This window comes from Hyla sarda, chromosome 1 (genome assembly GCF_029499605.1).
Source record: "Hyla sarda isolate aHylSar1 chromosome 1, aHylSar1.hap1, whole genome shotgun sequence".
NCBI classification, from domain to species: Eukaryota; Metazoa; Chordata; class Amphibia; order Anura; family Hylidae; genus Hyla; species Hyla sarda.
Window position 1 is genome coordinate 607,539,403 of NC_079189.1, and position 288,358 is coordinate 607,827,760.

At 44.1% G+C, this 288,358-nt stretch overlaps 4 protein-coding genes across 9 annotated transcripts in view; all 4 read right to left on the reverse strand.

Moving 5' to 3' along the window:
* Positions 1–26,279: 26,279 nt before the first annotated feature.
* LOC130297416 (gastrula zinc finger protein XlCGF57.1-like) lies at positions 26,280–104,929 on the reverse strand. Of its 5 annotated transcripts, XM_056549879.1 has the most exons (6): positions 104,865–104,929; positions 45,301–45,414; positions 45,064–45,168; positions 44,682–44,861; positions 33,657–33,864; positions 26,280–27,584 (listed from the first exon to the last, which is right to left on the reverse strand). In XM_056549879.1, exons 3-6 carry the CDS (start codon positions 45,139–45,141, stop codon positions 26,401–26,403), a joined length of 1,650 nt encoding a protein of 549 aa, XP_056405854.1. In that variant the 5' UTR covers positions 45,142–45,168; positions 45,301–45,414; positions 104,865–104,929; the 3' UTR covers positions 26,280–26,400. The 5 variants fall into 5 exon arrangements, with proteins under 5 accessions (XP_056405854.1, XP_056405863.1, XP_056405845.1 ...); XM_056549888.1 differs by lacking the exon at positions 45,301–45,414 and having other exon boundaries at positions 104,865–104,911; XM_056549870.1 differs by lacking the exons at positions 45,301–45,414; positions 104,865–104,929 and adding an exon at positions 77,976–78,106.
* A 4,748-nt stretch (positions 104,930–109,677) lies between these two features.
* Positions 109,678–183,336, reverse strand: LOC130299212 (oocyte zinc finger protein XlCOF7.1-like). Its single transcript, XM_056551410.1, has 9 exons — positions 183,317–183,336; positions 181,856–182,003; positions 181,178–181,357; positions 175,067–175,193; positions 174,414–174,983; positions 162,413–163,717; positions 161,984–162,015; positions 126,566–127,352; positions 109,678–116,195 (listed from the first exon to the last, which is right to left on the reverse strand). The coding sequence occupies exons 2-9, from the start codon at positions 181,931–181,933 to the stop codon at positions 114,460–114,462; spliced, it is 4,815 nt and encodes a 1,604-aa protein (XP_056407385.1). The 5' UTR covers positions 181,934–182,003; positions 183,317–183,336; the 3' UTR covers positions 109,678–114,459.
* A 13,599-nt stretch (positions 183,337–196,935) lies between these two features.
* Positions 196,936–236,611, reverse strand: LOC130297405 (zinc finger protein 3-like). Of its 2 annotated transcripts, XM_056549851.1 has the most exons (11): positions 235,796–236,611; positions 233,428–234,093; positions 220,049–220,319; positions 206,631–206,751; positions 206,323–206,502; positions 204,936–205,020; positions 204,728–204,819; positions 204,566–204,644; positions 204,301–204,392; positions 204,058–204,166; positions 196,936–198,108 (listed from the first exon to the last, which is right to left on the reverse strand). In XM_056549851.1, exons 3-11 carry the CDS (start codon positions 220,072–220,074, stop codon positions 196,943–196,945), a joined length of 1,950 nt encoding a protein of 649 aa, XP_056405826.1. In that variant the 5' UTR covers positions 220,075–220,319; positions 233,428–234,093; positions 235,796–236,611; the 3' UTR covers positions 196,936–196,942. The 2 variants fall into 2 exon arrangements, with proteins under 2 accessions (XP_056405826.1, XP_056405833.1); XM_056549858.1 differs by lacking the exons at positions 233,428–234,093; positions 235,796–236,611 and having other exon boundaries at positions 204,728–204,855; positions 220,012–220,058.
* Positions 236,612–245,112: 8,501 nt separating this feature from the next.
* Positions 245,113–288,358, reverse strand: part of LOC130299357 (zinc finger protein 615-like) — a 68,651-nt gene continuing 25,405 nt past the window's right edge. Inside the window, exons 3-16 of the mRNA XM_056551446.1 lie at positions 286,766–286,887; positions 286,242–286,421; positions 284,336–284,462; positions 284,152–284,243; positions 283,995–284,073; positions 283,807–283,898; positions 283,564–283,672; positions 274,153–275,470; positions 264,736–264,943; positions 251,444–251,611; positions 249,679–249,805; positions 249,495–249,586; positions 249,252–249,360; positions 245,113–247,781 (exon numbers count right to left, since the gene is read on the reverse strand). Coding sequence (XP_056407421.1) covers positions 247,087–247,781; positions 249,252–249,360; positions 249,495–249,586; positions 249,679–249,805; positions 251,444–251,611; positions 264,736–264,943; positions 274,153–275,470; positions 283,564–283,672; positions 283,807–283,898; positions 283,995–284,073; positions 284,152–284,243; positions 284,336–284,462; positions 286,242–286,421; positions 286,766–286,887 — 3,518 coding nt within the window. The 3' untranslated portion in view covers positions 245,113–247,086. The remainder of the gene's footprint in view (positions 247,782–249,251; positions 249,361–249,494; positions 249,587–249,678; positions 249,806–251,443; positions 251,612–264,735; positions 264,944–274,152; positions 275,471–283,563; positions 283,673–283,806; positions 283,899–283,994; positions 284,074–284,151; positions 284,244–284,335; positions 284,463–286,241; positions 286,422–286,765; positions 286,888–288,358) is intronic.

Consider the following 288,358-nt stretch of genomic DNA (forward strand, 5'->3'; position numbering starts at 1 on the left):
GACGCGTTTTGGAGGTACAGTCCTCCTTCCTCAGATTGGCATAAACAACATGTCACAAAGAGCTCCTTAAATACACAAAAAATGGGCGCCAGATACAGTAGGCGGAGCCTCAACAAACTTATTGAAAGCTCCTTGTAAATTTTTTATGCAATTTTTTATGAATTTATATTATCTGAATTTTTTTACCATGTATTTATTCCTCCCATTCTAGATTATCACTTGTGCTATTTACTGGGTTCACATAAGATGTACTAGGGGTGGGGGGGGGGGGGGGGGGAAAGTGCTATAAACAGGCCAAAACCTAATATTCAATAAGAAAGTGCATAAGTGCAACAATAGCAGCAAAAAATGCCCGCCATATTGGCCAAACAGTATAATATTGCACACCCCCTTAATACCACCATCCACCCTCCAAATTTGAATATTAGGTTTTGGCCTGTTTATAGCACTTCCCCCCCCCCCCCCCCCCACCCCTAGTACATCTTATCTGAACCCAGTAAATGCCCCTTCATTATCATTAGTCCTGGGAGAAAAATATTTTCTCTTTCTCCAGTCAGTATATTCCACCATATACCTGTGGCCATTATTTCCTGTTGATGTTCTGTGTATTTATATGTTTTTAAATGTATTGTCTATTGTTATAATAAAGATTATGGGATTACTATGATGGTTGTTGAGTCTACCAATTTTTTGTAGGATATATGTTGATTTAAGGTAGCAGGTACCGTATTTGCGGATTGTTTTGTAGAAGTGTATAGCGCATATTGCTAGTGGATTTTTATCATGGAATCCCCATATAGAGTATATATCCATCATTTATTATTTTTCTATTAATATGTTTGCATATATATTAATTATATATTCATCCTCACTATTCACCACCACCAGTTATCTTATAATTTTCCTGTTGCTGCTATTTCTTTGCGGGTATGTGAGGCTGCTCTAGAATGCTGCTATAGGACGGTTTTTCTTATATACTATTACTTCTGCTAACCATGTATTGCTGCTATTTACTGCTATAAATATTCGCTATATGAGGCTGCTATGTAGTGCTGCCTGTGGGACCTCTTTTCCTGCTATATTGCTGACAAATATATATTATGTATTCCAGCCAAATGGCACTTTTCATATTGCTGCTAAACTAGATACCGCTGCTTAATTAAATTTATTTTGTATAGCGTGTGCTGCTATTTATATATTTATATGTATTTAACTATCCCTTTTCCTTGCGATTTTCTACTTGCGATCCGATATTTTCGTAACTCCGCTCCTGATATGACCGGTTATGAACTTTAATTCTGTATAAGAGTCACCATCTAATACTAGGTGTCTCCTTGTATCTGTTTGTATCCACTCACTACTGATGAGAGAATTCCCCATATCCTTTGTATCAATACTTACGTATTTCATTTATATTTTTCACTATAGGAGCGCCGCCAGTGGCTGAATCGGTCATGTGACTCTGCCCCTGGCAACCCGTGGCTGATTACCACTCGGCTGTAGAAGTTCACTACTGAGACCACTCCCTGCTACCTTTTATTGGCTGGATGTAGTCGCGTGACCTTCGGCCCTGGCGACGCATCGTAAACAACCAACTCTCAAGCTCTGCTTCTCTACACAGGATTGGAGGATCACTACAGAATTGTGGATACTGTTTGTTTATCTACTTTACGCACTCACTGAACCTCGTTCCTATGCAGTACTACCGGTGCTGTGACCACTATTTGTGCACAGTATGCTTTTTTTCTGCTAATTTCTTCATGTTCCACATGGGAGAAGGTTCCTTTCCTTCTTTCCCATTACACCTTTGGGCTTGGCAGTTCAATTCCACAAGACTATTGGTACCCCAGTGGGGTGATATGCACATTACTTCTGTGACCAGATGAGCAGCCATCTTGAAGAGCCGTCCTTTCCATGTTCTTGTTGGGACACTGGCGCTGTCCTCCTCTTTTTACTTTTTCCCTACTAGTTACTACCTTCCTGGCTACATAACTACCTAGCCACCTACATACCTGGCTACCTAGCTATATACCTACATACTTGACTACCTAACTACCTACCTACAAACCTGGCTGCCTTGTTACCTACATACATACCTGGCTATAGAACTACCTACTTATATACCTGGCTACTTAGCTATCTAGATACCTACATACCTTGCTACCTAACTACCTACCTTGCTACCTACCTAGCTGGATAGTTATCTACCTACATATCTGGCTACCTACCCTTTTTTGTGCAGGACACCAAGGAGGGCATTATAACAGTTCGGGGCCTATAGATGAGATTGTGCAGAGGAGGGGACAGCACTGGAAAAATGCAAAGTCTAACATGTTTGTCCTGAGTTTTGAGATGAGTTTTGGCTAGAACTGGTCAGGGAATCCGGACAGGGAAGAAAAGGAAAGAGGATGCCACTGATCAGAAAAGACGTCTGTGAGTCCCCAGATGTAACTGTAATCACTTATATGATGTATATATCCTGTGTACAGATGGTATCTACCTCTATATGGTCCTGTATATAATCAGTTATATGGAATACAGATCCTGTGTACAGCTGGTCTCTACCTCTATATGGTCCAGTATACAATCACTTATATGGTATAGAGATCCTGTGTACAGCTGGTATCTACCTCTAAATGGTCCTGTATATAATCACTTATATGGTATACAGATCATCTGTACAGCTGGTATCTACCTCTAAATGGTCCTGAGTATAATCACTTATATGGTTTACAGATCCTGTGTACAGCTGGTATATACCTTTTATATTTTCACTGTATGGGAGAATACTGGCCTGTCTATAGTAGTTTAATTCAGTACAGTATGGCGGTATTATCGAGTTATTGTGTTGTGTCATATATTCCCTTCTTGTATACTGGTATTATTGGTCATGGAAACTTATCTTACCTACGTTGCTCACTCACACTACAGAACCTCCTGGTGGAGACTCGTGGTTCTGCAGGAGCTACCGAAATCCCTTCCTGCGAGGACTGCACTGATATGCGCCGTTACTATCAAAGGCAAAAGAGTCCACACAGAATTCTGACAAATGAAAGAACAAGTTAAGGAATTTGATATTCCGCCATAAACATTCTGCATTGTGAAAGCACCCATAGTGTCCTAACCTTTACACATTTACACACCATTCCTATTAATGGGTGAGATGGGGCACCCCAAATGAATAATTTTGGACGTGTGACAAAAAATGGCTAAAAAGAAGCAATCCACAAAGCCTGTAGATCTGTTAGCTACAGTATGTAACATAGTTCATAAGGTTGAAAAAAGACCAGAGTCCATCAAGTTCAATCTATTTCCCTAATGAGTCCCTGCTGAGTTGATCCAGAGGAAGGCAAAACACCTAATAATAGAGGTAAAAATTCCTTCCCGACTCCAAATATGGCATCAGAATAAATCCCTGGATCAATGTTCTGTCCCTATAAATCTAGTATATATATAAACAGTGATGTTATTATTCTCAAAAAAATGCATCCAGATCCCTTTTGATCTCTTTTACCGAGTTCACCATGACCACCTCCTCAGGCAGAGAATTCCACAGTCTCACTGCTCTTACAGTAAAGAACCCTCGTCTGTGCTGGTGTAGAAACCTTCTTTCCTCTAAACGTAGAGGATGCCGCCTTGTTATAGATACAGTCCTGGGTATAAATAGATCATCGGAGAGATCTCTGTACGGTCCCCTGATATATTTATACATAGTTGTTAGGTTGCAACTAAGCCTTCTTTATTCGAAACTAAATAACCCCAATTCTGATAATCTTTCTAGGTACTGTAGTCCTCCCATTCCCCGTATTACTCTGGTTGCCCATCTTTGAACCCTCTACAGCTCCACTATATCTTTCTTGTACACTGGTGCCCAGTACTGTACACAGTATTCTATGTGTGGTCTGACTAGTGATTTGTACAGCGGTAGAATTATTTCCTTATCGTGGGCATCTATGCCCCTATTGATGCACCCCATGATTTTATTTGCCTTGGCAGAAGCTGCCCGACACTGATCGCTACAGCTAAATTTACTGTTAACTAAGACCCTTAAGTCCTTTTCCATAACAGTCATCCCAAGTGTTCTCCCATTTAATACATAATCCCAACCCGGATTTTTACTCCCCATGTGCATTACCTTACATTTATCAGTGTTGAACCTCATCTGCCACGTCTCAGCCCAAACCTCCAACCTATCCAGATCAATTTGTAATAGTGCACTGTCCTCTATTGTGTTATCTACTATACACAGTACACTGTCCTCCATTGTGTTGACCACTTTACAGAGTTTAGTATCATCTGCAAAGATTGCTACTTTACTATTCAACCCCTCTACAAGGTCATTAATAAATATATTAAAAAGAACAGAACCCAAGACTGACCCCTGTGGTCGCCGCTAGTAACAGTCACCCAATCAGAATAAGTACGAATAATAACCACCTTCTGTTTCCTATCACTGAGCCAGTTACTTAACCACTTACACACATCCCCCCCCCCCCCCAGCCCAATCCTTCTCATTGTATACACCAACCTTTTATGTGGCACCGTATCAAATGCTTTGGAAGAATCCAGATATACGACATCCAGCGATTGCCCCTGGTCCAGTCTAGAGCTCACCTCCTCATAAAAGCTGATCAGGTTAGTTTGACAGGACTGATCCCTCATAAACCCATGTGATATGGAGTCATACATTTATTTTTATCAAGATACTCCAAAATAGCATCTCTTAGAAAACCCTCAAACAATTTACATACAACGGATGTTAAACTAACAGGTCTATAATTCCCGGGGTCACCTTTTGATCCCTTTTTAACTATTGGCACCACATTTGCCATGCGCCATTACTGGGGAACAGTCTCTGTCACTATAGAGTCCTTAAATATAAAAAATATGGGTCTGTATTACATTACTTAATTCCTTTAGAACACGGGGGTGAATACATCTGGACCTGGTGATTTGTCTATTTAGATTTTTTGTAGGCAGCACTGTACTTCTTCCTGGGTTAGACAGGTGACCTGTACTGGGGAGTTTACCTTATCTCTCTGTATTTCACCTGCCATTTCATTTTCCTCTGTGAATGCAGTGGAGAAAAATTTGTTTCATATATTTGCTTTTTCCTGATCCCCGTCTATAATTTTTTCCTCCTCATTTTTTAAAGGGCCAACACTTTAATTTTTGACCTTTTTGCTATTTATATAGTTAACCCCTTAAGGACGCAGGGTTTTTCAGTTTTTGCATTTTCGTTTTTTCCTCCTTACCTTTTAAAAATCATAACCCTTAAAATTTTCCAACTAAAAATCCATATTATGGTTTATTTTTTGCTTCCCCAATTCTACTTTGCAGTGACATTAATCATTTTATCCAAAAATCCACGTCAAAACGGAAAAAAAAATCATTGTGCGACAAAATCGAAGAAAAAAACGCCATTTTGCTAATTTTGGGGGCTTCCGTTTCTACGCAGTGCATATTTCGGTAAAAATTACACCTTATCATTATTCTGTAGGGCCATACGGTTAAAATGATATCCTACTTATATAGGTTTGATTTTGTCGTACTTCTGGAAAAAATCATAACTACATGCAGCAGTGGCGTACTAAGGGGGGGGGGGGCGGCGGCCCGCCGCGGGTGCCGCTCACAAGGGGGGGGTACCAGGGGCGGACTGACCCACCTTCGTCGCCGCCAACACTACTGAGGATCCGGGACACTCGTCCCAGATCCCCAGCAGACAGCGGTGCCTTTTCCTGTATGCGCGATACACGCACATACAGGAGAAGGCATATCAGGTGAGCATCCTTTTTTTATTTTTTTGATCAACTCTGTATACACCTATGGGGAAGGGGGGGGGAGGGGTTACTCTACATATACCTATGGGGAAGGGGAGGGGGGGTTACTCTACATATACCTATGGGGAAGGGAAGGGGAGGGGGGGGTTACTCTACATATACCTATGGGGAAGAGGGTGGGGTGTAGCTGCATATATATATGGAAAGAGGGGGTGTAACTGCATATACCTATGGGAAAGGGGGGGTGCAACTGCATATACCTATGGGAAAAGGGGGATGTAACTGCATATACCTATGGGAAAGAGAGGGGGTGTAACTGCATATACCTATGGGAATGAGGGGGGGGGGTGTAACTGCATATACCTATGGGAAAGGGGGGATGTAACTGCATATACCTGTGGGAAAGAGAGGGAGGTGTAACTGCATATACCTATGGGAAAGAGGGGGATGTAACTCTGCTTATACCTATGGGAAAGAGGGGGGGTGTAACTCTGCTTATACCTATTGGAAAGAGGGGGGGGGGGTGTAACTCTGCTTATACCCATGGGAAAGAGGGGGGTGTACCTGCTTATACCTATGGAAAGAGGGGGGGAGGGAGGTAACTCTGCCTATACCTATGGGGAAAGGGGAGGAAAGGGTAACTGCCTATACCAATGGGGAAGATGGGGGTAACTCTGCCTATACCAATGGGGAAGAGGGGGGGGGGTAATCTGCCTATACCTATGGGAAAAAAGGGGTTTAACTCTGCCTATACCTATGGGAAACGGGGGGAGGGGGGTTTTAACTCTGCCTATACCTAAGGAGAAAGGGGGGTTAACTCTGTTCCTATACCTATTGGGTAGGGGGTTTAACTCTGCTGCCTATACCTACAGGGAAGGGGGGCTACCTAACTTTATACCTGGATGCCTAACTACTTACCTACATACCCCGCTACCTAACTATGTACATACCTGGCCTTCATACATGGCTGCCTAACTACCTAGCTAGCTCCCTACCTACCTAACATGTCACCTACCTACATATCTGGCTTACTGATCTACCTACCTATTTACCTGGCTACCTACCTACCTGCCCGTTTACTGTGCAGGACACCAAGGAGGGAATTATTACAGTTTGTGGGCCTATGGATGGGAAGATTTTGTAGAGGAGAGGAGGGCACTGAATATATGCAGAGTCTGACATGTTTTTCCTGCAGATGTTAAGAGATCCACATGGCGGTCTTATCCGGACGGAGAAGAAAAGGAAAGGGTCCGCCCCGGGTGCCAAATGCTCTAGGTATGCCACTGACATGCAGGAAAATGTATATGTTTAAAAATTTCCTATTCTGACCCCTATAACTTTTTTATTTTTCCACGTACAGGGCGGTATAAGGACTAATTTTTTGCGCCGTGATGTGAAGTTTTTATCGGTACCTTTTTTGTTTTGATTGGTCTTTTTGATCACTTTTTATTCATTTTTTAATGGTATAAAAAGTGACCAAAAATACGCTTTTTTGGACTTTGGAATTTTTTACGTGTACGCCATTGACCGTGCAGTTTAATTAACTATATATTTTTATAGTTTGGACATTTACGCACGCGGCGATACCACATATGTTTATTTTTATTTACACTGTTTTATTTTTTGATTCAGACTTTTATTAGGGAAGGGGTTAAATTACCTTTATTAACACTTTTTTTTTGCAGTGTTATAGCTCCCATAGGGACCTATAACACTGCACACACTGATCTCTCATGCTGATCACTGGCGTGTATTAACACGCCTGTGATCAGTGTTATCGGCGCTTGACTGCTCATGCCTGGATCTCAGGCACGGAGCAGTCATTCGCCGATCGGACACTGAGGAGGCAGGTAAGGGCCCTCCCGGTGTCCTGTAAGCTGTTAGGGACGCCGCGATTTCACAGCGGTGGTCCCGAACAGCCCGACTGAGCAGCCGGGATACTTTCACTTTTGCGTCAGACGCGGGGGTCAGCTTTGATTGCCGTGTCTGAAGGGTTAATACAGGGCATCAACCCGATCGGTGATGTCCTGTATTAGCCGCGGGTCCTGGCCGTTGATCGCCGTCGGGACCGACCCGATGTGACGCGGGGTTACCGCCTGACCCCGGGGCATATCGCGGGAGCCGGCGGAGGACGTAAATATACGTCCTTCGTCGTTAAGGGGTTAAAGAACATTTTGGGGTTGGTTTTACTCTTTTTGACAATGAGTCTTTCTGTCTGTTTTATTGCTTTTATCTGTTTTTTTTACATATTTTACATTTTTCTCTATAGCTTTTTAATGCTTCTTCACTGCTGTCCTGTTTTAGTAGTTTAAATGCTTTATTTTTGTCATTTATTGCCCTCTTAAAATTTTTATTATATAGATTACAGTGCCACTATATGCAGGACTCACAGGTGACATCTTCTCTGAACAGAGTCACTTTCCTTTTTATTCTCCATCTGGCCCAGACCGTCATGTTCATTTCTTCCAGCCACAACTCTTCACCGCTGAATCTGCAAAAAAATAAAAATAAGAACCATATTAGGCTCCGCAGTTTTCCAGCATCATCCTTCCCATTTTTACCACAAATACCCCCAGCCTCACATACAATGCCTCGTGCAGCCTCAGACACAATGCCTCCAGCAGCCTCAGACACACACACAATGCCTCCAGCAGCCTCAGACACACACACACACACAATGCCTCCAGCAGCCTCACACACACACACACAATGCCTCCAGCAGCCTCACACACACACACACAATGCCTCCAGCAGCATCACGCACACACAATGCCTCCAGCAGCCTCACACACACACAATGCCTCCAGCAGCCTCACACACACACACAATGCCTCCAGCAGCCTCGCGCACACACAATGCCTCCAGCAGCCTCGCACACACACAATGCCTCCAGCAGCCTCACACACACACAATGCCTCCAGCAGCCTCACACACACAATGCCTCCAGCAGCCTCAGACACACACACAATGCCTCCAGCAGCCTCACACACACACAATGCCTCCAGCAGCCTCACACACAATGCCTCCAGCAGCCTCAGACACACACACAATGCCTCCAGCAGCCTCACAGACACACAATGCCTCCAGCAGCCTCAGACACACACACAATGCCTCAAGCAGCCTCATGCACACACACAATGCGTCCAGCAGCCTCACACACACACACAAAATGCCTCCAGCAGCCTCACGCACACACACAGGCCCTCATTTACTTAGAAAATCGGGTTGTAAGTCTATCTTGCTTTCTTACCCGACTGCTTTTTTCCCCTGGTATTTATTATTATGTCGCATCCTGTTTGTCGCACATGGGTTTTGTTGGTTTTGGTTTCCAACTCCTCTGTGTTTCGGGAAAAAATCCACAACAATTCAACAAATTCGGGTTAGAAACCTTTATAAATACTTGGGAAAGCTTAGAAATGTCGGGTTACGCCCCTTTTTCGGGTTTGGGAGAATCCACATCGGGTCTGTCGGGAAAAAATGTTGCATCGTGTCGCAGACTGGCGCACGATGTCTGCGACATGTCACAGACAAAGATGCGGCAAAAAAAAAACGACAAAAGAAGTCGGGTTTAGAATAGTAAATTAGGGCCACAATGCCTCCAGCAGCCTCAGACACACACACAATGCCTCCAGCAGCCTCACACACAATGCCTCCAGCAGCCTCAGACACACACACACAATGCCTTTAAAAGCACAATGAAATTTAAAGGGCCAGTGCACTATTAATTGGTGCCTGGCCCAATCAGTACCTGCACCTGTGCCATGTATATAAAAACCCACTTCCCCTTCCTGTCCTTGCCGGATCTTGTTGCCTTGTGCCCTGTGAAAGCGTTTAGTGTGTTCCCAAGCCTGTGTTCCCAGACCTTCTGCTGTTGCCCCTGACTACGACTCTTGCTGCCTGCCCTGACCTTCTGCTACGTCCGACCTTGCTCTTGCCTTGTCCCTGTGTACCACGCCTGTCTCAGCTGTCAGCTGGGGTTGAGTCGCTATCGTGTGGAACGACCTGGGGGTTACCTGCCGCTGCAAGTCCATCTCGCTTTGCGGTGGGCTCTGGTGAAAACCAGTAACCCCTTAGACTCCGTTCCCCTGGTATGGCCCACACCATCACCCCACTGACAACGAGGATCCACCACCAGTGTCCTCGCTGCATACCAGTCCGGATCCTGACAGTAGATCCGGCCATGGATCCCGCTGAGGTCCCGCTGCCTAGTGTCGCTGACCTAACCACGGTGGTCGCCCAGAAATCCCAACAGATCGCGCAACAAGGACAGCAGCTGACTCAACTGACCGTCACGCTGCAACAGCTTCTGCCGCAACTTCAGCAATCATCTCCTCCGCCAGCTCCTGCATCTCCTCCACAGCGAGTGGCTGCTCCCAGCTTCCGCCTGTCTCTACCAGACAAGTTTGATGGGGACTCTAAACAATGCCGTGGATTCCTGTCCCAGTGTTCCCTGCACTTGGAGATAATGTCGGACCAATTCCCCACTGAATGGTCTAAGGTGGCTTTCGTGGTTAGTCTCCTGTCTGGAAAGGCCTTGTCATGGGCCACACCGCTCTGGGACCGCAACGATCATGCCACTGCTACAGTCCAGTCCTTCTTCTCTGAAGTACATAGTGTCTTTGAGGAGCCAGCCCGGGCCTCCTCAGCCGAGACTGCTTTGCTGAACCTCGTCCAAGGGAGTTCTTCCGTAGGCGAATACGCCATCCAGTTTCGTACCCTCGCCTCTGAGCTATCCTGGAACAATGCGCGACCTTCAAGAAAGGCTTATCCAGTAACATCAAAGATGTCCTGGCCGCACGAGAAATTCCTGCAAATTTGTCTGAACTTATCCATTTGGCCACCCGCATCGACATGCGTTTCTCTGAAAGACGCCAGGAACTTCGACAGGAAAAGGATCTTGTTCGCACCACTCTCCCCGGCTCCTCTCTTCCAAAGTCCTTTGCAATCCGTTCCTGTGCCTTCCGCCGAGGAGGCTATGCAAGTGGATCGGTCCCGCCTGACCTTACAAGAGAGGACTCGCCACCGTAACGAGAATCTGTGCCTGTACTGTGCTAGTACCGAACACTTCCTAAAAGACTGTCCTATCCGCCCTCCGCGTCAGGAAATACGCACTCCATTACCTCACAAAGGTGAGACGACTCTTGGTGTGAATTCTGCTTCACCACGTCTGACTGTGCCTGTGTGGATTTCTCCTTCCGCCAATTCCTCCTTCTCAGCTGTGGCCTTCTTGGACTCTGGTTCTGCAGGAAATTTTATTTTGCCCTCTTTTGTTAATAGGTTCAGCATCCCAGTGACCAGTCTCGTCAAACCGCTCTATATTTCTTCTGTCAATGGAGAAAAGTTGGACTGCACTGTGCGCTACCGCACAGAACTCCTGCCTATGAACATTGGACTGCATCATGAAAAAATTGAATTTTTTGTTCTGCCCAACTGCACCTCTGAAGATCTTCTCGGCCTGCCGTGGCTCCAACGTCATGCTCCTACCCTTGACTGGACCACCAGGGAGATCAAAAGTTGGGGTCCTTCTTGTCTCAAACGATGCCTCACATCTGCTTCCACTGGTCAAACCCCTGTGGCTCCACCTATACCAGGCCTTCCCAAGGTCTACCAGGACTTTTCTGATGTTTTCTGCAAAAAGCAAGCAGAGATCTTACCTCCTTATAGGCCTTATGATTGTCCCATTGACCTCCTTCCTGGTACCACTCCGCCCCGGGGCAGGATCTACCCTCTGTCTGCTCCAGAGACTCAAGCCATGTCCGAATATATCCAGGAGAACCTAAAGAGAGGTTTTATTCGGAAGTCCTCATCCCCTGCTGGAGCGGGTTTCTTCTTTGTCTCTAAAAAGGATGGATCCTTATGACCATGCATTGACTACCGCGGTATAAATAAAATTACCATCAAAAACCGCTATCCCCTGCCTTTGATCTCTGAACTCTTTGATCGTCTTCGTGGAGCTAATATATTCACTAAATTGGACTTAAGGGGCGCATATAATCTTATTCGCATCAGGAAAGGTGATGAGTGGAAGACCGCGTTCAATACTAGAGATGGACATTTCGAATATCTAGTTATGCCGTGTTGTGGTTTACCTGGACGACATCTTGATTTTTTCCTCGAACTTGGAGGAACACCGTCGTCATGTCAGTCTAGTGCTCCAGAGACTTTGTGAAAACCACCTGTATGCTAAAATGGAAAAATGTCTCTTTGAATTTAACAGTCTTCCTTTCCTAGGTCACCTAGTCTCTGGCCAAGGGTTTCAAATGGATCCAGATAAACTGTCAGCGGTTTTGGATTGGCCACGCCCTTCTGGACTCCGCGCTATCCAACGCTTCCTGGGATTTGCCAACTATTACCGACAGTTTATTGTCACGATTCGGCTGGCTGGAGGTGGATCCTCTGTGCCAGAGAGGGATTGGCGTGGACCGTGCTGATGGACCGGTTCTAAGTTGCTACTGGTATTCACCAGAGCCCGCCGCAAAGCGGGATGGTCTTGCAGCGGCGGTAGCAACCAGGTTGTTACGCCGAGCGCTCCGGGTCCCCGCTCCTCCCCGGAGCGCTCGCAACATCCTCGCAATTGCAGCGCCCCGGTCAGACCTGCTGACCGGGTGCGCTGCGATACCTCTCCCAGCCGGGATGCGATTCGCGATGCGGCAGGCGCCCGCTCGCGATGCTCTTCCCGACTCCCGTACCTGACTCGCTCTCCGTCGGTCTTGTCCCGGCGCGCGCGGGCCGGGTCTCTGCAATTTAAAGGGCCACTGCGCCACTGATTGGCGCAGCTAGTTTAATTAGTGTGTTCACCTGTGCACTCCCTATTTATACCTCACTTCCCCTGCACTCCCTCGCCGGATCTTGTTGCCATTGTGCCAGTGAAAGCGTTTCCTTGTGTTTTCCTAGCCTGTGTTCCAGACCTCCTGCCGTTGCCCCTGACTACGATCCTTGCTGCCTGCCCCGACCTTCTGCTACGTCCGACCTTGCTCTTGTCTACTCCCTTGTACCGCGCCTATCTTCAGCAGTCAGAGAGGTTGAGCCGTTGCTGGTGGATACGACCTGGTTGCTACCGCCGCTGCAAGACAATCCCGCTTTGCGGCGGGCTCTGGTGAATACCAGTAGCAACTTAGAACCGGTCCACCAGCACTGTCCACGCCAATCCCTCTCTGGCACAGAGGATCCACCACCTGCCAGCCGAATCGGGACAGTAGATCCGGCCATGGAGCCCGCTGAAGTCCCACTGCCAGTTGTCGCCGACCTCACCACGGTGGTCGCCCAGCAGTCGCAACAGATTGCGCAACAAGGCCACCAGCTGTCTCAACTGACCGTGATGTTACAGCAGCTACTACCACAGCTTCAGCAATCATCTCCTCCGCCAGCTCCTGCACCTCCTCCGCAGCAAGTGGCCGCTTCCGGCCTACGATTATCCTTGCCGGATAAATTTGATGGGGACTCTAAGTTTTGCCGTGGCTTTCTTTCGCAATGTTCCCTGCATTTGGAGATGATGTCGGACCAGTTTCCTACTGAAAGGTCAAAGGTGGCTTTCGTAGTCAACCTTCTATCTGGGAAAGCTCTGTCATGGGCCACACCGCTCTGGGACCGCAATGACCCCGTCACTGCCTCTGTACACTCCTTCTTCACGGAGATTCGAAGTGTCTTTGAGGAACCTGCCCGAGCCTCTTCTGCTGAGACTGCCCTGCTGAACCTGGTCCAGGGTAATTCTTCTGTTGGCGAGTACGCCATCCAATTCCGTACTCTTGCCTCCGAATTATCCTGGAATAATGAGGCCCTCTGCGCGACCTTTAAAAAAGGCCTATCCAGCAACATTAAAGATGTTCTGGCCGCACGAGAAATTCCTGCTAACCTGCATGAACTTATTCACCTGGCCACCCGCATTGACATGCGTTTTTCCGAAAGGCGTCAGGAGCTCCGCCAGGATATGGACTTTGTTCGCTCAAGGCGTTTTTTCTCCCTGGCTCCTCTCTCCTCTGGTCCTCTGCAATCCGTTCCTGTGTCTCCCGCCGTGGAGGCTATGCAAGTTGACTGGTCTCGCTTGACACCTCAAGAGAGGACACGACGCCGCATGGAGAATCTGTGCCTGTACTGTGCCGGTACCGAACACTTCCTGAAGGATTGTCCTATCCGTCCTCCCCGCCTGGAAAGACGTACGCTGACTCCGCACAAAGGTGAGGCAGTTCTTGATGTCAACTCTGCTTCTCCACGCCTTACTGTGCCTGTGCGAATATCTTCCTCTACCTTCTCCTTCTCTGCTATGGCCTTCTTGGATTCCGGATCTGCAGGAAATTTTATTTTGGCCTCTCTCATCAACAGGTTCAACATCCCAGTGACCAGTCTCGCCAGACCCCTTTACATCAATTGTGTTAACAATGAAAGATTGGACTGTACCGTGCGTTACCGCACGGAACCTCTCCTAATGTGCATCGGACCTCATCACGAAAAAATTGAGTTTTTGGTCCTCTCCAACTGCACTTCCGAAATTCTTCTTGGATTACCGTGGCTTCAACGCCATTCCCCAACCCTTGATTGGTCCACAGGATAGATCAAGAGCTGGGGTACCTCTTGTTTCAAAGACTGTCTTAAACCGGTTCCCTGTACTCCCTGCCGTGACCCTGTGGTTCCCCCTGTAACCGGTCTTCCTAAGGCTTATATGGACTATGCTGACGTGTTTTGCAAAAAGCAAGCTGAGACTTTACCTCCTCACAGGCCTTATGACTGTCCTATTGACCTCCTCCCGGGTACTACTCCACCCCGGGGCAGAATTTATCCTCTGTCTGCTCCAGAGACTCTTGCTATGTCTGAATACATCCAGAAAAAATTTAAAAAAGGGGTTTATCCGCAAATCCTCCTCTCCTGCCGGAGCTGGATTTTTCTTTGTGTCCAAAAAAGATGGCTCCCTACGTCCTTGCATTGATTACCGCGGACTTAATAAAATCACGGTAAAGAACCGCTACCCCCTACCTCTTATCTCAGAACTCTTTGATCGCCTTCAAGGTGCCCACATCTTTACCAAACTGGACTTAAGAGGTGCTTATAATCTCATCCGCATCAGGGAGGGGGACGAATGGAAGACTGCATTTAACACCAGAGATGGACACTTTGAGTATCTGGTCATGCCCTTTGTCCTGTGCAACGCCCCTGCTGTCTTCCAAGACTTTGTTAATGAAATTTTAGTGATCTCTTATATTCCTGTGTTGTGGTTTATCTGGACGATATTCTGATTTTTTCTGCCAACCTAGAAGAACACCGCCAACATGTCCGCATGGTTCTTCAGAGACTTCGAGACAATCAACTTTATGCCAAAATGGAGAAATGTCTGTTTGAATGCCAATCTCTTCCTTTCCTAGGATACTTGGTCTCTGGCCAGGGATTACAAATGGACCCAGACAAACTCTCTGCCGTCTTAGATTGGCCACGCCCCTCCGGACTCCGTGCTATCCAAAGTTTTTTGGGGTTCGCCAATTATTACAGACAATTTATTCCACACTTTTCCACTATTGTGGCTCCTATCGTGGCTTTAACCAAGAAAAATGCCAATCCCAAGTCCTGGTCTCCCCAAGCGGAAGACGCATTTAAACGTCTCAAGTCTGCCTTTTCTTCTGCTCCCGTGCTCTCCAGACCTGACCCATCTAAACCCTTCCTATTGGAGGTAGATGCCTCCTCAGTGGGAGCTGGAGCTGTCCTTCTACAAAAAAATTCTTCCGGGCATGCTGTTACTTGTTTTTTTTTTTCTAGGACCTTCTCTCCGGCGGAGAGGAACTACTCCATCGGGGATCGAGAGTTACTGGCCATTAAATTGGCGCTTGAGGAATGGAGGCATCTGCTGGAGGGATCAAAATTTCCTGTTATCATATACACCACTCACAAGAATCTCTCCTATCTCCAGTCTGCCCAACGGCTGAACCCTCGCCAGGCCAGGTGGTCGTTGTTCTTTGCCCGTTTTAACTTTGAAATTCACTTTCGTCCTGCCGACAAGAACATTAGGGCCGATGCCCTCTCTCGTTCCTCGGATGCCTCGGAAGTAGAGGTCTCTCCGCAACACATCATTCCTCCTGACTGTCTGATCTCCACTTCTCCAGCCTCCATCAGGCAAACTCCTCCAGGGAAGACCTTCGTTTCTCCACGCCAACGTCTCAGGATTCTCAAATGGGGACACTCCTCCCACCTCGCAGGCCATGCGGGCATCAAAAAATCCTTGCAACTCATCTCTCGTTTCTATTGGTGGCCGACTCTGGAGACGGATGTTGTTGATTTTGTGCGGGCCTGTACTGTCTGTGCCCGGGATAAGACTCCTCGCCAGAAACCTGCTGGTCTCCTTCATCCTCTGCCTGTCCCCGAACAGCCTTGGTCACTGATTGGTATGGACTTTATTACAGACTTACCCCCATCCCGTGGCAACACCGTTGTTTGGGTGGTCGTTGATCGATTTTCCAAGATGGCACATTTTTTGTACACATTTTTCGTCTTCACGGTTTGCCCACACAGATCGTCTCGGATAGAGGCGTCCAATTCGTGTCTAAATTCTGGAGGGCCCTCTGTAAACAGCTCAAGATTAAACTAAACTTCTCTTCTTCTTATCATCCCCAATCCAATGGGCAAGTAGAAAGAATTAACCAGGTCCTGGGTGACTATTTACGGCATTTTGTTTCCTCCCGCCAGGATGACTGGGCAGATCTTCTACCATGGGCCGAATTCTCATACAACTTCAGAGTCTCAGAATCTTCTGCTAAGTCCCCATTTTTCGTGGTGTACGGCCGTCACCCTCTTCCCCCCCCTCCCTACTCCCTTGCCCTCTGGTTTGCCCGCTGTGGATGAAGTGACTCGTGATCTTTCCACCATATGGAAAGAGACCCAAAATTCTCTTTTACAGGCTTCATCCCGCATGAAAAGGTTTGCCGATAAGAAAAGAAGAACTCCCCCCATTTTTGCACCCGGAGACAAGGTATGGCTCTCCGCTAAATATGTCCGCTTTCGTGTCCCCAGTTACAAACTGGGACCACGCTATCTTGGTCCTTTCAAAGTCTTGTGCCAGATTAATCCTGTCTCTTATAAACTCCTTCTTCCTCCTTCTCTCCGTATTCCCAATGCCTTCCATGTCTCTCTCCTTAAGCCACTCATCAGTAACCGCTTCTCTCCCAAACTTGTTTCTCCCACTCCTGTTTCCGGCTCTTCTGACATCTTCTCCGTGAAGGAGATTCTGGCCTCCAAGACGGTCAGAGGAAAAAAATTCTTCTTGGTGGATTGGGAAGGCTGTGGTCCAGAAGAGAGATCCTGGGAACCTGAGGACAACATCCTAGACAAAAGTCTGGTCCTCAGGTTCTCAGGCTCCAAGAAGAGGGGGAGACCCAAGTACTGTTACGCCGAGCGCTCCGGGTCCCCGCTCCTCCCCGGAGCGCTCGCAACATCCTCGCAATTGCAGCGCCCCGGTCAGACCTGCTGACCGAGTGCGCTGCGATACCTCTCCCAGCCGGGATGCGATTCGCGATGCGGCAGGCGCCCGCTCGCGATGCGCTTCCCGGCTCCCGTACCTGACTCGCTCTCCGTCGGTCTTGTCCCGGCGCGCGCGGCCCCGCTCCCTAGGGCGCGCGCGCCGGGTCTCTGCAATTTAAAGGGCCACTGCGCCACTGATTGGCGCAGCTAGTTTAATTAGTGTGTTCACCTGTGCACTCCCTATTTATACCTCACTTCCCCTGCACTCCCTCGCCGGATCTTGTTGCCATTGTGCCAGTGAAAGCGTTTCCTTGTGTGTTCCTAGCCTGTGTTCCAGACCTCCTGCCGTTGCCCCTGACTACGATCCTTGCTGCCTGCCCCGACCTTCTGCTACTTCCGACCTTGCTCTTGTCTACTCCCTTGTACCGCGCCTATCTTCAGCAGTCAGAGAGGTTGAGCCGTTGCTGGTGGATACGACCTGGTTGCTACCGCCGCTGCAAGACCATCCCGCTTTGCGGCGGGCTCTGGTGAATACCAGTAGCAACTTAGAACCGGTCCACCAGCACGGTCCACGCCAATCCCTCTCTGGCACAGAGGATCCACCACCTGCCAGCCGAATCGGGACACAGGTCGTATCCACCAGCAACGGCTCAACCTCTCTGACTGCTGAAGATAGGCGCGGTACAAGGGAGTAGACAAGAGCAAGGTCGGACGTAGCAGAAGGTCAGGGCAGGCAGCAAGGATCGTAGTCAGGGGCAACGGCAGGAGGTCTGGAACACAGGCTAGGAACACACAAGGAAACGCTTTCACTGGCACAATGGCAACAAGATCCGGCGAGGGAGTGCAGGGGAAGTGAGGTATAAATAGGGAGTGCACAGGTGAACACACTAATTAAGCCTGCTGCGCCAATCAGTGGCGCAGTGGCCCTTTAAATAGCAGAGACCCGGCGCGCGCGCGCCCTAAGGAGCGGGGCCGCGCGCGCCGGGACAAGACTGACGGAGAGCGAGTCAGGTACGGGAGCCGGGATGCGCATCGCGAGCGGGCGCCTCCCGCATCGCGAATCGCATCCCGGCTGAGAGAGGTATTGCAGCGCACCCGGTCAGCAGGTCTGACCGGGGCGCTGCAAATGCGAGGATGTTGCGAGCGCTCCGGGGAGGAGCGGGGACCCGGAGCGCTCGGCGTAACAGTACCCCCCCCCCTTGGGTCTCCCCCTCTTCTTGGAGCCTGAGAACCTGAGGACAAGACTTTTGTCTAGAATGTTGTCCTCAGGTTCCCAGGATCTCTCTTCTGGGCCACAGCCTTCCCAATCCACCCAAAAAAATTTTTTTCCCCTGACCGTCTTGGAGGCCAGAATCTCCTTCACGGAGAAGACGTCAGAAGAACCGGAAACAGGAGTGGTAGAAACAAGTTTGGGAGAGAAGCGGTTAATGATGAGTGGTTTAAGGAGAGAGACATGGAAGGCATTGGGAATACGAAGAGAAGGAGGAAGAAGGAGTTTGTAAGAGACAGGGTTAATCTGGCACAAGACTTTGAAAGGACCAAGATAGCGTGGTCCCAGTTTGTAACTGGGGACACGAAAGTGGACATATTTAGCGGAGAGCCATACCTTGTCTCCGGGAGCAAAAATGGGGGGAGTTCTTCTTTTCTTATCGGCAAATCTTTTCATCTGAGATGAAGCCTGTAAAAGAGAATTTTGGGTCTCTTTCCATATGGTGGAAAGATCACGAGTCACTTCATCCACAGCGGGCAAACCAGAGGGCAAGGGGGTAGGGAGGGGGGGAAGAGGGTGACGGCCGTACACCACGAAAAATGGGGACTTAGCAGAAGACTCGGAGATTCTGAAGTTGTATGAGAATTCGGCCCACGGTAGAAGATCTGCCCAGTCATCCTGGCGGGAGGAAACAAAATGCCGTAAATAGTCACCCAGGACCTGATTAATTCTTTCTACTTGCCCATTGGATTGGGGATGATAAGAAGAAGAGAAGTTTAATTTAATCTTGAGCTGTTTACAGAGGGCCCTCCAGAATTTAGACACGAATTGGACGCCTCTATCCGAGACGATCTGCGTGGGCAAACCGTGAAGACGAAAAATGTGTACAAAAAATTGTTTTGCCAACTGAGGCGCTGAAGGAAGACCAGGAAGAGGAATAAAATGTGCCATCTTGGAAAATCGATCAACGACCACCCAAACAACTGTGTTGCCACGGGATGGGGGTAAGTCTGTAATAAAGTCCATACCAATCAGTGACCAAGGCTGTTCGGGGACAGGCAGAGGATGAAGGAGACCAGCAGGCTTCTGGCGAGGAGTCTTATCCCGGGCACAGACAGTACAGGCCCGCACAAAATCAACAACATCCGTCTCCAGAGTCGGCCACCAATAAAAACGATTGATGAGTTGCAAGGATTTTTTGATGCCCGCATGGCCTGCGAGGTGGGAGGAGTGTCCCCATTTGAGAATCCCGAGACGCTGGCATGGAGAAACGAAGGTCTTCCCTGGAGGAGTTTGCCTGATGGAGGCTGGAGAAGTGGAGATCAGACAGTCAGGAGGAATGATGTGTTGTGGAGAGAGCTCTACTTCCGAGGCATCCGAGGAACGAGAGAGGGCATCGGCCCTAATGTTCTTGTCGGCAGGGCGAAAATGAATTTCAAAGTTAAAACGGGCAAAGAACAACGACCACCTGGCCTGGCGAGGGTTCAGCCGTTGGGCAGACTGGAGATAGGAGAGATTCTTGTGATCAGTGTATATGATAACTGGAAATTTTGATCCCTCCAGCAGATGCCTCCATTCCTCAAGCGCCAATTTAATGGCCAGTAGTTCTCGATCCCCGATGGAGTAGTTTCTCTCCGCCGGAGAGAAGGTCCTAGAAAAAAACCCACAAGTAACAGCATGCCCGGAAGAATTTTTTTGTAGAAGGACAGCTCCAGCTCCCACTGAGGAGGCATCTACGTCCAATAGGAAGGGTTTAGATGGGTCAGGTCTGGAGAGCACGGGAGCAGAAGAAAAGGCAGACTTGAGATGTTTAAATGCGTCTTCCGCTTGGGGAGACCAGGACTTGGGATTGGCATTTTTCTTGGTTAAAGCCACGATAGGAGCCACAATAGTGGAAAAGTGTGGAATAAATTGTCTGTAATAATTGGCGAACCCCAAAAAACTTTGGATAGCACGGAGTCCGGAGGGGCGTGGCCAATCTAATACAGCAGCTAGCTTATCTGGGTCCATTTGTAGTCCCTGGCCAGAAACCAAGTATCCTAGGAAAGGAAGAGATTGACATTCAAAGAGACATTTCTCCATTTTGGCATAAAGTTGATTGTCTCGAAGTCTCTGAAGAACCATGCGGACATGCTGGCGGTGTTCTTCTAAGTTGGCAGAAAAAATCAGAATATCGTCCAGATAAACCACAACACAGGAATATAAGAGATCACGAAAAATTTCATTAACAAAGTCTTGGAAGACGGCAGGGGCGTTGCACAGGCCAAAGGGCATGACCAGATACTCAAAGTGTCCATCTCTGGTGTTAAATGCAGTCTTCCATTCGTCCCCCTCCCTGATGCGGATGAGATTATAAGCACCTCTTAAGTCCAGTTTGGTAAAGATGTGGGCACCTTGTAGGCGATCAAAGAGTTCCGAGATAAGAGGTAGGGGGTAGCGGTTCTTTACCGTGATTTTATTAAGTCCGCGGTAATCAATGCAAGGACGTAGGGAGCCATCTTTTTTGGACACAAAAAAAAATCCAGCTCCGGCAGGAGAGGAGGATTTGCGGATAAACCCCTTTTTTACATTTTCCTGGATGTACTCTGACATGGCAAGAGTCTCTGGAGCACACAGAGGATAGATTCTGCCCCGGGGTGGAGTAGTACCCGGGAGGAGGTCAATAGGACAGTCATAAGGCCTGTCAGGAGGTAAAGTCTCAGCTTGCTTTTTGCAAAACACGTCAGCATAGTCCATATAAGCCTTAGGAAGACCGGTTACAGGGGGAACCACAGGGTCACGGCAGGGAGTACTGGGAACCGGTTTAAGACAGTCCTTGAGACAAGAAGTACCCCAGTTCTTGATTTCTCCTGTGGACCAATCAAGGGTTGGGGAATGGCGTTGAAGCCACGGTAATCCAAGAAGAATTTCGGAAGTGCAGTTGGAGAGGACCAAAAATTCAATTTTTTCGTGATGAGGTCCGATGCACATTAGGAGAGGTTCCGTGCGGTAACGCACGGTACAGTCCAATCTTTCATTGTTAACAGAATTGATGTAGAGGGGTCTGGCGAGACTGGTCACCGGGATGTTGAACCTGTTGATGAGAGAGGCCAAAATAAAATTTCCTGCAGATCCGGAATCCAAGAAGGCCATAGTAGAGAAGGAGAAGGTAGAGGAAGATATCCGCACAGGCACAGTAAGGCGTGGAGAAGCATAGTTGACATCAAGAACTGTCTCACCTTTGTGCGGAGTCAGCGTACGTCTTTCCAGGCGGGGAGGACGGATAGGACAATCCTTCAAGAAGTGTTCGGTACCGGCACAGTACAGGCACAGATTCTCCATGCGGCGTCGTGTCCTCTCTTGAGGTGTCAAGCGAGACCGGTCAACTTGCATAGCCTCCACGGCGGGAAGCACAGGAACGGATTGCAGAGGACCAGAGGAGAGAGGAGCCGGGGAGAAAAAACGCCTCGTGCGAACAAAGTCCATATCCTGGCGGAGCTCCTGACGCCTTTCGGAAAAACGCATGTCAATGCGGGTGGCCAGATGAATAAGTTCATGCAGGTTAGCAGGAATTTCTCGTGAGGCCAGCACATCTTTAATGTTGCTGGATAGGCCTTTTTTAAAGGTCGCGCAGAGGGCCTCATTATTCCAGGATAATTCGGAGGCAAGAGTACGGAATTGGATGGCGTACTCGCCAACAGAAGAATTTCCCTGGACCAGGTTCAGCAGGGCAGTCTCAGCAGAAGAGGCTCGGGCAGGTTCCTCAAAGACACTTCGAATCTCCGTGAAGAAGGAGTGTACAGAGGCAGTGACGGGGTCATTGCGGTCCCAGAGCGGTGTGGCCCATGACAGAGCTTTCCCAGACAGAAGGCTGACTACGAAAGCCACCTTAGACCTTTCAGTAGGAAACTGGTCCGACATCATCTCCAAGTGCAGGGAACATTGCGAAAGAAAGCCACGGCAAAACTTAGAGTCCCCATCAAATTTATCCGGCAAGGATAATCGTAGGCCGGAAGCGGCCACTCGCTGCGGAGGAGGTGCAGGAGCTGGCGGAGGAGATTGTTGCTGGAGTTGTGGTAGTAGCTGCTGTAGCATCACGGTCAGTTGAGACAGCTGGTGGCCTTGTTGCGCTATCTGTTGCGACTGCTGGGCGACCACCGTGGTGAGGTCGGTGACAACTGGCAGTGGGACTTCAGCGGGATCCATGGTCGGATGTACTGTCACGATTCGGCTGGCTGGAGGTGGATCCTCTGTGCCAGAGAGGGATTGGCGTGGACCGTGCTGATGGACCGGTTCTAAGTTGCTACTGGTATTCACCAGAGCCCGCCGCAAAGCGGGATGGTCTTGCAGCGGCGGTAGCAACCAGGTCGTATCCACCAGCAACGGCTCAACCTCTCTGACTGCTGAAGATAGGCGCGGTACAAGGGAGTAGACAAGAGCAAGGTCGGACGTAGCAGAAGGTCAGGGCAGGCAGCAAGGATCGTAGTTAGGGGCAACGGCAGGAGGTCTGGAACACAGGCTAGGAACACACAAGGAAACGCTTTCACTGGCACAATGGCAACAAGATCCGGCGAGGGAGTGCAGGGGAAGTGAGGTATAAATAGGGAGTGCACAGGTGAACACACTAATTAAGCCTGCTGCGCCAATCAGTGGCGCAGTGGCCCTTTAAATAGCAGAGACCCGGCGCGCGCGCGCCCTAAGGAGCGGGGCCGCGCGCGCCGGGACAAGACTGACGGAGAGCGAGTCAGGTACGGGAGCCGGGATGCGCATCGCGAGTGGGCGCCTCCTGCATCGCGAATCGCATCCCAGCTGAGAGAGGTATTGCAGCGCACCCGGTCAGGAGGTCTGACCGGGGCGCTGCAAATGCGAGGATGTTGCGAGCGCTCTGGGGAGGAGCGGGGACCCGGAGCGCTCGGCGTAACATTTATTCCCCACTTCTCCACCATTGTAGCCCCTATTATGGCCTTGACCAGGAAGAATGCTAATCCTAAGTCATGGCCTCCTCAAGCTGATGAGGCCTTCAATCGTCTCAAAACTGCCTTCGCTTCTGCACCAGTGCTGTCCAGACCTGATCCATTGAAACCTTTCTTCCTGGAAGTTGACACTTCCTCAGTTGGAGCCGGAGCCATACTACTTAAAAAAAACTCTACCGGACGTAACATTACTTGTGGTTTTTTCTCTAAAACTTTCTCTCCGGCAGAAAAGAATTACTCCATTGGAGATCGTGAACTTCTGGCCATCAAGTTAGCACTCGAGGAGTGGAGGCATCTATTGGAGGGTTCCAAACACCCCATTGTCATTTACACTGACCACAAGAATCTCTCGTACCTCCAGTCTGCTCAGCGTCTGAATCCTCGCCAGGCTAGATGGTCGTTGTTTTTTGCCCGATTTAACTTCGAGATACACTTCCGTCCCGCAGACAAAAATGTCAGAGCTGACGCCCTTTCTCGTTCCTCTGATGCCACCGAATCTGAAACCCCTCTACAGCATATCATACCACCTGAGTGCCTGGTCTACTCTGCTCCAGCCTCACTGGGTCAAATCCCCCCTGGAAAGACTTTTTTTCCTCCACGCCTTCGCCTCAAGATCCTCAAATGGGGGCATTCCTCTCACCTAGCTGGCCATGCTGGCATTAAAAAGTCCATCCAGCTCATTTCCCGTTTGTATTGGTGGCCTACACTAGAGGGTAACGTTACTGATTTTGTTCGGGCCTGTACTATTTGTGCCCGGGATAAAACCCCTCGCCAGAAGCCTGCTGGACTCCTCCTTCCTTTGCCCGTCCCTGAGCAACCATGGTCCCAAATTGCCATGGATTTTATTACTGATCTGCCCGTATCCCATGGCAACACCGTCATCTGGGTGGTCGTTGATCGTTTTTCCAAAATGGCACACTTCATTCCGCTTCCAGGTCTTCTTTCTGCGCCACAGTTGGCGAAGCAATTTTTTCTGCATATTTTTCGCCTTCACGGCTTCCCATGCATATCATCTCGGATAGAGGCGTTCAATTTGTGTCGAAATTTTGGAGAGCTCTCTGTAACAAATTAAAAATCAAATTAAATTTCTCATCCTCCTATCCCCCCCAATCCAATGGCCAAGTAGAGAGAGTAAACCAGATTCTTGGTGACTACCTGCAACATTTTGTCTTCTCCTCCGCCAAGACGATTGGGTCAACCTTCTGCCCTGGGCTGAATTCTCGTACAATTTCAAAAATTCGGAATCCTCTGCCAAATTCCTATTCTTTGTGGTGTACGGCCGTCACCCTCTGCCCCCCCTCCCCATTCCCACTTCTTCTGGACTTCCTGCTGTAGATGAAGTAACCCGGGATTTCTCTGTTATCTGGAAGGAGACTCAAAAGTCGCTCCTACTGGCCTCGTCTTTTATGAAGAGACATGCAGATAAGAGAAGAACTCCTGTCTTCACTCCTGGGGACAAAGTGTGGCTCTCTGCCAAATATATCCGGTTTTGTGTTCCTAGCTACAAGCTGGGTCCACGTTACCTTGGACCATTTAAAGTCAAGACTCAAATCAATTCTGTCTCCTACAAGCTTCATCTTCCTCCTTCTCTTCGTATTCCTAACTCCTTTCATGTTTACCTTCTCAAACCTCTCGTTCTTAACCACTTTTCCCCCAAGGTCACCGCTCCTGCTCCTGTCTCTGGCTCCTCTGATGTCTTCACGGTAAAGGAAATCCTTGCCTCCAAGGTAGTCAGAGGTAAAAAAAAAATTCTCGTTGACTGGGAGAATTGTGGCCCCAAAGAGAGGTCTTGGGAGCCTGAGGACAATATCCTCAACAAGGAACTCATCCATAGGTTCCTGGGCTCCAAAAAGAGGGAGAGACCAAAGGGGGGTACTGTTACGCCGAGGGCTCCGGGTCCCTGCTCCTCCCCGGAGCGCTCACGGCGTTCGTCTCTGTACAGCGCCCCGGTCAGACCCGCTGACCGGGAGCGCTGCACTGGTGTCACCGGTGGGGATGCGATCCGCGTATATTTATTTATTTTATTACCTTTATGAAGGGGCGGACAGACCAGGGGCTGGTGGGAGTAGACATGCGCTGCGCAGGCACGCATGTACGTCTGCTCTAATCACCTGACCTGCCTGAGACTCTGTCCCTCTGCGATCACCAGCAGAAGCAGATCCCCTGTGCAGCAGCAGTGACAGGAGTAGCTGCCTCCACTGCTTCACACCACAGCACTAATCTCCAGGAGGGTGAGGGCAGGTGTAGATGTATGTAGCATGTGTGTGGGGTGGGAGGAGACCAAGGATGGGGTGCAGGTGGGGTGCTGAGGAGATCAAGGATGGGATGCAGAGGGGGGGGGGGGTGCTGAGGAGACCAAGGATGGGGTGTGGGGGGCGCTGAGGAGACCAAGGATGGGGTACAGAGGGGGGGCACTGAGGAGACCAAGGATGGGGTGCAGAGGGGGAGGGCGCTATGGAGACCAAGGATGGAGTTGCGGGGGGGAGCAGAGGAGACCAAGGAAGGTGGTGACGAGGAGACAAACAATAAGGGGGGGGTGGATATTATGTATGTAGTGTGTGTGTGGGGTGGGAGTGTTGAGAAGACCATGGATAGGGTGTGGGGGCAGAGGAGCATGGAGAGGACTTAGAAGTCTGGGGAGGTGAAACAGAGGAGTCTGGAGGAGGAAGAGGACACCGGGGTCTGGGGGAAGGAGAGTGCAAGGGTCCCTGTGGTTTCTAGCTACACCCCTGATCACTGGAATAAGTCCCTTCTCTCTTAGGTGTTTGGGTCTCCAGTAGCAGCTCCCCATGGATTATGCCTGTTGGGTCTTCTCCATGAGGAGCAGTGAATATCACAACCATATATCACACTCTTTTCCTACCATGTAAACTATAGTGATGACATCGCTGGATCGGTGACTACGTTCTAAAAGAAAACTTTTATTAACAATTGGGAACAAGTTTGGAGATGCAGTATATGATATATGTATTAATGTCAGATATCCTATGTACATGGTTAATATATAGAGGTGTTATCCGCATCATTTATTACTCTGAATTGGCTTCTCTCCTGTGTGAATTCTTTTATGTCTGATAAGTGTTGACCTCTGAGTAAAACATTTTCTACATTCTGAACATGAAAATGGCTTCTCTCCTGAGTGAATTATTTGATGTTTAACAAGAGATGTTTTTACAGTAAAACATTTCCCACATTCTGAGCATGAAAATGGCTTCTCCCCTGTGTGAGTTTTTTGATGTTCAAAAAGGTTTGATTTCTGAGTAAAACATTTTCTACATTCGGTGCATGAAAATGGCTTCTCCCCTGTGTGAGTTCTATGATGATTAACAAGTTGTGATTCATAAGTAAAACATTTTCCACATTCTGTGCACGAAAATGGCTGCTCTCCTGTGTGAGTTTTTTGATGTTCAAAAAGGTTTGCTTTCTGAGTAAAACATTTTCTACATTCGGTGCATGAAAATGGCTTCTCCCCTGTGTGAGTTCTTTGATGTCTAACAAGTTGTGATTCATAAATAAACCATTTTTCACATTCTGAGCATGAAAATGGCTTCTCCCCTGTGCAAGTTATTTGATGTTTCACAAGTTGTGATTCATAAGTAAACCATTTTCCACATTCTGAACATGAAAACGGCTTCTCTCCTGTGTGAGTTTTTTCATGTTTAACAAGATTTGATTTCAGAGAAAAACATTTCCCACATTCTAAACATGGAAATGGCTTCTCCCCTGTGTGACTTCTTTGATGTTTAACAAGTTGTGATTCATAATTAAAATATTTTCCACATTCTGAGCATGAAAATGGCTGCTCCCCTGTGTGAGTTTTTTGATGTTCGATAAGGTTAACTTTCTGAATAAAACATTTTCTACATTCGGTGCATGAAAATGGCTTCTCCCCTGTGTGAGTTCTTTGATGATTAACAAATTGTGATTCATAAGAAAAACTTTTCCCACATTCTGAACATGAAAATGGCTTCTTCTTATTTCGCTTTACAAACTGTAATGGATCAAAAGATAAGCCCTGTATAACAGTCTGTGATGAATCTTTAGGTTGGACTTGTATAACAGGATGAGATGAGAGATCTTGGCTGTGAAGGGCTGAGGGTGTATCTGGGATAATGGAATGTTCTTCATATGTATCTTGTGTGATATCATCATCTGCTTTATAATATGAAGATATAAGATTCTCCTCTGATCTCCTGGTGGAAGAATCTGCCAAGAAGAAAACATTTCATTTTTAAGCAATTACCCCTTAACGATCCAGGAAATGTAAGTTTTGCATTCTCCCTTCTAAAAGCCACATTTTCTTACTTTTCCATCTACAGAGCCATACGGTGGCTTGTTTTTTGTAGGAACAATTGTACTTTGTAATGACACCCTTTATTTTACCATAACATATACAGCAGAACAGAAAGAAAATTTGTGAGAAGAAATTCCATTAAAGATGTAATTTTGAAAACTTTGGGAAGGTGCAGGTAGATTTCTACATTGCCGGAAATGTACGAATTATAAAAATATATAAATTAAACCGCACGGTCAATGGCGTACGTACAAAAAAATTCCAAAGTCCAAAATAGTGTAGTTTTGGTCACTTTTTATATCATGAAAAAATTTATAAAAAGCGATCAAAAAGTCTGATCATACCGGACTGTATGATGGAAAAATAAAAAAGTTATGGGGGTAAGAAGATGAGAATTTTTAACGTATACATTTTCCTGCATGTAGTTATGATTTTTTCCAGAAGTCCGACAAAATCCAACCTATATAAGTAGGGGATCATTTTAACCGTATGGACCAACAGAATAAAGATAAGGTGTCATTTTTACCGAAAAATGCACTGCGTAGAAACGGAACCCCCCAAAATTTACAAAATGGCGTTTTTTCTTCAATTTTGTCGCACAATGAATTTTGTTTTCCGTTTTGCCGTAGAATTTTTTGGTAAAATTACTAATCTCACTGCAAAGTAGAATTGGTGGTGCAAAAAATAAGCCATCATATGGAATTTTATGTGCAAAATTGAAAGTGTTATGATTTTTAGAAGGTGATGAGGAAAAAATTTAAATGGAAAAACGCTGAGTCCTTAACCCCTTAAGGATCAGGCCAATTTCCATTGTAGGACCAGAGCATTTTTTGCACATCTGACCACTTTCACTTTAAGCATTAATAACTCTGGGATGCTTTTACCTTTCATTCTAATTCCGAGATCGTTTTTTTGTGACATATTCTACTTTATGTGGTTAATTTTGTCGATACTTGCATCATTTCTTGGTGAAAAATTCCAAAATTTGATGAAAAAAATTTAAAATGTTTTCCTTTTTCTAACTTTGAAGCTCTCTGCTTGGAATGAAAACAGACATTCCAAATAAATTATATTTTGATTCACAAATACAATATGTCTACTTTATGTTTGCATCATAAAGTTGAGATGTTTTAACTTTTGGAAGACATCAAAGGGCTTCAAAGTTCAGCAGCAATTTTCCAATTTTTCACAAGATTTTCAAAATCGGAATTTTTCATGGACCAGTTCAGGTTTGAAGTGGATTTGAAGGGCCTTCCTATTAGAAATTCCCCACAAATGACCCCATTATAAAAACTGCACCCCCCAAAGTATTCAAAATGACATTCAGTAAGTGTGTTAACCCTTTAGGTGTTTCACAGGAATAACAGCAAAATAAAGGAGAAAATTCAAAATCTTAATTTTATACCTCTCAAAATTTGTAAGGCAATTTCTCTCGAGTAAGGAAATACCTCATATGTGGATGTCAAGTGTTCGGCGGGCGCTGTAGAGGGCTCAGAAGGGAAGGAGCGACAATGGGATTTTGGAGAGTGAGTTTTTCTGAAATGGCTTTTGGGGGGCATGTCACATTTAGGAAGCCCCTATGGTGCCAGAACAGCAGAAAACCCCCCCACATGGCATACCATTTTGGAAACTACACCCCTTAAGGCACGTAACAAGGGATCCAGTGAGCGTTAACATCCTACAGGTGTTTGATGATTTTTCGTTAAAGTCGGATGTGTAAATGAAAAAAAAAAAAATATTTTCACTAAAGTGCTGTTTTTTCCCCATATTTACCATTTTTCTAAAGGATAATGGGAGAAAATGCCCCCCAAAATTTGTAACCCCATCTCTTCTGAGTATGGAAACACCCCATGTTAGGACATAAAATGCTCTGGGAGAACTACAATGCTCAGAAGAGAAGGAGTCACATTTGGCTTTTTGAAAGCAAATTTAGCTGAAATGGTTTTTGGGGGGCATGTCCCATTTAGGAAGACCCTATGCTGCCAGAACAGCAAAAATACCCACATGGCATACTATTTTGGAAACTACACCCCTTAAGGAACGTAACAAGGGGTACAGTGAGCTTTAACACTTCACAGGTATTTCACGACTTTTTGTTAAAGTTGGATGTGTAAATGGAAAAAAAAAATCACAAAAATGCAGTTTTTTCCCAAAATTTCAATTTTTTTTTTTACAAGCGGTAATAGGAGAAAATGACCCCTAAAGTTTGTAACCCCATTTCTTCTGAATATGGAAATACCAGATGTGTGGAGGTCAAGTGCTCTGCTGGCGCACAACAATGCTCGGAAGAGGAGGAGCGCCATTGAGCTTTTGGAAAGGGAATTTGTTTGGAATGGAAGTCAGGGGCCAAGTGCGTTTACAAAGCCTCCTGTGGTGCCAGAACAGTGGACCCCCCCACATGTGACCCCATTTTGGAACTACACCCCTCACAGAATTTAATAAGGGGTGCAGTGAGTATTTACACTCCACTGGCATTTGACAGATCTTTGGAAAAGTGGGCTGAGCAAATGCAAAATTAAATTTTTCATTTTCACAGACCACTGTTCCAAAAATCTGTCAGACACCTGTGGGGGGTAAATGCGTTTATGTCAGAACCGCTGTAAAATCAGCCACCCCGTGCAAATCCCCAATTTAGGCCTCAAATGTACATGGTGCGCTCTCACTCCTGAGCCTTATTATGCGCCCGCAGATCATTTTACGCCCACATATGGGGTATTTCCGTACTCAGGAAAAATTGTGTTACAAATTTTGGGGGTCTTATTTTCCTTTTACCGCTTGTGAAAATTATAAGTAAAGGGCAACACCAGCATGTTAGTGTAAAAACTTTTTTTTTTTACACTAACAGGCTGGTGTAGACCCCAACTTTTCCTTTTCATAAGGGGTAAAAGGAGAAAAAGCCCCCCAAAATTTGTAGTGTAATTTCTCCCGAGTACGGAAATACCCCATATGTGGCACTAAACTGTTTCCTTGAAATACGACAGGGCTCCAAAGTGAAAGAGCGCCATGCTCATTTGAGGACTAAATTTGGGATTGCATAGGGGTATTCTATGCCAGTGATTCCCAAACAGGGTGTCTCCAGCTGTTGCTAAACTCCCAGCATGCCTGGACAGTCAGTGGCTGTCCGGAAATGCTGGGAGTTGTTGTTTTGCAACAGCTGGAGGCTCCGTTTTGGAAACACTGCCATACAATACATTTTTATTGGGTGGGACAGTGTAAGGGGGTGTATATGTAGTGTTTTACCCTTTATTATGTGTTAATGTAGTGTAGTGGTTTTAGGGTACATTCGCACTGGCGAAGGTTTACAATGAGCTTACCGCTAGGAGTTTGCGCTGCAGCGAAAAATTTGCTGCAGCTCATACTTGAAGCAGGAAACTTACTGTAAACCTGCCCGTGTGAATGTACCCTGTACATTCACATGGGGGGGGGAGGGCAAATCTCCAGCTGTTTCAAAACTACAACTACCTGCATGCACTGACAGACCGTGCATGCTGGGAGTTGTACTTTTGAAACAGCTGGAGGCACACTGGTTGGAAAACCTTCAGTTAGGTTCTGTTACCTAACTCAGTATTTTCCCACCAGTGTGCCTCCAGCTGTTGCAAAACTACAACTCCCAGCATGTACTGATCGCCAAAGTGCATGCTGGGAGATGTAGTTATGCAACAGCTGTAGGTAAGCAACTACAACTCCCAGCATGCTGAGACAGCTGTTTGTGTTTGGGCATGCTGGGATTTGCAGTTTTGCAACATCTGGAGGTCTACAGTTTGGAAATCACTGCACAGTGATTTCCAAACTGTGAACCTCCAGATGTTGCAAAACTACAATTCCCAGCATGCCCAGACAGCAAACTTCTATGTGGGCATGCTGGGAGTTGTAGTTTTGCAAGATCTAGATGGCCAAAGTTCTCTGCACAGTGATCTCCACAGTGATCTTGCAAACTACAAATCCCAGCATGACAGCAGTCTGGGCATGCTGGGAGTTGTAGTTTTGCAACATCTGGAGGGCAACAGTGTAGAGACCACTGTATAGTGGTCTGAAACTGTAGTCCTCTAGATGTTGCTGAGCAACTTACCGGCTTCCGTCGGATCCAGGGAGCCAGCCGCACGATATAGCCGCCCGCGCCGATCTCCAACACCGATCATCGCCTGCAGCCCCGCCCGCAGGGTAAGTGGACTTCGGCGTCGGTCCCCTTCGTTTCCCCGTTCTGCCCCGCCTAACGGGAAAACGAAAGTTAACCCCCCCCCCCGCCCCCGATCTGCTATTGCTTGTCGCTTCTAGAAGCCCAATAGCAGGGATAGGAGGGGTGGCACCCCTGCCACCTATCTCCTATCCCTTCAGGTGGATCATAGGTGTCTTGGACAACCGCGATGCCCCTTATTTTCCGGGTCACCATAGACCCGTAAACGCGCAAACCGCAAGTGTGAATTCACTTGCGATTTGCGCCGATCGCAGACACGGGGGGATCTGATGACCCCCCTGGGCATTTGCGCGGGGTGCATGCTGATCGATATCAGCAGTCACCCCGGTCCGATCCCTGCCCGCTGCGCGGCGGGGACCGAAATTCCCACGGACATACATGTACGTCCTTGGTCCTTAAGACCCAGGGTATCAGGACGTACCTGTATGCCCGTGGTCCTGAACAGGTTAAGGGGTTAAAATAAATTTTAAACTTTTTTTTTTTTTTTTATGTTGGTGTAAATTGCTTTATTTTGACAAGGGCTATTGTCAAAATAAACGTTTCTATTGAAATTTTTTTTGTTTGTTTAGGCCGATCAATAAGATATTTTATTAGTTCCCACAATTCCATACGCAGTGATACTAAATATATTTATTACATTTTTTTGAGGGGGAGAACAGGGTTAACTTATGTACTGCATTGATCCATCAGATTTGCACAGTATTCGTACTGCCTGCCATAAGCTGGCACTGAACCACCAATGTCACTTATAATGACAGAGCCATCTGCAGAGATAGGCTAGTAGCGGTGTCCCCCGGGTATGGAGCGGGCTCGAGTCCTGTCCATGTACCCTTAACGGCTCCTTTGCATAAATATACGTAATAAGTCATTAAAGGGACAAAAACATCCAAATAAAACTTATCGCCACCCAGGTGATGATCAGCATAATCCAAGGAATCATAAGACTTGATGTCAATCTTAAAAAAACACTTTTTTATCTATTTATTTTTGCTTATATAGTGCAGCATAGGCTATTCTTAGTGAATAATGTACAGGTTCTTGTGTATGACTGTTTTAGCTGATGTGGCAGGCATAGATTTTATAGCCATCTTGATTCTATTTCAGAACAGAAATTATTTTCTCATCCTGCCTACATTTCCCATGAATCCTCTCGCTTTACACAGAGGGAGGGAGTGGAGCCTCATTGCTGCAGTTCACCTGCTGCAATTCGACTGTTTTCCTTGCTGACAAATCTTGTTGCCTCTTGGAAAGGCCTGAGCATGTGACAGGTGTCTCTAACTAGCTGTCAATACCTAAGCTGAAAGTCACACTGGCTACAAAAGCTGTCTGTCTACTGCGTTAGGTAGCGTGCCTGTCTACTGCATTAGGTGGCGAAGCGAACCTGGCAAAGTTTTTGTTTCACACCACTTTTATACCGCAGGCAGTGTTTTAGAGCAGCTATTGACGTCAGGCCACACAATCGAATCATTGAGCAGACAACACCAGATGACATCTAACGAAGGACACAGCCACTCTGGTGGGAATGATGGGGAGAGATTTTTGTCCCACTGTCACAATTCGTGGGCATATAAACAGTGTGGTGTTAACAGAAGGATCAGAATAGTTTACAGGGCACACAAGGGGCATAGTAATAGAATGGGGGGCATAGAAGAGGGACTAACTATAGTAAGAGGACACAGAAGGGCCTGTGGTCCAAAATTTGCCTTGGAGCACAAAGGACTCTAGTTACACCACTACTTCCATAATAATATTACAGCCGGTGAATTAAATCTAAGTGGCTACTACTCACCTGGGCAATTAACTGAAGGAATGTCCTCCTTATACTGCTCAGCAATGCTCACATCTGTCTCTTCTTCTTCTTCCTTTATGTCTATAGCATTAATACAGATCAGATCTTTTCCTGTAGGAATGTCTTTCTTATACTGCTCATTACTGCTCACATCTGTCTCTTCTTCTTCCTTTATGTTTGGAGCATTAATATCGTTTGGACCTTCTCCCTGAATCATAGGATGTGGAAGAAAATCATGCAAAAGTCATAATGTTATAGTCATAATGCTACAGATGTTACAGATGAGCAGGAGCTGAGGAGTCATTGAGGGTGAGGGGACTGACCACAAGAGCTTCACAGCCCTTCTACGGGGACGGGGATACCTCTCTGGTGCTGTTCTCTTACTGGATCTTGTAAATGACAAGTAGAGATTCTCAGTGTTTACCAACACAAATGGAAAATACCTCCCAAATAGGGAAAAATTATATAGAAAGGGGAGTGACTAAAACTTAACTTTTAATATTTATGCAGCTAAGACACATATACTATTCGTGCAGAAATATTGGTAATTGGCGAAGGATGCTGATCCTACTGCCAATATGATGTAATATATATGCAGTTAAGAAATCATTAAATCAATAATGTCTAGCATTCACCATCTCATGACCCTGCTTATGTTGTGGCTCAGGTCAAATCATATAGTATTGACTGTACAATGCCCTTCCCTACGCGTTTCAGTCAAATATTCATGACCTCATCAGGGGCTATATACATTTCTTTGCACTTGTACACGTAACCACCAGTTCCAATAATCGGTGTCATGAAACACAAGGCAACATATGGTGTGAGACCGCCGATACAGTTGCGGTCCCACAGTTATTAAAGATACTGCTAGATTCAATAAAGACACTGTTCATAGTACATCCGGTGGTTCATATCCGGCGTCCTAACCTTGTCACGGTGTGCGCACCTGCAGTGGCAGAGAGCCGTGCAGTTCCGTCGGCTACCAGCATTCCCAGCAGTGTCACCTCTTTAGTCATCACCAGACCCCTCCATTACTGTATAATGTCCCAGCATTCCCAGCAGTGTCACCTCTCCAGTCATCACCAGTCCCCTCCATTACTGTATAATGTCCCAGCAGTGTCACCTCTCCAGTCATCACCAGACCCCTCCATTACTGTATAATGTCCCAGCATTCCCAGCAGTGTCACCTCTCCAGTCATCACCAGACCCCTCCATTACTGTATAATGTCCCAGCATTCCCAGCAGTGTCACCTCTCCAGTTATCAGCAGACCCCTCCATTACTATATAATGTCCCAGCATTCCCAGCAGTGTCACCTCTCTAGTCATCACCAGACCCCTCCATTACTGTATAATGTCCCAGCAGTGTCACCTCTCCAGTCATCACCAGACCCCTCCAATACTTTATAATGTCCCAGCATTCCCAGCAGTGTCACCTCTCCAGTCATCACCAGACCCCTCCATTACTGTATAATGTCCCAGCAGTGTCACCTCTCCAGTCATCACCAGACCCCTCCATTACTGTATAATGTCCCAGCAGTGTCACCTCTCCAGTCATCACCAGACCCCTCCATTACTGTATAATGTCCCAGCAGTGTCACCTGTCCAGTCATCACCAGACCCCTCCATTACTGTATAATGTCCCAGCAGTGTCACCTCTCCAGTCATCACCAGACCCCTCCATTACTGTATAATGTCCCAGCAGTGTCACCTCTCCAGTCATCACCAGACCCCTCCATTACTGTATAATGTCCCAGCATTCCCAGCAGTGTCACCTCTCCAGTCATCACCAGACCCCTCCATTACTGTATAATGTCCCAGCATTCCCAGCAGTGTCACCTCTCCAGTCATCACCAGACCCCTCCATTACTGTATAATGTCCCAGCAGTGTCACCTCTCCAGTCATCACCAGACCCCTCCATTACTGTATAATGTCCCAGCAGTGTCACCTCTCCAGTCATCACCAGACTCCTCCATAACTGTATAATGTCCCAAAGGGTTAAAAAACTGTGTAGCTCACTTAGCATTAATAAATATACCCGAGGTGAACTGGCGTTACCTTCACCCAAAGGTCTAACAAATATTAAATAATGAAGTTGAAAATCAACTAGGAACCAGTCCTCAGGGTATATTAGATAGACAGAAAAGAGATGGAAAAAAGAGTGATCCTGATATACAAAATATTTATTTTATGTTACTAAAACACTGATACTCTCTGTCCCTGCTGGGCCCTAGCATGGGACACAGAAGTCAGTGAAAATAGAAATCAAAAATTAAAAATTACATTAATAAAATGATAAAACTTGCAACAAAATAGGTGATGTATGAAATATTCAATAATGCGCTAAAAATAGCAAAGTGCTGTACTGTTCAATAACTGGAAAGTTCAACAGTCTTTGTGCTTCCAATAGTTAGATAGTAACACAGTTCAACAAAGTTCCGATGTATCAATCTCAGTAATAGTCATTGGTGATACAATGTAGCAAGTTGTCACTTCAGAACACTTAGTATACTGAGTGGACACGAGGTCTGGTGCACAGCACCACTCACCACTCCTGACGCCGTCTATGGTAGCTGGCTGGACGGGCTGATGTGGAGTTGTCAACCTCCGGCGATGCCCGATGTCTGTGCGGATCTCCTTCTCCTTTGGTCCTCGGCTGGCACGGATGGCACCGGCCTTTTAGGTGTGCCGTGGATCGTGAGTTGGTCCGGGGAGACAGCGGTGGTGGCAGAAACCGCTACTGCTCCACTTCTATTTTCTGCCACCACCGCTGTCTCCCCGGACCAACTCACGATCCACGGCACACCTAAAAGGCCGGTGCCATCCGTGCCAGCCGAGGACCAAAGGAGAAGGAGATCCGCACAGACATCGGGCATCGCCGGAGGTTGACAACTCCACATCAGCCCGTCCAGCCAGCTACCATAGACGGCGTCAGGAGTGGTGAGTGGTGCTGTGCACCAGACCTCATGTCCACTCAGTATACTAAGTGTTCTGAAGTGACAACTTGCTACATTGTATCACCAATGACTATTACTGAGATTGATACATCGGAACTGTTACGCCGAGCGCTCCGGGTTCCCGCTCCTCCCCGGAGCGCTCGCTTCACCTCCTCCGCTGCAGCGCTCCGGTCACGTCCTCTGACCCGGGGCGCTGCGATCCTGCTGCTAGCCGGGATGCGATTCGCGATGCGGGTAGCGCCCGCTCGCGATGCGCACCCCGGCTCCCCTACCTGACTCGCTCCCCGTCTGTTCTGTCCCGGCGCGCGCGGCCCCGCTCCCTAGGGCGCGCGCGCGCCGGGTCTCTGCGATTTAAAGGGCCACTGCGCCGCTGATTGGCGCAGTGGTTCCAATTAGGGTTATCACCTGTGCACTCCCTATATTACCTCACTTCCCTTGCACTCCCTTGCCGGATCTTGTTGCCTTAGTGCCAGTGAAAGCGTTCCTTGTGTGTCCCTTGCCAGTGTTTCCAGACCTTCTGCCGTTGCCCCTGACTACGATCCTTGCTGCCTGCCCCGACCTTCTGCTACGTCCGACCTTGCTTCTGCCTACTCCCTTGTACCGCGCCTATCTTCAGCAGCCAGAGAGGTGAGCCGTTGCTAGTGGATACGACCTGGTCACTACCGCCGCAGCAAGACCATCCCGCTTTGCGGCGGGCTCTGGTGAAAACCAGTAGTGGCTTAGAACCGGTCCACTAGCACGGTCCACGCCAATCCCTCTCTGGCACAGAGGGTCCACTACCTGCCAGCCGGCATCGTGACAGTAGATCCGGCCATGGATCCCGCTGAAGTTCCTCTGCCAGTTGTCGCTGACCTCACCACGGTGGTCGCCCAGCAGTCACAACAGATTGCGCAACAAGGCCAACAGCTGTCTCAACTGACCGTTATGCTACAACAGTTGCTACCACAGCTTCAGCAGTCATCTCCTCCGCCAGCTCCTGCACCTCCTCCGCAGCGAGTGGCCGCTCCTGGGATACGCTTATCCTTGCCGGATAAATTTGATGGGGACTCTAAGTTTTGCCGTGGCTTCCTTTCCCAATGTTCCCTGCATCTGGAGATGATGTCGGACCTGTTTCCCACTGAAAGGTCTAAGGTGGCTTTCGTAGTCAGTCTTCTGTCCGGAAAAGCCCTGTCATGGGCCACACCGCTCTGGGACCGCAATGACCCCGTCACTGCCTCTGTACACTCCTTCTTCTCGGAAATCCGAAGTGTCTTTGAGGAACCTGCCCGAGCCTCTTCTGCTGAGACTGCCCTGTTGAACCTGGTCCAGGGTAATTCTTCCGTTGGCGAGTATGCCGTACAATTCCGTACACTTGCTTCAGAATTGTCCTGGAATAATGAGGCCCTCTGCGCGACCTTCAAAAAAGGCCTATCCAGCAACATTAAAGATGTTCTGGCCGCACGAGAAATTCCTGCTAATCTACATGAACTTATTCACCTAGCCACTCGCATTGACATGCGTTTTTCTGAAAGGCGTCAGGAACTCCGCCAAGATATGGACTCTGTTCGCACGAGGCGTTTCGTCTCCTCGGCTCCTCTCTCCTCTGGTCCCCTGCAATCTGTTCCTGTGCCTCCCGCCGTGGAGGCTATGCAGGTCGACCGGTCTCGCCTGACACCTCAAGAGAGGACACGACGCCGTATGGAGAACCTCTGCCTGTACTGTGCTAGTACCGAACACTTCCTGAGGGATTGTCCTATCCGTCCTCCCCGCCTGGAAAGACGTACGCTGACTCCGCACAAAGGTGAGACAGTCCTTGATGTCTACTCTGCTTCTCCACGTCTTACTGTGCCTGTGCGGATGTCTGCTTCTGCCTTCTCCTTCTCTACAGTGGCCTTCTTGGACTCTGGTTCTGCAGGAAATTTTATTTTGGCCTCTCTCGTCAACAGGTTCAGCATCCCAGTGACCAGTCTCGCCAGACCCCTCTACATCAATTGTGTAAATAATGAAAGATTGGACTGTACCATACGTTTCCGCACGGAGCCCCTTCTTATGAGCATCGGATCTCATCATGAGAGGATTGAACTTTTGGTCCTCCCCAATTGCACCTCGGAGATTCTCCTTGGACTTCCCTGGCTTCAACTTCATTCCCCAACCCTGGATTGGTCCACTGGGGAGATCAAGAGTTGGGGGTCCTCTTGTTCCAAGAACTGTCTAAAACCGGTTCCCAGTAACCCTTGCCGTAACTCTGTGGTTCCTCCAGTAACCGGTCTCCCTAAGGCCTATATGGACTTCGCGGATGTTTTCTGCAAAAAACAAGCTGAGACTCTACCTCCTCACAGGCCTTATGATTGCCCTATCGACCTCCTCCCGGGTACTACTCCACCCCGGGGCAGAATTTATCCTCTCTCTGCCCCAGAGACTCTTGCCATGTCCGAATACGTCCAGGAGAATCTAAAAAAGGGCTTTATCCGTAAATCCTCCTCTCCTGCCGGAGCCGGATTTTTCTTTGTCTCCAAAAAAGATGGCTCCCTACGTCCTTGCATTGACTACCGCGGTCTTAATAAAATCACGGTTAAGAACCGCTACCCCTTACCCCTCATCTCTGAACTCTTTGATCGCCTCCAAGGTGCCCACATCTTCACTAAATTGGACTTAAGAGGCGCCTATAACCTCATCCGCATCAGAGAGGGGGACGAGTGGAAAACGGCATTTAACACCAGAGATGGACACTTTGAGTATCTGGTCATGCCCTTTGGACTGTGCAATGCCCCTGCCGTCTTCCAAGACTTTGTCAATGAAATTTTTCGTGATCTATTATACTCCTGTGTTGTGGTATATCTGGACGATATCCTAATTTTTTCTGCCAATCTAGAAGAACACCGCCAGCATGTCCGTATGGTTCTTCAGAGACTTCGTGACAACCAACTCTATGCCAAAATTGAGAAATGTCTGTTTGAATGCCAATCTCTTCCTTTTCTAGGATATTTGGTCTCTGGCCAGGGACTACAGATGGATCCAGACAAACTCTCTGCCGTCTTAAATTGGCCACGCCCCTCCGGACTCCGTGCTATCCAACGCTTTTTGGGGTTCGCCAATTATTACAGGCAATTTATTCCACATTTTTCTACCATTGTGGCTCCTATCGTGGCCTTAACCAAAAAAAATGCTGATCCCAAGTCCTGGCCTCCTCAAGCAGAAGACTCCTTTAAACAACTCAAGTCTGCCTTTTCTTCGGCTCCCGTGCTCTCCAGACCTGACCCTTCCAAACCCTTCCTATTGGAGGTTGATGCCTCCTCAGTAGGAGCTGGAGCTGTTCTTCTACAAAAAAATCCTTCCGGGCATGCTGTCACTTGTGGTTTTTTCTCTAGGACCTTCTCTCCAGCGGAGAGGAACTACTCCATCGGGGATCGAGAGCTTCTAGCCATTAAATTAGCACTTGAGGAATGGAGGCATCTGCTGGAGGGATCAAGATTTCCTGTTATTATCTACACCGACCACAAGAACCTCTCCTACCTCCAGTCGGCCCAACGGCTGAATCCTCGCCAGGCCCGGTGGTCTCTGTTCTTTGCCCGATTTAACTTTGAGATTCACTTTCGTCCTGCCGATAAGAACATTAGAGCCGATGCTCTCTCTCGTTCCTCGGATGCCTCAGAAGTTGATCTCCCTCCGCAACACATCATTCCACCTGACTGCCTGATCTCCACTTCTCCTGCCTCCATCAGGCAGACTCCTCCAGGAAAGACCTTTGTTTCTCCACGCCAACGCCTCGGAATCCTCAAATGGGGTCACTCCTCCCATCTCGCAGGTCATGCGGGCATCAAGAAATCTGTGCAACTCATCTCCCGCTTCTATTGGTGGCCGACTCTGGAGACGGATGTTGGGGACTTTGTGCGAGCCTGCACTATCTGTGCCCGGGATAAGACTCCTCGCCAGAAGCCCGCTGGTTTTCTTCATCCTCTGCCTGTCCCCGAACAGCCTTGGTCGCTGATTGGTATGGATTTTATTACTGATTTACCCCCTTCCCGTGGCAACACTGTTATTTGGGTGGTCGTTGATCGATTCTCCAAAATGGCACATTTCATTCCTCTTCCTGGTCTTCCTTCTGCGCCTCAGTTGGCTAAACAATTTTTTGTACACATTTTTCGTCTTCACGGGTTGCCTACGCAGATTGTCTCGGATAGAGGGGTCCAATTCGTGTCTAAATTCTGGAGAGCTCTCTGTAAACAACTCAAGATTAAATTAAATTTTTCCTCTGCATATCATCCCCAGTCCAATGGACAAGTAGAAAGAATTAACCAGATCCTGGGTGATTATTTGCGACATTTTGTTTCCTCCCGCCAGGATGACTGGGCAGATCTCCTTCCATGGGCCGAATTCTCGTATAACTTCAGGGTCTCTGAATCTTCCTCCAAATCCCCATTTTTCGTGGTGTACGGCCGTCACCCTCTTCCCCCCCTCCCTACCCCCTTGCCCTCTGGTCTGCCCGCTGTGGATGAAATTTCTCGTGACCTTTCCATTATATGGAGAGAGACCCAAAATTCTCTCTTACAGGCTTCTTCACGCACGAAGAGGTTCGCGGATAAGAAAAGAAGAGCTCCCCCCGTTTTTTCCCCTGGAGACAAGGTATGGCTCTCCGCTAAATATGTCCGCTTCCGTGTCCCTAGCTACAAGTTGGGACCACGCTATCTTGGTCCTTTCAAAATTTTGTGTCAAATTAATCCTGTCTCTTATAAACTTCTTCTTCCTCCTTCTCTTCGTATCCCTAATGCCTTTCACGTCTCTCTTCTCAAACCACTCATCCTCAACCGTTTTTCTCCCAAATCTGTTCCTCCCACTCCTGTTTCCGGCTCCTCGGACGTCTTCTCGGTCAAGGAGATTTTGGCTGCCAAAAAGGTCAGAGGGAAAAATTTTTTTTTAGTAGACTGGGAGGGTTGTGGTCCTGAAGAGAGATCCTGGGAACCTGAGGACAACATCCTTGACAAAAGTCTGCTCCTCAGGTTCTCAGGCTCCAAGAAGAGGGGGAGACCCAAGGGGGGGGGTACTGTTACGCCGAGCGCTCCGGGTTCCCGCTCCTCCCCGGAGCGCTCGCTTCACCTCCTCCGCTGCAGCGCTCCGGTCACGTCCTCTGACCCGGGGCGCTGCGATCCTGCTGCTAGCCGGGATGCGATTCGCGATGCGGGTAGCGCCCGCTCGCGATGCGCACCCCGGCTCCCCTACCTGACTCGCTCCCCGTCTGTTCTGTCCCGGCGCGCGCGGCCCCGCTCCCTAGGGCGCGCGCGCGCCGGGTCTCTGCGATTTAAAGGGCCACTGCGCCGCTGATTGGCGCAGTGGTTCCAATTAGGGTTATCACCTGTGCACTCCCTATATTACCTCACTTCCCTTGCACTCCCTTGCCGGATCTTGTTGCCTTAGTGCCAGTGAAAGCGTTCCTTGTGTGTCCCTTGCCAGTGTTTCCAGACCTTCTGCCGTTGCCCCTGACTACGATCCTTGCTGCCTGCCCCGACCTTCTGCTACGTCCGACCTTGCTTCTGCCTACTCCCTTGTACCGCGCCTATCTTCAGCAGCCAGAGAGGTGAGCCGTTGCTAGTGGATACGACCTGGTCACTACCGCCGCAGCAAGACCATCCCGCTTTGCGGCGGGCTCTGGTGAAAACCAGTAGTGGCTTAGAACCGGTCCACTAGCACGGTCCACGCCAATCCCTCTCTGGCACAGAGGGTCCACTACCTGCCAGCCGGCATCGTGACAGGAACTTTGTTGAACTGTGTTACTATCTAACTATTGGAAGCACAAAGACTGTTGAACTTTCCAGTTATTGAACAGTACAGCACTTTGCTATTTTTAGCACATTATTGAATATTTCATACATCACCTATTTTGTTGCAAGTTTTATCATTTTATTAATGTAATTTTTAGTTTTTGATTTCTATTTTCACTGACTTCTGTGTAACATGCTAGGGCCCAGCAGGGACAGAGAGTATCAGTGTTTTAGTAACATAAAATAAATATTTTGTATATCAGGATCACTCTTTTTCCATCTCTTTTCTGTCTATCTAATATACCCTGAGGACTGGTTCCTAGTTGATTTTCAACTTCATTATTTAATTTTGTATAATGTCCCAACAGTGTCACCTCTCCAGTCATCACCAGACCCCTCCATTACTGTATAATGTCCCAGCAGTGTCACCTCTCCAGTCATCACCAGACCCCTCCATTACTGTATAATGTCCCAGCAGTGTCACCTCTCCAGTCATCACCAGACCCCTCCATTACTGTATAATGTCCCAGCAGTGTCACCTCTCCAGTCATCACCAGACCCCTCCATTACTGTATAATGTCCCAGCAGTGTCACCTCTCCAGTCATCACCAGACCCCTCCATTACTGTATAATGTCCCAGCATTCCCTGCAGTGTCACCTCTCCAGTCATCACCAGACCCCTCCATTACTGTATAATGTCCCAGCAGTGTCACCTCTCCAGTCATCACCAGACCCCTCCATTACTGTATAATGTCCCAGCATTCCCAGCAGTGTCACCTCTCCAGTCATCACCAGACCTCTCCATTACTGTATAATGTCCCAGCAGTGTCACCTCTCCAGTCATCACCAGATCCCTCCATTACTGTATAATGTCCCAGCATTCCCAGCAGTGTCACCTCTCCAGTCATCACCAGACCCCTCCATTACTGTATAATGTCCCAGCATTCCCAGCAGTGTCACCTCTCCAGTCATCACCAGACCCCTCCATTACTGTATAATGTCCCAGCATTCCCAGCAGTGTCACCTCTCCAGTCATCACCAGACCCTCCATTACTGTATAATGTCCCAGCAGTGTCACCTCTCCAGTCATCACCAGACCCCTCCATTACTGTATAATGTCCCAGCATTCCCAGCAGTGTCACCTCTCCAGTCATCACCAGACCTCTCCATTACTGTATAATGTCCCAGCAGTGTCACCTCTCCAGTCATCACCAGATCCCTCCATTACTGTATAATGTCCCAGCATTCCCAGCAGTGTCACCTCTCCAGTCATCACCAGACCCCTCCATTACTGTATAATGTCCCAGCATTCCCAGCAGTGTCACCTCTCCAGTCATCACCAGACCCCTCCATTACTGTATAATGTCCCAGCATTCCCAGCAGTGTCACCTCTCCAGTCATCACCAGACCCTCCATTACTGTATAATGTCCCAGCAGTGTCACCTCTCCAGTCATCACCAGACCCCTCCATTACTGTATAATGTCCCAGCATTCCCAGCAGTGTCACCTCTCCAGTCATCACCAGACCCCTCCATTACTGTATAATGTCCCAGCAGTGTCACCTCTCCAGTCATCACCAGACCCCTCCATTACTGTATAATGTCCCAGCAGTGTCACCTCTCCAGTCATCACCAGACCCCTCCAATAATGTATAATGTCCCAGCAGTGTCACCTCTCCAGTCATCACCAGACCCCTCCATTACTGTATAATGTCCCGGCATTCCCAGCAGTGTCACCTCTCCAGTCATCACCAGACCCCTCCATTACTGTATAATGTCCCAGCAGTGTCACCTCTCCAGTCATCACCAGACCCCTCCATTACTGTATAATGTCCCAGCATTCCCAGCAGTGTCACCTCTCCAGACATCACCAGACCACTCCATTACTGTATAATGTCCCAGCAGTGTCACCTCTCCAGTCATCACCAGACCCCTCCATTACTCTATAATGTCCCAGCATTCCCAGCAGTGTCACCTCTCCAGTCATCACCAGACCCCTCCATTACTGTATAATGTCCCAGCAGTGTCACCTCTCCAGTCATCACCAGACCCCTCCATTACTGTATAATGTCCCAGCAGTGTCACCTCTCCAGTCATCACCAGACCCCTCCATTACTGTATAATGTCCCGGCATTCCCAGCAGTGTCACATCTCCAGTCATCACCAGACCCCTCCATTACTGTATAATGTCCCAGCATTCCCAGCAGTGTCACCTCTCCAGACATCACCAGACCACTCCATTACTGTATAATGTCCCAGCAGTGTCACCTCTCCAGTCATCACCAGACCCCTCCATTACTGTATAATGTCCCAGCATTCCCAGCAGGGTCACCTCTCCAGTCAGCAGCTCCATCATCTTGTTGATGAGTTCTAGAATTTTCTGTTCATCCATTTCCTCATGTATCAGGGAGTGAGGTGGGGCCCCCGGGATTGGGCTCAGGGTTCTTCCCCATCCTTCACACACAGGGGCCCGACAGCGCCCACTAGAGGACTTCTTCACTACTGTGTAATCCTGTGTATGGAGAGACACATTAATATCACTACATACATTCCCAGAATCCCTCACCTCTCCAGCCATATCCATCTGTTATTACATAGATAAGAATGAGGTCATGTGACATCACTCCCAGAATCCCTCACCTCTCCAGTCATATACATCTGTTATTACATAGATAAGAATGAGGCCATGTGAAATCACTTCCAGAATCCCTCACCTCTCCAGTAAGCCGGAAGAGTATCTGTAGGGTAAGGGTTATGATCCTGTCGGCCATCTTGTTCCTGTCTCTCTCCATGGTTAATCGGTCATCCAGGAGAATTCTCTGAGGGGAAAACACATTATAAATATCCAGACTCAGGATTGTAATTTCTTAAGGACTTTATAACATAAGATCGTCCATTTTCTGTGGTTCTAGATATTCAGAATTAGTTAAATGTAATTTTAGGACACTAACATCTTATTCTGTTTCCTTCTTCACACCAGAGATCCTGAGAAGTGGCTGCAGAGGCTAACGCTATGTTGTGTATAGAATCATCGATCGTTGGCTGCTCTCCGGCCTATCAGGGACCTACATTTGCAGAGATATAGTTATTGATCATGTGATCACATCTGGTTTTTCAGGGGATTCTGCAGATCACTGAATCTTTTGGGAAACACAAAGGATCCATAGTGAAAGGGAGGGGCCAGCCGGGTATCAGAGGTATAAAGGCAATGGTATACGGGTATAAAATACAATGCATAACTACCTAATGTATGGATCAGATGTGAGTTAAAGGGGTACTCCACCCCTAGACGTTTTATCCCCTATCTAGTGGACAGGAGATAAGATGTCTGATCGCGGGCTCCCACCGCTAGGACCTCCCTCAATCTCCAGGCCGGCACCCCGGCATTATAAACATTTATGTTCAGAACTCCAGCTTATGGGCTTCCATGTTTGTGATGTCACCACAGCTGTCACACCACCTCGATTCATGTCTGTCAGGATCTGGATACTGTAAGGATACTGGTGGTGGATCCTCTGTGTCAGTGGGGTGATGACGTGGGCCATACCAGGGGAACGGAGTCTAAGGGGTTACTGGTTTTCACCAGAGCCCGCCGCAAAGCGGGATGGACTTGCAGGTAACCCCCAGGTCGTTCCACCCGATAGCGACTCAACCCCAACTGACGGCTGAGACAGGCGCGGTACAAGGGATTAGGCAAGAGCAAGCTCGGACGTAGCAGAAGGTCTGGGCAGGCAGCAAGGATCGTAGTCAGGGGCAACGGCAGAGGGTCTGAAACACTGGCTTGGGACATACAAGGAAACGCTTTCACTGGCACAAGGCAACAAGATCCGGCAATACTGGGAAGGGGAAGTGAGGTTATATAGAGAGGGCACAGGTGTGAGCACTAATTGGGCCAGGCGCCAATCAGTGGCGCACTGGCCCTTTAAATCGCAGAGAGCCCGCGCGCGCGCTGGGACTGAGCCGTCGGGGAACAGGACGGGTGAGGAGACCGGGATGCGAGCCGCGAGCGGGCCGCATCCCCGCCGGTAACATTGATGCAGCGCTCCCGGTCAGCGGGTCTGACCGGGGCGCTGCAAGAAGGTGAATGCCGCAAGCGCTCCGGGAAGGAACAGGGACCCGGAGCACTCGGCGTAACAGTACCCCCCCCCTTGTGTCTCCCCCTCTTTTTGGAACCCAAAAACTTGCGAATGAGCTCCTTGTCGAGGATATTATCCTCCGGTTCCCAAGACCTTTCTTCGGGGCCACAATTCTCCCAATCTACCAGAATATTTTTTTTACCTCTGACCATTTTGGACGCGAGGATTTCCTTAACAGCGAAGACATCGGAGGAGCCAGAGACAGGAGCTGGAGCGACAACCTTGGGAGAGAAGTGGTTAAGAACAAGAGGTTTGAGAAGAGAAACATGAAAAGAGTTAGGAATACGGAGAGAAGGGGGAAGAAGAAGTTTGTAGGAGACAGGATTGATTTGACTCTTGATTTTAAAAGGTCCAAGATAACGTGGTCCCAGCTTATAGCTGGGCACACGGAAGCGGATATACTTGGCAGAGAGCCACACTTTGTCCCCAGGAGCGAAGACAGGAGGAGTTCTTCTCTTTTTATCAGCATGTCTCTTCATACGAGACGAGGCCAGTAGGAGCGAGTAACTTCATCAACGGCAGGCAATCCAGAAGAAGTGGGAATGGGGAGGGGGGGCAGAGGGTGACGGCCGTACACCACAAAGAACGGGGATTTGGCGGAGGATTCAGAGTTTTTAAAATTGTACGAGAATTCAGCCCAGGGTAGAAGGTCGACCCAATCATCTTGGCGGGAGGAAACAAAATGTCGCAAATAGTCACCAAGGATCTGGTTAACTCTCTCTACTTGCCCATTGGATTGGGGATGATAGGAGGATGAGAAATTTAATTAGATTTTTAATTGATTACAGAGAGCTCTCCAAAATTTCGATACAAATTGAACGCCTCTATCCGAGACGATATGCGTGGGTAGCCCGTGAAGGCGAAAAATATGCATAAAAATTTTTTCGCCAACTGTGGTGCTGAAGGAAGACCTGGAAGTGGAATAAAATGTGCCATCTTGGAGAAACGATCAACGACCCCCCAGATGACGGTGTTGCCATGGGATACAGGCAGATCCGTAATAAAATCCATGGCAATTTGAGACCATGGCTGCTCAGGAACAGGTAAAGGAAGGAGGAGTCCAGCAGGCTTCTGGCGAGGGGTCTTGTCCCGGGCACAAACTGTACAGGCCCGAATGAAATGAGCGACATCACCCTCCAGCGTAGACCACCAATATAAACGAGAAATAAGTTGGATGGACTTCTTGACGCCAGCGTGGCCAGCGAGGTGCAAGGAATGTCCCGACTTGAGGATCTTGAGGCGCTGGCGTGGAGGGACAAAGGTCTTTCCAGGAGGAGTTTGTCTAATAGAAGCTGGAGCAGAGGAGACCAGGCACTCAGGAGGTACTATATGTTGTAGAGGGGCTTCAGATTCGGTAGCATCAGAGGAACGTGAAAGGGCGTCAGCCCTGATGTTTTTGTCAGCAGGACGAAAGTGAATCTCGAAGTTAAAGCGGGCAAAAAACAACGACCACCTAGCCTGGCGAGGGTTCAGACGTTGGGCAGACTGGAGATACGAGAGATTCTTGTGATCTGTGTAGATGACAATGGGGTGTTTGGAACCTTCCAGTAGATGCCTCCATTCTTCGAGAGCTAGCTTGATGGCCAGAAGTTCACGATCACCAATGGAGTAATTTTTTTCCGCCAGAGAGAAGGTTTTAGAAAAGAAACCACAAGTAATATTATGTCCGGTAGAGTTTTTTTTGAAGGAGTACGGCTCCGGCTCCGACTGAGGAGGCATCCACTTCCAGCAAGAAGGGTTTCGATGGATCAGGTCTGGACAGTACTGGAGCAGAAGCAAAGGCAGTTTTGAGGCGATTGAAGGCCTCATCCGCTTGAGGAGGCCAGGACTTAGGGTTGGCATTCTTCCTGGTTAGGGCCACAATCGGAGCTACAATGGTGGAAAAATGAGGAATAAACTGTCGGTAGTAGTTGGCAAATCCTAAGAAGCGTTGGATAGCACGGAGTCCAGAAGGGCGTGGCCAATCTAAAACCGCTGACAGTTTGTCTGGGTCCATTTGAAGTCCCTGACCAGGGACTAGGTAACCTAGGAAGGGAAGAGATTGGCATTCAAAGAGACATTTCTCCATTTTGGCATACAGTTGATTTTCGCGCGGAGTCTCTGGAGCACTAGGCGGACATGACGACGGTGTTCCTCTAGAGTAGAGGAGAAAATCAAGATGTCGTCCGGGTAAACCACAACACAGGTGTCACGATGCCGGCTGGCAGGAGGTGGATCCTCTGTGCCAGAGAGGGATTGGCGTGGACCGTGCTAGTGGACCGGTTCTAAGTCACTACTGGTATTCACCAGAGCCCGCCGCAAAGCGGGATGGTCTTGCTGCGGCGGTAGTGACCAGGTCGTATCCACTAGCAACGGCTCAACCTCTCTGACTGCTGAAGATAGGCGCGGTACAAGGGAGTAGACAGAAGCAAGGTCGGACGTAGCAGAAGGTCGGGGGCAGGCGGCAAGGTTCGTAGTCAGGGTGGATAGCAGAAGTTCTGGTACACAGGCTTTGGACACACAAAACGCTTTCACTAGGCACAAGGGCAACAAGATCCGGCAAGGGAGTGCAAGGGAGGAGATCAGATATAGCCAGGGAGCAGGTGGAAGCCAATTAAGCTAATTGGGCCAGGCACCAATCATTGGTGCACTGGCCCTTTAAGTCTCAGGGAGCTGGCGCGCGCGCGCCCTAGAGAGCGGAGCCGCGCGCGCCAGCACATGACAGCAGGGGACGGGAACGGGTAAGTGACCTGGGATGCGATTCGCGAGCGGGCGCGTCCCGCTGTGCGAATCGCATCCCCGACGGCCATGACAGTGCAGCGCTCCCGGTCAGCGGGACCGACCGGGGCGCTGCGGAGAGAGAGACGCCGTACGCGCTCCGGGGAGAAGCGGGGACCCGGAGCGCTAGGCGTAACAACAGGTATATAACAAGTCCCGAAATATTTCATTAACGAAGTCCTGGAAGACTGCAGGGGCGTTGCAGAGCCCAAAGGGCATAACAAGATATTCAAAGTGTCCGTCTCTGGTATTAAATGCGGTTTTCCACTCATCCCCTTTCCTGATGCGAATGAGATTATATGCGCCTCTTAAGTCCAATTTAGTGAAGATGTTGGCGCCACGAAGGCGGTCAAAGAGTTCCGAGATTCGAGGCAGGGGATAGTGGTTTTTAATGGTGATTTTATTTAAACCGCGGTAGTCAATACATGGCCGTAGGGTACCGTCTTTTTTCGAAACAAAGAAGAACCCCGCTCCGGAAGGGATGAGGACTTGCGAATTAATCCCCTCTTTAAATTTTCCTGGATGTAGTCAGACATGGCTTGAGTCTCAGGGGCGGATAGAGGATAGATTCTGCCCCGGGATGGAGTAGTACCAGGAAGGAGGTCAATAGGGCAGTCATAAGGCCTATGAGGTGGCAAAGTCTCTGCTTGTTTTTTACAGAAAACATCGGCATAGTCCTGGTAGGCCTTGGGAAGACCTGGTATAGGTGGAGCCACAGGGGTTTGACTGACGGGAGCAGACGTGAGGCATTGTTTGAGACAAGAAGAACCCCAGCTCTTGATCTCCCCGGTGGTCCAGTCAAGGGTAGGAGAGTGACGTTGGAGCCATGGCAAGCCGAGGAGAATTTCAGAGGTGCAGTTGGGTAGGACAAGAAATAAAAAATTTTCGTGATGCAGTCCAATGCACATTAACAGGGGTTCTGTGCGGTAACGCACAGTGCAGTCCAATTTTTCTCCATTAACTGAAGAGATGTAGAGTGGTCTGACGAGACTGGTCACTGGGATGTTGAACCTATTAACGAAAGAGGCCAAAATAAAATTTCCTGCAGAACCGGAATCCAAGAAGGCCACAGCTGAGAAGGAGGAGTTAGCAGAAGGAGAAATCCGCACAGGCACAGTAAGACATGGAGAAGCAGAATTCACACCTAGAGCTGTCTCACTTTTGTGCGGAATCGGAGTGCGTTTTTCCGGACGCGGAGTGCGGATAGGACAGTCTTTTAGGAAGTGTTCGCTACTAGCACAGTACAGGCATAGATTCTCGTTACGGTGGCGAGTCCTCTCTTGTAGGGTCAGGCGGGACCGGTCCACTTGCATAGCCTCCACGGCAGAAGGCACAGGAACAGATTGCACTGGACTTGAGAAGAGAGGAGCCAGGAAGAGAAATCGCCTGGTGCGAACAAAGTCCTTCTCTTGTCGGAGCTCCTGGCGTCTTTCAGAAAAACGCATGTCAATGCGGATGGCCAAATGGATAACTTCATGCAGGTTAGCAGGAATTTCTCATGCGGCCAGTACATCCTTGATGTTGCTGGATAGGCCTTTCTTGAAGGTCGCACAGAGGGCCTCATTGTTCCAGGATAATTCAGAAGCGAGAGTACGAAATTGGATGTCGTATTCGCCCACAGAAGAACTTCCTTGGACAAGGTTCAACAAAGCAGTCTCGGCAGAAGAGGCCCGGGCTGGTTCCTCGAAGACACTACGAACCTCAGCGAAGAAGGACTGGACAGTGGCAGTGACAGGATCATTGCGGTCCCAGAGTGGTGTGGCCCATGACAAGGCCTTTCCAGACAGGAGACTAACCACGAAAGCCACCTTAGACCGTTCTGTGGGAAATTGGTCCGACATCACCTCCAAGTGTAGGGAACATTGAGACAGGAAACCACGGCATAGTTTAGAGTCCCCATCAAATTTGTCCGGCAGGGACAAGCGGAGGCTGGGAGCGGCCACTCGCTGCGGAGGAGGTGCAGGAGCTGGCGGAGGAGATGATTGCTGAAGCTGTGGCAGGAGTTGTTGCAGCATGACAGTCAGTTGGGTCAGCTGTTGTCCTTGTTGCGCTATCTGTTGAGATTGCTGGGCAATCACCGCGGTAAGGTAAGCGACAACTGGCAGCGGGACCTCAGCGGGATCCATGGCCAGATCTACTGTCAGGATCCGGATACTGTGAGGATAATGTCAGTGGGGTGATGACGTGGGCCGTACCAGGGGAACGGAGTCTAAGGGGTTACTGGTTTTCACCAGAGCCCGCCGCAAAGCTGGATGGACTTGCAGCAGCAGGTAACCCCCAGGTCGTTCCACCCGATAGCGACTCAACCCCAACTGACGGCTGAGACAGGCGCGGTACAAGGGATTAGGCAAGAGCAAGCTCGGACGTAGCAGAAGGTCTGGGCAGGCAGCAAGGATCGTAGTCAGGGGCAACGGCAGAGGGTCTGGAACACTGGCTTGGTTCATACAAGGAAACGCTTTCACTGGCACAAGGCAACAAGATCCGGCAATACTGGAAGGGGAAGTGAGGTTATATAGAGAGGGCACAGGTGTGAGCACTAATTGGGCCAGGCACAAATCAGTGGCGCACTGGCCCTTTAAATCGCAGAAAGCCCGTGCGCTCGCCCTAGGGAGCGGGACCGCGCACGCCGGGACTGAGCCGTCGGGGAACAGGACGGGTGAGGAGACCGGGATGCGAGCCGCGAGCGGGCGCACCCCGCTACGCGGGTCGCATCCCCGCCAGTAACATTAATGCAGCGCTCCCGGTCAGCGGGTCTGACAGGGGCGCTGCAAGAAGGTGAACGCCGCGAGAGCTCCGGGGAGGAGCAGGGACCCGGAGCGCTCGGCGTAACAATGTCTATGGCAGAAAGCATGACGGATGTGGAGGAGAAGTAGACAGCCATCATGGCTCCTCCCTTAGATATGAATAGAGGGGGTGTGGTCGGCCCTCATCCGGAACGGAGCGGAGTTCGTTCTGTGCACCAGATGACTGGGGGGCTGTGGCCAGTTGACTGGGGGGCTGTGGCCAGTTGTGGCAGCGGGACCCCTGCGATCAGACATCTTATCCTATCTTTTGTATAAGGGATAAGATGTCTAGGGGTGGAGTACCCCTTTAACCCCTTAAGGACTCAGCCCATTTTGGCCTTAAGGACTCAGACAATTTAATTTTTACGTTTTCGTTTTTCCTCCTCGCCTTCTAAAAATCATAACTCTTTTATATTTTCATCCACAGACTAGTATGAGGGCTTGTTTTTTGCGCGACCAGTTGTCCTTTGTAATGACATCACTCATTATATCATAAAATGTATGGCGCAACCAAAAAACACTATTTTTGTGGGGAAATTAAAACGAAAACCGCAATTTTGCTAATTTTGGAAGGTTTCGTTTTCACGCCGTACAATTTATGGTAAAAATGACGTGTGTTCTTTATTCTGAGGGTCAATAGGATTAAAATGATACCCATTATTACATACTTTTATATTATTGTTGCGCTTAAAAAAAATCACAAACTTTTTAACCAAATTAGTACGTCTATAATCCCTTTATTTTGATGACCTCTAACTTTTTTATTTTTCTGTATAAGCGGCGGTATAGGGGCTCATTTTTTGCGCCATGATCTGTACTTTTTTTTGATACCACATTTGCATATTAAAAAACTTTTAATTAATTTTTTATAATTTTTTTTTTGTTCACGACGTTCACCGTACGGGATCATTAACATTTTATTTTAATAGTTCGGACATTTACGCACGCGGCGATACCAAATATGTCTATAAAAAAAAATTTTTACGCTTCTTGGTGGTAAAATAGGAAAAAAACGGACGTTTTACTTTTTTATTGGGGGAGGGGATTTTTCACTTTTTTTTTACTTTTACATTTTTTTACATTTTTTTTTACACTTGAATAGTCCCCATAGGGGACTATTCATAGCAATACCATGATTGCTAATACTGATCTGTTCTATGTATAGGACATAGAACAGATCAGTGTTTTCGGTGATCTTCTGCTCTGGTCTGCTCGATCTCAGACCAGAGCAGGAGACGCCGGGAGCCGGAGGCAGGAAGGTGAGGGGACCTCCGTGCGGCATTATGAATGATCGGATCCCCGCAGCAGAGCTGCGGGCGATCCGATCATTCATTGAAATCGCGCACTGCCGCAGATGCCGGGATCTGTATTGATCCCGGCACCTGAGGGGTTAATGGCGGACGCCCGCGATCAGCAGCCGGGATCAGTCGCGCATGACACGGGCATCGCGTTAAGTAACACCTCACCAGGACGTACATTTACTTCCTGCGTCCTTAAGGGGTTAATCAGTAATGTCTGATTGAAGTAATTGGGTGTCACATGGAGGAAATAACCTTGTGTTTTCTTGTATTATTTGATTTCCTTTTTATTGTTCATGTTATTCTGCTGATTCATTTGGGTTGATATATTGTGGTTATTGATGTATAACTCAGGGTTAATTGCTACCTCAATGTTATTTGACTAGATTGGTATTGTGTGTACAGTTGTGGCATTATATAGTTTTGGGTATTTAGTCAGTAGATTGTATTATTTTTGTATCATTATCATCCTTCAATAATCTGTATATTTGTATCTGTACAATTCCCTGTTCTGTGTTTCGCTTATTACAACAACATAAATTTCACTATAAGAGCCGGGGTTTATTTATATGTGTATGTATGAATGTGTATGAATGTATATGTATATGAATGTATGTATGTAAGTATATGTATAAATGTATATGTGTATGAATGTATGTATATGTATGTGTGTATGTATGTATGTGTGTATGTATGCATGTGTGTGTATGTATGTATGCATGTGTGTATGTATTAGGGATCAACCGATTATCGATTTGGCTGATATTATCGGCCGATATTCACAATTTTGGACACTATCGGTATTGGCAATTACCTTGCCGATATGCCGATAATGCCCCGCCCCCTGGCCAGAGACTGCCACTGCTGCACCATTGCCTCCCCCATCCCCGGTTTTATAATTACCTGTTCCCGGGGTCCGCGGTACTTCTGGCTCCTGCGACGTCCTGCGCTATTTCTGTGCGCTGCGCACCGGGGATGGGGGAGGCAATGGGGCAGCGGTGGTAGTTGGACTAGGGAGGACCCCAGGACAGGCAAAGAGAGAGAAGCGGGCAACAGAGGTCTCTGGCCCTGCAAGAGCCGCTGCTTCTGCGGGACCCGGGGGGGGGGGGGGGGACGACAAATAGCCGATAACTTATACCGGAGTATCGGTATAAGTTATCGGCTATCGGCCTGAAAGCTCACACATTATCGATATCGGCCCTAAAAAATCAATATCGGTCGATCCCTAGTATGTGTGTGTATATGTATGTATATATGTCTGTATATGTGTATGTGTGTACATGTGTATGTATATGTGTGTATTTATGTATATGTGTATGTATGTACATGTGTATGTATATGTATATGTGTATGCATGTCCCTCAACATACAATATTAACTGATTCCAGGAGAACCATTGTATGTTGAGTAAATATGTCTATGGAAAACTGGTAATTGGTTCTTGGACGAGCATTGTATGTTGAGTGTGTGTAGGTCCATACGATTAAAATGATCCCAACTTATATAGATTTAATTTTTTTTTTTACTTCTGCTTAAAAACTATACTGTAACTATTTGCACGAAAATTAGTGTGTTTTAGTGTTTCTGAAACCTATAACTTTTTTATTTTTCCATATATACGGGGTTATATGAGCGCTAATTTTTTGCTCTATGGTCTGTAGTTTTATCGGTGCCATGTTTGTTTTAGTGGGACTTTTTGATCTCTTTCTATAAAAATGTTTTAGGGTATACAAAGTGACCAAAAATACGCAATTTTGTACTTTGGTATTTTTTTACATATACGACATTGAGAGTGTTGGATAAATTAACATTTTATTTTTACAGTTCGGACATTTGCGCATGCGGCGCTACCACACGTTTATTTTTATTATGTTTACATATTTTTATATGGAATTTGGGAAAAGGGGGGTGATTTCAACATTTATTATGGAGGGGGTTAGTGTGTGTTTTTTTTACACTTTTCTTAAACTTTTTTTTTTTTTTACACTTTACTAGTCCCCTTAGGGGACTTTTAGGAGGAATCATTCCGTTCCTCATACATATCCATGTAGTTCCATAGAACTCTATTGATCTGTGTGCTCTGCGCTGGATTGATAGAGCCGGGTCCAGCCAGGCTTTATCAATTTCAGAGCTGAAGCCAGCACTGGAGGAGAGGTAAGCCCTCCGGCTACCTCTACAGTGGATCGAACCCACTCGCACAATACCGCCACCCCCCCATTTTTGCGATGGCTCTGAAACAACGCAGTATTGTATGTTGATGCAGCCTTCAACATCTGTTGGGCTCTGAGAGGCCATCATATGTTAAAACTATTGCATGGGTGGGGGCGGTGTTGGGTTCTCCGGCAGTGGGAAGAAAGGGTGGGGTTCTCATTCTAATACATAGACGTCTAGCTCAATCAATCCACTCCCATTGGGAAGATCTAGAGGGCATCCTGCAAAATTTGGTTTTAGATGATGGCGGAACATTGTATAGCATATATAACGTGTACGGACCACACATTGGCAAACAAGTGTATTATGGTTCTCTCGGGGACCGCATCAGGGGAGATAGGAATCCTTACATTACTGCAGAGGATAGGAAGCGCACTACCCTGAGCGCCTCCACACAAGACGAACAAATTCTGTCCAATCTTTTGCATACTACTGGCCTGCTTGACGCATGGAGACATCATAACCCTACTGACCGTACGTTCACTCACTACTCACATCCACATCATTCATGGTCTAGACTGGACTACCTATTGATTTCCCGACCGTTACTGTCTAGAGACCTGAACACTCAAATACACGACACTGTTATCTCCGACCATGCCCCAGTGTCTTTAGACTTGGTCTCTACTAACCCAGCTGGCTCAGATAGGGTATGGAGGTTTCCTTCCTATCTATTGAAGGACGAGGACTTTACTCAGAGGTTATATCACTGGTGGGAAGAATATTCCTATAACAATAGTCAACATTCAGATAATCCCTTTTTGTTTTGGGAGGCGGGTAAGGTGGTCTTGCGGGGGGAAGATAATTTCCTATGTTACACACCGTAAGAAATCTGCTATGGAAAAATATACAGGCATTTCGGAGGTTCTGAGACAGGCCTACACGACCTTTGTGGCCTCGCCAACAGAAGTCCACAAACAGAGCTGGATAAGGGCCCAACGTAGCTTTGAGGCCGCCCAGGCAGCAGTAGAAACCTATCACTCTGACCAGTTTGCGGCCGAATTTTACAAGTTTGGCAACAAGTCGGACAGGCTTTTGGCTAGTATGGCGAGGGGACAGAGGCGGGTGGATCCTATCAGACCAATGTTGGACGAGGGGGATGGGTATTACGAAAACACCCCAGAGAAGTTGCTGACATTTTAAGTCAATTCTATCACGAGTTGTACTCAAAATGGCAAATAGGCACAGAGGGTGCCACCTCCTTTTTAAATGGTTTGTCTTTGCCCACTCTGTCACTCTGTCAGATGACATGGGTTCTCTTAATGCCCCGGTAACGGTAGAGGAAGTAGCGACGATAATTAGAATCCTGAAAATCATAAGGCTCCGGGACCGGATGGATATTCGGGAGAATTTTTAAAAATACTTAACGAAAAAATAAGCCTGACTCTCCAGAATGTCTATACCCATAAATTAGTGAACGGCACCCTGCCACAATCGGGTAATATGGCCCATATAAAAGTTATCCACAAGGAGGGTAAAGATCCTGCTGTACCTAGTTCATACCACCCCATTTCACTAATTAATGTGGATGTAAAAATACTGTCTAAATTGTTGGCGGATAGGCTGGCCGCGCTTTTGCCTAAATTGGTAGGCCCCCACATAGTGGGTTTCATAAAAAACAGAGCAGCAGTGTTTAATATCAGAACTGTGCTTGCGGTCCAGGGGGCGGTGACTTCTCGAGCATATTCCGGCCAGGTCCCGGCTCTACTAGCACTAGATGCAGAAAAAGCATTTGATTACGTGGACTGGACCTGGCTGGATATGGTCTTGAATAAAGTGGGTATTGGAGGCCAATTTAGAATTTTCTTGAAGGCATTATATGCTGCTCTGATGTCTAAAATTCATCTTTCCTCCCCTATCACCCTTCACCAGGGCACGCGACAAGGCTGCCCCCTCTCGCCACTCCTTTTCAACTTAGCGTTGGAGCCCTTGGCGCAAGATTTTTTACAGTACTCAATATACCAGGGAATTAGAGTGGGATCTAAAGAAGTCAAAATTAGCTGCTTTGCGGATGACACGCTGTTATATTTGGGTCAGCCGGAAACTCAGCTGCAAACAGTGTTTGAAGTCTTGGAGAAATTTGGGACATACTCGGGCTATAGGGTTAATGTGGAGAAATGCCAATTGTTATTTTTGGGAGGTAGTCCATCGGCGCCTCTCCAGATTCCGTCAGTACAAATAGCGACTCAATATATAACCAATTTGGGCATTAAGATAGGCCGTACTCCACTGTCTATTTATAATCTAAACTACCCCCCCTCATTGCTAAAATAGAAAAGGAATTAATACGTTGGAAATCACTCCCCTTGTCTCTTATGGGAAGGGCACATTTAATAAAAATGATGAGCTTTTCTAAACTACTATATCACTTACAAACAATCCCTATGCTACTGCGACACATAGATGTTAAACGCCTACAGTCTAGCTTCACTAAGTTCCTCTGGTCGGGTAAATGACCTAGAGTGGCTTATACCACCATGAGCTTGGGGAGGGGAGCAGGAGTTCTTCAATTACCTGACGTGAGACTGTACAATCTGGCAGCGATTTTTCATCATGTAAGTGACTGGTTATATGACACATCTTTTTTCTCTAACACTGCTTTAGAAAAGGAACTCTGTCCTCTGGACTCACTTCAAATATTATTTCACCTCCCATTTAGAGACATACTGTCTTCTATTCGGAGAAACATATTGTTTAGTGACACCCTGGCAGCTTGGAAAACAATGCGCAAACTATGTGGCCTGCCTTGGTGTCTCTCAAATTTTTTTCCCTTGTGGCATGCCCCTGCTCTGTTACACTGTTTAAGCAATCCGGTACGTATACGGTGGGTAGAAAAGGCTATACTCTCTTTCGGAGATTTTTTCGATAAGAGGGATGGAAATTTTTTGCAGTGGGATGCGTTCAGATGTACATATGACCTTCCTGACTCACACCAATGGCTATACAACCAACTGTGTCTTTATTTTGGTAGTCTGGTTAGGACTTATAGACAGATTGAAAGCCGAGAGGAATTCACCACACTGGTGGGAAGGTTAGCAGGTCATAAATCCTTATCACTCATCTACGCAAACATCAGGGATGTAGTGTTAACAGGGACCGCTGAGAAGGCCCTGGTTAAATGGTCCACCCACATAGAGGACGCTGACCTACACTCCCGCATGAAGGTTGCCTTGTTAGCAGTTATTAATTCCACCCCAAGTTCCCTGTTAAAAGAAATACACTGGAGGATACTTTATAAAGCGACTTATGCATTTAAATGGAAGGGTTACCCGTATCCCTCCCCCCCCCCCGTATTTAGACCACTGCCCTGTATGCCAACTGTATAGAGCTGATCTATGGCACTGCCTGTGGGAATGTCCCCGAGTGCGACCTCTATGGGATGAAATAAGAGATAAGATATATGTTATCTGGGGCTCACAAATTCCCTCTTCTCCGGAACCTTTTCTTTTTCACCAATCAACACGCTGACGTCCAGGATGGGGAACGATTGAACAAGAGTACACATATACTAATATTAGTCACGAAAGTTATGCTTACTCAGACACTGGCTGATTCCCACATTGCCAACGGTCACGGAAATTCTCAAAGAATTCCATTCTATAGTAAATAGGGAGCTATTGTTGGCTATCCGCAACTCAGAACTACATGCCAAATCGTTCTTTTATAAATTGAAGAAGTATTTACAATACTTACCAGATGTAGAAGAACGCCATAGGATAGTTGACTACTTTCAATCGACTATTTGGTTTAATTTGGAGCTACTTAAAGGGACACTTGGAAACCTGGTGCGGCCCCCGAAGGGAATATAGAGCAGGACTGAGATCCTTACTCGAGAATAGTGGTGCTGGAGGCTCATACTTTCATATGTTATTTTCAGACTTCTTGGATAGGATATTACACAGATTTGTCTGCTCAGGGAGATGTTTGTGTTTCGTTAGTTTTCTTAGTTTTGAATTGCTTTTTTACTAAGTTAAAATACCAGAGATCTTGCAGATGTTTCATTGAGCTTTACACATGTATGTCTCTTTTACTGTGATTGATGAATTCCTGTCTTATAATATGTCATGTGTATATTTTGCTACTGTGAAACTGTACTGTATTTGTGAGACTCTGTGAATAAAGTTTATTTAAAAAAAAAAAAAACTATCGCATGTCGGTGCCATCGTATGTCGGGGGACCACTGTATAGATGTGTGTGTATGTTTATAAAGACTTGTTGTCACGATTCTGCTGGCTGGAGGTGGATCCTCTGTGCCAGAGAGGGATTGGGGTGGACCGTGTCGGTGGACCGGTTCTAAGTTGCTACTGGTTTTCACCAGAGCCCGCCGCGGGATGGTCTTGCAGCGGCGGCAGCAACCAGGTCGTATCCACCGGCAACGGTTCAACCTCTCTGACTGCTGAGATAAGCGCGGTACAAGGGAGTAGACAAGAGCAAAGTCGGACGTAGCAGAAGGTCAGGGCAGGCAGCAAGGATCGTAGTCAGGGGCAACGGCAGGAGGTCTGGAACACAGGCTAGGAACACACAAGGAAACGCATTCACTGGCACAATGGCAACAAGATCCGGCAAGGAAGTGCAGGGGAAGTGAGGTATAAATAGGGAGCGGGGCCGCGCGCGCCGGGACAGCACAGACGGGGAACGAGTCTGGTAAGCGGGTCGGGATGCGCATCGCGAGCGGGCGCGTCCCGCATCGCGAATCGCAACCCGGCTGGGAACAATATCGCAGCGCACCCGGTCAGCAGGTCTGACCGGGGCGCTGCGAACAGGAGAACGCTGTGAGCGCTCCGGGGAGGAGCGGGGACCCGGAGCACTCGGCGTAACAGTACCCCCCCTTGGGTCTCCCCCTCTTTTTAGAACCTGAGAATTTGAGGATAAGGTTCTTGTCAAGGATGTTGTCCTCGGGTTCCCATGACCTCTCCTCTGGGCCGCAATTCTACCAATCAACAAGAATTTTTTTTTTACCTCTGACCGTCTTGGATGCCAGAATTTCTTTCACCGAAAAGATGTCAGAGGACCCGGAAACAGGAGTAGGAGCAACAACCTTGGAAGAGAAGCGGTTAAGTATGAGTGGTTTAAGGAGAGAGACATGAAAAGCATTGGGAATACGGAGAGAAGGAGGAAGAAGGAGTTTGTAGGAGACAGGGTTGATTTGGCATTTGATTTTAAAAGGACCAAGATAACGTGGTCCCAGTTTATAACTGGGGACACGAAAGCGGACATACTTGGCGGAGAGCCATACTTTGTCTCCGGGAGAAAAAACGGGGGAAATTCTTCTTTTTTTATCGACATGTCTCTTCATCCGGGATGAGGCCTGTAGGAGAGAATTTTGAGTCTCTTTCCAGATGGTGGAGAAGTCCCGAGTCACCTCATCAACAGCGGGCAAACCAGAAGACATGGGAGTGAGAAGGGGGGAAGAGGGTGACGGCCGTACACCACAAAAAATGGGGATTTAGCGGAAGACTCAGAGACTCTAAAATTGTACGAGAATTTGGCTCAAGGTAGAAGATCGGCCCAGTCATCCTGGCGGGAGGAAACAAAATGTCGCAAATAGTCACCCAGAACCTGATTAATTCTTTCCACTTGCCCATTGGATTGGGGATGATAAGAAGACGAGAAGTTTAACTTGATTTTAAGTTGATTACAGAGGGCTCTCCAGAATTTCGACACAAATTGAACGCCTCTATCCGAGACGATATGCGTAGAAAGCCCGTGAAGGCGAAAAATGTGCATAAAAAATTGTTTCGCCAACTGAGGCGCAGAAGGAAGACCTGGAAGAGGGATAAAATGTGCCATCTTGGAGAATCGATCAACGACCACCCAAATAATTGTGTTGCCAAGGGATAAAGGTAAGTCAGTAATAAAGTCCATACCAATCTGAGACCATGGTCGCTCAGGAACAGGTAGAGGATGGAGGAGACCAGCAGGCTTCTGGCGAGGGGTCTTGTCCCGGGCACAGACTGTACAAGCCCGCACAAAATCAGCAACATCAGCTTCCAGGGTAGGCCACCAATAAAAACGAGAGATGAGCTGGATGGATTTTTTGATGCCAGCATGGCCTGCGAGGTGTGAGGAGTGTCCCCACCTGAGAATCCTGAGGCGCTGGCGTGGAGAGACGAAGGTCTTCCCTGGAGGAGTTTGTCTGATGGAGGCTGGAGAAGTGGAGATCAGACAGTCCAGAGGAATAATGTGTTGCGGGGAAGGTTCCATTTCAGAGGCATCCGATGAACGAGAGAGGGCGTCAGCCCTAATGTGCTTGTCAGCGGGGCAAAAATGAATTTCAAAGTTAAAACGGGCAAAGAACAACGACCACCTAGCCTGGCGAGGGTTCAGCCATTGGGCAAACTGAAGATAAGAGAGATTCTTGTGATCAGTTTATATAATAACTGGGTATTTGGATCCCTCCAGCAGGTGCCTCCATTCTTCAAGCGCCAATTTTATGGCCAGTAGCTCTCGATCACCAATGGAGTAGTTTTTCTCCACCGGAGAGAAGGTCCTAGAAAAGAAACCACAAGTAACAGCATGTCCGGAAGAATTTTTCTGTAGGAGTACCGCTCCAGCTCCCACCGAGGAGGCGTCTACCTCCAGCGAGAAGGGCCTAGATGGATCAGGTCTGGAGAGTACGGGAGCAGAAGAAAAGGCAGTTTTGAGATGATTGAATGCATCTTCCGCTTGAGGAGGCCAGGACTTAGGGTTGGCGTTTTTCTTGGTTAGGGCCACGATAGGGGCCACAATAGTGGAAAAATGCGGAATAAATTGTCTGTAATAATTGGCAAACCCCAAGAAACGTTGGATAGCACGGAGTCCGGAGGGGCGTGGCCAATCCAATACGGCTGATAGTTTGTCCGGGTCCATTTGGAGTCCCTGGCCAGAGACTAAGTATCCTAGGAAGGGAAGAGATTGACATTCAAAGAGACATTTTTCCATTTTGGCATATAATTGATTGTCCCGAAGTCTCTGAAGAACCATGCGGATATGCCGGCAGTGTTCTTCTAGGTTAGCAGAAAAAATCTAAATATCGTCCAGGTAGACCACAACACAGGTATATAGAAGATCACGAAAAATTTCATTTACAAAGTCTTGGAAGACGGCAGGGGCGTTGCAAAGCCCAAAGGGCATAACCAGATATTCAAAGTGTTCATCTCTGGTGTTAAACGCGGTCTTCCACTCGTCCCCTTCCCTGATGCGGATGAAATTATATGCACCTCTTAAGTCCAGCTTGGTAAAGATGTTGGCGCCTCGTAGGCGGTCAAAGAGTTCCGAGATAAGAGGTAGGGAATAGCGGTTTTTTACAGTGATTTTATTAAGTCCGCGGTAATCAATGCAAGGACGTAAGGAGCCATCTTTTTTGGAAACGAAGAAAAATCCAGCTCCGGCAGGGGAGGAAGACTTGTGGATAAACCCCTTTTTTAAATTCTCTTGGATGTACTCCGACATGGCTTGTGTTTCCGGAGCGGACAGAGGATAGATTCTGCCCCGGGGTGGAGTAGTACCAGGGAGGAGGTCAATAGGACAGTCATAAGGCCTGTGAGGAGGCAAAGTTTCTGCTTATTTTTTGCAAAAAACATGAGCATAGTCCAGATAGGCCTTGGGGAGACCAGGTATCGGAGGAGCCAAAGGGTTTTGACTGACAGTACTGGGAGCAGGCTTAAGACAGTTCTTATGGCAAGTAGTACCCCAGTTCTTGATCTCCCCGGTGGTCCAATCGAGGGTTGGAGAATGGTGTTGAAGCCACGGTAGTTCAAGAAGAATTTCCGAAGTGCAATTAGAGAGGACCAGAAATTCAATCTTTTCGTGATGGGGTCCAATGCACATTAAGAGGGGTTCCGTGCAGTAACGCACAGTACAGTCCAATCTTTCATTATTAACAGAGGCGATGTAGAGGGGTCTGGCGAGACTGGTCACCGGGATGTTGAACCTGTTGATGAAAGAGGCCAAAATAAAATTTACTGCAGATCCGGAATCCAAGAAGGCCCCAGCTGAGAAGGTAGAAGAAGAAATCCGCACAGGCACAGTAAGACGTGGTGAAGCAGAGTTCACATCTAGCGCTGTCTCACCTTTGTGCGGAGTCGGAGTGCGTCTTTCCTGACGTGGAGGTCGGATAGGACAATCCTTCAAGAAGTGTTCGGTACTGGCACAGTACAGGCAAAGGTTCTCCATGCGGCGTCGTGTCCTCTCTTGAGGTGTCAGGCGAGACCGGTCAACTTGCATAGCCTCCACGGCGGAAGGCACAGGAACGGATTGCAGTGGACCAAAGGAGAGAGGAGCCGGGGAGAGAAACCGCCTTGTGCGAACAAAGTCCATATCCTGGCGGAGCTCCTGACGCCTTTCGGAAAAACGCATGTCAATGCGGGTGGCAAGATGAATAAGTTCATGCAGGTTAGCAGGGATTTCTCGTGCGGCCAGCACATCTTTGATGTTAGTGGATAGGCCTTTTTTAAAGGTCGCGCAGAGGGCCTCGTTATTCCAGGAGAATTCGGAGGCGAGAGTACGGAATTGGATGGCGTACTCGCCGACAGAAGAATTACCCTGGACCAGGTTCAGCAGGGCAGTCTCGGCAGAAGAGGCTCGGGCTGGTTCCTCGAAGACACTTCGAATCTCCGTGAAGAAAGAGTGTACAGAGGCAGTGACAGGATCATTGCGGTCCCAGAGCGGTGTGGCCCATGACAGGGCTTTCCCAGACAGAAGGCTGACTATGAAAGCCACCTTTGACCTTTCAGTTGGAAATTGGTCCGACATCATCTCCAAATGCAGGGAACATTGTGAAAGAAAACCACGGCAAAATTTAGAGTCCCCATCAAATTTGTCCGGCAATGATAAACGGAGGCTGGATGCGGCCACTCGCTGCGGAGGAGGTGCAGGAGCTGGCGGAGGAGATGGTTGCTGAAGCTGTGGTAATAGCTGCTGTAGCATCACGGTCAGTTGAGACAGCTGGTGGCCTTGTTGCGCTATCTGTTGCGACTGCTGGGCAACCACCGTGGTGAGGTCAGCGACAACTGGCAGCGGGACCTCAGCGGGATCCATGGCCGGATCTACTGTCACGATTCGGCTGGCTGGAGGTGGATCCTCTGTGCCAGAGAGGGATTGGCGTGGACCGTGTCAGTGGACCGGTTCTAAGTTGCTACTGGTTTTCACCAGAGCCCGCCGCAAAGCGGGATGGTCTTGCAGCGGCGGTAGCAACCAGGTCGTATCCACCGGCAACGGCTCAACCTCTCTGACTGCTGAGATAAGCGCGGTACAAGGGAGTAGACAAGAGCAAGGTCGGACGTAGCAGAAGGTCAGGGCAGGCAGCAAGGATCGTAGTCAGGCGCAACGGCAGGAGGTCTGGAACACAGGCTAGGAACACACAAGGAAACGCTTTCACTGGCACAATGGCAACAAGATCCGGCAAGGAAGTGCAGGGGAAGTGAGGTATAAATAGGGAAGTGCACAGGTGAAGGTACTGATTAAAACCCATGCGCCAATCAGTGGCACACCGGCCCTTTAAATCGCAAAGACCCGGCGCGCGCGCGCCCTAGGGAGTGGGGCCGCGCGCGTCGGGACAGCACAGACGGGGAACGAGTCTGGTAAGCGGGTCGGGATGTGCATCGCGAATCGCAACCCGGCTGGGAACATTATCGTAGCGCACCCGGTCAGCAGGTCTGACCGGGGCGCTGCGAACAGGAGAACGCTGTGAGCGCTCCGGGGAGGAGCGGGGACCCGGAGCGCTCGGCGTAACATTTATATATATGTATGCTCCAGGATATCTTCCACATAATTGAAGATATTTTTATCACTTTTTTAATGATTTTAACTTGGTCACATGCTACTTATGTGTCAACTAGACATACAGTAGAGGTAATCATAAGGTTGGGATATGACGACGTTATATGAGATCGGGATATGAGGACTGGGATATACAAACAGGATATAAGGTCGGGATATGAGGACAGGATATAAGGTTGGGATATGATGACGTTATATGAGATCGGGATATGAGAACAGTAGAAAAGTTTTGCGTTGTGCGCTCCGGTCGCACATGATAGCTGTGAGCGCATGGTCCCGTTACTTGCTGATGCCGGCAGGGCTGGGATTCGTATCACAGGACGCACCTGCATGCGAATCCCAGTCCGTCACTCACCAGGTGCTTCTCAAGCCCCCCGCCTCTGCCTCTCTGCTCCGGCGCGCATGTACCTTAGGGTGTGCGCGCACGCCGGAGCTTTAAGATTTAAAGGGCCAATGCGCCCATTAGTGTAGAACACCTATGGCTCATTGATAAATTCCTCCTCCTCCCACACTTCCTTGACGCATCTTTGTTGCCTTGTGCCTAACAGAAAGCATTCCTGAGAGTCAAAACAAAATAAAACAAAAATGTAGCCTGCACCTAAACCCAATACACGGGTGCACGCTGCTGTGGCAAGTACAAGACATGTAAAAAAAAGAAAATGGCAGCAGCACACTTGGTCAACACAAAGGAGGCTCTTAGCGCACTTTTTGATCAAAACGTGTTCCCCCATCCACCACGTGGAGGTGCCCTCATATAGCATGGGACCCTAACATTCACTCACCTCAGGCTGGGCGACATGCTGGATCCACTAACAACCTAAAACCACCTCCTGTGAAATAGGGGTAGGGATGCACAGCTACAGAGGGAGCCACTCCCCCATTGCCTTTTGGCAAAGCTCCAGCCATTTTTCAAGAGTTTGTCAATGATATCTTCGGTGATCTTCTCTACACCTGTGTTATCGTATACCTAGATGACATCCTGATCTTCTCTTCCAACTTAGAGGAACATCGTACTCATGTTCGTCTGGTTCTTCAGCAACTACGGAAGAATCATCTCTGCGCCAAACTGGAGAAATGTCTGTTCAGGAAATCTAGTCTTCCATTTCTTGGCTACATTGTCTCTCATCATGGCCTGCAGATGGATCCAGATAAGTTATTTGCAGTATTGGATTGGCCTCGTCCTTTGAGCCTACGTGCTATTCAACGCTTTCTGGGATTCGCTAACTATTATCGTCAATTTATCCCACATTTTTCGTCCTTGGTTGCTCCAATTGTGGCTCTCACTAAGGCTTCTAATCCTAAGTCTTGGCCTCAAGAGGATGAAGAGGCCTTCTCCCATTTGAAGTCTGTGTTTGCCTCTGCTCCAGTGCTTACAAGACCTGATCCAGAGAGGCCCATTGCTTTGGAGGTTGATGCTTCATCTATTGGAGCAGGTGCCGTTCTTATTTAGAAAAACAAAAGGGCTAGACTGGAACTTGTGGGTTCTTCTCCAAGACATTTTCTCCTGCTGAGAGGAATTACTCCATTGGAGATCGTGAACTCCTTGCTATCAAGCTAGCTTTGGAGGAATGGCGACTTGTATTGCATCTACTCCGACCATAAGAATCTTCTCTATCTTCAGTCTGCTCAGCGTTTGAACACCCACCAGACAAGGTGGTCACTGTTCTTTTCTAGGTTCAACTTCTTCATCCACTTCCATCCAGCAGACAAGAACTTCAGAGCAGATGCTCTCCCCAGGTCCTCTGACGTCATTGGTTTGGACTCCATGCCTAGGCATATTATTCGGGAAAATCCTTTGTGCCCACCAGATTAAGATGCAAGGTACTGAAATGGGGTCATTCTTCCTTGAAAGAAGGATATCCTGGAAGGCTCTACTTCTAATTTCCCGGCACTACTGGTGGCCCCATCTTGAATGTGATGTTTCTGATTTTGTTCGTTCCTGTGAAACTTGTGCCCGTGACAAAACCCCTCGACAGAGACCTGCAGGACTATTACAGCCTTTACCCATTCCGGAGACTCCCTGGTCCCATATTGCCATGGATTTCATCACTGATTTGCCACCATCTCATAATAACACTGTCATTTGGGTCGTTGTAGAACGGTTTTCCAAGATGGCTCATTTCATTCCTCTACCAAGTCTTCCTTCTGCCCGCAGCTGGCAAAGTACTTCTTGCTGCATGTCTTTCGCTTACATGGTCTTCCTCAGCATATGTCTACACATGAAGCTGGACTTCTCCTCGGCCTACCACCCTCAGTCCAATGGTCAGGTGAAGAGGGTTAATCAAATTCTTGAGACTTATCTTCAACATTTTGTTTCAGCTCGTCAAGACGAATGGGTTGACCTTCTCCCCTGGGCTGAATTCTCATATAGTCATAAGGATTCCGAGTCCACGAGGTAGTCTCCCTTTTTTGTTATCTACGCACCCAATCTCCGATCTCCTCTTCCTCTCGCAGTTTCAAGATACCTTGTTACAAGCTTGGTCCTCGCTACCTTGGTCCCTTCCAGATTCTACAAAAAATGAATCCTGTCTCCTACAAACTCCATCTACCTGCTACGTTACAAATTCCCAATTCCTTCCATGTCTCTCTCCTCAAGCCTCTTGTCATAAATCTTTTTTCCTACAGAATCTTGTCCCCACACCTGTCTACAGCTCTTCTGACATCTACAAAGTTAAACAGATTCTTGCCACTAAAACCGTGAGAGGTAAACAACTTTTTCTGGTAGACTGGAGGGGTTACGGTCCTGAGGAGAGGTCTTGGGAGCCTGAGGAGAATATCCTCAACCGTGACCACCTCAGGAGTTTTCTGAGTCGTAAAAGGAGGGGGAGACCAATGGTACTGTTACGTTATGCGCTCCGGCCGCACACACTGGCTGTGAGCGGACTGGGACGCGACTGGGACGCGCCCGCATGCGAATCCCAGTCCGTCACTCACCAGGTGCCTCTCCTGCCCCGACCTCTCTGCTCTGGCGCATGTGTCCCCGTCCCCTAGAAGCTTTAAGATTTAAAGGGCCAGTGCGCCCATTAGTGTAGTACACCTGTGGCTCATTGATAAATTCCTCCTCCTCCCACACTTCCCTGCCGGATCTTTGTTGCTTTGTGCCTGAGAGAAAGCATTCCTGAGAGTTGCCTTGCCGTGCATTTGATCCTTTGCTCTGTGACCTGACCTTGCTCCTCTGCTGCCTGCCTACTGACCTCCTGCTAGTTCCTAACTAGGCTATTGTGCTGCCTGCCTTGACTTTCTGCTATCCTGACTACGAGCTGCCTTATCCCTCCTGTGTCTCCCATCTCCTCAGGCGCCTGTGTGGTTGAACCGTGCCAAGGGTAGCGACCTGGGTGCCGCCTGCCACAGCAAGTCCATCCCACTTTGCAGCGGGCTCTGGTGAAAACCAGCGGCACCTTAGACTCCGCTCCCTGGTACGGTCCGAGTCATCTGCCACACAGGTCCAGCAGATCCACATCCACCGGTGTTCCTGTCTTCTGAAACGTGAGTATTACAATAAGGCTGGGATATGAAGATGTTATATGAGATCGGGATATGAGGACCAGAGATCAGGCTGAAATGTGATGACAGGATATAAGGTTGGGATATGACATTGGGATATGAGGACAGGATATAAGGTTGGGATATGACATTGGGATATGAGGACAGGATATAAGGTTGGAATATGACAACGTTATATGAGATTGGGATAGGAGGAAAGGATATAACCAATGACTGGTAACAGGAGTCGTCCCGGAAGATTGGAAATTAGCAAATGTCATGCCCATTCACAAGAAAGGTAGTAGGGAGGAATCAAGCAACTATAGGCCAGTAAGTCTGACATCAATAGTGGGGAAATAAATGGAAACCCTACTAAAGGATAGGATTGTGGAACATGTAAAATCCCACCGTTTGCAAGATGAAAAACAACATGGGTTTACTTCAGGGAGATCATGTCAAACAAATCTTATAGATTTTTTTGATTGGGTGACTAAAATAATAGAGGGGCAGTAGACATCGCATATCTAGATTTTAGTAAGGCTTTTGACACTGTCCCACATAGAAGACTTATCAATAAACTGCAGTCACTGAGCTTGGACTCCCATATTGTTGAGTGGATTGGGCAATGGCTGAGGGACAGACAACAGAGGGTTATAGTTAATGGAGAATATTCAGAGCAAGGTCCTGTTACCAGCGCGGACCTCAGGGATCTGTACTGGAACCAATTTTGTTTAATATCTTCATTAGTGATATTGAAAAAGGTCTCGATGGTCTTTTTGCTGATGACACAAAGATATGTAACAGGGTTGATGTTCCTGGTCCGAACTCTGGACACTGAAATTTAATGTGGATAAGTGCAAGATAATGCAACTGGGGCGTAAACACCCTAGGGCATAATATAGAATATTTGACACAGTCCTGACCTCAGTATCTGAGGAAAGGGATTTAGGAGTAATTATTTCAGAAGATTTAAAGGTAGGAAGACAATGAGATAGAGCAGCAGGAAACGCTAGCAGAATGCTTGGATGTATAGGGAGAGGTATAAGCAGTAGAAAGAGAGAAGTGCTCATGTCACTGTACAGAACACTGGTGAGACCTCACTTGGAGTATTGTGGACAGTACTGGAGGCCGTATCTCCAATAGGATATAGATACTCTAGAGAGAGTTCAGAGAAGAGCTACTAAACTAGTACATGGATTGCAGGATGAAACTTACAAGGAAAGGTTAAAGGACCTTAACATGTATAGAAGAAAGAAGAGACAGAGGGGATATGATAGAGACTTTATATACATAAAGGGAATCAATACAGTAAAGGAGGAGAGCATATTTATATAGGAGAAAAACTACCACAAGAGGATATTGTTTTAATTTAGAGGGGCAAAGGTTTAAAGGGGTACTCCAGTGCTTAGACATCATATCCCCTATCCAAAGGATAGGGGATAAGATGCCTGATCGCGGTGGTCCCGCCGCTGGGTTAAAATCTTGCACGCCGTGATCTTGCACGCCGCCCCCCGTTAAAATCAGTCCCCGGAGCGTGTTCGCTTCGGGTCTGATTACTGTCGGTCATGGGGCCAGAGCATTGTGACGTCACGGCTCTGCCCCGTGTGACGTCACGCCCCGCCCCTCAATGCAAGTCTATGGGAGGGGGCGTGACAGCTCTCATGCCCCCTCCCATAGACTTGCATTGTGGGGCGGGGCGTGACGTCATGATCTCACGTCACCGTGGTCGGAAGCCGAAGCCTCCAGCTTTTCCGGAAGCCGCAACAGGCGGGTCCTGCAGCCGAGATCCCGGGGGTCCCTAGCGGCGGGACCCCCGCATTCTGACATCTTATCCCTTATCCTTTGGATAGGGGATAAGATGTCTAGGGGCGGAGTACCCCTTTAAAAGTAATATGTATAACTTTACTGAGAGAGTAGTGGATGCATGGAATAGCCTTCCTGCATGTCTAGGGGCGGAGTACCCCTGTAAAAGTAATATGTATAACTTTACTGAGAGAGTAGTGGATGCATGGAATAGCCTTCCTGCAGAAGTGGTCGCTGCAAATACATTGAAGGAGTTTAAACATGCACGGGATAAGCATAAGGCTATCCTTCATATAAGATAGGGATAGGTATAAGGCTATCCTTTATATAAGATAGGGATAGGCATAAGACTACCGTTCATATAAGCTAGGGATAGGCATAAGGCTATCCTTCATATAAGCTAGGCATAGGCATAAGGCTATCCTTCATATAAGATAGGGATAGGTATAAGGCTATGCTTCATATAAGATAGGACCAGGGACTATTGATAGGCTTCAGAATATTGGGCAGACTAGATGGGCCAAATGGTTCTTATCTGCCGACACATTCTATGTTTCTTTTACTCACTGTTTACACACAGTGTTTGCAGACTCTTGCTGTGTGTACTAAGATTCCTTGTCTGTCCAATTCACTGTTGGGTCACTCACAACTCCTGGCTGTGCGCTCCTCACCAGGACCCCTGCCTCCCCCTACAGCCACCTTGCTGTCTTCTGGGGAGAGCCCACACTATTTCCTTTCCTTATATCCAGACTTCCCACAGTTCTGCTGGCCTCATTAATTAGGCACCTGATGAGCATCTCTGCTAGCTCACCTAGGATAAAGGACTGGGAAAAACACCCTTTCATTGCCCTCAAACCTGCCTCAATGCCACTATATATATATATATATATAAAGATGAATATAAGCAGCCCACCAAAATTAGTGCAAAACTAAAGTGTTTTTATTCCAAGGAATGAGACAACGTTTCGGCCATCTCACACCGCCATTTTCAAGTGATTAACAAGTGATACAAATGGGGTTTAAATACACTCCCAGTTCAGTGACATCACAATCATTAACATATAACATGACATTTTGACATTTTGTAAATAAAGTGCAAAACACATTATAAAACATGTAATCATACAATCAAAGTAGTGCATATATATGATCACACAACGTGAACATATATTGTACGTCCGATCTCGTGTATCTATCTAAATATAGTGATAACCACATTCCATAAATGCTCCAGTAATCAATACCTATGTTGACCAAATCTAACTTTATATTCACATTTTGTTTCTCCAATGTAAATAAGTTTGCAAGGGCACTGTCACGATGCCGGCTGGCAGGAGGTGGATCCTCTGTGCCAGAGAGGGATTGGCGAGGACCGCGCTAGTGGACCGGTTCTAAGCCACTACAGGTTTTCACCAGAGCCCGCCGCAAAGCGGGATGGTCTTGCTGCGGCGGTAGTGACCAGGTCGTATCCACTAGCAACGGCACACCTCTCTGGCTGCTGAAGATACTGAAGAAAGGCGAGGTACAAGGGAGTAGGCAGTAGCAAGGTCGGACGTAGCAGAAGGTCGGGGGCAGGCGGCAAGGTTCGTAGTCAGGGGAGATAGCAAAGGTACTGGTACACAGGCTATAAACACACAATACGCTTTCACAAGGCACAAGGGCAACAAGATCCGGCCAGGGAGTGCAAGGGAGGAGACTAGATATAGCCAGGGAACAGGTGGGAACCAATTAAGCTAATTGGGCCAGGCACCAATCATTGGTGCACTGGCCCTTTAAGTCTCAGGGAGCTGGCGCGCGCGCGCCCTAGAGAGCGGAGCCGCGCGCGCCAGCACATGACAGCAGGGGACGGGAACGGGTAAGTGACCTGGGATGCGATTCGCGAGCGGGCGCGTCCCGCTGTGCGAATCGCATCCCCAACGGCCATGACAGAGCAGCGCTCCCGGTCAGCGGGACCGACCGGGGAGCTGCAGGGAAAGAGACGCCGTGAGCGCTCCGGGGAGGAGCGGGGACCCGGAGCGCTAGGCGTAACAGTACCCCCCCCCTTAGGTCTCCCCTTCTCTTTATCGGGTAACTGCCTCCCCTGGGATGAGGACACCGGGAAAGGATGGAGGGATTCCTCAACGGCAGGCAGAACCGCAGGAGTAGGAATGGGGAGAGAGGGCAGAGGGCGGGACCTGGCACGGGGCAGTGTGACACCAGGACGAGGGCCATGAGGGGACACAGAAGCTTGCCTGATGGAACTGGGAGGGGGGAGGGGCATTTCCTGTGGCAGGCAGAGTCCTTAATGACCTTAGGGGGACCAGATACAGGAGGAACCACAGAGTTACGGCAAGGGTTACTGGGAACCGGTTTTAGACAGTTCTTGGAACAAGAGGACCCCCAACTCTTGATCTCCCCAGTGGACCAATCCAGGGTTGGGGAATGAAGTTGAAGCCAGGGAAGTCCAAGGAGAATTTCCGAGGTGCAATTGGGGAGGACCAAAAGTTCAATCCTCTCGTGGTGAGATCCGATGCTCATAAGAAGGGGCTCCGTGCGGAAACGTATGGTACAGTCCAACCTGGCTCCGTTGACCGCGGAAATGTGGAGTGGCTTGACAAGACGGGTCACCGGAATACGGAATTTATTCACAAAGGAGTCCCGAATAAAATTCCCAGAAGCTCCAGAGTCCAGGCAGGCCACGGCTGAGAGGGGAGAGCTGGCTGAAGTGGAAATCCGAACAGGTACCGTGAGACGTGGAGAAGCCGACTTGGCATCAAGAGACGCCACACCCACGAGAGCTGAGTGCGAGCGTGCGTTTCCCAGACGTGGAGGACGGATTGGGCAATCCACCAGAAAATGTTCAGTACTGGCACAGTACAGACAAAGATTCTCTTCCTTACGGCGATTCCTCTCTTCCAGGGTCAGGCGAGACCGATCCACTTGCATGGCCTCCTCGGCGGGAGGCCTAGGCGCAGATAGCAGTGGAGACTGTGGGAGAGGTGGCCAGAGATCTAAGTCTTTTTCCTGGCGGAGCTCTTGATGCCTCTCAGAAAAACGCATGTCAATGCGAGTGGCTAGATGAATGAGTTCATGCAGGCTAGCAGGAGTCTCTCGTGCGGCCAGAACATCTTTAATGTTGCTGGATAGGCCTTTTTTAAAGGTCGCGCAGAGAGCCTCATTATTCCAGGATAGTTCAGAAGCAAGAGTACGGAATTGTATGGCGTACTCGCCAACGGAGGAATTACCCTGGACCAGGTTCAGCAGGGCAGTCTCAGCAGAAGAGGCTCGGGCAGGTTCCTCAAAGACACTTCGAATTTCCGAGAAGAAGGAGTGAACAGAGGCAGTGACGGGGTCATCGCGGTCCCAGAGCGGTGTGGCCCATGACAGGGCTTTTCCAGACAGAAGGCTGACTACGAAAGCCACCTTAGACCTTTCAGTAGGAAACAGGTCCGACATCATCTCCAAGTGCAGAGAACATTGCGAAAGGAAGCCACGGCAAAACTTAGAGTCCCCATTAAATTTGTCCGGCAAAGACAGGCGGAGGCTAGGAGTGGCCACTCGCTGCGGAAGGGGTGCAGGAGCTGGCGGAGGAGATGATTGCTGATGAAGTTGCGACTGAAGTTGGTGCACAATGGTGGACATTTCTGACATCTGGTGGGTTAGATGGGCGATCTGTCGGGCTTGCTGGGCGACCACCGTGGTGATATCAGAGGCAACTGGCAGGGGAACCTCAGCGGGATCCATGTCCGGATCTACTGTCACGATGCCGGCTGGCAGGAGGTGGATCCTCTGTGCCAGAGAGGGATTGGCGAGGACCGCGCTAGTGGACCGGTTCTAAGCCACTACAGGTTTTCACCAGAGCCCGCCGCAAAGCGGGATGGTCTTGCTGCGGCGGTAGTGACCAGGTCGTATCCACTAGCAACGGCACACCTCTCTGGCTGCTGAAGATACTGAAGAAAGGCGAGGTACAAGGGAGTAGGCAGTAGCAAGGTCGGACGTAGCAGAAGGTCGGGGGCAGGCGGCAAGGTTCGTAGTCAGGGGAGATAGCAAAGGTACTGGTACACAGGCTATAAACACACAATACGCTTTCACAAGGCACAAGGGCAACAAGATCCGGCCAGGGAGTGCAAGGGAGGAGACTAGATATAGCCAGGGAACAGGTGGGAACCAATTAAGCTAATTGGGCCAGGCACCAATCATTGGTGCACTGGCCCTTTAAGTCTCAGGGAGCTGGCGCGCGCGCGCCCTAGAGAGCGGAGCCGCGCGCGCCAGCACATGACAGCAGGGGACGGGAACGGGTAAGTGACCTGGGATGCGATTCGCGAGCGGGCGCGTCCCGCTGTGCGAATCGCATCCCCAACGGCCATGACAGAGCAGCGCTCCCGGTCAGCGGGACCGACCGGGGAGCTGCAGGGAAAGAGACGCCGTGAGCGCTCCGGGGAGGAGCGGGGACCCGGAGCGCTAGGCGTAACAGGCACCATAGAATCTAGACCACATAGTCACTTTCACAATTCAAATAAAATTTAATTGGGTATACTTTACCCGTTTGGGGGTGCGTGAATGTGCTCCCATTCTGCAAATACCTACAATTCACGCACCTCCTACAGCAAAAGCAACCTTTGACACTCACAGATGCATATTTTTGTGTCGGTATCTGTCTCGACACATCAGCCTTCACCAGTTCATCTTTTAGATTCCTGGATCTACGGTAAGACATTAGGGGTACCTCCTTAAATTCTGGAATATTAGGGAAGCTCTGACTTATCAAGTGCCAGTGTTTTTTCACCTTCTGGGCTATTTTTCCTGAAACTTCATTGTATGTTGTATACGTGTTGACTGATCTCTTTTTAACCTAGGTCTTCTTTGTCCACTCCGCTTCTCATACAATCTCTGTTTTTGTCTCTATAAGTGTGCAGGGATAACCCCTAGCAATAAATTGTGTTGTCATCTTATCCACTGCACAATCTAGTTTTACATCATTGTCAACAATTCTACTAGCACGCAGGAATTGACTGTAGGGTAATGTTTCAATCATAGGTCTGGGATGACAGGAATTAAATTTCAATAAAGTATTGCAGTCAGTCGGCTTACAATATAAGTCAGTTGACAATCTGTGTTCTTTAATGGATACCTCAGTGTCCAAAATTTGTACCTTATCCTGTGAATAGGTAAGGGTGAACTGCAGATCCCTGTCTACACTGTTGAGATACATTTGAAAATCCACTAGCTCCTCCCCTGTGCCATTCCAAATCAAAAAATATCGTCTATGTAGCGCCACCACCCCAGGATTTTCCTGGAGTGGTGGGCTACATAGACATGGGTTTCCTCAAAATCCCTCATCACTATGTTCGCATACGTGGGCGCCATGTTGCTGCCCATGGCAGTCCCACGCAGCTGAACATAGTATTTTTCGTCAAAGAAAAAGTAATTATTCTGCAGAACGAATAGCAAGAGTTCTACAATGAATTCAATCTGTTTGGAATCAAAATGTGCCTCTATTAGGACCCTCTTAATAGCTCTTATTCCCCTTTCATGTTGAATAGATGTATACAAGCTGACTATGTCGAAGCTAGCAATTATGGCATTAGTGGGTACCACAATCTGTGAGATTTTAGATAAAAAATCTCTAGTATCTCGCAAGTACGATTGTGCATCCATTGCGAATTGTCGCAAAATCTTATCCAAAAAGATAGATACATTGTTGGATAGAGACCCCCTGCTGGAGACTATGGGCCTACCAGGAGGATCCTGTAGGCCCTTGTGAATCTTTGGCAGGAGGTATAGTAAAGGAGTAATAGGGTGATCAACAATCAAAAATTCACTTAGTTTCTTGTCAATTAACCCATGTTCTAATGCTTTAATCCCAATTTTCTGTAATTTATCCAACATCTCTTTTTTGGGGTCTTTAGATAATATTTTATATACTTCTGGATCTCCTAATTGTCGATAGGCCTCTTTTAGATATGTACTCCGGTCCATGATCACAACCCTTGCCACCCTTGTCCGCCGGCTTGATGACGAGGTTGTGATCATGGACCATGATAGCGAGTAATTCGCTGTGTGTGTTAGATTAGGATGTTTAAGCTTCATCTGTTGCTGTTTAATAGCAGCAAACTCCCTCTTGAGGCATTCTGAGAATGTGGCCACTGCAGGGGATTCTACAACAGGTTGAAAATTGCTAGGGATATGTACATCAAGTTTTTTAAACACAAATTCAGCATTGTCATCAGTAACTATAGGAACAACCATATCAGACTTATGTTGAGCAAACCAGATTTTTAGTTTTAGCCTCCGTACAAACTGCATAAGGTCTAGTTCCAACTGGAACCAGTCATTCAGTCTGCTTGGACAAAAATTACCGTATTTATCGGCGTATAACACGCACTTTTTAGGCTAAAATTTTTAGCCTAAAGTCTATGTGCGTGCTATACGCCGATAAGCCGCTGCAGTTCAATGATTTAAAGCGGGCGCTTCAAATCAATGAACTGCAGCGGCTTTGCAGGTGCAGAGACAGCCAGCGCTGCCGGCTTCTCTGCCCCTGCCTGCCCTGGGGTCTAGAGCCCTGCTGCCGGCCCGTCTCTCCCCCTGGCTATTGGCGCCGCTGCCCGTTCTCTCCCCCTGACTATCGGTGCCGGCGCCCCATTGCCGGCGCCGATAGCCAGGGGGAGAGAAGTGGCGCCGACAGCCAGGGGGAGAGAAGGGGCAGCAGCACCCATTGCCGGCACCGCTGCCCCCCCCATCCCTGGTTGCATAATTACCTGTTGCCGGGGTCGGGTCCGCGCTGCTTCAGGCCTCCGGTGTGCATCCCCTGCGTCGTTGCTATGCGCTGCACGGCGCGGCGCATGACGTCAGTGCGCCGCGCCGTGTAGTGCATAGCAACGACGCAGGGGACGCACACCGGAGGCCTGAAGCAGCGCGGACCTGACCCCGGCAACAGGTAATTATGCAACTGGGGATGGGGGGAGGCAACGGGGCAGCGGCGCCGGCAATGGGTGCCGCTGCCCCTTCTCTTCCCCTGGCTGTCGGCGCCACTGCCCCATTGCCGGCGCCGCTTCTCTCCCCCTGGCTATCGGCGCCGGCACCGATAGTCAGGGGGAGAGAACGGGCAGCGGCGCAGATAGCCAGCGGGAGAGAAGCGGCGGCAGCAGGGCTCTAGACCCCAGGAAAGGCAGGGAGAGAGAAGCGGGCAGCGACGGCCTCTCTCCCCCTGCCTTTCCTGGGGGTGTATACACGCGCACACACGCACCCTCATTTTACCATGGATATTTGGGTAAAAAACTTTTTTTACCCAAATATCCTTGGTAAAATGAGGGTGCATGTTATAGGCCGGTGCGTGGTATACCCCAATAAATACGGTAAGTCCTTTAGAAAGTAACAATAATTGTTCATTAGATAAATTATAAGAAGAGATATTTACCACAGTTTTATTGTCCATGGTTTCTACTTCTTCTTCTGTATAACCGTCTGTCCCTGGTTCCGAGTGTTTCTCTGTGTCTTTTTTACGGGTCCGGAAGTGCTTGATGCCTCCCCTCCTCCGTCTGCTGGAGAGGCTACGACCTCCAAAAAAGGCTGTTTATCTGCTGGTTGATCCTTAGTGTCAGGTTTTCTTGTGCGTTCACCATTTCCCTCCATATTCACAATATTGGTTCCTTTTTTCTGGTACCTTCTCACATAGGTGGCAATGTTATCCCAGGCATTCCTCCGTTTAGTTTCCTCAATAATCTTTCGTTGTTTAGATAGAAAATCCCCTTGTTTCTCCAAGAATTTATTATAGTCGTCCGATCCAAGTGAACATTTCAGGCTATTTTCCAGTTCCATAATCTTGGTTTGAATTGATAACGAGCCCCTCTGTAGAAATTCCACATTCAGTAAAATCAAGTCCAATGAATACTTATTTGAAATGGCTTCATAACGAGATCTATACTCTAAATCATTAACAAAAGAGTTTATGCGTGGTTGTATGCACATACCTCTAGGTATCTTGCGGGTCCGGTAGTATTCAGACATAGTCGTGATGTGCAGTTCAAGTCCCAAAGATTTTTTAGTTTCCGTTTCATACATTCTTCTAAGGTCCAGATTGGATGGGTTATGGAAAATGATGCATCCTTTGTTGCGTAGCCATACCGGTATGGTTGCTATTGGTGATGTCCATTAGTGAGTCCTTTGAATGCAGGGAGTGCTCGCATGTCCACCTCAATAATAGAATCCAATATAAAGCAGCCCCTTCAAATACGTCTGTAGGTGGGTGCAGGCCCTTGTACCTCGGTGCTCCGGTCCGTTTTAGATAAAGATGAATATAGGCAGCACACTAAAATTAGTGCAAAACTAAAGTGTTTTTAGTCCAAGGAATGAGACAACGTTTCGGCGATCTCACACCGCCATTTTCAAGTGATTAACAAGTGATACAAATGGGGTTTAAATACACTCCCCGTTCAGCGACATCACAATCATTAACATATCACATGACATTTTGACATTTTGTAAATAAAGTGCAAAACACATTATAAAACATGTAATCATACAATCAAAGTAGTGCATATATATGATCACACAACGTGAACATATATTGTACGTCCGATCTCGTGTATCTATCTAAATATAGTGATAACCACATTCCATAAATGCTCCAGTAATCAAGTGTAAACAGTGACGTGGTGTATAAAGTTAAAAACATTACCGGGTGAAGCAGTCCCGTCCAAACGCTGACCTCCTAACAAACGCGCCATATACCGCAAGCCTGTGTCTAACATGGGACGCCGGGGCTTACTTCCGGTCTCTCCGGAACTCTACCAATCTTCAGTCCGGCAGTGACCTGTGTATCGCGGGCAAGCTCCATGGCACCCAGCGCATGCTCAATAGTGGCGGGGTTGTGATCATGGACCGCAGTACATATCTAAAAGAGGCCTATCCACAATTAGCAGATCCAGAAGTATATAAAATATTATCTAAAGACCCTAAAAAAGAGATGTTGGATAAATTACAGCAAATTGTGATTAAATCATTAGAACATGGGTTAATTGACAAGAAACTAAGTGAATTTTTGATTGTTGATCACCTTATTACTCCTTTACTATACCTCCTGCCGAAGATTCACAAGGGCCTACAGGATCTTCCTGGTAGGCCCATAGTCTCCGGCAGGGGGTCTCTATCCAACAATGTATCTATCTTTTTGGATAAGATTTTGCGACAATTAGCAATAGATGCACAATCGTACTTGCGAGATACTAGAGATTTTTTATCTAAAATCTCACAGATTGTGGTACCCACTAATGCCATAATTGCTAGCTTCGACATAGTCAGCTTGTATACATCTATTCAACATGGAAGGGGAATAAGAGCTATTAAGAGGGTCCTAATAGAGGCACATTTTGATTCAGAACAGATTGAATTCATTGTAGAACTCTTGCTATTTGTTCTGCAGAATAATTACTTTTTCTTTGACGAAAAATACTATGTTCAGCTGCGTGGTACTGCCATGGGCAGCAACATGGCGCCCACGTATGCGAACATAGTGATGAGGGATTTTGAGGAAACCCCACGTCTATGTAGCCCACCACTGCAGGAAAATCCTGGGGTGGTGGCGCTACATAGACGATATTTTTTTTATTTGGAATGGCACAGGGGAGGAGCTAGTGGATTTTCAAATGTATCTCAACAGTGTAGACCGGGATCTGCAGTTCACCCTTACCTATTCACAGGATAAGGTACAATTTTTAGACACTGAGGTATCCATTAAAAAAACCACAGATTGTCAACTGACTTATATTGTAAGCCGACTGACTGCAATACTTTATTGAAATTTAATTTCTGTCATCCCAGACCTATGATTGAAACATTACCCTACAGTCAATTCCTGCGTGCTAGTAGAATTGTTGACAATGATGTAAAACTAGATCGTGCAGTGGATAAGAAGACAACACAATTTATTGCTAGGGGTTATCCCTGCACACTTATAGAGAGACAAAAACAGAGATTGTATGAGGAGCGGAGTGGACAAAGAAGACCTAGGTTAAAAAGAGATCAGTCAACACGTATACCGTTTATCACAACAAACAATGAAGTTTCAGGAAAAATAGCCCAGAAGGTGAAAAAACACTGGCACTTGATAAGTCAGAGCTTCCCTAATATTCCAGAATTTAAGGAGGTACCCCTAATGTCTTACCGTAGATCCAGGAATCTAAAAGATGAACTGGTGAAGGCTGATGTGTCGAGACAGATACCGACACAAAAATATGCATCTGTGAGTGTCAAAGGTTGCTTTCGCTGTAGGAGGTGCGTGAATTGTAGGTATTTGCAGAAGGGGAGCACATTCACGCACCCCCAAACGGGTAAAGTATACCCAATTAAATTTTATTTGAATTGTGAAAGTGACTATGTGGTCTATATTCTATGGTGCCCTTGCAAACTTATTTACATTGGAGAAACAAAATGTGAATTTAAAGTCAGATTGGGTCAACATAGGTATTCTATACGGAAAAACAGAACCGATTTACCAGTGTCCAAACACTTTTTGGAAGCTGGTCATAAGGAACATGACTTGAAATGTATGGGGGTAGATCATATTCCCCCCACTAAGGAGAGGAGGGGATAGGGTCTCCACACTACAAAAAAGAGAATTGAAATGGATCTATGACCTCAACTCCTTAAAACCAAATGGCCTTAAAGTGGAATTGGTTGTCACACCCAAAATGATGCTGTAGAGCTTGTTGTAGTCCCAGTATAAGGTAGTGAACAGTGTGGATATGACATACAAGTGATATTATTTATTAAAATTTTATTTTTTTCTTTCATTTCAGATTCTCTAATACTCTACATTATGGTCAAGCAGCCCCATGAAAACTGAAGTGATGACCTCAGCCTGGAACCGCAAATTTTTATTTTTATCTGATTTCAGAATTCTTTTACTTTTTCTTTACCGGTACAGTGATGGCATCCCTTAAAGGGGTATTATGTATTCATAAATTGATTTACACTCCCATGATTATACCCTGGTATGACTGACTAGTGTATGGAGGGTAGCTGTTTGACACCTCTGTTCCATGAAAGCAGTCTGGTGGAGGACCCCGTCTATCAGAAGGTGAGAATTCATTAATCTGAAAGGGAGAAGCGTACTTGGGGGTCCTATGGATTCTTTAAGACGCGCCCAGAACTGGCTTATAAGTAACAGAGTGCAGTGTCTAGGCCCCATGAATGTACTTTGGCTTGCAGGGTAACATAATGGAGAAGTGTATGAAAACCTTCCTAATAATTAGAGGTTGTTTATACCTTATTTGAGTAGTGTTATACTTTTGCCAGTACTTTGCCATTAAATACACTTACTTATCTGAGATACCCTTAATAAAGATGGCGCTAAAGATCACTATTGTACCTATTGAGCATGCAATGGGTGCCACGGAGCTTGGCCGCGATACACACGTCACTGCCGGACTGAAGGTCTAGGCGGTTTCCATGACTACGGGGACGCCGTCACTGTGATTGGTAGAGTTCCGGAGAGACCGGAAGTAAGTCCCGGTGTCCCATGTGAGAAACGGGCTTGCGGTATATGGCGCGTTTGTTAGGAGGTCAGCGTATGGACGGGACTGCTTGACCCGGTAATGTTTTTAACTTTATACACCACGTCACTGTTTACACTTGATTACTGGAGCATTTATGGAATGTGGTTATCACTATATTTAGATAGATACACGAGATCGGACATACAGTTGGCCCTCATTTACTAAGAAAATCGGGTTGTAAGTCTATTGTTGCTTTCTTACCCGATTGCTCTTCTCCCTGGTATTTATTATTATGTCGCATCCTGTTTGTCGCACTCGGTTTTGTTGGTTTTGGTTTCCACCTCCTGAGCTGTTGGGAAAAAATCCACAACAATACAACAAATTCGGGTTGGAAACCTTTATAAATACGTGGGAAAGCTCAGAAATGTCGGGTTACGCCCCTTTTTCGGGTTTGGGAGAATCCACATCGGGTCCGTCGGGAAAAAATGTTGCATCGTGTCGCAGACTGGCGCACGATGTCTGCGACATGGCGCAGACAAAGATGCGCCAAAAAAAACAGACAAAAGAGGTCGGGTTTAGAATAGTAAATGAGGGCCTATATGTTCACGTTGTGTGATCATATATATGCACTACTTTGATTGTATGATTACATGTTTTATAATGTGTTTTGCACTTTATTTACAAAATGTCATGTGATATGTTAATGATTGTGATTTCACTGAATGGGGAGTGTATTTAAACCCCATTTGTATCACTTGTTAATCACTTGAAAATGGCGGTGTGAGATCGCCGAAACGTTGTCTCATTCCTTGGAATAAAAACACTTTAGTTTTGCACTAATTTTGGTGTGCTGCCTATATTCATCTTTATCTAAAACGGACCGGAGCACCGAGGTTCAAGGGCCTGCACCCACCTACAGACGTATTTGGAGGTGCTGCTTTATATTGGATTATATATATATATATATATATATATATATATATATATTTATATATGTCAAACAAAGTGGTTGTAAATCCTGGTTTTGTAAAATGTCTTCACGGCTTTCTGGACATACTCACCCCGCTCTAGAACATATGGAGGGGGCGTCCTACCCTATTGTTTGACCAATTGTGGACAAATTTATTATACTTGTGTATCCGCCCCTAAAATGTTGTAACATTAAATATGAGATAAATCTATCAATTTTCAAGTGATCACAGAACAAACAGACAAAATCTATCAGAAAGGACTCCTCAATATCACTGTTCTACAAATTTTCAATTTTTTGGGGTTTCGGAAATGAAACGTGCCATTTCTTAAACGGTTATTCCGCTGCTCAGAATTTGGAACAAACTATTCCGAATGCTGGAGCTCGTGACGTCATAACCCCGCCCCCCTCATGAAGTCACAGCCCGCTCCCTCAATGCAAGTCTATGGCAGGGGGCGTGACAGCTGTCACGCCCCCTCCCGTAGACTTGCACTGAGGGGGTGTGGCGTCATGAGGAGGCGGGGTTATGATGTCATCAGCTACAGCGTTCAGAAGCATTTAATTAAATTCACATGCTTTATTCAAATATAATAATTACATTTGTTAGTTGGCTCTAGTTTTCATGCAACGGACATTTTAAATTTTCCAACTACAGGTAATAGGCAAATAACACTGTTCTACAGGAAAAAAGTTGCAAGCATGAAAACAGCTGTTCTTACATAATTTTGAGGTGCTAAAACGAAAATAACAAATTTAGGGTGGGATCATACTAAGTTTACTAACTACGGGACCCTATCCCCTTCTCATTCATTTGAATGAGCCGAACAGAGTCATATAGTGACTCCGGTCGGCTCATTTTTGCCCTTTATCTGGTTTTCGGACCGGAATGAAAACCATGGTATTCAGTCCAGTCCGAAAACGGGGTACGGGGCAAAAATTCACCGACCGGAGTCACTATGTGACTCTGGTCGGCTCATTCACATGAATGAGAAGGGGGTCGGGTCCCGTAGAACAGCTACTATACAAAAACTATATAACAATAATAATTATAACCTGCAGAATATCTAATAATAACTATATAACAATAATAATCATAACAATAACCTGCACAATATCTAATAATAACTATATAACAATAATAATCATAACAATAACCTGCACAATATCCAATAATAACTATATAACAATAATAATCATAACAATAACCTGTACAATATCTAATAATAACTATATAATAATAATAATCATAACAATAACCTGCACAATATCTAATAATAACTATATAATAATAATAATCATAACAATAACCTTCACAATATCTAATAATAACTATATAACAATAATCATAACAATAACCTGTACAATACCTAATAATAACTATATAATAATAATCATAACAATAACCTGCACAATATCTAATAATAACTATATAACAATAATAATCATAACAATAACCTGTACAATATCTAATAATAACTATATAATAATAATAATCATAACAATAACCTGCACAATATCTAATAATAACTATATAATAATAATCATAACAATAACCTGTACAATACCTAATAATAACTATATAATATTAATCATAACAATAACCTGCAGAATATCTAATAATAACTATATAAAAATAATAATCATAACAATAACCTGCACAATATCTAATAATAACTAAGAACAATAATAATCATAACAATAACCTGCACAATATCTAATAACTATATAACAATAATAATCATAACAATAACCTGTACAATATCTAATAATAACTATATAACAATAACCTGTACAATATCTAATAATAACTATATAATAATAATCATAACAATAACCTGTCCAATATCTAATAACTATATAACACTAATAATCATAACAATAAACTGCACAATATCTAATAATAACTATATAACAATAATAATCATAAAAATAACCTGTACAATATCTAATAACAACTATATAATAATAATCATAACAATAACCTGCACAATATCTAATAATAACTATATAACAATAATAATCATAACAATAACCTGCACAATATATAATAATAACTATATAACAATAATCATAACAATAACCTGCACAATATCTAATAATAACTATATAACAATAATAATCATAAAAATAACCTGTACAATATCTAATAACTATATAATAATAATCATAACAATAACCTGCACAATATCTAATAATAACTATATAACAATAATAATCATAACAATAACCTGCACAATATCTAATAATAACTATATAATAATAATCATAACAATAACCTGTACAATATCTAATAACTATATAATAATAATAATCATAACACTAACCTGCACAAAATTTAATAATAACTATATAACAATAATAATCATAACAATAACCTGCACAATATCTAATAATAACTATATAACAATAATAATCATAACAATAACCTGTACAATATCTAATAATAACTATATAATAATAACAATAACCTGCACAATATCTAATAATAACTATATAACAATAATAATCATAACAATAACCTGTACAATATCTAATAATAACTATATAATAATAATCATAACAATAACCTGCACAATATCTAATAACTATATAACAATAATACCGTATATACTCGAGTATAAGCCGACCCGAGTATAAGCCGAGACCCCTAATTTCAACCCAAAATCCCAGGAAAAGTTATTGACTCGAGTATAAGCCTAGGGTGGGAAATACCTCATCCCCCCCTGTCATCATCCAGACCCGTCATTAACATCCTCATCATCATCCCCTTGTCATCATCCCACACATCCCCCCTTCATCATCCTCTTATCATCCCACACATCCCCCCTTCATCATCCCCTTATCATCCCACACATCCCCCCTTCATCATCCCCTTATCATCCCGCACATCCCCCCATCATCATCCCCTTATCATCCCACACATCCCCCCTTCATCATCCCCTTGTCATCATCCCACACATCCCCCCTTCATCATCCCCTTATCATCCCACACCCCCCCCTTCATCATCCCCACACCCCCCCCTTCATCATCCCCACACCCCCCCTTCATCATCCTCTTCTCATCATTCGCCCTCAGTGGTCTTCAACCTGCGGACCTCCAGAGGTTTCAAAACTACAACTCCCAGCAAGCCCGGGCAGCCATCGGCTGTCCGGGCTTGCTGGGAGTTGTAGTTTTGAAACCTCCGGAGGTCCGCAGGTTGAAGACCACTGCGGCCTTCAACATCATCCAGCCCCCCTCTCACCCCCTTTAGTTCTGAGTACTCACCTCCGCTCGGCGCTGGTCCGGTCCTGCAGGGCTGTCCGGTGAGGAGGTGGTCCGGTGAGGAGGTGGTCCGGGCTGCTATCTTCACCGGGGGCGCCTCTTCTCCGCGCTTCCGGCCCGGAATAGAGGCGTTGCCTTGACAATGACGCAGAATTACGTTGGCAATGAACGCACCTCTGCGTCGTTGTCACGGCAACGTGACTATTCTGAGGCCGGGCCCGAAGCGCTTAGAAGAGGCCTCCCCGGTGAAGATAGCAGCCCGGAACACTATCCCACCGGACCACCTCCTCACCGGACAGTCCTGCAGGACCGGACCAGAGCCGAGCGGAGGTGAGTACTCAGAACTAAAGGGGGTGAGAGGGGGCTGGATGATGTTGAAGGCCGCAGTGGTCTTCAACCTGCGGACCTCCGGAGGTTTCAAAACTACAACTCCCAGCAAGCCCGGACAGCCGATGGCTGCCCGGGCTTGCTGGGAGTTGTAGTTTTGAAACCTCTGGAGGTCCGCAGGTTGAAGACCACTGCGGGTGGGGGAGTTCACTCGAGTATAAGCCGAGGGGGGTGTTTTCAGCACGAAAAATCGTGCTGAAAAACTCGGCCTATACTCGAGTATATACGGTAATCATAACAATAACCTGTACAATATCTAATAATAACTATATAACAATAATAATCATAACAATAACCTGTACAATATCTAATAATAACTATATAACAATAATAATCATAACAATAACCTGTACAATATCTAATAATAACTATATAATAATAATCATAACAATAACCTGCACAATATCTAATAACTATATAACAATAATAATCATAACAATAACCTGTACAATATCTAAAAATAACTATATAATAATAATAATAATCATAACAATAACCTGCACAATATCTAATAATAACTATATAACAATAATAATCATAACAATAACCTGCACAATATCTAATAATAACTATATAACAATAATAATCATAACAATAACCTGTACAATATCTAATAATAACTATATAACAATAATCATAACAATAACCTGTACAATATCTAATAATAACTATATAACAATAATAATCATAACAATAACCTGTACAATATCTAATAATAACTATATAACAATAATAATCATAACAATAACCTGCACAATATCTAATAATAACTATATAACAATAATAATCATAACAATAACCTGTACAATATCTAATAATAACTATATAACAATAATAATCATAACAATAACCTGTACAATATCTAATAATAACTATATAACAATAATAATCATAACAATAACCTGTACAATATCTAATAATAACTATATAACAATAACAATCATAACAATAACCTGTACAATATCTAATAATAATTATATAATAATAATCATAACAATAACCTGCACAATATCTAATAACTATATAACAATAATAATCATAACAATAACCTGTACAATATCTAAAAATAACTATATAATAATAATAATCATAACAATAACCTGCACAATATCTAATAATAACTATATAACAATAATAATCATAACAATAACCTGCACAATATCTAATAATAACTATATAACAATAATAATCATAACAATAACCTGTACAATATCTAATAATAACTATATAACAATAATCATAACAATAACCTGTACAATATCTAATAATAACTATATAACAATAATCATAACAATAACCTGTACAATATCTAATAATAACTATATAACAATAATAATCATAACAATAACCTGTACAATATCTAATAATAACTATATAACAATAATAATCATAACAATAACCTGCACAATATCTAATAATAACTATATAATAATAATAATCATAACAATAACCTGCACAATATCTAATTATAACTATATAACAATAATAATCATAACAATAACCTGTACAATATCTAATAATAACTATATAACAATAATCATAACAATAACCTGTACAATATCTAATAATAACTATATAACAATAATAATCATAACAATAACCTGTACAATATCTAATAATAACTATATAACAATAATAATCATAACAATAACCTGCACAATATCTAATAATAACTATATAATAATAATAATCATAACAATAACCTGCACAATATCTAATTATAACTATATAACAATAATAATCATAACAATAACCTGCACAATATCTAATAATAACTATATAATAATAATCATAACAATAACCTGCACAATATCTAATAATAACTATATAACAATAATAATCATAACAATAACCTGTACAATATCTAATAATAACTATATAATAATAATAATCATAACAATAACCTGTACAATACCTAATAATAACTATATAATAATAATAATCATAACAATAACCTGTACAATATCTAATAATAACTATATAACAATAATAATCATAACAATAACATGCACAATATCTAATAATAACTATATAATAATAATAATCATAACAATAACATGTACAATATCTAATAATAACTATATAACAATAATAATCATAACAATAACCTGTACAATATCTAATAATAACTATATAACAATAATAATCATAACAATAACATGCACAATATCTAATAATAACTATATAATAATAATAACCTGTACAATATCTAATAATAACTATATAACAATAATCATAACAATAACCTGTACAATATCTAATAATAACTATATAACAATAATAATCATAACAATAACCTGCACAATATCTAATAATAACTATATAACAATAATAATCATAACAATAACCTGTACAATATCTAATAATAACTATATAACATTAATAATCATAACAATAACCTGTACAATATCTAATAATAACTATATAACATTAATAATCATAACAATAACCTGTACAATATCTAATAATAACTATATAACAATAATAATCATAACAATAACCTGTACAATATCTAATAATAACTATATAACAATAATAATCATAACAATAACCTGTACAATATCTAATAATAACTATATAACAATAATAATCATAACAATAACCTGTACAATATCTAATAATAACTATATAACAATAATAATCATAACAATAACCTGCACAATATCTAATAATAACTATATAGAACAATTAATAGCGCAAAGGGAACCGTTTAAATTATTTTATTGTATTAACAAAACACTTGTGGTGATGGTTAAAATCCGTATTAGCCACCATACACTACTTATATTGCCGCATCCATTTTGTATCTATAGAGATGTATCACACGTTGTAGTCCATATACATTTCTCTAGGCCACAGTGTTCATCAGTGCGTTTAAAGTGCATATGCGAATGTGCGTTTTCTTGTGCATACTTGTCATCAGAGGTTATGCTTGTGTACTTGTGACATCTATCTTCTATATGTGCCTCCCAAACACCTTGATTGTCCAAGTGTGGTTATTATGTGCATATATTTGCTAACAGAAGTATTTGATGTGCATTTGTTTTTTCAATAGAGGTGTTTCAATTGTATACCTACTTAGCAGCTTAAATGTCCATCTATTAGTGGCAACATGTAATAGATTCTTATTCCGATATATCACAGTCTTTAAGTTATTGCACATTATACATATTGCACATTTGGAATGTTTCCATTCATTGGATTATTGCACACAATTATTGCACATATTCCATATTGCACATTGCACTTATTGCACTTATCTCTTATTCCGGCTTTTCAGGTAGTTGGTGCTTATCGTTCCTTTCGGATGGGAGCCTCTTTTTCTTTCTTTTTAGGTAAATGCCGGTCCGACGCGTTTCCTCTTGCGATTCTTCCGGGACTTATTTTCGGCTTCTTTCACTCCTCCTGTATCCTTTTTAGATGCGGCACTGATGACGGCCGTACTTCGAATGACTTCCCGCCGTGTTTTTGTATCTATAACTCCTCCTACTCCATGATCACATGTTTTCCTCAGGTCCAATCATGATCTTTTACGTCAGGGCTTTTCCTTCAGTACCTTTTACAACCTGATTAGATCACCTGGGTGTTTTTTGGGTGGGGAGTGTGCATTGTGCGCTCAGGTATGCTTTCCAGCCCTCGTTCTGAGCTCCGGTCTCCATCGAACAGGTAGGTGGCTTGCGTTTCATTCATTTTAACCCTTTATCGTCTGGGATTTTCGTCTGTTCATATTCTTTTATATACATTGGAAATTTCTGTTTTATCACATAGTTCTTGGTAGTACCATCGTTTGTTTCATTTCTTCTTATGTTATTGTTTTTTATTTTTGTTTTTTGTTGGCCTGTCTTAGGGTAATTTGTTTTTGGTTATACTTGTTAGTGTTCATCTTTTTGCAGTGAATCACCGGCTTATAATTCTATTTTTATATTTTATTTTATTTTCTTATTCGATAAAGCAGGCATATGATACAAAATCATTTAGTCCTCCCGGTTTGACAGTCTCCAGTGTATATGTCCAGAAAGCATCTTTCTGCAATAAGCTCCTGTCCCAATCTCCTCCTCTTGGTGAGGGAGGTATTACCTCTATCACTTGCACTTTTTAACTTTTAACATCACTTTCATGTTTGAGTGCAAAGTGATTTGCAACTGGAGTGTCCCTCATATGGATTATATCTCCCACATGCTCCTGTAGCCGTTTCTTGAGGGCTCTAAACGTTTTTTCTACATAGTTTGCTGGACACAAGCATGTTAGGAGATATACAGCGCCTTTCGTTTCACAATTCGCGAATTGTTGCATTTTGTACTGTTTGCCTGTTACACTGCTTGTGAACTCACTACTTTTATGTACATATTGGCACATTGTGCATTTGCTGCAGGGAAAGGTCCCTTTTGGTTTTTCTGTAAACCATCCTTTTTTCAGTTCAGATTCGAAGTTGCTCCTTATCAATTTATCCTTTAAGTTTTGTCCACGTTTGTATGTTATTTGTGGGGTTCGAGGGATTATACTTTCCAGGGTCTTATCCATCCTTAATATTTCCCAGTATTTATTTAGGATCTCCCGTACTTCTATCGCTTTTTCATCGAAAACTCCAATTAATCTTGTTGCATCGTTGGAGTCCTGCTTCACTTTTGGGGTCAGTAGGTGGGATCTATTAGATGTAAATGCTCTATGGTACGCTTTTTTAAGAACTTTATTCGGGTACCCCCTACTCCTTAGTCTTACCCGTAGCTCCCTTGCTTTAATCTCAAAGTCTTCCAGTGAAGAACAGTTCCTTCGTATCCGAAGGTATTGTCCCGTTGGTATTCCCTGCTTCAGTGGGCGTGGATGACATTGAGATTTGTCCTCACTAGGAATTATTTTCAATTTGAGGGGGAGTCCTTCCATCAAAGCCGAGGTACAGCGATGGGGAGCCCCTGCACCCCCAGTTTCGCAAACCTGTACCTCGGCTGGTGGGAGGACCAACAGGTATTCAGCGAGGAGATGTCGTCATGGACCAGCCATGTAAGTTTATGGCTAAGGTTCATAGACGATATTCTCATAATCTGGTCGTCCACTAAGGAGAAGTTTTTAAGGTTCATGGAAATACTAAATAGAAATAACTTGGGGCTAAAATTTACTAGTTGCATAAGTAAGGATCATATTGCATTTTTAGACCTAAAAATATGGATCACACCCGACAACCACATACAAACTACAGTGTATAGAAAAGAGACAGCCACTAATTCCCTGCTTCGGTGGGACAGTTGCCATCCACGCCCACTGAAGCAGGGAATACCAACGGGACAATACCTTCGGATACGAAGGAACTGTTCTTCACTGGAAGACTTTGAGATTAAAGCAAGGGAGCTACAGGTAAGACTAAGGAGTAGGGGGTACCCGAATAAAGTTCTTAAAAAAGCGTACCATAGAGCATTTACATCTAATAGATCCCACCTACTGACCCCAAAAGTGAAGCAGGACTCCAACAATGCAACAAGAATAATTGGAGTTTTCGATGAAAAAGCGATAGAAGTACGGGAGATCCTAAACAAATACTGGGGAATATTAAGGATGGATAAGTATAATCCCTCGAACCCCACAAATAACATACAAACGTGGACAAAACTTAAAGGATAAATTGATAAGGAGCAACTTCGAACCTGAACTGAAAAAAGGATGGTTTTCAGAAAAACCAAAAGGGACCTTTCCCTGCAGCAAATGCACAATGTGCCAATATGTACACAAAAGTAGTGAGTTCACAAGCAGTGTAACAGGCAAACAGTACAAAATGCAACAATTCGCGAATTGTGAAACGAAAGGCGCTGTATATCTCCTAATGTGCTCGTGTCCAGCAAACTATGTAGGAAAAACGTTTAGAGCCCTTAAGAAACGGCTACAGGAGCATGTGGGAGATATAAACCATATGAGGGACACTCCAATTGCAAATCACTTTGCACTCAAACATGAAAGTGAAGTTAAAAGTTTAAAAGTGCAAGTGATAGAGGTAATACCTCCCTCACCAAGAGGAGGAGACTGGGACAGGAGCTTATTGCAGAGAGAGGCTTTCTGGACATATACACTGGAGACTGTCAAACCGGGAGGATTAAATGATTTCGTATCATATGCCTGCTTTATCGAATAAGAAAATAAAATAAAATATAAAAATAGAATTATAAGCCGGTGATTCACTGCAAAAAGATGAACAACAAGTATAACCAAAAACAAATTACCCTAAGACAGGCCAACAAAAAACAAAAATAAAAAACAATAACATAAGAAGAAATGAAACAAACGATGGTACTACCAAGAACTATGTGATAAAACAGAAATTTCCAATGTATATAAAAGAATATGAACAGACGAAAATCCCAGACGATAAAGGGTTAAAATGAATGAAACGCAAGCCACCTACCTGTTCGATGGAGACCGGAGCTCAGAACGAGGGCTGGAAAGCATACCTGAGCGCACAATGCACACTCCCCACCCAAAAACACCCAGGTGATCTAATCAGGTCGTAAAAGGTACTGAAGGAAAAGCCCTGACGTAAAAGATCATGATTGGACCTGAGGAAAACATGTGATCATGGAGTAGGAGGAGTTATAGATATAAAAACACGGCGGGAAGTCATTCGAAGTACGGCCGTCATCAGTGCCGCATCTAAAAAGGATACAGGAGGAGTGAAAGAAGCCGAAAATAAGTCCCGGAAGAATCGCAAGAGGAAACGCGTCGGACCGGCATTTACCTAAACAGAAAGAAAAAGAGGCTCCCATCCCAAAGGAACGATAAGCACCAACTACCTGAAAAGCCGGAATAAGAGATAAGTGCAATGAGTGCAATGTGCAATATGGAATATGTGCAATAATTGTGTGCAATAATCCAATGAATGGAAACATTCCAAATGTGCAATATGTATAATGTGCAATAACTTAAAGACTGTGATATATCGGAATAAGAATCTATTACATGTTGCCACTAATAGATGGACATTTAAGCTGCTAAGTAGGTATACAATTGAAACACCTCTATTGGAAAAACAAATGCACATCAAATACTTCTGTTAGCAAATATATGCACATAATAACCACACTTGGACAATCAAGGTGTTTGGGAGGCACATATAGAAGATAGATGTCACAAGTACACAAGCATAACCTCTGATGACAAGTATGCACAAGAAAACGCACATTCGCATATGCACTTTAAACGCACTGATGAACACTGTGGCCTAGAGAAATGTATATGGACTACAACGTGTGATACATCTCTATAGATACAAAATGGATGCGGCAATATAAGTAGTGTATGGTGGCTAATACGGATTTTAACCATCACCACGAGTATTTTGTTAATACAATAAAATAATTTAAAAGGTTCCCTTTGCGCTATTAATTGTTCTATACATTACTGGGAGACCTAATAATACACGGTACGGTTAAGTACTATAGTGGAGAACGATAATAACTACAGTATTTATCGGCGTATAACACGCACTTTTTAGGCTAAAATTTTTAGCCTAAAGTCTATGTCTGTTTTATACGCCGATACACCCCCAGGAAAGGCAGGGGGAGAGAGGCCGTCGCTGCCTGCTTCTCTCCCCCTGCCTTCCCTGGGGTCTAGAGCCCTGCTGCCGGCCCTTCTCTCCCCCTGGCTATCGGCGCAGCTGCCAGTTCTGTCCCCCTGACTATCGGTGCCGGTGCCCCATTGCCGGCGCCGCTGCCCCGTTGCCTCCCCCATCCCCGGTGGCATAATTACCTGGGTCGAGTCCGCACTGCTGCAGGCCTCCGGCGTGCGTCCCCGGCGTCATTGCTATGCGCTGCAAGGCGCGGCGCATGACGTCAGGTAATTATGCCACCGGGGATGGGGGGAGGCAACGGGGCAGCGGCGCCGGCAATGGGTGCCGCTGCCCCTTCTCTCCCCCTGGCTGTCGGCGCCGCTTCTCTCCCCCCGATAGTCAGGGGGACAGAACAGGCAGCAGCGCCGATAGTCAGAGGGAGAGAAGGGGCAGTAGCTGGGCTCTAGACCCCAGGGATGGCAGGGGGAGAGAAGCGGGCAGCGACGGGCTCTCTCCCCCTGCCTTTCCTGGGGGTGTATCAGGGTATACACGCGCACCCTCATTTTACCATGGATATTTGGGTAAAAAACTTTTTTTACCCAAATATCCTTGGTAAAATGAGGGTGCGTGTTATAGGCCGCTGCGTGGTATACCCCGATAAATACGGTATATAACAATAATCATAACAATAACCTGTACAATATCTAATAATAACTATATAACAATAATAATCATAACAATAACCTGCAGAATATCTAATAATAACTATATAACAATAATAATCATAACAATAACCTGTACAATATCTAATAATAACTATATAACAATAATAATCATAACAATAACCTGCAGAATATCTAATAATAACTATATAACAATAATAATCATAACAATAACCTGTACAATATCTAATAATAACTATATAACAATAATAATCATAACAATAACCTGCACAATATCTAATAATAACTATATAACAATAATAATCATAACAATAACCTGTACAATATCTAATAATAACTATATAACAATAATAATAACAATAACCTGCAGAATATCTAATAATAACTATATAACAATAATAATCATAACAATAACCTGTACAATATCTAATAATAACTATATAACAATAATAATCATAACAATAACCTGCACAATATCTAATAATAACTATATAACAATAATAATCATAACAATAACTTGTACAATATCTAATAATAACTATATAACAATAATAATCATAACAATAACCTGCACAATATCTAATAATAACTATTACAATAATAATCATAACAATAACCTTCAAAATATCTACTAATAACTATATAATAATAATCATAAAAATAACCTGTACAATATCTAATAATAACTATATAACAATAATAATCATAACAATAACCAGCACAATATCTAATAATAACTATATAATAATAATAATAATAATCATAACAATAACCTGCACAATATCTAATAATAACTATATAATAATAATAATAATCATAACAATACCCTGCACAATATCTAATAATAACTATATAACAATAATAATCATAACAATAACCTGCACAATATCTAATAATAACTATATAACAATAAAAATCATAACAATAACCTGTACAATATCTAATAATAACTATATAATAATAATAATCATAACAATAACCTGTACAATATCTAATAATAACTATATAATAATAATCATAACAATACCCTGCACAATATCTAATAATAACTATATAACAATAATAATCATAACAATAACCTGCACAATATCTAATAATAAATATATAACAATAATCATAACAATAACCTGCACAATATCTAATAATAACTATATAATAATAATAATCATAACAATAACCTGCACAATATCTAATAACTATATAATAATAATCATAACAATAACCTGCACAATATCTAATAATAACTATATAATAATAATCATAACAATAACCTGCACAATATCTAATAATAACTATAAAATAATAATCATAACAATAACCTGCACAATATCTAATAATAACTATATAATAATAATCATAACAATAACCTGTACAATATCTAATAATAACTATATAATAATAATCATAACAATAACCTGCACAATATCTAATAATAACTATAAAATAATAATCATAACAATAACCTGCACAATATCTAATAATAACTATATAACAATAATAATCATAACAATAACCTGCACAATATCTAATAATAACTATATAATAATAATCATAACAATAACCTGTACAATTTCTAATAATAACTATATAACAATAATAATCATAACAATAACCTGTACAATATCTAATAATAACTATATAATAATAATCATAACAATAACCTGCAGAATATCTAATAATAACTATATAATAATAATCATAACAATAACCTTTACAATATCTAATAATAACTATATAACAATAATAATCATAACAATAACCTGTACAATATCTAATAATAACTATATAACAATAATAATCATAACAATAACCTGCACAATATCTAATAATAACTATATAACAATAATAATCATAACAATAACCTGTACAATATCTAATAATAACATATAATAATAATCATAACAATAACCTGTACAATATCTAATAATAACTATATAACAATAATAATCATAACAATAACCTGTACAATATCTAATAATAACTATATAATAATAATCATAACAATAACCTGCACAATATCTAATAATAACTATAAAATAATAATCATAACAATAACCTGCACAATATCTAATAATAACTATATAATAATAATCATAACAATAACCTGTACAATATCTAATAATAACTATATAACAATAATAATCATAACAATAACCTGTACAATATCTAATAATAACTATATAACAATACTAATCATAACAATAACCTGCACAATATCTAATAATAACTATATAACAATAATAATCATAACAATAACCTGTACAATATCTAATAATAACTATATAATAATAATCATAACAATAACCTGCAAAATATCTAATAATAACTATATAACAATAATAATGATAACAATAACCTGTACAATATCTAATAATAACTATATAACAATAATCATAACAATAACCTGCACAATATCTAATAATAACGATATAATAATAATCATAACAATAACCTGTACAATATCTAATAATAACTATATAACAATAATAATCATAACAATAACCTGTACAATATCCAATAATAACTATATAATAATAATAGTCATAACAATAACCTGCACAATATCTAATAACTATATAACAATAATAATCATAACAATAACCTGTACAATATTCAATAATAACTATATAATAATAATAGTCATAACAATAACCTGCACAATATCTAATAACTATATAACAATAATAATCATAACAATAACCTGCACAATATCTGATAACTATATAATAATAATAATCATAACAATAACCTGTACAATATCTAATAATAACTATATAACAATAACCTGTACAATATCTAATAATAACTATATAACAATAATAATCATAACAATAACCTGCACAATATCTAATAACAACTAAATAACAATAATAATCATAACAATAACCTGCAGAATATCTAATAATAACTATATAACAATAACCTGTACAATATCTAATAATAACTATATAACAATAATAATCATAACAATAACCTGCACAATATCTAATAATAACTATATAATAATAATCATAACAATAACCTGTACAATATCTAATAATAACTATATAATAATAATCATAACAATAACCTGCACAATATCTAATAATAACTATATAACAATAATAATCATAACAATAACCTGCACAATATCTAATAATAACTATATAATAATAATCATAACAATAACCTGTACAATATCTAATAATATCTATATAACAATAATAATCATAACAATAACCTGTACAATATCTAATAATAACTATATAATAATAATCATAACAATAACCTTTACAATATCTAATAATAACTATATAATAATAATCATAACAATAACCTTTACAATATCTAATAATAACTATATAACAATAATAATCATAACAATAACCTGTACAATATCTAATAATAACTATATAATAATAATCATAACAATAACCTGTACAATATCTAATAATAACTATATAACAATAATAATCATAACAATAACCTGCACAATATCTAATAATAACTATAGAAAGAGGAGTCCAGCATCCAGAAACTCGGAGGATAATATTTATTCACCAGATGGTCATAACAGGAACACGGGGTACAGTGACGCGTTTCGGCTTTACAACAAAGCCTTAGTGTGTATGACTAAGGCTTTGTTGTAAAGCCGAAACGCGTCACTGTACCCCGTGTTCCTGTTATGACCATCTGGTGAATAAATATTATCCTCCAAGTTTCTGGACGCTGGACTCCTCTTTCTTCTGCTGTTCAATTGGGCGAGGTCCGCGCTCTGTCCGTGCGCACCTGGGGTGAGCTGAAGCATTGCTGTTTCTCTATCCTAATAATAACTATATAACAATAATAATCATAACAATAACCTGTACAATATCTAATAATAACTATATAATAATAATAATCATAACACTAACCTGCACAAAATCTAATAACAACTATATAACAATAATCATAACAATAACCTGCACAAAATCTAATAACAACTATATAACAATAATCATAACAATAACCTGCACAATATCTAATAACAACTATATAACAATAATCATAACAATAACCTGTACGATATCTAATAATAACTATATAACAATAATAATCATAACAATAACCTGCACAATATCTAATAATAACGATATAATAATAATCATAACAATAACCTGTACAATATCTAATAATAACTATATAACAATAATAATCATAACAATAACCTGTACAATATCTAATAATAACTATATAATAATAATCATAACAATAACCTGCACATTATCTAATAATAACTATATAATAATAATAATCATAACAATAACCTGCACAATATCTAATAATAACTATATAATAATAATCATAACAATAACCTGCACAATATCTAATAATAACTGTATAATAATAATAATAATAATAACAATAACCTATACAATATCTAATAATAACTATATAATAATAATCATAACAATAACCTGTACAATATTCAATAATAACTATATAATAATAATAGTCATAACAATAACCTGTTCAATATCTAATAATAACTATATAACAATAATAATCATAACAATAACCTGCACAATATCTAATAATAACAATATAATAATAATCATAACAATAACCTGTACAATATCTAATAATAACTATATAACAATAATAATCATAACAATAACCTGAACAATATCTAATAATAACTATATAATAATAATCATAACAATAACCTGCACAATATCTAATAATAACTATATAATAATAATAACAATAACCTCCACAATATCTAATAATAACTATATAATAATAATCATAACAATAACCTGCACAATATCTAATAATAACTATATAATAATAATCATAACAATAACCTGCACAATATCTAATAATAACTATATAATAATAATCATAACAATAACCTGTACAATATCTAATAATAACTATATAATAATAATCATAACAATAACCTGCACAATATCTAATAATAACTATATAATAATAATAATCATAACAATAACCTGCACAATATCTAATAATAACTATATAATAATAATAATCATAACAATAACCTGCACAATATCTAATAATAACTATATAATAATAATCATAACAATAACCTGCACAATATCTAATAATAACTATATAACAATAATCATAACAATAACCTGCACAATATCTAATAATAACTATATAATAATAATCATAACAATAACCTGTACAATATCTAATAATAACTATATAATAATAATCATCATAACAATAACCTGTACAATATCTAATAATAACTATATAATAATCATAACAATAACCTGCACAATATCTAATAATAACTATATAATAATAATCATCATAACAATAACCTGTACAATATCTAATAATAACTATATAATAATAATCATAACAATAACCTGCACAATATCTAATAATAACTATATAATAATAATAATCATAACAATAACCTGCACAATATCTAATAATAACTATATAATAATAATCATAACAATAACCTGTACAATATCTAATAATAACTATATAATAATAATCATAACAATAACCTGCACAATATCTAATAATAACTATATAATAATAATAATCATAACAATAACCTGCACAATATCTAATAATAACTATATAATAATAATAATCATAACAATAACCTGCACAATATCTAATAATAACTATATAATAATAATCATAACAATAACCTGCACAATATCTAATAACTATATAACAATAATCATAACAATAACCTGCACAATAGCTAATAATAACTATATAATAATAATCATAACAATAACCTGTACAATACCTAATAATAACTATATAATAATAATCATCATAACAATAACCTGCACAATATCTAATAATAACTATATAACAATAATAATCATAACAATAACCTGTACAATATCTAATAATAACTATATAACAATAATAATCATAACAATAACCTGCACAATATCTAATAATAAATATATAACAATAATCATAACAATAACCTGCACAATATCTAATAATAACTATATAATAATAATCATCATAACAATAACCTGTACAATATCTAATAATAACTATATAACAATAATCATAACAATAACCTGCACAATATCTAATAATAACTATATAATAATAATCATAACAATAACCTGTACAATATCTAATAATAACTATATAATAATAATCATAACAATAACCTGTACAATATCTAATAATAACTATATAATAATAATAATCATAACAATAACCTGCACAATATCTAATAATAACTATATAACAATAATCATAACAATAACCTGCACAATATCTAATAATAACTATATAACAATAATAATCATAACAATATCCTGCACAATATCTAATAATAACTATATAATAATAATCATAACAATAACCTGTACAATATCTAATAATAACTATATAATAATAATCATAACAATAACCTGTACAATATCTAATAATAACTATATAACAATAATAATCATAACAATAACCTGCACAATATCTAATAATAACTATATAACAATAATAATCATAACAATAACCTGCACAATATCTAATAATAACTATATAATAATAATCATAACAATAACCTGTACAATATCTAATAATATCTATATAACAATAATAATCATAACAATAACCTGTACAATATCTAATAATAACTATATAATAATAATCATAACAATAACCTTTACAATATCTAATAATAACTATATAATAATAATCATAACAATAACCTTTACAATATCTAATAATAACTATATAACAATAATAATCATAACAATAACCTGTACAATATCTAATAATAACTATATAATAATAATCATAACAATAACCTGTACAATATCTAATAATAACTATATAACAATAATAATCATAACAATAACCTGCACAATATCTAATAATAACTATAGAAAGAGGAGTCCAGCATCCAGAAACTCGGAGGATAATATTTATTCACCAGATGGTCATAACAGGAACACGGGGTACAGTGACGCGTTTCGGCTTTACAACAAAGCCTTAGTGTGTATGACTAAGGCTTTGTTGTAAAGCCGAAACGCGTCACTGTACCCCGTGTTCCTGTTATGACCATCTGGTGAATAAATATTATCCTCCAAGTTTCTGGACGCTGGACTCCTCTTTCTTCTGCTGTTCAATTGGGCGAGGTCCGCGCTCTGTCCGTGCGCACCTGGGGTGAGCTGAAGCATTGCTGTTTCTCTATCCTAATAATAACTATATAACAATAATAATCATAACAATAACCTGTACAATATCTAATAATAACTATATAATAATAATAATCATAACACTAACCTGCACAAAATCTAATAACAACTATATAACAATAATCATAACAATAACCTGCACAATATCTAATAACAACTATATAACAATAATCATAACAATAACCTGTACGATATCTAATAATAACTATATAACAATAATAATCATAACAATAACCTGCACAATATCTAATAATAACGATATAATAATAATCATAACAATAACCTGTACAATATCTAATAATAACTATATAACAATAATAATCATAACAATAACCTGTACAATATCTAATAATAACTATATAATAATAATCATAACAATAACCTGCACATTATCTAATAATAACTATATAATAATAATAATCATAACAATAACCTGCACAATATCTAATAATAACTATATAATAATAATCATAACAATAACCTGCACAATATCTAATAATAACTGTATAATAATAATAATAATAATAACAATAACCTATACAATATCTAATAATAACTATATAATAATAATCATAACAATAACCTGTACAATATTCAATAATAACTATATAATAATAATAGTCATAACAATAACCTGTTCAATATCTAATAATAACTATATAACAATAATAATCATAACAATAACCTGCACAATATCTAATAATAACAATATAATAATAATCATAACAATAACCTGTACAATATCTAATAATAACTATATAACAATAATAATCATAACAATAACCTGAACAATATCTAATAATAACTATATAATAATAATCATAACAATAACCTGCACAATATCTAATAATAACTATATAATAATAATAACAATAACCTCCACAATATCTAATAATAACTATATAATAATAATCATAACAATAACCTGCACAATATCTAATAATAACTATATAATAATAATCATAACAATAACCTGCACAATATCTAATAATAACTATATAATAATAATCATAACAATAACCTGTACAATATCTAATAATAACTATATAATAATAATCATAACAATAACCTGCACAATATCTAATAATAACTATATAATAATAATAATCATAACAATAACCTGCACAATATCTAATAATAACTATATAATAATAATAATCATAACAATAACCTGCACAATATCTAATAATAACTATATAATAATAATCATAACAATAACCTGCACAATATCTAATAATAACTATATAACAATAATCATAACAATAACCTGCACAATATCTAATAATAACTATATAATAATAATCATAACAATAACCTGTACAATATCTAATAATAACTATATAATAATAATCATCATAACAATAACCTGTACAATATCTAATAATAACTATATAATAATCATAACAATAACCTGCACAATATCTAATAATAACTATATAATAATAATCATCATAACAATAACCTGTACAATATCTAATAATAACTATATAATAATAATCATAACAATAACCTGCACAATATCTAATAATAACTATATAATAATAATAATCATAACAATAACCTGCACAATATCTAATAATAACTATATAATAATAATCATAACAATAACCTGTACAATATCTAATAATAACTATATAATAATAATCATAACAATAACCTGCACAATATCTAATAATAACTATATAATAATAATAATCATAACAATAACCTGCACAATATCTAATAATAACTATATAATAATAATAATCATAACAATAACCTGCACAATATCTAATAATAACTATATAATAATAATCATAACAATAACCTGCACAATATCTAATAACTATATAACAATAATCATAACAATAACCTGCACAATAGCTAATAATAACTATATAATAATAATCATAACAATAACCTGTACAATACCTAATAATAACTATATAATAATAATCATCATAACAATAACCTGCACAATATCTAATAATAACTATATAACAATAATAATCATAACAATAACCTGTACAATATCTAATAATAACTATATAACAATAATAATCATAACAATAACCTGCACAATATCTAATAATAAATATATAACAATAATCATAACAATAACCTGCACAATATCTAATAATAACTATATAATAATAATCATCATAACAATAACCTGTACAATATCTAATAATAACTATATAACAATAATCATAACAATAACCTGCACAATATCTAATAATAACTATATAATAATAATCATAACAATAACCTGTACAATATCTAATAATAACTATATAATAATAATCATAACAATAACCTGTACAATATCTAATAATAACTATATAATAATAATAATCATAACAATAACCTGCACAATATCTAATAATAACTATATAACAATAATCATAACAATAACCTGCACAATATCTAATAATAACTATATAACAATAATAATCATAACAATATCCTGCACAATATCTAATAATAACTATATAATAATAATCATAACAATAACCTGTACAATATCTAATAATAACTATATAATAATAATCATAACAATAACCTGTACAATATCTAATAATAACTATATAACAATAATAATCATAACAATAACCTGCACAATATCTAATAATAACTATATAACAATAATAATCATAACAATAACCTGCACAATATCTAATAATAACTATATAACAACAATAATCATAACAATAACCTGCACAATATCTAATAATAACTATATAATAATAATAATCATAACAATAACCTGCACAATATCTAATAATAACTATATAATAATAATAATGACTTATATAACTACCAAAATTCTTCATCTACAGAGCAGTACAGGAGACGTGTGCTCACCCTGTCCTTACAGGACCTGCGGTGATGTCACAGTCATGTGATCAGTCACATGGAGGAGGAGGAGTCACATGATCAGGGGCTGCTGCTCTAGGCTCATCTGCTCAGTGTATGCAGGACTCTGCTGTGCTGGTTGTGATCGCTGCTGGATGAGCTGAAGTTATGTGTATGCAGCAGAGCTGTGTGTGTGTGTGATGTGCGTGGTGCAGAGCTGTGTATGTGTGTGTTATATATGTCTGCAGCAGAGCTGTGTGTAATGTACATGTAGCTGAGCTGTATGTGTACACAGTAGAGCTGTATATGTGTAATGTGCATGTAGCTGAGCTGTATGTGTACACAGTAGAGCTGTATATGTGTAATGTACATGTAGCTGAGCTGTATATGTACACAGTAGAGCTGTATATGTGTAGTGTACATGTAGCTGAGCTGTATGTGTACACAGTAGAGCTGTATATGTGTAATGTACATGTAGCTGAGCTGTATGTGTACACAGTAGAGCTGTATATGTGTAATGTACATGTAGCAGAGCTGTATGTGTACACAGTAGAGCTGTATATGTGTAATGTACATGTAGCTGAGCAGTATGTGTACACAGTAGAGCTGTATATGTGTAATGTGCATGTAGCTGAGCTGTATGTGTACACAGTAGAGCTGTATATGTGTAATGTACATGTAGCTGAGCTGTATGTGTACACAGTAGAGCTGTATATGTGTAATGTACATGTAGCTGAGCTGTATGTGTACACAGTAGAGCTGTATATGTGTAATGTACATGTAGCTGAGCTGTATGTGTACACAGTAGAGCTGTATATGTGTAATGTGCATGTAGCTGAGCTGTATGTGTACACAGTAGAGCTGTATATGTGTAATGTGCATGTAGCTGAGCTGTATGTGTACACAGTAGAGCTGTATATGTGTAATGTGCATGTAGCTGAGCTGTATGTGTACACAGTAGAGCTGTATATGTGTAATGTACATGTAGCTGAGCTGTATGTGTACACAGTAGAGCTGTATATGTGTAATGTACATGTAGCTGAGCTGTATGTGTACACAGTAGAGCTGTATATGTGTAATGTACATGTAGCTGAGCTGTATGTGTACACAGTAGAGCTGTATATGTGTAATGTGCATGTAGCTGAGCTGTATGTGTACACAGTAGAGCTGTATATGTGTAATGTACATGTAGCTGAGCTGTATGTGTACACAGTAGAGCTGTATATTTGTAATGTGCATGTAGCTGAGCTGTATGTGTACACAGTAGAGCTGTATATGTGTAATGTGCATGTAGCTGAGCTGTATGTGTACACAGTAGTGCTGTATATGTGTAATGTACATGTAGCTGAGCTGTATGTGTACACAGTAGAGCTGTATATGTGTAATGTACATGTAGCTGAGCTGTATGTGTACACAGTAGAGCTGTATATGTGTAATGTACATGTAGCTGAGCTGTATGTGTACACAGTAGAGCTGTATATTTGTAATGTGCATGTAGCTGAGCTGTATGTGTACACAGTAGAGCTGTATATGTGTAATGTGCATGTAGCTGAGCTGTATGTGTACACAGTAGTGCTGTATATGTGTAATGTACATGTAGCTGAGCTGTATGTGTACACAGTAGAGCTGTATATGTGTAATGTACATGTAGCTGAGCTGTATGTGTACACAGTAGAGCTGTATATGTGTAATGTACATGTAGCTGAGCTGTATGTGTACACAGTAGAGCTGTATATGTGTAATGTACATGTAGCTGAGCTGTATGTGTACACAGTAGAGCTGTATATGTGTAATGTACATGTAGCTGAGCTGTATGTGTACACAGTAGAGCTGTGTGTAATGTACATGTAGCTGAGCTGTATGTGTACACAGTAGAGCTGTATATGTGTAATGTGCATGTAGCTGAGCTGTATGTGTACACAGTAGAGCTGTATATGTGTAATGTGCATGTAGCTGAGCTGTATGTGTACACAGTAGAGCTGTATATGTGTAATGTGTATGTAGCTGAGCTGTATGTGTACACAGTAGTGCTGTATATGTGTAATGTACATGTAGCTGAGCTGTATGTGTACACAGTAGAGCTGTATATGTGTAATGTACACGTAGCTGAGCTGTATGTGTACACAGTAGAGCTGTATATGTGTAATGTACACGTAGCTGAGCTGTATGTGTACACAGTAGAGCTGTATATGTGTAATGTGCATGTAGGTGAGCTGTATGTGTACACAGTAAAGCTGTATATGTGTAATGTACATGTAGCTGAGCTGTATGTGTACACAGTAGTGCTGTATATGTGTAATGTACATGTAGCTGAGCTGTATGTGTACACAGTAGAGCTGTATATGTGTAATGTACATGTAGCTGAGCTGTATGTGTACACAGTAGAGCTGTATATGTGTAATGTGCATGTAGCTGAGCTGTATGTGTACACAGTAGAGCTGTATATGTGTAATGTACATGTAGCTGAGCTGTATGTGTACACAGTAGAGCTGTATATGTGTAATGTGCATGTAGCTGAGCTGTATGTGTACACAGTAGAGCTGTGTGTAATGTACATGTAGCTGAGCTGTATGTGTACACAGTAGAGCTGTATATGTGTAATGTACATGTAGCTGAGCAGTATGTGTACACAGTAGAGCTGTATATGTGTAATGTACATGTAGCTGAGCTGTATGTGTACACAGTAGAGCTGTATATGTGTAATGTACATGTAGCTGAGCTGTATGTGTACACAGTAGAGATGTATATGTGTAATGTACATGTAGCTGAGCTGTATGTGTACACAGTAGAGGTGTATATGTGTAATGTGCATGTAGCTGAGCTGTATGTGTACACAGTAGAGCTGTATATGTGTAATGTACATGTAGCTGAGCTGTATGTGTACACAGTAGAGCTGTGTGTAATGTACATGTAGCTGAGCTGTATGTGTACACAGTAGAGCTGTATATGTGTAATGTACATGTAGCTGAGCTGTATGTGTACACAGTAGAGCTGTATATGTGTAATGTGCATGTAGCTGAGCTGTATGTGTACACAGTAGAGCTGTATATGTGTAATGTGCATGTAGCTGAGCTGTATGTGTACACAGTAGAGCTGTATATGTGTAATGTGCATGTAGCTGAGCTGTATGTGTACACAGTAGAGCAGTATATGTGTAATGTACATGTAGCTGAGCTGTATGAGTACACAGTAGAGCTGTATATGTGTAATGTGCATGTAGCTGAGCTGTATGTGTACACAGTAGAGCTGTATATGTGTAATGTGCATGTAGCTGAGCTGTATGTGTACACAGTAGAGCAGTATATGTGTAATGTACATGTAGCTGAGCTGTATGAGTACACAGTAGAGCTGTATATGTGTAATGTGCATGTAGCTTAGCTGTATGTGTACACAGTAGAGCTGTATATGTGTAATGTGCATGTAGCTGAGCTGTATGTGTACACAGTAGAGCTGTATATGTGTAATGTGCATGTAGCTGAGCTGTATGTGTACACAGTAGAGCTGTATATGTGTAATGTACATGTAGCTGAGCTGTATGTGTACACAGTAGTGCTGTATATGTGTAATGTGCATGTAGCTGAGCTGTATGTGTACACAGTAGAGCTGTATATGTGTAATGTGCATGTACCTGAGCTGTATGTGTACACAGTAGAGCTGTATATGTGTAATGTACATGTAGCTGAGCTGTATGTGTACACAGTAGAGCTGTATATGTGTAATGTACATGTAGCTGAGCTGTATGTGTACACAGTAGAGGTGTATATGTGTAATGTACATGTAGCTGAGCTGTATGTGTACACAGTAGTGCTGTATATGTGTAATGTGCATGTAGCTGAGCTGTATGTGTACACAGTAGAGCTGTATATGTGTAATGTGCATGTAGCTGAGCTGTATGTGTACACAGTAGAGCTGTATATGTGTAATGTACATGTAGCTGAGCTGTATATGTATAATGTACATGTAGCTGAGCTGTATGTGTACACAGTAGAGCTGTATATGTGTAATGTACATGTAGCTGAGCTGTATATGTATAATGTACATGTAGCTGAGCTGTATGTGTACACAGTAGAGCTGTATATGTGTAATGTACATGTAGCTGAGCTGTATGTGTACACAGTAGAGCTGTATATGTGTAATGTACATGTAGCTGAGCTGTATATGTATAATGTACATGTAGCTGAGCTGTATGTGTACACAGTAGAGCTGTATATGTGTAATGTACATGTAGCTGAGCTGTATGTGTACACAGTAGAGCTGTATATGTGTAATGTACATGTAGCTGAGCTGTATATGTATAATGTACATGTAGCTGAGCTGTATGTGTACACAGTAGAGCTGTATATGTGTAATGTGCATGTAGCTGAGCTGTATGTGTACACAGTAGAGCTGTATATGTGTAATGTACATGTAGCTGAGCTGTATCTGTACACTGTAATTCTGCATAAGCATTGATGTTATTTTGTTCCAGGAATGTATCTAACCCTGATTTAAAGCTATTAATTGTTCCTGCTGTGACCAGTTCCTGAGGTAGACTGTTCCATAAATTCACAGTTCTTATGGTAAAGAAGGCGTGTCACCCCTTTAGACTAAACCTTTTCTTCTCCAGACGGAGGGAGTGCCCCCTCGTCCTTTGGGAGGGGGGGGGGGGGGCGGGGTTTTTTAACCTGGAACAGTTTTTCTCCATATTTTTTGTATGGGCCATTTATATACTTATATACGTTTATCATATCCCCCCTTAAACGTCTCTTCTCAAGACTAAACAATTGTAACTCCTTTACACAACAGATTAGCATTACAATACTTGTAAAACATGCCTTTAGATATAGTGGACACTTGCGCCCCGTATCTATTAACGCCTCCTACTGGATACCCTCTACAACGACTTTTACATAGGGGCAGGGGGCAACGTATAATGAGAGTCCTGACTTACATTGTACTGGGTTGGGACCCGATATCTGCTTTCCTGAGGGCCGGTCCGCGACCTCAGGGGAAATCCGTTTAAACCCCAACATTGTACTTTCCAATGTCCAGGTTTGTTGCAATAGGTGCAAAAGGCCCTTTGAGTCCCTGGGGGCCTATGGGCGGATTACTGCGGGAGTTAGCTTGACGAGGGGCAGGAGCAGATACAGGTCTCTTAGGTAGGGGCGGCTCACTGTTGGCCTGAGCGGCCTGACTGGCAAGTACCTTCACATCCTGAGTCAATTGTTCAATGTCCTGTTTGACACTCTTAAATTCTGAGGCTGTGGAGGCTGGTAGGGTATTGGATGCTGAGGCGGTGGCATGAGGCCAGCTGCCGTACCAAGGGGTCCTGGCATAGGGGCATAACTCTCTTCCGACTCAGTCCCGGACTCTATAACCTGAATAGCCAGTCTCTTAAAAGCAGAGAAGGACAAATTGGGGTTTTGTACCGCTAACATCCTCAACTGAACTTTGTCCCATTTATTATGAACCCCATCAATAATCCTGTCCATCAATACTTTGGTACCCTGATCGGGGGTACTACCGTCTAGCTTTTGAACAGTCTCTAGGGCATTTTGTAAGGCTACTGCGTAAGCTCTCAAAGTCTCACCTGGTTTCTGTCGCCTCTCGTACAACCGGAGGCGTACCTCCGTCGGCGAGTGTGACTCAAATACCTGATATAACCCCTTGAAGATCTGTTCTACCGTCGCCTTCTCGGAGGCAGGCTAGGTGCGGACTTCCTCAAGTGCTGGTCCTTGTAGTTGTCCTGTGAGCAACGGGATCTGTTGATTAGGGGGGAGAGAGTAAAAGACAAACAAGCTCTGAATATTCTCCTTGAAATCCCTCAGGGTGAAGGGGTCTCCGTTGTAGGTAGGGAGGACAGGGTTCCCCAGAAATACTGGTGCTGTTGCTGGGGTACCCACCTGATTGACATGGACTGCAAGTGGGACCGGAAGGACCCCTACCGCTGGTGTAGTAGATGTTCCCGCTGCTGGTGATGGAGGGGCACTTTCACCGAGCCACTCTAAAGCTAGGTGCTAACATGTTGTCGATCTCATTGAGTGTACTGTCCACTTTAAGAAGATTTGAGTACGCTGTCGCTTTAAGAAGAGAGTGCGCTATTGCTTTAAGAGGATTTGAGTGCACCGTCACTTGAGTGCGCTGTCTCTTTAAGATGCTTGGCAATAGACTGCAGCGGGTTAACTTTTGATTAGCAAGAACCCTCCAGGTAGTGTGCCCCCTACTATGCAGCAAGTGCCCGTGGACTTACTTGGGCACTGAGGGGTTAACATTGACCGCTACCGGAGACTTGTTGCGGAGGATTCCACTGAGCCGGACGCAGCCGCCGGAACCTTCAATATGGCTGAGCCCAGGGAACTTCCTGTTTGGTCCGGTTGGCAAAGTCTTCCCCCCCCCCCCTTGCAACACGGGGTGGATCTTTAGTTCCGGCTTGCACACTGAAGAGGCGTCACCACTGGGGACTGACTGGGCGGAGCTGTGACCGTTCCCATGAGTGGGAAACATCGGAGTGTTTAACCTCTTCCGGTACTGACTCCACACACTGGGCAATAACAATTAACAGTCTCTCCTTCACCTCTCCCACTACTTTATCCACGCCACAGAAAAAACACACTTTAGTAACACAGTCCCGTACAATCTCGTGGCGTACACTTTTTCTCAACTGCATGTGATTTTTCACTTGGGCACAGTTCAGACTGGCGGGACGGGGGGGGACTTGCAGTACTTTGCTTATGGCACACACCCTTAACTTGATAACGGTGACTTGACTTGGTGGTTAAGGCACACACCGTATCCTGTTTTTGACGCCAAGAATGTGGTGACCCACGGTGATGGTGGGACCACGGGGTGTAGGTGGATGGGGCAAGATGTTATTAACCCCAGGGGCAAGGTGTTATTAAACCCTACTGTTTGTGATGTCAGAGTGGTTTTTGGGTACCGGAACCACATGAACGGTATGGCTAGGCAGTGAAAGGAGAGTCCACAACCGAGTTATGGCTTAACGGAGGCTTTACTGAGGTCAGATAGGTGTTATTATCTTCACATCTAGGCCAGAATCCCAGAGAGGTGACCAGGAACACAGAAGGACCTCGCAGCTTGCTGGGACCAATTATACTTGTAATAGACTTTAGGCTTGACAGGACTGTAGATAGTGACAGCAGACATAGACTGGACTTACTGGAATGACTGTACATTTGAGGCCTTCCAGGTACTGGACACTAGCACTGAGATCTCTGGTGTTTTCTGGTCTCAGTAAAGTGATGGAAGAGAGAGAATTGTAATGACCGCCCCTTATATAGAGGGGGGCTGAGCCAAAGCCCACTGGTCAAGCTGCGGGTCATGTGTTAAACTGGTGCCCCCTGGGTAACATCATGTGATAACATATGACCTCTCACAGGTCCTTTAGACTAGCTATACATGAATACACTGACTACAATCCCATGACAATAAATGACACTATAGTAACAGCAGAGGAGACACTGCAGGAGAGCCCCCAGGTCACTGAGGGACTCAACCTGACAGGGCCTAAGTGTAGTGCGGGACCATGTCCTGTACTGGGATATCACATATTTATCAATATTATATTTATTATTTATTTGTATTTACCAGTATTATTGTTATAATTTAATTGTATTTACCAGTATTATGGTTATTATATTTACCAGTATTATGTTTATTATTTATTTGTATTTACCAGTATTATGTTTATTATTTACTTGTATTTACCAGTATTATGGTTATTATATTTACCAGTATTATGTTTATTATTTATTTGTATTTACCAGTATTATGTTTATTATTTACTTGTACTTACCAGTATTGTTATTATTTATTTGTATTTACCAGTATTATGTTATTATTAATTTGTAAATTGAGTAGCAAGGTATTGAGGATGGTTTATTGTTTTTGTGTGACCAGTTGAACTTTTTAATGAAATCACAAATTTTAAACATAAAATGTACGGCCAAACAAAAAAAAAATGTTTTTATTTGTGTGGGGAAATTGAAAAGAAAATCATAATATTGCAAATTTTGGAATGTTTCATTTTCATGACACGTTCTTTTTATTCTGTGGGTCAATACGATTAAAATGATTCTCATTTCTTTTATTATACTGCTTAAAAAAAAAAAAACTCTAAACTTTTTTTTTGTATGTTTATAATCGCCCCATTCCGACCCCTATATCTTTATCATTTTTCCATATACGGGGCTGTATGAGGCTCATTTTTTGCTCCGCAATCTGTATTTTATTTTTTGTACCACTTTTGCATATATTTGACTCCTTTTTATAAAATTTTTGGGAATGTGATGTAACAGAAAAGCAGCAATTTTTGACTTTTTAAAAAATGTTTACACCGTTCAGCATACAATATCATCGGAAATTTATGCACGCAGCGATACCAAATATGGGAATTCATTTTTATTAACTTTTTTGGGTAAAATGGGAAAAAGGGGCAATTGGAAGTTTTTCTTTTTTTACTTCTTTTTTAACATGTATATAGATCTTTAGATTGCTAATACTGTTCAGTATTATACATAGGCATAGCACTGATCAGCATTATTGGTGATCTACTTCTCTGGTCTGCTGGAAGGCAGACCAGAGAAGACCCCGGGAGAGCGGTGGAGGCAGGTGAGGAGACTTTTGTCCACCATTCTGGATGATTTTCTCCCAACAGTCATGCAGCCAGGACCTGCCGTGTATGAAGGGAGCATAGCTCCTGTGCAATGGACATAAATATACATCCTCGTGTATTAAGCCCTAGCGCATCAGAAGGTACATTTATGTCCGATGTCCTTTAAGGGTTAACATGTTGCCTCTGGGGGAGAAGGTGGGGGTGGGGGGCTTTTTAAACAAACAACACTCACCTACCCTGTTCCAGTCATAGTTTCCAGTCTGGTGACCTCCAATCCCCCACTGCTTGTCTCTTCTTCCCAATTCCAAGACAACGCATCGGAGCAGGGCCTGCCCACACAGCCGGTCCACAGTGGTGTCCTGTCTTGGCCAGCATTTTGCTGAGCAGGCAGGTCCGTGGCAGAGCAGGACATGGTCAAAGCTTTCACTGAGCCAGACACTTCTCACCTGCCTTTAACACCTCAGATGTCATGGTCAATACTGATCACGGCACCTGAGGCAATGTGGCTTTCTAATGGCAAACCCTGGGGATAAGATCAGCCAAGATGGCAAACGGAGGTCCCTTCACCTACCTCTGAAGGTGTCACTGCAGAATGTCCTAGAAGCCAGAAGATAGAAGTGATTTTGTGTCTCTAATCTGGTCATGTCCTGGAATTCTTCATCACTGGAATAAGTCCCTTCTCTCTGAGGTGTTTGGGTCTCCAGTAGCAGCTCCCCATGGATTATGCCTGTTGGGTCTTCTCCATGAGGAGCAGTGAATATCACAACCATATATCACACTCTTTTCCTACCATGTAAACTATAGTGATGACATCGCTGGATCGGTGACTACGTTCTAAAAGAAAACTTTTATTAACAATTGGGAACAAGTTTGGAGATGCAGTATATGATATATGTATAAATGTCAGATATCCTATGTACATGGTTAATATATAGATTTGTTATCTGCATCATTTATTGCTCGTAATTGTCTTCTCTCCTGTGTGAATTCTTAGATGTTTGATAAGATTTGATTTCTCAGTAAAACATTTCCCACATTCTGAACATGTAAATGGCTTCATGCCTGTGTGAGTTATTTGATGTTTAACAAGATGTGGTTTCTGAGTAAAATTCATTCCACATTCTGAACATGAAAATGGCCTTTCTCCTGTGTGAATTCTTAGATGTCTCATAAGTATTGATTTATCAGTAAAACATTTCCCACATTCTGCACATGGAAATGGTCTCTCTCCTGTGTGAACTCTCATATGTCTCATAAGTATTGATTTCTCAGTGAAACATTTCCCACATTCTGCACATGAAAATGGCTTCTCTCCTGTGTGATGTATTTGATGTTTATCAAGACCTGATTTGTGAGTAAAAATTCTTCCACATTCTAAACATGGAAATGGCTGCTTCTCTCTTGTGTGAATTACTTGATGTGCTACAAGATGTGATTCATATATAAAACATTTCTTACATTGTGAACAGGAAAATGGCTTTTCTCTTGTGTGATTTTTTTTATGTTTAACAAGATGCGATTTCTGGGCAAAACATTTCCCACATTCTGAACATGAAAATGGCTCTTCTGTGTGAGTTCTTTCATGTTCAACAAGAATTACATTTAGAGTAAAACATTTTCCACATTTTTCACATGAAAATGGCTTTTCCTTTGTGTGACTAATTTGATGTTTGATAAGAGATGATTGCTGAGTATAACATTTTCCACATTTTTCACATGAAAATTGCTTCTCTCTTGTGTGGTTTTTTTGATGTATAACAAGGTGTGATTTCTGAGAAAAACATTTCCCACATTCTGAACATGAAAATGGCTTCTCTCCTGTGTGAATTCTTTGATGTTTAACAAGAGATGATTTCAGAGTAAAATAGCTCCCACATTCTGCACAGGAAAATGGCTTCTCTCCTGTGTGAGTTCTTAGATGTGTAACAAGGGATGATTTCAAAGTAAAACATCTCCCACATTCAGGACATGAAAATGGCTTCTCCCCTGTGTGAATTTTTTGATGTTCAACAACAGATGATTTCTTAACAAAACATTTTCCACATTCTGAACATGAAAATGGCTTCTCTCCTGTGTGAGTTTTTTGATGTGTAACAAGAGATGATTTCTCAGAAAAACATTTTCCACATTCTGGACATGAAAATGGCTTCTCCCCTGTGTGAATTTTTTGATGTGTAACAAGAGATGATTTCTTAGTAAAACATTTTCCACATTCTGAACATGAAAATGGCTTCTCTCCTGTGTGAGTTCTTTGATGTGTAACAAGATATTGTTTCTGAGTAAAATGTTTTCCACATTCTGAACAAGAAAACTGCTTCGCCCCTGTGTGAAATCTTTGATGTTTGACAAGATCTGATTTGTGAGTAAAACATCTCCCACATTCTAAACACGAAAATGGCCTCTCCCCTGTGTGAGTTCTTTGATGATTCACAAGAGATGATTTCTCAGTAAAACATCTCCCACATTCTGAACATGAAAATGGCTTCTCTTCTGTGTGAGTACTTTGATGATTCACAAGAGATGATTTCTCAGTAAAACATTTTCCACATTCTGAACATGAAAATAGCTTCTCCTTATTTTGCCATGGGATAATGGAATGTTCTTCATATGTATCTTGTGTGATATCATCATCTGCTTTATAATCTGAAGATATAAGATTCTCCTCTGATTTCCTGGTGCAGTCATCTGCAGATAATAAAAAAGATTTTATTTTTAAGTAATACCCTTAACCACTTACCGACCCAGGTAACTTACATTTTTGCATTTTAATTTCTTTTTTCTCTCCTTTTAAGAAACATAATTCTTATGTTTCATCTACAGGGCCATATGAGAGTTTGCTTTTTGTGGGAACAATTGTACTTTGTAATGACAAAATTATAGATAGAGGTGCCAAATATAAAACTCATTTAAAAGATATACAATAAAATTCACAATAAATAAACAGGAAAAGGTGTATTCGCAATTAGTAGCATAAAAACCTATTTAACCTATCAAACCTGGCCTTTAGTATAGGTCTAATACATCAATCCATATATGCGAGAGGACGTCCCAGGGGAACCATAAGGATAAATGTGTATATAGCTGAACAACGTGATATATTGCACAAAAGTATACCCGCTATTTCATAGCCTACACTGATAAATAACCCTATAGGGGTATGTTCCAAATCTCGGAACCTAGGGAAGAAATGTATGTGTGTGTGTGTGTGTATGTGTATATATATATATATATATAATGTAAATGTATATATAAATAAATAGTATATATATATATATATATATATATATATATATATATATATAGAGGGCGGAGACACAAATGGAGTCATCCGCACCAGGGGACAGCGAACCATGACCAACAACAAGAACGTGACGTCCAAACAGAACCCACCAAGAAAAATAACGAAGAACTAGTGGTAAATATTTCATCCACTAAACTTACTGATGATCAATTGAATTTACCTGCTAAAGGACTTAATTTTTGCCCTGCACAAATGCCAGAATGGTTCCAGCTTGAGCTAGACCTACAACAATTGGTCAGAAAGCTCAAGCTGAAACTATGGTTCTCTACTAAATCTGAGAGTGATGTGTGTCATACAGTCGAGTCCCAAGATACCAATGCATTTCAGTTTTCAGGTTTGGGGATTAGATCTCCGAGTGATTTTACACCAAATGTAACCTCCTTTAATTGATACCTTTTATACCATGGTTAAAAAAGACATGGAGAAATTGAAGCGTGAGGTGACATCATTATCACACCCTAATATGACACACAACCAATTAGAGGCACTTAATGGATTGATCCATGACCACAACCTCATTGTCAAACCTGCGGACAAAGGAGGTGCGGTTGTGGTCATGGATCGATCTAAATACATTCAGGAAGCAAATAGACAACTGAATGATATCAATACTTATTCACCTCTCAGCTCAGACCCCAAATGGCGACTGGGTCGTGAGATTGAGCAGACAGTACGTACAGCATTTGAGAGAAAATTGATTGATAAATCTTTATTTGACTACCTGATTGTTAAACATCCCATCACTCCACAACTCTATTTATTGCCTAAAATTCATAAGACCTTATGCGACCCCAATTGTGTCTGGCCGGGAGTCTTTGACTAGTCATATTTCAATTTTTTTGGACAAGATACTGAGACCGTACGTTTATACAGCTAGATCTTATATCCGTGACACTGGGGACCTACTGACTAAAATAGACACACTGACTATTCCAGAAGGCACGATAGTAGCATCTTTTGACATTGTAAGCCTGTACACCTCTATCCCACATGGTGGGGGTGTACAGGCTGTTAAGTCCTTTATAGAAAATTACTTGAGTCCTGACAAATGCTCCTTGATCAATGAATTACTCGAAACTGTGCTGACTAAAAATTACTTTGCATTTAATGACGCATTTTACATCCAAACCAATGGCACAGCAATGGGCACGAACGTGGCGCCCACTTACGCCAATTTGTTCGTGGCCCATATGGAAGAAACAATGATCTATGTATCTCCCCACTTCAGCCATGTGCTGAAGTGGTGGAGATACATAGACGACATTCTACTTATCTGGACTGGTTCAGTTGACCAACTTCACGCATTTCATGACTTTCTGAATTCCTTGATGACCAGTATTCAATTTACACTGACCTTCTCCAATACTAGTGTACAATTCTTAGACACCACTATTAGTATAGGTGACCGGATACTCACAACTGATATTTACACCAAACCGACAGACGTTAATTCAATACTTCGGTATGATAGTCAACATTCACGCAGTATGCTACGGTCACTTCCGATGAGCCAGATGATGCGGGCAAAAAGAATCGTGAGTAATGAGGATAATGTTAGTCCTGCTCTAGATCGCATGTGCACCAACTTCACCAACAGAGGGTATCCCCGAACATTGGTAACCACATGTAAGGATAAGGTGTGAACTCTAGATAGATACAGTTTACTCCAGACTAACACAGTAAAAAAAACAAGGCAATAGGATTGCTTTTGTAACCACTTACTCTGAGGCATCCCCGAAAATTGCACACAGTGTTAGAAAACATTGGCACATCTTAAGCACTTGGCCTTCACACATCCCCGAATTAAGTAACCCCCCACTTATGTCTTACCGTAGGGCAGTGAACCTAAAGGATAGATTAGTGAAATCTGATGTGTCCTTTGAGAAATCTAAACAAAGATATCTGACAGTAGCCAACAAGGGCTCCTTTCCATGTTGCACCTGCGTGAATTGCCCCTTCATGATGAAGGGAAAAGAATTTATTCATCCAAACACTGGCAAAAGGTATACAAATCGATACTATCTTACTTGTAATTCGAACCACGTTATATATATCTTGCAATGCTCCTGCAATTTATTATACGTGGGTGAGACCACACTAGATGCAAAGACCAGACTAAATCAGCATCGTTATTCCATTCGCAAACAACGAACTGATTTACCTGTCCCTAGTCATTTTATGGAATATGGCCATTGTGAGAAGGATTTAAAATTTATGCTAATCGATCATGTACCAATACCCAAATGGGGTGGCAATGCTGAAATGTAAAGAATTACGATGGATCTATGAACTAAATACTTTGAGACCCTCTGGCCTTAATGTAGATTTTCATGTAACACATGAAATTTATAATGCATAACCATTTTGACTGTAGTCCTGCTTGCTAACCCTCTGTATATCTTGACAATATACTTATAGAATTTTCTCTATTTTTATATTTTTAGATTACTGGACACTGAAGATGGGATTCACTCACTCAAGAATTCTACACTTTATTCTGTATTTTTTATTTGGAACAGTACACGCCTTCACAATAGAATTTGTATCCCAAAGATGCATTACATCATGAAGCCATCAATATGTATGAAAGCCACCCGAATTACATCCAAGGAAAGAGGATGCACTTCTTCACATTGTGCCAACAGCACCCCCGAAACCCGGTGACATCAGGGCAACTGGTGCCCAGGACAGTAGGAGGTATAGGTTTGCCAGACTGAGACGGCAATCCGCCTATTGCCTGGCTACACCTTGCGCTCGATTGCACACTGAAGATTGCTGTGCTCTCTTTAACGATGTGGATGGGTGTGCCCACAACAAAGATGGCAGACGATGTGTATGTTTATGTAGGTCGCATGCACTACATCGCTCTACCCGCAAGGTCATGTGATTCCCTGACAGAGCCGCAGCTTCCGGCTCCAGCATAACGGCGTGTGCTGTCTCCCCTGGCAATGGCGTCCTCGTGGCGCTTCTTGTGTACATTCCTGGTGAGTGGACTCATCTCTCCGCCCAGTTAATTATGAATTTAATCTTCACCTGGGCACTACTATTATGTAATTAATATTTTACACTGTATACTGCTAACGCTGATACGTTTGGGAACAAGATTAGCTCTTGTGATTGTATATCCCTTGTATATATACGTCTTTAACACTTCACTATTGTTATATTTATTGTTATTTATGTACTTTTATACACTTTTGTACACTAATTAATGTATTGGATCTTAATGATTGTATACCCTATATATACCTTACACTGAGAGTCATTTGTTGCTTGAAAATGGCTGGGTGAGCCAGCTGAAACGTTGCCTAACACGTTTTTTTTTTTAAATAAATCAGCTTTCTTTTTTTTCACTTGGTGTGCCACTGTTTATTTTTGCTTTATATATATATATATATATATATATATATATATATATATATATACACACAGATACACATTCCAGCATAAATAGAATTCTTACAACAGATGTGTTCCAAGACTTTAAAGGGGTAGTCCAGTGGTGAAAAACTTATCCCCTATCCTAAGAATAGGGGATAAGTTTGAGATCGCGGGGGGTCCAACCGCTGGGGCCCCCGCGATCTCTCTGTACGGGGCCCCGGCTCTCCGCCGAGATAGCGGGTGTCGACCCCCGCGGCCGACACGCCCCCTCAATACATCTCTATGGCAGAGCCGGAGATTGCCGAAGGCAGCGCTTCGGCTCTGCCATAGAGTTGTATTGAGGGGGCGTGTCGGCCGCCGCTTCGTGCCGAGGTCGACACGCCCCCTTCCCGCGGGCTGTCGGGGCTCCGTACAGGAGATCGCGGGGGGCCCCAGGGGTCGGACCCCCCGCGATCTGCAACTTATCCCCTATCCTTAAGATAGGGGATAAGTTGTAAACCACTGAGTCACCACTGTACTACTCCTTTAACACTTTTACTTCCAATACTTCTTAATACAAAGATTATTTTCATACAGGAATAGTGTACTTGAACACAGTGCAAAATCACCCAGTGCATACTCGCCGATACGCGGTCACAGCATTACAACAGACCTCTTCGGCTCCAGCCGGAGCTCCATGTGGAAATGTCTATTAGTGCTGTGAACCTTGCTTTCTTCTGAGACCAGCGTAAGAGGCTTACCAGCCGGTGAGCCTGATTGGCGACGTTTCAGGATCACTCCCTTTCTCAAGCCTGACGTGAATAACCCACCACCACATTAAATAGACCTCAGTCTCGTGAGAATTCATATCTAAAAGTTAAAATCATTATAAAATAAATATAGTGGTAGATGGTACATCCACAAAAATCACCTGTGGATCCTGAAACGTCACCAATCGGGCTCACCGGCTGGTAAGCCTCTTACGCTGGTCTCAGAAGAAAGCAAGGTTCACAGCGCTAATGGACAATTCCACATGGAGCTCCGGCTGGAGCCGAAGAGGTCTGTTGTAATGCTGTGACCGCGTATCGGCGAGTATGCACTGGGTGATTTTGCACTGTGTTCAAGTACACTATTCCTGTAGGAAAATAATCTTTGTATTAAGAAGTATTGGAAGTAAAAGTGTTAAAGTCTTGGAACACATCTGTTGTACGAGTGCTATTTATGCTGGACTGGATATATACTGAGTAGCGTGGAGACTCAGTTGCATTTCGTTACACCCAGTTGCTACAATACACCCGCACCCTTGTTTACATATAGACACACATAGCAGTCTCCATCAAATACAAGAGAGATCATATCCTTATCAGGTCAAATGGATGAAACCTGATGAATGACTATAATAGGGGAGTCATAACTATGAAGGACGCGACCCCCTACAAACAACAAATGCTAATATCAGGATAATTTCCTAGTGACAAAAGTACTACCGCAGGTTATGGCAGGTTTACTTACAGATGAAGTTTAAAGGGGTTCTCCACCATAAGGTGACTTAAGTATGTACTAGCCAGACATAAATGGACATGCTTAGGAAGGATCTGTGCTTGTATTGGGGATAAATTGTTGTGCTGAGTCCACCATAACGCTGCTGCTATAGTTTTTTTTTAAATGGCTATTTCCTGTTGGAGTTCCTTCACTCCATCTACAATTCCCAGGATTCCTTGTTTGTAAGTGTGAGGTCACTTTTCTCCCTCCCACACAGTCACCCCACCCATTGCAGCACAGCTGAGCTTTCTACCATGATGTGTTGTGCTTGAAACTACACTTCCCTGCAGCCCTGTGGAGAATATCCCTCCCATCCAGCCACCACTCTACCCATAGAAGCACAGACACGCTCCCTTTGATCACCTGACTAGTGATGTAGTGTCTGGGGCTGCATTGAAACCTGGAAAAGCTGAAACAACACTCATTTTGTATGCTGTTAAATTAAACATCTGGGCAAAGAATACGTAAGATTGTGAGACCACCATGAACCACAGGTACAGAGACTATATCATGAACAGCATTAAAGGGGTACTCCGGTGAAAAACTTTTTTTTTTAAATCAACTGGTGCCAGAAAGTTAAACAGATTTGTAAATTACTTCTATTAAAAAATCTTAATCCTTCCTGTACTCATTAGCAGCTGAATACTACAGTGGAAATTCTTTTCCGTTTGAAACACAGAGCTGTCTGCTGAATCACGAGCACAGTGCTCTCTGCTGACATCTCTGTCCACTTAAGGAACTGTCAAGAGTAAAAGGAAATCCCCATTGCAAACATATGCTGTTCTGGACAGTTCCTAAAATGGACAGAGATGTCAGCAGAGAGCAATGTGCTCGTGATGTCAGCAGACAGCTGTGTTTAAAAAAGAAAAGAATTTCCGCTGTAGTATTCAGCAGCTAATAAGTACAGGAAGGATTAAGATTTTTTAATAGAAGTAATTTACAAATCTGTTTAACTTTCTGGCACCAGTTGATAAAAAAAAAAAAAAAAAAAAATGAAGTTTTTCACCGGAGTACCCCTTTAACTTCACAGCCCCTGTAGCACACTCAAATAAGAAAAATCTCGGAATACCCCTTTAAAGAGTACCTCTCATTAACTTGATAACTGTTATAATCCTCCCAGGTCACTGCCCCCATCATGATAAACCACCCCCTGTCTTTATTTTTATTATGTTTTAGGTTTCTACCTTGATATTGCTCTGTATTTTCTGCTCAGCCTCAGGTTCAGGTTCACAGACTGGGAAGGGGCGTTCCCCAGCAGGCGTGACATCAACTGGAGCCATAAAGGAGAGAACTTCCTCCCTTACTATGCAACCAACAGCAAACGGCAGTTAAGTGTGAGATGAGCTCTGATTGGCTAAGGCTGCACACACCCCCCTCAGCACTACAGACTTCACATCCTGTATTTGGACTTCTGCCAGGCCAGCAGGAGTCCAAAGTCTGTGCAAAAGATGGGGGGGGGGGGATGTGCTCTGGACAATTAGGGAGACACCTAGTGGCAGCTTTTTTAATACTAAATAAAACATAGAAAACTTTTTAAACAAAGTACATTAGAAAGATTTTTTTTAATTACCATAAGGAGTGCAATAGCAAAAATTAGTTTTAATGAGAGTGACCATTTAAGGCTGAAGTCCTCCAGTGGCTATTGCACAAGCTACTGGGGACTGGGAGCTGACCCAACCCACCATATCTCAGTCAGCCTACCAAGGGGTGGGGCCATTATGGCGTCTATGCATACAGGCTCCTAGTACCAACAACAAGGTAGGGGAGTGGATTGGCTAAAGTATATTAAAGGGGGTTATCCAGGAATTTAAAAAAACTGCTCCCTGTCTGTCTCCAGGTTGGATGTTGTTTTAAAACTTGGCTCCATTCACTTATTTGGAACTGAGCTGCAGAACCACACCCAACCTGGAGACAGACAGGGAGTAGTTTTTGAAAGAAATAAACTCTATTTTTCAATTCCTGGATAACCCCTTTAAATAGCCATATTGGCTCGGGGGTTGAGCATTAAAAAGAACCCTCAATTGGGAAACAAGCAATCAGAGTCTGTTTATTATAGCAAAATATCACAATTTTGGTAAATAAACCCACAAATAGATTTCTAAACAAGATGATTTGGATAGCAGTACAGACATGTATAGAATGTCAATACATTATTTGTGAATTTCGATACATTTCTGTACAGCTATCTATGTTTGAAGGGGCCGAAGATTTTTCACCAACGCTGGCGTGTTCAGTAGCGCTGGCGAACTTTCCCAACATCCTGACAGTGCAGGACTTCAGCCATAAGCTTCCCTAGCCCTCGGCTTCTGTAAGTAAACCCACCATAACCTGCAGTAGTACTTTGGTCACTACGACGTTGTCCTGATATTAGCCGATTTGTTTGTGTTAAAGGGGGTAGTCTGCTGCTCAGCATTAGACTGGCATTGAGGGGGCAGGGCAAGACACCATGAGGGGGCAGGGCTATGACATCACAAGCTCCCAGTGCCGGCTCCAGCGCTCGGAACAGTTTGTTCCAAACGCTGAGCAGCGGAGTACCCCTTTTAACCGTCACTGCGGGGTGCTCCAGTGAAATAAACAAAAAAAGCAATACTGTAATAAAGCGTGAAGAGAGGCACCTCACCACACCTAGGAGTTATATATATATATATGTGTGTGTTTGTATACACATTCACTTTTCTTCCCTAGGTTCAAGCACAATACACTGGAGCTAAATGAAGGGGAGATTTGGAGAATGCCCCTATAGGGTTAAAGGGGTTTTCCAGGAATTTTTTTTTTTTATTTATCAACTTTATTTACAACTGGCTCCAGAAAGTTAAACAGATTTGTAAATTAATAAAATAAATATATATCACCCGCGCTGGAGGAAACTGTGGGCTATATCCTTGCTGCGTTACTCCTGTACGCTTCCCTGTAAGGCGTACAAGTAGTGAATAATACAAAATGAGAAAAAATAGGAGTACGCGCTAGGAAAAATAGCAATAGTGAGATGAATTAAATGGAACCGTGTCCTACCTTGCAATGAGTAGTGTGGTACTGAATTGGAGCAGCGGTCCTCTGGAATATGAGCACAACAGAGTTGTTTTGGCAAATAAACGAGTGGTTATGATAAATAATAAAATGGATAGTAGCAGTGCAAGTACCTATATTAGAATATATGGTATGTTATTGGAGAATGTAATTGGATTGCGGCACTTTCTAGGAGTACAAGATGATAAGTCCTTCCACAGTGGGCCCGTTTGGAGGGTACTCCAGCGCTACAAATGGTAATAAAATAGAGAGAGGTTCCTCCGGTTCAGGTAAAATGAAAGCGTTTCTAATAGAAATAGGTACCTGATGTCCGTAGCCAGTCAGGGACGTGGCTTATTTGGGGTGATGGTCCTCAAAACAGAGATAGCGGGAGAACGCTCCGGCCGGTAGCGTGTCAACCTGCTTCCGATCTCGTGGTAAGTGACTCGATGTTGTGAGTAACTGATAGTGACGTCACTATGGGGGCACGGAGAGTCCACAAAACTAAAGACGCGTTTCGGAAACTTTCGAATTTCCTTCGTCAGAAATGACTTTTATTAAAAAATCTTAATCCTTTCAGTACTTATGAGCTTCTCAAGTTAAGGTTGTTCTTTTCTGTCTAGGTCCTCTCTGATGACACTTGTCTGGGGAAACGCCCGGTTTAGAAGAGGTTTGCTATGGGGATTTTCTTCTAAACTGGGCGGTTCCCGAGACACGTGTCATCAGAGAGGACTTAGACTGAATAGAACAACCTTAACTTTAGAAGCTCATAAGTACTGAAAGGATTAATATTTTTTTAATAGAAGTCATTTACAAATCTGTTTAACTTTCTGGAGCCAGTTGATATATAAAAAAATGTTTTTCCTGGATAACCCCTTTAACCCAATAGGGGCATTCTCCAAATCTCCCCTTCATTTAGGATTTTTCCTGGATAACCCCTTTAATTTATCAGTGCAGGCTATGAAATAGTGGGTATACTTTTGTACACATCTCCATATATACTGTATCACGTTGGTTTGGCTAGCACATATAATATAAATGTTGTGGTTATATGGCCATGTACCCTGATGGTGCCCCTGAGGACGTCCCCTCGCACATGAGGATTAGGTTTGGGGGCGGAAACAAGTCATAGACACGAATGGAGGGAGCGTGGTGTGATGTCACGAGGGGGGGGCATGGTCGTGGTCCGGCTCCATTACACGGCACCGAGGCTCATATCATATGAACATTTGGGGACTATACAGATTCAAATCTTGTTTCCTCCAACACAAAATACGTGCGGTATATAAAATCTTCTATTATAGAAAAAGTGAAAAGCTTTCAATGACTATATTGACTCTATCATACGTGAAATGCTGATATAGTGCGAAACAATAATTTTCTAGTGGTACTGTAGCAAAGACTAATATACTTTTACTCCTTTTGTATTTATTTTATACGCTGTTCTATATTCTATTTTTATTAAATTTTTTGTATTTATAAACCATTAATGCGCATCTGCAAGGGCCCTATTAGCGCTTACTAATCTATTAATATATTGTTATTATCTCAATAAATGTATCTGTATCTTTAAACTCATCTTCACAATAATACAGGACAGTATTTATCTCCCCTCTATAAATCTTTTCATGTGAAATCTTATTTACTCTAGCACCTCACCTCCATACCATTTCAAGGACCTCACTAGAGAATGGTAATATTCTTTGTATACATTTATCCCTGGGCAGTATAGGGTACACAAACTTATTCCTTCACCAGTTCTTAGTTGTTCATATCCTCAGTATTGTTGAGCTAACTAATCTTTTTTTTACATTTTCCTTCTCTGCATTTAGTGGTTACTACTCACCTGGGCGATTACCTGTAGGAATGTCCTCCTTATACTGCTCATCACCGCTCACATCTGTCTCTTCTTCTTCTTTTACTATTATGTCTATAGCATTAATATAGATCAAATCATTCCTTGTAGGAATGTCCTCCTGATACTGCTCATCACCGCTCACATCTGTCTTGTCTTCTTTTACTATTATGTCTGTAGTATTAATATAGATCAGATCTTTCCCTGTAGGAATGTCCTCCTTATACTGCTCATCACCCCTCATATCTGTCTCTTCTTCTTCTTTCTTTATGTCTGTAGCATTAATATAGATCAGATCTTTCCTTGAAGGAATGTCCTCCTTATACTGCTCATCACCCATCACATATGTCTCTTCTTCTTCTTCCTTTGTGTCTGTAGCATTAATATAGTTCAGATCTTTCCCTGTAGGAATGCCCTTCTTATACTGCTTATCACCGCTCACATCTGTCTCTTCTTCTTCCTTTATGTCTGTAGCATTAATATAGATCAGATCTTTCCCTGCAGGAATGTCCTCCTTATACTGCTCATCACCGCTCACATCTGTCTCTTCTTCTTCTTTTTCTTCCTTTGTGTCTGTAGCATTAATATAGCTCAGATCTTTCCCTATAGTAATGCCCTTCTTATACTGCTTATCACCGCTCACATCTGTCTCTTCTTCTTCCTTTATGTCTGTAGTGTTAACATAGATCAGATCTTCCGCTGCATGAATGTCCTCCTTATACTGCTCAACACCACTCATATCTGTCTCTGGAGCATTTATATTGTTCATATCTTCACCCTGATTCATAATATGTGGAGGAAATATTGTAAAAGTCATTAGACAGTAGTAGAAGTCATGTGGAATGTTATAGATGAGCAGAAATTATCATTAATTATCATGGGGACCAAAAATTACAGGAGGAGTTATCTGAGCCCCATTCATACAATGGTGCCATGTTTATAAATAGGTGAGGTGACATAAAGGAGGGTGAACCAGTCACCAATAAATGCTGAATGTCTATAGTACATAGGGGAAGGAATATAGCACTTGATATTAGGGGAGACCAGTTAGGGAATGTTAGGGGTCTGGAGGAGGAGGATATAAGGGTTCTGGGTGGATTCGGGGATCCTAAGGAGGAGGACAGAGGGGTCTGGGGCAGTGGGGGCAGAGGAGTGTGTAGGAGCAGGACAGAAGGGTCTAGGGGGAACTTAGGGAGGTCAGAGGGGTCTGGGGGAGGACTTACAGGGGTGTGGAAATTTATAAATCAAAACTACTTGTCCAAGGGACTAAAACGAGAGTACAAAATAATTTGAACCAATAGTATGTAAATAAGGTTATTATTAATAGAAACGTAAACGACACATTATCTTTATTCTGCAGGTCCATACGATTACAACAATACCCAATTTATATAGGTTTTATTTTACTACTTTAAAAAAATTATAACTTTTTGTACGGAAATTAGTACGCTTAAAATTGTCCTTTTTTCTGACCCTTATAACTTTTTTTTTTTTTACGTATACGGGGCTGTATGAGGGCCATTTATAGCACCGTGATTTGTAGTTGTTCTCGGTACCATTGTGGTATTTATCAGCCTTTTTTATCACAAACCCGCAATTCTGTTTTTTTTTTTTTTTTTTTTTTTTTACGCTGTTCACCGTACGGGATAAATTATGATATTTTTTAACCCCTTTTCATTTTTTCCTAACTCTTTTTTCATCAATTTCCATCTATAGGGCTTGTTGTTTGCAGGACTTATTGTCCTGCTTTAACATTCGGGCCTTGCTCCCCGGATAGAATGTTCAGTGCCCCGAATAATGTTCAGTGGCCTGAGTAACTTGTCAGGTACATATAGCTGTGCCCAATGTGTGTGTATGTATATATACTGTGAGTGTGTGTGTTACAATGTGTATATACATTGTGTGTAGGCATATAGAGTGTGTGAGTGTGTATACTGTGTGTTACTATGTGTATATACATTGTGTGTAGGCATATGGAGTGTGTGTATATACTGGGAGTGTGTGTGTTACCATGTGTATATAAATTGTGTTTAGGCATATAGAGTGTGTATATACTGAGAGTGTGTTACTATGTGCATATACATTGTGTGTAGGCATATAGAGTGTGTGTATATACTGTGAGTATGTGTATATACATTGTGTGTAGGCATATGGAGTGTATGTATACACTGAGTGTGTGTGTTACTATGTGTATATACATTGTGTGTAGGCATATGGAGTGTGTGTATACACTGAGTGTGTGTGTTACTATGTGTATATACATTGTGTGTGGGCATATAGAGTGTGTGTATATACTGTGAGTGTGTGTTACTATGTGTATATACATTGTGTGTGGGCATATGGAGTGTGTATATACTGAGAGTGTGTTACTATGTGCATATACATTGTGTGTAGGCATATAGAGTGTGTGTATACACTGAGTGTGTGTGTTACTATGTGTATATACATTGTGTGTAGGCATATAGAGTGTGTGTATATACTGTGAGTATGTGTATATACATTGTGTGTAGGCATATGGAGTGTATGTATACACTGAGTGTGTGTGTGTTACTATGTGTATATACATTGTGTGTAGGCATATGGAGTGTATGTATACACTGAGTGTGTGTGTTACTATGTGCATACACTGTGTGTAGGAATATAGAGTGTGTGTATATACTGGGAGTGTGTGTTACTATGTGTATATACACTGTGTGTAGGAATATAGAGTGTGTGTATATACTGTGAGTGTGTGTGTTACTATGTGTATATACACTGTGTGTAGGCATATAGGGGGACATGTATCATTATTTGTGTATGGTAGAAGCATTTTACCCCTTTTCCCGAATTCTAAATTATGCGCAGAAGCGCTAAATTTATCAATCAAGCGCAATGAGCTTCATAAATTGCGCGTAAATATAGTGATCTCCTCAATCCACTCTTTGGAAAATAGAATCGATGATTTAGAGCATCTTGCTACGTTAAGTCCAAGATGGCTTATATTTGCGCAAAAAAAACTGCTCTTAATAAATCCATGCGTACTATAGATGTCACTCCAAGGTACCCCGATTCAGCCACATCTGGAGGACATGCTCTACCAAAACGTGTGCAAAAAAAGGGCTTGCGCAAAATACACACAAAACAGGGGTAAAATCTTTGATACATGTCCCCAATAGAGTGTGTGTATATACTGTGAGTGTGTGTGTTACTATGTGTATATACAGTGTGTAGGCATATAGAGTTTGTGTATATACTGTGTGTGTTACTATGTGTATATACACTGTGTGTAGGAATATAGAGTATGTGTATATACAGAGAATGTGTTACTATGTGTATATACATTGTGTGTAGGCATATAGAGTTTGTGTATATACTGTGTGTAGAAATATAGAGTGTGTGTATATACTGTGAGTGTGTGTGTTACTATGTCTATATACAGTGTGTAGGCATATAGAGTTTGTGTATATACTGTGTGTGTTACTATGTGTATATACACTGTGTGTAGGAATATAGAGTATGTGTATATACAGAGAATGTGTTACTATGTGTATATACATTGTGTGTAGGCATATAGAGTTTGTGTATATACTGTGTGTGTTACTATGTGTATATACACTGTGTGTAGGAATATAGAGTATGTGTATATACAGAGAATGTGTTACTATGTGTATATACATTGTGTGTAGGCATATAGAGTTTGTGTATATACTATGTGTAGAAATATAAAGTATGTGTATATACAGAGAATGTGTTACTATGTGTATATACACTGTGTGTAGGAATATAGAGTTTGTGTATATACTGTGTGTGTTACTATGTGTATATACACTGTGGGGGAGATTTATCAAAACCTGTGCAGAGGAAGAGTGGTGCAGTTGCCCATAGCAACCAATCAGATTGCTTCTTTCATTTTCCACAGGCCTCTTTAGTACCTGTACGCCCGTGGGAATTTCGGTCCCCGCCGCGCGCCGGGCGGGGACCGGGCCGGGGTGACTGCTGATATCGATCAGCAGGCACCCCGTGCAAATGCCCAGGGGGGTCATCAGACCCCTCCATATCGGCGATCGGCACAAATCGCAAGTGAATTCACACTTGCGATTTGCGCCGATTCCGGGTCATTCGGGTCTATGGTGACCCGGTGACCCGGAATAGAAGGGGATCGCGGTTGTCTAAGATACCCACGATCCCCCTGTAGCCATAGGAGTGAGGTGGCAGAGGTGCCACCCCTCCTATCTCTGCTATTGGTGGTCTAGATGCGACCACCAATAGCAGATTAGGGGCGGGGGGGGGGGTTTACTTTCATTTTCCCCGTTCTGCCCACCCACAATAGGCGGGGCAGGACGGGGAAATGACGGGGACTGAACGCCGAAGATCCACTTACCCGTCGGTGGAAGCTGCGGGACCGGATCGGCGGCGATCGGCGCGGGCGCCGATGTCGTGCAGCAGAAGAGGATGGCTCCCTGGATCCGACGGAAGTCGGTAAGTTGCCTAGCAACATCTAGAGGGCTACAGTCTGAGACTGTAGCCCTCCAGATGTTGCAAAACTACAACTCCCAGCATGCCCACATAGCTGTTTGCTGTCTGTGCATGCTGGAATTTGTAGTTTTGCAACATCTGGGGGTCCACAGTTTGGAGATCACAGTGCAGTGGTCTCTATCTGTAGCCCTCCAGATGTTGCAAAACTGCAAATCCCAGCATGCTGAAACAGCTGTCTCGGCATGCTGGGAGTTGTAGTTGCGACCCCTCCAGCTGTTGCATAACTAGATCTCCCAGCATGCCCTTCGGCGATCAGTACATGCTGGGAGTTGTAGTTTTGCAACAGCTATAGGCACACTGGTGGGAAAATACTGAGTTAGGTAACAGAACCTAACTGAAGGTTTTCCAACCAGTGTGCCTCCAGCTGTTGCAAAACTACAACTCCCAGCATGCACGGTCTGTCAGTACATGCTGGGAGTTGTAGTTTTGAAACAGCTGGAGGTTTGCCCCCCCATGTGAACGCACAGGGTACATTCACACGGGCGGGTTTACAGTAAGTTTCCTGCTTCAAGTATGAGCTGCGGCAAAGTTTTCGCCGCAGCGCAAATTTCTAGCGGGAAGCTCACAGTAACCCACCAGTGTGACTGTACCCTAAAAACACTACACTACACTAACACATAATAAAGGGTAAAACACTACACATACACCCCCTTACACTGTCCCCCCAATAAAAATTAAAAATGTATTGTACGGCAGTGTTTCCAAAACGGAGCCTCCAGCTGTTGCAAAACAACAACTCCCAGCATTTCCAGACAGCCACTGACTGTCCAGGCATGCTGGGAGTTTAGCAACAGCTGGAGACACCCTGTTTGGGAATCACTGGTATAGAATACATCTATGTCCACCCCTATGCAATCCCAAATTTAGTCCTCAAATGTGCATGGCGCTCTCTCATTTCAGAGCCCTGTCGTATTTCAAGGAAACAGTTTAGGGCCACATATGGGGTATTTCCGTACTCGGGAGAAATTGCGTTACAAATTTTGGGGGGCTTTTTCTCCTTTTACCCCTTATGAAAAGGAAAAGTTGGGGGCTACACCAGCATGTTAGTGTAAAAAAAATTAAAATTTTACACTAACATGCTGGTGTTGTCCTTTACTTTTTATTTTCACAAGTGTTAAAAGGAAAAAAAGCCCCCCAAAATTTGTAACGCAATCTCTCCTGAGTACAGAAATACCCCATATGTGAGCGTAAAATGCTCTGCGGGCGCACAACAAGGCTCAGGAGTGAGAGCGCACCATGTACATTTGAGGCCTAAATTGGTGATTTGCACAGGGGTGGCTGATTTTACAGCGGTTCTGACATAAACGCAAAAAAATAAATATCCACATGTGATCCCATTTTGGAAACTACACCCCTCACGGAAAGTAACAAGGGGTATAGTGAGCCTTTACACCCCACAGGTGTTTGACGAATTAGGATGGAAAATGAAAAAAAAAATTTTTTGACAAAAATGCTGGTGTTACCCAAAATTTTTCATTTTCACAAGGAAACATAGGAAAAAAGCCCCTCAAAATTTGTAACCCCATTTTTTCTGAGTAAGAGCATACCCCATATGTGGATGTAAAGTGCTCGGCGGGCGAACTACAATGCTCAGAAGAGAGGGAGCGCCATTGGGATTTTGAAGATAAAATTTGTCCGGAATTGAAGGCTACGTGTGTTTACAAAGCTCCCATACAGCCAGAACAATGGAACCCCCCACATATGACCCAATTTTGGAAACTAAACCCCTCACGTAATGTAATAAGGGGTACAGTGAGCATTTACGCCCCACAGGTGTCTGACAGATTTTTGGAACAGTGGTCCGTGAAAATGAAAAATGTAATTTTTCATTTGCACAGCCCACTGTTCCAAAGATCTGTCAAACGCCAGTGGGGTGTAAATACTCACTGCACCCCTTATTAAATTCTGTGGGTGGTGTAGTTTCCAAAATGGGGTCACGTGGGGGGGTCCACTGTTGTGGCACCAAGGGGGGGCTTTGCAAACGCACATGGCCCCCGACTTCTATTCCAACCAAATTCTGTCTTCAAAAGCTCAATGGCGCTCCTTCTCTTCTGAGCATTGTAGTGTGCCAGCAGATCACTTGATGTCCACACATTGGGTATTTCCATACTCAGAAGAAATGGGGTTACAAATTTTGGGGGTCATTTTCTCCTATTACCCCTTGTAAAAATATAAAATGTGGGGGAAAACCAGCAATTTTAGTGAAAATAATTTTTTTTTTCATTTACACATCCGACTTTAGCAAAAAGTCGTCAAACACCTGTGAGGTTTTAAGGCTCATTGTACCCCTTGATGTGTTCCTTGAGGGGCGTAGTTTCTAAAATAGTATGCCATGTGTTTTTTTTTTTTTTTGCTGTTCTGGCACCATAGGGGCTTCCTAAATGCGACATGCTCCACAAAAACCATTTCAGAAAAACTCACTCTCCAAAATCCCATTGTCGCTCCTTCCCTTCTGAGCCCTCTACTGCGCCCGCCGAACACTTGACTTACACATATGAGGTATTTCCTTACTCGAGAGAAATTGGGCTACACATTTTAGGAAGATTTCTCTCCTTTTACCCCTTGTAAAAATTCAAAAACTGGGTCTACAAGAACATGCCAGTGTAAAAAATGAAGATTTTGAATTTTCTCCTTCAATTTGCTGCTATTCCTGTGAAACACCTAAAGGGTTAACAAACCTTTTGAATGTTATTTTGAATACTTTGGGGGGGTGCAGTTTTTATAATGGGGTCATTTTTGGGGTATTTCTAATAAGAAGGCCCTTCAAATCCACTTCAAAATGGAACTGGTCCCTGAAAAATTTTGATTTTGAAAATTTTGTGAAAAATTTGAAAATTGCTGCTGAACTTTGAAGTCCTCTGGTGTCTTCCAAAAGTAAAAACATGTCAACTTTATGATGCAAACATAAAGTAGACATATTGTATATGTGAATCAATATATAATTTATTTGGAATATTAATTTTCCTTATAAGCAGAGAGCTTCAAAGTTAAAAAAAATGCAAAATTTTCAATTTTTTCATCAAATTTTTTAATTTTTCACCAAGAAACGATGCAAGTATTGACAAAATTTTACCACTAACGTAAAGTAGAATATGTCGCGAAAAAAACAATCTCAGAATCAAAATGAAAGGTAAAAGCATCCCAGGGTTATTAATGCTTAAAGTGACAGTGGTCAGATGTGCAAAAAATGGCCGGGTCCTACAGTGAAAATTGGCTGGGTCCTTAAAGGGTTAAAACCCACAAAGAAACCTACACAACACTCTTAGTAAATAAGGGCCATTGTGTGTACCTATATACAGTGTGTAAGTAGCTATATACACTGGGGGAGATTCATCAAAACCTGCCCAGAGGAAAAGTTACTGAGTTGCAACCAATCAGATCGCTTCTTTCATTTCTCACAGGCCTCTTAAAAAAAAATGAAAGAAGCAATCTGATTGGTTGCTATGGGCAACTGAGCAAGTTTTCCCCTGGACAAGTTTTGGTAAATCTCCCCCTGTGTGTCTATGTATATACAGTGTGCATAGCTATATACAGTGTGCGTCTATGTATATACAGTGTGCATTGGTATATACAGTGTGTCTATGTATATACAGTGTCTGTCTATGTATATACAGTGTGCATAGGTATATACAGTGTGTGTCTATGTATATACAGTGTGCATAGGTATATACAGTGTCTGTCTATGTATATACAGTGTGCATAGGTATATACACTGTGGGGGAGATTTAGCAAAACCTGTGCAGAGGAAAATTTGGTAAGTTGCCCATGGCAACCAATCAGATTGCTTCTTTAATTTTTCAGAGGTCTTGTTAGAAATGAAAGAAGCGATTTGATTGGTTGCTACAGGCAACTTACCAAATTTTCCTCTGGACAGGTTTTGATAAATCTCCCCCTGTGTGTCTAAGTATATACAGTGTGTGCCTATGTATATACAGTGTGTGCATAGGTATACACAGTGTGTGCATAGGTATATACAGTGTACATTGGCATAAACAGTCTGGTCTGGTCCATATCACTTATGTCTATGTATATATAGTGTGTGTCTATGTATATACAGTGTGTGCATAGGTATATACAGTGTACATTGGCATAAACAGTCTGGTCCATATCACTTATGGCTATGTATATACAGTGTGCATAGGTATATACAGTGTGTGTCTATGTATATACAGTGTGTGTCTATGTATATACAGTGTGCATAGGTATATACAGTGTGTGTCTATGTATATACAGTGTGTGTCTATGTATATACAATGTGTGTCTATGAATATACAGTGTGTGTCTATGTATATACAGTGTGTGTCTATGTATATACAGTGTGTGCATAGGTATATACAGTGTGTGGTTATGTATATACAGTGTGTGTCTATGTATATACAGTGTGCGTCTATGAATATACAGTGTGCATCTATGAATATACAGTGTGTGTCTATGTATATACAGCGTGTGCATAGGTATATACAGTGTACATTGGCATAAACAGTCTGGTCCATATCACTTATGGCTATGTATATACAGTGTGCATAGGTATATACAGTGTGTGTCTATGTATATACAGTGTGTGTCTATGTATATACAGTGTGCATAGGTATATACAGTGTGTGTCTATGTATATACAGTGTGTGTCTATGTATATACAATGTGTGTCTATGAATATACAGTGTGTGTCTATGTATATACAGTGTGTGTCTATGTATATACAGTGTGTGCATAGGTATATACAGTGTGTGGTTATGTATATACAGTGTGTGTCTATGTATATACAGTGTGCGTCTATGAATATACAGTGTGCATCTATGAATATACAGTGTGTGTCTATGTATATACAGTGTGTGCATAGGTATATACAGTGTGTGCATAGGTATATACAGTGTGCATCTATGAATATACAGTGTTTGTCTATGTATATACAGTGTGCATCTATGTATATACAGTGTGTGTCTATGAATATACAGTGTTTGTCTATGTATATACAGTGTGCATCTATGTATATACAGTGTGTGTCTATGTATATACAGTGTGTGTCTATGTATATACAGTGTGTGCATAGGTATATACAGTGTACATTGGCATAAACAGTCTGGTCTGGTCCATATCACTTATGGCTATGTAGCAGTTTACATTTAAATACCTTTTTAATGGTTTCCCAATATACAGTATAATAGTGGTGGAGCCCCAAAACATCATGTGAATTGGGACAAAGGAAAAAGTACAAAATAACCAGTAGGTAGTCAGATAGCATGGGGGGGGGGGGGGGGGGGGGAAGACTCACGGTAGATTCACATGTGCTGACATGCCCCCTCCCATAGACTTGCATTGAGGGGGTGGGGTGTGACGTCATGAGGGGGCGGGCATATGACGTCACGAGCTCCCGGCTCCAGCGTTTGTTCCAAACACTGAGCAGCGGAGTACCCCTTTAACATTCTGACCCCTATAACTTTTTTTTTTTTCCCGCATCCGGGGCTGTATGAGGGCTCATTTCTTGCACTGTTGGCCTGGTGCAGTGGCCTCGCTGGGAGCGGCTATTGAGGTGGGTCCTTTGGCTGAAGTTCCATCCATTTCTCAGTCGGTAAGTTCAACTTTGTTGGGGCTTGGGGTTCTAGTGAGGGGTGACAGGATTTGTTACCAGCTCTTAAGGGATATTAGCACATTTGGAACCTAGTTCCATTTTTCTGTAGGATCCCCCCGCCCCCATTAGGTGCCCATTTAGAAGAGGAGGTGAAGCAGAAGATTTGGAAGAACATGTTGATATATGGTCGTTATTGTCCGTAGATCAACATACCGTGTAGTAGGCCGAATGCGGAAAAGCCTGTGGGCAGGAAACCCCGTGTCTCAAATGTGATGTCCAAGTAAGGGATATAGTCCCGTACAGTACTTAAGCCCTGTCAGGTTGAGTCCCTCTGTGTCCTAGGGGCTCTCCTGCAGTGTCTCCCCATAGTAATATATATATATATATATATATATATATAATGTATAGTGTTATGTGTATTAGATATAAAGGACCTTTAAGTTGTCACATGATAATTGTTCACCTGATGTGTTTGTTACCCAGAAAGCACTAGCTAACCAGGTGACCTGCAGCTTGACCTATGAGCTTCTGGCTCAGCCCCCCTTTATGAGAGGGGGAGCCATTACAATCTCTCTCTTCTACCACACTTCCTACTCAGGCACAGTAAAGACCAGACGTCTCAGAGCCAGTGTCCAAGACATCTGGAGGCCTCAAGCCACCTACAGCCACATGTCAGTAAGTCAAGTCATCTCTGTCTGCTGTCACTACCTACAGTCAAGTCTATAATAGTCAGGACAGTGTGGCTGTCCTAAAGTTTGTCAAAGTCACTACAAGTCCCAGCAAGCTGCGGGGTCCTTCTGTGTTACTGGCCATCACTCCGGGATCCTGGCCTAGCTGTAAAGACTATTTCCATCTGTCTACCTCGGTAAAGCTACTGTTAACCCTAACCTGGTCTTGGACTTTTATTGCCCTGCCTAACCTTGGGATAGCGGTGCTACCGTTCGGGTGGTTACCGGGAAAACTATGCCCTGGCGTCACTAACATTTAGGGGTTAATAACACCTGCCCCTGGGCTACAACATTTGCCCCATACACCTCACCTTCACACCCCATGGCTCACCACACAAAGACCATGGGTAACTGGCTGCAGGCTTTACCGGTTTTGGGTTCCATTATGGGCCAGCAGCATCCTGAATGTTTGTCTATATCAGTGATTCCCAACCGCGGTGACACGGCACAGGTGTGTGCCGTTCGGCACTCCCCGTGGTGCCGCAGGATTTTGCCGTGATTTATTTTTTAAATGTCCCGCCCCGTCCTGCTCGCTTATGACTGACGGCGCACTGCGCACACAGCGTCCCCCTCTCCCTTGCGGCGCAGTGAGCCGAAAATGGTGCCCTGGGGCGGAACAAGCTGCATCTGCGCTGGACTTCGAGTACTGCTGTGGAACTGCAAGCTGCGCGGGCTGGCTTGCTTAAGGTACCGTACCCTTTCCACCCCTCTGATACCCCTTCTCAACCCTGTCCAACCCCCCCTTCACCACAGTAACCCAGGTCCACCCTCTATCCCCCCCGTCATCCATGTCCACCTCCCTGTCACCCATGTCCACCCCCCGTCACTCATGTCCACCCCCCCTCTCACACATGTCCACCCTCCTATCATCCCGGTCACCCAAGTCCACCCTCCTGTCACCCATGTCCGCCTTGTCCATTCCCCTGTCACTCATGTTTACCCCCCCGTAGTCTACCGTTAACCATGTCCACTGTCCTGTTCCCCCATCTGTCCCTTTGTCACCCCAGTCCACCCCTCTCTGTCACTCCTGTTCCTCTTTTACCCCCTTGTCACCCTTGTCCACCCCTCTGACCCCGTCTCCCATGTCCACCCCCCTGTCATCCATGTCCACCCCCATCCAACCCTCTGTCACCCCTGTCCATCCCTGTCACCCATGTTCACCCTCCATTGTCCACCCTTCTTACCACATCCTTGTCACCTATGTCCACCCCCTATTCACCCCTGTCCACCAAATGCCCCCATCACCCATGTTCACTCTTCTACACCCATCTGTCACCCTTGTACACCTCCCTACACCCCTCTGTACACTCCTCTACAATCCTCTGTCACCCATGTGCACCCATCTATCACCCATGTACACTCCTCTACACCCCTCTGTCACCCATGTACACTGCTCTACACCCCTGTCACCCATGTTCACTCCTCTATACCCCTCTGTCACCCATGTACACTCCTCTATACCCCTCTGTTGCCCATGTACACCATCTGTCACTCATGTACACTTCTCTACACCCCTGTCACCCATGTACACTCCTCTACACCCCTCTGTCACCCATGTACACTCCTCTACACCCCTCTGTCACTCATGTACACTCCTCTACACTCATCTGTCACCCATGTCCACTCCTCTACACCCCTCTGTCACTCATGTACACTCCTCTACACCCCTCTGTCACCCATGTCAACTCCTCTACACCCCTCTGTCACCCATGTCCACTCCTCTACACCCCTCTTTCATCCATGTACACTCCTCTACACCCCTCTGTCACCCATATCCACTCCTCTACACCCCTTTGTCACCCATGTACACTCCTCTACACCCCTCTTTCATCCATGTACAGTCCTTTACACCCCTGTCACCCATGTACACTCTTCTACACCCCTCTGTCACCCATGTAAAAAAAAAAGTGCGACGCCAAATAGGTTTGTTTTGCAGGTTTAACGGTGAAGAATTGTGCGTGGAAGAAATCGTGATGATGGCCCAGACGAGATGGAGAAGAGAAGGCAACGATGCAAATTAGAGAAGACATCATTTGTGAGTTGCTGTATAAAGCAGCACTTTAAACTACATACCTACTGATAAATAGATATACTGCATTGCGTTTTTTAAAATGTTTTCCTTTTTTTTCTCTTGTCAACCTCGGTAGGGGTGCCCCACAGAAAAAAAAATTTCCGAGGTGTGCCCCGACCCGAAAAAGGTTGGGAAACACTGGTCTATATGGACTCTATTTACAATTCCCATACATTCCATGGAGGTAGCGCTTGGGGGCTTGTCCCTCCAGCCATAAGTGGGGGGGGGGGGGGGTTTAAGGCCACAGATATTTGGCTTCGCCTTATGATGGCCCAGAAGTAGTCCCCCTTTCCGTCAGTCGGGGGACACTCCCCTTCAGTCCGGCTCAGCGGGGTCAGTGGCCGTGCGATGGCCTGGAGTATGATGGCTCTTCATTGAGGGCCATTGTATGTTTTCTGCAAGTACAAGCTCAAATTCTCCTCATACGGAAGCTCGCATGCTGCAGTTCGATGCTGACTTATTACTTGGGATGAAATCCATCTAAACGCCATACGGATATATATTTCCCTTCTTGTCTCAAGGACAGGGTGGATCAGGCCCTATTTGTGCTGGGTGGAGGTTAGGACTCTGTGTAGGGGTACATGAGCTCCTTCGTGACGGTAGAGAGTGACAGATGGAGAAAAGGAGGATGAAGGTGGACTTGCACGTCAAGCGGGAAGATGACTGGCATACCGCTTCTTCCTCCATTATCACAAAGCATCAAGAGACATACGGGTTTATTGTTACTACAGTCTACAGTTATTTACCTGTGTTTAATGAAAGCTGTGACCGCCCCCTACAGTCCAGAAAAGATAATCTGTTGTGTATGTTTTTCTTTCTGGTTTGGAGGGTTGTCTTGCTCTCCTCTAACACCCCCCCCCCCCCCCCCCCCCCGTAGTTTTTGGTTGTTATGTGGACCATACAGTCTGGGGAGGGGGGAGGGGGCAGAGAAGTCTGGTGAGGGACAGAGGGTCTCGAGGGCTCTCACCCCTTACTTCTAGGCAAAATAATTTCCCACAACGCAGGCAGTCACGCCAAATAGGGAACGCTGTTAGTTAATATATATACACACACATATACAGTGCCTTGTGAAAGTATTCGGCCCCCTTGAACTTCTTGACCTTTTGCCACATTTCAGGCTTCAAACATAAAGATATAAAACTGTAATTTTTTGTGAAGAATCAACAACAAGTGGGACACAATCATGAAGTGGAACGAAATGTATTGGATATTTCAAACTTTAGTAACAAATAAAAAACTGTAAAATTGGGCGTGCAAAATTATTCAGCCCCTTTACTTTCAATGCAGCAAACTCTCTCCAGAAGTTCAGTGAGGATCTCTGAATGATCCAATGTTTACCTAAATGACTAATTGTGATAAATAGAATCCAGTGTGTAATCAAGTCTCCGTATACATGCAGCTGCACTGTGATAGTCTCAGAGGTCCGTTTAAAGCGCAGAGAGCATCATGAAGAAAAAGTAACACACCAGGCAGGTCCGAGATACTGTTGTGGGGAAGTTTAAAGCCGGATTTGGATACAAAAAGATTTCCCATGCTTTAAACATCACAAGGAGCACTGTGCAAGCGATAATATTGAAATGGAAGGAGTATCAGACCACTGCAAATCTACGAAGACCTGGCTGTCCCACTAAACTAAACTTTCAGCTCACAAGGAGAAGACTGATCAGAGATGCAGCCAAGAGGCCCATGATCACTCTGGATGATCTGCAGAGATCTACAGCTGAGGTGGGAGACTCTGTCCATAGGACAACAATCAGTCATATACTGCACAACTCTGTCCTTTATGGAAGAGTGGCAAGAAGAAAGCCATTTCTTAAAGATATCCATAAAAAGTGTTGTTTAAAGTTTGCCACAAGCCACCTGGGTGACACCAAACATGTGGAAGAAGGTGCTCAGGTCAGATGAAACCAAAATCAAACTTTTTGGCAACAATGCAAAACATTATGTTTGACGTAAAAGCAACCATGAACACACCATCCCCACTGTCAAACATGGTGGTGGCAGCATCAGGGTTTGGTCTTTTCTTCAGCAGGGACAGGGAAGATGGTTAGATTGATGGGAAGATGGATGGAGCCAAATACAGGACCATTCTGGAAGAAAACCTGATGGAGTCTGCAAAAGACCTGGGACTGGGACGGAGATTTGTCTTCCAACAAGACAATGATCCAAAACATAAAGCAAAATCTACAATGGAATGGTTCACAAATAAACATATCCAGATGTTAGAATGGCCAAGTCAAAGCCAAGACCTGAATCCAATCGAGAATCTGTGGAAAGAACTGAAAACTGCTGTTCACAAACGCTCTCCATCCAACCTCACTGAGCTCCAGCTGTTCACAAACGCTCTCCATCCAACCTCACTGAGCTCCAGCTGTTCACAAACGCTCTCCATCCAACCTCACTGAGCTCCAGCTGTTCACAAACGCTCTCCATCCAACCTCACTGAGCTCCAGCTGTTCACAAATGCTCTCCATCCAACCTCACTGAGCTCCAGCTGTTCACAAACGCTCTCCATCCAACCTCACTGAGCTCCAGCTGTTCACAAACGCTCTCCATCCAACCTCACTGAGCTCCAGCTGTTCACAAACGCTCTCCATCCAACCTCACTGTCACGATGCCGGCTGGCAGGAGGTGGATCCTCTGTGCCAGAGAGGGATTAGCGTGGACCGTGCTAGTGGACCGGTTCTAAGTCACTACTGGTTTTCACCAGAGCCCGCCGCAAAGCGGGATGGTCTTGCTGCGGCGGTAGTGACCAGGTCGTATCCACTAGCAACGGCTCAACCTCTCTGACTGCTGAAGATAGGCGCGGTACAAGGGAGTAGACAGAAGCAAGGTCGGACGTAGCAGAAGGTCGGGGCAGGCAGCAAGGATCGTAGTCAGGGGCAACGGCAGGAGGTCTGGAACACAGGCTAGGAACACACAAGGAAACGCTTTCACTGGCACAATGGCAACAAGATCCGGCGAGGGAGTGCAGGGGAAAACACTAATTAGAACCACTGCGCCAATCAGCGGCGCAGTGGCCCTTTAAATCGCAGAGACCCGGCGCGCGCGCGCCCTAGGGAGCGGGGCCGCGCGCGCCGGGACAGGACCGACGGAGAGCGAGTCAGGTACGGGAGCCGGGGTGCGCATCGCGAGCGGGCGCCACCCGCGTCGCGAATCGCATCCCGGCTGGAGGAGGTATCGCAGCGCACCGGGTCAGTGGATCTGACCGGAGCGGTGCAGTAGCGAGAGTGTAGCGAGCGCTCCGGGGAGGAGCGGGGACCCGGAGCGCTCGGCGTAACAGTACCCCCCCCCCTTGGGTCTCCCCCTCTTCTTAGAGCCTGAGAACCTGAGGAGCAGACTTTTGTCTAGGATATTGTCCTCAGGTTCCCAGGATCTCTCTTCAGGACCACAACCCTCCCAATCGACCAAAAAAAAAGTTTTCCCTCTGACCTTCTTGGAGGCCAGTATCTCCTTTACGGAGAAGATGTCCGAGGAGCCGGAAACAGGAGTGGGAGAAACAAGTTTGGGAGAGAAACGGTTGATGATGAGTGGTTTAAGAAGAGAAACGTGAAAGGCATTAGGAATACGAAGAGAAGGAGGAAGAAGAAGTTTGTAAGAGACAGGATTAATCTGGCACAAAATTTTGAAAGGACCAAGATAGCGTGGTCCCAATTTGTAGCTAGGGACACGGAAGCGGACATATTTAGCGGAGAGCCATACCTTGTCTCCAGGAGAAAAAATGGGGGGAGCTCTTCTTTTCTTATCAGCAAACTTCTTCATGCGTGATGAAGCCTGTAAGAGAGAATTTTGGGTCTCTTTCCATATGGTGGAAAGATCACGAGATATTTCATCCACAGCGGGCAAACCAGAGGGCAAGGGAGTAGGGAGGGGGGGGAAGAGGGTGACGGCCGTACACCACGAAAAATGGGGATTTGGAGGAAGATTCAGAGACTCTGAAGTTATACGAGAATTCGGCCCATGGTAGAAGATCTGCCCAGTCATCCTGGCGGGAGGAAACAAAATGCCGTAAATAATCACCCAGGACCTGGTTAATTCTTTCAACTTGCCCATTGGATTGAGGATGATATGCAGAAGAAAAGTTTAATTTAATCTTGAGTTGTTTACAGAGAGCCCTCCAGAATTTTGACACGAATTGGACGCCTCTATCCGAGACGATCTGCGTGGGCAACCCGTGAAGACGAAAAATGTGTACAAAAAATTGTTTTGCCAACTGAGGCGCTGAAGGAAGACCAGGAAGAGGGATGAAATGTGCCATCTTGGAGAATCGATCAACGACCACCCAAACAACAGTGTTGCCACGGGATGGGGGTAAGTCTGTAATAAAGTCCATACCAATCAGAGACCAAGGCTGTTCGGGGACAGGCAGAGGATGAAGAAGACCAGCGGGCTTCTGGCGAGGAGTCTTATCCCGGGCACAGACAGTGCAGGCTCGCACAAAATCCACAACATCCGTCTCCAGAGTCGGCCACCAATAGAAACGAGAGATGAGTTGCACGGATTTCTTGATGCCCGCATGACCTGCGAGATGGGAGGAGTGACCCCATTTGAGGATTCCGAGGCGTTGGCGTGGAGAGACGAAGGTCTTCCCTGGAGGAGTTTGCCTGATGGAGGCTGGAGAAGTGGAGATCAGGCAGTCAGGAGGAATGATGTGTTGCGGAGAGAGCTCTACTTCCGAGGCATCCGAGGAACGAGAGAGAGCATCGGCCCTAATGTTCTTGTCGGCAGGCCGAAAGTGAATTTCAAAATTAAATCGGGCAAAGAACAGAGACCACCTGGCCTGGCGAGGATTCAGCCGTTGGGCAGACTGGAGATAGGAGAGGTTCTTGTGATCGGTGTAAATAATAACTGGAAATCTTGATCCCTCCAGCAGATGCCTCCATTCCTCAAGTGCTAATTTAATGGCTAGAAGCTCTCGATCCCCGATGGAGTAGTTCCTCTCCGCCGGAGAGAAGGTCCTAGAAAAGAAACCACAAGTAACAGCATGCCCGGAAGAATTTTTTTGTAGAAGGACCGCTCCAGCTCCTACTGAGGAGGCATCAACCTCCAATAGGAAGGGTTTAGATGGGTCAGGTCTGGAGAGCACGGGAGCCGAAGAAAAGGCAGACTTGAGCTGTTTAAAGGCGTCTTCCGCTTGAGGAGGCCATGACTTAGGATTGGCATTCTTTTTGGTTAAAGCCACGATAGGAGCCACAATGGTGGAAAAATGTGGAATAAATTGTCTGTAATAATTGGCGAACCCCAAAAAACGTTGGATAGCACGGAGTCCGGAGGGGCGTGGCCAATCTAAGACGGCAGAGAGTTTGTCTGGATCCATTTGTAGTCCCTGGCCAGAGACCAAGTATCCTAGGAAAGGAAGAGATTGACATTCAAACAGACATTTCTCCATTTTGGCATAAAGTTGATTGTCACGAAGTCTCTGAAGAACCATGCGGACATGCTGGCGGTGTTCTTCTAGGTTGGCAGAAAAAATCAGGATATCGTCCAGATATACAACAACACAGGAATATAAGAGATCACGAAAAATTTCATTAACAAAGTCTTGGAAGACGGCAGGGGCGTTGCACAGGCCAAAGGGCATGACCAGATACTCAAAGTGTCCATCTCTAGTGTTAAATGCCGTTTTCCATTCATCCCCCTCTCTGATGCGGATGAGATTATAAGCACCTCTTAAGTCCAGTTTGGTAAAGATGTGGGCACCTTGGAGGCGATCAAAGAGTTCAGAGATGAGAGGTAGGGGGTAGCGGTTCTTTACCGTGATTTTATTAAGACCGCGGTAGTCAATGCAAGGACGTAGGGAGCCATCTTTTTTGGACACAAAGAAAAATCCGGCTCCGGCAGGAGAGGAGGATTTGCGGATAAAGCCCTTTTTTAAATTTTCCTGGATGTACTCAGACATAGCAAGAGTCTCTGGGGCAGAGAGAGGATAAATTCTGCCCCGGGGTGGAGTAGTGCCCGGGAGGAGGTCAATAGGACAGTCATAAGGCCTGTGAGGAGGTAGAGTCTCAGCTTGTTTTTTGCAAAAAACATCCGCAAAGTCCATATAGGCCTTAGGGAGACCGGTTACAGGGGGAACCACAGGGTCACGGCAAGGAGTACTGGGAACCGGTTTAAGGCAGTCCTTGAAACAAGAGGGGCCCCAACTCTTGATCTCCCCAGTGGACCAATCCAGGGTTGGGGAATGGTGTTGAAGCCAGGGTAGTCCAAGGAGAATTTCGGAAGTGCAATTGGGGAGGACCAAAAACTCAATTTTCTCGTGATGAGGTCCGATGCACATTAGGAGGGGCTCCGTGCGGAAACGTATGGTACAGTCCAATCTTTCATTGTTAACACAATTGATGTAGAGGGGTCTGGCGAGACTGGTCACCGGGATGTTGAACCTGTTGATGAGAGAGGCCAAAATAAAATTTCCTGCAGATCCGGAATCCAAGAAGGCCATAGTAGAGAAGGAGAAGGTAGAGGCAGATATCCGCACAGGCACAGTAAGACGTGGAGAAGCAGAGTTGACATCAAGGACTGTCTCACCCTTGTGCGGAGTCAGCGTACGTCTTTCCAGGCGGGGAGGACGGATAGGACAATCCTTCAGGAAGTGTTCGGTACCGGCACAGTACAGGCAGAGATTCTCCATGCGGCGTCGTGTCCTCTCTTGAGGTGTCAGGCGAGACCGGTCGACCTGCATAGCCTCCACGGCGGGAGGCACAGGAACGGATTGCAGGAGACCAGAGGAGAGAGGAGCCGGGGAGAAAAAACGCCTCGTGCGAACAAAGTCCATATCCTGGCGGAGCTCCTGACGCCTTTCGGAAAAACGCATGTCAATGCGAGTGGCTAGATGAATGAGTTCATGTAGGTTAGCAGGGATTTCTCGTGCGGCCAGAACATCTTTAATGTTGCTGGATAGGCCTTTTTTAAAGGTCGCGCAGAGGGCCTCATTATTCCAGGATAGTTCTGAAGCAAGAGTACGGAATTGTACGGCGTACTCGCCAACGGAAGAATTACCCTGGACCAGGTTCAACAGGGCAGTCTCAGCAGAAGAGGCTCGGGCAGGTTCCTCAAAGACACTTCGAATTTCCGAGAAGAAGGAGTGTACAGAGGCAGTGACGGGGTCATTGCGGTCCCAGAGCGGTGTGGCCCATGACAGAGCTTTTCCAGACAGAAGGCTGACTACGAAAGCCACCTTAGACCTTTCAGTAGGAAACTGGTCCGACATCATCTCCAAGTGCAGGGAACATTGAGAAAGAAAGCCACGGCAAAATTTAGAGTCCCCATCAAATTTATCCGGCAAGGATAGTCGTAGGCCTGAAGCGGCCACTCGCTGCGGAGGAGGTGCAGGAGCTGGTGGAGGAGATGATTGCTGAAGCTGTGGTAGTAGCTGCTGTAGCATCACGGTCAGTTGAGACAGCTGGTGGCCTTGTTGCGCTATCTGTTGTGACTGCTGGGCGACCACCGTGGTGAGGTCGGCGACAACTGGCAGTGGAACTTCAGCGGGATCCATGGCCGGATCTACTGTCACGATGCCGGCTGGCAGGAGGTGGATCCTCTGTGCCAGAGAGGGATTGGCGTGGACCGTGCTAGTGGACCGGTTCTAAGTCACTACTGGTTTTCACCAGAGCCCGCCGCAAAGCGGGATGGTCTTGCTGCGGCGGTAGTGACCAGGTCGTATCCACTAGCAACGGCTCAACCTCTCTGACTGCTGAAGATAGGCGCGGTACAAGGGAGTAGACAGAAGCAAGGTCGGACGTAGCAGAAGGTCGGGGCAGGCAGCAAGGATCGTAGTCAGGGGCAACGGCAGGAGGTCTGGAACACAGGCTAGGAACACACAAGGAAACGCTTTCACTGGCACAATGGCAACAAGATCCGGCGAGGGAGTGCAGGGGAAAACACTAATTAGAACCACTGCGCCAATCAGCGGCGCAGTGGCCCTTTAAATCGCAGAGACCCGGCGCGCGCGCGCCCTAGGGAGCGGGGCCGCGCGCGCCGGGACAGGACCGACGGAGAGCGAGTCAGGTACGGGAGCCGGGGTGCGCATCGCGAGCGGGCGCCACCCGCGTCGCGAATCGCATCCCGGCTGGAGGAGGTATCGCAGCGCACCGGGTCAGTGGATCTGACCGGAGCGCTGAAGTAGCGAGAGTGTAGCGAGCGCTCCGGGGAGGAGCGGGGACCCGGAGCGCTCGGCGTAACACTCACTGAGCTCCAGCTGTTCACAAACGCTCTCCATCCAACCTCACTGAGCTCCAGCTGTTCACAAACACTCTCCATCCAACCTCACTGAGCTCCAGCTGTTTGCAAATGCTCTCCATCCAACCTCACTGAGCTCCAGCTGTTCACAAACGCTCTCCATCCAACCTCACTGAGCTCCAGCATTTCACAAACACTCTCCATCCAACCTCACTGAGCTCCAGCTGTTTGCAAACGCTCTCCATCCAACCTCACTGAGCTCCAGCTGTTCACAAACGCTCTCCATCCAACCTCACTGAACTCCTGCTGTTTTGCAAGGAGGAATGGGCAAAAATGTCAGTCTCTCGATGTGCAAAACTGATAGAGACATACCCCAAGCGACTTACAGCTGTAAACGCAGAAAAAGGTGGCGCAACAAAGTATTAACTTAAGGGCGCTGAATAATTTTGCACGCCATTTTTCAGTTTTTTATATGTTAAAAACGTTTGAAATATCCAATAAATTTCATCCACTTCATGATACTCAGAGGACTTCACGTGTCAGTGCATTAAACCTGAGCGCAACCAGGTAAGGGAGAATTTTTAAAAAGCAGGGGAGAAGGGGGAATGATGAGGCACAGAGGGGATCAAGGGGGGGGGGTGGCACAGGGGGATCAGAGGGGGGGCGGGAATGTGGCACAGGGGGATCAGAGGGGGGGAATGTGGCACAGGGGAGGGATCAGAGGGGGGATGTGGCACAGTTGATTAGAGGGGAGGAGGTGTGGCACAGGGGGATCAGAGGGGGGAATGTGGCACAGGGGGATCAGAGGGGGGTGGCACGGGGGGGATTAGAGGGGAGGGGGTGTGGCACAGGGGGATCAGAGGGGAGGGGATTTAGCACAGGGGGGATCAGAGGGGAGGGGATGTGGCACAGGGAGATCAGAGGGGAGGGTATGTGACACAGGGGGGAGATCAGAGAGGAGGGGATGTGGCACAGGGGAGGGATAAGTGGGCAGGGGATGTGGCACAGGGGAGGATCAGAGGGGAGGGGATGTGGCACAGGGGGGGGATCAGAGGGGAAGGGATGTGGCACAGGGGGGATCAGAGGGGAAGGGATGTGGCACAGGGGAGGGATCTGAGGGGAGGGGATGTGGCACAGGGGGATCAGAAGGGAGGGGAGGGGATGTGGCACAGGGGTATCAGAGGGGAGGGGATGTGGCACAGGGGGGGATCAGAGGGGAGGGGATGTGACACAGAGGGGGATCAGAGGGGAGGGGATGTGGCACAGGGGGATCAGAGGGGAGGGGATGTGGCACAGAGGGGGATCAGAGGGGAGGGGATGTGGCACAGGGGGATCAGAGGGGAGGGGATGTGGCACAGGGGGGGATCAGAGGGGAGGGGATGTGACACAGAAGGGGATCAGAGGGGAGGGGATGTGACACAGAAGGGGATCAGAGGGGAGGGGATGTGACACAGAAGGGGATCAGAGGGGAGGGGATGTGACACAGAGGGGGATCAGAGGGGAGGGGATGTGGCTAAGGGGGATCAGAGGGGAAGGGATGTGGCACAGGGGGGGGTCAGAGGGGAAGGGATGTGGCACAGGGGAGGGATCTGAGGGGAGGGGATGTGGCTAAGGGGGATCAGAGGGGAAGGGATGTGGCACAGGGGGGGGGTCAGAGGGGAAGGGATGTCGCACAGGGGAGGGATCTGAGGGGAGGGGATGTGGCACAGGGGGGATCAGAAGGGAGGGGGGATCAGAAGGGAAGGGAGGGGATGTGGCACAGGGGGATCAGAGGGGAGGGGATGTGGCACAGGGGTGGATCAGAGGGGAGGGGATGTGACACAGAAGGGGATCAGAGGGGAGGGGATGTGACACAGAGGGGGATCAGAGGGGATGTGGCACAGGGGGGGATCAGAGTGGAGGGGATGTGGCACAGGGGGGATCAGAGGGGAGGGGATGTGACACAGAAGGGGATCAGAGGGGAGGGGATGTGACACAGAGGGGGATCAGAGGGGAGGGGATGTGGCACAGCGGGGATCAGAGGGGAGGGGATGTGGCACAGGGGGGATCAGAGGGGAGGGGATGTGACTCAGGGGGGATCAGAGGGGAGGGGATGTGGCTCAGGGGGGATCAGAGGGGAGGGGATGTAGCACAGGAAGATCAGAGGGGAGGGGATGTAGCAAAGAGGGGGATCAGAGGGGAGGGGATGCGGCACAGGGAGATTAGAGGGGAGAGGATGTAGCACAGGAAGATCAGAGGGGAGGGGGTGTAGCATGGGGGGGGATCAGAGGGGAAGGGATGTGGCACAGAGGAGGGGATGTGGCACAGGGGTATCAGAGGGGAGGGGATGTGGCACAGGGGGGGATCAGAGGGGAGGGGATGTGACACAGAAGGGGATCAGAGGGGAGGGGATGTGACACAGAGGGGGATCAGAGGGGAGGGGATGTGGCACAGGGGGATCAGAGGGGAGGGGATGTGGCACAGGGGGGATCAGAGGGGAGGGGATGTGACACAGAAGGGGATCAGAGGGGAGGGGATGTGACACAGAAGGGGATCAGAGGGGAGGGGATGTGACACAGAGGGGGATCAGAGGGGGGTGGCACAGGGGGGATCATAGGGGAGGGGATGTGGCACAGGGGGGATCATAGGGGAGGGGATTTAGCACAGGGGGATCAGAGGAGAGGGGATGTGGCACAGGGAGATCAGATGGGAGGGGATGTGGCACAGGGGTGAGATCAGAGAGGAGGGGATGTGGCACAGGGGAGGGATAAGTGGGCAGGGGATGTGGCACAGGGGAGGATCAGAGGGGAGGGGATGTGGCACAGGGGGGGGGATCAGAGGGGAGGGGATGCGGCACAGGGAGATTAGAGGGGAGGGGATGTAGCACAGGAAGATCAGAGGGGAGGGGTGTAGCATGGGGGGGATCAGAGGGGAGGGGATGTGGCACAGGGAGATCAGAGGGGAGGGGATGTGGCACAGGGGGGATCAGAGGGGAGGGGGATGTGGCACAGGGGGGATCAGAGGGGAGGGGGATGTGGCACAGGGGGGCTCAGAGGGGAGGGGATGTGGCACAGGGGTGGGATCAGAGGGGAGGGGGATGTGGCACAGGGGGGGCTCAGAGGGGAGAGGATGTGGCACAGGGGTGGGATCAGAGGGGAGGGGACGTGGCACAAGGGGGGATCAGAGTGGAAAGGATGTGGCACAGGGGATCAGAGGGGAGGGGATGTGGCACAGGGGAGGATCAGAGGGGAGGGGATGTGGCACAAGGGGATCAGAGGGAGGGGATGTGGCACAGGGTGGGGGGGTCAGAGGGGAGGGGATGTGGCATAAGGGGGGATCAGAGGGGAGGGGATGTGGCACAGGGGGGAGATCAGAGGGGAGGGGATGTGGCACAGGGGGAGATCAGAGGGGAGGGGATGTGGCACGGGGGGATCAGAGGGGAGGGGATGTGGCACAGGGGGGGATCAGAGGGGAGGGGATGTGGCACAGGGGGGATCAGAGGGGAGGGGATGTGGCTAAGTGGGGATCAGAGGGGATGTGGCTATGGGGGGATCAGAGGGGAGGGGATGTGGCTCAGGGGGGATCAGAGGGGAGGGGATGTGGCACGGGGGGATCCGAGGGGAGGGGATGTGGCACAGGGGGGGATAAGAGGGGAGGGGATGTGGCACAGGGGGGGATCAGAGGGGAGGGGATGTGGCTAAGTGGGGATCAGAGGGGATGTGGCTATGGGGGGATCAGAGGGGAGGGGATGTGGCTCAGGGGGGATCAGAGGGGAGGGGATGTGGCACAGGGTAGATCAGAGGGGAGGGGATGTGGCGCAGGGGGGAGATCAGAGGGCATGTGGCACAGGGGGGGATCAGAGGGGAGGGGATGTAGCACAGGAAGATCAGAGGGGAGGGGATGTGGCACAAGGGGGGATCAGAGTGGAAGGGATGTGGCACAGGGAATCAGAGGGGAGGGGATGTGGCACAGGGGGAGGATCAGAGGGGAGGGGATGTGGCACAGGGAGGGATCAGAGGGGAGGGGATGTGGCACAGGGGGGGATCAGAGGGGAGGGTATGTGGCACAGGGGGGGATCAGAGGGGAGGGGATGTGGCATAAGGGGGAATCAGAGGGGAGGGGATGTGACACAGGACGGGAGATCAGAGGGGAGGGGATGTGGCACAGGGGGGATCAGAGGGGAGGGGATGTGGCTGAGGGGGGATCAGAGGGGAAGGGATGTGGCTCAGGGGGGATCAGAGGGGAGGGGATGTAGCTAAGTGGGGATCAGAGGGGATGTGGCTATGGGGGGATCAGAGGGGATGTCGCTCAGGGGGGATCAGAGGGGAGGGGATGTGGCACAGGGTGGATCAGAGGGGAGGGGATGTGGCGCAGGGGGGAGATCAGAGGGGATGTGGCACAGGGGGGGGATCAGAGGGGAGGGGATGTAGCACAGGAAGATCAGAGGGGAGGGGATGTGGCACAAGGGGGGATCAGAGTGGAAGGGATGTGGCACAGGGAATCAGAGGGGAGGGGATGTGGCACAGGGGGAGGATCAGAGGGGAGGGGATGTGGCACAGGGAGGGATCAGAGGGGAGGGGATGTGGCACAGGGGGGGATCAGAGGGGAGGGGATGTGGCACAGGGGGGGATCAGAGGGGAGGGGATGTGGCATAAGGGGGGATCAGAGGGGAGGGGATGTGGCACAGGATGGGAGATCAGAGGGGAGGGGATGTGGCTAAGGGGGGATCAGAGGGGAAGGGATGTGGCTCAGGGGGGATCAGAGGGGAGGGGATGTGGCTCAGGGGATCAGAGGGGAGGGGATGTGGCACAGGGTGGATCAGAGGGGAGGGGATGTGGCGCAGGGGGGAGATCAGAGGGGATGTGGCACAGGGGGGGGATCAGAGGGGAGGGGATGTAGCACAGGAAGATCAGAGGGGAGGGGATGTAGCACAGGGGGAGATCAGAGGGGAGGGGATGTGGCACAGGGGGGGGATCAGAGGGGATGTGGCACAGGGGGGATCAGAGGGGAGGGGATGTGGCACAGGGGGGGATCAGAGGGGAGGGGATGTGGCACAGGGGGGATCAGAGGGGAGGGGATGTGGCACAGGGGGGGATCAGAGGGGAGGGGATGTGGCACAGGGGGAGGATCAGAGGGGAGGGGATGTGGCACATGGGGAGGATCAGAGGGGAGGGGATGTGGCACAGGGGGAGGATCAGAGGGGAGGGGATGTGGCACATGGGGAGGATCAGAGGGGAGGGGATGTGGCACAGGGGGAGGATCAGAGGGGAGGGGATGTGGCACATGGGGAGGATCAGAGGGGAGGGGATGTGGCACATGGGGAGGATCAGAGGGGAGGGGATGTGGCACAAGGGGAGGATCAGAGGGGAGGGGATGTGGCACATGGGGAAGGGGGGGGGTAATCGGACAGAGGAGAAGGGGAAATGATGTGGCATTAATTTCTGATCTTCCAAGTCATTTATTTTAATTTGAGAGCTTCCCATTCCTTTATTTTACTCAAATTTCCGTGTTATAATGAGGTACATGTTATATGCCTGTGCAGATAAATACGGTATATATATAATACATACACACTTCCATTTAAATGTCACATAACCAGATATACACAAACACATTATATATACATACACATATATATTCACACACACACTATATATACACATACCTCCTTCAACACAGCCGTACAGGAAGTGTACTAATAGGACCTGGGGTGATGTCACAGTCAGGTGATCAGTCACATGGAGGAGGAGGGAGGGGTCAAGGAGTCACATGATCAGGGCTGCTGCACTCCAGGACAAAATACACTAAATGTCTGTATTATAGTATATACATGTATTATAGTATTATAGTATATACATGTATTATAGTATTATAGTATATACATGTATTATAGTATTATAGTATATACATGTATTATAGTATTATAGCATATACATGTATTATAGTATTATAGTATATACATGTATTATAGTATTATAGTATATACATGTATTATAGTATTATAGTATATACATGTATTATAGTATTATAGTATATACATGTATTATAGTATTATAGTATATACATGTATTATAGTATTATAGGATATACATGTATTATAGTATTATAGTATATACATGTATTATAGTATTATAGGATATACATGCATTATAGTATTATAGTATATACATGTATTATAGTATTATAGGATATACATGTATTATAGGATATACATGTATTATAGTATTATAGTATATACATGTATTATAGTATTATAGGATATACATGTATTATAGTATATACATGTATTATAGTATTATAGTGTATACATGTATTATAGTATTATAGGATATACATGTATTATAGTATTATAGGATATACATGCATTATAGTATTATAGTATATACATGTATTATAGTATTATAGTATATACATGTATTATAGTATATACATGTATTATAGTATTATAGTATATACATGTATTATAGTATATACATGTATTATAGTATTATAGTATATACATGTATTATAGTATATACATGTATTATAGTATTATAGTATAGACATGTATTATTGTATTATAGTGTATACATGTGTTATAGTATTATAGTATATACATGTATTATAGTATTATAGCATATACATGTATTATAGTATTATAGTATATACATGTATTATAGTATTATAGCATATACATGTATTATAGTATTATAGTATATACATGTATTATAGTATTATAGTATATACATGTATTATAGTATTATAGTATATACATGTATTATAGTATTATAGCATATACATGTATTATAGTATTTACATGTATTATAGTATTATAGTATATACATGTATTATAGTATTATAGCATATACATGTATTATAGTATTATAGTATTTACATGTATTATAGTATTCTAGTATATACATGTATTATAGTATTATAGTATATACATGTATTATAGTATTATAGTATATACATGTATTATAGTATTATAGTATATACATGTATTATAGTATTATAGTATATACCTGTATTATAGTATTATAGTATATACATGTATTATAGTATTATAGTATTTACATGTATTATAGTATTCTAGTATATACATGTATTATAGTATTATAGTATATACATGTATTATAGTATTATAGTATATACCTGTATTATAGTATTTACATGTATTATAGTATTATAGGATATACATATATTATAGTATTATAGTATATACATGTATTATAGTATTATAGTATATACATGTATTATAGTATTATAGTATATACATGTATTATAGTATTATAGTATATACATGTATTATAGTATTATAGTATATACATGTATTATAGTATTATAGTATATACCTGTATTATAGTATTTACATGTATTATAGTATTATAGGATATACATATATTATAGTATTATAGTATATACATGTATTATAGTATTATAGTATATACATGTATTATAGTATTATAGTATATACATGTATTATAGTATTATAGTATATACATGTATTATAGTATTATAGTGTATACATGTATTATAGTATTATAGTATATACATGTATTATAGTATTATAGTATATACATGTATTATAGTATATACATGTATTATAGTATTATAGTGTATACATGTATTATAGTATTATAGTATATACATGTATTATAGTATATACATGTATTATAGTATTATAGTATATACATGTATTATAGTATTATAGTATATACATGTATTATAGTATTATAGTATATACATGTATTATAGTATTATAGTATATACATGTAATATAGTATTATAGCATATACATGTATTATAGTATTATAGTATATACATGTATAATAGTATTATAGTATATACATGTATTATAGTATTATAGTATATACATGTATTATAGTATTATAGTATATACATGTATTATAGTATTATAGCATATACATGTATTATAGTATTATAGTATATACATGTATTATAGTATATACATGTATTATAGTATATACATGTATTATAGTATTATAGTATATACATGTATTATAGTATTATAGTATATACCTGTATTATAGTATATACATGTATTATAGTATTATAGTATATACATGTATTATAGTATATACATGTATTATAGTATTATAGTATATACCTGTATTATAGTATTATAGTATATACATGTATTATAGTATTATAGTATATACATGTATTATAGTATTATAGTGTATACATGTATTATAGTATTATAGTATATACATGTATTATAGTATATACATGTATTATAGTATTATAGTATATACCTGTATTATAGTATTATAGTATATACATGTATTATAGTATTATAGTATATACATGTATTATAGTATTATAGTATATACATGTATTATAGTATTATAGTATATACATGTATTATAGTATTATAGTATATACATGTATTATAGTATTATAGTATATACATGTATTATAGTATTATAGTATATACATGTATTATAGTATTATAGTATATACCTGTATTATAGTATATACATGTATTATAGTATTATAGTATATACCTGTATTATAGTATTATAGTATATACATGTATTATAGTATTATAGTATATACATGTATTATAGTATTATAGTATATACATGTATTATAGTATTATAGTATATACATGTATTATAGTATTATAGTATATACATGTATTATAGTATTATAGTATATACATGTATTATAGTATTATAGTATATACATGTATTATAGTATTATAGTATATACCTGTATTATAGTATATACATGTATTATAGTATTATAGTATATACATGTATTATAGTATTATAGTATATACATGTATTATAGTATTATAGTATATACATGTATTATAGTATTATAGTATATACCTGTATTATAGTATATACATGTATTATAGTATTATAGTATATACATGTATTATAGTATATACATGTATTATAGTATTATAGTATATACCTGTATTATAGTATTATAGTGTATACATGTATTATAGTATTATAGTATATACATGTATTATAGTATTATAGTATATACATGTATTATAGTATTATAGTATATACATGTATTATAGTATTATAGTATATACATGTATTATAGTATTATAGTATATACATGTATTATAGTATTATAGTATATACATGTAATATAGTATTATAGCATATACATATATTATAGTATTATAGTATATACATGTATAATAGTATTATAGTATATACATGTATTATAGTATTATAGTATATACATGTATTATAGTATTATAGTATATACATGTATTATAGTATTATAGCATATACATGTATTATAGTATTATAGTATATACATGTATTATAGTATATACATGTATTATAGTATATACATGTATTATAGTATTATAGTATATACATGTATTATAGTATTATAGTATATACCTGTATTATAGTATATACATGTATTATAGTTTTATAGTATATACATGTATTATAGTATATACATGTATTATAATATTATAGTATATACCTGTATTATAGTATTATAGTATATACATGTATTATAGTATTATAGTATATACATGTATTATAGTATATACATGTATTATAGTATTATAGTATATACCTGTATTATAGTATTATAGTATATACATGTATTATAGTATTATAGTATATACATGTATTATAGTATTATAGTATATACATGTATTATAGTATTATAGTATATACATGTATTATAGTATTATAGTATATACATGTATTATAGTATTATAGTATATACATGTATTATAGTATTATAGTATATACATGTATTATAGTATTATAGTGTATACATGTATTATAGTATTATAGTATATACATGTATTATAGTATATACATGTATTATAGTATTATAGTATATACCTGTATTATAGTATTATAGTATATACATGTATTATAGTATTATAGTATATACATGTATTATAGTATTATAGTATATACATGTATTATAGTATTATAGTATATACATGTATTATAGTATTATAGTATATACATGTATTATAGTATTATAGTATATACATGTATTATAGTATTATAGTATATACATGTATTATAGTATTATAGTATATACCTGTATTATAGTATATACATGTATTATAGTATTATAGTATATACCTGTATTATAGTATTATAGTATATACATGTATTATAGTATTATAGTATATACATGTATTATAGTATTATAGTATATACATGTATTATAGTATTATAGTATATACATGTATTATAGTATTATAGTATATACATGTATTATAGTATTATAGTATATACATGTATTATAGTATATACATGTATTATAGTATTATAGTATATACCTGTATTATAGTATATACATGTATTATAGTATTATAGTATATACATGTATTATAGTATTATAGTATATACATGTATTATAGTATTATAGTATATACATGTATTATAGTATTATAGTATATACATGTATTATAGTGTTATAGTATATACCTGTATTATAGTATATACATGTATTATAGTATTATAGTATATACATGTATTATAGTATATACATGTATTATAGTATTATAGTATATACCTGTATTATAGTATTATAGTGTATACATGTATTATAGTATTATAGTATATACATGTATTATAGTATTATAGTATATACATGTATTATAGTATTATAGTATATACATGTATTATAGTATTATAGTATATACATGTATTATAGTATTATAGTATATACATGTATTATAGTATTATAGTATATACATGTAATATAGTATTATAGCATATACATATATTATAGTATTATAGTATATACATGTATAATAGTATTATAGTATATACATGTATTATAGTATTATAGTATATACATGTATTATAGTATTATAGTATATACATGTATTATAGTATTATAGCATATACATGTATTATAGTATTATAGTATATACATGTATTATAGTATATACATGTATTATAGTATATACATGTATTATAGTATTATAGTATATACATGTATTATAGTATTATAGTATATACCTGTATTATAGTATATACATGTATTATAGTTTTATAGTATATACATGTATTATAGTATATACATGTATTATAATATTATAGTATATACCTGTATTATAGTATTATAGTATATACATGTATTATAGTATTATAGTATATACATGTATTATAGTATATACATGTATTATAGTATTATAGTATATACATGTATTATAGTATTATAGTATATACATGTATTATAGTATATCAGGGATGTGGAATTCCTATCGCCCGACGCCCGGGACTAGCAGTTTTGGGCGCCGGGCAGGTGAATTTGTCCGGGCAAGCAGGGCCGGACCTGACAAGTGCGGCGGATCTGCAGTCTGTGTGGAGCGGCCCCCGACTCCTGCCCGCTCCATACTCTGCAGCCTGTGTCCTCGGAAGCAGAGTAGGGGAGATGAGAAGCTGTGTATGTGTCTTCTCTCCCCTGCTCTGCAGACGTGCGGGGGGAGATGAGGGGGCGTGGCTTATTTCTCCCCGTGCAGACCTGCATCCTCTGCCTTCGCTCCCCGCACGTCTGCACGGGGAGATGCATGCGGCGCTCACAGGGGAGTATGGAGCGGGCTGGGGATTCCTGCCCGCTCCATACTCTGCAGCCCCCAGCTGTTCTCAGTAGCCGGGGGCCGCTGCTAATAGCCCGCATGCGGCGACCGCCGCGGCTGGCTATTAACCCTTTAGATCGCAGCTGTCAAAGCTGCCAGCGGCGCCTAAAGGGACATGTGAATGCTCCCTGGTGGATAGTGGGGTGGATTAGAGCGTAATGCCGAAAATTGGCCGGACAAGTGGATCGTCATGAGGGACAAGTAGATTTTGCTCCATTTTAGTCCCGTGGACAAGTAGTTTTTTCATAAAATTTCCACACCCCTGTAACTACATGCAGGAAAATTCAGACCCCTATAACTTTTTATTTTTCCATGTACGGGGCGGTATGAGGGCTCATATTTTGCGCCGTGATCTGAAGTTTTTATCGGTACCATTTTTGTTTTGATCTGACTTTTTGATCACTTTTATAAATTTTTTTATGGTATAAAAAGTGACTAAAAATACGCTATTTTGGACTTTGGAATTTTTTTGCGTGTACGCCATTGACCGTGCGGTTTAATTAACAATATATTTTTATCGTTTGGACATTTATGCACGTGGCGATACCACTTTTTTTATTATGTTTATATATTTTTTATATGGAATTTGGGAAAAGGGGGGTGATTTAAACTTAATAAGGAAGGGGTTAATGTGCGTGTTTTCAAATGTTTTTTTTTTTTTTAAATTAATAGTTCCCTTAGGGGACTTTTAGGAGGAATCATTAGATTCTTCATACAGATCAGTGTGGTTCTATAGAACCACATTGATCTGTGTGCTCTGTGCTCGATTGATAAAGCCTTGTCCTGCCAGGTTTTATCATTCTCAGTGCAGGAGCCGGCATAGGATCTGTGGTAAGCCATCCGGCTACCTCAGAAGTGGATTCCCCCCCCCCCCCCGGTTAAAGTTGCCCTATTCCGACCCCTATTTTTATTTTTCTAGGGCTGTGTAAGGGCTCTCTTTTTGTGCCAAGTTTTTTTTTTTTTTCGCTTCCATTTACGCTTAGATGGATGGATTGGTTGTTTTTTCTTTTTTTTTTTTTTTTTACGAAAAAGAAAAAAATTCTGATATGATTTGACCAAAAATCACTAATTCTGGGGTTGTTTGTATTATTATTATTATTTTTTTTTTATAAATACGATAATATTTTATTTTAATAGTTCAAACAATTCCACACATGAGAATATCAAATCTGTTCATTTTTATTAATTTATTTTCTTTCTTTTAACCCCTTAACCCCTTAAAGACTCAGCCCATTTTGGCCTTAAGGATTTTGCTAATTTTGAAAGGTTTTGTTTTCACGCCGTACAATTTATGGTAAAAATGACGTGTGTTCTTTATTCTGAGGGTCAATACGATTAAAATGATACCCATTATTACATACTTTTACATTATTGTTGCGCTTAAAAAAAATCACAAACTTTTTAACCAAATTAGTACGTTTATAATCCCTTTATTTTGATGACCTCTAACTTTTTTATTTTTCCGTATAAGCGGCGGTATGGGGGCTCATTTTTTGCGCCATGATCTGTACTTTTTTTTGATACCACATTTGCATATAAAAAACTTTTAATACATTTTTTATAATTTTTTTTAATAAAATGTATTAAAAAAGTAGGAATTTTGGACTTTTTTTTTTTTTTCGTTCACGCCGTTCACCGTACGGGATCATCAACATTTTATTTTAATAGTTCGGACATTTACGCACGCGGCGATACCAAATATGTCTATAAAAAAAATTGTTTACGCTTTTTGGGGGTAAAATAGGAAAAAACGGACGTTTTACTTTTTTATTGGTGGAGGGGATTTTTCACTTTTTTTTTACTTTAACTTTTACATTTTGTCAAAAAATTTTTTACACTTGAATAGTCCCCATAGGGGACTATTCATAGCAATACCATGATTGCTAATACTAATCTGTTCTATGTATAGGACATAGAACAGATCAGTGTTTTCGGTCATCTTCTGCTCTGGTCTGCTCGATCACAGACCAGAGCAGAAGATGCCGGGAGCCGGACGGAGGAAGGTGAGGGGACCTCCGTGTGGCGTTATGAATGATCGGATCGCCCGCAGCGCTGCTGCGGGGATCCGATCATTCATTCAAATCGCATACTGCCGCAGATGCCGGGATCTGTATTGATCCCGGCACCTGAGGGGTTAATGGCGGACGCCCGCGAGATCGCGGGCGTCGGCCATTGCCGGCGGGTCCCTGGCTGCGATCAGAAGCCGGGATCAGCCGCGCATGACACGGGCATCGCTCCGATGCCCGCAGTTATGCACAGGACGTAAATGTACGTCCTGGTGCGTTAAGTACCACCTCACCAGGACGTACATTTATGTCCTGCGTCCTTAAGGGGTTAAGGACCGGGAGTTTTTCCGTTTTTGCATTTTCGTTTTTTGCTCCTTGCCTTTAAAAAATCATAACTCTTTCAATTTTGCACCTAAAAATCCATACGATTGCTTATTTTTTGCGCCACCAATTCTACTTTGTAATGATGTCAGTCATTTTGCCCAAAAATCTACGGTGAAACGGAAAAAAAAAATCATTGTGCGACAAAATTGAAAAAAAACCCGATGTTTTGTAACTTTTGGGGGCTTCCGTTTCTACGTAGTACATTTTTCGGTAAAAATGACACCTTATCTTTATTCTGTAGGTCCATACGATTAAAATGATCCCCTACTTATATAGGTTTGATTTTGTCCTACTTCACAAGATTTATCAGGGTGCGGTAGCCTTTCTGGTGTCCCTCCTGGTGGTCTAGGGGAGGTGTGTGCGGCCATTAGGTTCCTCACCTTGCTGCAAACCCCGGGCATCTTGGCTTTGGCTGAGATGCCAACAGTATATGGTTCCTTGGCTGATATCTTGCGATAGACCGCATCCTTTGTGCATGTTTTTTAGTGGTCATGTCCTGGAATTCTCTTTCTAACTGGAATAAGTCCCTTCTCTCTGAGGTGTTTGGGTCTCCAGTAGCAGCTCCCCATGGATTATGCCTGTTGGGTCTTCTCCATGAGGAGCAGTGAATATCACAACCATATATCACACTTTTCCTACCATGTAAACTATAGTGATGACATCGCTGGATCGGTGACTACGTTCTAAAAGAAATCTTTTATTAACAATTGGGAACAAGTTTGGAGATGCAGTATATGATATATGTATAAATGTCAGATATCCTATGTACATGGTTAATATATAGATGTGTTATCTGCATCATTTATTGCTCTGAATTGTCTTCTCTTCTGTGTGAATTCTTCTATGTCTGAAAAGTGATAATTTCTCAGTATAACATTTTCCACATTCTGAACACGAAAATGGCTTCTCTCCTGTGTGAGTTATGTGATGTTTAACAAGATGTGATTTCTGAGTAAAATATTTTCCACATTCTGAACATGAAAATGGCTTCTCTCCTGTGTGAATTCTTAAATGTCTGATAAGTATTGATTTCTGAGTAAAATATTTTCCACATTCTAAACATGAAAATGGCTTCTCTCCTGTGTGAGTTCTCGAATGTCTGATAAGTACTGATTTCTGAGTAAAATGTTTTCCACATTCTGAACATGAAAATGGCTTCTCTACTGTGTGAGTCCTTTGGTGTTCGAAAAGAGTTAATTGGTTAGTAAAACCTTTCCCACATTCTGAGCATGAAAACAGCTTCTCTCCTGTGTGTCTAATTTGATGTTTGACAAGAACAGATTTCTGAGTAAAACATTTCCCACATTCTGAACATGAAAATGGCTTCTCACCTATGTGAGTTCTTTTATGTTTAACAAAATCTGATTGGTCAGTAAATCGTTTTCCACATTCTGCACATAAAAATGGCTTCTCTCCTGTGTGAGTTCTTTGATGTCTGATAAGTACTGATTTCAGAGTAAAACATTTTCCACATTCTGAACATGGAAATAGATTATCTCCTGTGTGATTTTTTTGATGTTGAACAAGATATGATTTCTGAGTAAAACATTTTCCACACTCTAAGCATGAAAATGGCCTCTCACCTGTGTGAGTTCTTTGATGTTTAATAAAATCTGATTTGTCAGTAAAACCTTTCCCACATTCTGAACACGAAAACGGCTTCTCTCCTGTGTGAATTCTTTGATGTTTAACGAGATCTGATTTCCGACTAAAACATTTTCCACATTCTGAACATGAAAATGGCTTCTCTCCTGTGTGAATTCTTTGATGTTTAACAAGATCTGATTTGTGAGTAAAACATCTCCCACATTCTGCACATGAAAATGGCTTCTCTCCGGTGTGAGTTCTTTGATGTAAGATAAGATTTGATTTCCGAATAAAACATTTTCCACATTCTTGACATGAAAATATCTTCTCGTTATTTTGTTTAACAGACTGAGATGAATCTTTAGGTCGGACTTGTATAACAGGATCAGATGAGAGATCTTGGCTGTGAAGGGCTGAGGGTGTATCTGGGATAATGGAATGTTCTTCATATGTATCTTGTGTGATATCATCATCTGCTTTATAATCTGAAGATATAAGATTCTCCTCTGATCTCCTGGTACAGTCATCTGCCAAGAAGAAACAGATTATATTTTTGAGTAATAACCTTAAAGCGTTCGGAACATTTATTGTGTGCACTGAAGGGTCGGCCACATCCCCTTTGTGATGTCAGGCTACTCCTCCTCAATGCAAGTCTATGGGAGGAGCGTGGTTGCCGTCAGACCCTCTCCAATAGACTTGCATTGAAGAGGCATGGCCGACCCCCGCAGTGCTCACACAGCGCTCGGAACTAAATGTTCCGAAAACTGGCCAGTGGAGTACCCCTTTAAAATCTGCAACCTAAAGTCTTTGGTCCTAGTCATGAATTCTAGAACACTTCTCCTGACATTGTGGATTTCCCTCTCTCTTTCATTAGTGGGTTTACTGCAAAAAGAGGGCAGGACTACCTCCAGTGAGACATTAAAAGTAGAGACAGCTTTGGAAAAGAATGCTGGGAGAGGTTTTAGAGCTATCCAATCCTCAAATATCTGTATATATTCCTGCAGAAGTGGTAGCTGCAAATACAGGTAGTTACAAATATTCATGATGTCAGGCTACTCCTCCTCAATGCAAGTCTATGGGAGGAGCGTGGTTGCCGTCAGACCCTCTTCCATAGACTTGCATTGAGGAGGCGTGGCCGACCCCCGCAGTGCTCACACAGCGCTGGGAACTTAATGTTCCGAACACTGGCCAGTGGAGTACCCCTTTAAAGCCCATAGACTTCTATGGGATTCCGCACTCCCATTCACACTTCTGAATTTCTCCTTGCGGAATTCTGCCTCAAAATAAAGCCCATAGACATCTATGGGATTCCGCACTCTCATTCACACTTCTGAATTTCTGCTTGCGGAATTCCACTGCAAATTAAAGCCCATAGACTTCTATGGGATCCTGCACTCCCATACACACTTCTGAATTTCTGCTCGCGGAAGTGTGAATGGGAGTGCGGAATCCCATAGAAGCCTATGGGGTTTAGTTTGAGATAGAATCTCCTCTGGTCCTATATTCACTATTTGAACCACAAATCTGCACAAGAAGTCTGCCATCCTAAAGTCTTTGGTCCTAGTCATGAATTCTAGAACACTTCTCCTGACATTGTGGATTTCCCTCTCTCTTTCATTAGTGGGTTTACTGCAAAAAGAGGGCAGGACTACCTCCAGTGAGACATTTAAAGTAGAGACAACTTTTGGTGAGAATACTGGGAGAGGTTTTAGAACTGTCCAATAACTATCCTCAAATATCTGTATATATTCCTGCAGAAGTGGTAGCTGCAAATACAGTGAAGGAATGGAATTTAGGCATAAGGCTATCCTTCATATAAGATAGGCATAAGGCTATCCTTCATTTAAGATAGGGATAGGCGTAAGGATATCCTTCATATAAGATAGGGATAGGCATAAGGCTATCCTTCATTTAAGATAGGGATAGGCATAAGGCTATCCTTCATATAAGATAGGGATAGGCATAAGGCTATCCTTCATATAAGAGAGGGATAGGCATAAGGGTATCCTTCATATAAGAGAGGGATATGCATAAGGGTATCCTTCATATAAGAGAGGGATAGGCATTGTAACATAGTTCATAAGGTTGAAAAAAGACCAGAGTCCATCAAGTTCAACCTATAACCCTAATGAGTCCCTACTGAGTTAATCCAGAGGAAGGCAGAAAAACCCTCATACTAGAGGGAAAAATTCCTTCCCGACTCCAATATGGCATCATTTAAATCCCTGGATCAACGTTCTGTCCCTATAAATCTAGTATACATATCCAGTGATGTTATTATTCTCCAAAAATGCATCCAAACCCCTTTTGAATTATGTTACAGAGTTCACCATGACCACCTCCTCCGGGAGAGAATTCCACAGTCTCACTGCTCTTACAGTAAAGAACCCCCGTCTGTGCTGGTGTAGAAACCTTCTTTCCTCTAGACGTAGAGGATGCCCCCTTGTTATAGATACAGTCCTGGGTATAAATAGATCATGGAGAGATCTCTGTACGGTCCCCTGATATATTTATGCATAGTTATTAGGTCGCCCCTAAGCCTTCTTTTTTCTAAACTAAATAACCCAGAAATAACTAATTCTGATAATCTTTCTGGGTACTGTAGTCCTCCCATTCCCCATATTACCCTGGTTGCCCGTCTTTGAACCCTCTCCAGCTCCCCTATATCTTTCTTGTACACTGGTGCCCAGTACTGTACACAGTATTCTATGTGTGGTCTGACTAGTGATTTGTATAGTGGTAGAATTATTTCCTTGTCGTGGGCATCTATGCCCCTATTGATGCACCCCATGATTTTATTAGCCTTGGCAGCAGCTTCCCGACACTGATCACTACAGTTAAATTTACTATTAACTAAGACCCCTAAGTCCTTTTCTACATCAGTCGTCCCAAGTGTTCTCCCATTTAATATATAACCCCGTCCCAGATTTTTACTCCCCATGTGCATTACCTTACATTTATCAGTGTTGAACCTCATCTGCCACTTCCCAGCCCAAACCTCCAACCTATCAAGATCCATTTGTAAAAGTGCACTGTCCTCTATTGTGTTTACCGCTTTACAGAGTTTAGTATCATCTGCAAAGATTGCTACTTTACTATTCAACCCCTCTACAAGGTCATTAATGAATATATTAAATAGAACAGGACCCAACACTGCCCCCTGTGGTCCCCACTAGTAACAGTCACCCAATCAGAATAAGTACCATTTATAACCACCCTCTGTTTCCTATCACTGAGACAGTTACTTACCCACTTGCACACATTCTCCCCCAGCCCAATCCTTCTCATTTTATGCACCAATCTTTTATGTGGCACCGTATCAAATGCTTTGGAAAAATCCAGATATACGACATCCAGCGTTTTCCCCTGGTCCAGTCTGGAGCTCACCTCCATATAAAAGCTGATCAGGTTAGTCTGGCAGGCCGATCCCTCATAAAGCCATGCTGATATGGGGTCATACATTTATTTTTTATCAAGATACTCCAAAATAGCATTTTAGGAAACCCTCAAACAATTTACATACAACGGAGATTAAACTAACAGGCCTATAATTCCCGGGGTCACCTTTTGACACCTTTTTAAATACTGGCACCACATTTGCCAAGCGCCAGTCCTGGGAAACCTTCACTGTCACTATAGAGTCCCTGAATATTAAAAATAGGGGTCTATTACATTACTTAATTCCCTTGATCTTTGCACCAGTGGAGGCTGGAGGGACCCAAGGCGGCTGACCATTGCATTATTTTAAGCGCTGTTGTGTTCTAAGCATAACACCATTGCGTAAGATGCCATCTTCCTAGATTCCAGTTAGTATTACTGTAGCGATCTTCACGAGGTGCGGACCTCACTTTGTCTATTGTATTGTTACAAGTACAGAAATAGTGGTAGAGTTATCTGAAAACATTTTAACATCGGTAGTTATCACTAAATGATGATGGATTCTCCAGTGATGATGGATTCCCCACAGTCTAGATGGTTAAATTGATCTCCTTAAAGGGGTACTCTGGCCCTAGACATCTTATCCCCTATCCAAAAGGGCCTCCGCGATCTCCCTGCTGCCCCCGGCGTTCATTTAGAGCGTCGGGTGCAGCGCCGGAGGTTCATGACATCATGGACGCGCCCAGCTCATGACATCATGGCCATGCCCCCTCAATGAAAGTCTATGAGAGGGGGCGTGACAGAAATCACGGCACCTCCCGTAGACTTGAACTGAGAGGGCATGACTTCACGGGATAAGATGTCTAGGGGAAGAGTGACACTTTAAGTCCAGGAAGGCCATAAAGCAGTTCTTCATCAGATGATTTACAGTGGAATTTACTGTCTTCATTTTGAAACGCATTTTAGAAAGCAATTTAGTGGTTTTAGATCTATTGTGACCCTCAAGGCCTTGTGTTTTTTTTTTTTTTTTTAAATCAAGAAGAGAGAAGAGTAGAACCCCTGTCCTAATTCCTTCAATGGTGGGAGAATTAACATCCCGTTTGTATTAAAAACAAACCTTTGTCCTGCTGGACCGGAGGGGCCCCTCGTGAACAGGACACATGCATGCGGCAGGCTGGTGAATTCCAGACAGAGATGTCTTTTATGGGGTCTAACATCCATGAACTTCCAGCTATCTTTTGTCACTTAGGAAAAGGGCCAGTTCTGCCTAAATTCCTGCAGCCATGCAAACCTTTCTTCTTGTCACCTGCCTTCTTCAACCATGTATCAGTTAGGCCCAATCTGAGACACCATATAGTAAGTTTGGCAACGTTCACTGTCCCTATAAAGTAGTTAAAGGGGTACTCCCATGGAAAAAACTTTTTTTTGGAGAAATCCAAAAAAGAAATGCATTCCCTCTGATGTCACGACCACAGTGCTCTCTGCTGACCTCTGCTGTCCATTTTAGGAACTTTCCAGAGCAGCATATGTTTGCTATGGGGATTTTCTCCAGCTCTGGACAGTTCCTAAATTGGACAGCAGAGGTCAGCAGAGAGCACTGTGGTCATGACATCAGAGGAAATGATTTTCTTTTTTGGATTTCTAAAAAGTACTGGAAGGATTAAGATTTTATGACAAGACAGGAGGCTTCGCATTATAGTGCATTTCTTTCTTTACTGCAGGGCATATAGCAGCAACATTAAAACGTTTTTTCAATAGTTAACAAGAAAAACTTTGAGGTATACAGGCATACAGGTGTTATAATCAAAGGTAAGCACAACCTAACATGCTGTATCTTAGTAGTAACCAATTAACATACAGCCCAGGTAATATAAGCTCTAGACTGACAAAACTATCCCTCTTTCTTTGCTGCTACACTTCAGATAAGTATCCATTATATTCCTTACTTATTTCAGTGTATAGCTTATTATTGTAGTTTCTAACTATTCATTCACTATTCTATACCTATATATTGTGGTAGTCCATTTACATTCATTATCATCATACCTTAATCCTATTTTATTTCTCCTAGTTTATCTTTTCTTTTATCCATCCTGCATTTGTTTTTTGTTTTTTCCCATTTACTACCCATTTGTCTATTGTCCCAAGTACCTACAACATTCTCCTTTAGCGTCGGCTATTTTCCTGTTATAAGCGCAGCTTCTTCCCCCATACGCGTGGCCTCTTTCCTTCATGCGCGTGTAATCTCGCAGGCACGGCGTAGTCTCACGAGATTTGGTCTGAAGTGGTGATCACTTCAAACCACTCCGGCTCTCTCCTGTCAGAAGCGTCTTCTCCTCACAGCCGCTCACGTCTGGTATAGGTCACAGCCCACCGCATTCCTATCAGCGCTCTTTCCCTAGTTTACTGTCCTTTTCAGGACAGTATATAGATATTCAGTACTGTACATTCATTATTACATTAATTATTATTACATAGACTGTGTCACCTGTCACATTCTAATAGTATTCATCAAATTTAGTGTATACTATATATTCCATATATTTTTTTTTCTTTTGGTCACTGACTGAATTAAGACCTCTTAATTAATATGGACTCGTCCAACCCTGAAACAATGTCTAATGACCAAATTCAATTATTAGTGGACCACTCTGTTTCTAGGTCCGTGCATTCTGCTGTTAACAATGCTATGGCAGCTATGCAGGAATCTCTGGTAAAACAGTTTGCTATGGCAATATCTCAGATGTCTGCACATAAAGAACATCAGGCGCAGCAGGCTAAAAAAATGCTCTGCAAAAAAGAGACATTTATCCCGTGACAAACCCCTTGCTAATTAAGCAAAGAAAAATTGTTACTAATGATAGGGGTTTACATGCTAATATTGATTTGCCTTCCACCAGTAACCATGATTATGATGCGGAGCAATCCCCTCCTCTACCCAGGAGGAGAATTCTAATACACGGGTCACTCATGTCTCAGAGACTGTTAACCCCTCAGATCACTATGAGAATAATGAGGGTGATAATACTGATTTATATGACGATGAAATTGATATGGCAGACTATTACTCTGAATTATTGGATGTTGAAGACCCCTCTTGATGGTCAAGGACTCCCCTTTTTTGATCCCTCCCAAATAGTACATCCCAGATCTGGGGAGTGGACACCTAGTCCCGAAATAGAAAAATTTATATCTTACTGGATAAGAAAAAGTTTGGACAGTAAAGACAGAAATAAACTAAGGGTAGAATGTCCAAGACCCACATTACCCTTAAACGCTGCCCAAACACCTGAATTAGACCCAATTCTAGTAAGATATATTCAAAAATCGGGTAAAAACCCCAAAAAAAGGTATGGACCGAAATTTTGAAATCTGTCAGGACAAATTTTTAGATTTATTAGGTCCCCTGGCAAAAATGATGGAAATTACTGAAAACGCTTATAATTCTGGCACTATGGTGGATACTAACACCCTTAGGGGTTGGATACAGAGGGCTATATGCCTCTTTGGTAACATTAATGAGGCTTTCTGTACTGAGAGGAGACGATCAATCTTACTAAAATTAGACCCTCAACTGACTCATTTAGCTGCTACACAGCCACCTACCCCTACAGGAGGTTCTCTCTTCGGAGAACAATTTATGAAAGAAATTTCGAAATATGTGGGCCTCTTTTCATCTCTAGACAAGGCCCAATCATCCCTCAAAAAAGTTTTTCCCTCAAAATTTTTTGGAAGGGCCGGGAGAAGTAGGGGCCGTTTTCCCGGCCGATATCCCCAATATAGAGCACAATATCGAGGCAACTCTTACCAAACAGACAGAGCTTCCTTCCATATCCCACCCCCTCAACCCCAACCACAACCCTTCTTCCCCTACCGGGCACGTCCATGGAGACCGAGAGGACAACGGGGATACACACGTTCCAGACCCTAAGGTAAGACTTCCTCCCATTTTTCTTCCCACCCTCCAGTGGGCGGAAGACTCCTTTTTTCCCACCATTGGGCTGGGATCTTCCGACCAATGGATCCTCAATACTGTGAGAGGTTACCAGATAGAACTCATATCCAATCCTATAGAAACAGAGATTCCTCATCCTATTCATTTCACAAAAGAGGATAAAATTTTGATACAATCAGAAATAAAAGACCATTACTCCAAACAAGCCATTATCCCGTTCCCACTAAATTCCCCAGGTTTTGTCAGCAACCTGTTTTTAGTAAAAAAGAAGGATTCAGGTTATGGTCCAGTAATAAACTTAAAAATACTAAACAATTTTGTATGCTATGGTCATTTCAAGATGGAAGGCATCCATCTTCTCAGGGATATCCTTCTTCAAAATGACTGGTTGATAAAAATCGACCTAAAGGACGCGTATCTTATGGTCCCAATTCATCCATCTTGTCAACCTTTACTCCAATTTATTTGGAACAACACGAAATGAATTCATTTGCCTTCCCTTCGGACTCTATTCAGCCCCTTGGTGCTTCACCAAGTTAATGAAGCCAGTGCTAGCTCTATTACGAGCTCGGGGGATTCGTCTCATAATATATTTGGATGATATCCTTATTATGGCCGACTCCATCAGTCAAGCCTATTCCCATATGGAATGGACTCTATCACTTTTGACCAAGCTAGGTTTTTTGATCAATGTCGACAAGTCTTATTCCTTCTCAGGAACTGGAATTTTTGGGATTTCTGATCAATACCCGATCAGCTTTGTTGAGTCTTCCCTCAAAGAAATTGAAGACTATCCGCAAAGAGATTCGGTCGCTTATCAACAAGGATCTCATCTCTCTTCGTTCCATAGCACGTATCGAAAGACTCCTTTCCACATCTATTCAAGCTATATTTCCAGCCCCTTTACATTATCGGGCTCTTCAACGGCTGAAAATCCAACATCTAAGAGAAGGTCTTGAATATTCGGATGAGGTTCCTCTCTCTCTCCAGAAGCCAGGGAAGAGCTCTTATGGTGGCTTCAAGAATGGAACGGGAAAGCAATTTTCAATTCCCTTCCAGACTTAATTTTGGAATCGGATGCGAGTCTCCTTGGTTGGGGAGCTTGTTGTGGGTCTCTCTCCACAGGAGGCAAATGGTCATCCCTAGAGACTTAATACCACATCAACTGTTAAGAACTCTTAGCGGGTTTCTTTGCTGTGAAGAGTTTCGCGAAGGACAATTTTCATCAATGTGTCTTACTACGCATGGACAATATTTCAGCGGTTCAATATATCAACCGCCTAGGAGGAACACAATCCTCTACGCTGTCCAATATAGCCAAAGTTCTATGGCACTTCTGCCTAGACAGGGATATTACCCTCAAGGCCGAATATCTTCCAGGCCTCTCCAACACCATAGCGGACTGGAATTCATGGTATCTGAAAGATTCCAGCTTTTGGATGTTGGATCAAGACGTATTCCAACAAATTCAGCAGATATGGGGTCCATTTTATCTGGACCTATTTGCATCCAGACTCAATCGCCAACTCCCACGGTTCTTCAGTTGGCGTCCGGATCTGGAATCAGCAGGGACAGACGCTTTCATTCAAATTTGTCCACAGGAAATACTATATGCCTTTCCCCCATTCAATCTTATTCCCAGACTTTTGGTTCAGATTTCAATGCAGAAAGCAACTGTAGTTCTGATCTCTCCATGATGGCCCTCTCAACCATGGTTCCCGCAGATTTTGAGTATGCTGATCGATTTCCCGAGGGTACTTCCCACTTTCCAGAATCTTCTACTAGATCCATTAGGGAATCCTCTAGTATTATCCCATCAACTTCCTTTGGTGGCATGGTTAATTTCGGGACAACTCCCGCGGAGACAGAATTTTCTCAAACAACTAGAGAGATTCTTTGTGACGCCTGGGCCCCAGGTACCAGGATCGCTTACAGATCAGCCTTGAAACTTTGGGATTTGGATCCCTTATCTGCACCTATCCCTCACATACTAAATTATCTTTCGGATGCTTTTGATGCGGGTAAAGCATACCGTACTATAAATCTTTATCGTTCAGCAATTTCCTTTTATCATACTCCCGTTAATTCCATATCCATCGATAAACACCCTTTGGTTTGTAAATTACTTAAAGGAATTCGTTTTAGACGACCTCCGACTCCTAAGTATCAATCTACTTGGGATGTTAATCTTCTTCTTGATCTTTTTCAGAGTTGGGAGGATAATGATTCATTACCCTTAAAACTCTTATCTTTTAAACTTACCACTTTACTTTGTCTCATTTCAATTAAAAGAATTTCGGATGTCAAAGCTCTGGATATTTCCCATAGACAATTCTCTCCTCAGGGGGTATCCTTTTCGGTCCATAGACGAACCAAAACCAATATCCATCAGGTATTTTATCCGTCCTTCCCTCACAATGACAAACTCTGTGTTGTCCGCTGTTTACTCGCCTATGAGGACAAAACAAAATCTATCCGCCATCCTTCTCATTCTCAACTTCTTATTTCTTACTGTAAACCACATTTACCTGTTTCTTCTACTACCTTAGCCAGATGGATTAGAACAGTCATGTTCATGGCTAATATTGACATATCGAAATTTGGAGCACATTCCACCAGAAGCACAGTTTCCACTAAACTCACCCAATCTGGGGGATCATTATTGGATCTCCTTAAAGCAGCCAACTGGTCATCTGAATCCACTTTTAAATCTTTCTATTTCAGACCTGAACACCATGTCTCTATTATAGAATATTCTATATTTGTAATTATTTTGTTATTTATGTATAAGATATTATGATATATATATTTTAAGCTTTGAACATTCACTATAATGCAAAGCCCTCCTGTCTTGTCATAAAATTGGAGATTTTCCTATCCTAGGTGACGGAAAATATAGATTTTATGAAAGACAGGAGGCGAGGATTATCCCTCCCTTATCCCACCCATTAACAATTTTTATTTTATTTCAGCCTACTAATCGCCAGGACATATGGACCTGTTTTTGGACCTGGAAGTTTTTTCTTCAGATCCACAGATGAATTAACTTTCTTCTTTGCATGATGCTTCCTTACAGAGGAATTTCAACTTTCAAGTTATTCCAGTTTATGGACTTTATTTTATAAATTTTTTCTTCATATAAGTGTTCTTTATTTTTTGGTCCATCAAAGAAAGAGGGATAGTTTTGTCAGTCTAGAGCTTATATTACCTGGGCTGTATGTTCATTGGTTACTACTAAGATACAGCATGTTAGGTTGTGCTTACCTTTGATTATAACACCTTTATGCCTGTATACCTCAAAGTTTTTCTTGTTAACTATTGAAAAAACGTTTTAATGTTGCTGCCATATGCCCTGCAGTAAAGAAAGAAATGCACTATAATGCGAAGCCTCCTGTCTTTCATAAAATCTATATTTTCCATCACCTAGAAGTGATTTACAAATCTATTTAACTTTCTGGCACCAGTTGACCTAAAAAAAGAAGGCTTCCACGGGAGTACCCCTTTAAGCCCCTTATGTGCCCTCACATAGTAGTTAGGGTTCCATAAAGCCCCCATATAGTATTATGCCCCCATAAAGTATTAAACCTCAATATTGCCCCATATATTAGTAGACCCTCATACTGCCTTTATATAGTACTAGGATCCCATGTAACCCCAGGTTACATTCACACTACTTTCCACCATAATCCTTATGCTCCTGCACATATATATTTTTTTTATATATTCTGCATCCATATTATAAATGTGTTATCTCCCAGGTTTGGCTGAATTGCGGAATATACAGCAGAAAAGAGGCAGGACACAGAGCTTTAAGAAGTCTACACACAAATAATGCAGCCGGTGACTGAATAGTCTGTGACTCTTCTCTGCATCTAGTGGTTACTACTCACCTGGGCGGTTGCCTGAAGGAAAGTCCTCCTTATACTGCTCATCGCTGCTCACATCTGTCTCTTCTTCTTCCTCTATGTCTGTTGCAACAATATACATCAGATCTTTCCCTGTAGGAATTTCCTTCATATACTGCTCATCACTGCTCACATCTGTCTCTTCTTCTTCCTTTATGTCTGTAGCATTAATATAGATCAGATCTTTCCCTGAAGGAATGTGCTCCTTATACTGCTCATCACCGCTCACATCTGTCTCTTCTTCCTCCTTTATGTCTGTAGCACTAATATAGATCACAGCTTTCCCTGTAGAAATGTCCTCCTTATACTGCTCATCACTGCTCACATCTGTCTCTTCTTCTTCCTTTATGTCTGTAGCATTAATATAGATCAGATCTTTCTCCGTAGGAATGTCTTCCTTATACTGCTCATCACCACTCATATCTGTCTCTTCTTCTTCCTTCATGTCTGTAGCATTAATATAGATCAGATCTTTCCCTGTAGGAATGTCTTCCTTATACTGCTTCTCAAGAGAATGGGGACACCTCTCTGGTGCTTTTCTCTTACTGGATCTGACTGTAGGAAACACATACAGAGACTGAATTCATTCTTTACATACAAATAATGAGAGGACGTGTGAATATAGTCATGTCTATTACCTGCTGATGTGAGGGGCTGCTGATCCTCCATCATGACCTGATCCTTGTACTGATCCTTGTGTCCTTCTACATACTCCCACTCCTCCATGGAGAAATAGACCGCCACGTCCTGACACCTTATAGGAACCTGACACACAATGATACAGTCATCACCCCGACCCCTCCAGTGGTGTTACTGTATAATGTCCCAGCATTCCCAGCAGTGTCACCTCTCCAGTCATCACCAGACCCCTCCATTACTGTATAATGTCCCAGCATTCCCAGCAGTGTAACCTCTCCAGTCATCACCAGACACCTTCATTACTGTATAATGTCCCAGCATTCCCAGCAGTGTCACCTCTCCAGTCATCACCAGACCCCTCCATTACTGTATAATGTCCCAGCAGTGTCACCTCTCCAGTCATCACCAGACCCCTCCATTACTATATAATGTCCCAGCAGTGTCACCTCTCCAGTCATAACCAGACCCCTCCATTACTGTATAATGTCCCAGTATTCCCAGCAGTGTCACCTCTCCAGTCATCACCAGACCCCTCCATTACTGTGTAATGTCCCAGCAGTGTCACCTCTCCAGTCATCACCAGACCCCTCCATTACTGTATAATGTCCCAGCAGTGTCACCTCTCCAGTCATCACCAGACCCCTCCATTACTGTATAATGTCCCAGCATTCCCAGCAGTGTCACCTCTCCAGTCATCACCAGACCCCTCCATTACTGTATAATGTCCCAGCATTCCCAGCAGTGTCACCTCTCCAGTCATCACCAGACCCCTCCATTACTGTATAATGTCCCAGCAGTGTCACCTCTCCAGTCATCACCAGACCCCTCCATTACTGTATAATGTCCCAGCAGTGTCACCTCTCCAGTCATCACCAGACCCCTCCATTACTGTATAATGTCCCAGCAGTGTCACCTCTCCAGTCATCACCAGACCCCTCCATTACTGTATAATGTCCCAGCATTCCCAGCAGTGTCACCTCTCCAGTCATCACCAGACCCCTCCATTACTGTATAATGTCCCAGCATTCCCAGCAGTGTAACCTCTCCAGTCATCACCAGACCCCTTCATTACTGTATAATGTCCCAGCATTCCCAGCAGTGTCACCTCTCCAGTCATCACCAGACCCCTCCATTACTGTATAATGTCCCAGCATTCCCAGCAGTGTCACCTCTCCAGTCATCACCAGACCCCTCCATTACTGTATAATGTCCCAGCAGTGTCACCTCTCCAGTCATCACCAGACCCCTCCATTACTGTATAATGTCCCAGCATTCCCAGCAGTGTCACCTCTCCAGTCATCACCAGACCCCTCCATTACTGTATAATGTCCCAGCAGTGTCACCTCTCCAGTCATCACCAGACCCCTCCATTACTATATAATGTCCCAGCAGTGTCACCTCACCAGTCATAACCAGACCCCTCCATTACTGTATAATGTCCCAGTATTCCCAGCAGTGTCACCTCTCCAGTCATCACCAGACCCCTCCATTACTGTGTAATGTCCCAGCAGTGTCACCTCTCCAGTCATCACCAGACCCCTCCATTACTGTATAATGTCCCAGCAGTGTCACCTCTCCAGTCATCACCAGACCCCTCCATTACTGTATAATGTCCCAGCATTCCCAGCAGTGTCACCTCTCCAGTCATCACCAGACCCCTCCATTACTGTATAATGTCCCAGCATTCCCAGCAGTGTCACCTCTCCAGTCATCACCAGACCCCTCCATTACTGTATAATGTCCCAGCAGTGTCACCTCTCCAGTCATCACCAGACCCCTCCATTACTGTATAATGTCCCAGCAGTGTCACCTCTCCAGTCATCACCAGACCCCTCCATTACTGTATAATGTCCCAGCAGTGTCACCTCTCCAGTCATCACCAGACCCCTCCATTACTGTATAATGTCCCAGCATTCCCAGCAGTGTCACCTCTCCAGTCATCACCAGACCCCTCCATTACTGTATAATGTCCCAGCATTCCCAGCAGTGTAACCTCTCCAGTCATCACCAGACCCCTTCATTACTGTATAATGTCCCAGCAGTGTCACCTCTCCAGTCATCACCAGACCCCTCCATTACTGTATAATGTCCCAGCATTCCCAGCAGTGTCACCTCTCCAGTCATCACCAGACCCCTCCATTACTGTATAATGTCCCAGCATTCCCAGCAGTGTAACCTCTCCAGTCATCACCAGACCCCTTCATTACTGTATAATGTCCCAGCATTCCCAGCAGTGTCACCTCTCCAGTCATCACCAGACCCCTCCATTACTGTATAATGTCCCAGCAGTGTCACCTCTCCAGTCATCACCAGACCCCTCCATTACTATATAATGTCCCAGCAGTGTCACCTCTCCAGTCATAACCAGACCCCTCCATTACTGTATAATGTCCCAGTATTCCCAGCAGTGTCACCTCTCCAGTCATCACCAGACCTCTCCATTACTGTATAATGTTCCAGCATTCCAAGCAGTGTCACCTCTCCAGTCATCACCAGACTCCTCCATTACTGTGTAATGTCCCAGCAGTGTCACCTCTCCAGTCATCACCAGACCCCTCCATTACTGTATAATGTCCCAGCAGTGTCACCTCTCCAGTCATCACCAGACCCCTCCATTACTGTATAATGTCCCAGCAGTGTCACCTCTCCAGTCATCACCAGACCCCTCCATTACTGTATAATGTCCCAGCATTCCCAGCAGTGTCACCTCTCCAGTCATCACCAGACCCCTCCATTACTGTATAATGTCCCAGCATTCCCAGCAGTGTCACCTCTCCAGTCATCACCAGACCCCTCCATTACTGTATAATGTCCCAGCAGTGTCACCTCTCCAGTCATCACCAGACCCCTCCATTACTGTATAATGTCCCAGCAGTGTCACCTCTCCAGTCATCACCAGACCCCTCCATTACTGTATAATGTCCCAGCAGTGTCACCTCTCCAGTCATCACCAGACCCCTCCATTACTGTATAATGTCCCAGCATTCCCAGCAGTGTCACCTCTCCAGTCATCACCAGACCCCTCCATTACTGTATAATGTCCCAGCATTCCCAGCAGTGTAACCTCTCCAGTCATCACCAGACCCCTTCATTACTGTATAATGTCCCAGCATTCCCAGCAGTGTCACCTCTCCAGTCATCACCAGACCCCTCCATTACTGTATAATGTCCCAGCATTCCCAGCAGTGTCACCTCTCCAGTCATCACCAGACCCCTCCATTACTGTATAATGTCCCAGCAGTGTCACCTCTCCAGTCATCACCAGACCCCTCCATTACTGTATAATGTCCCAGCATTCCCAGCAGTGTCACCTCTCCAGTCATCACCAGACCCCTCCATTACTGTATAATGTCCCAGCAGTGTCACCTCTCCAGTCATCACCAGACCCCTCCATTACTATATAATGTCCCAGCAGTGTCACCTCTCCAGTCATAACCAGACCCCTCCATTACTGTATAATGTCCCAGTATTCCCAGCAGTGTCACCTCTCCAGTCATCACCAGACCCCTCCATTACTGTGTAATGTCCCAGCAGTGTCACCTCTCCAGTCATCACCAGACCCCTCCATTACTGTATAATGTCCCAGCAGTGTCACCTCTCCAGTCATCACCAGACCCCTCCATTACTGTATAATGTCCCAGCATTCCCAGCAGTGTCACCTCTCCAGTCATCACCAGACCCCTCCATTACTGTATAATGTCCCAGCATTCCCAGCAGTGTCACCTCTCCAGTCATCACCAGACCCCTCCATTACTGTATAATGTCCCAGCAGTGTCACCTCTCCAGTCATCACCAGACCCCTCCATTACTGTATAATGTCCCAGCAGTGTCACCTCTCCAGTCATCACCAGACCCCTCCATTACTGTATAATGTCCCAGCAGTGTCACCTCTCCAGTCATCACCAGACCCCTCCATTACTGTATAATGTCCCAGCATTCCCAGCAGTGTCACCTCTCCAGTCATCACCAGACCCCTCCATTACTGTATAATGTCCCAGCATTCCCAGCAGTGTAACCTCTCCAGTCATCACCAGACCCCTTCATTACTGTATAATGTCCCAGCAGTGTCACCTCTCCAGTCATCACCAGACCCCTCCATTACTGTATAATGTCCCAGCATTCCCAGCAGTGTAACCTCTCCAGTCATCACCAGACCCCTTCATTACTGTATAATGTCCCAGCATTCCCAGCAGTGTCACCTCTCCAGTCATCACCAGACCCCTCCATTACTGTATAATGTCCCAGCAGTGTCACCTCTCCAGTCATCACCAGACCCCTCCATTACTATATAATGTCCCAGCAGTGTCACCTCTCCAGTCATAACCAGACCCCTCCATTACTGTATAATGTCCCAGTATTCCCAGCAGTGTCACCTCTCCAGTCATCACCAGACCTCTCCATTACTGTATAATGTTCCAGCATTCCAAGCAGTGTCACCTCTCCAGTCATCACCAGACCCCTCCATTACTGTGTAATGTCCCAGCAGTGTCACCTCTCCAGTCATCACCAGACCCCTCCATTACTGTATAATGTCCCAGCAGTGTCACCTCTCCAGTCATCACCAGACCCCTCCATTACTGTATAATGTCCCAGCAGTGTCACCTCTCCAGTCATCACCAGACCCCTCCATTACTGTATAATGTCCCAGCATTCCCAGCAGTGTCACCTCTCCAGTCATCACCAGACCCCTCCATTACTGTATAATGTCCCAGCATTCCCAGCAGTGTCACCTCTCCAGTCATCACCAGACCCCTCCATTACTGTATAATGTCCCAGCAGTGTCACCTCTCCAGTCATAACCAGACCCCTCCATTACTGTATAATGTCCCAGTATTCCCAGCAGTGTCACCTCTCCAGTCATCACCAGACCCCTCCATTACTGTATAATGTCCCAGCATTCCCAGCAGTGTCACCTCTCCAGTCATCACCAGACCCCTCCACTACTGTATAATGTCCCAGCAGTGTCACTTCTCCAGTCATCACCAGACCCCTCCATTACTGTATAATGTCCCAGCAGTGTCACCTCTCCAGTCATCACCAGACCCCTCCATTACTGTATAATGTCCCAGCATTCCCAGCAGTGTCACCTCTCCAGTCATCACCAGACCCCTCCATTACTGTATAATGTCCCAGCAGTGTCACTTCTCCAGTCATCACCAGACCCCTCTATTACTGTATAATGTCCCAGCAGTGTCACCTCTCCAGTCATCACCAGACCCCTTCATTACTGTATTATGTCCCAGCATTCCCAGCAGTGTCACCTCTCCAGTCACCACCAGACCCCTCCATTACTGTATAATGTCCCAGCATTCCCAGCAGTGTCACCTCTCCAGTCATCACCAGACCCCTCCATTACTGTATAATGTCCCAGCAGTGTCACCTCTCCAGTCATCACCAGACCCCTCCATTACTGTATAATGTCCCAGCATTCCCAGCAGGGTCACCTCTCCAGTCACCACCAGACCCCTCCATTACTGTATAATGTCCCAGCAGTGTCACCTCTCCAGTCACCACCAGACCCCTCCATTACTGTATAATGTCCCAGCATTCCCGGCAGTGTCACCTCTCCAGTCATCACCAGACCCCTCCATTACTGTATAATGTCCCAGCAGTGTCACCTCTCCAGTCATCACCAGACCCCTCCATTACTGTATAATGTCCCAGCAGTGTCACCTCTCCAGTCATCACCCGACCCCTCCATTACTGTATAATGTCCCAACATTCCCAGCAGTGTCACCTCTCCAGTCATCACCAGACCCCTCCATTACTGTATAATGTCCCAGCATTCCCAGCAGTGTCACCTCTCCAGTCATCACCAGACCCCTCCATTACTGTATAATGTCCCAGCATTCCCAGCAGTTTCACCTCTCTAGTCATCACCAGACCCCTCCATTACTGTATAATGTCCCAGCATTCCCAGCAGTGTCACCTCCAGTCATCACCAGACCCCTCCATTAATGTATAATGTCCCAGCATTCCCAGCAGTGTCACCTCTCCAGTCATCACCAGACCCCTCCATTACTGTATAATGTCCCAGCATTCCCAGCAGTGTCACCTCTCCAGTCATCACCAGACCCCTCCATTACTGTATAATGTCCCAGCAGGGTCACCTCTCCAGTCAGCAGCTCCATCATCTTGTTGATCAGTTCTAGGATCTTCTGTTCATCCATTTCCTCATGTATCAGGGAGTGAGGTGGGGGCCCCGGGAATGGGCTCCGGGTTCTTCCCCATCCTTCACACACAGGGGCCCGACAGCGCCCACTAGAGGACTTCTTCACTACTGTGTAATCCTGTGTATGGAGAGACACATTAATATCACTACATACATTCCCAGAATCCCTCACCTCTCCAGTCATATCCATCTGTTATTACATAGATAAGAATGAGGTCATGTGACATCACTCCCAGAATCCCTCACCTCTCCAGTCATGTCCATCTGTTATTACATAGATAAGAATGAGGTCATGTGACATCACTCCCAGAATCCCTCACCTCTCCAGTCATATCCTTCTGTTATTACATAGATAAGAATGAAGTCATGTGACATCACTCCCAGAATCCCTCACCTCTCCAGTCATATCCATCTGTTATTACATAGATAAGAATGAAGTCATGTGACATCACTCCCAGAATCCCTCACCTCTCCAGTCATATCCATCTGTTATTACATAGATAAGAATGAGGTCATGTGACATCACTCCCAGAATCCCTCACCTCTCCAGTCATATCCATCTGTAATTACATAGATAAGAATGAGGTCATGTGACATCACTCCCAGAATCCCTCACCTCTCCAGTAAGCCGGAAGAGTATCTGTAGGGTGAGGTTTATGATCCTGTCGGCCATCTTGTTCCTGTCTCTCTCCATGGTTGATGGGTCATCCAGGAGAATTCTCTTATATAGAAGGTATCAGCAGACGATCCTGGATTGGAGAAACCTGAAGGGAAGAAGAGGAGATGATGAGAAATGGCGGCTGCTAATAGAAACAACAACAAACGTTCCTATGTGGCAACAGTAGTGATGTATGTGTGTGAGGACTCTGATCACAAGAGCTTACAATCTATGAGGAGGAGGAGACAAGAGGAGTGAGGACCCTGATCACAAGAGCTTACAATCTATGAGGAGGAGGAGTGAGGATCCTGATCACAAGAGCTTACAATCTATGAGGAGGAGGAGACAAGAGGAGTGAGGATCCTGATCACAAGAGCTTACAATCTATGAGGAGGAGGAGACAAGAGGAGTGAGGACCCTGATCACAAGAGCTTACAATCTATGAGGAGGAGGAGTGAGGATCCTGATCACAAGAGCTTACAATCTATGAGGAGGAGGAGACAAGAGGAGTGAGGATCCTGATCACAAGAGCTTACAATCTATGAGGAGGAGGAGACAAGAGGAGTGAGGATCCTGATCACAAGAGCTTACAATCTATGAGGAGGAGACAAGAGGAGTGAGGATCCTGATCACAAGAGCTTACAATCTATGAGGAGGAGACAAGAGGAGTGAGGATCCTGATCACAAGAGCTTACAATGTATGAGGAGGAGGAGACAAGAGGAGTGAGGATCCTGATCACAAGAGCTTACAATCTATGAGGAGGAGGAGACAAGAGGAGTGAGGATCCTGATCACAAGAGCTTACAATCTATGAGGAGGAGGAGACAAGAGGAGTGAGGATCCTGATCACAAGAGCTTACAATCTATGAGGAGGAGACAAGAGGAGTGAGGATCCTGATCACAAGAGCTTACAATCTATGAGGAGGAGGAGACAAGAGGAGTGAGGATCCTGATCACAAGAGCTTACAATCTATGAGGAGGAGGAGACAAGAGGAGTGAGGATCCTGATCACAAGAGCTTACAATCTATGAGGAGGAGACAAGAGGAGTGAGGATCCTGATCACAAGAGCTTACAATCTATGAGGAGGAGACAAGAGGAGTGAGGATCCTGATCACAAGAGCTTACAATCTATGAGGAGGAGACAAGAGGAGTGAGGATCCTGATCACAAGAGCTTACAATCTATGAGGAGGAGGAGACAAGAGGAGTGAGGATCCTGATCACAAGAGCTTACAATCTATGAGGAGGAGACAAGAGGAGTGAGGACCCTGATCACAAGAGCTTACAATCTATGAGGAAATAGACAAGAGGAGTGAGGACCCTGATCACAAGAGCTTACAATCTATGAGGAAATACAAATGAATAAATATATATACATATATAGATATATATATATATATACACACACACATATATATACCTCCACCCTCAGAGCCGTACAGGATCCGTGTACTTACAGGACCTGCGATGATGTCAGAGTCATGTGATCAGTCACATGGATGAGGGGAGGAGTCAAGCAGTCACATGATCAGGGGCATCTGCTCTACGATAAAGACTTTTGTGGAATCTTTCTGGTTCAGCTCATTTCTTCCAGCAGAGAAAAGGACGACCCTTCAGGATCAGATAAAGGAATTCATGACTCTCAGGACCTGATCGATCAGCTCAGCTATGTCCGATCTAAGAAACCTCTCGTCAGGTGTCCCTGCAGTGACGGGGACTCCGATCAATCCAGACCCCTACAGAGATTTATACTGTGATGGGGACAGAAGCCGCTTGTCATCAGATATGTTACAGTCACGAGCGGGTGATCGGGTTATCTATAAAATCTATAATAAAGCCAAACAGGTAAAGTAAACAGGTAAGTAAATTTAGGACTATAACCCAGGTCTCTTAGTCGTTCTGCCAAACTAAGGCGAGACTTAATAAATGAATCATTTATCATGAAAGAAAAATATTCACAAAATATTAACAGGGCCGAGTTTTCACCACACAGAAAAAAATAAACTGGACTCATCAGGAGGTTTGAAATGTTTAAAAAATGCTAGATTTAGTTCCATGTTCTCTGGATACACTCCGGTGGTTGGCGCCAACAGAGCTGCAGCCGGCGGTAGCCAGTTTAAGTACAGCGTAGGCACGTCTTCCTCAAGAACGGAAGAACAACTCTGTTACTTGTAATCTGCAGCCCACCTCGCTGCTTGTGTAATGGGGGTGGGGGACATAGGGATCTGAAGGGGGTAGAGGGGGGGCATAGGGATCTGAAGGGGGTAGAGGGGGGGCATAGGGATATGAAGGGGGTAGAGGGGGGGCATAGGAATCTGAAGGTGGTAGGGGGGCATAGGGATCTGAAGGTGGTAGAGGGGGGCATAGGGATCTGAAGGTGGTAGAGGGGGGGCATAGGGATCTGAAGGTGGTAGAGGGGGGGTCATAGGGATCTGAAGGTGGTAGAGGAGGGCATAGGTATCTGAAGGGGATAGAGGGGGCATAAGGATCTGAAGGGGGTAGAGGGGGGGCATAGGTATCTGAAGGTGGTAGAGGGGGGCATAGGTATATTGAGTGGGAAGAGGTGTTTTGGAGGGGGGACATAGGGATATGGAGGGGGCAAAGGCCTTTGGAATGGGGACATAGGGATTTAGAGAGGGCAGAAGGTTCTGGGTGGGGGGGGCAAAGGGGTCTGGAGGGGGCAGAGGGGTCTGGGTGGAGGGGGAAGATATACAGATATGGAGGGGTCTTGGTGGACATAGGGGTTGGGTGGAACAGAGTAGTCTGGGGGCCATAGAAATTTAGGAGAGGAGAGGTCTAAGGGGGGGGGCAGAGGGGCCTGTAGAAGCTGGTCAAAGGGTTCTTGGGTGATATATGTGTCTGGAAGTGGGAAGGAAATAGGGGTCTGGAAGTGGACAGGTGGGTCTGGGGGAAAGAGGGGATGACAACTGAGGGTCTGGAGGAGAACAGTACAGGGGTGGCAGAGTTTATTTCAGGGGAATGGTGTGTGGTAGTATTATTTCCAGGGACGCAGAGTTATCTTCAGGGGGCACAGTATTTGGCAGGGTTATAATGATTATTGTCTTTATAGAGAGCCAATGATGTCCGGGCGTGAAACTCTGCAGTGGGAAGATATAGCTGGAAGAAGTCCTGGTGCCCGGACAAGATGAAGACTACAGAGGAGACGTCACCAGCCGTGATATCATTGTGTATTCTCCCGACTGCCCCATCTCTGCTCTAGTCACTTGTGAATTCTGCAGGGATGATGAGTGAAACTGTACCCCAATCTGTGGCTCTCCAGGCATGATGGGAGTTGTAGTTTTCCACCAGCTAGAGAGCCACGTAAACTGAAGTGATCAGTGGGGGTCCCAGCGGTTGGACCCTCACATAAAAAATTGTCTGCTCAATCTAAAATTTTTGGTCCCAGTCTGGGCCAGCTGTACCTAGTACCCCTTGCACCATCTGCACAAATATCTCTCATATATTTTCTTGTGCTCAATGTTCATATAGAGACTACTGATGTTCCCTCTTTTTTAATTTACAGTCATGGCCGTAAATGTTGGCACCCCTGAAATTTTTCTAGAAACTGAAGTATTTCTCACAGGAAAGGATTGCAGTAACACTTGTTTTGCTATACACATGTTTATTCCCTTTGTGTGTATTGGAACTAAACCAAGAAAGGGCAGAAAAAAAGCTAATTGGTTATACTGTCACACCAAACTCCAAAAATGGGCTGGACAAAATTATTGGCACCCTTTCAATATTGTGGATAAATAAGATTGTTTCAAGCATGTGATGCTCCTTTAAACTCACCTGGGGCAGGTAACAGGTGTGGGCAATATAAAAATCCCACCTGAAAGCAGATAAAAGGAGAGAAGTTCACTTAGTCTTTGCATTGTGTGTCTGTGTGTGCGCCACACTAAGCATGGGCAATGGAAAGAGGAGAAGAGAACTGTCTGAGGACTTGAGAACCAAAATTGTGGAAAAATATCAACAATCTCAAGGTTACAAGTCCATCTCCAGAGATCTAGATTTCCCTTTGTCCACAGTGCGCAACATTATCAATAATCTTGCAACCCATGGCACTGTATATAATCTCCCTGGGCGTGGACAGAAGAGAAAAATTGATGAAAGGTGTCAACGCAGGATAGTCCGGATGGTGGATAAGCAGCCCCAAACAAGTTCCAAAGATATTCAGACTGTCCTGCAGGCTCAGGGAGCCTCAGTGTCAATGCAAACTATCCATCGACATTTAAATAAAATGAAATGCTATGGCAGGAGACACAGGAGGACCCCACTGCTGACACAGAAACATAAAAAAGCAAGACTACATTTTGCCAAAATGAACTTGGGTAAGCCAAAATCCTTCTGGGAAAACATCTTGTGGACAGATGAGACCAAGATAGAGCTTTTGGGTAAAGCACATCATTCTACTGTTTACCGAAAACGGAATGAGACCTACAAAGAAAAGAACACAGTACCTACAGTGAAATATGGTGGAAGTCAATGATGTTTTGGGGTTGTTTTGCTGCCTCTGGCACTGGGGGCCTTGAATGTGTACAAGACATCATGAAATCTGAGGATTACCAACGGATTTTGGGTGACACTGTACAGCCCAGTGTCAGAAAGCTGAGTTTGCGTCCAAGATCTTGGGTCTTCCAGCAGGACAATGACCCCAAACATACGTCAAAAAGCAACCAGAAATGGATGGCAACAAAGTGCTGGAGAGTTCTAAAGTGGCAGCAATGAGTCCAGATCTAAATCCCATTGATCACCTGTGGAGGGATCTTAAAATTGCTGTTGGGAAAAGGCGCCTTCCAATAAGAGAGACCTGGAGCAGTTTGTAAAGGAAGAGTGGTCCAACATTCCAGCTGAGAGGTGTAAGGAGATTATTGATGGTTATAGGAAACTGATTTCAGTTATTTTTTTCCAAAGGGTGTGCAACCAAATATTAAGATAAGGGTGACAATAATTTTGTCCAGCCCATTTTTGGAGTTTGGTTTTGTCCAATTTGCTTTTTTCCTCCCTTTTTCTGTTTAGTTCCAATACACACAAGGGGAATAAACATGTGTATAGCAAAACATGTGTTACTGCCATCCTTTTCTGTGAGAAATACTTCATTTTCTAGAAAAATGTTAGGGGTGCCAACATTTACAGCCATGACTAGTTGTATATAAACTCAAGGGTAATATTGTTAGTTTTGTTATATATATATACTCCAGAGTATGTATAACAAAACTAACAATATTAACCTTGAGTTTATATACACCTAAGTAAAAAAAAGAGGGAGCATCAGTAGTCTGTCTCTATATGGACATTGAGCACAAGAATATATATGACAGAGATATTTATGCAGATGGTGAAATCAGAGTACTGCCCAAATAAGAGTGTGCATCATGGTCTGGTGTGAACAGGCACTTTGAAATACGGCTATAAAGATGGCGGTCAATATCTTATATCTATGTACATAGTTTTTATTCTTGTTTTTTTATATAGTTTATGGTAATATATTTTTAACTGAACTGACTGTGAAGTTTTATTATCTCAAGTGCAGATTCTGTGCCAACTATTTTTAACTGTTGAGATCTACATAGTACAGTATTGAATAATAGTGCAATACTATACAGTATATCAGTGCAATATACATACATATAATATACACATCATACATGCATATAAAACTATCATACACACGTCTATCATACGCATAAACTGTACATCATACATATGCACATCCCCCCTCATCTTTGGACTCCTCACTGCCCCCCCCCTTGCCGCACTTATTATTTATGTAGCAGTGGGGCGGCCTGACCTGTTTTGCGGCCTGCGCTCCTTACGGATGTGTGCTCCTGGCGGGAGCTGGGTTCACCAAACGGTAGGTATGCGACTGCTTCTAGATACCCATGAATATTTACAAAATTAGTGTCAGATCATGGACCCTTGCGATCTCCTGTATAGCTCCCCGTCTCTCCTCCTGAATGTGGTGTGTCGACTACTGCACAAAGCTGTGGCCGACATGCACCCTAGGGGGAGCCAGAGCGATGTTCTTGGATATATCCGGTTCTCCCATAGAGCTGCATGGAGGGGGCATGTCGGCTACAGCTTTGTGCAGGGGTTGACATAGCTATTTTCGTCCAGAGAGCCCGAGTGTCCGGCGGGAGATTCCTATCCTAAGGATTTATAAAAATGTTCTATCCTGAAATACTCCTTTAAAAGGGTACTTTGCCCCTAGACATCTTATGCGCTATCCAAAGGATAGGGAATAATAGATCTGTAATCCACATGCACTGAGCTAACTTTGTACGAATTATGATCGACCACAGCTGTCACACCCCCTCCTATTGACATTAATGGGGGGGCATGACAACCACAGTCACCTGAAGCTAGCACATCAGGGCCCCTGCGATCTCCGGAATGGGACCCGGCGCTCAGTGAGAAGCTTAAGCTGCAGGCGGCAACTGCTCCATTCATTCTTATGGAAGTGCCAAAACGACCTCAGTTCAGCACTCAGGCATCATCAGTGCTCCCATAGAAGTGAATGGAATGCATGCTATCTACCGTTCGATGACACGCCCCCCTCACTTAGAGAGCCGGGGTCCTGTCCCAGAGATTGCGGGGGGTTCCAGCGGTTGGACCCCACGCAATCAGCTACTTGTGTCATTGTCCTAGTAAATGCATTAGATATGGTCAGTTCATCCTGGCTCCTTTGCCCGAGTCTACACCCTGTTCCAAATGATTATGCAAATGATATTTAAGTGTCACAAAGATTAAATATTTTATTTTTCAGTGTAACTCATGGATGGCATTGTGTCTCAGGGCTCTTTTGATCACTGAAAATAATATCTGACACCTGTGATAATTAGATTGCCAGGTGAGCCCAATTTAAGGAAAAACTACTAAAGGTGGGTGTTCCACATTATTAAGCAGACACCGTTTTCAAGCAATATGGGGAAGAAAAAGGATTTCTCTGCTGCCGAAAAGAGTGAAATAGTTCAATGCCTTGGACGAGGTATGAAAACATTAGATATTTCACGAAAACTTAAGAGTGATCATCGCACTATTATGAGATTTTGTGGCTAATTCAGAGCAAAGACGGATTCGTGCAGATAAAGTCAAATTGAGGAAGATTTCTGCCAGATCCATGCATCGGTTCAAGAGAGCAGCTGCTAAAATACCATTGCATAGGAGCAAAACACATATTTGAGCTGCTGGTGCCTCTGGAGTCCCACGGACATCAAGGGCCTCCAGGGTCTTAAAACTGTGCATTAACCTTCTATTCGGCCACCACTAACCAATGCTGAAAAGAAGAAAATGCTGTGGGCAGAAAAATACAGGAAGACTAATTTTTAAACAGTCCTGTTCACTGATGAGTGCTGTGCAACCCTGGATGGTCCAGATGGATGGAGTAGTGGATGGTTGGTAGATGGCCTCCCTGTTCCAAGTCATGTTTTGGGCCGGAATCAGGGGAAGAGAGCTGGTCGGCCCCTTTAGGGTCCTCAAAGGGCTAAAGATGACCTCTGCAAAGTATGCAGAGTTTCTGACTGACCATTTTTTTCCCTGGTACTGAAGGAAGAACTATGCTTTCTGTAATAAAATCATCTTCATTCATGACAATGCACCATTTCATGCTGCAAAGAATACCTCTGCATCAATGGCTGCTATGGAGATAAAAGGAGAGAAAGTCATGGTGTGGCCTCCATCCTCCCCTGACCTCAATCCTATTGAGAACCTTTGGAACATCCTGAAGCATAAGATCTGAGGGTGGGAGGCAGTTTACATCCAAACAGCAGCTCTGGGAGGCTATTCTGACATCTTGAAAACAAATTCAAGCACAAACTATCCAGAAACTCACAAGTTGAATGGATGCAAGACTTGTGAAGCTGCTATCAAATAAGGGGTCCTATGTTAAAATGTAATGTGACCTGTTAAAATGTTTAAAAAGTTAAAATGTTGTTTGTTTGAAATAACTTTTGATTTCAGTAAATATGCTGCAAACACAACAAATGACAATTTTAGTTCTTTACAACCTATAAAGTGTTTTGAAACTTACTGTGCGTAACAATTTGAAACAGTGCATTGTAAGTAGAAAAAAATACTGTCATCATTTGGAGGTTTGTTCAATAAAATTTGAATTGTACTCTTAATAGTTGATAACATGAGAATTATGCTTACTCTTATTTACATCAGTTATTTAAGTAAATGAGAAAAATATAATTTGCAGAATAATTTGGAACAGGGTGTATTCATAAAGTCACAAGAAAGGAATCCAGGAAAGACGGAAGTAGTCTGATTTGTTACTACGAAGTCTAAGGATTTGACCATAAGTTAAGGAGCACATAATATGGGAAGGGTGGAAACAATGTAATTTGTAAGTAGGTTTTGTTGTACATCGGTACAGGAGACAAAAACACAGATTATATGCTTTAGCAATTGATAGGCATAGCTGTCTGAAAAACACTTTTATAAGAAGGCATTGTGGTTATCTCTTCTGCATTATCTGGACTGAAAGTCTGCATAGACCAATAGTTTAATTTGCAGAATACTATGTTTTAGATCTTTATACTGTGTTTTACATCTCAAAATGCAGAGGATACCTTTAGGTTCCCCCGGTAAATCCCCTCTTATCGGTTGTTCTGTTATCCGCAGTGGTGCAGGCCCTTCTCCTTTTCTATGTTATCTGGAGACCTGCCAAGGTTTTACTGCAATAACTTACAGGTTTTTCTTTTTAATCAGAAATTTTTATTGAACATTTTTGCATAAAACAAACAACATACAAATACAAAAGTCCCCAAACCCCCCACCCACAAAAAAACATCCTCCCTCCCCCCACTTCCAATCCCCGTGTCTTTCCCTCACAAGGATCCGAGACAATATAACGGAAAGTAAGGCAGTACTGCACCTGATCTCAGCCCACGTAAAAGGAATATAGTTCCAACAGAAAACTAACCACATTAGAAAACAAGTACTATACTCCAGAACAGAATAATGAAAAGTACAGGGGCAATACGGACAATTACTGATTGTGTAAATAACGCACATAAAAGAGCTCACCTATGAAACAACATAGCACATCGACACAGACATGAAACAACAAGACACCAGAAACATAAAAAGTGCGTTCAAGACATCAGAATGTATTAGTGTTCAGACCTCTCAGATACCCCCTCATCAGCACCTCCATGGGATTCCTCCGCAAGTACGTGGATGGTAAACCTGGGGTATGAATCCATGGGCCCCAAATTAGTTCAAATTTAGGCATAGCTTTTCGTTTGCAATATACACCCTTCTCCAGTCTTGATTTAATTTTGTCATCAGCTCCGATATAGTAGGAGGGGTGGCTCTCAACCCGTGCTGTGCAATTAGTTTACGAGCTTGATACAAAATTCTGCTATTACTTATAGATAAGCCACTGTCCTCATCTAACCTATCCAAGTAGGCTAGGATACACGTCATAGCAGATAATCCGAACAGGCAGCCATATACTTTCCCAATCAAGCGCCCCACATCAAAAAAGGAATGCGGCAAATTAAAATCCTGCCCCAGTTGAGGAAATTACTTCAATGTTGGCCCATCGTACACCTGGAAAAGATACAGAATTCCGTGAGTGATCCAGAGGGCAACATCTGGCAAGGAACACAATTCGGAAAGACCAGGATTATACCACAATGGAGAGTACGTTACAAAGGCAGGATAGTGCATAAGTGTCTTAAACTTCATCCATATCCTTTGGATAAGGATAAAGGTGTGGGGGAGGTCTGGGGGAGTCTGTGCAGCCATTTCTAACAAGTAGATAGGGGTCACATCACTGATGCACTTTGAGATTAAATCGCCCATACGCCCCATAGTAGTAAACTGCGCCCAGTTGTTGGACCTGTGACGCCAAGAAATATAACCACGGGTCCGGGACAGACAAAACACCCTCTTTGCCACACTGTAGCGTTTCAAGACAGATTCTAGGCGACTTGCCACTCCAAATGAGCTCTCTATACATGGCCTGAATCCTAAGAAAATATTTCAAAGGAATCCAGACAGGATATACAAGAATATACAAGAATATACAAAAACTGGGGCATAAGAACCATTTTAACCATATAACCATATAAGTTAGATCTACCTACCATAGAGAGGGGGAGCTTACGCCAAGTAGCCACTTTCTGAGAACTACTGTCTAGTAATGGAACAAGATTGAGAGTAATATATTCAGAGGGGAGGGCAGTAACATACACACCCAAATATTTAAATCTGGAGACTATGGGGAGACCAACCCCTAGTAAGTATTGGCATCAGGGGGAGGGGGTCAAGAGGAAGAAGCGTGGACTTGTCCCAGTTAATGGCAAAACCAGAGTAACTGCCTTAGGATTCAATAAGGGTTATCAAAAGGGGTTAGAGAGAGTGGTGCATCCCCCAAAAATAGGAGCATGTCATCTGCATAAAGGGCAATGCGTTCTAAGTTCCCATAACAGAAGCCTTTGATATCAGGGGATGACCTAATTAAAACTGCCAGGGGTTCTATTGCAATAGCAAAGAGGAAGGGGGACAGGGGACACCCCTGGCGTGGAACGCGCCCTAAAGGAAAGGAATGTGAAAGTAGGCCATTATCTCGGATCCGAGCACGGGGAGCAGCATACAGTAGTTGAACCCATTTCAAGGACACAGGGCCAAAACCTATTTGTCTCATCACACTCCAAAGAAAATTCCACTCGACACTGTCAAAAGCTTTGGCAGCATCAAATGAAAGCACGGCCCTACAAGAAGCATTCTCAGGCTGAAGCTGCAAATTCAAAAAGAGCCTCCTAATATTATCAGCTGTTGATTTCCCGGGCATGAATCCCGTCTGATCCCCATGAATCAGGGATGTTATAACCCTCAGAAGACGGTTGGCTAAGACCTTCGCTAACAATTTAACATCAGAACACAACAGGGAGATCGGTCTATAAGAGCCCTCAGATTGCGGGTCTTTACCAGGCTTCAGCAGTAGCACTATAATAGCCTCTAACATGGACCCCAGCAGGCTCTCCGCCGCAGCTCGCATAACCTCCAGCAACCTGTGCAATAAAACTTCTTGATACTGTTTTAAGATATTCATTAGGGAGTCCATCAACTTGCGGCGCTTTCTCAGAGGGCAATGCCCCCAACGTACATTCTAATTCTTCAATAGTATTAGGCTGATTTAAAATATCTCTTTGAGTCTGGGACAGGGCCGGGAGCGGGATGCCGGAAACAAATTGGTCAATAGTGGCATGATCATGCATCAATTTAGAAGAATAGGTCTCCCCATAAAAGGAAACTAATACTTTCAGAATAGCCCTATCAACCTGGACCAGCTTCCTGGCTCCATCGCAAAGCCAAGGAATTCAAGTTGAAACCTGCTAAGCCCTAACAGTACGTGCCTGGAGGCGACCCGTACTCTCACACTTTTCAAAGTAGCGCTGCTGTTGAACTTATTGTCTGCCATTTGTAATAGATATGAGTCCAATAAGGTCTGCAGAGACTGCCAGCTATCTCTATTCTGGTCAGAGGGGTCCCCGAGGAACTGGTGTTCCGCTAAGAGCACCTGTCGCTGCAGTGAGGTTTGAATCTCCCTATTCTTAGATTTGCAAGTAGTAATATCCCTAATAAGAATGCCCCGCACATAAGCTTTTAAAGAGTCCCAGACAGTACCCATCAAGGCAGTCCCCACATTGATCTTGAGAATGGTGTCTATGTCAAACCGAAGCGTATGGCCCACTGAAGAAACCTGAAGCCAAAAAGGATTCAGACACCAGTGAACCTCGCAATCTAGGATGGGAGTCAAATGTAAGACGTAGAAGTAAGGGGGAGTGGTCGGAAAGATTACGGGGGAGATACTCCACCGACCCAACCAGGGGAAAAATTAAGTCATTGCCTAACGCAAGATCAATGCGGGAGAGCGTGCCATGAGAGCTAGAATAACAGAAATATTGTAAATAAGTAGGATGCCGTCTCCTCCACAGATCCGCCCACCCCACCTCTTCCACAAATCTAGCCAAACTGGTAGATCCTGAGACTCCAGACTGTCCCTGGGTAGGAAACCTATCAAGGGTTGGGTTCAGCATGTTATTGAGGTCCCCAACCACCAGGAGCGGTGCATCGGGCAGAGAGGAAAGGAAAGATACCACTCTGCACAAAGCGTTGCCCGAGTATGGCGGGGGGAATATAAGGTGCCACCAGCATACATAAAGTGCGATTAAAAGTGCCATAGAGGCACACAAAGAAAACATGTAAAAAAAAGTAATGTGTGTTTCAGTGAGACACAGTATAGCAGGTTGAAATGGCTTAAGAAAAACAGCTAGATGCTTAGTGGGATCATTTAGGCCTCTAACATTCCACGCCACCACGCCATTATTAGTCATAGTACAAATGGAGGAACATAAATGACCACATGGAACATGAATGACGTCAATAACATCAATCAGACAAGTTACAGAACAACACAAGATATTAGGGTGTAAGCGCACAACGCTGAGTGGGATCACGAAAGCCCCTTGCACTCCACGCCACCACACGTAAGGCATTAACCATAATACAAAGGAAAAGACATAAATGACAACGTGGAAGGGCAGACGTAGAGACCGGACATAGACATTCAAAACACAGTACAGCATGAAAAATCGGAAGGAAAGACACGGAACAACACAAACACCCCAGACAAACGAAAAACCAAACAGTCGCACGTTGGAGGCAAATAAATAGCCCAGGTAGGGTGAGCAGGTAACATATGGAACAAAAGGGTTAAATTAGTAACATGCCGCACTCAAAGCTGAGCCAAAAAACTTGAAAGATATGAAAGACATTCGGCAATAGTGAAGGGTGCCTAAAAAAACAAGTACCCAAAGCAGCCGCAAAAGGATGCATAGAACAATAAACATTAAGGCCTAGTGCAAGAAATAATATACTCTTGGCAGCGTATGGTGGGCGCATATAGACATAGGCCCTGAGAGTCCCAGACATGTAAAAAGTCCACGGAAAAACCTCAAGGTCAAGCACTTCTTATCTGCGCCTCGTGTATGTTCAGCCACTCTGCAGCCACCACAGAAGTTTCAAACATATGAGTAGTTCCAGGGGCAACTACACTGAGGCGTGCGGGGTATAGCATAGAGTACATTACATTCAGGGAATGTAGTCACCGTTTAACATCCGTAAACTTAGCATGTCTCTTCTGGACTTCAGCCAAGAAATCTGGAAAAAGTAAGACACGACTTCATTGATGGTGAGAGAGTCCATGTCCCTGGCTTTGCGGAGAATAATGTCCCTGTCTTTATAATAAAGGATCCGGATAAGGACAGCTCTGGGTGGTGCTCCAGGCGGAAGGGGACGGGTAGGCACCCTATGGGCGCGCTCAAGCGCAAACAGGGGTGTCAGGGTCTCTCTTCCAAATGTATAAAGGAGCCAACTTTCAAAACATTCTCCAGGGTCACGACCCTCAGCCTTCTCGGGGACACCCCCCAGGCGTATATAATTATGCTGTAAGTGGTTTTCCAAATCGTCAGATTTAGCGGAAAGAGCAGTCAGATGGTTAATCACTCAGTGATTGTCCCGCTTAAGTGGAGGGACCTGGTCCTCCAAGTCCCCCACTCTTTCCTCAACAGCACTGACCCGCTCGGACACCTTTTGCATATCATGGCGGATAAGGTTAATGTCCTCACATAGTCCACCCAAAAGCATCTTAACATCAGTATTGCCCCTAGATACGGCCAGGAAAACATCTTTCAAAGTGGGTTCAGGAGGCAGATATGAGGATGAGGGCACAGCGGCAGGCTCACTTTCCACACCAGAACTCAAGGGGTTAACATGCAGAAGGGACCGTGCAGCAGCAGCATGGACAGTCTCAGTGGAGGGTAGTGTCAGGAGAGACTCAGCAGGGCCAGTAGATTGTTGCAGACATGGTAGAGCAGCAGAGTGCACTCCAGTACAGGGGGGTGTTAAATGAGGACTGACCGTCAGCAGCAGCGTGGTGCGCGGACCTCATGCACACAGAAGGATCCACAGCAGCATAGCTACCCGAGTCGGCAGCTGGCCAGTCAGCTCCTCCTCGCACCAGATAGGCACCGGAGCCCCGGCCATAGGTTCAGTAACACGTGCGAAGCACTGCAGGCGCTCCGCAACTCCTAGGACCTCCAGGCAAGATGGCGCTGGGTCCCCATGTAGCTTGGCCTCACTGTCCTCTTGCGGCCCCTGGGTCTTACTATTCCTTTTGCGCCCAGCCATCCCGATTAGTACCTGCTCCAGGCACCCTCACAGGCAGGTGGGGATATGAATAGTCGGTTATTCAGCCAAAATGTCAGGATAAACGGCGGCTTCTCAGTGGAGCTCCGGACACATGCCGCGCCAAGCCACGCCCCACTGTAATAACTTGTGAATAGATAAGAGTCGGGTGAATCCAATGATCTGATCTCACATGAGAACACAAGGAGGGTTAATAATGTTTAATACAAGAATATTCCTCTATTATGACATTTGTAAATAACTTTAGGGAAGAATTATCTTAGGATATATTGATAATATCTTCTCCTTTTTATTATAGCTTCTCCTGGAATGAAATCTTCAGCCATTCCTAATGTTTATTAATAATTGTGAAATAATGGGCGTACACATAATGTCTCTATCATCCATCGGGAGCTATGACCACAGACTGTTCAGAATGATTCCCCAGTCATCTGCTTCCTGGATATTACTATGTGTAACTGGTCTGAGAAGATTTCTATGTGATCGTGTTGTAGGAATAGATGGGGGCGTCCAGTGAGATTACTGGAGATTAGGAAGAAGAACAATATGAGGAGAGAATTAGGGAAGGAGAAGAATCAAGTCAACAAAGAAAACTCTGTGAGCTCTGAGATATTTACAACTTCAAGAGGCCGGATAGATATCCAGTAAACCCCCCAGAGGAGACCCTCATGTCTACTGTTCTAAAGGACTTACATCACATTTTATTTCTATCAGGGACAATCAGGACCGAATAAGGAGATGGTCACATTATGCTCATTGGACTGGGTTATTATTTGTTTTGTCCCTTAGAATCCTTTCAACTTCAGCATCTCGCTGGAAGGTTTTACTGCTGAGACTCTCTTTGTCTAATGTGAATTTTCTCATGTCTAGCAAGAGCTGGTTTACGTGTAAAACATTTCCCACATTCTGAACATGAAAACGGCTTCTCTCCTGTGTGAATTCGCTCATGTCTAAGAAGATGTGATTTATCTCTAAAACATTTCCCACATTCTAAACATGAAAATGGCTTTTCTCCTGTGTGATGTTTCTCATGTCTAACAAGATCTGACTTACTTGTAAAACATCTGCCACATTCTGAGCATGAATGCGGCTTCTCTCCTGTGTGAATTCTCCTATGTCTAACAAGATCTGATTTACTTATAAAACATCTGCCACATTCTGAACATAAATAAGGCTTCTCTCCTGTATGAACTCTTTCATGTGTAACAAGCTGTGCTTTCTCTATAAAACACTTCCCACATTCGGAACATGAATACGGCTTCTCCCCTGTGTGAATTCTCTCATGTATAACAAGCTTTGATTTCTCTATAAAACATTTCCCGCATTCTGAACATGAATATGGCTTCTCCCCTGTGTGAATTTTCTCATGTTTAACAAGATTTGATTGATTTATAAAACATTTTCCGCATTCTGAACATGAATACAGCTTCTGTCCTGTGTGAATTTTCTCATGTTTAACAAGATATGATTTTTTGATAAAACATTTCCCACATTTCGAACATGAAAATGGCTTCTCTCCTGTGTGAATTCCCTCATGTGTAACAAGATCTAATTTACATGGAAAACATTTCCCACATTCTGAGCATGAATATAGCATCTCTCCTGAGTGAATTTTTTCATGTCTAACAAGATTTGATTGTTTTGTAAAACATAGCCCACATTCTGAACATGAATATGGCTTCTCTCCCGTGTGACTTCTTCTGTGCATAAAGAGAGTTGATCTTCTTGTAAATACTTTTCCACATTCATCACATGGAAACCTTTTCTCCCCTTTCCGCTCTGTACTTGTGGTAACAACTTGTGATTGGTCGGGAGAAGGTTCCTGATTATCCGGCGGATTGTATGAGATATCTGTACTGTGATGTCCTGGATGTAGTACAGGTTGTGGTGTATGATCATCTTCTGAGGAGCCCTGCATGGTATCTTCATCCTCATCTTCATCTTTATAATTCAGCAATAACATCACATCTTCATCACAGTTGAGATTTTCTGTTAGGATTTAAGTAGATTTGATTTATTTATTTTTGGTTTTCTTCAAACCACAAAGTAGAGACATTTATAACATTTTTATTTGTCAGTAAACACAAGTGCAGTTTTTGATGCGGTTGTTTAAAGTCAGATGTGAAGCCACATTGTAGGTCACACAACACAACCGCTTAGATAAGTGCTTCCCAACCAGGGTGCATCTAGCTGTTTAAAAACTACAAATCCCAGCATGCCCGGACAGCCTTCGGCTGTCCGGGCATGCTGGGAGTTGTAGTTTTGCAACAGCTGGAGGCATCCTGGTTGGGTAGCACTGGCTTAGATACAGAACCTGACACCTGTAACGCCTGATACCTGTAACGCGTGTACCACATTCCGCTGCCTACCTTGGGCGAACCCGCTCGCACAGCTCCCCCTTCCCGCTGCAGGCTCCGGACTTTTCCTTCTGCAGTGTCTCACCCAGCTACAATATCTGGTGCATCTAGCAGTGGCCGCACGAGGCCTGACTCTTTAAGGGTTCTCCTCCAATCCCTGACTGCCATCTCCTATTTAAGGATGCTCCGCCCTCACCTTCCCGCCTGGGCTACAAAGTGGTTATCCATTGTGAAGGTTACATGATTGCTGCATCCAGTGTAGGGGCGCTTTAAATCAATGCACTTCAGTGGCTTTTGCGGGGCCATAGGCCGCCGCCGCCACCACCCGCTTCTCTCCCCCTACCTGCCAAGGTGGTCTTGGCCATCCATCCTTCCTTCCTGTAGTGTCCGGCGGCATTCCAGGTGGAGGGTGAACCGGTCCGGGCTGTCCTTCCTCTCCGGGGGTCCTCTTCTCCACTCCGGGCAGGCTCCGGCCTAGTACGCTGCATAGACGCCGCTGTGCAGTGACGCCCGTGCACAGCGACGCACCTGATGTCACGGCGTAGCGGCGTCTATGCAGCGTACTAGTCCGGAGCCTTTCCAGAGTGGAGAAGATGACCCCCGGACAAGGACAGCCCGGACCGGTTCACCCTCCCCCCGGAATACCGCCGGACACTACAGGAAGGAAGGATGGCCCGGACCACCCCCATTATGGGTAAGTTTAATTTTTTTTTATTGACTCGGAGGGTGGGGGAGGCGCCCGACCGGTATAACGGTATGGGCAAAAATCCATACCGGTATACCGCCCAGCACTACGGGGGGGGCGGTTGCGGTGCGGCGGGTCGGGGGGGGGGGGGGCTTTGGCGGTCGCGGTGCGGGGCATTATCGGCTTATCAGCAAGGTAATTGCCGATACCGATAATGGCCAAAATCGTGATTATCGGCCGATAATATCGGCCATACCGATAATCGGTCGATCCCTAATACAGTGTATTCAGATTTCTGCCTGTTTAGTGACGCCACCTTTTGCCTCACCCCTTGGTACTTTCCTGATTCTTCTGGTACAGACTTCAGACTGCTTGACTACGCCTCTGCCTTCTATTGGGCTAAACACCATCTGCACCTGCGCTACTCAGCAAAGCTGTTCCAAGCTCCAACTCAGCTATAACATCTAGCCTCAAACTCTGCTGCAAACTCTACCCAGCCTCAGCCAGCCTGACCTGCCTGTGTCTCAGGTGCTTTGCACCAGAGTCTTTTGGCCTGCTCGGCCAGCTGCCACTTTACCGGGACCTCACTTGTTGAAGCGACCCGGTATCCCCCTGCAGACAAGACCAGCTTCTGCATCTGGAGCAAGATAAAGGGAGATACTTAGACAATGCTCTCAAGTTTGGCCCAAATCCAGACTGGTAAGTGGAACAGCGGGTCCAGACCGCTAAAGGCATTACAACACCTACTGAACAGATCTTAAAAAAGTGGGAAAATGTGTGAGAGAGAGGGTGAGAAGCACTTTGGGAAGTACTTATCTAAGCAGTTGTGTTGTGCGGCCCACAATGTGGCAAGAGAAAGAGAATTATTGGATCAACAGGGTAAATACTTTAGTTCCGCTTGGGTGAATGAGTAGATCGAAAACGTGAGCTAACCCTGTTGTAGCGGTACATACAGTAATACACCTTACTGTCCCTAATCACTGTTATTTGTCCCATTTCCTCGTATTTATCGATGTCTCTAACCCACCGCCATTCATCGATGTCTCTGACCCACTGCCATTCATAGATCTCTCTGACCCACCGCCATTCATAGATCTCTCTGACCCACTGCCATTCATAGATCTCTCTGACCCACTGCCATTCATCGATGTCTCTGACCCACTGCCATTCATAGATCTCTCTGACCCACTGCCATTCATAGATCTCTCTGACCCACTGCCATTCATAGATCTATCTTACCCACTGCCATTCATCGATGTCTCTGACCCACTGCCATTCATAGATCTCTCTGACCCACTGCCATTCATCGATGTCTCTGACCCACCGCCATTCATAGATCTCTCTGACCCACTGCCATTCATAGATCTCTCTGACCCAGTGCCATTCATAGATCTCTCTGACCCACTGCCATTCACAGATCTCTCTTACCCACTGCCATTCATCGATGTCTCTGACCCACTGCCATTCATAGATCTCTCTTACCCACTGCCATTCATCGATGTCTCTGACCCACCGCCATTCATAGATCTCTCTGACCCACCGCCATTCATCGATGTCTCTGACCCACCGCCATTCATAGATCTCTCTGACCCACTGCCATTCATCGATCTCTCTGACCCACCGCCATTCATCGATGTCTCTGACCCACCGCCATTCATCGATGTCTATGACCCACTGCCATTCATCGATGTCTCTGACCCACTGCCATTCATCGATCTCTCTGACCCACTGCCATTCATCGATGTCTCTGACCCACTGCAATTCATCAATGTCTCTGACCCACCGCCATTCATAGATCTCTCTGACCCACCGCCATTCATCGATGTCTCTGACCCACCGCCATTCATCGATCTCTCTGACCCACTGCCATTCATCGATCTCTCTAACCCACCGCCATTCATCGATCTCTCTGACCCACCGCCATTCATCGATGTCTCTGACCCACTGCCATTCATCGATCTCTCTGACCCACTGCCATTCATCGATCTCTCTAACCCACTGTAGCGAGCCTGCAGCTCCACCACCTAATTCTCTCTTTCTCTTGCCACATTGTAGGCCGCACAACACAACCGCTTAGATAAGTACTTCCCAACTAGGGTGCATCCAGCTGCTGAAAAACTACAACTCCCAGCATACCTGGACAGCGTTCGGCTACACCCAGCACAATCACGTAACCTTCACAATGGATAACCACTTTGTAGCTCAGGCGATAATGTGAGGGCGGAGCATCCTTAAATAGGAGATGGCAGTCAGGGATTGGAGGGGGAATAGAGTCAGAGGCGCAGGAGAACCCTTAAAGAGTAAGGCCTCGTGTGGCCACTGCTAGATGCACCAGACATTGTAGCTGGGTGAGACACTGCAGAGGGATAAGTCCGGAGCCTGCAGCGAGAAGGAGGAGCTGTGCGAGCGGTTCACCCAAGGTAGGCAGCGGAATGTGGTACACGCATTACAGGCGAAAAGCTGAAAAGTCCAAATTGTGTTTTTTATATTCTCGTGTCTGGAGACGCTGTGCAATGTAAACCCCTATGTCACGTTGGCCCGGTGCTTGTTGGTTTTGTATCTAAGCCAGTACTTCCCAACCAGGGTGCCTCCAGCTGTTGAAGAACTACAACTCCCAGCATGCCTGGACAGCCGAAAGCTGTCCGGGCATGCTGGGAGTTGTAGTTTTTCAACAGCTGGACGCACCCTGGTTGGGAAGCACTTCTCTAAGCGGTTGTGTTGTGGGGCCTACAATATGGCAAGAGAAAGAGAGAATTATTGGATCTATAAGGTAAAAGCTTTAGTTCCTCTTGAGCTCAATGAGTAGATTGAATATGTGAACTAACCCTGTTGTAGCGGTACATACAGTAAGACACTTTACTGTCCCTAATCACTGTTTTTTGTCCCGTTTCCTCGTATTCATAGATCTCTCTGACCCACTGCCATTCGTTGATGTCTCTGACCCACTGCCAACCAATGTCATGTGCTAGAGGCTTTTGGACACCTACTACCAGTTATACTGACCTTTTGACTCTGGTTTAACTGTACAAGTCCTTATTACCTCTGACCGCAGAACTGAGTGTCTGAACACCCCCCTCATTCATCCTCAATAGCCATGCAGATGACCAAATTATTTTTGTATTCTAATCATCCCTGCGGTACAATTTATGTATACCCCATACACCTGTATCATATCATTTATCAATCACATTGATGCCTCTCTGTATTAGTGTACTAGTGTGTACGTATGTCACACGTCATCCCAAACCTCAAAGTGACTGACGCCAGCCAAGCGCACCCATTCAGCTCTGTATACAGTTAGTATACAGTTTTAGCAAGGGATAAGATGTCTGATAGAGGGGGTACTGCTGCTGGAGCCTCCCGTGATCCTGTGCAGTATCCAGCATTCTAAACAAACACCCGGTTCCTGCGGCATTGGTCGTGACATCATGACACGCCCCCTCCATTCACGTCTATGGGATTATTTTTTCCTTTACTAATCTTTTCCTTTTTTATCCTTTTCCCTCCTCCTCCCCATTCTACCTCCCTACACTAGTTATGCACATGTACATGCACTGTATAGCTCCAGTGGTGAAGGTCCAAGTTAATGGGCACCCTATTGCCCATTAACTTGGACCTTCACCACTGCCCGCTTTCTCTCCTTCTTTATGCAAGTGCCATGGAGTCGCTGGTGGCCATGGTGTCGAAGGGGGTTGGGTATTCAGGGTCTAAGGAAAAATGCATTGACTGAAATGATCTGACTTTATGTTGTATTTATCAGATCAAAAAGAAGCTCGTAACGCCGTATTGGATCTTTTGCAATGTTTTGGAACATACACCAGTTTTAAAATTAATATGGGCAAGTCAACCATTCTACCGATCGGTGGGGAGATACGTTCTGAAAGGGCGGTGTCTCATTCTTCGACGTGAGCCAACGCCATCACCATTACCTTTCTAGGACTGCAGGTTTCTCATTCGGTCCATGGATTTTGAAGGACCACTAAGTTTGCCAGGGCTAGTGAGTCACCATATTAATACAGATTATGGAAAAAGGGGGGGCTAGCTCTACATGTCCTACAATTGTATTATTGGGGGTTCGGTAGTCACATGTCCCCTGGTATGCCACTTCAGAACTGCTCAGAACCCGGGAAATGTTGACAGTCCCGCACTCTTTGGCATATACCGTATTCATCCTATACATCTGCTCTATTGTGGAGCAGATAAGATGACATTGTGTCGTAGGAAACACCTGACTTTATGTCAATTTCTGATGATTTGATCTCTGGGGTATAGGGTGGGCTTCAATCACTATACTTCTCTTAGGATAACCACTTATTTCCTGAGTTACAAGATCTACATCGCACCTGATGATGTTCCAGGACCGGACCTGGATCTGCCAGTTTTGGGAACCTGCCCTGGTGGTCTCCAGCTCTACCCTTCTCATCTATCACCTGTATAACTATTATCTAGTTTCATGAACATGACACCTGAGTTGCCTTTGTTATTCCCCTAATGGTTTTTTGCACGACCTTTCACCAACACTATAAAGAGTGAATCAGTGCAAAGACAATCACATGTAGAAGAGGATCCTACACACAACGGGACTGCCACACATCTAATATAATGGACTATATGGAGGACAGGCTGACTAATTAAAAATATTGGAAAACACCTTTCAAAAGGAAAAATCCTCTGAACTCCCTCTGTAAATCCATTATTACATATCTGGGGTAACACCTCCTGGAATTATTACATACCTGGGGTAACACCTCCCTGAATTATTACATACCTGGGATAACACCTCCTGGAATTATTACATACCTGGGATAACACCTCCTGGAATTATTACATACCTGGGGTAACCCCTCCTGGAATTATTACATACCTGGGGTAACACCACCTGGAATTATTACATACCTGGGGTAACACCTCCTGGAATTTCCTCCTTCACTTCCCTCATACACGGGTGATGGCCCCTCATCCTCTCTTCTTCATCCTCCATTTTACTATTAGTCAGATCTCCCCCCTGATGTGACATATAGAACAATTCACTACAATACAGCAGACAGGAGGAGCAACAGAGACCCCCAAAATCTACCCCCACATCTATGACTGCAGGACCCCCCTATAGAGATGTGGGATAGGATCAGCCTCATCTACCTGATGCTTCTCTGGGACATTTCCCTCTGGACAGTCCTGGGAATACAGAGGACGGGGACACCTCTCGGGTGGACTTCTATCCATGACTCCATCTGTAGGGAACACACAGGGAATGAATAAATCACCTCCTGTATATCCATCTGTAGGGAACACACAGGGACTGAATAGATTATTTACATGTGATGATCAGATGATGGGGTAGGAGCTAGGGGAACCTCAAAACAGATTTTACTTTTACAACCAATTAAAGTCTCCCCTTCCTTACACTGCTGATTGGCCATGAAATCCGTCTCCTCTTCTTCTTCATCTTTAATCTCAACCTTAATATTCATCAGATCTTCACCCTAAACAAAAACCAGAAAAAAAAAACGTAAAATGGTTCAATCAACTTATAGTCATGTATTAGGGAGACTTTAGCGCCATCTACCTGTTGATTCCCAGGGACATTTTCCTCTGGACAATCCTGGGAATATAGAAGATGGGGACACCTCTCGGGTGAATTTCTATTCATGACTCCGTCTGTAGGGAACACACAGGGAATGAATACATCACCTGCTGGATAGATTTCTATGTTACTAGGTGGTGACAGTGATATATATATATATATATATATATATATATATGTCTCTTCTTACCTGGTGATGTGAGGGGCTGCTGATCCTCCATCATGACCTGATCCTTGTACTGAGCCTGAGCCACGTCCTCAAACCCTATAGGAAACTGACACACAAAATGATAAAGTCGTCATTCCTACTGCTCCTGTGGTGTTACATTATAATGTCCCAGCAGTGTCACCTCTCCAGTCATCACCAGACCCCTCCATTACTGTATAATGTCCCAGCAGTGTCACCTCTCCAGTCATCACCAGACCCCTCCATTACTGTATAATGTCCCAGCAGTGTCACCTCTCCAGTCATCACCAGACCCCTCCATTACTGTATAATGTCCCAGCATTCCCAGCAGTGTCAGCTCTCCAGTCATCACCAGACCCCTCCATTACTGTATAATGTCCCAGCAGTGTCACCTCTCCAGTCATCACCAGACCCCTCCATTACTGTATAATGTCCCAGCAGTGTCACCTCTCCAGTCATCACCAGACCCCTCCATTACTGTATAATGTCCCAGCATTCCCAGCAGTGTCACCTCTCCAGTCATCACCAGACCCCTCCATTACTGTATAATGTCCCAGCAGTGTCACCTCTCCAGTCATCACCAGACCCCTCCATTACTGTATAATGTCTCAGCAGTGTCACCTCTCCAGTCATCACCAGACCCCTCCATTACTGTATAATGTCCCAGCAGTGTCACCTCTCCAGTCATCACCAGACCCCTCCATTACTGTATAATGTCCCAGCAGTGTCACCTCTCCAGTCATCACCAGACCCCTCCATTACTGTATAATGTCCCAGCATTCCCAGCAGTGTCACCTCTCCAGTCATCACCAGACCCCTCCATTACTGTATAATGTCCCAGCAGTGTCACCTCTCCAGTCATCACCAGACCCCTCCATTACTGTATAATGTCCCAGCAGTGTCACCTCTCCAGTCATCACCAGACCCCTCCATTACTATATAATGTCCCAGCAGTGTCACCTCTCCAGTCATCACCAGATCCCTCCATTACTATATAATGTCCCAGCATTCCCAGCAGTGTCACCTCTCCAGTCATCACTAGACCCCTCCATTACTGTATAATGTCCCAGCATTCCCAGCAGTGTCACCTCTCCAGTCATCACCAGACCCCTCCATTACTGTATAATGTCCCAGCATTCTCAGCAGTGTCACCTCTCCAGTCATCACCAGACCCCTCCATTACTGTATAATATCCCAGCATTCCCAGCAGTGTCACCTCTCCAGTCATCACCAGACCCCTCCATTACTGTATAATGTCCCAGCAGTGTCACCTCTCCAGTCATCACCAGACCCCTCCATTACTGTATAATGTCCCAGCAGTGTCACCTCTCCAGTCATCACCAGACCCTTCCATTACTGTATAATGTCCCAGCATTCCCAGCAGTGTCACCTCTCCAGTCAGCAGCTCCATCATCTTGTTGATGAGTTCTAGAATCTTCTGTTCATCCATTTCCTCATGTATCAGGGAGGGAGGTGGGGGCCCCGGGATTGGGTTCTGGGTTCTTCCCCATCCTTCACACAGAGGGGCCCGACAGCGCCCACTAGAGGACTTCTTCACAACTATGTAATCCTGTGTATGGAGACATACATTAATATCACTACATACATTCCCAGAATCCCTCACCTCTCCAGTCATATCCATCTGTTATTACATAGATAAGAATGAGGTCATGTGACATCACTCCCAGAATTCCTCACCTCTCCAGTAAGCCGGAAGAGTATCTGTAGGGTGAGGTTTATTATCCTGTCGGCCATCTTGTTCCTGTCTCTCTCCATCCTTGGTCGGTCAATAAGGACAGATGATCTAATGTTGTAAGAACTAAAAAGAAAATAATTTTAATGTAAAAAAAGCTGTGAGACAGTGACAGGAAGTTTGGTCAGGGTCACTATATTTCCTCAAGGAGTGAGTTAAAAGGGCACTGTCAGATACAATAACTTTTGACTTTGTTGGACTGTGCTGGTACTGTGTGTCTCTGCCTACCTATTGTGCTTCATAAGTTCCATACTGCAGTGTGTCTCTTTTATTACAATACATGGCCGCTAATAAGTGGAAGAAGAACAAGGATGGTGCTGGTCCCTCGCAGCATGGTGCCGGCGTATCTGCTAACTTGAGGAATAAACTGGTGCTGCAGCAGGATGTGGTGGCTAAATTGGAGCGGTTTGCTTTGTGGCCTACATCCCGGATTCTCCTGATCTCATGGGAGCTCCTCTTCCAATGGCTGATGTTGGGGTCCCGCCAGACCCTTTGGAGAATTATGATGCCTTCTTGCAAGCCTCTGACTCCGATTCACATGTTTCTTTACCCTGTGCTCCACCTGCGCTGTCCGCTGCGGCAACGACTGCCTCTCCTAAGCCTCCTGCTGAACCTACTCTGGCTGCTGTCTTTGCTGAGACACAAAGATGTAACATCGCTCTTTCTCAATTGACTGCTCAAGTGGGAACTGTTCAGCCGTACATTTCTCTCATCCGCCATGAGTTACAAAAAGTGACGAATCGCACCTCTGCTGCGGAGGGCAGGATTAGTGACGTGGAAGATGCGGTTGTTTCTGTGGCGCAAGACTCTACTAGACACAGTCAGAACATTGCCTTACTGAAAGCTAAAGCTGATGACCTGGAAAACCATCTGCGCAGAAACAATGTGCGCATTGTGGGACTCCCAGAAAAATGTGAGGGTCGGTATCCCATGGATTATATGCAGACCTGGCTAAAATATGTTTTTGAGGCTGACAACCTGACCTTCGCAGTCAAACATGCTCACAGAGTCCCTTCTAGACCCTTCCCGCGGGTCCCGCCCCGGTCAATGCTGGTGAAACTCCTCCATTATAGGGATCAGGACTTGATTCTTCATCTGGTCAGAGAGAAGCAGCCGATTAAGGTGGATGGTTATGTTATTTCTTCCCTGACTTCTCGGCGGAAGTGCAGAAGAAGCTTGCCTCGTTTATGGATGTGAAGAGACGGTTGCGGTAATTGAGGTCCAATACTCTATACTGTATCCGGCTAGACTCCGTGTGGTGACTATGGGCAATACCCACTCCTTTGAGGGGGTGGATGCAGCCATCCATTGGTTAAACTCATGAATCTCAGTTATGTCAGAGGGCACGTAGGGGCTCTCCAGGTCCTGTCCCAGACTGAACTGTTCTATAGCAGTTGTGATGTCTATTGTTTAGTAGACTGTTCTTTTCTAAAGTTGCGATGCTGATGTTTCTACCATGTTATTGCATTTCTTTGCTAGAATGGGACACATTTTATTGTTTTCAGTACTATTGCATGCATATTTCTCTTTGCGGGGGGAAGGGGGGTTGATGGGGGTTATATTGTGGGCATTTTCAAACTGTTTTCTTGAGGCATATGTGCTCTTATGTTTTATTGCCTACTGCTTACTCGGTTAGGTTTGTCTGTGTCACGATCACACCCTATCGGTCCAGCTAAGAAGCTAGAGAGAGTGTGATGGTGCAAGGGTTAAAGCCACCAGACCTCTGGGTATCCACTACTAGTCCCAGCAAGTCACCAAATTAACCCTTAGATAAACGTGTTTCCACCAGAGCTGCCTTCAGAAAGGTGAGCTCATATATTTAGAGATCAAAGACCAGAGCTGATTAATTAAACATTTAATCAGATAAAAGGTATCACAGTGCTGACTATATAAAAATACAGAAACAAATTTCATACAGTTACAAAAATATGAAAGAATTTAGCAAGGCAAGTTCAGAAAACAGAAGATGAAGTTCTTACAGCATGATGGTATCAGTCCATGAGAGTGAGTTCCAGCTGTTCTTAGGATGGTCTTGTCAGCTTGTTGCACAGCACTGAACACCCTGAGTCTAGCATTGTTAAATATTATATATCTGCCTTTTTGGAGGGAGACTCCATTCCCCCCTCCCCTCTGATCCCACCAGGGGGGCATCTCTGTTCCTGGCCCTCTTATCTGGTTGATTATATGATGGGACCAGAGTGCCCCTTACATCATGCTTCAAAAGAGCCTCTGACTTCAAAGGATCTACAAACAAACAGCCAGACCCCCAATAAAATGCAATACGCAAAAAACACAGGATACGCCGTCTGAATTACCTCTCACCCATGTCTTGGATAATCCATCACACACAGTTATAATTTATAATATGCATATAGGATTTTAATAATCAGGCCTTGGGCCTGACAGTCTGGTTGATTTCATTCTTGCTGTATGTTTCCACTCTGGTCTGCACTTCTCTATCTCCATTCTGTGTTAGGGGATGGCTGTCCCTGTATGTTCTGGAGTGTGTTGCTGCCTGGTGTGAACATATTGGCGCCCCCTGGTGCCGCATGCTGCGGTGTTGTGTGTGGCTGAGTTATGACTAGCGCTCATTGGTGCAGCATCCCACGGCGGGTTGCGTGGCTGCGCTTGTTTTTTGTTTCTGGGTGTTTGTTTTGTTTTCCATCTCCTCCTCCGTTCGTGTAAGTTGCTTGTCAAGTATGTTGGCTGGTCTCCTCCAAAAATGTGGTGGCCTTGTTGTAAGTTATTGGTTCTCTGTTCATGATAGCGGTCTTTAATTTTGTGGGGTGGAATGTTAGGGGGCTGGGAGATGTGTCTAGACGTTATGCAGGGTTTAATTCGGTGAGTCACTTCCATCCGGCTATACTTTGCTTTACTAAAACCCATTTGACAGCAGACATTACTGCAGTCCTATATAGAGCTTGGGCTGGACACTCTTCTCACTCTAAATTTTTCTCTCATGCTAGAGGAGTTAGTATACTGGTCCACAAATCCATTCCGTTTAGGACTGTCTCTTCTAATGTTGATCCGGATAGTCAATTTATTTGCCTTCTATGTGAAGTGTCTCACCAAATGCTCATTATTGTGGGATTGTATCTTCCCCCAACCCCCACCCCTGTATAGGGGTGTTGTGGTGCACTGTATTTTATCTATACTTTCTGGATTTCCTATGGTGCCTCTGCTTATTTGTGGAGATTTCAATCAGGTCCTAGATGCCTTCTTAGACAGGTTTTGGGGACTCCAGGCTCCTCCTCCATCTAGGCCCACTGGGCTAGCTAAACTGTTGTGTGAGGTTGATTTGTGCGATCTGTGGCACCATCGCAATCCTATGTTTAAGCAATATTCCTGTTACTCCGCCACTCACGGGACTCTTTCCAGAATTGATATGGCAGTTGGGGATGTTGCTATGGTTGGCTTGGTCAGGGAAATTGAATACTTAGCTAGAGGTCTCTCTAATCATTCCCCTATCCGATTGAAGCTTCATCTGGCTGGGAATGCTGGTGGGGTGTGGCCGCTGTGGAGACTGAACCCATTTTGGCTACAACTGCTGACTACAGCTGAAATTGTCTGTGTGGAACTGAGGGACTATATTGTCCTTAATGATGGATCGGCTTCGGTCCCCGTGGTTTGGGACTCCCTTAAGGCGTTCCTTTGTGGCCTATTTAGAAGGGATATTGGTATACACAAATCTTTTACCTAGGGAGCGGGGCCGCGCGCGCCGGGACAGGACCAACGGAGAGCGAGTCAGGTACGGGAGCCGGGGTGCGCATCGCGAGCGGGCGCCACCCGTATCGCGAATCGCATCCCGGCTGGAGGCGGTATCGCAGCGCACCCGGTCAGTGGATCTGACCGGGGCGCTGCGGGAGCGAAAGTGTAGCGAGCGCTCCGGGGAGGAGCGGGGACCCGGAGCGCTCGGCGTAACAGGGAGGTGGGTCCGCTAGGATTCGACTTGAGACCCTACAGATAGGGAAATCTTCAGTAGGTCTTGCTCTTCCGAATCCTTGTCTCTATTTTGTTCCCTCCCAGCTCCATCAAATTCGGGGGTGGGCAACTGTCCAAACACTAGGTCCTACTGGTAGGCTGTTCATGGCTAAACATGGGGGTAGAGTACCACTGCATATGTTGGATATTGGGGCCCTTACTAGACCTCCTGACTCCTCTCCCACTAGTCAGCTTCTGTGCAAGCTTTGGGGTCACACATTTACACAGCTGTGGCATGGGGGGTTCTTTGTGTGTATGTTTTTAAAAAAGGTTTATAAAACTTCAATAAAAATTATCTGATTTAAGAAAGTTAAGATCAGCCGTAGGACCTTTCATTCTGCTTCCTAAGCCATGCTAAGGTTTTGGATGAGCCCAGATCAGCACAGGTGCTGGAGACAGTTGGTCACTGAGTGTTAAAACTAGCTGCAAATTAGTTTGCTAGGAGGACCCAGACCCTCTAATGGGAGTTTTATTACTGAAGGCTACAGCCTCAAATATGGACTCTGTGATAATTGCCAGTTGTGGGAGGTAACACATGGAGTTTGTTTAGTTGAGTGGTAGTGTGGTGACCCAGTACAGGATGTTGTTCTGTCATGTAAAAGTTTCCTCAGGCACTTCCAGTGTCAATGTTCTGGGCCCACTACTCAAGAGTTTATTGAATTCTTGTGATTTTGTGTTAGGCACATGTTTATCAGAGTTACTGTATGTTTAAGGAAAGTCATACAGAGAAAATAATGTGATCCTGATGTACAATAATGGGAGGCCCTTCAGACTAACCCTTATATAGTGGAGGAGGGAGGAGTTATTCAGTTTTGTAGTAGTGGAACAGAGCTGAGGTACAGTGTGGAGTTGAGTTAGGAGAAGTCTGTGGTAATCTGAAGGAATTTGGAATTATGATTTAACGATAATTATTTATATCTTATCACCAGGCTTTGAACTGTATCTATGCGATAGGGTGCATGTTAATGGCGAGGCTGCAGTTATTTTATTCATCGTCCACCATGACAGCCACCGGAGAGATGGTCCCCTAGGACCTAATAGGAACAGGATGCAGAGAGGTTAAAAACCTCTGTGTATTTTAAATTACCCATAGGGACAGGATAAGCAACAGAATACACAATCATAATATAACAAAAATATAAGGGAGGGAATTAAGGGGCTGTCATGGTGGACTAAAAAAAAACAACGAACTATCGCTAAGTCATAATTCCGACTTTATTCATCGTCCACCATGACAGCCACCAGAGAAATGCCAAATAAATAATTTAAGGAGGAACAATAGCATGTAACACCTTTCTACCAAAGGAAAGGGCCTGAGAATATGATAAATCAAGTCTATAGTGCCTGAAAAATGTATGAGAGCTAGACCAGATGGAAGCCTTGCAAATATGGTCAATAGATGCAGCTCTTCCACATCACCAATGTGGAAGCAACTGGTCTGGTGATGATGTCCCTGAGATAAGGACTGGGTCTGACCCCGACAACCCAGTGGGAGAGGATAACACCCGTCTGGGGTGGCGTCCGCATGTAAGAGCTGTCTGTCTATGTTAGACGGACAGCTCTTACATGCGGACGCCACCCCAGCCGGGTGTTATCCTCTCCCCCTGGGCAATCGGGATCAGACCCAGTCCTTATCTCAGGGACATCATCACCAGACCAGTTGCTTCCACATTGGTGATCACCTTCCACCGAGGATTCATCAGCTACCCCGTTACCCACTTACAAGATCTATGTGCTTATAAGGGAACTGTCCATACTTCTGCCACCTATCCTTTCATATATCCTCTATGAAGATCATTCAGTGTGCGCACACTATCAAGCATCTTACTTATATGATGTGAAGGCACACAGAATTGGTGTTCAGGGTCCTCACTGACCTCTACTCAATTATTCCCTATGAATCCCTGACAAGCTACCTGTAGTGATACAAGAATAGCGAAACACATTGGATATGTATGGTTTTACTCATTAATACATATAAATATCTCAGGTTATGCATTACAGACAAATGTCTATCTTTGATGTACGAATACTGTGCTATACCCCTGGTCACCACCCACGGGTTTGAATTACTCCTGTACCTACCACGTTTTTGGTTCTATTGTGATATATCTGTGCATTTGTACTTTTACCCCACAATTATAGGGGTCTTCCTCTGCTGTCTTTATTATATCTCTATACCAAATCTTAGCTCGATATCCCCTATCCATCCTAGGGTCTACCATGAGTTTCCAGGTGTAGGCCCAGGTCACTAGGACAGGGGACCCACAGACTGACAGGCAGGCATCCAGATAGGGATAAGATTAGTTGTCCCAATCTGATCTGTTCTCCACACTTTAAATCACTATGTTATTGTTCATGTGTGCATTAATTGTCTTGAACCACGTTTAATATATTGGTGTGAATAAATAATTCATTTGATATTTTTTAAGATACTTAAGAAGAAATTTCCTGACATCCAAGGTATGATATGTCTTCTCTTGCTCATTTCTTGGGTTGTCACAGAATGATGGAAGTACAATTTCCAGGGTCCTGTGAAAATCAGAAAGCACCTTTGGCAAAAAAGCAGGATCTAACCTCAGAGTCACTCTGTTGTCAGATATAGTCATATAAGGTTCCCTTATGGACAGGGCCTGAATTTCTCCCACTCTACGAGCTCTAGTATTTAAGAAGGTGGTTTCAAGAGTCAAATATTTCAGAGAAACTTGATCCAGAGGTTGAAATGGAGAGCTAGTTAATGCTGACAGCAGCCACTTGAGGTTCCATAATGAAGTGCGAACTGGAATTTTAGGTTTGATTTTAGATAGAACCCTAAAAAAAACGTTTTATCCAACGGTGATCCGCAATTTGTTGATCAAACACTAAACCCAAGGCTGCCACCTGGACATTTAGGGTACTTACGAAAAGGCCCTTCTCATATCCTTTGTGTAGAAAATCAAGAATACAGGGTATATCAGGTTTAGAAATATCAATTTCTTTCGGAGCAACCCAGTCCATAAACTTCTTCCAGATCTTTAAATAGATTTTGGATGTAGACTTTTTCCTGCTCTTCATAAGTGTAGAAATTACTTTCTTAGACAATCCCCTTTGTTCTAATAGAAACTCTTCAGAATCCATGTGGCGAGTTGTAAATTTTGGATACCTTGATGACATACTGGGCCCTGGAGAAGAAGATTGTCCCTTAATGGAAGATGAAACGAGTCCTCTATTGCAAGGCTCTTCGGGAGACAAAACCAACCCCTTTGGCCAAAACGGAGCTACAAATATTACTGATAGATTGCTGTCCCAGTTCTTGCAATAAGAGGGATTGGAGGGAAGGCATATGCTAGGGGAAAGTTCCAGGGTTGAGCTAATGCATCCACTGCTTCCGGGCGATCTCTCGGGTCAAGTTAGAAGAACCTCTCTATCTTTGCATTTTTTCGGGACACAAAAAGATCTATACAAGGCATCCCCCATCTATTTATTAGTAACTGGAAGACAAGAGGATTGAGAGACCACTCCCCTGGTTCCAGCACTCTCCGACTCAGAAAATCTGTTATTAGATTGCAAGAGCCTTTCAGATTAACTCCCGTGATTGAGGTTAGGTTTTTTTATGCCCAGACAAAAATTATTTTCAGAAATCGCTTGCAGAGTTCTGTGTTTTTAGCCTCCTTGATGTCTTATGAACACCACTGCAGTAGAATTGTCTGAATACACCTTTACATCTTGGTTGGATAGAAGATGTTTGGCTGCCTGTGGGGCTTTCCAGATTCCACTTTACCAGATGTGGAGACGATTGACCTTGAAAATAATTATGATTTATGTGGGCTCCCCAACCCCAGGCACTTGCATCCATTGTGATTATCAAAGGATCTGGATACCAAACAACTCCTTTCTTCAGGTTTGGTTCCTTCAGCCACCAGTTTAGGGATCTTACCACTTTGGAGGATAGGCGAAATTTATTTTCTTGAGAGAACTGGGTTTTGTCTAAGACCGCTAGAGTCTGAGCTTGTAGTAGCCTTGAATGAAATTGCGCCCATTGTACAGTGGGGATGGTGTATGTCATAGACCCTAACACCAACATCCCTTCCCTCACTGATACCAACCTTTTTCTCTGGAAGCTTGAAAATTTCTCCTGAACAGATATCATTTTTTTCCTTTGGAAGGAACGTGGACATCTTTCTTGAATCCAGGATCAAGTCCAGAAATTTTTCCTGTGGCTGGGAATAAAATCCGATTTCTTTAGATTGATTATCCAACCTAGATTCTGTAAGAAAGAAATCACCTGATTTTGATGAATTTTGAGAAGACCCCTAGATCCTGCTGAGATGAGGAGATTGTCTAGATACGGGATTATTACAATGTTTTCTAACCTTGGAAATGCCACTTCTTCGACCATCAAATTCGTGAAGAGTCTGGGGGCGGATGCAATCCTGAACGGAAGAGCTATAAATTGGAAATGCAGGATTTCCCCATTGTGACAAATGGCAAAGCTGAGGTACTTCTTAAAATCCACATGAATGGGGATGTGGAAATAGGAGTCCTTCAAGTCTAGTGTTATCATCAGAGCCCCCACTGCAATCATTGGAATTGTTGATTTCAAGGATTCCATTTTGAATTTCTTGTATACAATAAGTTTAGGATACTAGATGGTACACTGGGGTTCATTAACATGCTTTGATTAAAGCCCAAGGGAGCCAAACCTGGAGAGATCTGAGAAGCGACATTAGGCAAGTAACCCATAGGTACGGAAGCCATACTGATAGAAGCATCTGAGGTAGGTAAAGCCGGGAACACATTAACAGCAGGAGGAACATTCACAGAGGCATGACTATGACTAGAAGGGGTTAAATTAAAGGCCGTCATGGATGTTTGAATTTCTTGGCAAATAAGAGAACTCCCCAGTTCTCTATAAGAAAAATCCCCAGAAATACCCGTCATCTCCTCTTGCACTACTTTAGAAATACAGACTTTACATAGCTGTTTTTTATATGATTCCGGTAATTTTGCAATACACATCACACATTTCCAGACTTTAACTTTAGGTTTTTGAGATGGTTCCTTGTCTCCCTAAAAGAAACAAAGGGACCCATAAGAAACTAGCAAGAGGAGAGGCATCTGTGATAACTAATGCAGAAGTACTCACAGATACCGGAGGAACAAGCTGCTCCATAGGATCCACATTGGAGGAAGCCTGAGAGTCCATGATAGCATATAGCACACAACAGACAAAGAAAAACTGCTGAGATCCATTATACCATTATCCCTCAGCAATTCGAATTTTGGTGCCCTCTGACATCACATCCGCCACGCCGGCACCTCTGTGCAGACCGGAACTTCCGGATGCAGGCGCTACTCCTTACACTCCCAGCCGCGACAAGGATTCAGAACATTTGCGGCCGTGCAGGAGATGTCGGAGTGTCACTCGAACTTCGCTACAGACAGCCCGCAGGAGCTCCGCACAACACACGGGGAACCAGGGCAGCAGGATACACTGTATCCTAGTATGGAGACATATAACCCCCCCTGGAGCGCAGTCCCCATACAGTCCGGAGGAAGGGGAACCACCTGCCCCACAACCAACAGGGCAAAAAAATCCCGGGCCTCAAAAATAAAAATCCCAGAGTCCATTGCAGAGAACGGACCCTGGACCTCTGTCCTGGACCTAATAAGAACAAGAAAAACACTGAGGAGGATTGGGAGGGGCTTTTATTCTCTCTGTTTCCTGTTCCTATTAGGTCCTAGGGGACCAACTCTCTGGTGGCTGTCATGGTGGACGATGAATAAAATAACTGCAGCCTCGCCATTAACATGCACCCTATCGCACAGGTACAGTTCAAAGCCTGGTGATAAGATAGAAGTTCCGGGGGACTATACAGTAGTCAGTCTAAAGTCAACATGGGATAATGGTCACAAATCTAAAACCTGCAAACTCAAGTACAAAGTCCATAGCAGCCCTCATTCAGTCAGGTGAAAGATACTACAAGTCCCAGCAAGGTGTAAGGCTTCACAGCGTTACTCTACACTTCCCCTGCTCTAATTTGTACTGTAAAGATGACATCATCATTCCTGCCTCAGTAAAAGCTTGTCTTCCATAGCCCTGTTTTTGTGGTCATTATTGTACCCACTGTTTGGCCCAGGGGAACTGTATAAAATATGACCGTGGTGGTTAACACTATTCTGGCGTCATGAACTGTGCATCACCCCAGTAGTACACCACAGTACAAGGCAGTCTGCCCTTCTCTCCTGAGATAAAACCCCATACAGGTTTTAGGGACAACAGAGGAGATGTAATTACAGAGGAGTGAGGATCCTGATCACAAGAGCTTACAATCTATGAGGAGGAGACAAGAGGAGTGAGGATCCTGATCACAAGAGCTTACAATCTATGAGGAGGAGACAAGAGGAGTGAGGATCCTGATCACAAGAGCTTACAATCTATGAGAAGGAGGAGACAAGAGGAGTGAGGATCCTGATCACAAGAGCTTACAATCTATGAGGAGGAGGAGGAGACAAGAGGAGTGAGGATCCTGATCACAAGAGCTTACAATCTATGAGGAGGAGGAGACAAGAGGAGTGAGGATCCTGATCACAAGAGCTTACAATCTATGAGGAGGAGACAAGAGGAGTGAGGACCCTGATCACAAGAGCTTACAATCTATGAGGAGGAGGAGACAAGAGGAGTGAGGATCCTGATCACAAGAGCTTACAATCTATGAGGAGGAGGAGACAAGAGTAGTGAGGATCCTGATCACAAGAGCTTACAATCTATGAGGAGGAGACAAGAAGAGTGAGGATCCTGATCACAAGAGCTTACAATCTATGAGGAGGAGACAAGAGGAGTGAGGATCCTGATCACAAGAGCTTACAATCTATGAGGAGGAGGAGACAAGAGGAGTGAGGATCCTGATCACAAGAGCTTACAATCTATGAGGAGGAGACAAGAAGAGTGAGGATCCTGATCACAAGAGCTTACAATCTATGAGGAGGAGACAAGAGGAGTGAGGATCCTGATCACAAGAGCTTACAATCTATGAGGAGGAGGAGACAAGAGGAGTGAGGATCCTGATCACAAGAGCTTACAATCTATGAGGAGGAGACAAGAGGAGTGAGGATCCTGATCACAAGAGCTTACAATCTATGAGGAGGAGGAGACAAGAGGAGTGAGGATCCTGATCACAAGAGCTTACAATCTATGAGGAGGAGGAGACAAGAGGAGTGAGGATCCTGATCACAAGAGCTTACAATCTATGAGGAGGAGGAGACAAGAGGAGTGAGGATCCCGATCACAAGAGCTTACAATCTATGAGGAGGAGGAGACAAGAGGAGTGAGGATCCTGATCACAAGAGCTTACAATCTATGAGGAGGAGGAGACAAGAGGAGTGAGGATCCTGATCACAAGAGCTTACAATCTATGAGGAGACAAGAGGAGTGAGGATCCTGATCACAAGAGCTTACAATCTATGAGGAGACAAGAGGAGTGAGGATCCTGATCACAAGAGCTTACAATCTATGAGGAGACAAGAGGAGTGAGGATCCTGATCACAAGAGCTTACAATCTATGAGGAGGAGGAGACAAGAGGAGTGAGGATCCTGATCACAAGAGCTTACAATCTATGAGGAGGAGGAGGAGACAAGAGGAGTGAGGATCCTGATCACAAGAGCTTACAATCTATGAGGAGGAGGAGGAGACAAGAGGAGTGAGGATCCTGATCACAAGAGCTTACAATCTATGAGGAGGAGGAGGAGACAAGAGGAGTGAGGATCCTGATCACAAGAGCTTACAATCTATGAGGAGGAGGAGGAGACAAGAGGAGTGAGGATCCTGATCACAAGAGCTTACAATCTATGAGGAGGAGGAGGAGACAAGAGGAGTGAGGATCCTGATCACAAGAGCTTACAATCTATGAGGAGGAGACAAGAGGAGTGAGGACCCTGATCACAAGAGCTTACAATCTATGAGGAGGAGACAAGAGGAGTGAGGATCCTGATCACAAGAGCTTACAATCTATGAGGAGACAAGAGGAGTGAGGATCCTGATCACAAGAGCTTACAATCTATGAGGAGGAGACAAGAGGAGTGAGGATCCTGATCACAAGAGCTTACAATCTATGAGTAGGAGGAGATAAGAGGAGTGAGGATCCTGATCACAAGAGCTTACAATCTATGAGGAGGAGGAGACAAGAGGAGTGAGGATCCTGATCACAAGAGCTTACAATCTATGAGGAGGAGGAGACAAGAGGAGTGAGGATCCTGATCACAAGAGCTTACAATCTATGAGGAGGAGGAGACAAGAGGAGTGAGGATCCTGATCACAAGAGCTTACAATCTATGAGGAGGAGGAGACAAGAGGAGTGAGGATCCTGATCACAAGAGCTTACAATCTATGAGGAGGAGGAGACAAGAGGAGTGAGGATCCTGATCACAAGAGCTTACAATCTATGAGGAGGAGGAGACAAGAGGAGTGAGGATCCTGATCACAAGAGCTTACAATCTATGAGGAGGAGACAAGAGGAGTGAGGATCCTGATCACAAGAGCTTACAATCTATGAGTAGGAGGAGATAAGAGGAGTGAGGATCCTGATCACAAGAGCTTACAATCTATGAGGAGGAGGAGACAAGAGGAGTGAGGATCCTGATCACAAGAGCTTACAATCTATGAGGAGGAGGAGACAAGAGGAGTGAGGATCCTGATCACAAGAGCTTACAATCTATGAGGAGGAGGAGACAAGAGGAGTGAGGATCCTGATCACAAGAGCTTACAATCTATGAGGAGGAGGAGACAAGAGGAGTGAGGATCCTGATCACAAGAGCTTACAATCTATGAGGAGACAAGAGGAGTGAGGATCCTGATCACAAGAGCTTACAATCTATGAGGAGGAGGAGACAAGAGGAGTGAGGATCCTGATCACAAGAGCTTACAATCTATGAGGAGGAGACAAGAGGAGTGAGGATCCTGATCACAAGAGTTTACAATCTATGAGGAGGAGACAAGAGGAGTGAGGATCCTGATCACAAGAGCTTACAATCTATGGGGAGGAGACAAGAGGAGTGAGGATCCTGATCACAAGAGCTTACAATCTATGAGGAGGAGGAGACAAGAGGAGTGAGGATCCTGATCACAAGAGCTTACAATCTATGAGGAGGAGGAGACAAGAGGAGTGAGGATCCTGATCACAAGAGCTTACAATCTATGAGGAGGAGGAGACAAGAGGAGTGAGGATCCTGATCACAAGAGCTTACAATCTATGAGGAGGAGGAGACAAGAGGAGTGAGGATCCTGATCACAAGAGCTTACAATCTATGAGGAAATACTAATATATATATATATATATACATAAATACACACACACATATATATATACCTCCATCCTCAGAGCCGTCTAGGATCCGTGTACTTACAGGACCTGCGATGATGTCAGAGTCATGTGATCAATCACATGGATGAGGGGAGGAGTCAAGCAGTCACATGATCCTGCTTTACGACAAAGACTTTTGTGGAATCTTTCTGGTTCAGCTCATTTCTTCCAGCAGAGAAAAGGACGACCCTTCAGGATCAGATAAAGGAATTCATGACTCTCAGGACCTGATCGATCAGCTCAGCTATGTCCGTCCTTGGAAACTTCACGTCAGGTGTCCCTGCAGTGACGGGGACTCCGATCAATCCAGACCCCTACAGAGATTTATACAGTGGTCCCTGAAGTTACAATATTAATTGGTTCCAGGACAATCATTGTATGTTGAGACCATTTCTATGGAAATCTGGTAATTGATTCTGAAATCCCATAAAAAAATAGGAAAAAGTGATGATTAAAGAAAAATAAGTAGATAACTAATATATATTTAAAGCAAATCCTTACATATAACAGTAAGAAAGATCTGCTGGGAACTGTAATCACTGTCTATGTAGAGGACAGGAGCTTCTTCAGGGTCCTGTACAGAACACAGTGTCCTAAAAAAGTAACATGGAGTCGCCCTTACCTGGTGTCCAAAGGAGCAGCTAACCCTGGTACAGGTAAAGAGTACAGAACATGTAATACCTCTCTGTACTGTAGGGGGTGCTACCAGACAACAGTCAGTGCATACACTTCAGTAATACAGGTAAAGAGTACAGAACATGTAATACCTCCCTATACTGTAGGGGGCGCTACCAGACAACAGTCAGTGCATACACTTCAGTAATACAGGTAAAGAGTACAGAACATGTAATACCTCCCTGTACTGTAGGGGGCCCTACCAGACACCAGTCCGTGCATACACTTCATTAATACAGGTAATGATAGTACAGAACATGTAATACCTCCCTGTACTGTAGGGGGCGCTACCAGACACCAGTCAGTGCATACACTTCAGTAAAACAGGTAACGAGTAGTACAGAACATGTAACACCTCCCTGTACTGTAGGGGGCGCTACCAAACACCAGTCAGTGTATATACTTCAGTAATACAGGTAAAGAGTACAGAACATGTAATACCTCCCTGTACTGTAGGGGGCGCTACCAGACACCAGTCAGTGCATACACTACAGTAATACAGGTAAAGAGTAGTACAGAACATGTAATACCTCCTTGTACTGTAGGGGGCACTACCAGACACCAGTCAGTGCATACACTACAGTAATACAGGTAAAGAGTAGTACAGAACATGTAATACCTCCCTGTACTGTATTCAAACGGAAAATGGAAAAGGACCTCATTCATCCAGGCGCTGCCGGTTAGGTCATCAGGTGCACAAAATGATGCAATGTATACCTTGGAATATTGTATACATGAAAGTTTATTAAAAAATAATAAACAACATACAGATTACGCGTTTCGAGGGTGACTCCCCTCTTCCTCAGATCAGGTGTGCTACACTTCAGTAATACAGGTAAAGACTACAGAACATGTAATACCTTCCTGTACTGTAGGGGGCGCTACCGGACACCAGTCAGTACATGCACTTCAGTAATACAGGTGAAAAGTAGTACAGAACATGTAGTACCTACCTATACTGTAGGGCATACCTTCCTACCGTCCTGGATCCGGCAGGACATTCCCGCTTTTGGGGTGATGTCCCGCCGTCCTGGAACGGCCCCCACATGTCCTGCATTCAGGGCCGCCATCAGGGTATTTATGGCTCTGGCCTGCAGTCAGGGGCCCGGCTGCCTGCTTTGCTAATTATTTTTTTTAATGTTTGTGCTGGGCGCCCATCAGTACTGAGAATGGTCCCATCGCTGTCAGCATCGTTCAGTCTGCAGGCCTTTTCACAGCGCAGGGGCTGACTGGGAAGAGAGGAGAGAGATAAGCTCCTCCCCCTCTCACTCCCATCTGTGTTTCCAACACAGCCCCTTATAGTAAGTAACTATGGGAGGAGGGGCGTCAGGTTAGTTAGACAGTGGGAGGTAAATGGGAACTATCTCTGTGTCTCCCAGCAGAGTGTCTCTAACTGTCGTAAAACTACAACTCCCAGCATGTCTGGCTTTGCGGGCATACTGGGAGTTGTAGTTGTACAACAGCTGGAGGCACCCTGGTTGAAGAACACTGATCTGTCTGTCTATCTCATATCTATCTATATCATATCTGTATCTATCTATTTACAAGCAGGTTAATACAGCAGCACACTGCTAGCACAAAGATATAGATGAAATATGAAATGCATTATTGCTACAATGAAAAATTGAGGTGCTTCACTTACCATTTGGCCAAATAGTGTGTACCATCCCACCACAATAAGGTGACCTCATTGGGACGGACCCTACACTATGAATGAATGTGCCTCAGTTGCCAGGCTTGTAAGGTCTGAGACATCCAGCACCTTATAAAAAATAAGGGAGTGGCTACCTCCATGTTGGTTGCTGCACCCCACCCATTTTATTAGCTTTATAAATTTACACTTTTTAAGCCATAGGCCGGTTGAGGTATGTTGTTTCAGGTTTCCCACCTCTCATAAATATATATATATATATATATATATATATATATATATGAGAATTAGTAGAGAATTTGGAGGGCACTGCTTTGATTTCCTATTATTAATGTATAGCTGGATATTGGAATAATTAATGCGGTGTCAGTGGCCGTAGCTGCTAATATTTTGTTTTCCTGACGTGGTGCTAAGTGATATAAAGTGCTAGTACAGTTGTATAATGAATGAAGAGAAATTCACTTGCACTCACCGGTCTTGTAGAAGTCTGTATTCCGGATTATCCGTTGTGCCGGGAGACAAATGGATGAGGGTGCTCAGAGGCTAACAGCCGTTTTGGTGCACAGCCGTGTGCTTCTTCCGGCCTCACTAACGTCACTGCACCTTTCGATTATATCCGGTTTAGAGAGAACGTCATCCAGGTAAGCGTGTTATACGAAAAATGCATATATATATATATATATATATATATATATATATATATATATATACTTTATTTAATCTCAATATATTATTTTAAAATAAAAAGATAAAATTGTTGTAATTGTTATGGACATATGTGGACTAGAATACAACTTTATAATAGGGGCATTAAATCAATCCTATCATTTAGACCGTCCGGTCCTTGTGCATCTAGTTTAAGGATCCATCTGGCCTCTCTTTCTAGCAGGAGGTCATGTCGATCTCCACTAGATGGAACTCTTACTCTTTCCAAGCCTCCAAATTTTAGTACTTCTGGATTATTTCCATGAACTTTTCTAACATTGTCAGGATCCGGGTACTGAGAGGATACTGGTGGTGGATCCTCTGTGTCAGTGGGGTGATGACGTGGGCTGTACCAGGGGAACGGAGTTTAAGGGGTTACTGGTATTCACCAGAGCCCGCCGCAAAGCGGGATGGACTTGCTGCGGCAGGTAACCCCCAGGTCGTTCCACCCGATAGCGACTCAACCCTGACTGACTGCTGAGATAGGCGCGGTACAAGGGATTAGGCAAGAGCAAGGTCGGACGTAGCAGAAGGTCAGGGCAGGCAGCAAGGATCGTAGTCAGGGGCAACGGCAGGAGGTCTGGAACACTGGCTTGGGACATACAAGGAACGCTTTCACTGGCACAATGGCAACAAGATCCGGCAATACAGGGAAGGGGAAGTGAGGTAATATAGACCAGTGCAAATCACAAATTTGGACCAGGCGCCAATCAGCGGCGCACTGGGCCTTTAAATCGCAGAGAGCCGGCGGACGCGCGCCCTAGGGAGCGGGGCCGTGCGCGCCGGGACTGGACAGACGGAGGACAGGTCTGGTAAGCAGGCTGGGATGCGAACCGCGAGCGGGCGCGTCCCGCATCGCGGATCGCATCCCTGCTAGAGACACTATCGCAGCGCTCCCAGTCAGCGGGTCTGACCGGGGCGCTGCGAGCAGGTAAACGCTGCGAGCGCTCCGGGGAGGAGCGGGGACCCGGAGCGCTCAGCGTAACAGTACCCCCCCCCCTTGGGTCTCCCCCTCTTTTTGGAACTCAAAAATTTGTGAATGAGGTCTTTGTCGAGGATGTTATCCTCGGGCTCCCACGACCTCTCCTCAGGACCGCAATTCTCCCAATCTACGAGAATTTTATTTTTTACCTCTGACCGTCTTTTACCTCTGACCTTCTTAGACGCAAGAATTTCTTTAACAGAGAAGACATCGGAGGAACCGGAGACAGGAGCTGGAGCGACAACCTTGGGAGAGAAGCGGTTAAGGACAAGCGGTTTAAGGAGAGAAACATGAAAAGCGTTAGGAATACGGAGAGAAGGGGGAAGAAGGAGTTTGTAGGAGACAGGATTGATTTGGCACTTGATTTTAAAGGGTCCAAGATAACGTGGTCCCAGTTTATAACTGGGGACACGGAAGCGGATATACTTGGCGGAGAGCCACACTTTGTCTCCAGGAGCAAAGACAGGAGGAGTTCTTCTCTTTTTGTCGGCATGCTTCTTCATCCGGGATGAGGCCTGTAGAAGAGATTTTTGAGTTTCCTTCCAGATGGTGGAGAAGTCCCGGGTAACTTCGTCAATAGCAGGCAAACCAGAAGGGGTGGGAGTGGGGAGGGGGGGAAGAGGGTGACGGCCGTACACCACAAAGAACGGGGATTTGGCGGAGGATTCAGAGTCCTTGAAATTGTACGAGAATTCAGCCCAGGGTAGAAGATCGGCTCAATCGTCCTGGCGGAAGGAAACAAAATGTCGCAAATAGTCACCAAGGATCTGATTAACTCTCTCTACTTGCCTATTGGATTGGGGATGATAGGAAGACGAGAAATTTTATTTGATTTTTAGTTGATTACAGAGAGCTCTCCAAAATTTCGATACAAATTGAAAGCCTCTATCCGAGACGATATGCGTGGGAAGCCCGTGAAGGCGAAAAATGTGCACAAAAAAATTCGGAAGCATCAGAGGAACGAGAAAGGGCGTCAGCCCTGATGTTTTTGTCAGAAGGGCGAAAATGAATCTCGAAGTTAAAACGGGCAAAAAACAACCACCACCTAGCCTGGCGTGGGTTCAGCCGTTGGGCAGACTGAAGATACGAGAGATTCTTGTGATCCGTGTAGATGACAATTGGGTATTTGGAACCCTCCAGCAGGTGCCTCCATTCTTCGAGGGCTAGTTTAATGGCCAGAAGTTCACGATCACCAATGGAGTAATTTTTCTCCGCCGGAGAGAAGCAGGGGATAGCGGTTTTTTATAGTGATCTTATTTAGAGCACGGTAATCGATGCACGGCCGTAAGGAACAGTCTTTTTTGGAGACAAAGAAGAACCCTGCTCCGGCAGGGGATGAAGACTTGTGGATGAATCCCCTCTTTAAATTTTCTTGGATGTAGTCCGACATGGCTTGAGTCTCAGGAGCAGACAGAGGATAGATCCTGCCCCGGGGTGGAGTAGTACCAGGAAGGAGATCAACAGGGCAGTCATAAGGCCTGTGAGGAGGCAAAGTCTCTGCTTGATTTTTGCAAAAAACATCGGCATAGTCCTGATAGGCCTTGGGGAGACCTGGTATAGGAGGAGCCACTGGGGTTTGACTGACGGGACTGGGAGCAGACGTGAGGCATTTTTTGTGGCAAGAAGCACCCCAGCTCTTGATCTCCCCAGTGGTCCAGTCAAGGGTAGGAGAATGGCGTTGGAGCCAAGGCAAGCCGAGGAGAATTTCAGAAGTGCAGTTAGAGAGGACCAGAAATTTAATTTTTTCGTGATGAGGTCCAATGCACATTATCAGGGGTTCTGTGCGGTATAGAGAGGTCTGGCGAGACTGGTCACTGGGATGTTGAACCTGTTAACGAAAGAGGCCAAAATAAAATTTCCTGCAGAGCCTGAATCCAAGAAGGCCACAGCTGAGAAGGAGGAGTTAGCAGAAGAAGAAATCCGCACAGGCACAGTAAGACGTGGAGAAGCAGAGTTCACACCTAGAGCTGTCTCACCTTTGTGCGGAATCGGAGTGCGTCTTTCCTGACGTGGAGGACGGATAGGACAATCCTTCAGGAAGTGTTCGGTACTGGCACAGTACAGGCATAGGTTCTCATTGCGGCGGCGTGTCCTCTCTTGTAGGGTCAGGCGAGACCGGTCTACTTGCATAGCCTCCACGGCAGAAGGCACAGGAACAGACTGCAGTGGACCAGAGAAGAGAGGAGCCGGGGAGAGAAATCGCCTAGTGCGAACAAAGTCCATATCCTGACGGAGCTCCTGGCGTCTTTCGGAAAAACGCATGTCAATGCGGGTGGCCAAATGGATAAGTTCATGCAGGTTGGCAGGAATTTCTCGTGCGGCCAGCACATCCTTGATGTTACTGGATAGGCCTTTTTTAAAGGTTGCGCAGAGGGCCTCGTTATTCCAAGATAATTCAGAGGCGAGGGTACGAAATTGGATGGCGTATTCGCCTACAGAAGAATTTCCTTGGACCAGGTTCAGCAAGGCAGTTTCGGCAGAAGAGGCTCGGGCTGGTTTCTCGAAGACACTACGAACCTCAGCGAAGAAGGACTGAACAGTGGCAGTGACAGGATCATTGCGGTCCCAGAGCGGTGTGGCCCATGACAAGGCCTTTCCAGACAGGAGACTAACCACGAAAGCCACCTTTGACCGTTCAGTGGGAAATTGGTCCGACATCATCTCCAAATGCAGGGAACATTGCGAGAGAAACCCACGGCATAGTTTAGAGTCCCCATCAAATTTGTCCGGCAAGGACAAGCGGAGGCTGGAAGCGGCCACTCGCTGCGGAGGAAGTGCAGGAGCTGGTGGAGGAGATGGTTGCTGTAGCTGTGGTAAAAGCTGTTGTAGCATAACAGTCAGTTGAGACAGCTGATGACCTTGTTGCGCTATCTGTTGCGACTGCTGGGCGACCACCGTGGTAAAGTCAGCGACAACTGGCAGCGGGACCTCAGCGGCATCCATGGCCGGATCTACTGTCAGGATCCGGGTACTGAGAGGATACTGGTGGTGGATCCTCTGTGTCAGTGGGGTGATGACGTGGGCCGTACCAGGGGAACGGAGGCTAAGGAGTTACTGGTATTCACCAGAGCCCGCCGCAAAGCGGGATGGACTTGCTGCGGCAGGTAACCCCCAGGTCGTTCCACCCGATAGCGACTCAACCCCGACTGACTGCTGAGATAGGCGCGGTACAAGGGATTAGGCAAGAGCAAGGTCGGACGTAGCAGAAGGTCAGGGCAGGCAGCAAGGATCGTAGTCAGGGGCGACGGCAGGAGGTCTGGAACACTGGCTTGGGACATACAAGGAACGCTTTCACTGGCACAATGGCAACAAGATCCGGCAATACAGGGGGAAGTGAGGTAATATAGACCAGTGCACAGGTGAAATCACTAATTTGGACCAGGCGCCAATCAGCGGCGCACTGGCCCTTTAAATTGCAGAGAGCCGGCGCGCACGCCCTAGGGAGCGGGGCCGCGCGTGTCGGGACTGGACAGACGGAGGACAGGTCTGGTAAGCAGGCTGGGATGCGAACCGCGAGCGGGCGCGTCCCGCATCGCGGATCGCATCCCTGCTAGAGACACTATCGCAGCGCTCCCGGTCAGCGGGTCTGACCGGGGCGCTGCGAGTAGGTAAATGCTGCGAGCGCTCCGGGGAGGAGCGGGGACCCGGAGCGATCGGCGTAACAAACATGGTCTATGAGACGGGGCTGCTCAAGACACCTGTCTTGACTGAATGCAAGTGTTCTTTACACCTTACTGCCATCTGCCTTATCGTTCTCCCTATATAATATCTCTGGCACGGGCATATGATGTAATAGAACACTTAGTTAGATTTATAGGTGATCGATTCCTGAATTTCCTGATAGACACCTCCTCATGTGCATTTGCTTTCGTTCACATTGTAGCGGCATACATTGCAGTGTCCACATTTTTTGCTTCCTTTTGGGAAAGTTTTTGTTAACCAATTTTCTTTCTTGTTCGTCTTATTTAACTGTCTTCTTTTGTTTTTATGAAATCTTTTATTGTTTTATTTTTTCTGCATGTAATTATTGGTTTGCGATTAGCTATTTCTTTTAATTCTAGGTCCTGTTCTTTTAATTCTGGGTCCTGTTCTATTAAACACCAGTGTTTTCTTATCGCTGTATTGATGCAGGTATTCATTTGGGTGTTTTTGAACGAAAAGATGAATCTTTTTTAAAAAAAAAATTGTGTTTTTTTTTTTAACCTTTCAATAATTCAGTTCTGGAAGTTTTATTGACTTTTTCATATGCTGACTTAAGGATAGATGTAGGATAACCTCTTCTCTCTAGACGTTTTTTCAGATCTTCTGCTTGTATTAGGTATTGTTCGTGATTGTTGTTATTTCTTTTTAGTCTTATGAACTGACTTAGTGGAATGCCATTTCGTACATGTACAGATTTGAGCTGGAATAATGTAATAACAAATTTTTCGCTAGCGATTTTCTGTATCCTTGGATTTCAATTTTATTATTTTCTGCTGTTAATTTTATGTCTAAGAACTCCAATTCTTTATGGCCATAGACGTACGAGAAGAGCATCTTAACATTATTTTCATTATTAAGATATTCCATAAAGACTGCAAACGCTTGTTGTGATCCCTCCCATGCAATGAGAGCATCATCTACATCTGTGGTAGGTTTTTATTTTGCTTACAAATGGATTTTCGGTCTGATGACCCCTTCTGGGCGGTTCCTGAGACACGTGTCACCAGAGAGCACTTAGAAAGATAAGAACAACCTTAACTTCAGAAGCTCATAAGTACTGAAAGGATTAAGATTTTTAAATAGAAGTAATTTACAAATCTGTTTAACTTTCTGGAGCCAGTTGATATATATATAAAAAAGTTTTTTCCTGGATAACCCCTTTAAGAGCATGGAGATGGAAGCACAATCTAGCGGGTCAGGATTTGCTGCAGAAGCTGGGAGACAGGATGCAGGTGTGTTCTTCATGTCCTGTAATGAACAAGACGAGATCCAAGTACTCAGCACAAAAGCTTTGGAAAGGAAGATAATGATTTTAGCAGATAAAGAGACTAGAACATTTTGGACAGTCAACTCACTCCAAGCTTACAAAGACAGAGTGCCCCATGGTTTAAGATCATATAAAACACCTGCACAATTTCATGAAGACACAGAATTCATTAAGAAATGGAAAAAGGCACATTTAACACACGCAGCAACACTGAGATATGGTATTAGAACAAAACCAAAAAGAATAAATCAGAATAACAGAAGATCTGTGTAGATCAAAATTAGAATTAAAAACACGTCTTACAGAACAACAAGCTTCAGTTTTTTCAAAAATCTGGACGAAAAAATCACAATAACACAGGCAGAAGTAAAAAAATCAAAAAGAGACAAATTCTTGAGAGACCGAAAAGATTATGAAACAGGAAAAACACTTTCGTGGACAAATGACCCAAAACCGAAAACTAATTATAAAGGAAGAAGACGTAATAATAATAAAAATAAGAAATGAAGTAATGATTATTGGACGACTGACTCAGATGCAAGCCTCTCAGATGAAAAGGAATCGACCAGCAATGAACAACTGAACAAAAGTAACATGTTTCCTTTAGGAGAAAAATGCGTAGAGGAAAACGCAAGAGAGGAAACAGAAAGAAAAAGATACCAAAAACGGAAGAATGTAACATGGAGACGATAGAAGAGCTTAACGTAATCAACCTAACCAATGACTCACTCCCCCCAGACTGCATTAGCGCCCGATCTAAAGGCTTAAATTTTGGCTTACTAGAACCGTTTGATTACACACAATTCAAAATACATTTGTTTAAATCATTACGAAAAATATATCTGTTTCCATTTTTCCAAAATAAAGATAAAAAACCAAAATAACAAATCATTAAAAATTCAGAAAATCAATGCAGGATAGGACCCTTAGGGTTTCGCATCTTGGATGCACAAGCCAGGATATAGGGAATGCAGAGACATTAGCTAATTTAGCAAGTAGTGAGGATAGTCATTTCTTTCAAGAAGAATCTATAGAAGTATTTACAGGAGGGATACCATCAAAATTCAATCCCCCCTTTATGCCAGGAGGGTCCATAGAATCTTTTAATAGAGCCGCACTTAAAGATCTTAAATGTTTAATTTATCCAGAAATAAAAAAGAATCTGCCCGAAAAAGAAATCCAAGCATTAAAATGGCTAGCCGTACAGGAACATTTATTAGTCAGCCATGCCGATAAGGGAGGCAGTACAGTAGTGTGGAGTAAAACATAATACAAAGAAGAGGCAGACAGGCAATTAAACGATTCCACAGTATATGAAAGGATTAAACAAAATCCAACAAATATGGTATTAATCAAGACTAGGCACCCTCTTAAAGGGGTACTCCGCCCCTAGACATCTTATCCCCTATCCAAAGGATAGAGGATAAGATGTCAGATCGCCGCGGTCCCGCTGCTGGGGAGCCCGGGGATCCCCGCTGCGGCACCGCGCTCTCATTACAGCAAAGAGCGAGTTCGCTCTGGACGTAATGACGGGCAGTACAGGGGCCGGAGCATCGTTACGTCACGGCTCCGCCCCTCGTGACGTCACGGTCAGCCCATTTCAATACAAGTCTATGGGAGGGGGCGTGGCGGTCATCATGCCCCCTCCCATAGACTTGCATTAAGGGGACAGGCCGTGATGTCACGAGGGGCGGAGCCATGACGTCACGCTGCTCCGTCCCCCGTATCGCCCGTCATTACGCACAGAGCGAACTCGCTCTGTGCTGTAATGAGAGCGCGGTGCCGCAGCGGGGATCCCAGGGCTCCCCAGCAGCGGGACCGCGGCGATCTGACATCTTATCCCCTATCCTTTGGATAGGGGATAAGATGTCTAGGGGCGGAGTACCCCTTTAAGGAAAAATGTAGAGAGAGGAGTCATCAGTGAAAAAATGGCAGAGCGCCTCTTACCGACAAATCTGGCAAAGCCAAATTGGTATTTAGTGCCTGCACAAGTCGCAGAGTCGCCTACCAGGACGCCCCATAGTGGCGGGGGGGTCGACTCTGCGACTGTGCACCTATCCAGGTATATAGATTGGATGTTACATCCTCTACTTAAAGTGATGAAGTCCTATTTAAAAGACACAGGCGATGTAGTCAATTTTTTTGAAGACTTTTGTTGGCAAGAATCATATATGTTGGCATCAATAGACATAGAGAGCCTGTACACCCGCATACCACATAATGCGGTTGTGCAGGCTATCAGAACACTGCTCTTATCCACAGAAAAATCGGAAGATTGTATAGAATTTTTCTGTGAAGCCATTTTACTTATTTTGAACAACATTTTTTTCTGCTATGAGGACCAATGGTATCATGGTGTGCGATGGGAACACCAATGTCCTGCACCTATGCTAACCTATTACTAGCGATGATGGAAAAAAAGTGTGTATATTCAACCGAAAATCCATTTGTAAGCAAAAATAAAACATACCACAGATGTAGATGATGCTCTCATTGTATGGGAGGGATCAGAACAAGCGTTTGCAGCCTTTATGGAATATCTTAATAACGAAAATAATGTTAAGATGCTCTTCTCGTACGTCTATGGCCATGAAGAATTGGAGTTCTTAGACATAAAATTAACAGCAGAAAATAATAAAATTGAAATCCAAGGATACAGAAAATCCATAGCGAAAAATTTGTTATTACATTATTCCAGCTCCCATCTGTACATGTACGAAATGGCATTCCACTAAGTCAGTTCATAAGACTAAAAAGAAATAACAACAATCACGAACAATACCTAATACAAGCAGAAGATCTGAAAAAACGTCTAGAGAGAAGAGGTTATCCTACATCTATCCTTAAGTCAGCATATGAAAAAGTCAATAAAACTTACAGAACTGAATTATTGAAAGGTTCAAAGAAAAAACACGAAAAAATAGAAAAAAGATTCATCTTTTCGTTCAAAGACACCCAAATGAATACCTGCATCAATACAGCGATAAGAAAACACTGGTGTTTAATAGAACAGGACCCAGAATTAAAAGAAATAGCTAACCGCAAACCAATAATTACATACAGAAAAAATAAAACAATAAAAGATTTCATAAACAAAAGAAGACAGTTAAATAAGACGAACAAGAAAGAAAATTGGTTAACAAAAACTTTCCCAAAAGGAAGCAAAAAATGTGGACACTGCAATGTATGCCGCTACAATGTGAACAAAAGCAAATGCACATGAGGAGGTGTCTATCAGGAAATTCAGGAATTGATCACCTATAAATCTAACTAAGTGTTCTATTACATCATATGCCCGTGCCAGAGATATTATATAGGGAGAACGATAAGGCAGATGGCAGTAAGGTGTAAAGAACACTTGCATTCAGTCAAGACAGGTGTAGGAGCAGCCCCGTCTCATAGACCATGTTAGAAAAGTTCATCGAAATAATCCAGAAGTGCTAAAATCTGGAGGCTTGGAAGAGTAAGAGTTCCATCTATTGGAGATCGACATGACCTCCTGGTAGAAAGAGAGGCCAGATGGATCCTTAAACTAGATGCACAAGGACCGGCCGGTCTAAATGATAGGATTGATTTAATGCCCCTATTATAAAGTTGTATTCTAGTCCACATATGTTCATAACAATTACAACAATTTTATCTTTCTATTTTAAAATAATATATTGAGATTAAATAAAGTGTGTGTGTGTATATATATATATATATATATATATATATATATATATATATATGCATTTTCGTATCACACGCTTACCTGTATGACGTTCTCTCTAAACTGGATATAATCGAAAGGTGCAGTGACGTTAGTGAGGCCGGAAGAAGCGCAGGGCTGTGCACCAAAACAGCTGTTAGCCTCTGAGCACCTTCATCCATTCGTCTCCCGGCACAACAGACAATTCGGAATACAGACTTCCACTAGACCGGTGAGTGCAAGTGAATTTCTTTTCATTCAATAAATATATATATATATATATATATACACTGTGGTCCCTCAAGTTGCAATATTAATTGATTAATTGGTTCCAGGACGACTTTCATATGTTGAGACCATAACTCTATGGAAATCTGGTAATTGGTTCTGAAGCCCCCAAAATGGCATAAAAAATAGGAAAAAGTGAGAATGAATGGAGGGGCGTGGCATGACGGTATGAGGGGCGTAGAGTGACGTATGAGGGGCATGGAGTGACGTATGAGGGGCGTGGCCGTGATGTCGTGATCACGGCCTCTGGCTCCAAGCGTTCTGAACAAAATGTTTACAACACTGGGGCACGGGAGTACCCCTTTAAAGGGTATCTGACAGCAGGGTCATCCACTGTACCCTTAATATACAGGTGACCTTCTTCTGAAAATCGCGGGAGTACCCCTTTAAAAAAAAAATGGCAGCCTGCTGTAAAATAATATTACAATTTAGTGCTGTATATAATATTAAAGCATTCTCACTCCAGGGCTTGTGCTCCAGTCCGCCAATCACTGAGGCTGCAGTGTGTTCAGAACTTCATCGGCAGAGCAGGGAGAGCGCGTCACCAGTCACTTTTCCCTTCTGTTGCTTGTGCTGCTGTGGGACCGGCACCTTCGGAAAGTCTTCCCGGGCTGTGGGGCCCCTTAGCGGGATATAGAAGAACAAGGTGCCCCCGGCTGGGTTCTGTGCCGCTCACCTCAAGCATCTCCCTGGGTGGAGTCTAATAAACAGGAGAAAGAAAAATACAGGCGCGCACCTCGTGCAGGTAAACCCAAATAGGATGAATTGGCAAAAAAGACGGGTCTGCAGGATGGACCCTTACCTTAATGAGTTATGCTCAGAGCATAACATCTAGACAGGCATATCAGATGAGAAGTGCGGCCTCCTGGTCCCTCCGTGATTCCAACGGATACGGTGAAGCTTCAGAACAGAAAAGCGGTCAGCGACAAAAAAATTGGGACATCGAACCGGGGCGCAGACTTCAAAGTGCAAGGTTCTTTATTGGATAAGGATGCAACGCTAAACAGTAGGGAGCATTTCTAGCCCTTCCCGGGCTCTTCATCAGGCAATGACAAACAAATGAATGACCAGGTATTTAAAACAAAGTATAAAATTAAGTGTAAAATTACTTCCGGGTCCAATCGGACCTAAAAGAAAGATATGTACAAAAAAATATATATATTGAAGCATTGATTAAAAACAATTAAATACAATATGGAAGTCTACTCTTATTAATAAAAAGGCATACACATAGAGAATAAAATGAAAATACAAGTAAAACAAAAAGGAAAAGCACAATGTTCCGTACCTAATACAGGTCACATCATAGGGAAGAGTCCAGTACGTTTACAGGTGTACAATGAGCCATGTACCAAGACATTTAATCATGTAAAGGACATGATCTGAGCAGCATGTCAGTCGGTATTTTATATCAAAGGTTTCCTCTGTAGTAGTTGAAGTGAAATTAGTAGATTTATGGCAGATTTGTGAGCAACAGAGACACCGTGATCAATGACATTTGAGACTCCCTTTTTTGCAGGGGTTTACCAAAAGGAAGTGGGGAGACTGCAGTGGCGTTGCTAAGGTTGGTGTCACCCGGTGCGATATAAAATGGTGTCACCCCATACCTACCCCCCAGTAAGTTTTTAGCCTGTTGTGACAGGCGCCACTGATGTAGAGCAGTGTGAAAAATTCCAGTATAATAATTAAATATACCAATTGCCAAAGAATGGGAAAGTACTAAAAAAGGTTTCACCAATTAAAACTCCAGCTCCCAGTATGACCTAAGCAGTGGTGAGGTTATGCTGGGAGCAGGCCCGGTGCTGTCATAAGGCAAACCATGCGTCCGCTTGAGGGCGCATGGACTCGCAGCTGATGGGGGCGGAAAAATGAAGACTTTTTTTTATACTAAGACCCCCACCTGTGCGCCCCGCCGCCGCACAGCAGAGGTCACTGCCACCACTCCACCCTCTCTGTTTTTTTTTGCTGTGGCCCACCGAGATTCCCGAAATGGAGCATCGCTTGTGTAGGCAGAAATCCTTCCCCCGGCCCTGGCTGGGAGTTGTAGTTTTACTCATCACAACTGCAGAACTTACAAGTGACTACAGCTCTGATGGGACATAATGAGGAAAATACACAATAATATCAGTGACTACAGGTGACTTCTCTATAGTCTTTCCTTATGCACCCTCATTATACATAAGGAGGATCATCCTCCTGCCAGAGGTACCCCCATCATCCAGGATGGTGGGGGTGCTACTGGCAGAAGGATGATCCTCCCAATGGATTATGAGGGTGCTAAGGCTAGGATGATGGGGATGCTACATCTGCAGGAGCATCCTCCTGCCAGTAGCACCCCCATCATCCCGGAGGATGATCTGCTGATGGATGATGGGGTGCAGCACCCCCATAATTCATCAGTAGCACCCTCATCATACATAAGGAGGATCATCCTCCTGCCAGAGGCACCCCCCATCATCCAAGAGGATGATCCTGCTGATGGATGATGGGGGTGCTACTCACAGGAGGATGATCCTGCTGATGGATGATGGGGGTGCAGCACCCCCATAATTCATCAGTAGCACCCCCATCATACATAAGGAGGATCATCCTCCTGGCAATGGCACCCCCCAGAGCCTCTCAGCACCCCCTTTCTCCCTGTTACATTAAAACATTAAATCAGTGTTTCCCCACCAGGGTGCTTCCAGCTGTTGCAAAACTACAACTCCCAGCATGCCTGGACAGCCAAAGGCTGTCTGGGCATGCTAGGAGTAATAGTTTTGCAACAGCTGGAGGCACCCTGGTTGGGAAACACTGCATTAAATACACAGTTTTGCAGAGAGGTCTCACCAGTCTCTTGTCTTCACTTTCTCCTCTCCCCGGGCGGCTCCAGGTCCAGGAATGTCCGGGGGTTGTGAAGGAATTTATCACCCATGCAGATGCGGAGCACATGAGGCAGGGACACGTCGGGGGAGGGAGCAGACGTGCGCACGGCACTTCTGTTCCCAGAGAGCATTGCAGGTCTTAAAGAGGCAGCTTCCTGGGGCTGGGGGATAGGATTGTGTCGGGGGCTGAAACTGGAGTGCGGCAGCCTGCAGGTCATGAAAGAAGCCTCTTCTGTCTGGCGATGCTGCAAATACCGGCTGAGTTGAGTGACTGTGTGCAGATGTGGGGGGTGCTGGCGGCCATGGTGTCACCCCTCCAGGCTGGTGTCACCCGGTGCGCTCCGCACCCCCCGCACCTGGGTCGCAACGCCACTGGGAGACTGTATTGTTGCAGTTGTCGTTTCACTTGGCTGGGTGCCAGTATGGTGTTGAGTGAAGCCGCTCGCCGGTACGTACATCATGGTTTTGGGAGGAGAGTTGAAGCAAGAAAGGGATCCGCCTTCAAAATATGCCAATGTTGAGTAATAATTCTCTTAATGACCCAATTTTTTGGTCGCTGACTGCTTTTCTGTTCTGAGTGGAGTCTGGTACACAGGGATGCAGCCCGTGGATCGTTCTGCCCCCTGGTAACACCATGCGGACACTTTGCATCCCTGCTAATCCCCCATCTGATCACCTCACATCAGTGTCCCCTCGATGCGCTCTGGCAGTCACCCAGTATGACGGCTGTTGAGACAATATGGAAAGGGCTGTCAAAAACCAAGGCGCCAGGACTAAATTCTCAGTCGTCAAGGTGACCGGGAGCCCTGAAATAAGCGCACAAACACGTATACAGATATATAAAAATACATGTAACACAGGCATATAAATGTACAGAACATACATGCCAAGTATACAGATACATAAACACATTACACAGATATATAAACATACAGTACTCACAGTATATGCATATATATACATCACATGTATACAGATACATAAACACATTGCACAGGTATATACATACAGTACTCATAGTATATACCTCACATGTATACAGATATATAGATACATTACACAGGTATATATACATACAGTACTCACAGTATATCCATATATACATCACATGTATACAGATATGCAGGGTGGGCCATTTATATGGATACACCGTAATAAAATGGGAATGGTTGGTGATAACTTCCTGTTTGTGGCACATTAGTATATGTGAGGGGGGTGAAGGGTACAAGAGTCTTGATAGAATAATACAGATCTGTAATCTTGTATGATGTGTATCATAATTCTGTAATCTTGTATGATGTATATCTTAATTCTGCCTTTTGTAACCGCAAGGCTCGTACCGTACTTCTCGTTTTCTCAACTGCTGATTCCTAACTGTTGTGCACGTACATCCTGTTCTTGTGTTCTGCTGACTTGTAACTATTAAGCAACATGGTATATATATATGAACGTTGGCAAATAGTAAAACAGAGCGTACTTAGACGGCATCTTGTGTGCATGTATTTTTTCCACACCTGATAAGACGCTCTCCTGGCCAGTACAAGCCTTAAGCCAAATTGAACCTAGTACCAGGGGTACAGAAAAGACAGAGAACCAGTACCAGGGGTACTGAGTAGATTATAAAGTTATACCTTTCAGCTGGGGGCTCAGTCCGGGGTCGAGAGGGTCATCCTCCGGACCGGTAAGAACTATATCCTTGTGTGGTATTGTCGACCCGGGGGGCACTGGCCACGTCTCGATTCCAGTAAGTATAAGAGTTATTTTCATATCGTGTCTGGGACACAGTATTACAGTATTTGCCTTCTGTTCAGGGAACAGGGGAAATGAGGAACTAAGAGTAATTTGACAATCCAGGGTGGTTGTCTTGTTTCAATTTGGCTTAACGCTTACAAAAAACTTCTTGTATTTCTGTTTAGTTCTGTTTAGTGTTTTACTTGTAACTTCCTTTTTTTCCCCCTTACGCTTAAGAAGACACGTGAGTATACTAACATTGCTTTAATGTATAGAATAAGGTGCATATAACTGTTATAATAATAATAATAATAATAATAATAATAATAGTAATAATCTGCTGGTTCTCAAAACATCTGTAAGACGCCCCACCCTCCCGGCTAGAGGTATCTTGTTGACCCGGGATGTGGTGAAAGCCAGTGACAGTTTGTTCAGAGATACCGTGCATGCTCAGTGATTGGTGCAATTAAATCAGAGAATCCCTAATCTGTTGAGAGGAATTGTCGGAGCCATCAGAGTTCAATACAGCCAAATCCAGAGATTGAGGCTTTGCACCAATTACTGAACATGGGTTCCAAATCATCTAAGTCATATCCTCCTCCCCTTCCCATTGAAACATGTAAGGCTTATGTGGCCCGAGTTAGCCCTACAGGATGGGACTTAGTGAATCCGTGGGTAGATGATATAGTTGGTTGGTCAGAATTCATGAAGGACTCCAGCCCATTCCCAAGGGAGGGGGCCAATGATAAATACCACCTGACCCCCACTCTAACAACTACATTTGTAATCTCGAGAAGGGTAGAGAGCGTATATGGAGAGAATTAGAAGAGGAACCAAGTTTTCAAACAAAAATCACCACTGCCTATTGCTGTGGCATGCAAACAAAAAAACTAGGTGAAACTGTTACTGAATTTTGGGAAAGGTTCACAGCATGTTGGCGTTATGATGCAGGGCTGTGTAAATTGTTTGATAGGATTAGAGATTGTTGTCAGAAATAGAGACTCAAAGTTTTGGTGGAAAAGCAGGTGATTTGTGAAGGAGAAAGCATGTGAAGCAGTGTGAGGAATGTAGGATGAGCAGAGCTGAAATTGCTGGAATAAATGAAGTGAAGATGAGTGTCCAATGCTATGGAATGGAGTGATGTGGTAAATCGCTTGGAAGCCCTGTGTATGTGGTCATATGATGGCGTTTATAGGATGGTTCTTATGATATAAAGTATGTTATATATGTGTGAGGTGTATAGAATCAGGAGTGTATAGAAAATGACCAGTGAATGTTTTCCCTGTGAAGCTGTTGTGTTGTAATGAAAATGGTGTTAAAAGAAAAATATATTCACGTGGTATTAAATTTAACTATTTGATGATATTTCATTAATTTCTTGCCTTCACAGTAACACAGGGTTGATGCCAAAAAAAATGAAATGTATCAGGAAATGCGATTAATTGTCTGATTATATTACAGGAGTAATAACAGAAGAAATTTGGCCAAGAAGATAAAATAAATATAAAAAGTGATCACTATTTAATTGCTAAATATTACTTTAGGCATTTACAATCAAGCTAATGGTTTACTGGATTATAAACAATGCGCATTGGAGATAATTATTTTTTAAGAGAGCTGTGTACACTTCTAGTTTTATATCTTTGGTGAGAATGTGGGCCCTGTGTGTTGTACGTTAAGTATTTGTAAATGTCGGTATTGTTACATGTTATGTTTCTTGTATGTCTCTTGATGTTATGTAACACTGTCAGTAACACATGTGATAATAGATGTTTCATGGTGACTGACCAGAAATGGGGAAAGACAAGAAGCCAGACTCAAAGGGGAGGTGACTGGTGACATAGAGGTTTGGGAGGAGTAAGGCGGGGTTTACAGGGAGCATGACAGCCTCTTCTTCTTCTTCGGATCTGGTGCAATTTTGTTTTTCAGGGGATATGTGTGTATGTGCATGTGTATATGTATATATGTATATATGCGTATATATATGTCTACTGTTTGAAATTGAGTATGTTCATAGCACCTGTATACACAATGTCCCGAGGGTGACCATTTAACCTTCTATTCCTTTCGCATCATACCTGAATGCCCTGTAAACCTCCTGAGAAGAGACCTCACATGTAAACTCAAATTACATATCACTGCATCCCAGTCCAGGTTACATGTCACGTCTGACCTCACACCCATAGTCACACCTGCAGGGTACTGTCCTGCTGGACATTATCCTGTTGTGTCCCCGGCCCAGGTCCCAACTGAGGTAGACCCCATTGTCTGGTCCCATGGAGACCATGATGTAGGACATATTGACTGTACACCATACAAGGCAAGACTCAAACCAGACATTCTCCCGGTCTACCATAAACAGAACCCCTTGTCATAGGAAACAAATCAAAGGTATCCGCCCTATAATCAAACATTTCCTACAAACTTGAGTTTTGGCACATACTGTCTCTAAACCCAATGGTACTGTCTGTTTTGTACCAGACCTGAGAGCCATCAACAGACTAATTGTGCCTATTGCCCCTATAGTTCCTCATGTCACCCAACTGTTGTCATCAATCCCAGCACAGGCAACTCATTTTTCTGTCCTCGATCTGAAGAATGCTTTCTTCTCGATCCCAGTGGACAAAGAGACCAGACTCCTTTTTGCTTTTTCCTTTGAGGGACTACAGTTAACCTGGTGTACAATGCCCCAGGGGTATGCTGATTCACCAGTTGTGTTCAGCATTGTCCTCCAAGCCTTTTTACAATCACGGCACGCCCCCCAGGGTTCTGTTCTCCTCCAAAATGTTGATGATTTGTTACTGTGTAGTTTCTCTGAGGAGGCCTACCTTGAGGATGGTGTTGTGAACAGGTTGAATATCTGGATTTTGTTCTGCCAAAAGGGAAAAGGGAGTTGAGCAAGTCTAGAGTTCAGTCTGTAGCGGGCCTGGTCACCCCGCACGCCCAGAAGGAAATGCAATCTTTCTTGGATATGATAAACTACTGCAGACAGTGGATTCCCGACTGCTCATAGAGATGCTACCCTATCAGGCAAACCAGATCTAATCAAATGGTCCTCATAAATGTACAAAGCTTTTAATAACGAGTCCAGGGCTAGGTCTCCCAGATTACAATTTGCCTTTCCACATGTATGCACGAGACAATTGTAAAACCATGGCGGGTGTGCTGACACAGTTTCATGGAGGTAAACTACGTCCTTGTGCCCTTTTTCTCAAAGGTGATGCCCGTCTCCGTACAGGGGATGCCGGCATGTCTGCGAGCTCTTGCTGCCTGTGCTATGATTGTTGAACAAGCTACCACCCTCACTTTAGGACATGACACTACCTTGTACACTTCTCATGATGTTATCTCTCTCCTTAAAGGCCTACATACACAACACATGTAAACACAACGGCTCTCTGGATATGAGGCAATTCTCCTCAGTAATCCATCCTTGAAAATGGTGTATGCCTCCCCTACATCTGGCCCTGCGCACTAGTTGGCCTGAAAATTCATGATGATGTGATGCCGGACATACATGACTGCTTGCAAGTCATCCACACTGACGCCTCACCCAGACCCGACCTCTCTTCAGTGCCCATACCTGATGCTCCAGAAGTCTTTGTAGATGGGTCATGCACCCGCCCCAATGACAATGTTTACCATGCCAGTTATGCTAAGAAACCTGTCACCATTTACATGCACTTACCCTACCATCACAAATAGTCTTCATTCAATGCAGGACACACACACACGTGGGACTGATCACATTTCAAAGGGCAATGCTCTAGAAGACCACACCCCCAAACTGGCTGCTACACAACAACCTACCTGTCTCACTGATGTTACCAGTTCTTACACCTCCTTCACTCGTAGACACACAACTTCTTCTCTCTCTTCAGTCCTCTGTTCCCAAACAAGAGGACTATGATTGGTGTTATCCAGTATTGCAGAAAAATCCTGTAACAGGATTGATCTGCAAAGAGGGGACACCATGCATACCCCAACACAGTGCCACAGTTTTATTGCTCATTTCCACGGAGTAGGCCACAGGGAGCACCTTTGAGAAGTGGAAACCAGTCCTTCCCATCATACTCTCAGAAATTAGAATGACCCCCCCATAAGACTTTAAAACTCTCCCCTTTTTGAGATTCTCATGGGTAGGCCTTTCCCGACTCCATGGGCCCAACAACCACTTATAACAGAAGAAGGGGACCTCAACCAGATAAGGGAACAATATGTCACAGACCTCATCCAAACCCTTGATAAAGTAGAACAAAATGTTGTCTGTAATTCTCCTTCTCTCCCACAGGAACCAACACACCAGTTCCAGGAAGGCGACACTGTCCTGGTTAAAACTCTGTCGAAAGGAAAGAAGCCCGGAGACTTCACCTTTGGACCCCCAACCACAGTTGTTGCCGTGACGAGGACGGCGGTTCTCACGGAAGACAGCCCTTCTTGGATCCACGCCTCTCGGATCAAACTCGTTCAACATCACCCAAAGGAGGTAATAACGGGGGCAGACAGCCCTGACCTTGAAAGCCTACCGAAAGATGTACCCGCTGATGCCCTGGCCTTGTTCTGGCAGATGGTTGAAGAAACTAAGTCTCCTGATGTTTGCATTAATGACTTTATTGACTTTGATACACCCCACGGTGACTCTACAGAATGAATTAGAGAGACACCCAAACAATAAGTTCATGAAACACCATATAATGTTAGCACAAAACCTCACTGCGAAGGATTGTTGGATATGCACCCATGCCCCTGTGTCTGCCCAAAGCATGCCCTACTTTGCTATCCCTGTGCCCTCATATGTATTATTTCAGGGAGACTGTTTTGACATGCTTGCTGACAACGAGACACCATATGCAAAGAACTGAAACACCTCAGTGGGTATTCCTATAGTAGGATGGGTGGGGCAGCCATGGTGGCAGGGAAACTTAAGCAGCCCAGGCCCAGGACCACACCAAATGTTGGTCTTCAAAGGGGGTTCCTGGGTAACTCGAGTGGTCACACATATACTAGACCTAGGAGTGATCCCCACAGAAGGAATAAAAGTTAGTTTTGACGGGACATCCGCAAGTGCTGATCTTCTTAAACCCAGCCAGATAGAAAGGTACTTACATGAACCAAGGTGGCCAAATAACACCCTCATTACTCAGGCTACTCAAGACGTAGACTGCTATAATATAACAGGACACCAACCATGCAATAACACGTCAGAATACCAACTTACTGATCCAATATGTAATAACCCAGATGTGGGCTACTGCGGTAGATTAGGGCAGATACCTTCCTGGTGTTACTTAACAAATGCCTCTAGACTCATTGACATAGTTAATAAACTTATCAATCAACATTCCTCTTTCTGGGAGCTCCCACGAGACATCTATTGGGTATGTGGTAGGGAAGCCTACAAGTGGTTGCCGGTAGGGGTCAAAGGCACATGCACCCTAGCTAGACTTACCCCCTCCACCTTTGTCATATCCAACGACGACATTGACATGAGAGCAGCTCCTAAACATATGTTATACCGAAGAGCAGCAGATAACAAAGAAAGGGAAAACGGTAGGCCACATGTTGTACAAATGGGAATAACCAACAAGCTTTTTAGCACCATTTTTATATATCCAATGGTGATGCAAATATGGGATAAGTTAGTCGAAGCCACTAACTACCTCGATGACCAAATATATGACATTTTAGAAATTACTAATACCTCTGTGTCCGTGCAAAATCAACTGATGATAGTGACTAACCAACATGCAATAGTCTTGGACTATCTCACAGCAGCTCAAGGAGGGATGTGTCAAATCATAGGTCCTACTTGTTGCCATTACATAGACACTTCAGGAACAATTCAGATGCACCACCAGCTTGAGAACATACAAAAATTGAGGGACAAATATGCCAAAGACAATGAAATCAACAGGGATAAGTGGTGGGGGGATACCTTTTCAATATTGAATCCCGCTACCTGGCTCAAGGGCGTAGGAGGATGGATAGGGGGCGTTCTGCAGCTCATAATACACATTACTGTCATTGCCCTCATAGTATATGTGTCAATAAAACTTCTTTTCTTATGTATGAAACGATGCAAGCCAAGACCTGCTGCAGATACTAAAATCCTCCTCTCCACCTCATCAGACACCCAAGTCCCTCTACTTCACCATCACTCAGCAGAAGGCTATACTGCCTACATATACTGCCTACATAAAGACTTTTCAAAAGAAAATAGAATACAAGAAAAACCAAGTTGTCTAAAGTGACAACTGGTTTTAAGAGGGGATTGAAGGGTACAAGAGTCTTGATAGAATAATACAGATCTGTAATCTTGTATGATGTGTATCATAATTCTGTAATCTTGTATGATGTATATCTTAATTCTGCCTTTTGTAACCGCAAGGCTCGTACCGTACTTCTCGTTTTCTCAACTGCTGATTCCTAACTGTTGTGCACGTACATCCTGTTCTTGTGTTCTGCTGACTTGTAACTATTAAGCAACATGGTATATATATATGAACGTTGGCAAATAGTAAAACAGAGCGTACTTAGACGGCATCTTGTGTGCATGTATTTTTTCCACACCTGATAAGACGCTCTCCTGGCCAGTACAAGCCTTAAGCCAAATTGAACCTAGTACCAGGGGTACAGAAAAGACAGAGAACCAGTACCAGGGGTACTGAGTAGATTATAAAGTTATACCTTTCAGGGGGGGGGGGGACTTTTCAAGATGGGTGGTGACCATGGGGGCCATTTTGAAGTCGGCCATTTTGAATCCAACTTTTGTTTTTTCAATAGGAAGAGGGTCATGTGACACATCAAACTTATTGGGAGTTTCACAAGAAAAACAATGATGTTCTTGGTTTTAACGTAACTTTATTCTTTCATGAGTTATTTACAAGTTTCTGACCACTGATAAAATGTGTTCAATGTGCTGCCCATTGTGTTGGATTGTCAATGCAACCCTCTTCTCTATATACTGCTATATACTACTATATACACCGCAGGAGAAATGCTAGCACAGGCTTCCAGTATCCGTATACACTGCTATATACTACTATATACACCGCAGGAGAAATGCTAGCACAGGCTTCCAATATCCGTATACACTGCTATATACTACTATATACACCGCAGGAGAAATGCTAGCACAGGCTTCCAGTATCCGTATACACTGCTATATACTACTATATACACCGCATGAGAAATGCTAGCACAGGCTTCCAGTATCCGTATACACTGCTATATACTACTATATACACTGCAGGAGAAATGCTAGCACAGGCTTCCAGTATCCATATACACTGCATATATACTACTATATACACCGCAGGAGAAATGCTAGCACAGGCTTCCAGTATCTGTATACACTGCTATATACTACTATATACACCGCAGGAGAAATGCTAGCACAGGCTTCCAGTATCCGTATACACTGCTATATACTACTATATACACCGCAGGAGAAATGCTAGCACAGGCTTGCAGTATCCGTATACACTGCTATATACTACTATATACACCACAGGAGAAATGCTAGCACAGGCTTCCAGTATCCGTATACACTGCTATATACTACTATATACACCGCAGGAGAAATGCTAGCACAGGCTTCCAGTATCCGTATACACTGCTATATACTACTATATACACCGCAGGAGAAATGCTAGCACAGGATTCCAGTATCCGTATACACTGCTATATACACCGCAGGAGAAATGCTAGCACAGGCTTCCAGTATCCATGGTTTCAGGTGCTGCACATCTCGTATCTTCACAGCATAGACAATTGCTTTCAGATGACCCCAAAGATAAAAGTCTAAGGGGGTCAGATCGGGAGACCTTGGGGCCATTCAACTGGACCACGACGACCAATCCATTTTCCAGGAAACTGTTCATCTAGGAATGCTCAGATCTGACACCCATAATGTGGTGAATGTCTGTCTTATACAAGGGCAACTTATACATTTTCACCGGGAGGCCCTCTTCTCCGCTCCGGCCCCGGACTAGTGACGTTGCCTTGACGACGACGCACAGGGACGTTCATGCGCATGAAAGTCCCTGTGCGCCGTCGTCAAGGATACGTCACTAGTGGGCATTTTTGAGGGCATTTCCATATTGTTGTTTCATATATCTGTAAAAAGATATACAGGGATTTCTTTGTTTATCACACTCTCAGTTGTTATATCACAAGTGTTTTGTATTGTGGTCCGTTCTGTGGACATTTATAAAGAATCATTAATAAAAGGTACATCTTATAGTGTTCTTTCGGTTATAGTGTTTTGTTCACACTTTAAGCATTATAATTAGTTCTGTGATTTTGCCCTGGGCAATTGCCCTATTTGCTCTATGTGATCGTATTGTAGGAATAGATAGGGGGGTCAGTGAGATTACTGGAGATTAGGAAGAAGAACAATATGAGGAGAGAATTAGGGAAGAAGAATCAAGTCAACAAAGAAAACTCTGTGAGCTCTGAGATATTAACAACTTCAAGAGGCCGCATAGATATCCAGTAAACCCCCCAGAGGAGACCCTCATGTCTACTGTTCTAAAGGACTTACAATCACATTTCATTTCTATCAGGGACAATCAGGACCGAATCAGGAGATGGTCACATTATGCTCATTGGACTGGGTTATTATTTGTTTTGTCCCTTAGAATCCTTTCAACTTCAGCATCTCGCTGGAAGGTTTTACTGCTGAGACTCTCTTTGTCTCATGTGACTTCTCTCATGTCTAGCAAGATCTGATTTACTTGGAAAACATTTCCCACATTCTGAACATTAATAAGGCTTCTGTCCTGTTGTGAATTCTCTCATGTCTAACAAGATGTGATTGATCTCTAAACCTTTTCACACATTCTGAACATGAACATGGCTTCTCTACTGTGTAATTTCTCTCATGTGTGACAAGATCTGATTTATTTATAAAACATTTTCCACATTCTGAGCATAATGAAGGCTTCTCTCCTGTGTGAATCCTCATGTCTAACAAGATGTGATTTATTTCTAAACCATTTCCTACATTCTGAACACAAACATGGCTTCTCTCCTGTGTAACAAGATCTGATTTATTTGTAAAACATTTCCCACAATTTAAGCATGAATGTGACTTCTCTCCTGAATAAATTCTCTCACGTTTAACAAGCTATTATTAAAAATAAATAAATAAAAAACATTCTGAACATGAATACGACTTCTCTCCTGTGAGGCTTCTATCATGCATAACAATCTTTTTACTTGTAAAACATTTCCCACATTCAAAGCTTGAATATGACTATTCGCCTGTGTGATGTCTTTTATGTTTAACAAAATTTTAATGATCTTTAAACCATTTTCCACATTCTGAACATGAACATGGCTTCTCTCCTGTGTAACTTCTGTCACGTGTTACAAGATCATATAAAATTTTTCCACAATTTAAGCATGCATGCTGCTTCTCTCCTGTAAAAAAATCTCTCATGTTTAACAAGTTGAGATAAAAAAAAAAAATATCTCTCACATTCTGAACATGAATACGGCTTCTCTCCTGTGAGGCTTCTATCATGCATAACGATCTTTTTTACCTGTAAAACATTTCCCACAATCAAAGCTTGAATATGAATTATCTCCTGTGTGATATCTTTTATGTTTAACAAAATTTGAATGATCTTTAAAACATTTCCCACATTCTGAACATGAATATGGCTTCTCTCCTGTGTGAATTCTCTCATGTATAACAAGATCTGGTTTACTTATAAAACATTTCCAACATTCTGGGCATGAATGTGGCTTCTCTCCTGTGTGAATTCTATTATGCCTAATAAGATTTGATTTACACGTAAAACATCTCCCGCATTCTGAGCAGGAATACGGCTTCTCTCCAGTGTGAATCCTCTCGTGTCTAACAAGCTGTGTTTTGCGTACAAAACATTTCCCACATTCCGAGCATGAATACGGCTTCTCTCCTGTGTGACTTTTTCTGTGAGTACAAAGATTTGATGATCTTGAAAAATATCTTCCACATTCATTACATTGATACCTTTTCCCCTCTTTCTTGTCTGTACTTGCGGTAACAACTTGTGATTGGTCGGGAGAAGGTTCCTGATGATCTGGCGGATTGTATGATAGATCTGTACTGTGATGTCCTGGATGTAGTACAGGTTGTGGTGTATGATCTTCTCCTGAGGAGCCCTGCATGGTATCTTCATCTTCATAATTCAGCGATAACATCACATCTTCATCATAGTTGGGATTTTCTGTTAGGAAGAAAGATTTTTTTTTTTCGTTTTCTACAAACTAGTGACATTTATAACATTTCTATTTTTTATTTTTTTTTGCAGTTTTTTATGCAGTTTGAGAAGCTGTTTTTTGTTAGCTAAAGTCATATGTGGAGCCAGATCATAGGCGGCACAATACAAACGCTTATATACAGAACCAACAAGCACCGGGCCAACGTGACATAGGGGTTTACATTGCACAGCGTCTCCAGACACGAGAATATCAAACACGACTGGGACTTTTCAGCTTTTCTCCTGACACCTATTGGACATATCTGAAATGAAGTGGGACAATGGTTTGTTACTCTAAAGAAGAGATAATTATTGGATCTACACGGTAAAGACTTTAGTCCCAAAACATGTGAACGTAGAAGGAACTCACGGCACTCGGTGTAGATGCAGATTAGGACTTGTACTCCCGGTAGAGGAAAAACACAGGCGTTGGGAGGGGGAGAAGCTTACGCCGCTTTCACGGGTCCCTACTTATCACTGAGCACCGGACGGATTGATGCTATCACAGTATTGGTTGGTGCATCGGTGGGTCCGTGTCCACACATTGGGAAGAAGAGCAGTCCGCAAGCCCTTTTTATCGATTTCAGACTCATGCTGGAGTCCTAAATCTCAGACTGCAGCCGGGACACAGACAAGCTCTGCACTGCTCTCTACCTGTCAATCAGACAGGCAGGAGCCAGCACTGTGCTCACAACACAGCAGGGCATACTCCTGACTCTGCCTTACTGCATGCCCTCATTAATTTTACTATCTAAGCTTCGATCTTTCTTCTCTTTGCACATGCAGTTGTAAACAGATAGAAGATTCAGAGCTGCCAGCTGAGCTTGTCTGTGTCCCGGCTGCAGTCTGTAGCATAGTAACATAGTTCATGAGGTTGAAAAAAGAACAGAGTCCATCAAGTTCAACCTATATCCCTACTGAGTCCCTACTGAGTTGATCCATAGGAAGGCAAAAACCCTCGTAGTAGAGGTAAAAATTCCTTCCCGACTCCAAATATGGCATCAGAATAAATCTCTGGATCAATGTTCTGTCCCTATAAATCTAGTATATATATAACCAGTAATGTAATTATTCTCAAAAAATGCATGGGGTAACACCTTCTGGAATTATTACATACCTGGGGTAACACCTCCTGGAATTATTTCATATCTGGGGTAACACCTCCTGGAATTATTACATATCTGGGGTAACACCTCCTGGAATTATTACATACCTGGGGTAACACCTCCTGGAATTATTACATACCTGGAGTAACACCTCCTGGAATTATTACATACCTGGGGTAACACCTCCTGGAATTCTTACATACTTGGGGTAACACCTCCTGGAATACTTACATACCTGGGGTAACACCTCCTGGAATTCTTACATACCTGGGGTAACACCACCTGGGATTATTACATACCTGGGGTAACACCTCCTGGAATTATTGCATACCTGGGGTAACACCTCCTTGAATTTCCTCCTTCACTTCCCTCATACACGGGTGATGGCCCCTCATCCTCTCTTCTTCATCCTCCACTTTATTATTAGTCAGATCTCCCCCCTGATGTGACATATAGAACAATTCACTACAATACAGCAGACAGGAGGAGCAACAGAGACCCCCAAAATCTATCCCCACATCTATGACTGCAGGACCCCCCTATAGAGATGTGGGATAGGATCAGCCTCATCTACCTGATGCTTCTCTGGGACATTTCCCTCTGGACAGTCCTGGGAATACAGAGGACGGGGACACCTCTCGGGTGGATCTCTATACATGACTCCATCTGTAGGGAACACACAGGGAATGAATACATCACCTGCTGGAGATTTCTATGTTACTATGTTCTATGTTATATATATATATGTCTCTTCTTACCTGGTGATGGGAGGGGCTGCTGATCCTCCATCATGACCTGATCCTTGTACTGATCCTTGTGTCCTTCTACATACTCCCACTCCTCCATGGAGAAATAGACCGCCACGTCCTGACACCTTATAGGAACCTGACACACAATGATACAGTCATCACCCCGACCCCTCCAGTGGTGTTACTGTATAATGTCCCAGCATTCCCAGCAGTGTCACCTCTCCAGTCATCACCAGACCCCTCCATTACTGTATAATGTCCCAGCATTCCCAGCAGTGTCACCTCTCCAGTCATCACCAGACCCCTCCATTACTGTATAATGTCCCAGCAGTGTCACCTCTCCAGTCATCACCAGACCCCTCCATCACTGTATAATGTCCCAGCATTCCCAGCAGTGTCACCTCTCCAGTCATCACCAGACCCCTCCATTACTGTATAATGTCCCAGCATTCCCAGCAGTGTCACCTCTCCAGTCATCACCAGACCCCTCCATTACTGTATAATGTCCCAGCAGTGTCACCTCTCCAGTCATCACCAGACCCCTCCATTACTGTATAATGTCCCAGCAGTGTCACCTCTCCAGTCATCACCAGACCCCTCCATTACTGTATAATGTCCCAGCATTCCCAGCAGTGTCACCTCTCCAGTCATCACCAGACCCCTCCATTACTGTATAATGTCCCAGCATTGTCACCTCTCCAGTCATCACCAGACCCCTCCATTACTGTATAATGTCCCAGCAGTGTCACCTCTCCAGTCATCACCAGACTCCTCCATTACTGTATAATGTCCCAGCAGTGTCACCTCTCTAGTCATCACCAGACCCCTCCATTACTGTATAATGTCCCAGCAGTGTCACCTCTCCAGTCATCACCAGACCCCTCCATTACTGTATAATGTCCCAGCATTCCCAGCAGTGTCACCTCTCCAGTCATCACCAGACCCCTCCATTACTGTATAATGTCCCAGCATTCCCAGCAGGGTCACCTCTCCAGTCATCACCAGACCCCTCCATTACTGTATAATGTCCCAGCAGGGTCACCTCTCTAGTCATCACCAGACCCCTCCATTACTGTATAATGTCCCAGCAGTGTCACCTCTCCAGTCATCACCAGACCCCTCCATTACTGTATAATGTCCCAGCATTCCCAGCAGTGTCACCTCTCCAGTCATCACCAGACCCCTCCATTACTGTATAATGTCCCAGCAGTGTCACCTCTCCAGTCATCACCAGACCCCTCCATTACTGTATAATGTCCCAGCAGTGTCACCTCTCCAGTCATCACCAGACCCCTCAATTACTGTATAATGTCCCAGCATTCCCAGCAGTGTCACCTCTCCAGTCATCACCAGACCCCTCCATTACTGTATAATGTCCCAGCATTCCCAGCAGTGTCACCTCTCCAGTCATCACCAGACCCCTCCATTACTGTATAATGTCCCAGCATTCCCAGCAGGGTCACCTCTCCAGTCATCACCAGACCCCTCCATTACTGTATAATGTCCCAGCAGGGTCACCTCTCCAGTCATCACCAGACCCCTCCATTACTGTATAATGTCCCAGCATTCCCAGCAGTGTCACCTCTCCAGTCATCACCAGACCCCTCCATTACTGTATAATGTCCCAGCATTCCCAGCAGTGTCACCTCTCCAGTCATCACCAGACCCCTCCATTACTGTATAATGTCCCAGCATTCCCAGCAGTGTCACCTCTCCAGTCATCACCAGACCCCTCCATTACTGTATAATGTCCCAGCATTCCCAGCAGGGTCACCTCTCCAGTCAGCAGCTCCATCATCTTGTTGATGAGTTCTAGGATCTTCTGTTCTTCCATTTCCTTATGTATCAGGGGGTGAGGTGGGGGCCCCGGGATTGGGCTCCGGGTTCTTCCCCATCCTTCACACACAGGGGCCCGACAGCGCCCACTAGAGGACTTCTTCACTACTGTGTAATCCTGTGTATGGAGAGACACATTAATATCACTACATACATTCCCAGAATCCCTCACCTCTCCAGTCATATCCATCTCTTATTACATAGATAAGAATGAGGTCATGTGACATCACTCCCAGAATCCCTCACCTCTCCAGTCATATCCATCTCTTATTACATAGATAAGAATGAGGTCATGTGACATCACTCCCAGAATCCCTCACCTCTCCAGTCATATCCATCTGTTATTACATAGATAAGAATGAGGTCATGTGACATCACTCCCAGAATCCCTCACCTCTCCAGTCATATCCATCTGTTATTACAGAGATAACAATGAGGTCATGTGACATCACTCCCAGAATCCCTCACCTCTCCAGTAAGCCGGAAGAGTATCTCTAAGGTGAGGTTTATGATCCTGTCGGCCATCTTGTTCCTGTCTCTCTCCATGGTTGATGGGTCATCCAGGAGAATTCTCTTATATAGAAGATATCAGCAGAGTATCCTGGATTGGAGAAACCTGAAGGGAAGAAGAGGAGACGATGAGAAATGGCGGCTGCTAATAGAAACAACAACAGATGGAGAAAGAAAGAGACAATTACACAGAAAGTTCTGGATCTTGTGATCAATGAGAAAACCCCATAAGAAGTGATGAGAGGCCGAGATATCATCTATGAAGCCTCCTCATATGAGCAGGAATATAAATATATCTACACAATGCATTGGTGGAGATTTATCAAAACCTTTCCTGGAAAAAAGTTGACCAATCAGATTGCTTCTTTCATTTTGCAGAAGTTTTGTTAAAAATGAAAGAATCAATCTGATTGGTTGCTATGGGCAACGTTTTCTCTGGCCAGGTTTTGATAAATCTCCCCCACATATGTCTCTATACCTATATATTTACAGGAGGTGTGTCCTTACAGGACCTGCAGTGATGTCACAGTCATGTGATCAGTCACATTGAAGAGAAGGGGAGGAGTCACATGATCAGGGGCTGCTGCTCTAGGCTCATCTGCTCAGTGTATACAGGACTCTGCTGTGCTGGTTGTGATCGCTGCTGGATGAGCTGAAGTTATGTGTATGCAGCAGAGCTGTGTGTGTGTGATGTGCGTGGTGCAGAGCTGTGTATGTGTGTGTTATATATGTCTGCAGCAGAGCTGTGTGTAATGTGCATGTAGCTGAGCTGTATGTGTACACAGTAGAGCTGTATATGTGTAATGTACATGTAGCTGAGCTGTATGTGTACACAGTAGAGCTGTATATGTGTAATGTACATGTAGCTGAGCTGTATGTGTGTCAGTAGAGCTGTATGTGTGTAATGTACATGTAGCTGAGCTGTATGTGTACACAGTAGAGCTGTATATGTGTAATGTGCATGTAGCTGAGCTGTATGTGTACACAGTAGAGCTGTATATGTGTAATGTACATGTAGCTGAGCTGTATGTGTACACAGTAGAGCTGTATGTGTGTAATGTACATGTAGCTGAGCTGTATGTGTACACAGTAGAGCTGTATATGTGTAATGTACATGTAGCTGAGCTGTATGTGTACACAGTAGAGCTGTATATGTGTAATGTACATGTAGCTGAGCTGTATGTGTACACAGTAGAGCTGTATGTGTGTAATGTGCATGTAGCTGAGCTGTATGTGTACACAGTAGAGCTATATATGTGTAATGTGCATGTAGCTGAGCTGTATGTGTACACAGTAGAGCTGTATATGTGTAATGTACATGTAGCTGAGCTGTATGTGTACACAGTAGAGCTGTATATGTGTAATGTACATGTAGCTGAGCTGTATGTGTACACAGTAGAGCTGTATATGTGTAATGTACATGTAGCTGAGCTGTATGTGTACACAGTAGAGCTGTATATGTGTAATGTACATGTAGCTGAGCTGTATGTGTACACAGTAGAGCTGTATATGTGTAATGTGCATGTAGCTGAGCTGTATGTGTACACAGTAGAGCTGTATATGTGTAATGTACATGTAGCTGAGCTGTATGTGTACACAGTAGAGCTGTATATGTGTAATGTGCATGTAGCTGAGCTGTATGTGTACACAGTAGAGCTGTATATGTGTAATGTACATGTAGCTGAGCTGTATGTGTACACAGTAGAGCTGTATATGTGTAATGTACATGTAGCTGAGCTGTATGTGTACACAGTAGAGCTGTATATGTGTAATGTACATGTAGCTGAGCTGTATGTGTACATAGTAGAGCTGTATATGTGTAATGTACATGTAGCTGAGCTGTATATGTGTAATGTGCATGTAGCTGAGCTGTATGTGTACACAGTAGAGCTGTATATGTGTAATGTACATGTAGCTGAGCTGTATGTGTACACAGTAGAGCTGTATATGTGTAATGTGCATGTAGCTGAGCTGTATGTGTACACAGTAGAGCTGTATATGTATAATGTGCATGTAGCTGAGCTGTATGTGTACACAGTAGAGCTGTATATGTGTAGTGTACATGTAGCTGAGCTGTATGTGTACACAGTAGAGCTGTATATGTGTAATGTACATGTAGCTGAGCTGTATGTGTACACAGTAGAGCTGTATATGTGTAATGTGCATGTAGCTGAGCTGTATGTGTACACAGTAGTGCTGTATATGTGTAATGTACATGTAGCTGAGCTGTATGTGTACAAAGTAGAGCTGTATTTGTGTAATGTACACGCAGCAGAGCTGTGTGTAATGTGCATGTAGCTGAGCTGTATGTGTACACAGTAGAGCTGTATATGTGTAATGTACATGTAGCTGAGCTGTATGTGTACACAGTAGAGCTGTATATGTGTAATGTACATGTAGCTGAGCTGTATGTGTACACAGTAGAGCTGTATATGTGTAATGTACATGTAGCTGAGCTGTATGTGTACACAGTAGTGCTGTATATGTGTAATGTGCATGTAGCTGAGCTGTATGTGTACACAGTAGAGCTGTATATTTGTAATGTGCATGTAGCTGAGCTGTATGTGTACACAGTAGAGCTGTATATGTGTAATGTGCATGCAGCTGATCTGTATGTGTACACAGTAGAGCTGTATATGTGTAATGTACATGTAGCTGAGCTGTATGTGTACACAGTAGAGCTGTATATGTGTAATGTACATGTAGCTGAGCTGTATGTGTACACAGTAGAGCTGTATATGTGTAATGTGCATGTAGCTGAGCTGTATGTGTACACAGTAGAGCTGTATATGTGTAATGTACATGTAGCTGAGCTGTATGTGTACACATTAGAGCTGTATATGTGTAATGTGCATGTAGCTGATCTGTATGTGTACACAGTAGAGCTGTATATGTGTAATGTGCATGTAGCTGAGCTGTATGTGTACACAGTAGAGCTGTATATGTGTAATGTGCATGTAGCTGAGCTGTATGTGTACACAGTAGAGCTGTATATGTGTAATGTGCATGTAGCTGGGCTGTATGTGTACACAGTAGAGCTGTATATGTGTAATGTACATGTAGCTGAGCTGTATGTGTACACAGTAGAGCTGTATATGTGTAATGTACATGTAGCTGAGCTGTATGTGTACACAGTAGAGCTGTATATGTGTAATGTACATGTAGCTGAGCTGTATGTGTACACAGTAGAGCTGTATATGTGTAATGTGCATGTAGCTGAGCTGTATGTGTACACAGTAGAGCTGTATATGTGTAATGTGCATGTAGCTGAGCTGTATGTGTACACAGTAGAGCTGTATATGTGTAATGTACATGTAGCTGAGCTGTATGTGTACACAGTAGAGCTGTATATGTGTAATGTACATGTAGCTGAGCTGTATGTGTACACAGTAGAGCTGTATATGTGTAATGTACATGTAGCTGAGCTGTATGTGTACACAGTAGAGCTGTATGTGTAATGTGCATGTAGCTGAGCTGTATGTGTACACAGTAGAGCTGTATGTGTAATGTGCATGTAGCTGAGCTGTATGTGTACACAGTAGAGCTGTATATGTGTAATGTGCATGTAGCTGAGCTGTATGTGTACACAGTAGAGCTGTATATGTGTAATGTGCATGTAGCTGAGCTGTATGTGTACAAAGTAGAGCTGTATATGTGTAATGTACATGTAGCTGAGCTGTATGTGTACACAGTAGAGCTGTATATGTGTAATGTACATGTAGCTGAGCTGTATGTGTACACAGTAGAGCTGTATATGTGTAATGTACATGTAGCTGAGCTGTATGTGTACACAGTAGAGCTGTATGTGTAATGTGCATGTAGCTGAGCTGTATGTGTACACAGTAGAGCTGTATATGTGTAATGTGCATGTAGCTGAGCTGTATGTGTACAAAGTAGAGCTGTATATGTGTAATGTACATGTAGCTGAGCTGTATGTGTACACAGTAGAGCTGTATATGTGTAATGTGCATGTAGCTGAGCTGTATGTGTACACAGTAGAGCTGTATATGTGTAATGTACATGTAGCTGAGCTGTATGTGTACACAGTAGAGCTGTATATGTGTAATGTGCATGTAGCTGAGCTGTATATGTACACAGTAGAGCTGTATATGTGTAATGTACATGTAGCTGAGCTGTATGTGTACACAGTAGTGCTGTATATGTGTAATGTGCATGTAGCTGAGCTGTATGTGTACACAGTAGAGCTGTATATGTGTAATGTACATGTAGCTGAGCTGTATGTGTACACAGTAGAGCTGTATATGTGTAATGTACATGTAGCTGAGCTGTGTATGTGTGTGTGTGTTATATATGTCTGCAGCAGAGCTGTGTGTAATGTGCATGTAGCTGAGCTGTATGTGTACACAGTAGAGCTGTATGTGTAATGTACATGTAGCTGAGCTGTATGTGTACACAGTAGTGCTGTATATGTGTAATGTGCATGTAGCTGAGCTGTATGTGTACACAGTAGAGCTGTATATGTGTAATGTGCATGTAGCTGAGCTGTATGTGTACACAGTAGAGCTTTATATGTGTAATGTGCATGTAGCTGAGCTGTATGTGTGCACAGTAGAGCTGTATATTTGTAATGTACATGTAGCTGAGCTATATGTGTACACAGTAGAGCTGTATATGTGTAATGTACATGTAGCTGAGCTGTATGTGTACACAGTAGAGCTGTATATGTGTAATGTACATGTAGCTGAGCTGTATGTGTACACAGTAGAGCTGTATATGTGTAATGTGCATGTAGCTGAGCTGTATGTGTACACAGTAGAGCTGTATATGTGTAATGTACATGTAGCTGAGCTGTATGTGTACACAGTAGAGCTGTATATGTGTAATGTACATGTAGCTGAGCTGTATGTGTACACAGTAGAGCTGTATATGTGTAATGTACATGTAGCTGAGCTGTATGTGTACACAGTAGAGCTGTATATGTGTAATGTACATGTAGCTGAGCTGTATGTGTACACAGTAGAGCTGTATATGTGTAATGTACATGTAGCTAAGCTGTATGTGTACACAGTAGAGCTGTATATGTGTAATGTACATGTAGCTGAGCTGTATGTGTACACAGTAGAGCTGTATATGTGTAATGTGCATGTAGCTGAGCTGTATGTGTACACAGTAGAGCTGTATATGTGTAATGTGCATGTAGCTGAGCTGTATGTGTACACAGTAGAGCTGTATATGTGTAATGTACATGTAGCTGAGCTGTATGTGTACACGGTAGAGCTGTATATGTGTAATGTACATGTAGCTGAGCTGTATGTGTGAGGATCCTGATCACAAGAGCTTACAATCTATGAGGAGACAAGAGGAGTGAGGATCCTGATCACAAGAGCTCAACAGAATAGGGGATAAGTGTCTGATCTCAAGGGGTCTGACTTCTGGGACCCCCGCGGTCTCCAGCTCGGTGTCCCAGCTCTCCTCATGCTTGGAGTGATCTCTGCTTTGTGCAAAGAGACTGTTGACCACAGCACAAAGCTGTGGTCAACACGCCCCCTCTATGCATCTCTTTGGGAGAGCCAGAGATACACGAGTGCAGTATTCCCGACTCTCCCATAGAGATGCATGGAGGGGGCGAGTTGACCATGGTCGCTCCGAGCAAAAGAAGAGACGGACTTCTGGACACAAATCTTCAGAACACCAAGGCTTCAGGTTGGAGATCCCAGGGGTCCCAGCAGACCGGAACCCCACAATCAGACACTTATCCCCTATTCTTTGGATAGGGGATAAGATGTTATGTACTGGAGTTCCCCTTTAATACACTCGGATAACCCCTCAGCAGTGGCCTTCATACATCAACAGGGGGAGGCCCCAGGCACAGTTCTCTACAGACCATCTTAGGGAGAATATTGTTGTGGGCAGAACAAACTGTAAAATCAATTCCAGCAGGTCACTTATAGGCTGCTTGGAACTTCAAGGCCGATTTCTAGAGATGAGCGAACTTACAGTAAATTCGATTTGTCACAAACTTCTCGGCTCGGCAGTTGATGACTTATCCTGCGTAAATTAGTTCAGCTTTCAGGTGCTCCGGTGGGCTGGAAAAGGTGGATAAATTCCTACGAAAGAGTCTCCAGCCACCGGAGCACCTGAAAGCTGAACTAATTTACGCAGGATAAGTCATCAACTGCCGAGCCGAGAAGTTCGTGACGAATCGAATTTACTGTAAGTTCGCTCATTTCTACCGATTTCCTAAGTAGACAGGAGCTTGGCCCCGGGGAATTGATATTAGGGCTCTAGGGCTTCAGGTTAATGGAGTCTCCAACATATAGACTTTTTTACAACAAGGAAGAATTACAAAGTCGAAGTTTTTTTTTCTCTAAATCCCAGAAACTATCCCACAGCAGTGGACGCCCTCAACCATGATTGGTCGGTACCCAGGATTGGTCGGTAGAACTATTTTACGTCTTCCCTCCTCCTCGGCCACTGATCCCAGAGTACTCGGGATGATCCTTTCCCCACCAGGTCACCACGTCCTCATATCTTCACTATGGGCGAAGTGAGGTTGGCTTCTTCTCCTTAAAGGGGTACTCCGCTGCTCAGCATTTGGAACAAACTGTTCCGAACGCTGGAGCCGGCGCTGGGAGCTCGTGTCTTCATAGCCCCGCCCACTCAATGCAAGTCTATCACCTTCCCGCTAAAGGAGGTATGCATACGTCCTATCTATCTCCGGCACTGCCGCGGGCAGTGCAGGAGTTCGGTGGTGGGACCCGGCTGTCAATCACATCCGTAGTCCCGCTGCAGCTGCCAGAGCCGCGATCGCATCGGTCCCAGCAGCATTAACCCCGTAGATGCCGTGATCAGTCCTGATCACGGCATCTATGGTATTGACAGGGGGAGCGCTTTCCCCCTGTTCACCAGCGGGGGCACCGGATATGATCGCGGGTCGTCGTTGGTTGCTATGGCAGCAGGAGGTCAGATCATGATGTCCTCTCTGCCTGCTACTTAAGCCTGTGAGATCCAGACAGAGGCTGTAGTGTGTACAGCTCATCAGGTTATACTGTGCTGCAGTACAAATGTATTGCAGCATAGTATAACCTGTAAAATGAGTAAAAAATAAAAAGTTCTTCAATAAAAGTATGAAGTGTAAAAAAAAAGCCCCTTTCCCAATAAAAGCCCTGTGTTATCATCAAAAAAGATCAAAAACACAAATCATATACATAATAGGTATTGCCACGTCCGTAATTACGTGTACTATAAAACTATCGTGTAAATTATCCCGCACGGTAAACGCCGTAAAAAAATAAGTCAGCAACAAAAAAATTTGCCAATATTGGTACAAATAGCGGAATAAAAAAGATCAAAAGGTAGCACATATCGCAAAATAGATACCAATAAAAAGTATAGCTCATCTCACAAAAAATTTAAAAAAAGGCGGACGAAAAATAAAAAAAGTTACGGCTGTTGGAAAAGGAATGGCAGAAAAAGAATTTTGCTCAGAAAAGGAAAAAGAACATAGAAAGCGATATAAAATGGGTGTCACTATAATCATACTGACCCACAGAATAAATATAACATCACTTTTACCGCACATTATACACCGTAAAAATAAAAAATATAAATAGCCAGAAATTTTTCAGTTTTTCACAATATTTGGAGTTTTTCACAAAAAATCTGCATGTGTCAACAAAAATGCACCAGTTATATAAAGTACAAAATGTCACGAAAAAACAATCTCAGAATTGATTTGCTGAGAAAAAGTGTTCTAAAGTTATTACCATTTAAATAGATAAACGTCAAATTTTAAAAAAAGAGCCTGGTCATAGAGGTAAAAAAATGGGTCCATCCTTAAAGGGGTATTCTACCCCTAGACATCTTATCCCCTATCCAAAGGATAGGGGATAAGATGTCAGATCGCCGGGGTCCCGCTACTGGGGACCCCGGGGATCGCTGCTGCAGCACCCCGCTATCATTACTGTGCAGAGCGAGATCGCTCTGCGCGTAATGACGGGCAATACAGGGGCCGGAGCATCGTTACATCATGGCTCCGCCCCTCATGATGTCACGGCCCGCCCCGTCAATACAAGTCTATGGGAAGGAGGCGTGGCAGTCGCATTAAGAGGACGGGCCGTGATGTCATGAGGGGCGGAGCCATGATGTCACGCTGTTCCGTCCCCTGTATCAACCGTCATTACGCACAGAGTGAACTCGCTCTGTGCAGTAATGATGGCGGGGTGCCGCAGCGGCGATCCCGGGCCTCCCCAGCAGCGGGACCGCGGCGATCTAACATAAGGGGATAAGATGCCAGGGGCGGAGTACCCCTTTAAGGGGATATGGGAGGTGATGTGACGGCTGTCATGCCCCCTCACATAGACTTGCATTGAGGGGGCGGGGCGTGACCTTGAGAGTGGGCAGGGCTTTGACGTGACGAGCTCCAGCGTTCGCTGTTAAGCGTTTGGAACAAACTGTTCTGAATGCTGCAACCGGCGCAGAGAGCTTATGATGACATAGTCCCGCCCCCTCATGATGTCACGCCCCCGCCCCTCAATGCAAGTCAATGGGAGGGGGCGTAACAGCTGATTTGGTACATCAGATCCAAAAACCTACACTTTACAGCCTGGGGATTGAAATGTCCATGTTAGTAGCCGAGAAGTTCTGTAATAAAGAGGTAACACTCTCCCTTATATGAAGTCTCTTCTGTTTGCAGTTTGGAAGAAGCTTTCTTTATGGTGTGACGATAACTTCTTACTTTCTTATCCTGTTTTCTTTCCAAATCTTGGATTTTCTTCTAAAGGGGTAAGAGTTAGGTCTATCTGCCAGTACTCTAAAAGTTTCGGCACTAGTTGATCTCCACAATACTAAGATGGCGGACAATCTACAGTCATTAGGGCAGTGGAAAGGATTAGGCCTAGAATAACAGATGTGTGGTCACGCCCTCTTCCCATAGACTTTGGCTGAGGGGGCGGGCGTGACATCACGAGGGGGCGGCCGCGAACACGGAAGCCCGCACACAGCGTTAGGTCCCTCAACATACGATGGTAATTCATTCCAAACAACCCATCGTTTGTGGAATCCATCGTATGTTGAGGGATCCGTGCAATGTAAAGTATAGGAAGTTATACTCACCTGTCCCCACCGCTCCGGACCGCGTCCTCACCGCTCCCGATGCTGTCCCAGGAGCTCCCGATGCTGTCTCGCTGCTCCGGCGTCTTCTTCGGGATCCTCCGGCTTCTTCCGCATCTTCTCCGGTGTCCGGACCTCGCTTTCTGGTGACGTTATTATGTTGCGGCGCCGGGACGGCGTGTGCAGCGATATAATAACGACGCCGGAAAGTGAGGCCCGGACCCTGGAGAAGATGCGGAAGAAGCCGGAGGATCGCGAAGTGGACCCGGAGCAGCGGGAATAGGTAAGTGAACCTGACAGGGATGCTTAAACTGCTATCCGACAGCAGCTTAAGCATTTTGTGCTGTCGGATAGCAGTTAATGCGATGGCCCCGACATCGCATGTCGGGGGGTTACTGTATTTTTTATTTAAATCAACAGATGCCAGAAAGTTAAACGGATTTGTAAATGACTACTATTTAACCCCTTAAGGACGCAGCCCTTTTTCACCTTAAGGACTGAGCCCTTTTTTGCACATCTGACCACCGTCACTTTACGAATTAATAACGCGAAAACGCTTTTACCGAATATTCTGATATTGTTTTTTCGTGACATATTCTACTTTATTTTGGTGGTAAATTTTCGGCGTTACTTGCATCCTTTTTTGGTGAAAAATCCCCAAATTTCATGAAAATGTTGAAAATTTTGCATTTTTCTAACTTTGAAGCTCTCTAATTGTAAGGAAAATGGATATTCCAAAAAATGTATATTTTTCTTCACAAACACAATATGTCTACTTTATGTTGGCATCATAAAATGGACATATTTTTGCTTCAAAGACGTGTGGGAAGATGTGGAGATGCCCCCATTTTATCAATGGTTTGTGAAACAGAATGTTGTGACCGCCCTCATGGATGGTGAGCCCAGATCCAGAAAGGTTAAAGAAGACCTGTATACCTGGAAAACTCTCCAAGATGAGAGTTGAGTTATGGGGGATCTGTTGGACTACCTTCTGGCGAAAAAGGTACCAACCTGTCTACACCCGGCTCAGTGTGATTTTGAGTTGAAATGTCTGTGGCGACAAAGGAAGCGACTGTTTGTGCACAAAGGACTGTTGTACCGAAATTCTTTGGATCCGGTCTCCAGCACAAATGCGAGCTATCATGAGTCCAGCAAGTTCTGAAATAATTCCAGCTCCTGTGTTTGCTGAAGGAGAGCCGGCTGAAGCTGTAGAAGCTCCAAGGGTTCCTGATTCTCCAGAGGTGGTGCTGTGTAAATCCCAAAGGTCAACTCAGGGACAGTTACCAGCCAGGTACAAAGAGTAATAGTACCTTTGTATAAAGTTATCAGTATGAAATACTGTGATGTTTAGTCAGTCTAGCATAGATAATGCTAATATGTACATAGTGCTTTGTGTGTATAAATTAGTCAAATGTCATGCCTAATATTGGAATTTAGGTGCACTACTGTGGTAGATGTAAACAATGACATTGGCTAACCCTCAACACTGATGTTAAAATTGAGACATTAGCCAGTATATCCTTGTATGAAGGACACACCAGAGCCCGCACACCAACGCCAAGGTTTCTCAAGTTACACGGGACCTAACACTAAACCTACCTGTGTGTGATAAGCAAAACAGGGGCCAGTGGGCAATTATGGCAGCATTAGGCCGACTCACAGCCTCCCCCCAGGTACCCTCCTGTGTGGCTGAGCACACATACAATAGGAGGAGGGAGGCAGACTATAAGCCCCACCTAAGTTGGCTGATGAGGTTGCTGGCCTCACATGTGCACCTTAATGCTGCCTTGAAAGTGTTCAAGGCTCATTACATATGGAGTTTACACACCTCCATGTATAACATTTTAAGAAACAACAAAAACGTGGTCTCAAATGGCTGGAGGTGCTCAACCCCAAATGCAGTTGTACAATTGTGCATTTATACTGGGGGAGCTAGTATAAATGCACAATTGTACAACCGCATTTGGGGTTGAGCACCTCCAGCCATTTGAGACCACGTTTTTGTTGTTGCTTTAAATTTTATACTTGGAGGTGTGTAAACTCCATATGTAATGCGCCTTGAACACTTTAAAAAAAAAAAACAAAAAAAAAAAGAAACTGTAAATTTTTATTGTTTTGACAAAAGGTTCAACGACAATAGATACAATCAAGTAGCAAAATTGTGGGGGGGGGGGGGGGGGGCAAAACCCCCTACAGGACAATAAAATGTAGTAACCAAACAGTACAATGCACAATATCGAAGCTGATATATACTAAGAGAACAGAACCCATAAAATACTGGAGCCCGTTCCTCCAGCATAAGGGAGAGGGAAGGGGAAGGGGAGGGGGGACGACAACAACAACCAGCAGGGAAGAGGGAGGACAAGGAAGAACACATGAACGGTTAAGAAAGAAAAGGAAAAGAGAAAGGAAAAGAAGAAGAGAGGTCCAGAAGGAGCACACCGCTTAGGGAGGCTGTCTATCGGTGAATCTGTCCCAAGGGTCCCACACTGAAAGGAATTGTGGAATAGTGTTGTTCATGGAGGCGGTAATAGACTCCAAAGAGCAAATCTCCCGGATCCTAGCTATCAGTTCACCCTCAAATGGGGGGATGTCTGTTTCCAATGTTTGGCTATCAGAGTCTTGGCCGCTATAACTACATGCATAAAGAACTTAAACAGTCTCTTGGCTAAAGCCCTAGTAGACAAATGCAAGAGAAAAAACAGTGGATCCAGAGGCACCACCACCTCCAGGACATTTTGTAACAGTCGCTGAACCAACTCTCAAAATGGAGTGATAAACGGGGAAGACCAAAATATATGGAAAATATCCCCCAGACCCACTCCACATCTCCAACACTGAGGGGGAATATCAGGGTTCAGTTTATTTAGTAGGACTGGAATGTGATACCAGCCCATTAGCATCTTGTATTGTGTTTCCTTATAAGCAGTGCAGATAGAGGCCCGGGAGGCCCGATCCCAGATCACCCGCCACTGAGGGAGTGTAATAGGAATGTTAAGGGCTTCTTCCCAGCGTCCCATGTAACAGTGAGTTGGGGCAGGAGTATCCCGAAGGGAGAGCAATAGGGAATAAATACTCGAGAGGAGTCCCCTCATCTGTGGCCCACCCCTAGACAGCCTCTCAAAGCCTGAGGGGAGTGACACAGTCAGAGAGCCCCGCTGCGATAGCAGGAAGTGCCGAAGCTGTATATAGTGAGTCAGTTCAGAGGCGGGGAGGTCCCAACGAGATCTCAAGCTATTAAATGGCAGAAGAGTACGCGTGAGCGGGTCCACTACGTCAGCCCAACAAAACAAACCTCGAGAGCCCCACTCCCGTACCATGTGAGAAGTGCATCCCAGGGGGAAGTCTGAGCGGTATAGGAAAGACTGCAAGGGGTAGGATGGGGAATGGAGGCCCAGAGCAGTAAGTCAAAACATATTGGGAGAAGGACATAGGGCCCAGAAGAGGAAGTGCAGGGAAGGGGAGGGGTAAGGACCATAGGAGAGAGTTGGGGTGAGTAGGGGCTAGCCAAAGTTTTTCCAACTCCATCCATTTACTATAGGCGTGGTAAGTCGACCATGCAGCTAGGTGACGCAAATGCACCTCCCAATAATACTTTGCTACATCCGGTACTCCCAACCCCCCAGAAGAACGGCTCGCCAACATTACCAACATGGGCAGTCGATGTCTTTTAGTGTCCCGAATAAATCGAAAAATAGCCGATTGAAGGGAACGTAGCGCAGCTAAAGGAACTCGCACCAGTAACGTCTCGAAAAAGTAGAGTAGCTTGGGCAGGATAGTCATTTTGACCGCCGCAATGCGCCGAAAAAAGGAAATATATTGAGAGATCGCCATTTTTCCATCAAGGAACGCAGCTCTTGAAACAAGGAGGGGAAGTTAGTGGAGTACAAAGAAGAATAGGAAGAAGAGAGGGACACTCACAGGTATTTAATGGCCGTAAGGGACCAACGGAAGGAGTGGTTACCTTTCAACTGGGATATTAGAGAGGAAGGGAAGTTAAGGGGCATGGCTTTAGACTTAGAAAGATTAACCTTATAACCAGAGACCCGGCCATATTCACGTAGAAGCTGATACAAAGAGGGCAAGGACAGAAGAGGGTTAGAAGGAGTGAGCAAAACATCATCTGCAAAAGGGCAAATCTTAAAAGCCCTATCATGAAGGGTTATCCCCGAGATGTCCGGGTCTCCCCGGATCAGAGCTGCAAGCGGCTCTATACAAAGATCAAGGGGGACAACGGGCATCCCTGCCGAGTGTCATTTGGGAGAGTAAAGGGAGGTGAGGAAGTAGAAGGGAGCTTGAGAGAGACAGTGGGAGAGGAGTAGAGCCCCCTCAGTGCTGTGAGAAAATTACCAGAGATTCCAAATTTCTGCAGGGTAGCGAACATGAATGGCCATCCCAACCTATCAAAAGCCTTTTCAGCATCTAGGCTGAGGAGTAAGCTTGTTCAGATCTCCTATTAATGAGATCAATAAGATCCACCACCCGTCTCGTGTTATCGCCACCCTGACGACAGGGAATGAAACCAACCTGATCCTTGTGAATAAGAGTAGGGAGGAAAGTGCAAAGGCGTGCAGCTAAGAGCTTGGAAAACTAGCAACAGACTACAAGGGCAGGATCTGCTCTCCCAGTATAAATGCACAACTGCATTTGGGGTTGAGCACCTCCAGCCATTTGAGACCACGTTTTTTGCTGTTGTTTAAAAATGTATACTTGGAGGTGTGTAAACTCCATATGTTAATGCGCCTTGAACATTTTCCAGGCAGCATTAAGGTTGCACCTGTGAGGCCATGCACCTATATCAGCCAACTTGGGTGGGGCTTGTAGCCTCTCTCCCTCCTCCCATTGTATGTGTGCTCAGTCACACTGGAGGGAACTGGGCGCAGGCTGCATGTCGGCTTAGTGCTGCTGTAATTGCCCACTGGCCCCTGGTTTTTGCTTATTACGCACAGGTAGGTTAGCGTTAGGTCCCGCGCCATTTGAGAAACCTTGGCGTTGGTGTGCGGGCTCTTGTGTGTCCTTCATATAAGGATACACTGGCGAATGTCTCAATTTTAGCATCAGTGTTGAGGGATAGCCAATGTCATTGTATACATCTACCACAGTAGTGCACCTAAATTTCTGTATTGTATTAAAACTATTTCAGGTCAGAATTGAGGAGGGCTATGGGCTTATAACTAGAACAATCATGAGGGTCTTTATTAGGCTTGGGAATTAGCGTAATCAGGGAATGTAAGAAGGACTGCGGGATCCCCCCACCCCCCCCAGAAAGGAGTTAAACAAGGGGACTAGCTTGGGAAGAAGAACAGAAGAATAGGTCTTATAGTATGTAAACCCATCAGGGCTTCGGGTGCGCCCGGTTGGGGAAGTCTTAAGAACTTCAGAAAGTTTCTCCAGCGTGACAGGAGCATTCAGGGACTCCATGCCAGTGGCAGAGAGGGCCGGAAGGCTACATCTAGAAAGGAATGTGTCCAGTACCGGGGCTCGCTCCCCAGGGTCCGCCGGGAGTTGTGAAGGAAGGGAGTACAGCTTAGAGTAGTAGTCATGAAAAAGGCAGGAAATAGAATCAGGGCGGTAATGGAGGGTCCCTGTGTTATCTTTAAGAGCTGAGGGGGCCTGAGCGATAGCATGGTCCTGCAGACGCCTAGCCAGCATAGTGTGGGCCTTATTACCCTTCTCATAGAACCGCTGCTTAGCATAAAGCAATTGCCGTTCTACCTTATGGAGAGCCAGGTCTCCCAATTGGGACCGTGCAGTGACCAGATGCCTCAGGATCGATAGAGAAGGAATAGTTAGGAGAAGAGCCTCCAGAGTAGAAATTTGTGCCTTAAGTTCCCGGGAGCGGAGCAATGCGTCTCTCTTCAGGCGAGAGCCCAGAGCGATGCAGTGTCCCCTGACCACAGCCTTGTGAGCCTCCCATAGAATTGTCGGGGAGGACACAGAGCCTTCGTTGGTTGCAAAATAATCATTAATATGAGATAGGATCGCATCCCGGGAAGTAGGAGTTTTGAGTAGAGAGACATTAAGACGCCAGTAGCAACGGCGTGGAGAAGTAAACGGAGAAAAGGATACAAGAACAGGACTATGGTCAGACCAGGAGATAGGTTCTATAGAAGCAGAAGAGAGCATGCAAACCAAGGGAAGGTTGCAAAAAAAGTAGTCAATGAGCGTATGGAGTTGGGGGTGGGAATAAAAAGAAAACGAACGATCCGAAGGATGCTTAATGCGCCGCAGATCATAAAGCGCCGCAGAGCATATCAGGCGCCGAAAAAGCATAGATAAGTGCAATTGGGAAGGAGGTGTTCGTGAGCCCGTCGTAGAGTGGCGATCAGCCAAGGATTAGAAAACTAAGTTAAAATCGCCCCCTAAGAGCCAGGCCAAGGGTGGGAATTTACGTCGACGCGCCATCACCCGACGCAGGAAGGGAAGTTGTGATGAGTTAGGGGCATAGACATTACAAAGGAGCAACTGTTTCCCCCCTAGGGTACCCTGGAGAACAACAAACCTACCCAAGGGATCAGCATAGAAGGAGGAGACTTGCAGAGGGCAATGCCTCAATATTAAAATCGCAACTCCTGCCGCCTTTCTATCAATGGAGGCTATGTAGGTCTGGGGGTAGAGGTGGTAGAGAAATTGGAAAGAGCCCGTCTTGTCCAAGTGCGTCTCCTGAATGTAAACAATATCTGCTCTCAGGGCCACCAACTCCCGCTGCAGCCATCGCCTCTTAGTGGGGGTGTTAAGCCCCTTAACATTCAAAGAAACGCACTTAGCCATGAGAGGTCAGGAGAGGGCAGGAGAAAGTAAATAAACCATACTCACTGAGAGCGAGCACCCGGGACGTCACCAGCATCCCAAACTACCGCCATAGACCTCAAGAGCAAACAACAGAAAGAAACAACAAAAGAAAAGACAATGGTGAAATACAAAAAAACGACAAACTGGAACACGAGGGGAGGGACATAGAACAAGTTATTCCAAAAACTAACCAATGGCCCGCAGGCCAAAGAAGAGACCAATGCTAAGAAAAACAGTCGATGTAAAGCAATAAACAGCATTACAATAACAGGTATCACGGTCTCAGTGAGGGAGGTGGAAGCAAACATCCAAGAGGAACACCCAGAAACCAGGAAAACATAAGTCCACTCGATGGCCACGCTAAGGGGTAGTCCCAAATATACTTCCTGCGGGAGTAGGAATATCCCCCGTAAACCACCAGAGAACGGGGTAGCAGGAAGAGATGATCCATGACGAGGGGCAAGAGCTCAGCAAGCCAGCTAACAGTCAACAGCAGAGAACAACAGACCCAGACAAAGTTCTCACGATGGAGGTAGGACAGCTCCAGAGGAGCTGGGCGGAGGGGCAGCCTTACCTCGCCCAGAGCGCTTCCCACGGACCGGTTTCCACACGGGCGGCAGGGACAGGGGAGGAAGGATCAGCCCCCAGTCCTGAATCCCAGGAACAGGAATGTCCAAGGAAGCACAAAAGTCCAGCAGGTCCATGAAGGTCCGAAGTACAGCATAGCGGCACTCCCTCCTAGCCTGAAGGGCAAACGGAAAGGACCATCGGTAAGGAATCTGTGCAGACCGCAGAGTGGACAGGAGAGGTTGCAAAGTCGCCGTTTATGTAGAGTGATCCAGGAGAGGTCTTGGTAGAGTTGAATGGGAGCACCGTCAAAATCAAAATTCTTCAAGGAGCGGGATTTCGCCATTATCCTCTCTTTCAGCTGGAAGTCCGAGACACAACAAATGACATCCCGGGGAGGACCATTAGTAGGGCGGGGGAGTAGGGCCCGATGAGCACGGTCCAGTTTGATCCTATGTGATGGAGGCTCCCCCAGGATCATGTTGAAAATATCCTCCAAAGTGACATGTAGATCTTCATTCTGGGTAGCCTCAGGGAGACCACGCACCCGGATATTATTACGCCTACCCCGGTTGTTCAAATCCTCTACATGTGAGTGAAGGTCATTAAGGAAGGCAGTTTGGGCAGACATGGTATTTTGTAGCTCTCCGATGTAGGACCTTGTGGAGTCATCGGCCCCCTCCAAATCATCCACCCCTTGAGAGACATGCTGAAAGTCTTTTCAAGCAATTTCAGCCCGGCAAGTGTCCTTGACTTCCTCAATAAGTGCTTTAAAGTCCTCCTTAGAAGGCAGATGAGAGAGTAGCTGACTAAAGTCCATAGGAGGCAAGGTAGAAGCAGGGATTCCAGGGCACCCCAGCTCCATGTCGGGGCCATCACCCCAATCAGTATTGCTAGCCCTCAAGCTGGGGGCGCCCGGGGACCCCGGCATGGTGGGAGAGCCCCCAAGGGGTACCACCCCGGAGGGTCCCCCCGAAGACTTAGGAGATTACATAATTCTCTGTGGCTGAGGAGGAGCACCGAGGGATGGAGAAGGGAGTCCAGGGGCCCAATCACCCACAATAGCAGGGGATGATGCAGGGGACACAGCCCGGGCAGGGGAAGCCCCAGCAGTATGTGCAGGAGAGGAGGAAAGCACCTTGAGAGCGGAGGTGATCCCTAAAGCGGAGGGGCCTGTTAGTGCAGGGAGGTGGCCCTTATGGAGAGGTGAGGAGGCCCCAGTAGATGCAGACCCGCAGGAGGGAGCAGGGTCCTGTAGTGGAGGAGGGAGAGAGCGGGTCTCCTGTAGTGCAGTGGTGGCAGTGGGCAGCTGAGCGGGGGCCTCCAGCTGTTGTGCCCTCTCTTGTACCAGGGGCTCTATCCTGAGGAGGGGAGGTGGTGTACTCACGTCCCCGTCGGGGAGAGCAGCAGGGGACTTGCCGGCAAAGGATCCCAGGAGTCCGGAAGCAGAACAGGCAGCACAGGAGCCCGACCGGAACCCGTAATGGCCGCCGCTCCCACAGAGCTGGAGCGCAGACTGCGCACGGGAGCAGGAGACCCAGGTGGAGAGGCCGGAGCCAAAGAAGGGGTCCTGGTTAGGAACCTTCCGATCCCTCTGGCAGGCAGCTGAGCAGGTAAGGTTGTCGGCAAGAGCGTCCAACGTCACCGGGTGCCTCTCGTCATGGGGCAGGGAGCAGCAGGTAGCAGATTTAGCAGGTTACGTGGCCAAGGGACAGAGCTCCCGGACTAAGCGGCCATTCCCGTTGGCAGCAAGACACGCCCCCCCCTCCCCCGCGCCTTGAACACTTTCAAGGCAGCATTAACCCCTTAAGGACGCAGGGTTTTTTAGTTTTGCATTTTCATTTTTTCCTCCTTACCTTTTAAAAATCATAACCCTTTCAATTTTCCACCAAAAAATCCATATTATGGCTTATTTTTTGCGTCACCAATTCTAATTTGTGACATTAGTAATCATTGTGCAACAAAATCGAAGAAAAAACACCATTTTGTAACTTTTGGGGGCTTCCGTTTCTACGCAGTGCATATTTTGGTAAAAATGACGCCTTCTCTTTATTCTGTAGGTCCATACGGTTAAAATGATCCCCTACTTATATAGGTTTGATTTTGTCGTACTTCTGGAAAAAATCATAACTACATGCAGGAAAATTTATATGTTTAAAAATGTCCTTTTCTGACCCCTATAACTTTTTTATTTTTTCCGCGTATGGGCCGGTACGAGGGCTCATTTTTTGCGACATGATCTGAAGTTTTTATCGGTACCATTTTTGTTTTGATCGGACTTTTTGATAACTTTTTATTCATTTTTTAATGGTATAAAAAGTGACAAAAATACGCTTTTTTTGACTATGGATTTTTTTTTACGTGTACGCCATTGATCGTGCGGTTTAATTAATGATATATGTTTATAGTTCGGACATTTACGCACGCGGCGATACCACATATGTTTATTTTTATTTACACTGTTTTATTTTTATTTTTTATGGGAAAAGGGGGGTGATTCAAACTTTTATTAGGGAAAGGGTTAAATGACCTTTATTAACACTTTTTTTTACTTTTTGTTTGCAGTGTTATAGGTCCCATAGGGACCTATAACACTGCACACACTGATCTCTTATACAGATCAGTGTTATCGGCGCTTGACTGCTCCTGCCTGGATCTCAGGCACGGAGCAGTCATTCGCCGATCGGACACCGAGGAGGCAGGTAAGGGTCCTCCCGGTGTCCTGTAAGCTGTTCGGGATGCCGCAACTTCACCGCGGCTGTCCCGAACAGCCTGACTGATTAGCCGGGATACTTTCACTTTCGCTTCAGACGCGGCAGTCAGCTTTGATCACCGTGTATGAAGGGTTAATACAGGGCATCACGGCGATCGGTGACGTCCTATATTAGCCGCGGGTCCCGGACGTTGATGGCCGCCGGGACCGACCCGATATGAATGCGTGATCCCGCGGCAGCCGGCGGAGGACATAAATATACGTTCCGTCGTTAAGGGGAACATGTGAGGTCAGCAACTGCATCAGCCAACTTAGGTGGGGCTTCTAGTCTGCCTCCTTCCTCCCATTGTATGAGGGCTCAGCCACACTGGATGGTACCTGGGAGGAGGCTGTGAGTTGGCCTAGTGCTGCCGTAATTGCCCATTGGCCCCTGGTTTTGCTTATCACGCACAGAAACCTTGGCGTTGGTGTGCGGGCTCTGGTGTGTCCTTCATGCAAGGATATACTGGCTAATGTCTCAATTTTAACATCAGTGTTGAGGGATAGCCAATGTATTGTATACATCTACCACATAGTGCACCTAAATTCCTGTATTATTCTAATTGTTACACATCCACACCGTCTATCTGGTGAAGGATTCTATTGTGGCACTTGTAGTCCGCTGCAGGCATCCTCCATTGTATGCATTTTTATGCTGGGGATTGCCGCTAGCAATGGATTACAAGGACAGGATCTGCTCCCCCAGTATAAATGCACAATTGTACAACTGCATTTGGGGATGAGCACCTCCAGCCATTTGAGACTAGTGTTGCTCACGAATATTCGCAATTCGAATATTATTCGCGAATATCGCATATTCGCGAATTCGCGAATTTTGCGAATATAGCGCTATATATTCGTAATTACGAATATTCTTTTTTTTTTTTTTTTGTTTCTTTTTTTCAGAGTACACATCACAGTGATCACCCCTCTCTGCTTCCAGCTTGTGTGGTGTAAAGAAGGCTGTAATACAACTGTGTGAGACTGGGGTGCGAAAATTCGCATATGCGAATTTTCGCATATGCGAATTGTCGCGTATGCTAATTTTGTATATGCTAATATTCACATAGGTTAATTTTCGTATACGCGAATGTTCGCATATGCGAAAATAAAACGAGAATATAACGAATATGCGAATATTCGCGAATATATTACGAATATTCGTCCATATATTCGCGAATATTCGCGAATTCGAATATGGCCTATGCCGCTCAACACTATTTGAGACCAGGTCTTTGTTGTTGCTTCAAATGTCATGCCTAGTTAGGACTGTAACTAACCAGTGTATATTATCCAGTCCAAAATAGTCAATAATGTCTAAATGTCTAACCACTTTCCTGTCCATCGTGTACAGGGTACTCTACTGGACAGAGAGTTCTCCTGGAGGCATAGGTAAAATACGTATAGTGACAGAGCTACCATGTATAAAAGGTAATATTGCTATGTTGTCTAAAAATGTATATTTTTGGTTATAGTGTTCTGGGGATAAGTAGCTATATCCGAAGGGCCCAAGCAGCTAAGGAATTTGGGTAGAAAGCGTCCGTCAGCCTGATCCGAGTCAAATGTGTTTATGTATGCAGTTACGAGACTCAAAAACCTCGTATGTCTAACCATCCCAGTTATTCATACCCTTGCTAACAAAGTAGCCTGTAAAGACATTCTCACCAATGCCACATGGACTCGTCCCGTTATTTATTTATTCACCAGCCCTGAGAAGGACATTCGGCATAAATGACCCAGGAATTGTTATCACCAGGCCCCAGTGGCCACTTTAATGTCGTACACCCTGCAGGACTGGGCGCCGAGGACAGCTGTTGTTAAGAGGGGGAGTTTGTGGTGGCCCAGTACAGGAGTTGCAGCCCTGTACCCTTGCTGCCCTATATACAATGTGTTATGCCTTTAAGACCTGTTGTCATGTGATTGTAACCCAGTGAGGTACCATGTGACCTATGGGACCCCACCAGAGTCTCGCCCATATAAGCCCTGGGTGGAGCCTCCTCTTTCTCTTTTAAGTCTTTGCGGAGTTGCAGTAAGGTCAAGGACTAGGTGTCTTGAGTCCTAAAAAGGCCTAAAGTCTACCACGGATCCTAAAGTCCAGTACCCCACAGGTCAAGTCAAAGCCTGGTAAGCTATAGAAGGGGTGAAGTCAGTCATAGTCTGCCATAGTCAAGTCAGTCTAAGTCAATCTGTCTTCAGCCATCGTGGCTCTGCAGCAAATGGTCCCAGTCCACCATAAGTCCCAGCAAGTCCTGAGGTCTCTGAAGTCACTGGTCACCTACTAGGGCCCAGCCAAGCTGTATAGACTGTTACATCTGTCTGAATCAGTAAAGCTGCCAATGTTCCATAACTTGGTGTCGGAGACATTGTTTGCCCCCGTGCCTAGCCTAGGATCTAGCGGTATTCCTTCGGGTGGTGTAGAGGATAAACCATGCCCTGGTGTCACAAACACAAGGGGTTAATGCCAACTGCCCCTAGGGTAGTTCCATCTGCCCTCATCACACCCTCACCACAGAGGAACTGTCTGATTTGACAGCGGCGATCTAAACAGTTAATAGCCGGCTGCGGCGATCGAACACAAAGGCCATGTTCACACGTAGGAATACAATGGTACTCTGCTGCTGCTAAATCTCTGTGTGGAATTCCGCATGGAGATTTGGCAGCAGCAGAGTCCCATTGTAAATAGCATTAGGGAAGAATTGTGACAATGCTTCTTATCTTAGGATATATTGATAATATCTTCTCCTTTTATTATACATTCTCCTGAAATGAAATATTCAACCATTTATAATGTATATTTATTAATAATTGTGACATAATGGCCGTACACATAATGTCTCTATCATCCATCAGGAGCTGAATCAGGAGATGTTCACATTATGCTCATTGGACTGGGTAATTATTTGATTTGTCCCTTAGAATCCTTTCAAATTCAACATTTCGCTGGAAGGTTTTACTGGTTATACTCTCGTTGTCTCAGGTGAATTTTCTCATGTTTAGCAAGAGCTGAATTCTGTATGAAACATTTCCCACATTCAGAGCATGAATATGGCTTCTCTCCTGTGTGTGTTCTCTCATGTCTAGCAAGGGCTGAATTATTTGTAAAACATTTCCCGCATTCTGAACATGAACATGGCTTCTCTCCTGTGTGCGTTCTCTCATGTCTAGCAAGGGCTGAATTATTTGTAAAACATTTCCCACATTCTGGACATGAAAATGGCTTCTCTCCTGTGTGGATTCTCTCATGTATAACAAGATGTGATTTTAGAGGAAAACATTTTCCACATTCTAAACATGAAAATGGTTTCTCTCCTGTGTGGAATCTCTCATGTCTAACAAGCTGTGATTTCACGATATAACATTTTCCACATTTTGAACATGAATATGGCTTATCTCCAGTGTGATTTCTCTCATGTCTAACAAGATGTGATTTCACAGTATAACTTTTTCCACATTCTGAACATGAATATGGCTTCTCTCCTGTGTGAATTCTCTCATGTCTAGCAAGAGCGGATTTATCAGTAAAACATTTCCCACATTCTGAGCATGAACATGGCTTCTCTCCTGTATGACGTTTTTTATGTGTAACAAGATCTGATTTACTTGTAAAACATCTCCCACATTCTGAGCATGAATACGGCTTCTCGCCTGTGTGAATTCTCTCATGTCTAATATGAGTTGATTTATCTGTAAAACATTTCCCGCATTCTGAACATGAATATGGCTTTTCTCCTGTGTGAGTTCTATTATGTGCCACAAGCTGTGATTTCGCAGTAAAACATTTCCCACATTCTGAACATGAATATGGCTTCTCTCCTGTGTGAATTCTCTCATGCATAACAAGATCTGATTTACATTTAAAACACTTCCCACATTCTGAACATGAATATGGCTTTTCTATTGTGTGATTTTTTTCATGTCTAACAAGTTTAGATTGATTTATAAAACATTTCCCACATTCTGAACACGAATATGTCTTCGCTCCTGTGTGACTTCTTCCATGAGTAAGAAGATTTGATCTTCTTTTAAACTGTTTTCCACATTCATCACAATGAAACCTTTTCCTCCCTTTCTGCTCTGCACTTGCGGTAACAACTTGTGATTGGTTGGGAGAAGGTTCCTGATGATCCGTTGGATTGTATGAGAGATCTGTACTGTGATGTCCTGGATGTAGTACAGGTTGTAGTGTATAATCTTTGCCTGAGGAGCGCTGCATGGTATCTTCATCGTTATAATTCAGCGATAACATCACATCTTCATCACAGTTGGGATTTTCTGTTAGGAATAAAGTAGATTTTGTTTTTATTTTGGTGTGTTTTTTTTTCAAACCACAAAGTAGAGACATTTATAACATTTCTATTTGTCTGTAAAACACAAGTGCAGTTTTTGTTAACCCCTTACTCCTATGCTCTAGCATTCTAAACATGTTGTTCAGAACACTCGGAGCCGGAGGCCGTGATCGTGACGTCACGGCCACACCTCCCTCGTGACGTCACGCCCACTCCATTCATGTCTATGGGAGGGGTGTGTCAGCTGACACGCCCCCTCCCATAGACATGAACTGAGGGGGCATGGCATGACATCACGAGGGGGCGTGGTTGTGATGTCACGACCACTGAGGCAGGAACCCGGCTTTTGTTTAGAATGTTGGGTGTTGTGGGAGATCAGACATCTTATCCTTTGGATAGGGGATAACATATCTAGCAGCGGAGTCCCCCTTTTAGGACCTTGCCAATTTTCGTTGTTGCATTTTTATTTTTTCTCCTCACCCTTTAATAGCCGTAACGTTTACTTTTTCATCTACACGCCCATATGAGGATTTGTTTTTTTGTGGGACTAAACTGTACTTTGTAACGTCTTTCTTTAATTTTTCTCTATAACATATGATCCAAAAGGGGGGGGGGGGAATTACGCTGTTTACTGAGCGGCCAAACTAACATGTCATTTTGACACTTTACGTCGGCGCGATTGAAACTCGATTAAAAGCGATTAATACCCAATTTGTATAGTTTGCATCATGTTTTACTAATTAAAAAAAAATTTCAAAAACTTTATTTTTTCAAATACCGTATATACTGTATGAAGGTATTTTTTTGTGCCAGGATCTAAAGGTTTTATCGGTACTATTATGATATTGATTTTTTTTATTTACATCATTTTTGGGGGGATATGATGGGATTAAAAAAAAAATTGTAATTTTGGGGTTTGATATTTTTTTACATTTACAACGTTCACCTTACAGGAGAAGTAATGTGTGTGTGTTTTTTTTTTTGTTTTGTTTTTTTACACTTTATTAGTCCCCTTGAAGGACTTTTAGTAGGAATCATTAGATTGCTCATACAGATCAATGCAGTTCTATAGAACTGCATTGATCTGTGTTCTCTGGGCTCGACTGATACATCCGGCTGTAGACAGACAATAGCAGAGCCACAGATGGGCAGGAAGCAGGGGTAAGCCCTCCAGCTACCTCCTGAAGTAGATTGCCAAAACACCCAAAGCGCCAGGCTTTTAGAGGCGGCCCTCGTCTATTGAAATCAGCTGGAGGGGGGTCCCGAATATGGAACAGGCTCAATTCAGGAGCCCGCGCCAAACACCCTAACAGCACCATGACGTGTATACAAGTCATGGGTCATTAAGGGGTTAAAGTCAGACGTGGAGCCACAGCGTAGCGAACACAATACAATCGTTAAAGAAGTACTCCGCCCCTAGACATCTTATCCCCTATCCAAAGCATAGGGGATAAGATGTCTGATCAAGGGAGTCCCACCGCTCAGGACACCTGCGATCTCCCTACTGCACCCAGAGTTCATTTAGAGTGTCGGGTGCAGCGCCAGAGGCTCGTGACATCACAGCCACGCCCCCTCAATGCAAGTCTATGGGAGGGGGCATGACAGCCCCCTCCCATAGACTGGCACTGAGGGGGCATAGCTGTAATGTCACGAGCGGGACGCGGCCGTGAGGTCACGTGCCTCCTCCCCACATCGCCAGTCAGAGGTTTGCTCCGTGCACAGGATGTCTGGGGTGCTGCAGCCAAGATCAAAGGGGGGTCCCCAGCTGTGGGACCCCCATGATCAGACGGGATAAGATGTGAAGGGGCGGAGTACCCCTTTAAGATACAGAACCAACATGACATAGGGGTTTACATTGCACAGCGTCTCCAGACACGAGAATATCAAACACGACTGGGACTTTTCAGCTTTTCTCCTGACACTTATTGGACATATCTGAAATGAAGTGGGACAATGGTTTGTTGCTCTAAAGAAGAGATAATTATTGGATCTACAGGGTAAAAACTGTAGTTCCTCTTGGGCTCAATGAGTAGATCGAATATGTGAACTAACTCTGTCCTAGCGGTACATACAATAATACACCTTACTGTCCCAAATCAATGTTATTTGTACCATTTCCTATTCATAGATCTCTCTGACCCACCGCCATTCATAGATCTCTCTGACCCACTGCCATTCATAGATCTCTCTGACCCACTGCCATTCATAGATCTCTCTGACCCACTGCCATTCATAGATCTCTCTGACCCACCGCCATTCATAGATCTCTCTGACCCACTGCCATTCATAGATCTCTCTGACCCACCACCATTCATAGATCTCTCTGACCCAGTGCCATTCATTGATGTCTCTGACCCACCGCCATTCATAGATCTCTCTGACCCAGTGCCATTCATAGATCTCTCTGACCCAGTGCCATTCACAGATCTTTCGGACCCACTGCCATTCATAGATCTCTCTGACCCAGTGCCATTCATAGATCTCTCTGACCCAGTGCCATTCACAGATCTCTCGGACCCACTGCCAGTCATAGATCTCTCTGACCCACTGCCGATCATTGTTATGTGCTAGAGGCGCTCGGACACCTACTACCGGCTATATTGACCTTCTGCTCAAGTTACTGTACAAGTTACTATTACCTCGAGCGATATGTACATAACAGTGGACAGTGTGCCAGGCTTAGCAGATGTTATTTAGTATGGCAACGCTTGATTTTGCACTGATGAAAGGAAAAGGATGGTAAGCTATGCTCTGCCCTGTGGAGGGATGCAAAATGTCCATGGAGGAGGACCTGGATGAGTAGGAGGATAGGCGGCTACGGTCATAATTTCAACCGGATTGGCGCAACCATGCAGGTGTCACTACTATTTCTAGGCCTCATTGCGGTGGAGCCTAAAACGATGAGAGGCCTGTAATTTTCATCATAGGAATACCTCAACTATGAGCTATATCATGAGAAAATAAAATCACATTGCCTGATATTTAAAGAATTTATTTGCAAATTATGGTGGAAAATAAGTATTTGGTCAATAACAAAAGTTCATCTCAATACTTTGTTATGTACGCTTTGTTGGCAATGACCGAGGTCAAAGGTTTTCTGTAAATCTTCACAAGGTTTTCACACACTGTTGCTGGTATTTTGGCTCATTCCTCAACGCAGATCTCCTCTAGAGCAGTGATGTTTTGGGTCTGTTGCTGGGCAACATGGACTTTCAACTCATTTCAAAGGTTTTTCTAAGGGGTTGAGATCTGGAGACTGGCTAGGCCACTCCAGGACCTTGAAATGCTTCTTACGAAGCACCTCCTTCGTTGCCCAGGCGGTGTGTTTGGGATCATTGTCATGCTGAAAGACCCAGCCACATTTCATCTTCAATGCCCTTGCTGACGGAAGGAGGTTTTCACTCAAAATCTCACGGTAGATGGTCCCATTCATTGTTTCCTTTACACGGATCAGTTGTCCTGGTCCCTTTGCTGAAAAACAGCCCCAAAGCATGATGTTTCCACCCCCATGCTTCACAGTAGAGGCGGAGAAGGAAAATATGACCCTTACAGAGGCGCTGCTAGTTCCAGAGTAATGTAGAAGCCAACCAGAGGTATTGGTAAAATACCGGAGTGGTTTATTAGAGCATAAGAAGACTATGAAGTACACAGATGACGCGTTTCGGGGGAGCAACCCCCTTCCTCAGATCAGTGTCACTGATCTGAGGAAGGGGGTTGCTCCCCCGAAACGCGTCATCTGTGTACTTCATTGTCTTCTTATGCTCTAATAAACCACTCCGGTGTTTTACCAATACCTCTGGTTGGCTTCTACATTACTCTGGAACTAGCAGCGCCTCTGTAAGGGTCATATTTTCCTTCTCCGCCTCCACTTCCATCAGGATCGGATCTTTTCCTTTCCTGGGACCCAGCCTCAGCAGCAGTTCCGATCCTTCTGTCACCCACGGTGTGGGTTATATGCGAATACCTTATTCGCTCAAGGTGAGCGGCCATTACCTAAGGGGCAATTCCTGCCCGCTCACTGTGTTTGTTTTTATCTGTTATTCCTGTCTAGTGGTAACGCACAAGGCGCCTGTGTCGGTCTCTCCGTTTTTCTCTCCCACACTCAGGTATGCTTCACAGTAGGAATGGTGTTCTATAGATGCAACTCAGCATTCTTTCTCCTACAAACACGACAAGTTGAGTTTTTACCAAAAAGTTCTACTTTGGTTTAATCTGACCATATGACATTCTCCCAATCCTCTTCTGGATCATCCACATGCTCTCTAGCAAACTTCAGACAGGCCCAGACATGTACTGGCTTAAGCAGGGGGACAGGTCTGGCACTGCATGATTTGAGTCCCTAGTGGTGTAGTGTGTTGCTAATGGTAGCCTTTGTTACTTTGGTCCCAGCTCTCTTCAGGTCATTTCTAGGTCCACCTGTGTGGTTCTGGGATTTTTGCTCACCGTTCTTGTGATCATTTTGACACCCCATGGTGAGATCTTGCGTAGAGCCAGAGTTCGAGGGAGATTATCAGTGGTCTTGTATGTCTTCCATTTTCAAATTATTGCTCCCAGTGGAGTTTGGAATGCGACTGACTGAGGTTATGGACAGGTGTCTTTTATACTGATAACAAGTTCAAACAGGCGCCATTAATACAGGTAACGAGTGGAGGACATAGAAGGCTCTTAAAGAAGAAGTTACAGGTCTATGAGAGCCAGAAATCTTGCTTGTTTGTAGGTGACCAAATACTTATTTTACTGAGGAATTTACCAATTCACTAGAAATCCTACAATGTGATTTCCTGTATTCTTTCCCCCCATTCTTTCTCTCATAGTTGAAGTGTACCTATGATGAAAATTACAGGCCTCTCATCTTTTTAAGTGGGAGAAATTGCACAATTGGTGGCTGACTAAGTACTTTTTTTCCCCACTGTATATTTGTACCCTGGCCAAAGCTTACTTTTTTTTTTTTTATCAGAAAATTTTTATTGAACATTTTGTATTTTTATAAACAAACAACAATACAAACTAAACCCACAACCTCCCCCCTCCCCCCCTAGGTTCCCATGTTGTGTCCTCCTCAAGGGATGAAGAGAGACCCGCAACATAGAAAAATAGTGCAAAAGAACACTTGATCCGTACATACATTGCATAGATGAGACACAATCAAGAAGAAGCACCACTCTGAACAGTCAACAAAAGGGCAAGGGTGAGGACATCTACAAGGGACTACAGAGAAAGTATAAATGGAGTCCCACTCAGGAGCTCAAAGAGAGCTCCATTGCCATAGAACACATAACAATACGAGACTAACACAGAAGAACAGGACACATAACACACAAGCAACACTGTGGAAAAGACAGACAAGGAAATTATCTCACTCCCCCCCAACAATACTTCCATAGGGTTCCTACGTAAGTACAACGACGGTAGACCTGGAGTGTCAATCCAAGGTCCCCACATAAGCTCCAACTTATGCATGGCCTTCCACTTAAAGTGGTACTAACGTGCTGACAACTTATCCCCTATCTAAAGGATAGGGGATAAGTTGCCTGATCGCGCAGGGTCCCGCTGCTGGGGAACCCGCGATCTCGCACGCAGCACCCCGCTCTCATCAGGCCCCAGAGCGAACATCGCTCCGGGTCTAATGACTGCCGATCACGGGGCCAGAGTATCATGACGTCACGCTCCGCCCCCTCAATGTAAGTCTATGGCAGAGGGCGAGACAGCTGTCTCGCCCCTGCCATAGACTTACATTGAGGGGGCGGAGCGTGACGTCACACGGGGGGCGGAGCTGTGACGTCACGATCACCGGCCTCGTCATCAGACCCGGAGCGGATGTTCGCTCTGGGGCCTGATGAGAGCGGGGTGCTGCGTGCGAAATCGCGGGGGTCCCCAGCGGCGGGACCCCGTGTGATCAGGCAACTTATTCCCTATCCTTTAGATGGGCGATAAGTTGTCAGCACGGTAGTACCCCTTTAAGATAGACACCCTTCTCTAACCTAAAAACATGGTTAAGTTTCGTTATGAGTTCAGACACAGTGGCAAAAGCTTACTTTCTGTTTGCAATGATTGCACAGTGCCACGTTTTCTGGTGACATAGAAAAGAATTTTCATGCAGCAGATTACCGGATAGGGACAGCACCACCTGACTGTGCCCTTCCTACAGATGCAGCAGCATCACTGTCAACTTATTTCATCAGACCTACATCTGTTACATTTGACAGGTCTTCTTAATCTTGGCTTAATCTACCCTCCTGCTCAGAACTTGTCACCTCCTCCTCACCTGGTTCCCTTGTCCTGTCCAACAATACATAGTCATCATTATCAAACTCCTCCTCATCGTCCCCGCCACGCCTCTCTACATGAACCTCTTGGGCTCCTTGTTTCCCCTCAGCATAGCCACCATGACGCCTTACAGTGCTCCTACAATGCTCACCATCACTAGTCTTTCACCTCCACCACCAACACACTCCAAAGGTTGACTGCCCTCACATAATTCAAGATAGAGATGATGGAACAAACCGACTAGAACGGACATTTCCACTGTGCCATGTAACTGTAGACAACGAGGAATCCACTGAAAGTTGGCTCACCACCATATCTTCAGATTCTTCTTCCTTCTCCTGAAAAGACCTCGAATGAGTCAATCAGTCCACAAGGCTCGCACTATCCACACAACCCCTGGCAGACAGTGAAAACTTTGGACACTGATGCAGCTGTTACTACTACATCCAGGCACCTGGCTGCTACTGCTACCTGTACTGGTGTTGGTACTGCCACCAACATTCTTACTTGCAGAAAGGCCAATACCAATATCCAATCAACAATTCTTTTACTATTGCTTTACTAGATATAGTGATTTGTCACTCACCTACAAGTCAACTCTCACTGTCAATGCGTTAAACTGTTATGTGGCAACCAGGTAGAAATACTTTGTGTGCGATTAAACCTTGAATATACACATAAATGCGCTTTAAATGTGTATTCAAATGAAATGCTTTAAACTGTGTTTTTATGTCACATCCAGGTGGAAATACCATGGATACCTTATCCCTATTGTTGGACTTTATCATAATCATATCATAAATAAACCTTGGCCATTGTCTGGGCTTTTCCTGTTTGTCCCAGCTAGGGTAAATCTAATCAAGATGGTTCTGCTACCTAAAATTTTATATATTGCTTTACAGTCTCCCTTTCCTATTCCCACATGTTCCTCTGGAAGATATCTGGTAGTATTCTTTTATATGAGCCAATAAGTCTACCAGGGTTAGAGTCACCACATAGCAAAGATCTTAAAAAGGGGGGGGGGGGGGTGTCTAGCTCTATCTGACCTACAATTGTATTTATGGGGTCGCTTAGTAGTCACATGTCCCCTGGTGTGCCACTTCAGAACTGCTCAGAACCCAGGAAATGTTGACAGTCCCGCACTCTGTGGCATATAGTCATCCTATACATCTGCTCTATTGTGGAGCAGATAATATGACACTGTACCGTAGGAAACACCTGACTCAACGTCAATTTCTGATGATTTGGTTGGCCTCTAAAGAGGTATGGGGTGGGCTTCGATCACTATACTCCTGGAGTGGGCTTTGATCACTATACTCCTCTTTACAGTGCACCCGATGATGTCCCAGGACCGGACCTGGATCTGCCAGTTTTGGGAACCTACCCTGGTGGTCTCCAGCTCTTCTCATCTATCACCTGTATAATTATTACCCTCTATCCTGAACATGACACCTGTGCTTCTTCCAAAAGCCTTCAGTATTCCCCTAATGCTTTTTTTGCACGACCTTTCACCAACAATATAAAGAGTGAATCAGTGCAAAGACAATCACATGTAGAAGAGGATCCTACACACAACGGGACTGCCACACATCTAATATTCATGGACTATATGGAGGACAGCCTGATGATTTTAAACGCTAGGAAGAAAAAAAAAAAATAAATAAATAAATAAATAAATACGCTCAAAATTCCCTCTGTTAATCCTTTCTTACATACCTGGGGTAACACCTCCTGGAATTCTTACATACCTGGGGTAACACCTCCTGGAATTATTACATACCTGGGGTAACACCTCCTGGAATTCTTACATACCTGGGGTAACACCTCCTGGAATTTCGTCCTTCCCTTCCCTCATACACGGGTGATGGCCCCTCATCCTCTCTTCTTCATCCTCCACTTTATTATTAGTCAGATCTCCCCCCTGATGTGACATATAGAACAATTCACTACAATACAGCAGACAGGAGGAGCAACAGAGACCCCCAAAATCTATCCTCACATCTATGACTGCAGGACCCCCCTATAGAGATGTGGGATAGGATCAACCTCATCTACCTGATGCTTCTCTGGGACATTTCCCTCTGGACAGTCCTGGGAATACAGAGGACGGGGACACCTCTCGGGTGGATCTCTATACATGACTCCATCTGTAGGGAACACACAGGGAATGAATAGATTATTATCTCAGAGAACCTCAGAACAGATTTTACTTTTACAACCAGCGAAAGTCTCCCCCTCCTTACACTGCTGATTGGCCCCTTGATTTGTCTCCACTTCTTCTTCATCTTTAATCTCAACCTTAATATGGATCAGATCTTCACCCTAAACATAAACAACAATAAAATGTAAAATGGATCAATCACTTTGTCATATTTTTAAGGAGACTTTAGCTCCATCTACCTGATGGTTCTCTGGGACATTTCCCTCTGGACAATCCTGGGAATACAGAGGATGGGGACACCTCTCGGGTGGATTTCTATCCATGACTCCATCTGTAGGGAACACACAGGGAATGAATACATTACCTGCTGGATAGATTTCTATGTTACTAAGTGGTGACAGTGATATATATGTCTCTTCTTACCTGTTGATGTGAGGGGCTGCTGATCCTCCATCATCACCTGATCCTTGTACTGATCCTTGTGTCCTTCTACATACTCCCACTCCTCCATGGAGAAATAGACCGCCACGTCCTGACACCTTATAGGAACCTGACACACAATGATACAGTCATCACCCCGACCCCTCCAGTGGTGTTACTGTATAATGTCCCAGCATTCCCAGCAGTGTCACCTCTCCAGTCATCACCAGACCCCTCCATTACTGTATAATGTCCCAGCATTCCAAGCAGTGTCACCTGTCCAGTCATCACCAGACCCCTCCATTACTGTATAATGTCCCAGCATTCCCAGCAGTGTCACCTATCCAGTCATCACCAGACCCCTCCATTACTGTATAATGTCCCAGCATTCCCAGCAGGGTCACCTACCTCTTCAGTCATCACCAGACCCCTCCATTACTGTATAATGTCCCAGCATTCCCAGCAGTGTCACCTCTCCAGTCATCACCAGACCCCTCCATTACTGTATAATGTCCCAGCAGTGTCACCTCTCCAGTCATCACCAGACCCCTCCATTACTGTATAATGTCCCAGCATTCCCAGCAGTGTCGCCTCTACAGTCATCACCAGACTCCTCCATTACTGTATAATGTCCCAGCAGTGTCACCTCTCCAGTCATCACCAGACCCCTCCATTACTGTATAATGTCCCAGCATTCCCAGCAGTGTCACCTCTCCAGTCATCACCAGACCCCTCCATTACTGTATAATGTCCCAGCATTCCCAGCAGTGTCACCTCTCCAGTCATCACCAGACCCCTCCATTACTGTATAATGTCCCAGCAGTGTCGCCTCTACAGTCATCACCAGACCCCTCCATTACTGTATAATGTCCCAGCAGTGTCACCTCTCCAGTCATCACCAGACCCCTCCATTACTGTATAATGTCCCAGCAGTGTCACCTCTCCAGTCAGCACCAGACCCCTCCATTACTGTATAATGTCCCAGCAGTGTCACCTCTCCAGTCATCACCAGACCCCTCCATTACTGTATAATGTCCCAGCATTCCCAGCAGTGTCACCTCTCCAGTCATCACCAGACCCCTCCATTACTGTATAATGTCCCAGCATTCCCAGCAGTGTCACCTCTCCAGTCATCACCAGACCCCTCCATTACTGTATAATGTCCCAGCATTCCCAGCAGTGTCACCTCTCCAGTCATCACCAGACCCCTCCATTACTGTATAATGTCCCAGCATTCCCAGCAGTGTCACCTCTCCAGTCATCACCAGACCCCTCCATTACTGTATAATGTCCCAGCATTCCCAGCAGTGTCACCTCTCCAGTCATCACCAGACCCCTCCATTACTGTATAATGTCCCAGCATTCCCAGCAGGGTCACCTCTCCAGTCATCACCAGACCCCTCCATTACTGTATAATGTCCCAGCATTCCCAGCAGTGTCACCTCTCCAGTCATCACCAGACCCCTCCATTACTGTATAATGTCCCAGCATTCCCAGCAGTGTCACCTCTCTAGTCATCACCAGACCCCTCCATTACTGTATAATGTCCCAGCATTCCCAGCAGTGTCACCTCTCCAGTCATCACCAGACCCCTCCATTACTGTATAATGTCCCAGCAGTGTCACCTCTCCAGTCATCACCAGACCCCTCCATTACTGTATAATGTCCCAGCATTCCCAGCAGGGTCACCTCTCCAGTCATCACCAGACCCCTCCATTACTGTATAATGTCCCAGCAGTGTCACCTCTCCAGTCATCACTAGACCCCTCCATTACTGCATAATGTCCCAGCAGTGTCACCTCTCCAGTCATCACCAGACCCCTCCATTACTGCATAATGTCCCAACAGTGTCACCTCTCCAGTCATCACCAGACCCCTCCATTACTGTATAATGTCCCAGCAGTGTCACCTCTCCAGTCAGCAGCTCCATCATCTTGTTGAACAGTTCTAGGATCTCCTGTTCCTCTATTTCCTCATGTATCAGGGAGTGAGGTGGGGGCCCCGGGATTGGGCTCAGGGTTCTTTCCCATCCTTCACACACAGGGGCCCGACAGCGCCCACTAGAGGACTTCTTCACTACTGTGTAATCCTGTGTATGGAGAGACACATTAATATCACAACATACATTCCCAGAATCCCTCACCTCTCCAGTCATATCCATATATTACATAGATAAGAATGAGGTCATGTGACATCACTCCCAGAATCCCTCACCTCTCCAGTCATATCCATATGTTATCACATAGATAAGAATGAGGTCATGTGACATCACTCCCAGAATCCCTCACCTCTCCAGTCATATCCATATATTACATAGATAAGAATGAGGTCATGTGACAGCACTCCCAGAATCCCTCACCTCTCCAGCCATATCCATCTGTTATTACATAGATAAGAATGAGGTCATGTGACATCACTCCCAGAATCCCTCACCTCTCCAGTAAGCCAGAAGAGTATCTGTAGGGTGAGGTTTATGATCCTGTCAGCCATCTTGTTCCTGTCTCTCTCCATGGTTGATGGGTCAGTCAGGACAGATAATGCAATTTTATAAGAACCTGAAAGAAAAGAAAGAAAATTTTAATGTAAAAATGGCTGTGAGAGTGACAGGAAGGTTGGTCGGGGTCACTATATTTCCTCAAGTTTTCTGTCATATGTAGAGAAGTTTGAGGAAGTGTATATCCCATCTAGCCCCTTAAAGGGGTACTCTGCTACTCAGCGTTTGGTACAAACTGTTCCGAACGCTGGAGCTGGTGCCGCTGGATAGACTTGCATTTAGGGGTGGGGCGTGATGTCATAAGGGGGCGTGGCTATGACGTCCCGAGCTCCCGACGCCGGTTCCAGCGTTCGGAACAGTTTGTTCCAAACGCTGAGCAGCGGAGTACCCCTTTAAAGGACCACAGGTTTTTTTCTGTTTTTGCACTTTCATTTTTTCCTTCTATAAATCAGAACGCTTTCAATTTTGCACCTACAGACTCATATGAGGGCTAATTTTTTGTGCCTCCAATTATACTTTGTAATGATATTAATCATTTCACCACAAAATCTTTGCACCAAAATTAGTGTGTTTAAAATTGTCCTCTTCTAACCCCTATAACTTTTTTAATTTTCTGTATACGGGGTGGTATGAGGGCCCGTTGTCAGCACCGTGATCAGAAGTTTTTATTGGTACCATGATTGTTTTGATCTGACTTTTTGATCAGTTTTTATACATTTTTTTATGATATACAAAGTGACCAAAAATACGCAGTTTTGGAGTTTTGAATTTTTTTTTTTAGGTGTACGCCATTGACCGTGTGGTTTAATTAACCTTATATTTTTCAGTTCGGACATTTTCGAACGCGGCGATATCACAAGTCTTTATTTTTTATTATGTATAGATTTGTGTGGCTCACTTAGTAGTAGATTGTACCTGAGGTTAAAGGTGTTGCCTTTACCCAAGAAGGCCTATAATTAAAATGTATGAGGGTATATAAACGGAATTTATATAAAACTAGTCCTCAAGGTACAATTTGAAAAAAGAAAAAGGATATAAGAAATGAGAGTTGGTCCAGTAAAAGTTAATATATGGTATTTATTGATTACAACAATATATAATATAGGACAACCTATTAAACCTCAGCAGGGCCCTTGCATGGGGTATAGGGGTCCAAAAAATGAGAATGGTAAAATGGAAAAAAGAAGAAAAAAAGGTAAAACAATTATGTGGAGATAAAATTGTAAAGAACAAAAGATGTAATGGAATTCTCAGCTCACCCTCCAGGGCCCCAGGCGCACGGACTGTGCGAGGCAGCACCACTTAGCAAAACAAAAAAACTGGATGTCCAGCGCCAAGGTTCGTGCAAAACAGATTCTTTAATGCTTAAAATGCCATAGCAGGGGTCATAAGGTGACGCGTTTCAGGTGCGTTAGCACCCTTAATCGTACCTTATGACCCCTGCTATGGCATTTTAAGCATTAAAGAATCTGTTTTGCACGAACCTTGGCGCTGGACATCCAGTTTTTTTTTATAAAATTGTAAAATATAAT

Bases quoted from the DNA above. Each gene is read 5' to 3' on its own strand.
- LOC130297405 (XM_056549851.1), bottom strand. From the start codon at position 220,074: ATGACTCTGACATCATCGCAGGTCCT. The intron at 204,645-204,727 runs GTAGATGGCGCT...GTTTTTGTTTAG, and splicing joins ATGTCCCTGGGAATCAACAG to GGTGAAGATCTGATGAATAT. The intron at 204,393-204,565 runs GTAAGGAAGGGG...TGTTCCCTACAG, and splicing joins TTTCATGGCCAATCAGCAGT to ATGGAGTCATGGATAGAAGT.
- LOC130297416 (XM_056549870.1), bottom strand. The intron at 44,862-45,063 runs GTGAGGGATTCT...CTCCATACACAG, and splicing joins TCTTCCGGCTTACTGGAGAG to GATTACACAGTAGTGAAGAA. The intron at 27,585-33,656 runs GTGAGTAGTAGC...TCTTCTTGGCAG, and splicing joins TCCTTCAGTTAATTGCCCAG to ATTCTTCCACCAGGAGATCA.
- LOC130299212 (XM_056551410.1), bottom strand. From the start codon at position 181,933: ATGGAGAGAGACAGGAACAAGATGGCCGACAGGATCATAAACCTCACC. The intron at 181,358-181,855 runs GTGAGGGATTCT...CTCCATACACAG, and splicing joins TCTTCCGGCTTACTGGAGAG to GATTACACAGTAGTGAAGAA. The intron at 174,984-175,066 runs GTAATAGACATG...TGTTTCCTACAG, and splicing joins GCAGCCCCTCACATCAGCAG to TCAGATCCAGTAAGAGAAAA.